This window comes from Sinohyriopsis cumingii, chromosome 4 (genome assembly GCF_028554795.1).
Source record: "Sinohyriopsis cumingii isolate HCF-2022 chromosome 4, ASM2855479v2, whole genome shotgun sequence".
NCBI classification, from domain to species: domain Eukaryota; kingdom Metazoa; phylum Mollusca; class Bivalvia; order Unionida; family Unionidae; genus Sinohyriopsis; species Sinohyriopsis cumingii.
In genome coordinates, this window is record NC_142964.1 from 100,754,197 (window position 1) to 101,042,554 (window position 288,358).

Below are 288,358 nucleotides of genomic sequence, written 5' to 3' on the forward strand. Positions count from 1 at the left end.
CTTTTGACCATGCTCTCTGTATCAGAGAAAAACTAAACGTTGTTACTATCAAACTCAACGTGCATATACAAAATATTTTTTTAAAATTTCCTTACATAGTAATGTTTAAAATGGTAGAAAATAGGTATTCAGTCAGTATAAATACCATTTAATTGGTGTAATAAAATGTAAGTAAAAAAGATGCAGATACTTAGAGTATTTAAAAGTTCAACCAAACTCGTATCATGGACGTATCCTTCAGTTTGACAACACATCCACTGGGTCAGTTTATAGTTCATTAAGAAGCTCAGTCAATCATAATGACTTCATTAAAATAAGGGGATGTAACTCATAATCAAACGGATGCGTGATCTTTATCATACGAATTTATATTCCAGGTCTGATCTAACTCATATCAGAAATATAGCTTCCAGAGTTGTAACAAGCACTGCCAGTCGGATGCAAGATCGTCGCATTGCTGTCCGTGGACCTCATTCATTTCCATGCTTTTTCATTTTTTTTTTATTTTTTTTTTTTACATATTCCAAGTTAGATCAAATTCGTGTTACTATTTCCCTACCAGGATTGGTTATACAAGCTCAGTAAATCGGATGCAAGATCACTTCATGCGTGAATCTCCAGCATAATCAAAATTGAATGTGATCTTAATGATATCAGTTCATATTAGAAATTACATCAAAATCAGATCATAAATATGGCACCCTGAGTGTGAACAAGATCAACAAATTAGATGCAAGGGCACCTATTAATTGTGTGGGTCTTGCTCGTTATCAAATTCCTCTATTAACTGTGTGGGTCTTGCTCGTTATCAAATTCCTCTAAGATCCTACTGATATATTCCACGATAAAACTGAATCCAGCCAGATCACTCATTAATATGCATGAATGTGGCTCATAATCAAATTCGACTGATATTTTTAATGGTATAAGTACGTTACAGGTTTGACCGAAATCGGATCAGAAATGTGTTTTCAGAGTAGAAACAAGCCCAGTCAATCAGACGTAAAATCATCTCACTAATATGTGTGGAGCTTGTTCATTAACGAACTCATCAGAGCTCTCGTTGAGATTAGCACACTTCCAAGTGAAATCAAACTCAGAACAGAAATATGGTTTTCATAGCGGTTGCATGCTCACCATATCCGCTGCAAGGTCACATCATTATTAGGCATGGATCTACCAGACCGAAATTTTATTGACAGTATGCATTTATAGTCCTTTACTTAGGGGAGATGAGAAGATTTGTTCACCCAAGGCAAGTCATAATTTGTCTCCCTGATGCAATCGTGTTTCCGTGTCTTGTTTGTTTCGTTGTTTGGTTCCCTGATACGACACATTCTGTGCGGCAGTCATTGATACTGGTGGTTAGAATTTGAGGCTGCCAGACAAATTTATATTTTTTAAATAATAAAAGACTGGTTTCTTATATAGTCCCTCGTATAAACGCGATAGTCGGTTAAAATATCTCTCTCTCTCTCTCTCTCATCAGAGGAATTCCCATAATTTTTCAAAACTGCCATTATGAAGTCTCTGCTGAAGAAACCAACATCGACCATAACGATTTAAAGAACTACCGCCCAGGTTCTAATCTCCCATTCATATAGGTGGCGCTATACAGTTTCGCATTTTGCATAAGGGTTAGGAATTTAAAGAAAAAGAATGTCCCCGGCTTTCCTCACTGGTTATACTGGCTATTTAAAAAAGACCTTGTATATCTTAGGTATAATGCAAAGAACCTTTAATTCCCTTTATTTTGGTGTATGATTGATGGGTGTACTATGGGTTATAGAGTATACAGCTTGGCCTTACTTCAAATGTGCACCTTCCAAAAAAGTGCTAGCTCTACTTGGTCATTTTCACTTCCTGAACTTCAGAGGTCATTTGTATAAAAAAGAGCCGATAACTTTTTTTTACATTTTATATATTTGGTAATTCATTCATTGCACTTTCAGAAGCTGGTATTGTCTAGTCTGGCAAAATTCATTTGCCCTATTTTAATAGCTGCTATGTATAGTGTACTTTAGACTAATTCAGACTGATTTTTTAACACAAGGGAGCAGTCATTTTGGTTAGCAGTGTGCTTAAATCATGTAAAATTTCCAAAAGTACAATATCCAAAAGAAATATCATCCACATTACATTAATGTAGCATAGAGGTATGCAAACATTCTCTCCACTGTGCATGTTTTAAATGCGAACTACTTCACCTTACATACGTCACTCTCTCAAAAGTACATATTATCTGGTGAGCGCCACCATAAAAGAAATCATAGAAAAGGTTGTTCTCTGCCAGCTTGTATCTCAGCTGAATTCAAACAGTCTTTTTAGCAATGTACAATCTGCATATCGCCCTTGCCACTGTACTGAAACTACTCTTCTAAAAATAGTTAATAACATTCTCTCTGCTTTGGACAGCGGAAAGATTACATTCCTCACCCTCCTTGATTTGTTTGCAGCATTTGACACAATAGACGTGATATATTACTTCACCGTCTCCAGCATGTATTTGGCATTCATGATACAGTCTTACTGTGGTTTAAGTTCTACTTGGTCAACAGGACACAAATTGTGTCTGCAAATGGAGTACCCTTCAGCCCAGTTAATCTATGTTGTGGTTCTATACACGCAGCCGCTCTCAAGTGTCATAGATCATCATCCAGTGTCTCACCAATTGTACGCTGATGACACCCAAATATACAAATCTAGCCACCCAACTGAAGTTGATACTACCATCCAGGGTGTAGAGAGGTGCATTTCTGATGTGAAATCATGGATGACATGTAACAAGCTGCAGATGAATGATGATAAAACTGAGGCCATTCTGATCACAACACAAAGACTTTCTCATTCACATCCTTTACCTCAAAACAATAAATATCAGCAGCAGCAACATTAAATTCACAGTCAGTACGAAACCTAGGTGTTACTCTGGACAGGACAGTACTCTCATATTGCACCAACATGTCATGAACATATGCAAGGCTGCATATCTTGAGCTGAGACGCATCAGCTCCATTCGCAAATATCTTTCAGCTGATGCCACTAAAATACTTGTGTGTTCATTAGTACTTTCAAGATTGGACTATTGTAATTCAGTTTTGTCTGGTTCATCTCAATATCTACTCCAGAAACTTCAAAACGTTAAAAACACAGCTCCTCGGATCATACTTAGAGTACCAAGATCAAAGCACACCTCCCCGCTGCTCTGTACCTTACACTGGCTATCCATTCGATCCAGAATCAAACACAAAATTTGATCTCTGTGTTACGTTTCACTGACGAACTCCAGTCCAACATACTTATCCGACCTCACCCATGTGTACACCAGCAAGATACCTGAGCTCCTCTTCTGACAATCGTATACTCATTATTCCCACTTTGAAAACGAAGTCATATGAACAAGGTTCTTTTGCATACCAGGGCCCAGCAAGGTGGAATGAATTGCCCACTGAACTTAGACACAAAGACACAGTGATCACATTCAAGAGGGCTTTTAATACTCACTTATTTCGATTGCAAGAACAAACTCAAAGACCTAATAATGTTTCCTACCTTAAATATTTTCAGCATTTATTTTATGTTTTATAATTTCATGGTGTTTGTTTTTTTGTAATCATATCATTATTTATAGCTTTTATATTATAGGTGTTGTCTAATGTTGTAAAGCGCTTAGAGCTTCTAAAGATTAGGCGCTATACAACGTCCTCATTATTATTATTATTATTATTATTATTATTATTAAAAGGAGGCTGGGTAAAACTGAGTTCATTGTAACTTTAAGGTAGGACTTGAAGTGGCGTAATGAAACCGCAATTCGGTTGAATTGTGAAAGGTTGAATGTTCTTTATATAATTGGGCTGAAACCAAATGTGTGAAATGTCTCAGTCAATGCGTGAATGTTCAGTGAGAATGCAATGAGAAGCGTATTTCCGACGCATAGCATTTTGACGATACGCTTTTTTTTTTTTTTTGGGTAACTACATTTTCGCTAGCTAATATTCATCGATCCACATAGTTGGATCAGGTGGATTGACGGCCTTTGGTAAGCAAAGCTAATGTCCCTGGCTTTCAGTTTCTGCAACCTAAGCCCATAGACCCACACGCCTTACCGCGAATGCATTGAAGTTTTTTCAATAGTCACGCACATCAGCATAGTTTAAAACCAGTATTATCACCGAATAAAAGTGAACCGTATCGAGGTTATACTAAACAATGCCTATACTTATGACACAAACATTGACTGCACTCTCAATGCGCCTGGATTAACATAATTCAACAGCCTTTGCCATATTTTTGTGTTGATTTGTTTATTATTTGTTGCTTTGTTTGTTTGTTTGTTTGATTGCTTTTGAAAGGTTCGGAGACTGTTAATCTTAGCACTAATGTGATAAATATGTCGACTGGGTCAATGACCTAACCTTTTTGTGTTGCTCAAATATGTTACTTGTGCTATTCGACAACTGAGAATGAATGCATGATCAGACAGTGATTATGTGAATTACAGCTTGAAACCTGCAATGCCAATCCAAATGAAAAAAAGGATTCCATTAATAAATAGTAAAATCATGACGTCACTGACTTGTTTATATCGTGATACCAATAACTATAAGATATAAATTAAATTATGACGGGACTTATCTTTTAGATAACATTAGGAATAATCGACAACCACTCAAATAATCATGTCCATGTATGCAGTTCTTCATTCCGTCAGTTACCGTGACGTCATAATTTTGCTGACGTAACGAACGAAACGCTTAGAATCCAATATGGAGGCCTTCAGTAGAACCGGTAGGTACTGTGTACAAAATTGGCATTTATAATGATTACATTATATAAGCAACACCATTACTGGGATATCTAATGTATAGAAAGGACTATGTAACATAGCCGGTCAAACAAGCAATGTTTTGAAAAAGCGCGCAGCTATCACATCTATTAACGCATGAAAAATGGGTTTTAGAATGCCATCTATAACAAAAAGTCACATGGGTCAAATATGCGTATTTACTCATTTTAAATTAAATATAAATTGTTCTTTAAAAACTTAACACTAATTTTCTTTAACCAAATTCTATTCAATCCTGATTATTGATGCTCTGCACCTTAACTATCACCAAGAAACTTCCAGACGAAAATTATCTATCACTATGGAATGGTGGCCATGTACTAAACTTGGGTGAAAATAAGAGCGCGTAATCGAGGGTTGTACGAACTTGTTTATCAATGTGCGTAGCTTTCATTGTGACATGACAGCGCGCGACATTCAATCCTGATTGTACTGGATCACAACTTTAGGTTCATTTCGTCCAAAAATGTCTACGTACTTTAACATTGATTTTGCCGTATGTACCTCTCGAGGCGTGTAAATAATGACCTTCCAAAGGAATATGGAAGTATACGAATCCAAATGAAGTGAATATTTGCCACTTAAAGATATGTAGAATCAAATTCTAAAAAATAACAGCTATTACTGAAATAGTCGTTGTTGAATGTCCACATCACCCGTGTGACTTGTATTATATAATATATGCCGCACAGATTAATTTTCAAAGGAAAACATTAGGTTGAAAGCAGAGAATGAATAGAATGAGATACACGTCTTGCTATTCAGTCTTACACACACAAGCTTTATATTCTACATAATCTGATTATAATAGGCTTTATCTTTGAGATTTGCATATTATCACAAGACAAACGGAAATCGATTGAAAGCTTCCTGTTTTTACCTTTATTATTGAACTATAAGAGTATAAGAATACAGAGAAAGAGAGAGAGAGACAGACAGACAGACAGACAGAAAAATAGAGAGACAGAGGGATTTATGAAGAAAGGATCCTCTGCTTCGACCCGCCATAATCCATGATTTTAGGTTGAAAGCGGCATGTGTTCAACGTATCACTGAAAACAGCATTAGTGGCATTCACATTTGCACAACACGTAAAAATTTAATATTCATATCCTCCTCATGCTCTTCTTCTAAAATCAATAACTGATAACTTGCACTGTGTGATATCACAGGACTGTTTTGGTGGTTTTAAGTTTCCTTACAGAATGAGGAAACCTGAATATGACCGAAGAATACCAAAAGTTGACGAGTTAATATAACAACATGCACTTACCTGCACCTGAAATTAAACTCGGGATCTTAGAGATGTAAAGTCAATATTCCATCCACTGCTCTGTCTAAGCTCCGATTTGCAACATTTGTACGGTGTTTACAGTAACTCTCTCTCTCTCTCTGTATTGTTATTTCGGGGACAGTGTCATCTTACTCATTATCACACTTCTCATACGACAGGGATTAACATTCGACATTTGTACAAGCCGATACTTATTACAGGAAGGGCACAAAACATTAATATTGGTGAACCATTCTGACGTCATATTTCATCCGTATTTGTGCAGTTAACAACTATTGGAAGGCCCAAATACAAACGCAAGTTTTGCGATGGTCCTTTCTATTTCTGCCAGTTGCTGAGAAGAAATATCGACGGAATCGGTGAAAATCAGCCGACCATAGATTTACTCCAAACTTAGGTAAAACGAAGTTTTTATTTCAAGATGAACAAAGAATTTACTGTTGTTACATTAAGTTAAATATCATGCATTGGGTGTCTTAACCAAAGAAAACTATCAAATTCAAAGTAAAGGATACGCAAAGATGTTTGCTGTTCGATGGATGGACCGTTTTCACATAGTTTTATGGTAGCTGTAGAGACCTTCACTATGATTATTCCATAACACTGGTCAACAGTGAAATCATTACTGACTTGAAAAGGCCCTAATCTGTAGTATTTTGGTGTGCCGAACACGAATATAACCGTGAAAAATTTGTATTGGCTCTCGTTTTGAAGATATTCATATACCTCATTTTCTATGTTTCACTGTGTAAATTTCTCCAGTAGGACTGCAGCAACATCCGGAATAATGATGTAACATTGCATAATACCATCATGCTCACATCATCCACAGTTGATTGCATCATTTTCTGATGCAATGCAATACTAATGCCATGCGGCTGCTGAAGTAAGTTGACGTCAGCAGTGTACTATACATGTGTAGGCCTATTATACTAATGCCAGGCGGCTGCTGAAGCTGACGTAAGCAGTGTACTATATAAAGCCCAATCAGATAGGTTCAGCATTTAAAATATTTTAGACGTTGTGCGAGACAGTTCAAGCTACTGTTACATAAAACTTATTATTTTATCCATTTACGTACAATAAAGAACAGTAATGCCTCGAAAGTGTGTTAATACCGCGGACAATTTTTGCTATATTTGTGGGGAAGTGACATTTGCCAACCAGAAGAAAAGTATCAATTCTCAAGTGAAGAAGGCATATCATCTTTACTTCGGATGCAAGGTTGGTGACCAAGACAAGCCTTGGGCTCCGCATATATACTGTGCTACATGTACAACACAGCTTTCACAGTGGTTGAATTGCAAAAGGTCATCAATGCCGTTTGCAGTCCCAATGGTGTGGAGAGAGCCAAGCAACCACCTAAATGACTGTTACTTCTGCTTGGTTCCTCCTCTTTCCGGCGGAATAACGAAGCGAAAGAAGTCGAGAATAGTCTACCCAAACATTCCGTCTGCATTGAGACCAGTTCCACATGGTGAGGGACTTCCTATTCCAGAACCTCCAGCAGAATATTCTCTTGATTCATCTGACGAAGACAAAGGTGAGTCGACCTGTTCTTCTCCTGGTCCATCAGCATGCAGTGATCCAGATTTTCACTGTGGTGCATCATCAACCCCACACAGAATAACACAGGAAGAACTAAATGACCTGATTCGTGATTTGGACTTATCAAAGAACAAGGCAGAATTGCTAGGATCAAGACTCCAACAATGGAATCTTCTAGAAGAAGATGTCACAATTACTGCATATCGAAAGCGCCACCAGCAATTGGAGCCTTTCTTCAGAAAGGAAAGTAATCTGATATTCTGTTCCGATATTGAGGGCCTCATGAATGCTTTAAAAATCACTCATGACCCACAAGAATGGAGACTATTTGTGGACTCTTCGAAACTGAGTCTCAAGGCTGTGCTTTTGCACAATGGAAACATTCTTCCATCTATTCCAGTAGCGTATGCTGTCCACATGAAAGAGACATACGATAACTTAAGGCAGCTACTGAATTCCATTGAGTATAACAAGTACAGCTGGCACCTCTGTGGTGATTTGAAGGTAGTTGCCCTTTTAATGGGACTGCAGCAAGGATATACAAAATACATGTGTTTCTTATGCGAGTGGGATAGCCGAGCAAGGGAAATGCACTACATGAGGAAGGAATGGACTCACAGGCAGAATGTAGCCATTGGAGAGAAGAATATCCAACACCCAGCTCTGGTTGAGGCTCAGAAAATCTTGCTACCACCCCTTCACATCAAACTAGGTTTGATGAAGAACTTCGTGAAAGCCATTGACCGGACTTTGCCAGCATTCCGATACCTGCATGAAAAATTCCCTCGACTCAGCGAAGCAAAGATTAAAGAGGGAGTTTTTGTGGGTCCTCAGATTCGAGAGCTTTTCAAAGATGACCGGTTCAACAACTTGCTGGAAGGTGACGCGAAACAAGCATGGAATGCTTTTCGCCTAGTTTCTACAAACTTCCTCGGAAATGTTAGGGCAGAAAACTATAAGGAACTAGTAGAAGACATGTTGATGAAGTATAAGAAACTTGGCTGCAATATGTCTCTAAAGATTCACTTCCTTCATTCCCATTTGGATTTCTTTCCTAGCAACTGTGGTATTGTTAGTGATGAACACGGCGAACGTTTTCATCAAGATATCGCAACAATGGAACAAAGATACCAGGGAAAATGGTCCACTACAATGCTGGCTGACTACTGCTGGACACTCCTCAGAGATGCTCCCGAACAGCTGTACAAGAGACAGGCGAAGAAATCTAAGATGTAGTCAATGACTTGATTTTTTATAGGTAGGCTATTACAGTTGACCTTTTACTATTGGAATGCATTTCGTTATGTAAACATTAATTTCTTGCAGATTACAAAAAAACTAGAGCCAATTTTGCAATTTGACTGTCATATTCGTGTTCAGCACATAAAAATTGATAAGAATTGACTAATTTTATTTCAGTAACATGACTTTTGTAAAAATTTGTTGTCCAGTGTAATCTGTGTTTCGGCCCCTAAACATGGAGTAAAAAGGATATTGTACTAAATAGAGGAATAACAAGTCAAATGTAGCCAGTTAGTTACCGTCAGACAAATCATTCGTTCTTCTCAACATACACAAAGCAGATCTCACATGGAAAGGGGAACGATCGATGAGATAGGTACCACCTAAGAACGGAAGCTGAATTACATCAGTCGTACGTACGGGCCAAATAGTTTTATATGTCCCCAATCTCATCCGTTTTATTTTCAGAGATCGATACTAGAGTTGTATGATCGATTGCCTGATATTGCTTCTTTATTTCACACTTCGCCACTTTGTATTTCCGTGGATGGCCGAGTGGTCTTAGACGCTCGCCATTACATATCATTCACATCTCATCTCTGTCTGCGTGAGTTCAAGCCTTGGCCGGCCAACGTGGGTATGTAAGAAATCTTTCCAGCAGCTTCTGTGTCAATAGTTCTTGCTGGGTTCATAGTGGGTTCTACCTCCACTAAATTTGTTGGCCGGAATGTATATCCTGTGATATGCTGAAAAATAGCGTTATACTCACAAAACACAAAAAAACATTCGCTAGTTGTGGAACAGTCTGTAAATGATTCAGATTGTCTTATTTCTTTCTTTCTTACTGTTTTAATCGATGCTACACAGAGCGTAGGACTATTTGTGCGGAATCGAGCTGATATTCATGCATTTTGACCGCTAAACAAGGTAAATTATTGATAGGCGCAGTTTTTTCACGCCATGATTAGAAAATAGGAAACGCAGGGCATCCATTCTTTTAAGATAAGATGAAACGGAGTTTGTAGTAAATATTATTGTCAGTGCTTAGCAACACACTGCTTCGCTCTGTGATCAAAGATACAGCTGCCAAATCTGAAGAAAAAAAAAATATATATATATATGCCTGTATATATATTTTAATTAGTAACGGCGAGCATTCATCGTGTTACAATAGCTTCTGGAAAACGCGGACAAAGAAAGGTGAGCCTTATAGCTGTAATAGTATTTATTTAAATATCTTTAATGAACTACTTTGTTCCAACGTATTTCTAGCCAGTAAAAGTTGAACGTATTGACGTTTCTTGTTTGAACTGCTCTATGTTCAATCGTATTTCTAGTCAATAAACGTTTAACGTCTTGACGTATTTTTTAAAATGAGTTTCTCTATGTTCAGGAGTATTTTTAGCTATGAAACTTCGAATCTCTTGAAGAAACATCATTTTGAATTTCGATATAGTTTTAGCATATAATAATAGCATTGGTATTGTTTTTTATTTCCCCCATATATTATGCGTAAGACTGTTTATCCATAAAGCAAGAGTTTATAGATACCTGATTCATGAAATACGTTGTTTTGTTGCAACGTCAATACTCAGCCTTGTTCAATATATTGAAGTGTGAGCATGTGTGTGTCCAATGAAAATAGTTCTGTACTTTTTTTAATTATATTCCTAAACAAGGGTGGCTATCGCAAGGTTAACCCGTTCTGACACCGGACCCTGTCTATCATGATAGAAAAAGAGACAAGATCATTGGTTTCAAAATTACTATTAAAAAATGATCACAGTACATACTAGTTCGACTTACATAAAATAAGAAATTAAATAATTATTCTACTAAATACTACAATTTGTTTACGAAGTGCTAAAACTGTAAGTAGCAACTTTTGAGCCAGTCATCTTTCGCCCTGGAATAATGTGTACCACAAAGGCGAATTGTTTAATTCACGGATTTGAAGCTGACCGACTATTTGCAAACATGTGTAATTCTTCCATGGAACAGGATTTAGAGAATTAGTTCAAGTGAATTGTAAATAGAAAGTTACCGTTGCATCTACATCTGTTCTCAGATTAATTAAAGAACGTGCAATAGGTTCGTATATCTTTGTAAGTACCGGACCATGTAGACTACTGTAATTTTGCTGGGGTAGGAAAAATTCGCCCAGTTCTTAACTGTGTTCCGATAGGTGTTTGATCGTGTTTTTAATTGGAGAACACTGACGATGAGGACCTCTCCAACCTTCCACATAATCTTTATCCTGACTCCTGGACTGATTTTACCTTCTACTGTAAGAATAGTCCACACAAAATCCCCAAAACTTTACGATCTCCATCATCACTTTAACATTCTTTCACAATAATCAAGATAAACAATTACTGTAACACATTTACATATTAAATCGAACAACGATTAAGTTAAGTGACCCGCAAACAGGTCTCTTTGCACTGATTGACCTAGCTACATGTATAATTTCTTTAGCACAGATTTTCATTTGAAAAGGCGCTGTTGTCATTGTGTTTTGTTTTTTCTTCAAGTTTATTTTCTCGTTAGTATTTCTGAAGGATAAAAGAATTTTAAAGTTGAATCGACGGCTATTTGATTATGTGTTGAATGTCCCGATTAATCTTATCGATATAACTTCATATTTTGACCTGTTCACGTTAGTGTTACTGCGCAAGCTGTCTTCAGTATACAATATGGACTTTATGAATTGCCGCTACTATAGCCATTTCAACCTCTGTTCTCTGAAAGCTAATTTGTGCTTAAAACTCGTTTAAAATTTACAGTTAAATATTTATGCGACAACCTAACATTAAACCAGTATTCACAATGCGCTATTTTGAGTTTGACCCTCATCCTTTCGTTTAGAAATATGAGAAAAAGATTATTTAATTATGCTTCAATTTAAACCAATGCATACGAATAATTCGTTTAATCTGTTTTCAGATTTAGAGTTAAATCGCATGCTATTATGATTTTGGTCATGAAACAACATGAAATCTCAGTACAATCCACTCAGTGATGAGGTCAATATTTTGTGTGTGTATTAGAACTAGTACGTACTAATTCAAGAGAACAACATCACAGACACGAAACGAGTTTTTTTTTTTTATATATACAACACTGTAACCTGGCATAATGATTGAAATACAATTATAAACATGACGTCTACAGTTACTGAATGCATGCGTCTAAACATGCTTCGAAATTTATTATACTTTGTTTCAGAATGATAAAAAACAGTTGTAATCCGTACAAAAACTTAGAACAAGAAAATCACGTTCTTGATTTGTATTTATAGGTAGAAATAGTCAATCTTTTATTAAAGCAATTTATTGAAGCGGAAATTAAATTCTCATTTCAGTGAATTCACCAGACGGTAGTTCCATGCACTATGTGTTATTAAAATTGATTGGTTAATAATTGATGAATATTAATCTTGAAATTTAGTTTGTAAAACGGGATAGATTTTTTAAAAATGATTGTTATAGTTCCCGTGATACCACTGACACACGACATGTGTGTGTGTGTATGTATGTATGTATGTATGTATGTATGTATGTATGTATGTATGTACAAACCGTTAATTGATTGGAATATTAGAGGCTTCCACAATTAATCGGTAAAGAAATATCATCATCATGTCTGTATATTGTTAGCATCAAAAGATGGTTTACGATGACTGAGGAAATTAAGTTATTTGGCAGTTATGTTATATTTTATTCTAATATAGTGGAAAAAAAGTATATTTTGACCGTCCTCTTGTACTTACGTTAGCACCTTGTGACCCTTTGTAACTATTTAATTTAAGCACTTAATTCATTTAATTTCTTTCTCTATTAATTTTATAACGAAACATTAGTAAAAGTCTGATACATGTGGCTTCTTGTGAGCGACTAGAAGAACAATTTATTCCATGCGAAAAGAAGGGTCATCCCATGATTACACACACACACACACACACACACGCACACACACACACACACACACACATATATATATATATATATATATATATATATATATATATATATATATATATATATATATATATATATATATATATATATATATATATATATATATATATATATATATATATATAGATACATACATACATACATACATACATATACATACATACATACATACATACATACATATACATACATACATACATACATACTAGCATTTTAATTTTCTCCCACCCAATGAATATTCGTATTCAATAACAAATTGTTACGGATATCCATATCATTTATTATTTTATAATATAGTATTTACTTAAGTCATTTGGGTTAATGCCATTTTTTAATTCTTCAGTTTTGTGATTGAAGAAGAGTACATGTATGTGCTTTCCCAATTCATAAATCAAGGTCAGATTGCCAAGTTCATGTCAACAACTAATTCGGTCAAAATTGGCCAAGAAATAATTGAATGGAGGTCATGAAAACATCACGTGATCATAGGAGAAATTGTGTACTATAGAGATGTCATGACTGCCCTAGCTGCTGATTGAGTCAATCATAAAACATGTAAGATGTTGACTGTTAAAGATATTTCACAAAATTAAATAATTTAGATACCTGGATTTATATTCTAGTGATTTCGAATTGTTGGTTTGACGCGTATAAAGAGGCCATATAAAGGAATTGGAGACGCATATATTCCTTCTACAGTTATAATTCAGTTTCGTAAGAATTTTGAAAGGATTTAGATTTATTTATTGTTCGCTGAAATTGGAGAGCAAAAAAGGCTTATTCTGAACAGATAGTACCTTACTGGATTATTGTGAAATTATTCGAAAACCTGGATATTTATTTAATTTCGTTGGAATACAATGAAACATTTAAGGGCATTTGTGACATTTTATTTTAATAGGATTTACATTGAAGTAAAAGTCTGGATATTAGGACAGTTATTCCTCCTTTGTGCTAGCACATAAGCACAATATAACCTTCATTCGGAATACTTTTGGATCGTGTACGGATTACTCTGAAATTGATTGTACATTTAGAAAATAATAGAAATTCATACCAGATATAAGTTTTTATTAATTCTTTCACTTTGATTTATATTTCAGGGAAGTTAATTTTTATTTTGGATTATAGAATGCTTGTTGGAGTTTACCTTTTCTTGTTACGTAGTTTAAGCCCCTAGGCCGTGACAAAATGTTTATGACTTGAGTCGGATTTCTGATTTTCAAAACCCAGTAAGCAATAACCTCAACTATATCAGTTCTATGCATTGATAAATCTAAAATCTTTTGTGGACTTTACATTTATCAACATGAATGAACCTCACGTTCATGCGAAATCTCCATGAATGGCGATCTCTGTGCTTTATACGAAATGCCGAGGAAATTTTTTCATACAACAGAGAGATTAAAAACTCTAATGCAAATTGGCCATTTTTATCCCAGGATGCATGCTATCTATGAAGCATAGAGCAAAAACGGAATCTTTTTGTAGTTTTGACGTCATGATGTTTCTGACTTTTAGTTATAGAATTATAAATAGACATTGTTTGATGCTAGTTTTACAACGAGATGAGACTAGCGCTATTCAGTTTAAATTCAGATCTATCTGTCAACTATTGTACCATTTGTTACAACTAAAAGATGGAAATATCTGAACCGGGTCCTACACTGCGTGTTCACTACTTCAATTTAGTAAACTCTTGCTTATTTCAAAGGTGAGAACGAAATCAAGAAAACAAGAAAAGGGAAAGAATCCATTCTAATGTTACGGTAATTCACGTATAGACAGACATACAAAAACGCAAATTTTAAAGCGTCCGGGTAGAAAGTCATACAAATTAACGACACAGATATTACGAGGATAGAGAATTTGTTCTTAGCATTCGTGAAGACAATTTGAAGAGAAAGAACCAAAAGCATTTCAGCTGATTTCTTCTTATGCCATAGAGAATGGCTAACATACACCTTAATACCAAACGTTAATTATGTTACTAAGGCAGTTCTTTTTCTGTTCCTTGGGAGCTAGGGGTATTTAAGAAAAAAAGTCGAAGAGTTTTGATTGTAACGTTTACCAACTTCACTAATATCAGAGTTACTTACGGTCTTGGAACCTTTAATTTCTTTTCAGACATTCAATATTTTAAGATCATATATGATAAATGTTGCGTACTGCCGGGTGAAAATCTTTATTGTTTTGTTGTTGGTTTTAACTGCATTTTGAACACATCACTGTCTATATCGTGCCGAGGAAATAGGACCTATAGGGCTCACCCATATTGTATATATCTACCTCTCAATCTTTGTTTTTCCATGAATAATTTATATTTGGTTAACCATACATCATGGCTTATATTGATCATACGGCTGAACATCTTTGTGTTTGTCTACAATGACGTTGCTATAGTTGGTAATTGTTATTTAGTTTTGTTAGAATAGATTTTGCTGAATTACTGTTTTTGTAATTATGAAATTGCCCACACACACACACATAGAAAAGAGCATATAAATCCATTTATAACACACGAAAAAAGAAAACAACACAAGCAGTCTTCTATATAATTCAAGAATATTATATTGACATTTGATAAGGCAAAAGGATTGGACCTTAGGATGTTTTTTTTACAAGAAACATTAAATAGAGATTATTGCGCATGGTTTTCTGACAGTGTGTACGTATCATTTATTTATCAACATTCAGTGTCCGTTTACATCCAAGCTGTTTGTACTTTTTTTTAACGAAATATTAATTGCGTCGATTTTGACAAATTTAACACACACACACACACACACACACACATGCTTGGAACAGTTTTCGAACGTACACAATAATGTTTGCAAAGCAAATTTCTATATTGCAACTAGTCATGACAAGATATAGGAATCTCAATAGCTGCCATTGAAGGTGAATTGTTGATTTCTTCCTTGATGTTTATAGATAAATCCAGTAGAAATTATTTTCAAGGAATCGGAAGATACAAAAGTATCAATTAACAGATTTAAAATGAGTAATATGGAATAGACGATAATGAATTACTAGTCACTGGCATCATTCCGGGGGGGGGGGGGGGAGTGGCCCCGAGTGGCCAAGTGGTCTAAAGCGCTCTCCGTTACGGATCACTGCCATCTCACCTCCGTCTGCGTGGGTTCGAGTCTCGGATTCGGCTAATGTGGTTATGTGAGAAAGCTTGCCAGTAGCTTCTCGTGGGTCGGTGGTTCTTTCCGAGGTTTTCCCGGGTTCTTCCTCCACCATTAATACTGGCCGCCCTGTATAGCCTATCGTGTGCTGAAAAATGGCGTTAAACCCTAAACAACATTCCGGGGGCGATGGAACGTCTAACCTTAATATAATTAGAAGAAGAATATCCTGATAAGGACATATTTGCATAAAAATAATAAAGTTACTAGAGCCTTTTCCTTTAAAAAGCACCCTGAAAATGTCCATACTGTACAGATCAAACTTATTTTAGGGTGTTATGTATATTTAATTTGCAGTGTTTGTTAGTTTTTATTTTTAAATTCTGTATGTTATGGATAATTATATTTTGGACTTGACTTTGTCCAGAGTCAAGTTCATGTTGTTCCTGACTAGAAAAACATGGATTTTATTTCGGTAAACAGATCATACATAGCTAATACTTTCCCTATGAGTGTGGTTTGAATATCAGGAAAATTATCTTCGTCAAAGACATTGTGTTCTCCTGGCTCTTCCTTTGTGCCTTAGTTTTTATATAATCTTGTTTACTGAAAAATTATTCATCCCTGCAATAACATCGGAATTGAAATTAGTCTTATTGTTGTGTTCAGTATTTCATTTGGTTGGAATTTATTTATTCAAATTATTTATTCACTGGAATTACAAAATGCTCATAAATAAAATTCATGGACAGAGACATTAACTGGGAATTATAGTGAATTCAGACTAGAATATCGTGCATTGTATTATTGTGAGTAGTAAGGTGGGATAGATTAGCGTCAATGGGAATTAGCATTACAGAGACCCCTGGGACAGATTAGCGTCAAGGGAAATTTAACATGGAGAAAAATCGTGGGTCAGATTAGCGTCAAGGGAAATTAACATGGAGAAAAATCGTGGGACGGTTTAACGTCAAAGGAATTTAAACAGGGTGGGACTTTATAGCGTCAAGGGAAATTGAACATGGGATTTTTTTTTTTTAAATTTTTTAAAAAAAGGGGTAGGCAATGGAAAGGCTATCTCTTTTCGAGAAATATGGCTGGCCCTGAAAAGGGCCTTTGGGTTTATGTTAATATTAATATTAACATAGATGGCATCTGTCACATCTTCTTCTTCTTCTTCTTAAACTCCTTCTAACTGCCGGTCCATACACAAGTACCCTCTTGAGACATCCTTGTCTTTCTATGTAAACTCTCCTCATCCATTGACTAGTATCTGTCCTATCAACAACAGTCCACTTGGACCTGACATACATGAGCATGTCCGTCCTAAACATCATGGAAGACACAAGGGTGGATGACTCAACTGTGGTCCACATCTTGAAGCGACGAGAATAGGTGAATCAATGCAGTGAACTGCGCTTATTTATAGGTACAGGAAGGATTGAAACGGATTGAATTCATTCACCAATCCGAACACGCGTTACAAAATTCAGTCAGCTCGCATCCAATCCGAAGAGAGCAGTCTGTGACGTCACGTGGTCTATATAGATTCGTTAGCGCTTGTGTGCAGTCAATCTATGCGACAGTGATTCAACATGACGGAAACTCAGAAAACGATCCATTGGGGTGCACCAGCAGGGGAGACTGCCCAAGGGAACCCGGACTTACTTTCAGAAGAGGTACATTGGGATTTTGTGGATTTTCTTACCTCGCAAGAATTTGTTCCGGAACCTTCGTTACCTTCTTCATTACCGCAAGTGGAGAATTTTAGACAGAGACAGAAAGAAGAATTGGAGAAATTTATGCAACGACAAAAGGAAGCGGAACAAGCTTTTCTCCTACAGCAACAGCAACAGCAACAAGAAGAGGTAAGAAAAAAACAACAGCAACAACAGCAAGAAGAAGTAGCAGCAAAGAAACAAGAGGGTGAAAATCAAACGGCTACGGTACTGTTGGACATTTTAGCGGAGTTAAGAAGTCTGAAACAAATGTATCAGACTTCTTTATCACGACCGAAGAGAATACGACCTTCCAGAGCTAAACACGCCAACCCTGTGACTAAGCCTGTCCTACCACCCTTAGTGATTTCAACCCAATCATCAGAAGTAGGCCTTGGCCGTGGCAAAGGCTTAAGGCAGTTAAAGTTGATTGGTTAAACTCACTCCTACACCATAAAGAAAAAAGGCCCTTTTCAGGGCCACCCACATTTCTCGAAAAGAAATACAATTTCAATTTGCCAATAACTCAAAAATAAACCCCACCCATTTTACCCTTATAGTACGTGTCTGTGTATGAGTGCTTGAGTTTAGCTTCTTATTTTAAAATCAAAACTCAAAGACACTTACCTTATATCATTCGTGTATTCTTTTATCCATTTTTTACAATCCAATTCACAATTCACCACAGAACACTTTAAAAAGTTCGTACACTTCTTCTTTCTCCTTATTTAGTCTCTCTGTTTTTTGAATTTCTTCACCGTTTTTTCCTCATTTTCTTCCCTTCTTCTTTTCTTCTCCTGTTTCTTTGCCTCTTTTAAATAGAATTGTCTTCTTTCTTCCTCTTCTTCCCCTGAAGAATCCCTCTCTTCTTTCGAAGAATCCCTCTCTTCTTCCGAAGAATCCCTCTCTTCTTCTGAAGAATCCTTCTTTTCTTCTGACTCCTCTTGTTTCTTTTTTGGGCAATCTGGAGACCAATGTCCTTTTTCTTTACAATAATAACAGGTATCTTGACTTTTGTCTTTTTTAGCCCCTGTTTTTTTTTCTTTCTTGACGGTCTGGACACTCTGAAGACCAATGCCCTTTCTTTTGACAGATATAGCAAGTATCTTGACTTTTATCTCGAAAGGAAGGAGAGTAGTCCGTCGGCTGGTCTGAAGAGAATTTTCTAATGACCCCTCGCAAAGCTCTGACGAAACGTTCCATCTGGGTAGTCTCTTCCATCGTTGTGCTCGGCTTGAGAGTGAAATGAATAGTGAAAGGACAAGACACACACCCTTTTTATATACGCTGGTTTGCCATGACTATAAATTAGTCTATGGTGTTTAAACTTGAGTCATTTGACGTTTTGCACTCAAGATGAAACGATCCCATTCATTCGAGAAGAAAGAAGAAGAAGAAGAAAGTAAGAGGCAGAAACGTGATCTATCGCCTCGTACCAGAGCTGAAATCTTGGCACAAATTCATGCCAGTGATTTTGAAGAGGACATGAGTGAACCAGAATCCGAACCCTCTAAACCAAGTTCACCACCCTTAGTCAACCCTGAAAAGTACTATTCCATTCGAGAGACGGAAAAGCGCTCCTCTAGAAAATTTAGAACCACGGCTTACACCTACACGGTGAAGTTTAAAGATTTCAAGTCCGACGTACCCTTGGAGAAAGCAGAAGGGTTTATCACCGAGATGTGGGATTCTTTGCTCACCGCACTCAAGCGACAATGTCAAGCCAAAGAAGACGATCGCTTGACACTATCCATAGATCACGACGGTTTGAAATCCCCTGTTTGGATCGAGTTTAGCAGACCCGCAGAACTGACCCCTTCCAAAGTCATGGACAAGATACAACAGGTGCAACAATCTAATGACCAGTTTAACATCACCGATGGTAAAGCCACACTGAAAATGGCCCACGTCTCTCCTCCTCAAGGAACTGGATGCAAAAAGATGCTATTGGTGGACGACCTTCGCAACACCAAAAAGAGTCTCGTCCGAATTAACAACCCTCAAGACCAGATGTGTTTAGCCCGTGCCATCGTGGTGGGACGAACCTATGCCAGCAAGAACGACACGGTAGAATGGAAAAGAACCTGGAAAACTATTCAACAATCCGACCGAGCCAAACAACGAAATGAAGCAGAACTCCTGTTACAACAAGCCGGACTGTCCAAAGACACACCCTGTGGCATTCCTGAGATGCAAAAATTGCAAGATGCCCTAGCTCCATGCTACACCTTGAAAGTGCACCCTCAAGAAATGCGTGGAACTCTGTTGTTTCGAGGCCAAGATTTTAAGGACGGAAAATACATTCATGTCTATCATCACGATGATCATTTCGATACCATTACCAGTATCACTGGATTCCTGGGATACGGTTATTATTGTGAGAAATGTGACTATGGTTATAACAATCGAGAGCAACACAAGCATTGTGGAATGAAATGCCCAGGATGTTTGGCCTCTCCACCCTGTCTGAGCGAAGGACCAGTGCCTTGTTCGACTTGTTTGCGCACGTTTGTCAGTCCTACCTGTTACCAACAACGTTTGAAAACACAAGGTTCACAGAAGAAATGTGCTTGTCAACTCCTGAGATTGTGCCCTACCTGTGGACAAGGCATACTTACCAATAATGCCAAGGCACACGTATGTCGAGGAAAGAAAAAATGTCACATTTGTCACCACATCGTGGACTTGGAACACCAATGCTACGTGCAAAAATACCAACCCCCACCAGAGAAAGAGGACGGTCACAAGAAGAAAGGCAATTTCATCTTTTTCGATTTCGAATGCATGCAAGAGACTGGCATTCACATTCCTAATTTCTGCGTGGCTCATCGAGCGTGCGAGAAGTGCATTCAAGAACCTATCTTCAGTCATTGCCCTCACTGCAGCAAGATTCCTGGAGGACGTGAAAAAATCTTTCGAGGACCGAACACGTTAGCCGATTTTGCCCAATGGGTCTTAGACCCCATCGACAAGACGTGGAGCCAAGAAGACATCGAACGTTACGGAGATTGTCATCGTCATGCCACGGTGATGGCTCACAATTTCTCCGAATACGATGGACAGTTTCTTTTGAGATACTATACGGAACAAGGCACCGAACGTCCTAAAGTCACTTTGAACAGAGCCAAAATCATTTTCATGCAAGTGGGACAAGTGCAGTTTAAAGATTCGATGAGTTACTTGGCCATGCCTTTGAGCCGAATGCCTAAAACGTTTGGAATGACAGAAATGGCTAAAGGGTACTTTCCACACTTTTTCAATACGGAAGCCAATCAACACGCCGTTCTACCCCATTTGCCTGAGGCTCACTATTACGACCCCGACAACATGCGTACCGAACAACGAGAAGCTTTCTACGCTTGGTACCAGGCTCATGCCTCTGACCCCTTCGACTTTCAGGAAGAAATGCTAAAGTATTGTCGTTCCGACGTGGACATTTTACGGCGTTGCTGTGGAAAATTTCGAGAACTGTTCATGGAACACGGAGGGGTCGATCCTTTGAAAGAAGCTTGCACCATTGCCAAAGCGTGTTCCTTAGTGTACCGCCAACGATTCATGCCTGAAAACACCGTGGCTGTCATCAGTCCTCAAACGACCCACTTTGTCAAACGTCAATACTCGGTCAAAGCCCTACGCTGGTTACATTACTTGTGCGACAAGGAAGACAAATGGATTCAGCATGCCCGCAACGGAGGAGGCGAAAAGACCATCGGAACGTATTCGGTCGATGGCTGGGACTTAGAAAACCCCAAGATCGTGTACGAGTTTAACGGTTGCTTATTTCATGGATGTCCCGTCTGTTACCCTGACCGTGACACTAAAAATCAGTTTTTGCAACGAACCATGGAAGACTTGTACCAGGACACTTGTCATCGACGCCTAAAGTTAGAACAGCAAGGATAACAAGTGGTGGAAATGTGGGAACACGAGTACGATCACCGTTTGAAAACCGATCCCGAGGAAAGTTACCAGTTCATGGACCCGCTGAACCCGAGGGATAGTTTGTACGGAGGAAGGACCAATGCCACCTGTTTGCTGTACCAAGCCGACGAAGAGAAAGGAGAAGAAATCAAATACTTGGACGTGTGTTCGCTGTATCCCTACGTGTGCAAATATTGTCGCTTTCCTGTAGGGCACCCGCAATTTTTCACGGAACACATCGACCTGAAAAACATTCGACAATACGAAGGCTTGATCAAGTGTAAAGTTTTGCCTCCCACGAACCTATACCATCCCGTCTTACCTCACCATTGTCAAGGCAAACTGATGTTTCCCTTGTGCCGTACTTGTGCCGAAACGTGCAACCAGGACCAACCTTGCCATCACAGCCAGGAAGAACGTGCCTTGACGGGAACCTGGATCAGCGTGGAATTGTTCAAAGCTCTGGACATGGGATACCAACTGTTAGAAGTGTACGAAATTTGCCACTTTCCCAAGACACAACAGTACCACAAGGGTGACCCCAGTCAGAAAGGCATTTTCGCAGACTACGTGGATGCCTTTTTGAAACTGAAACAAGAAGCCAGCGGCTATCCTTCCTGGTGTCACACTCCCGAAGACCAAATACAATTCAAAGAGAAATACTACGAACAAGAAGGCATCTCTTTAGACCACATCGAAAAAAACGAAGGCAGGCGATCGTTTGCCAAAGTGATGTTAAATTGCTTGTGGGGTAAAATGGCACAACGACCGTGTTTACCCAAGACGGAATATTTGACAGAACCTTCCCGCTACTTCCAGATGATTCACGACAAAACCAAATACATGAAACACGTGGACGTCGTTCGAGAGGATTTGATCTTGGTCAATTACGAAGAAGATCTGGACTTTGTACAAGACGACCCTTTTGGAAATGTCATTATTGCGGCTTACGTGACAGCTCATGCTCGCTTAAAATTGTACGAAGCTTTAGAACTGTTAGAAGAACGCGTCCTGTACTTTGACACGGACAGTTGCATTTACATCCATCACCCGAGTCAACATCACCCTGACATCGAAGGAGACCGTTTAGGAGCCTGGACAGACGAGCATCCCGACGACAAGATTCTAAGTTTCGTCAGTGGTGGGCCCAAAAATTACGGCTACGAATACCGGGACAAACAAGGAGAAGTGCACACGACGTGCAAAGTGAAAGGACTGACTCTGAATCATCGTACCAGTCGAGTGGTCAACTTTGGGGTATTGAAAGAAGCCTTGCAATCGGGAGAGGATGGAAACTTTAAAGTGACCACTTATCAACCGAACAAGATTGTACGTTTACCCACTCACCACATCGTCAGTCGGCCCCTAGAAAAAGTCTATCAAATCGTGTACCAGAAGCGAGTGAGACTTCCCAATCACTTTACGTTGCCGTACGGTCACGTCGGTATTGGTCTGTATATGAAAAGGAACCCTAGGCAAGATCGATAGTTCATTGTTCATTGAAGTAACTTACCATGTCGTTGACGAAGAAGAAACCAGATTGGTTAGGAGTCAAATGTTGGACATCACCGAGACCAGGATTTTGAGGCTTGGACACAAGAGGTGGCCCAGTATGCACGAGAGTTATTCAAGGAAAAAAGTTACTTTTCAACCTGTGTTAGTGACGGTGCCAGAAGAACCCGTCACCCAGGACAGGACTGTCGTGGACAGGCCTGAAAGACCCTTTCGGGAGGACACTTGTGTGACCTTACCCCCTACTATAGAACTGGTTAGAACTTTACCCAAAACATGTTGTACAGACACTTGTGTTTATTCCACGTTCATGGTTATCATGTGCCTTTTATTCTTGTACTTAAGCCTTTGGCTTTTATGTATTTTTGTCTTTCGTATTCATGTTTGAAAAAAACATTCAATAAACGTGTTCTGAAAAAGTATATAAACTCTTGTCTTGTTTGTTTTTCGTGTCACAAGTGACATTCCTCACACTATGGCTACCTCTGCTGTCTCTGCTCCCTCTTCCTCTACTGTCAAAGTCATCGACGAACACTTAGATCGTGCCAGTTGGGAGGCTTTGTATATTCGCCATCCCTTTAACATGCTCATTGCTGGACCTAGCGGTTCTGGCAAAACCGAATTCGTCAAACGTTTGATCGAACATAAACATCATTTGATCGATCGACCACCTCAACGAATCGTGTGGTGTTACAAAGAGTGGCAATCGGCGTACAGCCTCTTGCGAGAAAGTCAAGGCGATTCCATCGTGTTTGTGGAAGGCATTCCTAAAGAAGACGACGGCATCGTCTCTGACTCCCGTCAAACCCATTTGATCATTTTTGACGACATGTTAGGAGAAGACGAAGAAGAAATTAAACTGTGGTTCACGCGCAAAGGGCATCACCGTAATGCCAGTGTCGTTTACATCACCCAAAATTTGTTTCAACAAAGTAAAGCCCATCGCACCATCAGTCTCAATGCGCATTACGTGGTCTTGTTTAAAAGCCCTCGAGATAAATCGCAAGTGCAAGTCTTAGCCAAACAGTTAGGAACGCCTTGGCTGACTCAGGCGTACGACGATGCCACTCAAACTCCACACGCCTATTTACTCGTCGATTTGAAACCTACGACTCCCGAGGATTTGCGATTTCGTACCCACTTGTTTCACCACTGGTGCCAAGACGGAGGGCCTGTCCTGTACACGTCTCCGTCCTCGACTTCATTTCACTCCACATAAAAAAATCTATAAAAACCTCAGACCCTTTTTCGTCTGTCTCACTCTCAGTGCGAACATGACGTCCCTTCAGTCGCATCTTCCCGTCAAAATGATTCGTGCCTTGTATGGCATCAGTCGAGAAAAAGATCCACAAACACGAGCTCGTGTCTTAGAAGCTAGTCTCAAAGAAGTCTTACGATGGTTCACGGTGACGGCACGTCAATTACTCCAAGGAATCATTCAGATTCCTCATCAAACCAAACGCTTTTTCAATCGAAACAAAGTCGCTTTGGTCCAACTGGCCGATCCTTGCATCGACACTCAAACCAAAAAACAAATCATTTTGAAACCTGGAGGGAGCGGTACTCTAGGAGGGGTCATCATTCGCTCACTCTTACGATGGGATCCTAATGCCCCCAAAGTTATACCCAAGACAAAAGTCCAACGAAGCCCCAAGAAGAAAAAGACCAGGTCCCCAAGGAGAACTTCTCCAGTGGTGGACCCTCCTCTGACCAGACACCACCACCCCGGAAAAAGAAAAGAAGCCCCCAGAAAAAGAAACAGAGAAAAAGTCCCCAGAAAAAGAAAAGTCAACAGAAGAAAACTAGTCGCAAGAGAGGCACTTCGGCCAGGACGCAACCTTACACTCGCAAACCACGACCTGCCACGGCGGTGACTGCGTCTCCGGCAGCCTCACGTTTGTCCACTTCTCCGTTAATGACACCCAGAACTGAAGAGTACTTGGAGACGTTGATCACACCAAGAACTTCTCCGTTGATGACCCCCAAAAGAACTTCCCCAGTGGCAGGACCTTCCAATTTAGTGGCAGTGGCTGCTGCTCACAAAGTACCTTCTCCCAAAATCAAAGTTCAAGAAAGATCGGGCATGTTACAAAGTTTACTGGATTTGTCCAAGCAAGAACTGGCTCGATTTAGTCCGTTACGTACCCCTGCACGACGTGTCATGCCTGTCCTCAAACTAATACGACGTCAAGACAATCAGTGGCGACGCGTTCCAGTATAAAAAAGGCCTGTGACCAAGTCGGGGTATCAGTGTTTTTTGGTGCTCCTGAAGACTCAAAGATGTCACCCTCCAGAAAACCCCAAGGAAAGAAAAGGAAAGGACTGCCACCACGTTTAGCCAAACATGGGGACATGTTATCTGTCCTGTCCAAAGCTTCTCCACCCCTACGAAAAAAATTCATTCAAACGGCCTCCAAAGAGGTCATCGATACCGTGTGCGAATGTTGTTTGAACGTTTTGAAAGGCACGATCCCTTTGTCCAAACACCAGAAACAATGCTTAGGCAAACATCGTCACGTTCTTCGCCAAATGGTTCAAAAGAAAATTCCCATTCGTCAAAAAAGAAGATGTTAGTGCAACGTGGAGGTATTTTACCTCTCTTGTTAGGCCCCATACTGAAAGGAGTCTTGGGAACCATGTTGGGAGGACTGGTGGGAGCAAGATAAAAAGGCCTCGGAAGTTCCAAGATCTCAGAATCGACCCCTGACAACCCCATGGAAGGACGAAAACTAGCTTTAGTGCCTTACAAACGATGAATGGAATACCATCGGTGGCAAGAACAACACACCCCGCATTTACCTCCCAATCCCCATTTGAGCGAGATGTCCCAGTTACAACACGAATTGCAGTCCTTGATGGATCGCCAAGATTTGTCCGAAACAGAAAAATCGCAAAAGTACGGTCAACTCTTGCAACGACTGCAACTCTTTCACCAGAAAGCTTTAGACGAAACAGCTCTACCCACTCTGAAAGATTTTAAGACCTTGATGAAAAGTCCAGCACCATCACCAGTACCAGTATCAGTACCACCAGTACCAGTGACCAAGACAGAAAAAGGAAAAGAAGAAGAAGAAGAAGGGTTTCAAACTCCACCAGAAAAAGTACGCAAGTTAACAACACCACCTACCTCCAGAATTGGATGGATTAAAAAGATGATGGCCACCCCTTCTTCATCACAAGAGAAAAAGAAAGTGAAGACAGAAGTGAAGACAGAAGTGAAACAAGAACCGATATCCCCCGCTCAGACATCCTCCTCCTCTTCAACACCTATTGCCGGTCGCACACGCAAAGCATTGCAATCCAAGAAAATACCCCAAGAGAAAAAGAGTGGCCTCCTCCAAGAGTGGGTGCCTTATTAACACACCAACCAAAACAAAAAAATGGAAAAAGTCTTAGCCAGCATTTACTACGATCCCTCCCATCCTGCAGGTTACGCAGGAGTTCAAAAATTGTATCGTGCTGCCAAAACGCAACTGAAAAGTCTCCGTTTACCTCAAGTGCAACGATGGTTACAAGAACAAGCTACCTACACTTTACACAAACCCATTCGACGCAAGTTTGCCAGAAGTCGCACCCGAGTGGAAGGCATCGATCATCAATGGCAAGCCGATTTAGCCGATGTCTCTCATTTGGCCAGCTACAATCGTGGCTACAAATATTTGTTTTGTGTCATCGACGTCTTTTCCAAATTTGCCTGGGTCGTACCCTTGACTTCCAAATCGAGCAGCGAGTTAGTGCGAGCCCTGCAACGGGTGTTGAAACAAAGCGGTCGTCACCCTCTTCGATGGCAAACGGACAAAGGTACCGAATTTCTGAACCAAGCTTTCCAAAAAGAATTAAAGAAACGTGACATTCATTTTTTTTACCACCGAGAATCCTGAAACCAAAGCCAGCATCGTGGAACGTTTTCAACGCACTTTGAAAGAACGCATGTGGAAATATTTTACGCATCACCACACTCTGAAGTACATCGACATCTTACCGCACCTGGTGCAAGCGTACAACCAACCTTACCATCGAAGCATCGGACGTGCCCCGCAAGACGTGACTCCCGACAACGAAGTGCTGGTGTTTGAGCGTCTGTTTGGTACGTCCCCGACGAGGGCTGTCCCCAGGAAAAGTGGAGAGTTGGCCGTAGGAGATTGGGTGCGCATTGGCAAAACCAAACGCACTTTTGACAAAGGTTACTTACCTAACTGGACGACCGAACTTTTTCGCGTCACTGGACGAGTGCATGGCCGTCATCCTGCCGTCTATAAATTGGAAGACATGAACGGAGAAGTGCTCAAAGGAACGTTTTATTTGCCCGAGTTACAACGTGTCACCAAAAAAGAAGACGAAGTGTACGACATCGAAAGCATTCTCGAACGCAGAACCCGTAAAGTGGGCAAACGACGTGTCAAAGAAGTCAAAGTACGTTGGAAAGGATATCCGCCCAGTTTTGATTCTTGGATCGACGCTTCGCAAGTCATCGACTATAAAAAGAAGTGACCATCATGCCTTTTCACACAGACGCAGCTACGTCGAACACTCCTCCTTCACCCAGTTCTTCTGTGCAAGATTTACAAAAACAATCCTTGTGGGTGTGGTGTGGAGAACGTGTGCCTAAAACGCAAATCGTCTTTTTCTGCCAAATCTTCGTGGTGTATTGTGTCATCGGGGCAGCCATCGCCAATTTGAGTTTGCAACAAGGAGACAAACAATTGTGGACCATTTTATTGAGCAGTTGCATCGGTTACCTGCTTCCTAATCCCTCCCTGAAATTCACCTCGAACGGGAACCACGGGAACCTTGTGTCCAGTGCCAGTGCCAGTCACCACTCCAACCACAACCAGAACCCCATTTGGGCGGAGACACGCCTCTGACGTCCACTAACCCCTCGGACAGCCACAGAACTCTGGAATTATGAGTCACCAAAACCAATTTTACTTAACCTTACCCAGTGACAGTTCCATGGAGGTGTTTCCCAAGAACACGCTGTGCTGTTACACGGCCAAATTACCTCAAGCCATCCCCTTAGATCACGAAGCCCATTGGGAAGTGGCTTTAGTAGAAATGATTCACCCGACCCAAGTCCTCAATGTCCTTCCCAATCAAAATTTTTTTGATGTGGAAGTTCATGACGAACAATTGCAACAGTGGATGGATAGCAATGTCAAATATGACAAGAAAACCCGTACACAAAAGTACACCACCTATCACTTGTTCATTTCCCCAGGCTATTATTTTAGTGGTCAACATTTGGTCAGCACCATAGCCTCCAGGTTTAATGCCGTGTTTCTGAAAGCTTTGGAGCATGTTAACAAAAGTGTCACCATGGAGTACCACAAAACAGCTCGTCGCTTCTTGATGAAATTTGAACGGAGTAAAATCCTGTCCATTTTATTTTGTCCTGAATTGTATGACATGTTGGGCGGAGACATGAACCTGAGAATGAGCATGATGAAGAAAAGCGAATTACCCATCGTTTACGACAACGAGTCTTTTAGCAAGTTATTTCGTGCCCCGGTAGAACTGAACCAAGGACTAAATTTGATGTTTGTGTACTCCGATGTGGTGGAGTATAACGTGGTGGGACACACCTCCGTACCGTTACTGCGTGTCATTCCTTTCAAAGTGGATTCTGCCACGAACACTGACGAGGAAGGTGGAAACACTTACCACGTCCACCGCGAATTTGTACATCCTCACTATTTGCCTGTCAGTAAGTCGTATTTGGACACGGTCAACATTACTATAAAAGGAGATTTGGGACAAAATATTTCATTCACCAAAGGAAAAGTCACGGTGAAACTCCATTTTCGAAAACGGTTTTCTCACGATTCGTAAGTCATGTATCCAGTGTACCGAGGGGTTGCTCGACAGCGAGGACACGGTTTAGGAGATATGTTAAAATCGGCCTTTCGTTCGGTGGCCCCGGTGTTGAAACCGATGGTGACACGCGGATTGCACGCCTTGAAAGATGCGGCACTGACGCAAGGCAAAGAATTTCTCCAAAATGTCATCATCGACAAACAAAACCCTAAAGAAGCCTTCATGAGGGCAAGCAAAAATGTCTTGCTGCAAACGGGCAAAGACATTTTGGGTCACCGAGAAACACCTATAAATGCCCTGCACGCTACCGAGTCAGGCATTCAGCAAGGACAAGGCAGAAAGAGACGACGAAGAAAACACCCTTTCACCAGACTTCAAGCTAGAAAGGCCAAGAAAAGAAGAACTGTACGAGACTTAGACGTTTTCGATTATTGAGAAAAGAGACAAAAAATGATGCACCGAGAATCTTGCGCTTGTTCCAAGACGGAACTGGATCTGTTTGCCATGCCCCCCACGATGATGACGGTGCAAGAATCCCAGTGGGTGGAATTTCACCCCGTCTCCTCACTGACCGATTCCGCTCCCATCGAGTTTGAAATCAAAGGACAGCCCGAAGATTACATCGATCTGAATAGCAGTTACTTGTACCTGAAAGTCAAAATTCTAGATAAGACTGGAGGTGCTATAGACGATGAAGCAGTAGCTCCCGTCAACAGTTTCATGCATTCCTTGTTCAGTGGAGTGGACTTGTACTTGAATAACAAACTGGTCAGTAGCAGCATGGATACTTACCCTTATCGTGCCTACCTGGAAAATCTCTTGACGTACGGAATAGATGCCAAGAACACTCATCTCAATGCCTGTGTGGTATGGGAAGCTGACGAACCTACCAAGTTTGAAATATTGGAAACTGATGAAAAGAAAGACAACAATGATGGATTTCTAGAACGAAGAAAGAGAATCACCGGAGCCGACACAAGTTTAGAACTGATGGATCGTTTGCATTTGGACATGTGGTTGCAAGAAAAGTATTTGCTGAACGGGGTGGATGTCCGCCTGAGACTGAATCGTAGCAGTGCCGCTTTCCATTTGATGGCTGATAGTGACGGTTACAAAACCAAAATCCTAGAAGCCAGACTCTACGTACGCCGTGTGGAAGTGTTACCTAAAGTGGGAAACGACATCAGTCAGACGTTGAGCAGAACGACTGCCAAATATCCCATACGACGCGTGGAAGTGAAAACCTTCACCATTCCCAAGGGACAGCGATCCATGATCGAAGATCATCTGTTCCAAGGACAGTTACCCAAACGTTTGATCGTTGGTATCGTCGAGAATACAGCCTTCAACGGAGCTGCCGAAAAAAATCCTTTCTACTTTCAACACTTTGGCGTGTCCAAAATCGAAATCAGTCGCGATGGCAAGACCTTGTGTACCCGACCTTTCGAACCTGACTTTACCAAGAAGAATTACTTGAGATCGTACTTGTCCCTGTACGAAGCCACCGGACAGTTAGGAACCAATACCAGTCACGGTATTACGTACGAGGATTATGCAGGAGGCTACGCTTTGTGGGCTTTCTATTTCACTCCAGACCAAGGCAGCGACGAGGGACATTTCCACCCTATAAAATCCGGCCAGATTCGTGTGGAAATTCAGTTTAAAGACCGAGACCCTGATGAAACGGTGAACGTCATCCTGTATGCAGAATTCGATAATACCATAGAAATCAACAGTTTGAGAGAAGTCATCCTAGATTACTAGAAACCATGGAAGACTGTTATCCCTCTTTACCTAGTGGAGAAACTTTTAGTGTTGGATTATTGTTAAAAAATGTTAGAGTTGTTGTTGTTTAGTGTTAAGTGATTTTTGAATAAAAAATGTTGTGTTTTGAAAAAATTGTTTGATGTTATATTGTTGGATTATTGTTAAAAATGTTAGAGTTGTTGTTTAGTGTTAAGTGATTTTTGAATAAAAAATGTTGTGTTTTGAAAAAATGCCTTTGTCTTGTGTTTAGCTATAAGAATGTTGGATTGATGCTCTTTCATTTCTTACTATCCCTCTCATGACACTCACTAAACGTTGCGGCTCGAAAACCGTGTGGGGGATGTTTTCCTTCACGTCCGCGCTTTGACTTTAAGAACCGGGGTTGTTTCCAGTCTAACCATCCATTGTCGACTCATCATCCTACGAAGATGTGCTTCAAACTAGCTAAGCTCAACGAAGCCTACGTGAATTTGCATAGGGTCAGACACAGTCTGATACCGAAGCCAGAAGAAATAGAGAATGTGAGAATGTTAAAAATCACTGAAGACCTGATAGAAGAGCTCTTCAGAGAAGAAATGAACAGGGAAAAAGAAGAATGGACAGAGAAGTACAGACTTCAGAGACATCAGCAACAGCAGCAGCAACAACAACAGCAGCAGCAACCTGAAGCTGACAGAGGCTTTGTCGATTGTCGTATCGACACCAAAGAGTTCTTCTTCTCTTTTCGAAGAAGCAGACCTATCGCCAGAAAGTCTATTCTCAGAGGACATCGCATTCTTAGAAACTAAAAAAGAATGCCATAGCAAACAAAAAAAAACCCAGCCCTTTTCAGGGCTACCCAATACTCTAGAAAAGAAATAACAATCCATTTGCCAATGTGTGTAGGTAGAGTAGTGTGAAAATAAACACTAACTCTTTTTTAAAAAAATGTGAGGGTATGTGTTTGTGTGTTTGTGTTTGTAAGTGGTTAATAGTTGGTATGGATAGTAGATTAAAATGATGTCTTTTTTTTTTTGGTGTTTGAGGTGTAAATTTGGGGTTAGATTGGATTGCTTTGCGTATGTGGATAGTCTATTGAAGTGATTTATAAAAAATTTTAAAATAGTGATGGGTAGCATAAAAAAGTGAGTGAGTGTTTCTTTTAGGTCCGCGCGTTGTTGTTTTTTTTGGTTATGATCTAGGTAAGATCAATTTTATGTTTTTAGGGGGATGTTTTCCATCACGTCCGCGCTTTCACTATAAATTGAAACTCGCTGGGCAGTCTAGCTACCCTTGTTGATTGATCAACACAAGAATGAATAGCAGAATAAGGAAACTTCTTGAACTCCAGATACATCTGGAATATGTCAGGCGCCTGTTAAATGAACTGGCTGCGGAGGCTATAGTAGAAGAGGAAAGAATGAAGAACGAAGAGGAAGAGAGAAGACAGAGGGAAGAGGTGGAAAAGAAACTAGAAGAGAGGATGTCGTACAATATTCCCGAGACAGAGGATTGGGGTGTTGAAGCGAATCATCCTCCCTCTGCGCTCCCCAGAAGAAAGGTGAAAGGAGACTGGGGAAGAAGATGCGTGTGTGGCGCCAGGCCAGGAAGGTGCAACCATTAGATAGGTGCATCTGGAGTTTTAAAAAAAACAGCCCTTTTAAGGGCTACCCAATACTCTAGAAAAGAAATAACTATCGATTTGCCAATGTGTGTGTGTGTGTGTGTGTGTGTGTGTGTAGGTAGAGTAGTGTGATTATAAACACTAACTCTTTTTTCATAGTGCGAGGGTATGTGTTTGTGTGTTTGTGTTTGTAACTGCTCACGTAAGTTTGTGTGAATGGTAGATTATGGGTTTCTTTATTGTTTCTTAGCGTATGTGGAGAGTATAGTTTGGGTTTTGTAAGCGCTCACGTACGATTGTGTGGATAGTAGATTATGGATTTTGTTTATTGTTTCTTAGCGTATGTGGAGAGTATAGTTTGGGTTTTGTAACCGCTCACGTACGATTGTGTGGATAGTAGATTATGGATTTTGTTTATTGTTTCTTAGCGTATGTGGAGAGTATAGTTTGGGTTTTATTATATGAAATGAGAAAAGTAGGGGGATGTTTTCCTTCACGTCCGCGCTTTCACTATAAGAACCCACAGTATTCGTCGTTCAAACCATTCTACAAAGAAGATGGTTTCTAACCAAATGGACAAAATACAAACATTGCAAGACGTTTTAGACAACTTAGGAATGATGGAACAGATGTTAATAAGACTCGTTGAAGACCATTATTCCTATAGTCCCCATCGTGTAAAGATGGAAATTAATAACTTAAAAAAGGTAAAGGACAAGATTAGTGGTGTCATGAAAGAGATAAAGGAGGAGAAGGAGGATGAAGAGGAAAGAATAAGAATAAGCAAATGGAACGAAAAAATTGATAAAGAAGAAGAAAATGAGAAGAGGAAGAAAGAAGAGGAGGAAGAGAAGAAGAAAGAAGAGCAGGAGAAAAAAAAAAGAAAGAGAAGAAGAGAAAGAGTGTAGGAGATAAAATAAGAACTTGGTGGAGAAAAAGAAGAAATTAGAAGCAGAAGAAGAAGAAGAAGAAGAAGAAAACCCAAAGGCCCTTTTCAGGGCCAGCCATATTTCTCGAAAAGAGATAGCCTTTCCATTGCCTACCCTTTTTTTAAATTTAAATTTAAATTTAAATTTAAAAAAACTTTTTTAAAAAAAAAATTTAAAAAAAATCCCATATTCAATTTCCCTTGACGCTATAAAGTCCCACCCTGTTTAAATTCCTTTGACGCTAAACCGTCCCACGATTTTTCTCCATGTTAATTTCCCTTGACGCTAATCTCACCCACGATTTTTCTCCATGTTAAATTTCCCTTGACGCTAATCTGTCCCAGGGGTCTCTGTAATGCTAATTCCCATTGACGCTAATCTATCCCACCTTACTACTATTGTGATTGATCAAAAGATTCGTGTCTCATCACCAGGTGACAGGTCACTATAGGCACATTAACACCCTTAACGAAAGTTCTTTCTTTTTCTTCAGACACCACTGAATATTTGATTAAAACTTTATTCATTTGGACTGGTGGTTGAACTTTATAGACTGTTTGGGGATTTAATTCGTATTACCGTATGTTCTTTTTAAATTTTCGCTTTGTATTATAGGGAAATAAATTATTTGTAGAATTTGTTAAAACGTGTAGTTTTTTGTTGTTGATCTTTTCTATTAGTTAGTTTAAGACAGTAGAGTCGTAATACAGCTTACTCTTTTTATGGCTTTTCAGGTTAAACATAGTTTTATGCCTATCGTGACGTGGTTTGATCCCTATATTTTCAATCACTCTCTTTTGGCCATTTACAATTCTTTTATTTCTTTTTTATTAAAGGAACTCACTTCAATGTACTAAACAAAAGCCAAAATACGCGTGCTTGACCGTTGATGAACATTTCTAACTTTAAAATAATAACGCATTTAATTTAAGGCGACACAGATCTCGTTGTTGAAATCATTATATTTTATAAATTAGGAAGTTCCAGAGACAGTGTCTTTTCTAAAGTCTTAGAAATATAAAGAAAGAAAATCAAACTGGAATTAACAATTATGGAATACCATGTATAGCTGCTGTGGTGGTTTGTTCTGTTAAATTCTACGAAATCTGTTGATTACTCAATGCTTTGAAGTAATTAATGCGACAGTTGGCTGATATTGTTCGGGGTGGGGTAAAAGGGGTTAAATGTAGCTACTGTACAAGCATAGTGATCAAATACATTTCAATGTATTTTTATAAATACTAATTCAATTAAAAGCGAATCATTCCTGCCAGTTGTTTGGAACAAATATATTTACACAAGAATATTATGTTTAACTTGGTTGGAGGCAGAATGTAAAGCTGAAAGTTATTCTACTTACAAGATGATAAGTTTGAGAGAGTTGTTGTTGTTGTCGGGTTTAACGCCATTTTTCAGCACAAGACAAATATACATGGCGGCCAGTATAGTGGTGGAGGAAGAACCCGGGAAAACCCCGGAAAGAACCACCGACCCACGAGAAGCTCCTGGCATGCTTTCTCACATACCCACATTGGCCGAACCCGAGACTCGAACCCACGCAGACAGAGATGAGATGGCAATGATCCGTAACGGTGAGCGCTTTAGACCACTCGGCCACTCGGGGGGGGGGGGGGAATATTCTGGAAGCTAATAAATATGCAGCAATTACCATCACCACCCCACACAACAACAATATCCCCCCCCCAAAAAAAAAAATAAAAAATATAGTAGTATTGCTTAGATTGGACACCAAGGCAATAGACCAGCCTAAACATGCAAGATACAAATTTTATCACTTGTAGAAGTATGATCTGTCAGCCTGTCGATGAGTTCTGCGAGACGACTAAACCGAATGATACATTCGGACAAAAAAAAAAACAAACAACCAAAACAGCAGTGATCATAACTGTGTAAAAATGTGGATTCTACCTCTTATGAGGAAGGAAAGGCGGTAACTAGCATTTTGCCTCTATTTAAAAGCTATTATGTCTACTAATGCAACCCTTTATTTTCATCCCTTATTCATCAAATGTAACATAATTACTTAGCAGCTGGTGTACATTACGGTCCCTCAACTGAGACAAACATAACTAATAGCAAATCTATAATGTGAACATCTTCTGCACAAAGAAAACAAATATAACAGATAATTATACAAATTATATATAGTTAACATAACATCAAGATTACTGATTAAAATATTTGAAGAGGTATACAGTCTTAAAAGCTGAAACATTAGGTACCTATTTAATACCATACCGAAAACTGATCCATAAAAATGTATCGGCATTATTTAAGACCGTTAAGTAAGAATAGCTTTTCTCACAACTAATATAATTTCTAATTGGCATAGATCGAAGAGCGTTGTAAAGAGATTATGTAGATGTTAAAATATTGTAAAATATTTGTTACATTTCAGATCAACATGGCTGCTCTTACCTCTGTGCTGTACATTCCCTGAATATAAGAAGAAACACGTCGTTTTCCACATTCAGCACATCACCAGATAACATGTGGGGAAAAAAACTTTATTAAATAAACCTTTTAGGATCAACTGATTCAGTGTAAAATTTCTAGCACTTTATGTAACTCCTTTAATCACATATAACTGGTTCCACAAAATAAAATAAAGCGGATGTAAAGAATTGCAAGCCGTAATACACACATATTTCATTGATCAGCGCTTGTTTGCTTATTATAGTTATTGTTTTGTGATCATTATCATCATCAGACATATTATTATACTATTGATACCCAAAATATCGAGGATTGAGTAGCACAGAAACCTATTTATACATGGCTTTCTATGCTCATTTGATCTTTGTCTGAAAACACTATATCTGTTCGTGAGAATACTTAGAAATATGACATCTTCGTAAAAATGTTCTCTGTAACTTCTTTTTCAGATATATTTGATTTCCATTTCGTCTGAAATATTCTGAAGCCAGGCATCACTGTTTTCTTCAATGGGTTGCGTCGCCTCTACCGCAGGCTCAAAGAACAAAACGTTCCAGAAAGCCCCTCCCACGGAAGAGCAGGAAGAAGCAGATCAGAAATACATCAAAGAGGAAACCGAGGTCGGAATATCGACTGCTTCTGAGGAGACCAAGATTAAAACTTCCAGGTCTCAAATTCGATCCAGCTCCAAAACACCAAGACAGTCTGAATTAGAGCAAACACCAAGCCATTCGAAGGTTCACACTCCGAGGTCTCGGATTCGATCCCGCCCCAAAACACCAAGACAGCCTGAATTCGAAAACGAGGACGGTGAAAATCTCATGTTGGAGGGAAACTGGGAGGTGGAAAAAGGAAACGATGAGGCATGCTATTTTGAATAATACTTTCCTGGCACATCTTCAGCGGTCTGTCTTTATGTGTGTCTATGGCAGTGTTTGTGTCCTCTGCCCATTTATCTTTCTGCCCTTTGTATATCCTCATTATGTGCTTACTTGTATGTGTTGCATGTATATTCTTCTATCTACGTCTGTCTGTCTGTCTCTATATCTCTCACTCTCTGTCTGTCTCTCTTTATCTGTCTAACTATACACACGCAGGCCATCAGAATACCGATGGGTTTGGGGGATGATTTATCAGTAAGGCACCTACGACTTCAATTAGACTACATAATGTATTATGTGTGGGTGTAATCGGCGGCGGCCGAGAAGTTTAAAGAGTAAGTCGTAACATGTTTTGTACCAATCCGGCATCCGTAGGTTCAAACCCACTCAAAAGTAAAGTTTTTATATTAGCCCTAGTCTTGTTTTAAAAAATCGAAACAAAAACAACGCACGGTATTCATAAAACTGTCACGGTTTTCATAGACCTGCGTGGCTCAAGGAAAGGGCGTTAAGTTTTCGAATATTACCGGCTCTCCATATTTCTAAAGTTCATGTTACATAAAATTATTACACCAAAGGCAAAGCTTTTTCTGCATTATATATATTATGTTTGAATGTAATGATATATGTTGTCTATCCTTGCAGGGGGTTGACTTCTTTCATCCAAGTTACCCGGCACCACAACCTCAGAGGGCTTCTTTCCAGTTGGACAAACATGACTTCTACGACGCTGACAGAAGGGGACTTACAGTAAGATTGTTTGGCAGGTTTCAAGGAAATAATATTTGCCTCAGTTACTTTTTAAAAAGAAGACATTTATTTGCTTTTGTAGGTCTCCTGAATGTATCAAGGGATTTACCTATAAATTGTTTTGTTTTTTTTTAAAATTGTGATTATGAGTCTGTTTTCGATAAAGAAATAAACAGATCCTCCTATCAGTTTCTGTAACTCATTGAAAATCAGAAAATCGGATCGTTTGTGAGCACGAAGACAACTAGGGTATAATTATACTCATTTAAAATAAGAAAATCGGTTCGTTCGTGAGCAATAAGACAACTAGGGTATAATTATATTAAATTTTCAAAGCGGTTATCACTTGTCAATTCAGTTACTTATTTTGATTAAAAAATATACAACTTTTAACCCTGTTTGTCAAATGAATTACTGAATTATCGCTAAGTCGATTGAAAAAGCGTCATAAATAACTAAATATTATGAAAGCTTTATCATCATCATCATCATCTTCTTCTTCTTCTTCTTCTTCTTCTTCTTCTTCTTCTTCTTTGTCTCCTTCCTTGTTCCTGATATTAACTGATTCGATTTATATCTTCAGTATATAAAAGTTCATCTTAACAACAATGCTATCTTTCTGGAGACCCCTCCAAAGACCAGCAGCAGTTTTAGTGAATTAGCAGAGTATCTTACGAAAGACTTCTCCGCTGACGTATATAAGGTTCGAGCCATCTCGGTGTGGATGAGCGCACAGAACATCAGGACCCGCGATTATGGTGACAACATTGAGGAGAACACACCACTGGCCTACATGAAACGGATTAGAGAGAGCAGAGGGACTTTTGCAGGTCTCTTTGCTTTGATTTGTCGGTAAGTAAATAGGAACATTTGACCCCTGGCCCCATATCCTATGAATTTGTTCAAGCAGTACATTCAAATGGTATTTCGAAATCCCAATATCCGAAACGGTAGTTGAAGTTAGTCGATATCACTTAAGCGTAACATCAAACGATGCAACTGATTTTTAAGAACAGTCATAAAGTTATATAATTATGACTGTAAAAACTGGAAGAACCATAGGGAAACATAAGATTAAAGGCTTAAGACACTGAATGTAATTCAACATAATTCTGAAAATATAGAACTTGACATTTTTTAAAATTACATTTTTCTTACGTACTGATGATATGCAGACTTTGTTTTTAGTATTTGATGCTTATTATTTCAGCAGTTAATTTAAAGCATAAGCTTTTACGCAAATTCAGGTCAATATTATTACAAAACAAAAAAAAACAACAATATAATTTTGGACAGATTTCAACACAAGTCAACGTTTATAAGTGTAATACGTGTCTTGATTTTCTTCCAGCGCAGCTAAACTTCCGTGTGTTATCGTTCGTGGTGTCTGCAAAACTGGTCGCTATGTCGTTGGAGAGAAAGATTTGGACGATTCTCCATCCACGTGGAACGCTGTCTACTTTGATGGTCAGTGGAATATAATCCATCCATTTTTCATTTGCACGCCTTTGGTGAACATAACTTCAGACGCTTCATGGCGGTTGGTGTATGAGGGCAATAAGGAACCACCTGCCACTTACTCCAAAAAGAGAGTTTTCAACGAATTCTTTTTCTGTCCCAACCCTGAGGATTTTATCCACTTTTGCTTTCCAGACAGACTGTTCACCGACTGGCAACTTTTAGAAACGAAGCTGGAGATGAATCAATTTTTATGTCTTCCGTACCTCCGGCCATATTTTTTCCAGTTTAGGTTTAAATTGAAGAATGAACAGACGTGCGAAATTGAAACGGAAGACAGCGTTGTCAGCATCGAAATGGAGAGGAAGAAAGACTTGTTAGAAGGACTCACCATTTCATGTAATATATACACCCAGTCGGAAGGCGAAGCCAGTACAAGTGACTGGGCAGCATACATAATATGCGGACGAATTTTAGATTCATGGAAAGTTGAAATGCGTCTCCGAGTCAAGGGAGTGTATAAATGCGCACTGTATGCTATACGTGAAAAACACAGCTTCTGGTTAGGTGATTTTAAAATCATGTGTCACAGCGTAAGTCAGTCGCGTGGTCAACTTCCAATCGACCCTGGAAAGGTGGGTTGGGGACCGAATCAAGCATGCAATGAAGCTGGTCTGTGCGCCCACTCCCATATAGAGGGTATTGTTCAAGTCAGAGAAAACGAAGTACACGTGTTCAAATTTCTATTGATGAAACATGTAAAAGTGAAAATTGATCTAGTCAGTGACTTAATGCCAAAGGAGGTGCTAGAAAAGAGCGTAGAAAAGAGATATGACAGGAAGAACAAAGAACTTGATGTAATTGTGACTATTCCCGGTAGAGGAGAATATGCTCTACGGCTTTACGTCATAAGTTCTACCGGAGAGTTTGAAAACGTTTGTAATTATCTTCTGACAGACTCGGACACAAAGTTTCCCAAGACAAAACGGGAGGTAGGTACTTGAAGATAAATTAGATCACTTTATTTATTTCACAACGCATGTTTACTTTGTTTACTTGATCTTTTGAAATACATTTTTTATTAACATAATTAATATTTAAAGAAAAACTTAAAGAGACTATTCATATAATATATTTAATTTTGGTATAGAAATCAAGACAGAAAACGACTTGTCGACTTTGTGTTAATTATACAGTTGTAAGTGAAGTGTAGCATATTTCTGACTTGTGTCATATGTAAGTTTTAGCGCATGTGTTGTTGGCCCAGGTGAGTCGTGGGTGGAGTGAGGGTGGTGGGTAAGATGGGTGAGAAATAAACAAGATTATCACGCGTGTTCGTGGAAACAGTTAAATTGTAATTAGAAGGATATGAACATACTGTATTATCTGTTAAAGAGTAATTTTGAAAAATACTGAACCACAGGTATACAGAACTTAATTAGTATCTACATTTTCCCACCTGTTAATGGATATATCTCACCGAGTCCAGCTTCACGGGAGTTTCTTCAGATCATAAAATCCTTGTTAAAACAGATCTTAAGATTTATCGTTCGAACTTTATTATATGTATCGTGAGATTTTTCAGAAAACTGTCTTATGAATGTCATAAAAAATATGCATTTAGTAAACTATTATTGAGCTTTATATTTTGCTAGCTTCGGCCACCATTTGTCATAGAAAGAATGTAAAATGATCGCCTAAACTTTTAATTGATAATTGTTTTAAAAAATCGTAACGGTATGCATTGCTTCTGTGCAAATATGTATATCCTTTTCCATGTAAAACCTATTGTTGTATATTTTATTTTGATTGTGAGGAGGTATAACATATTTTCGTTTGGTCGTTACAAGTCTGTGTGTTACGGTAATATGACTTTTCCCTAAAATGCCATTGCTCCGAACAACATGTGTTGGGTAAAGCTGACGGAGAACACGCACAGATCATGGAACATGTAATTGCACACGATTCTAATTCGAATTAAAGATCATGCGAGTTTGGCGATTGACAGTGTGTTCGTGGGTTTGGCGCTATTTTTCAGCACATGATAGGCAATGCATGGCGGCCAATATATTTGATGGGGCAGGAACCCGGAGAAATCTCGGGAAGAACCACCGACCCAAGAGAAGCTTGGTCGAGCAGAGAGTATAACCCACGCGAACAGAGATGAGATGTGATTCATATGTATAGGCGAGGCCCTTTGGCCACTCGGCCACCCGGGTCCAGACGATGGACAGTATTACCACAACAAACATTTATGGTTTACGTTCCCTTCTTGGTCATTGCACCATGTATTGGGGCCATATGATATATAACGAACACAGAATTAACTATACATGCAAATTAATTCTAACTGACAGGAATACCATGCTTGCATTCTGATTACAAATGAGTAAAAATATGCTGCCACTTAAGGGCACAATTAAGTACAGGTGGATGGTGGATGGTACTCTGATTGTAAAGAAAAAGCTGAAATTATTCTAATTGTGATGTCCAATTTCTTTCAGTTAAGTATCCTGTAACATTTAGCAGTGAGCATGTGAAATAATAACTTATAATTGAAAAACCATACCTTTTCGTCCGCATACATACACCACTATGGAGTATGTATACACTGAAAAAGAAATGTCACTGACACTTATGAATATTCCATTTAGTGCAAAGATGAAGTGAGTTTAAAGACACGTGGAGAAATTGAAGACAAACTGTTCTTCTGTACATTGTGGGCAATTAAAATGCATTTTTGTCAGTCCTGAACAGCTATGACAACAGTTTATAAAAAAGGAGGAAGTAGGCCATTACTGGCCATTAGCATCATTTTATGACGAATACAATCAGCAACTTTAAATCTATTTTGGGACCAATAACAATAACACCATTTTCAGTCCTAAACATTATAACAATCCCCAATATTAACAGTCTGGAATATTTCATATTCTAAACATATATCTCCCTGTACTTCTATCTATCAGGTTAAATGTTTCTGACCACAACTGATAATTTAATTTCCTGTACATGGCTAATTAATGAGTCTTTAATTAAATCTCTACTACATCCTTGGTATCACTGGAATGGGTTCAAGGCAAAGTGTACAAAATGTAAGAGTGTGGACAAACATTTTCCCTTTATATTTCTTTCGTGAAAGAAAGTATGTGGAATCCCATCTCTCAAACACACTGAATATGTGTGATGAATGAGATGTACAGAGCATAACTGACACTGAAACACTTATGGAAAAAAGGAGTCTGAATTGTGAGGATGTATAACATTTTAATATTGGTTAAGTAATACCTGAAACGTTATGCAAGTGTTAAGACTCTAGGTCTTCAATTATGTAACATAAAGAAAAGAAACCGACAATTTTAAGTAAAACCAGCAAACAGTTTTTTTTTCTTTCAATATAAAGCAAAAATTTCACGAGACACTTAAATTTTTGTGAATTAAATTCAAAATAATCCTAAATGTCCTATCCCAAGTCAAACATGATAGAATGTTCCGAATGAATTCCAATAGGCTTGAATGTCCTGATATAAAATAATGATGCAGTCTATAATGCCTTTGAATGAGTTCACAATAATTCCAAGTAGTTTGTATATAAACCCAAAGTGAAGGAACACTTTAGAAATTCCAATATATATTTTAAATTAACAATTCCTCTCGAATTTTATAAGAACACAACTTTCAAGTATGATCACAATGGGTTCCCTAATACTGACTTAAAACAAGAATGAATAATTTGTTTCTCAACTCCGTTTATTACACATCTTTTAACTTGACCTTGACTTGAATCATTCCAAAAGAAAAAAAAATTCAGTCTAATACAAGACCTATAATGTTCTGAACTCGAATGCAATGTAAACATTCTATTTACAACTTACAATCATATACAAAAGTTGTCTATGTCAACATTCTGTTTACAACTTACAATTATGGACAAAAAGTTAAGCACACAATATCAATTAAATATAGATAACACAAGGGACAAGTAGTTTCAAGATTGTTGTTAGCGAGGCATCTGTTACCATGAACACACCTATTATGATGTGCAACTAACACTGCGCACTGTCTTCAGTCATACCCAGTGGGACCTGCACATTAAGCCACGATATGTAAATAATTAAGTTGACCAGTTTTAATCTGCATATGAAGTGACCCTGGCAATACCAGGTTAAACACGTTAGTAAAAGGGGCCTTTGCAGTGCATCGGTATCTCAGCCCTATCCTGGAACATAACCCTTACAGTGTATCCGTATCTCAGCCCTATCCTGGGACATAGCCCTTGCAGTGTATCCGTATCTCAGCCCTACCCTGGGACATAGCCATTGCAGTGCATCTGTATCTCAGCCCTTCCATGAGACATAGCCCAGTTCATAAATTGGAACTAGTCCAACTGCCATCGTGTTATTGCACATGAACATATATAGACTTTGGCATTAAAGGAGAAATGTAAGGACAATATTGATAGTACCCGTTATTTCCAGTGTAATTCAATTGTACTTATCCAAATAGAATACGCTTGCAAATGACAGGAGTCCCTGATATTAATGTATATGAAAATATTGTCAGGTCTGAATGGTATAGAGGTAACGCACATACATCTTTGTGCTCATAGGTTCCATTCCAGGCGCCACAAAGTGGGACAGTACAGTGGTGACTCCTACATGATCTGTCAATTCCTGCTCTTGCCATAGTGTTTTTTTTTTCTCCCAATGAAATGACCACGTTGTAACAAAACAGACGCCGGTAAAGGTACTTGATATATGTAAGGAACGACAATTGTTAAGCATGGATCCATACAAATATTGTTGGGCACATGTAATTACCAATGTGACACATAAACATAATCAGCGTTCAACTTTTTTCTATAAATTGTTACAAATCACTTTCACCATTAAGTATTTGAATTGGTGACAGAATTAGACCACCAGCTACCTTAAATCGTCTCCTTGTATTCTTTCTAAAGCACCACGTGTCTTTGCAAATGACTACACTGTACGATGGTAGAAACTAATTTACCAGCGTCCAAACAGTAGACACAAAAACAATATCAATATCAATATCTATTGATATATAAGCATATAAGCACATGGATATATATACATGGAGGCCTATTCATCGACACTAAGCATGTTGCATGGTACTTAGTTTAACAGTGACAATCGTAATCTCCAACATAGCTGAACGAAATACTTTCTTTTAAAGTATGCAACTGCTCAAGTATCTTACCTGAACAGTTCGCAATTTTCTTAAAGTTTCACATTTTATTAGCTTATGTAGAGTTTTAGATATAAACTCATAATCAAATAGCGCCCTACATACATGCCTGTATACCAAGATTAGTTAAACTTGAGTATATCCATCTTGGCCAGTACAAAATCATCGTGATAAATATAGGTCACTGTAACTCATATTTCATGCTTCACTGACGTGGATTCGCTCTCACGAACTGTTTGTACCAGAATCATCAAACTTGGTGATTGAATGTATCTATGTTATTATCACATCCTTACAACATAATAATGGCATTGTGACCTTTATAACACGTTTTACCGGATTCAGCTTTTACATTTAGCTCACGATCACGTGCTTTTTTTAAAATATCTACTATATACTATTGGTATACCTGGTATCATGAAACTTGGTGATCATTTTGATGAGTAATACGCCCTCATGATAAAAGCATGTCAGTGTGACCAATATTTTTTCATACACTAGTTTTAATTTGATGTTTTACTGTTTGTAATTTAATCAGTAAACGAGATAATTGTATATCTCTCTCTTTATATCCCATTCATAGCTAAAACGGTCACCTGTATTTCATATTTTATTGGTTTAAGTTTTTGCAGTTACATCATGACTATATATTTTTGGGGCATGCTATGTACGTACGGTCCTAGCTGAAATCACGAAACGCGGAGATGCATTTTGATTAGAACTTTTCTATTATATCAGTAATAAGTCGTTACAGCCCATATTTTACTCTTCATGGACTCGAATTAAATTTGTTCGTTCATGTTTTCCTTCACATTTCATGGTAAACCCGTCAAACTGATTATGATATGCGTCTCTGCTACTTCCACATCCTTATAACGAAAGTGACTCGTCGTGACCTTTATATTACATTTTACAATCTTTAATTAAACTTTTACATTTAGCTCATAACCACACGAATTTTTGGCATATGATATGTATGCTATCCTAGCAAGAATCATGAAAGTTTATGAGTGAATACATCTTAATAAGTTCAACGTCCTTTTGGAAAAAGAGGTATTTGCGACCTATATTTCATGCTTCAGTGACTTTGTTCAAATTTAGTGTTAATTTATTGGCTGCTGCTTATGTTCCAATCATTAAACTTGATGATTTGACACATTTCTGTTACTACTTCACCCATTTAATGTAAGATGATCACCGTGACATATATGCTATGCTTTTCTAACATATGCATTTGTTTCCATGATACATAGATTCATTCATGCTTGACATTTGTGACCAATACAACAAGAAGTTGTCCCCAATATTTATTTAAGGACTGACCATTTGTTTATTTTAGATTCATTGAAGCTGATCATACTTAAGTTTGCACAGCTTTTTACGGTTCATACATCTGCGAACGTAAAAAAGAGATAAATTGGTCAATCTTTATAATTAAATTTTACATCGGGGAAAGACAAAATAATTACAAATTTTTTTTTTTTAAAGTATGTTAAATCGTTAAAATAGACCATTCTGTCCTTGACCAGGCGTGCATGTATATATGCAAATAGCAGTTAGTATCGGTAATTTGCGTATTTTGTATACAGCCAATCAAAAGACAGCGAACAGTTCCCTGACATCATGGTATAAGCTGACCCTTGGTCATTAAATAATTACACGAGTAACGCCCATTGAACTACATAGTCGAAGGACCGCGAGCGCGTGTGAATTACTATAGTCGTAATAACATACTGCGGAAAAGTTCACATTTCCTAAGGCATACTCCTTTGCATCGATTTCATCCCTGTGCTATCCGATTTGTTATATATATACAAAAATGCTCATCTATGTTCTAATTTGATTGTGCGCGTAACTTCAGGCTTATCCTGTCAATTTTTTCTGACAGCATATTATGTATATATAATTTGTATTGTGTGCTTGACCTTTGTTAGTAACTGAGGGTAGAAGTTTGCCTTTTTGACTACTCTCGTGTTTTTGGCATGTTTGTAAATTATTAATAAGCTGTGTTATGACATTTGAGTTCAAGGTCCAGACTTATTTACAAACATAATAAGTTTTGGAAGTGAACATGCAACCCACATCCTGGTCATTTTGTTGTGTCTTAAGATGATTTTTATATAAAGATGAGATAAACTAATATTCATTCCTACTTTAATTTCATTCTTTGGAATCATTTTTAGTTGTGTTTAGATATAATTTGAGATGAATCATTTATTAAAATTGTTCAAAGGCATTACAAAGTGCTCTTTGACTTTTTGGTCTATATTTGGGTTATTGTGAATTCATTCTAAGACATTCTGGATTATATCATTGTGGCACATCAAGACTATTGGTACATCAACTCATTAAAGACCATTGGCACATCAGCAAATTCAAGACTATTAGAATGCATGTGGAATATTTTATACGTTTGGACTTGTGATAGAACACTTAAGATTAATTCTGTAGCATGGGATCCTCCTTATATATCACTGAGGTTTAAGTGTTAACTTACAGAAGTAGATAAACTAACCTCTGTTCACAGAAGAATGCGGACATAAACCGGTCTCCAAACTGACAGAATATTATCCAACCATTGCATATTTACGCGGTAAATATGTGATGCAAATTCCGAGCCAAAAATGAAATTTGTTTGCATATTCTATAGTCTACTGTTAGAAAACAATGACTGCAAATATCCGGTCACACATACATTACAGTAAATACGATAATTTCTGCATCCAGTAAATTTCCACGTGAATATCGCTATAATGTAATAATTAGTTGTAAAACTGACACTTGAGATTTTTGTCTTTGTAAAATGTTCTGTTTAATTGTAAGGACGCTTGTTCTGTGATTTATAGCTTGTAAAAAAAGTAACATTCTACTTTTCAGCGTTAATGCTAGTTAAACTTTGGTTGGGATTATGTTTTACGCACAACAAATAAAAGGTGCAACGTCTGTCAGAATGAAAGAAATCATTCATTCTTCTTTCATCTAAATTATTTCCACTGAAATAAAAACTATGTGATAAAAAGAATCTCAAATGGGTAATGATTTAATATTAAATTTATGAAACTCGTTAAATACTGTCCAGCAAAATCCAACATTATTAAACTCGTTTCATATATAGCAGCAGAGAGGGTGAACAGACCACTTGCTAGAGGGTCCATTTATGAAAAATAAAACTTCTTACAAAAAATGAAAATATAAGGTCAATAAGGTCAAACCGAAGCCTCTAACTAAAACCTAGAGTTTCTCTAATTGGGTTCGTTTTTTTTTGTTACTCTATCTTTGTCGTTCGTGTTTTTCAAAATTTGTATATGTTTTGTTTACCCACCGTGATACTTATTTATGGTCGCACCCTCTCTGCTGCTGTATTGTGTGCGTAATTAAATCATTATTATATCAATAGCGGAATCTCGCACAGCTAGATTAGCTCGAGAGCGACTAGAGTCAATAAAAAAAAATATCTCCCCGTCCGTGATGCTGTCAAACAACAACTACAAGCTCGTCAAGAGTCTCAGGTGGAATTTACAGAAGGGGCAGAACAATTATTTAAACCGGTTACGGAGGATACCGAGGGAGTTAGAGAGGCTAACAAAGATCTTCTTCCTACGTTGGAGCAGACTGCTATATATATAAATTTAAATATATATTTGCCTTAATTATAATATGGAACAATTTGAGAGATTATCTACAATCGAGCCTTCTAAATCTAGATTCGATCTAAATAGAAGAACCCATGACTTGCGGAGGCGAGCTCTGCTTGATCCGATGGAAACTCTGATTAAAAGTATCCGTGACGCCAAGAAAGAATTTAGCAAAGATGGCGCATCTCATATGTCGTCAACATATAGAATTATTAACAATAACGAAGTCATCGATGCTACAGTGAACGACCAGCGAGCGGCGACGATTATTAATTATCTCGACAATCAAAGATATTTTTGTTCAGGGTAAAAAAATTTAAGGAAGTAGAAGATACTTGGATTATCAGTGACAAACGTGACCCTGTTCGATTACACCACGGCATTGGAGATACTGTAAAATTAAATAAAAATTCCAAACCAGGAATGTTGACTGGTATTGACAAACCGTATTATGAAAGAGCGTATCCTGTGACCGCAGTTATTTATGCAATATATCTGAATGATAAACCCAGCGTTCATGCTCTAAAACCAATGAAATTTTCGAAAAAAAATTGTGTAGCCGAACGAGTAATGGAACATTTTACAAACGCGATACGTGGAAGTAAACTAACAGATCTACGACGTGAAAAATAAACAAATGGGCTGAATCAGTCAAGGATAAAGGAGCTACAATAAATGATGTTGCTAAATTAGGAAAGAAACTAAAATTCCCAATAATAGTAAGAACAAAAACAGGAGAGATTTTATACGAATCGAAATATAAATCGAAAGGAGCTTCGATTTAAATTATTGATCATAATGGGCATATGTGGACTAATGCTATAACAATATTTCCACGAAGTCGAACTGTTAAATTTTATAACGGTAATATATTTGATTTTATTAACGAAATAAGTAACAATGATCCTGTATCAGGATGGTTATTTCAGAGTTCTTAAGAAAATCACAACGAATTAATAAAACCTGATGGAAGTATCTGTATCGAAGAAAATAAGTTTGATCAGTTTGTAAGACCTAAGATTTATCGCACATAATTTCTTCATTAAAAAAAGAAAGATCTTGAGTCAAAATACACAAACGATCATGAAACGTTGCTCAGTAATTGTTTTACGATTCCATCAGTCGCGGCTCATTTTGCTAGAGAGAAAAATTCGTGGAATCCTACGAGGTTTGATTTTCTCGATGATATAATATCGAGTTGTCTCGAATACGGACACGGTGGATTATGGAATACCAGATACGATTATAAAGATGTTCTCTCTGTTGATATGGTTACATATTATTCCGAAGTTCTCTTCGAATGAGAGAGTGTTCTAAGTATTTTAAGCGATTTGGACATCCAACACACGAGATGACCAGAGTATCGATCAATAGATCATTACCAGATTTTGACCTTACTGGATTTGCTTGTATCGAGTCATTTAAGTTTGCCGAAGATTTTCATCCAATTTGTTATGTCTGGTTTGGCAAACACTTTTCAGAAAAAATATGGGCACCAAGAGTATTATTACGGTATATGCTTGATGTAAAAAATACTATTACTGTTAACAGTAAGTGAAGCAATTATATCATATAGTCCGCAAAAACAAGTTTGGTAACCACAACAAAAAAAATATTCTGATGATGAAAATCCTGATATACCTGACTTTGAAAATAAAATCGCAAAAGATCTTGGCAGAAAAATAGTTGGTAAATTTACCCAAGGAGGATCATATGATCATAAACGACATTGGTCAAGATTAATTATAGATGATGATGAACTAGATTTTATAATTACTGACACAACGAAGAGAAACATATTTATAAGTCGAGAACAAATTTTCTTGCCAAAAATAACTAAATTAGGTACAATTGTGAGTTCTATTGATGGCGAGTCACCGCAGTTTACTCGTTTGAGATCTTCAATGCTCGCTTATGTTTCGATAAATTTATTATCAATGATAAACAGATTTCCTGATACCGCGATTAGAGTCGCTACGGATTCATTTTATATCAATAAAAACATGCATGATTGTTAGAACAATTACATATAGGCGCTTATTCATCATGTGGTGAATGGAGAATAAAACAAGAAAAGATACTTAGTTATTCTGAATCTGCCGACGTTGACATCAAAAATATTTATTACAAAAATAATTAAATATCAAAATTATCATCAGCACCATAGGTATATGATCCTGTCGCCAGACATAAGATTGTTTATCTTAATGGACCGCGCGGTTCTGGTAAAATAACACGTGCGATTGAATTATTTCGTCAGAGTTCTTCAAACTATGTTGATATGATTATTTAACACCTACACACAGGCTAGCCAGAGACATGAACGAATGAGGATTTAAATCCTGAACTTATCTTAGCTTCTTTCGATGGAAGAGAGATACAAGGACTTCTGAACGAATGGGTGAAAGATATATTCCAAGGATTATTATTTGGGATGAAATATGTACAGTGCCACTAGAAACACTAAAAATATTTTTTGATTGATTGTTGACAAAAAATACTGCTGTAATAATGTGCGGCGATCATGGTCAACTACCACCTTTTGTTGGATTGTCTCCACATAAATGGCTGAAGAATTGTGTACATTATTATGAGGAAAAAATGATAATCATACAGCACATTGTCCAGAATTAAGAGAGTTTAAGAAATTAATCAGACTACAACCAAATAAAATTCAGTTTGAAATAATGCGTGAAATAATTTCAGAAACTCCTGTGAACAATTTTTGGAATTTATGGAGACCAGATGATTTGATAGTTGCAAGTAGAAAGATAGTTCGTGATACACTTCAACAACAATTATTTCTGTTACGTAAAGAAATTTGTTCAAATGTACCTGTACCATTGTGTTATCGACCAACAGATACTCAACGACAAAATATTGAAGTTGATATACCAGGATCGTCAGAGAAATGAAATCTTGTGTTAAATGATAATGTTTTAGTTCCTGTTAGTGTTGTTAAGAGCTCGTAAACGTCTGACGGAGTCAGGGACAAAACTCCGTGGACTCTAGGATATGCTATAACGATTCACTCGTCGCAAGGATTAACTTTTTCTCATACTAATATTTGGATTGTGGATAAGAATGGTCAAATTTAGTTTATCTCGCATTGTTACGAGTCAGAAAAATATCTCAGCTGCGGAGGGTTATCATAGACTTTACAGAAAATAATAATCAAACTGCTGCTGACAATAGCGATGATGTTGTAAGAAAACAATTGCATAGTTATAAACAGTGTGACAAAAAATAAACGCAACTTTGATCTTGATGTTGAATTTATCATGACGCTGAAACAACAGCATACTAATCATTGTGCAAGCTGTAACACAGCAATTTTGTGTCAGTATTCAAATAATAATCCAAGATAATTTACCGTAGATATAAATATTGATAGTAATTTTGGTCATACACGCGAAAATGTGATGCTGACCTGTCTTGAATGTAATCGACGTCGAGGTGCTAATTTACAAAAGTGAACGCGGTGATAATTGTGTGTCTTCAGGAATTACTTGTAATTGTTCGCATACAAATCCACGCAAAGGAGCAGTTGAATCTAATCTGCAGATTGCAGATTTACTGGTGGATTTTACCACGCTAGAAATGGTATGTGTCGTAATACTCCAAATAGGATCAGTCGCTCTTTTTTTTTACCACCTTCAAGTTAACTGGGTTCATGTAAATATCTGACAGTCACATTACATAGCACTGGTTGTTTTGAAAAGTCATGTCGTTGTATTGGTTGTGGGGTTTTTTTTGTAATTGCATAAATGGGTTTCATAGAAATCGCAGGAGTAATTTCATTATTTAACGCAGCTATCACAATTGGTAGTCTTGCAACCCATTCACGAGATCTCTTAAGTTTTTGAATTATATCCTTCGCGTATTGATATCCAAACAATCTCAGCAAGTGTTCGATTAAATCGTTCAACAAATGCCTGATCACGATGAATTGCGGTATATCCTCGTCTATTTTTGACATTATGTTTTTTCATCAGAGATGATACTGCAATTAGAAATTTTTTGCCAGGATCAACCTGCAGTAACTGTGGCCATCGTAGACCACCTTGTGGTCCGGATCCTCGTAGATAAATTCGTTCAAACGCAGATGCAACTTTAACTGCTGCTTTAGTTGATAGTGGTTCTGGGTTTTTTATACATACTTTCAACGTCAACGACGGTTAACGCGTATTTGTATGTGCGTGATAGATGTCTACCAATTTTAATAGTATCATGTGGTAAAAATAAAATATGTTTCATGAACTTAATTAGGAGTGTTATATGTTTATTTGATTTAATTATGTCTGATTTAATTGTTTGTAAGTTTTTTTTAAAAAAATTTAAATTTCATTATATGTCAAAATAATGTAGTTCTGTTTGTTAGGAACTTATACTATTTTTTAGAAAATAGTTCGACCTTGACTGTTCGTTTTAGTAAACACCAGGTGTTGACCAAGATCCTGACCTTGATTCAAAATTAGTAGCAACCACGTAACTAAGTTCTATTTTTATTTTAAAATGATTGGTTGTTGTCGATGTCATGATGGGACTACGTGGTTTAAAATGTAAACAATTTTTATTTCTTTCTTAGAATAAAATGATTGGTTTTCGTCAGAGTCATTTTAAGCGTACGTGATATAAACACGATCACGTGACCCGCCCACCCCTATACACACGATCACGTGGCCCCCTTTCTATTTCGCATCTAGGGGATTTTCGAAACTGCGTTTTAGAATACGATGCAACCTTTGTTTTGGAGAAATAATCTCAGTTGGGCTCTTGCATTGGAAGGTGTATGTTGTGCTGTTTGGAGTTATTTCAAATTACTTAGATTCAAAAGGATTAATTCTTTTTTTTTTCCCTGGAAAATACTTTGCTCATGTGAGATTCTTGAACAAAGACACTCTTATAAAAACATTTATTCAGATTTCCAACACCGGAGTGATATTTCTTGTTTCTGCATGGAACTGTAGACTTCAACACTACAGGTTACATCATACGTCATCGCCTTCCATCTTGGATTCTTCGTCGGGACTCGAACTTGAAATTATTAGAACATTTTATTATTAGTACTTCTAAAATTTTATTCGTGGATTATTCTTGGATTATTTTTGGATTTGGTTATATAAACCATAAGTTCATATTTTTTCATTTTTACAGAATTTTTCCAGGGAAATAAATTATTATATTTTTCAAAGCTTGTTGTTTTCCCTCTTTCTTGTGTTACTGTTTATTCGAGCCTAAACACGTAACATAAGAAGGAGTGCTGACATGAAATTGTGCAAGAGGAATTTTTTAGGTGGTGGTGTATAAATTTGCCATATTGCCTGTCGTGCTAACCAATTTGCAACAAAAGAACGTGTAACATTTGCTGCATTAGCAAGTTTATTAATCACTGCTCAATATCGTCTTGGGCTATAATAAATCGATTCCATTATAATAATAATCGTTTGATGAATTACCGGCCCCTAATACTAGTTTACCTTTCATCGCAGATCTTACCAACCTATTAGCTAACGATTCTCTGAGAGGTTTTTTATATGGAATTTAACGTGTGAATCAACTTCACATCTGCAATATTTCGCTGTTGTAAATCCTTATTTTTATACACTACATCCTGTACGTAACATGCTTGATCAATCGCATTTATTGGATACTCTCCAGGTCTTGGTTGATCTCGCTCGTCAAGTCGGATATCAAGTCGAGTTCCAGGACCACAATAATTATATCCGGGAAGATGTTTATCTCCTGGGTATTTAGCCCATGGAGCTCCTAGTAATTTTCCAGGTGAAGCAGCGATATCACCACCTGTTTTCCTTGACTTGTCAAGGGAGATTAATTTGTATTTTTGTACCATATTTCACACACTTGCCTGTAAGTGCACGTTTGTCATTTTTTGTTATTATTGTTGTTAATCCGCTTGCAAGGATGGATGCTCTGCATCGAACACAGTATAAATTCATATTATTTATTATATTTGTACAACATGGATGTCACTGATTTCTCAGCGACACGAAAGCAAGAGCCAGTCAAGCATCATCCAGTGCACCAAATTCTATCAGAGCAATTATCATAGGTGCATCTTGGTCTGGTAAGACGCAATTGTTGCTTAATCTGATAACGAGATGGCTCAAGTGGGATAAATTATATTTAGTGGCACCATCTGTAGATGATCAGAGAAGTTACGATGTACTTAAAGATTTGTATAAAAACGCGAATTTGTTGATTTGATCAGAGATAATGATATTATTGATTTTATCACCGACATTGATGAAGCCCCATCTGTAGATGACCTCGATGGATTTATTAATAATCTAGTAGTATACGATGATGTAATACTGGACAAACAATCAAATCCAGCATGGCTATTTTCTCGAGTCAGGCATAAAAACACAGACGTGATTTATGTTACTCAGCGATATACACAAATACATAAACTGATCAGAGATAACTGCAATATTTTAGTCGTGTTTAATGAAGTTGATATACATACTTTAAGAAATATTCATCAGACTTGGTGTAGCGGGGACATGGACAAGATTAAGTTCAAAAACTTCTTTTCAAAAGCACAATCTACCCCTGCAAGGATTTATCACGATAAATTTACACGATGCTCGATCGCGATATCGCATAGATCTTGATAAAATCTTTGGTTGAGAGACTGATATAATAATGATTTAATTACACAATACAGCAACAGAGAGGGTGCGACCACAACTAAGTGTCACGGTGGGTAAACAAGACATATTCAAAGTTTTGAAAAACACGAATGACGAAGATAGAGTAACCCAGTTAGAGAAACTCTCGGTTTTAGTTAGAGGCTTATGTTTGACATAACGTCATGACCTTATATTTTAAATTTTTGTAGGAAGTTTTATTTTTCATAAATGGACCTTCCAGCAAGTGGTCTGTTCATTCTCTCTGCTGCTTATATTCAATATTAAATCATTACCCATTTGAGATCCTCTATATATGAAACAATGTTACAAACTACACGTCAGAGTATAACTTTGACGAACATTTCGAATGTCAAGACTCCCTCTCCCTCTCTCCGCCAATTATCTCCATTCTCGATCGATCCAGCTTTGAGGTTTATCTTTTCGAGTTTTCTTCAGTCTAATTTTTCTTTTTTTTTTTCTTCGTTTCATTTACAACAATAGGTTATATACACGATATTATCAAACTACCTTCGTGTTGGATGTAAACCAACATGACGTCAATGCAGCTTGACATTTTGCATAGATTAAATTACAAAATGAATGTGAAAAGAAAAAAAGTGTTACCAATGGGCAAATCTATTCTATTTTACTAGTTTTTCAGGTAAACTCCCCAAAGTTCAAAATGGCATGGCCAACCAGACTAACGAAATGACGAAAGAAAAATTTAATTATTCAATAGTAAACTTTCTATAATAACGACTATACATTGCATATCTTGATACGTTAACCTCAAGAAATTGGAGAAGGTATTAGATGGGTGGGCTGCATGCTGCATTTTTCTCTTTCTGTTTTTTTAATGCGCTGTTTCAGCTGTGATGATTAATCAACTGATTCACGAAGTATGAGCATGCTATTGGCTATCATCACTGCAATACTATTCAAAGCCCTTCGCCAAGTAAAATCTGGCTTCTTGGGATGGACAATGATAATAGCTTCTTAAAAAGGTTCAAGGAACAATGATTTGTTTTTAAAAACACATAATATAAAAACAACATTGCTCTTTGGTTTTATCAGCTTATTATATTACATATACTTTGATACCACAGACAAAATGTTACTGTGTTAACTGTTTTGTCTTTTGTGCTGTTTGCTGCGCTCGCTTTAAGGGATATGGCCAAAACGCATGAGTTAATGACCAAAAGAGTTCATCAACCTTACAGCTAATACATTCAAATAAATATTGCGTCATGCGCCCTTGTTCTTCCACATCGTCGCCCCCACGATCATAGATAGAAGATAGACGTTGTAAGCTTTTTCCACATCGTCGTCTCCACGATCATAGATAGAAGATAGTGTTGTAAGCTTTCATATAAAATGAAAAAATTGATGAATCCCCAAACGCTGTGTGTCTATCACTAGTTGTCAGCCAATTATTGTTTATTCCAAATTCCAAAAAGCCGCTAGCCAGCCTATTGATCCGTTAATGATACATGGTGTGCCTGTCTAACAGTACGTATTAATGCCCTCGGCGAAATGAACTTGATAAAGTGTATAACTTAAATGTTTATCAACTTCATTCGTTCTGAATCTAAAATATATCTCTAAATGGCAAAGTTTTCAACAAGAAAACTCCAGTTTTAAAGAAAATGGTATACTAATTAGAGACATGATTATCCATTGTTACGTCCATTCGTCAATTTGAAACCGCCACAACCAGATGTTTGATTAGGGGGAATGTCTTCAAGCAATAATTAATGAGTATTCATTAAAAGTCTTATGGGCCCTGGGCGGTCTAGTCGTCTAAGGAGCTCACCTTTACAGATCACATACATGTATCACCTCTGTGTTTTTGATCCACCAAATATACTTGCCGCAATGAAAAACCAATTACGTGCTGAAAATGGCCTTGAATCGCACAAAACCAAACCAAGCATTGAAATCTTTTATATTGATCTTTGTTAAATTTGGTGAGTCGAAAAATGGGACGCATAAACGCAATGCATTCTTAAATCGTCCATGTTAAGAACTGTGCGTTTATATGCGCTCATTATTCCAATAATAATAATAATATATTATTATCATTGCTGATTTCTATAATTTCTACATACAAATATTACAAAAGGAATATCTGTATATAAGATTGCTTTATACCTTGTGATATTTGCACTAATATATAAAGTCAATATTACAAATATTTTATATGAATGAACTGTAAATTCAGTATTCCTTATCAAACGCCGGTACCGGCAGTCGGTCGCACGATCCTGATATATCCATATAAATATAAATCTTTCACATTCTTGAAGACAGTTCCTCAGAAGAAGGCTCGTGAGCGACTCAGGCAGGGAACGATAGGTGACAACCCCGATGTCCTCCAAAAGGCAATTGAGGACTGTGAAAAGTTCAAGGTAGATCAGGATGGGGAAATGGACAGGGCAAGGAGGCGTTTGCACTATCTGCAAGTTAAGAAGGGTAAACTTATTACGATTAAAAAGAAACGAAACGATCAAAAACAAGCGCATAAATTATGGTTTAGTCATACTTTTGAGAATTATGTTTACATTTCAGCATAAAAAATGTAATCCTCCCTTATCGGAAATTTAAATTGTTTGAAAATATAACATCTGTTGCAACTCTGTCATAAATGAAAATGGGGCCGATAATGACATTCAATATTACTGCGGGGACTATCTCGAAAATTTTGTTTTCGCCAAAGAAAATCAGAGATCGTTTCAACACTCAGCAGTTAGAACGAATTAACTGTCTTATCTTAGATTCTTGTTAATTCTTTCCGGCCAGTACAGTGTCAATCCCTTCCTTTCTTCTTTCTTTTACCTATTGTGTGATACAACTTTGCTAGTTAAATATATTTTGTATTTTACTGCTTTATACTTTAATATAATCGTAGGTACCAAAATCGTCCAGCTTCATGAGTATATTTCTGAAGATTTCTTAATAAGAGTTTGTTTCGTTATTTACTTCCATGTTAACTTTCAATGAGATGTATAGTGTTAAAGAATGGGCGAGTTGAAGGACAGAACGAAAGGGCTGGGGTATTTGTATATTAAATAAGGAGCAAAAGACCAGTTCATATGGTTCACCTTTAAGTACATGAGTGTTACTGACCTTAATTATCATTAAACTTGTTACATTTTAAAATTCAACTGAACCAACGTCACTAAAACATATAAATGATGATTTGTGCGGAACCTTATTTCCTGTCACAAAAAAACGTGACCACCATGGGCGTGTAAGTTGCCCCCGTCCAATCATGGGGAAAATCGTCAACTTAGTCTATATAGTTTACAAAAATAATGAATCGAAAATAGTTCACTAAAATGGATTACATGTTTAGAATGTAATAACAAAACATAAGTGTCATCTAGTGACTTAATTAATATAAATGGTAATTAATTAATAATAACTAATTAATATTGACATCTATTTTGAAGGCTTGAGGGAAGCTATCATGAGAAGGCATCACCAAATTTTGGATAAAGCAATTGACGAGGCAATAGATTCTCCGTACCGTGACGTGTTAAAACCCAACATTGAACAAGCAGACGCCCTTCTCGAACAACTGATCAATCTGGAAAGCCATTGTCATGACGTTCTCGAGATTAAGCAAACGACAATTTCCGAGTTGGCGAATTACGCCAACCCGCCACGTGAGGTGCACGAGACTATGAAGGCCACCTTCCTCTTACTCAAAGAAGATAAAGTATACTTAGAGGTATTATGCCAGTCTCTTTCTATATGTTTAGCAGCAGAATTGAAACACAAAATACAAAAAAATCCTACTTATTCATTTGAGAGGTTACAGTCAGACCGTGTTTTGATTGAAAATGACCCAGTAAATTAAATATACTAAATAGTATGGTCATTAAAGGCAATAAAGATTATGATCTAACATTATCCAGGATGTTACGTTAATAGTATGCACAATAAAGAACCCCCACCAACGGGACTGACGCTCTGAGTCAACTTCTTTGGCCGCTAACCTTGAAATCAGTATAAGAATGGTATACAAGTGTTTACTGAATTTGAACAAAGTCTGGCCAATTCCTTTTATATATGTATACGTTACCGCGGTCGCGAGCTTTGCGAAGTACAAAAATGCAAGCAGAGACTTTACATGACCTTAAAGTCAAGAATATCTTATTTTTAACATCGTTTATAATAGGATATATATGTTGGTGATCATGTCAGGAAGAAAAATTAACAAACAAACAAAAAGGCGGAGAAAAACATCTTCGTCAGCGGTCAGATCTATACTATCAGGACTAATTACATGATGCAAGATGTGTTGTCAACGCCACCTTTCTTCAAAGAGGAGTGGTGAAAACATTTTTGAGATGGCCACTTTGGTTGCCACACTAGGTCAGATCAGCTCTATTTGTATTCAGGACCTGCTGCATTCTGTTACACTGTTTTACTGGACAGGCCAAATCCATATAACCATCTATTTCGGAGAAGCAGCCAGACGTGGGTTTTCATTTTACGATTGACAAGGCGGCAGTTTCGGACACAACATCTGTGTAAACACCACAATGACATGACAATTTGTTCACGAGGAAGAGCAATAACACAATTGTTAGGATGGATATCATCCTGGCACCAATTTAATTAATAGTCTAATATTTGAATACCAGTATTCTATCTGAATATTCGTAAAAAGATTTTACCCTGAATATTTGTATGAGTTACTGCCCTTTTAGCTTAAAGATGGATACAGTATAAGCAAACATTTTGAGAATGAAACATATTCTTGTAGTTTTGAGTGGACTGATACGGAACTTAGCACATATAGTGATCATCTTCTAATAATATGCATGTTGACAAATTATTCTACTTGCACCATTTTTGGAAGACACGTAGAGTTTTTTCTGCTATATTATAGAGTATCTCCATCATTAGGTATTATAAGAGTGGGATGCAGGAGAGTATTGGAGTGTATTTACGTCAGCTAATAATTCATTTATTAAGTTATGATATTTAAATGATACTTAATTAAACTGGTGCCAGGATTCTGTTGAATTGTCATGTGTATCGTATTGATTAAGTAATACAGCCTAAGAATCTGTGGAAAGGACGAGGAACCACAAACGTGGTGCTTGCAGCTCGTCAGCTCCACGAGAAATGGCAGGAGCGGAACTCCAACCTGAACATGACATTCATCGACCTGACAAAACACCTTTGAGACAATCCGTCATGGGGTTCTTTGGAAAATCATGGAAATTTGGTTGCCTAGAAAAAATCATTGTGATGGTTCGGTAAGTCCGGGATATCATACCCGATCACGTTGTAGATAATGGGAAATCATCCGAACCATTCTTATTCTCCATTGGAGCAAAGTAAGTCTGTGTGTTGGCCCCAACCATTCTCAGTGTAATGTTCTCTGACATGTTTCCTGGTGCCTTTTTTTACTATGACGCTGGAATCGACATCTGATACCGGAATGACGTCAAGTTCTTCAATCTGAGAGAAAGATATCTCATGGTGATCAGAGGAAATGCTTAAAATCCTTGAAACACTTCAACATAGGTCCTGAGTCTTGGGAAGGTTTATTTAAAAAAATTGTTATCCCATGTTATTTTCAAAATGACTAAAAGTTTTGTTTGATATTTCCCACTTTACCCATGAAACCGAATAGCCTGCTCCCAAATTAGGCTGAGGAAGGGAACTCATTCCAAGTACCTGGCTCTTTTAGAGGTCAAATTACGCTCTTCAGAGAAATCACAAGACCATTTCCCATACATTGCACTGTAATCTATTGTATAAGATCAAAACGTCAATACCTGTGTTTTGTTTGGATTAGTTGAAATAATTATTTACTTAGTTTGAACATGGGTTTCCTATGACTCCGCAGAAAATCCCAATTTTCGAATTGGGCGTTTTATAGTCGGCCAAAATTCAGCTCCGTCAGACATATAAAATATGAGAAATTCCACAGATCCGCATCAGCATGTCCAAATTTCACTAAATTAAATTGGACATGTGCCCATGTTATAAGACTGTGAACAAATCATTTCACAGAAAAATGTTTGAGATCGGTTCTGCATTTAAATGAATAAGTAATAGAGTTTCTGCCCGTAATCTTCCATCTTCAGCACTAAAGGGACATTAATATTTGTGGTGAGTTCGAATATAAACTAGAAAAATAACAACAAACTTTAATCTGATTTTTCATTTGAATCGTGAAAAACATACTAAAGACCTAATGTAATTTAATTAGATTTAGACAACTTAGTTCAGAGTGTTTCCTGTGCGGCGTAGCTTGTAGTGAACGGTGTCGATTAATCTCAAAGTAGAAAATGAAAATAGGATGAATTTTTTTATACCTTTATTAACATCGACGAATTTTCAAATCCTGTTTTGAATAAATTCAGTGAATATTGGAAAAGGAAAATTTGGTATTCGTTTCGGCCCTAGTCATATACTGCGTTAAGCTGCAAGACAAGACTACAAGACAAAAAGGTGAACAATTCCAATAAATACTGCAGGAGCAAAGTGATTTGTTGATATGCTTATTTTCTGGTGATAACCATATTATTTACCAAAGGACAAGGTCTGATAAGGGCCGATTTTGTCCCCCAAATTAGCGATATATTGAAGTGTTTGTCAGAATATTTGTTATGGTTATTTCATATCCACTGTATATCATCTGCAACATATGTACACGATATAATGAACAGTGTGAAATTAAAAGTTAATTTTGTTCCAAAGTAGACTTGTGTTCAACCAAAACTTAAAACTTTGACAGGTATCCGCCTCTTTGAGGTCCTCAAAATCAAACAGCGCAATTTGAGAACACGTCTGAGTTTTTGAAAGAAGATACCTTTTGCAACCATCTAACAAATTTGCAAATTTCATACCTGTTATCATTTGCACTCGTCACTAAAGAGCAGAACAATATAGATAAAATGCGTATCTTAGATCATCTGCCATTTTGGTCTCCATACAGTTAGGGCGTCACTTGGCAGCAACGCAACATGTTATTTTATGTTTCTTTAAAAGTAACTGACCTTCAAATACCGATTGCTATTTTTAGCCCCCCCCCCCCCGTTTCATTTGGAGGCATTCTTAAACGCAAAATCATAAGCGCAGCAAAGTCTAAAAGACGCTCATTGTGAAATGATGTTCGCAGCAATAATAAAGAAGCTGCTGATAATGCTATTTTTGCCTAACATTTTCTGTAAAATGTAATGATGGTACAAAGAAAATTTCTTGCGAATTTTTCATTACCTGATCATGTTAAGTTGCATTTATTATTTATATTCTACTCTTCTATGATTTCAAATATATTGGCACTCTGACAAAAAGGATCATAATATACATATTAAGGTGAATTACACCCATTCATTATTAAAGTTATTAAATCAGCACCACATCCAGTCAACAAAATGCAATATTCATTAGCATCATTGTTCATTTGTTTCAGTTTCATGAATTATTTTAGTACCTAGCTTTAGTTTCTCATCCCTAGAGAGGACTTAAAAACTGATCTACACAGTTGGCTACATGTAATTTATAACACAAACTATTGATTGTAGCGATTTTTAAAGAAAGAATTTTTGAACAAACGAATTATTGTAAAATATATTTACTTTTAGTGCAACTATGCTATAAAATCTGTTGTTTTTTATATAATAAAAAGAAAACAAGAAACACAAGCTAAGCTTTGGTTATATCTACTACCCTAAGGTACCTCATCATGCCGTTGAGTTTTATTTTGATATCATAGATTGTTATTGCATAAAATATGCAGTCTGGTGGTGTTAAGGTCAAATGGTTTAATTTTTAGTACTACTATATAGGACAGTAGCTGTTTGAGTCCAATCGCAGCCTTTTTTCCATTTATTATTGATTATTTTTCCCTTGTACTTTTGCTTTTAAATATAAAGAAATTTTATCTATTTTATCTTCTGCAAATCATTCGTGTTCTGTTCACAACATTTGTTAAATTTCTGTTTTGTTATCCATTTGTTACATATTTCTAAGATCGCTCCGGTAGCCTAAGTGGTTAGAGTGTCCGCCTCGGGTGCTGGAGGTCGTGGGTTCGAACCAAGGCAGAATAATATCTAAGACCTATAAAAATGGTATATACTTTATTTTATTACCAGTTCCAGTCTGTTCTCGTGGGCCAAGTGGTTAGAGCGTCCATTCGGATGAGAGCGTTCATGGGTTCGAATCCCGGTCGAGTCATACCAAAGATGTATTAACAGTTGCCTCGCTTTGCGCTCAGCTTTAAGAGGTTATTGTTAGGATGATGATGCATGTCTGCTGCTTAATGGATGTTGCTAGACATCACTATAACCTGCCACACTGCAGATATCGTAGCCATTTGACTAAATTTTTTACAGCTACTTAAAACCCCCCACATATTTCTGATGAATAAGGCAAGCTGTTATCTATCTGGATGTATGAATTATGAAGGTGTGAATTTAAAAATGACTCGCATTATTTTTTTAAATAATGCAATTTCAACTGGTTGTTTAGCCATTAATGTTGAAGAAAAAAAATGCCGGGGGTGTGGTGGGTGAGTGGGTAGGGTTTAAACAGCACTTGAGAAGCATTGATGGCTATACCACGCCGAGGAAGTGGAAGCTAAGTGCCTTTCTCACTGACACACCGAGAAAGCCAGCCCGAGCTGTGGTTTGGGAAGGTATCACACCTGCGACCCTTATTTTACCGCGTCCCACCCCCATGCAAATGAAATTATGTGTCCCTAAGTCGTATGGGATGGCACGTGTATATTAAATTTAAAAAGATTATTTTTAGCATTTTTATAAGGTCTCTTCTGAAATACCAAAAAAATACAGGGCTGTGACAATTTGAATGGTCTGCTGTAGCTGTTACTAGAGTATTGGCCTCAGAGAGAGAGAGAGAGAGAGAGAGAGAGAGAGAAGGGGAGGGAGTTATGTGAATGATCTTAGCTAGAAAAATCGTGTATATATATATATATATATATATATATATATATATATATATATATATATATATATATATATATATATATATATATATATATATATATATCCTTGAGTATGCCGCTCTTTACAAAAAAGATAGAATGCTTAACTGCTTTATGACATGTCTGAGGGTGTTTGCTCATGTGTACGCGAATGTTTATAAATTCTTCTTCTGAATGGATTCTCAATCAATGTTCAGGAAAAGCATTTTTGATATTTATCAGACCTGAAGGTATGCTTGTTTCTTTGTTTAATCATGAAATTGAACTTTAAACAATTGGTTTACTTGCATTCAAGGCTTAGTTTTTATGTTTTATTTGGGATGGGATGGGGTGGGGTATTGGGGTTTTCTTTCGACTCTGCATATTTTCTATATTTTACCTCAAGAATTGTTCAATTATTACAATGGATTTAATATGTTCATTTACTTCTATAATATAGAATTGGGGGAGGGGGGACAAGCATGAAGTGGTCAGCTATTAAGTGTTTCGGACGTAAACCAAAACGTGTTTAGAGGTGATTGTCCCCCCCCCCCCCCATGTGAAGGTGCCCATGCATACATCAAAAGATTTATCAACTGTTTTGTTTTTGGTCAGAGTTGGTGGTTTTTTGTTTTCTCAAAAATTTCAAAGGATCCCTGACTTTCTTTTAATGGGCACCAAAGCAAAAAAAAAAAAAAAAGCCTGTTTACCCAAAGTGTGCATTATACCCCCAAAACATGTGCAAGAATAAAAAGATGTTCAAATTTCAAGCGACTAAACGTGTGCGAGTTTTTGTTTAATATCTGCGGGGTGGGGGGGGGGGAGAGAGGAGGAGAAGAAAAGACAAGCGCGTCGCATGCTGTATGCCATAAAGCTAATGCACTCTTTTTCTCTCTCGCTCTCTCCCTCACATAAAAATCGTTAGAAACGCATCTAATTTTGTGACCAAATACGGAATAATTGTATCGGTAATGTGTGTGCCTGCGTGCATATATGTGTGTGTGTGTGTGTGATTTAGATTTTTAACTTAGCTTTAATACGTTTAATCATAGTGTACGATGTTTGCAGAATGGTAGTTTACAGAGATGTTCATCACTGGGGCCTCATGCCGCACACATGCAGCATATTTGTCCCCCCCCCCTCCCCCCCCCCACCCACCCCCCGGTCACACTATCCTGACACCAGGCCGACTAACCTGTTAATGCTGAGCGCCAAGCGAGGAAACTGCAGTACCATTTTTACAAGTCTTTGGTATGACTCGGTTGGGGTTGCAACCTGCGAACTCCTGGATCCGAGGCGGACGCTCTAACCACTTGCACCTTATGAGCAGTCTTGAACTGGAAGTAAAATAAAGTATAATGTAAGCTTTCCCCTACCAATGCGAAACAAAACTGCGTGGATTATTGATGTTCCGAAAATTTGGTTTTGATTTTTAATTATACACTGTAGCGACATACTGCTACTGTGCAAAAGATCAATGCGGCTTTCTGTGTTTATTTATGGTAAAGAACTACACAAATTGTTATCAAGTCAAGAATTTTATACGCTTGGTAATGTTGAGTTAGCCTTGCTGTCTATAATCCACGAAAACAGATTCCAAAACAAAGAAGAATATCATTGGCTTTTTAATAATCGACTTTCTTTATTAAAAGCGATCCTGGATAAGAATCAAATACATAATTTGGGAAGAGAGAGGGACCTCATTTATCTCAAAGTAATCTGACTGGGGGACAAAATAGGCCCTAATCAAACCCTGTCCTTTAACGGCAGTCCATCAAAAACTGTCAGTTTAGTTGCACTACTGAATGCTGTATGTAAGGGTGGATCATCATTTAAATTATAGACGTTTCCGCCCATACGGGCATGTACGTCTGGTTAAGGGGCCACGAGTGGCCGAGTGGTCTAAAGCGCTCACCGTTACTGATCACTGCCATCTCACCTCTGTCTGCGTGGGTTCGAGTCCAAGGCTCGGCTAGCGTGGGTACGTGGGAAAGCCTGCCAGAAGCTTCTCGTGGGTCGGTGGTTCTTTCCTGGGTATTCCAGTGTTCTTCCTCCACCAGTTATACTAGCCGCCATGTATAGCCTATCTTGTGCTGAAAAATGGCGTTAAACCCTAGAACAACAACAACAACAACAACGTCTGGTTAATGTCCTTAAGCGGACTATTTAATTGATCCCGGGGGAAGGAATTAGAGCCTCATCCCCCAGGCACTACCGTGCATAAAAGGCACTATTTAATTGAGCCGACAGGTCTTGGGTCAATATGACTGGCTTCATAGACCCTAGCGACCTGAATGTAAGGCTATACTCGAGTGGGGATAGAGCCAGCACACACTCGAATTAACACTCGAATTAAAGGTAGCAATTCAGTCTGCATTAGCTGCGCTCGGTGTCAACCAAGCAGTATGTGACGCCAGTAGCGATTGGTCGCCACTATGACGTCACATCAGGACACATAGGTTTTTTTCCTATGTGGAGGGTTAATTAATTGTTCATGAAGAGAGGAAAAAGTGCCTCTCCATTCATGTATTTAATATGTGCTATGCACGTTTATCAATTTAATGTCCGGTATGGCGAGGAGGAAGGTTCGGTCAGGGAGGAGTCTGCTCACTAGGAAGGCACCTTGGTTTATCCAGGGTATACATTTTTTGACTCCCTTGCCAAAAGGTTAATGAATTGTCGTCTTGGCGGATTTTTGGAGATATATTCTGTGCCTTTTTTAAATTTTTTTATAGTACCTCACCAGTGACCGCTTAGTGATAGTCTATAGAGTTATTTAAACTTTATCTAATGAGTCTGATTTGGGTGGGGTGGTTCAAAGTTTGGGTTCACCCTTTTGTGTATGGTTATTTAAACTTTCGTAGGCTTAATGGCGCGCCGCTTTGTGCAGCTGGGCCAGATGGTCCTAGGGGTTTGGATAACCTCATATATTCTTAAGTTTAGGGTCCTAACTAGTTTCCTAGGGCATATGGTTGCCGCATTGTGCAGCCGGGCCTGCTGGTCCTTGGGTTTGGACCACCTTATAGGTATTAATTTTGGGGTTATAGTAAGTTTTCCTATCTTGATAGACTTTGCCGCCTTGTGCAGCGGAGCCTGATGGTTTTGGGCTTTGTAGACCACCTTATATATTCTAGTCTTTGGGGTCTTATCCAGGTGTTCTAATTGCTTTTAGTGCCTCGAGGAGAGGCTGTGCCTTAGTACACTTACGTTTGCTGTACTACATATAATCTTCGGTCACCTTGCGGTAGGAAAAGATGTTAGTGTCCTTAATTTCATGTTGTAGGATTGTGGTGCCCTAGAAAAATAATTATTTTTAAAAAAAAAATTAAAGAAAGAAAAACAAATACAAGAAAAGAATTTTTTCAATTTATATTAAGGGTTATTGCAGTTTATTTGTTTCTATATGTGTGGGGGTTTAGGGTTGGGCTAAGTACTTGCTTATCTATCTTTATGTTTGATTTATTTTCATAGTTTATTTTTGGATGAAGCTATTAGTATGTTGTTATTTTATTTTCAGGCTAAGTCTATTTGATCAAGACATATATCTTTGCCGAATACTCGGGTCGCTAAGACAAGTCAAAGACATCTGATTTTATTTATTCTCTATTTTTAAGTTTATTAGCCTGTCTACTAGATATGATACTTGTTCCTATTTTGTTTTATTTATGTGATGTTATTTTATTTTCAGGCTAAATCTATTTTGATAAGACATATATCTTTGCCGAATACTCGGGTCGCTAAGACTTGTCAAAGACATCTGTTCTTATTTATTCCCTAATTTTAAGTTTGTTAGCCTGTCTGCTAGTTTTGGTAGGCTTGGACTTGTTTTGTTTGATTATTATCCTAGCTTGTGGATAGAGTTATTTATGTGATGTTATTTTCAGGCTAAATCTAGTTTGATAAGACAGATATCTTTGCCGAATACTCGGGTCGCTAAGACACATCCAAGACATCTGGTCTTGTTGTTCCTTACATTTAGTTTGTTAGCCTGTCCCCTAGTTGTAATTAATTGAATGCTATTTATTTATTGTTTAGCAGGTCATACACTTTTGTTTAAACCCGCCCCCCTTTTTTTCCCAATGTCGGTGAGGAAGTTATACTATTTTTCGCATGTAATGTCCTTATTTAAGTTTCGTTCTTTGAGGAATTCTGGATAGGTCGGTGGGGACCCTATTTTATGTTGTTTAGCCCTAAACCTAGTTCTTTGGGTTTCATACCTATGCCAGGTGTTAAAAACATGTTCTAAATCTTCTTGGAGTGGACAGTATGGGCATTTGTCATTTGAGTTTATGTTGATTGTCAAATATTTCCCAAAGCTGTTGGCTAATGTAGTTTTGCCTATTACTATCCTATTGATAAGTTTTTTGATCTTTATTCTAACGAGTTGTGGTGGGTTGGTATGTCTTGCGACCTTATTTAGTATGTAGTACAGCTTGCGTCCCTTTTTGCTGCTATCCCATAGTTGTTGCCACTTATTGTCCATTTTAATTCTGATGATGCTATACAATTCTTGGACGCTGTAGTATAATGCTATGGAGTCCGGTTCATAGAGATATTGTTTAGCTATTTGATTTGCTTTATCGTTACCTATTAGCCCGATGTGGGAGAACACCCACATGAACTCTATCTTTTCTTTGCTATGTAGTAGTTATTTAATTAAGTGGTTGGTTTTCATCAGAAAGTTGCTTCTTGTGGTAGAGTGGTTTGATTTAATCGAGCTGATGACACTAAGGGAGTCGCTAATGATAACTGCTTGTCTAGTGTTTGTTAGTTGGATCCGTTTTAGAGCTTCAATAATGGCCCATACTTCGGCTGTGTAAATGGAGCTGGTGTCGGATAATCTAGCTCCGAATTCTGTGTTGGTTTCAGGGATTACTATTGCCGCAGCAGTTTTGTACGGTTTTGTAATTTTTGAGCCATCGGTCTATATCTTGGTGTACCCTATGTATTTTTCTTCTAGTTCGGCTAATATTTTTGTCCTTATATAATGTACCTGGTCTTGTTTGTTTCCATAAGTAAGGGCTATTGTGTTACAATTAGGGTTACCTACCGTCCATGGTGTTGGGTCTGGGTAACTGCATTGTTCAGTTTGTAGAGTCTGTAGGATAAAGATCTTTAATTAGTTCATGAATGCTTTTTTGCACCGGGTGGTTGTGGTTTTAGTTTTTTAATGAAAAGGATATTACTTTGTTGGATAATTTTCCTGGTGGGGTGGCTTGTTTCGTGGATCGAAACTCGTGCGGCATATCTTAATATGCTTTCGTTTCTTCTTAGTTGCAGTGGTATTTCTCCTGTCAGTATTTTGAGCTCTTCTAGGGAGGTTGAGTTTAGTGCTCCAGTGCAAATAATTAGTGCCTTATATTGTATGGAATCTAGTTTACTAGGTGATGTTTGGTTAGCTGATGCATAGACTTGGCATTCGTAATCTATTTTTGCTCTTATAAGTGCATTATATATTGTTAAATGCGTCTTTTGGTTGGCCACCTATGTAGTTCCTTTGAGGTTTCTTAATAGACTTAGATCAACTTTACATTTTTGGGTGAGGTCTTTAATGTGGTATTTCCATGTTAGGTTTTCGTCAAGAAACATTCATATAAATTTGGTTATTTTGACAAATTTTATTATTTTCCCTTGTATGTGCAGTTTAGGGTATTCTATGGTATTTCTATTGTATGGTGAGAACATAGTGGCTTCTGTTTTAGTGTTGGATATTTTAAAACCCCATTTATCTGCCCATCGACCTATTTGGTTAAGACTATCTTGTATTTGCCCTATGACTGTTTTGCTGTTTGGTTTGCCTGCTTTCCAAATCCCACTATCGTCAGCAAATTGGGATAGATCTACCTTATATTTGTTAATTATAGTGTCAAGGTCGTTTACAATGATGTTGAGTAAAGTGGGGCTAAGCACGCTACCTTGTGGAGTACCGTTTTCTAGGTTATATATATATCTGAATATTGATCCCCTACTTTTGTCAGTATCTTCCGATCTGTTATGAAGTCTCCTATCCAGTTATGTATGCGGCCAGTTATTTCGTACAGATTAAGTTTCGCAATAAGACCCTTTGGCCAGACCAAATCGAATGCTTTTTCTAGATCGAGAAATAATGCCATATGTGTTTTGCATTAAATGCTAGCTTGATGCTTGCTTCGAGTCTGAACAATTGGTCCAGGGTGGATCTTTCGTTGAGAAAGCCGCTTTGTGTTTCTGCAATGTAGTTGTTGCTTTCTAGATGGTATTTTAATCTGTCAGTAATCATTGTTTCCATTATTTTGCATATGTTATCAGTTAGAGATATGGGTCTATATGCATTGATTTATTGGGTATTGGAATGACGATAGCTTTTTTCCAACTTTTGGGTAGTTGGCTCTTCCGCCGGCTATTATTATGTAGATCTATTACGATTTCGGTTATGTTTTCCGGGATTTCTTTGTATATTTCATAGCCAAGTTGGTCTTCTCCGGGTGAGGTTGTCTTTTTTTTTAGCAAGTACAGCTATCCATTCTGCTATTGTGAAGTCCTCGTTTAATTTGGATTGTTTGAATCCTAGGTCGGAGAAAAGGTTTGGATACTTTTGTTCTACATTTTGGCGGTGCTCTTGCAATTTTTGGGTATGGTTGGAGTTGGTGCTCATGCTTGCAAAGTGCGATGCCAAGCAGTTTGCCTTTTCTTTGTTGGTTGCTTGCTTTTCCCCTTTATTGTTTTTATCTTCTCCCATACCTGTTTTGCGTTGGTTTCGAAATTTATGTTAGAGCAGAATGCTTAACAGGATTTTTCTTTTGCATTTTGGATTATTGTTTTCATTTCTTTTTCCCTATTTTTGTAAATCCTAAAGTCATTGGAGTTCCCTGTGTGTTTAAATCGATTGAGGGTCATTTTAAAGTTTTTTGAGCTACTTTACATTCTTCGTTCCATCATGGGACAGTGGGTTTAAGTTGTTGTCCTCCTGTTCTGGGAATACTTATTTTAGTTGCCTCTGTTATGGCGTTCATTACATTTAGATTGTATTTATCGATGTTATCATTATAAAGATCTGCTAGAGTTATTGTAGAGATGGCGATTTTAAATGTATCCCAGTCGGCTTTGTCACACCTCAACCTTGGTATGTTGTTAGTTGGGTATAATCTGAGATTTGGGCCAATTTAGGAGTGACTATGGTGAGGTCGATTGCTGATAGTGCATCTTTGATGGGGTCTAATCTTGCTACTGCCCCATTGTTAAGGATAGCTAGATTGGATTCAGTTGTCCATTTTTCAAGTAGTTTTCCCTTTAAGTTTTGCGTTATTCCGCCCCATATTACGTTATGGGCGTTAAAGTCAACGCATATGATAAGATTTTCCTCTTTGTCAGTGGTCATTTTCGTATAGTGATCGATTGCAGTTGGATTATCTCCCCCTGGGTCATATACATTTAGCAATTTTATCGTATGTTGGCCAGTGTTAATCATGATGGTTTGAATTTCTATTTGTACAGGTGCGTCTTGGTTTTGATCTGGGGTAACTTCTGATGTGTTTAGAAGTGAGTCAGTAATATAAGTTGCTAGCCCCCCCCCCCCTTTAATTTACCGTTTGTTCTATTTTTAGTATATACAGTTGAGTATCCTGGAATTTTGGGGGTGGTCTTAGAGGCCTGAGTTAGAATGGTTTCTTCTAAGAAGATAATGTCAAGTTTAGGTTTGTCGGAGTTGATTTTTTAGATTAGTTCGGGGATATTCTTAATGATCCTGCGGCAGTTCCACTGCCACAGTATCAAGCAGTTACTTGGAGTGGGATACATCTTGATTATTGATATTTATTGTTGTTATGAGTTTGGTCTGGTTTACTATGATCTCGAGTTTTTATTGGGAAAGAATTTGTTTATTAATTTGGTTAGCACTTGACGAGTCATGTCGATTGGGACATGATCATTCCTTGTGGTTTGTACAATACTATTAGCCAATTCACTAATGAACCGGAGGACAACATTTTTAGAGGGGCCCCGAGTGGCCGAGTGGTCTAAAGCGCTCACCGTTACGGATCACTGCCATCTCACCTCTGTCTGCGTGGGTTCGAGTCTCGGATTCGGCCAATGTGGATATGTGAGAAAGCTTGCCAGTAGCTTCTCGAGGGTAGGTGGTTCTTTCCGGGGATTTCCATGTATAGCCTATTGCGTGCTGAAAAATGGCGTTAAACCCTACAACAACAACAACACAAAAACAACAACATTTTTAGAGTTCCTTTTTGGTTTGGTGGCTTGATTATTCATTTCCTATGGTGTGCTATTGGATTTGGGTAACTGGTTTGTTTGATATCTGGGTGCCCGATTATTATTATAATGCCTACTAGAAATTATTGTATAGGGTGTGTTTGGTTTGGGTGGTGCTGTTTTGCTTATGTTAGTTTTCCTGGTTTCTTTATTCTCATTTTTGCTAGTGTTTTTTTTTTTTTTTGGGGGGGGGGGCTGTATTGTTTGATTGGTGGTAATGTTCATTTCTGAATTTGTGTTTTGGGTTTTTTGGGGGTTGGGTTTCGGATTTTGAATGATATTTAGTCTTGCTTCTTTATATGATGTGTGGTTCGAATCCATATGTTGTACTATAGCAAATTCACGAGCAGTTAGGGGGCATTAATATGATTTAGGGTAGTGAGGTCCTATACAGTTAGCGCATTTAATTTCTTTCCTCCTGCACCGCCCCTTATGTGTGCCCGCACAGTGGTAGCATTTTGAACTGTGTTTGCAAGAGCTAGTGTAGTGGTTCCACCCTTTGCAGTTTCTGCAAAAGCGTGGTTTGTTTTTGTAGTTTTCCAGTTTTTATAGCTTTCCGTAGGGACCTAATCTTATCATTGGTTTTGGCTGGGTATTGAATTCGATTATAGCAATAGGTGTTTCCTGTTTTCGGGAATTTTGTACACCCTGTTTATATTAAACCCGTAATATGCAAGGTCTTCTTCGAGGTGTTTGATTGTTTTGAGTTGTTGTTCTCTGGGCAGCCTAATGACTTTTTTGTATACTGTAGCTGTACTGTTTTTGGTTGCGTTTTGATTGATCTCAGTACTAGTGTTTGCAGTTAGTGTAGGTTTCCGGCTTCCCATGTTTCCTTTTAGTGCTGCAGGTCTAGTTATAGCAACTCTAATTTTTGCGATGTGTTCAATTTCTATATACTTATTTACTTGTTGGATTGTGCTGCATCTGATTAATATATAGTTTGTGTTGGGTCTAATAATTGAGAACTCCCCTCCGTAGGCCTTTGTGAGTTCGCTTGCTATGCTATTTTGGCTTAAGTTGATGAATTTTTAGTTTTAGCTAGAGATAAAGATTGTGAGATTGATGGGATGAAATCTTTGACTATGTCTTGGGTTTTGCTCAGTTTTTTGGGGTAGGTTTTGGGTCTGGTTTGGTGCTTGATTTTGTCCCTTGTTTATCTGTTTGGTGTTTTGATAATTGGTTGGTAATGTATGGTTTGGTTTTTGTGGTTTCTGATTTTGGGTTTGCCTGTTTAATTCCTTTTTGTTAGTGTTGTTTATGGTTATTTTGGTTTGATTTTGCTCATGGTCAGTCAGTGCTAGTGAGTTTGTTGTGGGTTGTGTCTCTTTGTTTAGTTCTTTCATGGGTAGATGCACATTACCTAAGTCTGTTTGTTTAGTCACTTGTTTTTTTTAAAACTTTTTTGTTTGTTCCAGAACTGACTATCTAAACTATCTAAGAGTTCTGCCATTTCCCTTTGTTCTTCTTGTTCTATGGTTCTGGTGTCTTTTGACGGCCCTGGGGTGTGGCTGGAGTGAATGGTTTCCTTAATTTTTTTGTGTTTTAAAGTTCTGTCAAATTGTGCGGTTGCTGATTGAGAGATTGATTCCATTGCTGTGTGATTTTCATTGGTTTCTGGGGTTTGGATTTTGTAGGATGGGGTGGGGTTATCAATTTCCTTATCCAAGTTTGTTTTGGTAATTTTGATTGTGATTCGTGGTTTTCCGGTTAATGAAAGTTTTTGGTTGATTACGTCAATCGAGGGTTTGACTTGTGTTATTTCTGTCCTTGCTGTGTGCGGATCTAACACCCACTGGTTGCTCCATCAAGTCGTTCCCCCGTAATTCTCGCGGAGGTAGAATTGCTGTCATCACAAAGAACTCCATGATCAAACGTCTTAACCACACCACAACATTCAATTTCGACCACACATCGTTTGAACTAGTCCAAACCACACTCACACTGGAGCAAAGGTCAGTCCATTTTTTCTGCCTATACCGCCCTCCTCCTAGTAGAAAAAAACACCAAGCTGACTGAATCTCTCTTTCTAGAGCCGTTTCCGAATCTCCTGGACTATGGAAATTCGATAGGTGGCAACCTGATTATTCTTGGAGATTTCAACTTTCACTCTGACTGTCCCGGAAACCCAAACACATCAAAACTCATAGATTCCATTAATGTTTTCAACCTCAAACAGCCAGTTAACCAACCCACCCATAAACATGGTCACATTTTAGACTGGATTCTTCACAGACCTGATAACATTCTACGGTCCTCCCTGGTATCCCATGAACTTGCATCAGATCACCACTGCATTATATGCCATCTTGACGTATCAGTCCCTAACCCTCCACCTTTATCTGCTACTAAGAGAAACCTCTGTATGATAAATAGAACCAAACTAATGCATGACATCCAAGAAAACCTAACAACTTGCTTACCTCCTACAGCAGAACAACTCGATAACTGCCTGCATTCATTGCTCGACAAACATGCCCCAGCTACCAAGTGCAGAGTATGAATTCAAAAGTGTTCTCCATAGTATAGCAGTGTTAGGGACCAGCTTCGCGCTGCTAATAGAGACCGCCGTAAAGGCTTTGACTTTCCACCAGACTAATTATTCATAAGCAAATCTATGAAGCCGCTAAGAAGAATGTCACAAATATAGTCCATGCAGCGAAATCAGCCCACTGCACTACTAAGATCATGGAAAGTTCCAGCTGCAAAGAGCTCTTCGAAACAGCTAATGTCAAGGAACAAATCTGCACCACTTCCAACTACCTTCTCTCCAGTCGACCTTCCGGACATATTTGCAAATTTCTTCCGTGACAAAGTACAAACCATTAGAGATAAGCTTGACAACACAATTTCAATTGACTCGCCGTCACCCTACAGTTGGGATACAGAATTTCTGCGGCAACCATTAGCAGCATTTGAACCTTTCTCTATGGATTTCGTACGTACAATCCTGAAGAAGAGTGCACCAAAGTCATGTGAACTTGATCCAATTCCAACATCACTGCTACTTGAGTGCTTAGATCCAGTATTGCCTTCACTAACTGATGTTATTAATACCTCTCTCTCATCAGGGGAATTCTCGTCATTTTTCAAAACTGCCATTGTAAAGCCTCTGCTGTAGAAACCAACACTAGACCATAACGATTTAAAGAACTACCGCCCAGTTTCTAAATTCCCATCCATATCAAAAATCTTAGAAAAGGTTGTTCTATACCAGCTTGTATCTCATCTGAATTAAAAGTCTTTTTAGCAATGTACAATCTGCATATCGCCCTTGCCACAGTACTGAAACTACTCTTCTAAAAGTAGTTAATGACATTCTCTCTGCTTTGAATAGCGGAAAGATTACAGTCATCACCCTCCTTGATTTGTCTGCAGCATTTGACACAATAGACCATGATATATTACTTCACCGTCTCCAGCATGTATTTGGCATTCATGATACAGCCTTACTGTGGTTCAAGTCCTACTTGGTCAACAGGACACAAATTGCGTCTGCAAATGGAATACACTCCAGCCCAGTTGATCTATGTTGTGGTGTTCCATATGGGTCTGTTCTTGGACCCGTTCTGTTCATTCTATACACTCTGCCGCTCTCAAGTGTCATAGATCATCATCCAGTGTCTCACCAATTGTACGCTGATGACACCCAAATATACAAATCGAGCCACCCAAGTGAAGTTGATGCTCCCATCCAAGGTGTAGAGAGGTGCATTTCTGATGTGAAATCATGGATGACATGTAACAAGCTGCAGATGAATGATGATAAAACTGAGGCCATTCTGATTACAACACAAACACTTTCTCATTCACATCCTTTACCTCAAACAATAAATATCAGCAACACCAACATTAAATTCACACAATCAGTAAAAAAAAACCTAAGTGTTACTCTGGACAGTACTCTCACATCGCACCAACATGTCACGAACATATGCAAGGCTGCATATCTTGAGCTGAGACGCATCAGCTCCAGTCGCAAATATCTTTCAGCTGATGCCACTAAAACACTTGTGTGTTCATTAGTACTTTTAAGACTGGACTATTGTAACTCAATTCTGTCTGGTTCATCTTAATATCTGCTCCAGAAACGTCCAAAAGTTCAAAACACAGCTGCTCGGATCATACTTAGAGTACCACAATCAGAGCACACCTCCCCGCTGCTCTGTACCATACACTGGCTATCCATTCGATCCAGAATCAAACACAAAATTTGTTCTCTGTGCTACGTTTCACTGTCGGACTCTAGTCCAACATACCTATCCGACCTCACCCATGTGTATACACCAGCAAGATACTTAAGCTCCTCTTCTGACAATCGTATACTCATTATTCCCACTATGAAAACGAAGTCATATGGACAGCGTTCTTTTGCATACCACGGCCCAGCAACGTGGAATGAATTGCCCACTGAACTTAAACACAAAGACACAGTGATCACATTCAAAAGTGCTCTCAAAGCTCACTTATTTCAACTGCAAGAACAAACTTAAAGACCTAATGATGTTTCCTACCTTAAATATTCTCAGCATGTTTTTTCATGTTTTCTAATTGCACGGTGTTTGTGTTTGTAATCATAACATTATATGTGTTTTTTATCTTATAGGTGTTGTCTAATCTTATAAAGCGCTTAGAGCTTCTAAAGATTAGGCGCTATACAAAGTCCTCATTATTATTATTATTATTATTATTATTATTATTATTATATAAGCATAAGGCTTACTAGGTGGGGGTATAAAAGTCTTTCAATGAAAACCTCTGTTGATATGACCATCCATTCAGAGAAGTAGTGATGACAAGATTTTAAAGATGACCATGTTGGCCAAATTGTACATCAGATTGACACCATTTTCATTTTTAGACCATCTACAAGTCATAAATCTGTTAAATAAATACCCCATTATCAATATGACAGGTATTTAGGATTAGTGATAACAAGATTTTTTAAGATGCCTGTCAGAATGGGCATGTTGGGTGTCAGATTAGTACCATTGTCAGTTAGGACCACCAGTCAAAAAAAGAAAGTCTTGTAGTGAAAACCCCACGTGAATATGAGTAGCGATAAGATTTTCAAGTTGGCAGCCATTTTCATTTTAGCACCATCTTCAAAAAGTCTTGTAGTGAAAATCCCATGTTATCACAACCATTAATTCAGACGGATTAGTGATAACCGGTTTTTGAAGCTGACTTTCATGGTCTACAATTCATAAGTCATTTAGTGAAAAACCCAAATCAATATACAATGTCTGCTTTGGTGACCATACTGCATGTCTGAGCAGCACCATTTTCCTTTAGAATCAACTAAACATTGGGATGAAGGTGTGTGTTTATGGTTTCATGGCAATAATCCAAGTAGTTCAGAGGGCACAGCAATAACGAACTTGTGCTAAAGGCCAGACTTATGATAGATGATGGACAACCGGCCATCCTGTAAGCTCTTCTGACCAATGACCAGTAGAATGGGCATGTCTTCATTAAACATTAAAATATTTATACAATTACTTTCATACCAAATAGGCTTCAGCTTATATTTAATAAATCCATTTACATCAAAACAGAAGTTGCTAGAGGACATATCTAAACAGTTTAAAATTTGTTTCCTTATGAACATGTGTTATTGTATTCATGAAAATTAAACTTCTTACAAACACTGTATAATACTGGTTTAAAGAAGCTTGTACAAATTGGTCTTGCTGTATTCAACATTTGAATAATATATGCTAACACATTAACCCCTGTAGGTTTTTGTCGTTTTCTCCTGAAATTCGAGCAGGAAACATATTTTGAAAGCAATTTCTGAAGAAATCCTAATAAATCAACTTCCATGTGATTTTCCAATAACATAATGCCTAGTTGTGTTAGAAACATCATTTTTCATTGGCTATTGGGCTTGCGCATGAGCAGAAGGGTAAAAGTTGGAGTTCTTTTTTTGCTGCCCATCTTATCCTACTTTTTGCAAAGGTTCATTTGTTTGCAGTTCATACCAGTCTGCCTTAGATCTGATACCAAAATGTCTAAAATCTGGACACAAAATCAGATTCCGACCACGGGCGAATTTTGGGTGGAAAAAAATCGGGTCCAAAAAATGAGGTTTCTCCCTCTGTATTTTGTAGTGCAACTAGAACTTCCAGATTATTTGGTATCATTCTAGAGCTACATCTGTCTACCCTTCTATAATACCACCCACTGTAGTGTATCATACATGACGTTGACGCTACAGAGCTCAGCAGTAGGCTACTACCTCCTGCTATGTAAACTCGTCACCAGGGGTTAATGTGTTAAAGAGTAAGAAATATTTAAAATTTAACCTTTCAGAGCTGGGCGCACATTCAGGGACTGCTTCACAAACAGGGTAAGGACAGTATCATCTCCAAAATTCGAGACTTTAGTGGTGATGTTGAGCAAAAGTCACTCCACACTGCTGAAAAGATTTTGAACACTGTTTCTGAGGATAAAATACACAGTGCCAGCGCTGGAGCTGCATCATTCTACAAGTGGGTTAGTATCCCGGTGTACAGAACTGGACATCTGTGGTGCTACATCTTTTTTGATATCAATGCGCCCATGTTTCTCTTTGTCCACCTGTCTCATAAGAACATCACAATAGCATTTCTTCCATGTTGACAGCAATACTATGGACTGGTCTCTTGCACGTACTTGTGATGTTGAGAAGTGATTGAAATGCACCATGTTTCTAGCAAATCACACATAATTTTCATACCTTAAATAGGTCTTCATATTTTTACTTGAGCTGAAAAGTTATGCTCAATTAGAAACACATGTGTATACCAGAATCAACTGAAATGGAAGACCCCGATGACCAGCAAAATTTGTTCCATATAATATTATTTCAATAAAACTTGAAGAAATGACACAAAATATTAATTTTGATAATTAACTTAATTAGTTAAAGCATTATTTGACTCTAAAATATGCCAAATCCCAAGTTGCTATATCATAAATATGCTGGAAATATTCTCAATTAAAGAGACAAATTCCCAATAAATGTTACTCTCTTGCCATCTAGGATAGTTCAAACCATTGCAGTAATATATTTGAGTAAATTCATATATGGGCATTTGTTTTAAATAAGTATATCAGGACCATTTCTATTTTGTCACGTGATAAAACTATGCAACATAAAAATGAAATGTACATTTTGGTGTTTGCTAGTTTGAAGGCATGTACAACATTAAGCTCCATAACATCTTAAAGATGAACTCTATGCTTGTGATGTTTAATTGGTCAAGACTGAAACCTAACTCGACTTTAATCAAACTTCTGGATTCTACACTCAACTCCATACTCAAATTCTGTTAATCAAATGCATATCGGGTGTACTGTATACATCACTCTGACAATGTAAATTACCATCATGTGTTTAATTACTAAATTTTCTTCTGCAGTCAACGAATGTCATAAAGGAAATTCGAGAAGGAACATTCCGACAGAACACTTCCCAGAATGCAACAGATGACACACAAATAACAGAAGAGGACTTCATGGATTATCCACTTGATAATAACAATGAGAGGCGATCATGACAACAAAATTCTATGACAAAGGAAGAACAGTGATGTCTGATGCAAATATTAATAAGACTACTATCTCTCTATCACTATATGGCCCCTCATTGTAACATATTTCATTATAAGCACAAGTATAGTCATGGATCCTTTGTATGATGTAGTAGTAAAATTCAATACATCATGTACTACTTTATAACACAGTTCTCTGTTATTCCATGGTTACCACAGACAGCGTTGTAATGAGAGAGTATGACTGCTGCCAACACTGCAAGGCAACTGTGTAAATCCTGGTAGCAAAGATCACTTCATCTTTCTCCCAGTAGCAAACCTGGAAATGAACATATTCTTACAGACTTCAGTCAAATGATTGTGGAGGGTGGGGGTAGAATGTAGATGCCCCAATAAAATAAAATGCTGAAGTTTCTGACATTTGGACAAATAACTCCAGTGGTATTTTTTCATTTTCATTCATAAAAAGTTCAGTGAAAGTTCCAAGATCTATATAACAACTTCAGCACTGGGCCTGAATTTTCTAGGTAAAACCCACTGCTTTAGTACTCTAATTTTGTAAACTATCAATTTTCAGGAAATGATATAATGCAATCTAAAATAACCATTTGTAAAATAATTCCCATCAATAAAAATGAAATAATTATACAATTTTTGGCTTGTTATTTTTTTGTATTTTATTTCTGGGCTTTTTCCTCCTCAATATGATCATTTTTCCTTTCAGTCACTGAAATAAATATACAGAATCTTGCAATTTGTATTTTTGTTCATTTATAATATTACCACTAGTTATAAATGAGAACTCTGTTTAAAACATTAGTCCCAACAACTACAAAACATAAACCTGAATGCCATAGTTAAAGTCTGAAGGAAATTTCATACCTTCATACCTTTGTAAATTTATCAGATAAAATACATATATGAGGTTTTTTTTAAAGTTCTGATTATTAGTACAATGGTACATCCACGTCCTTTATTAGGGGCATGTACATCCTTTATTAGTGAAATGTACATCTATGTCCTTTATTAGTGAAATGTACATCCATTTCCTTTATTAGTGAAATGTATATCCATGTCTTTTATTAGTGAAATGTATATCCATGTCCTTTATTAGTGAAATGTACATCTATGTCCTTTATTAGTGAAATGTACATCCATTTCCTTTATTAGTGAAATGTATATCCATGTCTTTTATTAGTGAAATGTATATCCATGTCCTTTATTAGTGAAATGTACATCCATGTCCTTTATTAGTGAAATGTATATCCATGTCCTCTAGTAGTGAAATGTATATCCATGTCCTTTATTAGTGAAATGTATATCCATGTCCTCTAGTAGTGAAATGTATATCCATGTCCTCTAGTAGTGAAATGTACATCCATGTCCTTTATTAGTGAAATGTATATCCATGTCCTCTAGTAGTGAAATGTATATCCATGTCCTCTAGTAGTGAAATGTACATCCATGTCCTCTAGTAGTGAAATGTATATCCATGTCCTCTATTAGTGAAATGTACATCCATGTCCTTTATTAGTGAAATGTATATCCATGTCCTTTATTAGTGAAATGTACATCCATGTCCTTTATTAGTGAAATGTATATCCATGTCCTCTAGTAGTGAAATGTACATCCATGTCCCCTAGTAGTGAAATGTACATCCATGTCCCCTAGTAGTGAAATGTACATCCATGTCCCCTAGTAGTGAAATGTACATCCATGTCCCCTAGTAGTGAAATGTACATCCATGTCCCCTAGTAGTGAAATGTACATCCATGTCCTTTATTAGTGAAATGTACATCCATGTCCCCTAGTAGTGAAATGTACATCCATGTCCTTTATTAGTGAAATGTATATCCATGTCCTTTATTAGTGAAATGTACATCCATGTCCTTTATTAGTGAAATGTATATCCATGTCCTCTAGTAGTGAAATGTACATCCATGTCCCCTAGTAGTGAAATGTACATCCATGTCCTTTATTAGTGAAATGTATATCCATGTCCTCTAGTAGTGAAATGTATATCCATGTCCTCTAGTAGTGAAATGTACATCCATGTCCTCTAGTAGTGAAATGTACATCCATGTCCCCTAGTAGTGAAATGTATATCCATGTCCTTTATTAGTGAAATGTATATCCATGTCCTCTAGTAGTGAAATGTATATCCATGTCCTTTATTAGTGAAATGTACATCCATGTCCTTTATTAGTGAAATGTATATCCATGTCCTTTATTAGTGAAATGTATATCCATGTCCTTTATTAGTGAAATGTACATCCATGTCCTCTAGTAGTGAAATGTATATCCATGTCCTTTATTAGTGAAATGTATATCCATGTCCTTTATTAGTGAAATGTATATCCATGTCCTTTATTAGTGAAATGTATATCCATGTCCTCTAGTAGTGAAATGTATATCCATGTCCTTTATTAGTAAAATGTATATCCATGTCCTTTATTAGTGAAATGTATATCCATGTCCTCTAGTAGTGAAATGTACATCCATGTCCTTTATTAGTGAAATGTATATCCATGTCCTCTAGTAGTGAAATGCATATCCATGTCCTCTAGTAGTGAAATGTACATCCATGTCCTCTAGTAGTGAAATGTACATCCATGTCCCCTAGTAGTGAAATGTATATCCATGTCCCCTAGTAGTGAAATGTATATCCATGTCCTCTAGTAGTGAAATGTATATCCATGTCCTCTAGTAGTGAAATGTACATCCATGTCCCCTAGTAGTGAAATGTACATCCATGTCCTTTATTAGTGAAATGTACATCCATGTCCTTTATTAGTGAAATGTATATCCATGTCCTCTAGTAGTGAAATGTACATCCATGTCCCCTAGTAGTGAAATGTATATCCATGTCCCCTAGTAGTGAAATGTATATCCATGTCCTCTAGTAGTGAAATGTATATCCCTGTCCTCTAGTAGTGAAATGTACATCCATGTCCCCTAGTAGTGAAATGTACATCAATGTCCTTTATTAGTGAAATGTACATCCATGTCCCCTAGTAGTGAAATGTACATCCATGTCCTTTATTAGTGAAATGTTTATCCATGTCCTCTAGTAGTGAAATGTACATCCATGTCCTCTAGTAGTGAAATGTACATCCATGTCCTCTAGTAGTGAAATGTACATCCATGTCCCCTAGTAGTGAAATGTACATCCATGTCCTTTATTAGTGAAATGTTTATCCATGTCCTCTATTAGTGAAATGTACATCCATGTCCTTTATTAGTGAAATGTACATCTAAGTACTCCCCATCAAGTGATTTCTGGTCTCTGCATGTTTTCTCCAATGTAGATTTTATGTTTTTCTAGAATCGGGTTCTAAAATATAAATCCATGTTTCAGCACCTATGAAAATCTCATTCAAAGGTCACTGATCACTCTTTTCATATATGTCATACAAAAATAATGTATTTAATCATCCATAATCATTTAATATCATTCAAAAGAATGTAATTGTTTTTTAAGTAGCACATAACACATGTGTGTGTGTGTGTGTGTTTGATGTGCTACAATTAAAAATTACTATTATCATTGGTGAAGTATTCTTGGAGGAAAATAATTTACTTAAATGTTATTTTCTCCATTGAATACATCCCTGATCACATTAATAGTAGGAGAATAGATAACAGAAGAGAAATTGCATGAGCATCCAACTTCTACCATAGGTATCCTTCAAGGGAAATATGGCTAGAGTCCCTGTATGAAAGATAAACTTCTCACCTAACATCAAGGTGTCATAACCAATGGTCAGGAAACATAGGAATCAATATGTTGGTATTAAAAAATGAATATTTCTTATCAAGAATAAAACACAGAGCTAATCCAGCAAAACACTAAATGTACACCCAAAAGAAGATTGTGCCAACATCAACTGCCTGAGTCTGGTGGTTGTCTGGGCCACAGCCTCTTGACCCACCAGATTTCAGTTCTCATCCCTGCCACACTAGTTCATGGAGATATGTGGAGTTCAGTTTACCAACTCTCCCTACTGCCTGCTTGCAAAGAATAGATCTCCTTCAGTAAAAATTTCCACCTGAATCTCCATCATGAATGGGGAACACAAAAGGGGAAGCGGTTGCAACTTGAATAAACTAAGCCCTTCAAAAACAACTTGGATCACCCATTCATTCTGTGGGAAATGGTCAAAACAAGAATGTTGAAAATGTAGAAGTCTGGCACCTATAGGTATAGTTTTGGCAGGTGGTTGGGGTGACAAAACCATTGGTCATTGTTGGAAAGCTTGGAGTAGAGGAAACTTAGTTTCCTTTATCCTTTATTATGCTGCCTTCTAGACCGAGGATGTTGAGCAGGAATCTGCCATTTATCCCGCTGTCTAGATCATCTCTTCACAGAAGTAGACACTGATGTGTGTGAAAGCTTCAAAAGCTGGAGGATGGAGTAAGAAGAGCTGGGAGGGGCAGCTTTTGCACTGCCTGCTTCCTCAGAGTCTCTCTTCTTCCACTGAACAGCATTGATTAAACAAAAGGCAGTGAGTGTAGAGCCAGTGTGACACAGCTTCAGGAATAACAAGCAAAGAATGACATCTTGTCACAATCAATCAAGTTTGCAAGAAGCCATAAAGTGTATGCTAAAGACCAGATGTGTTAACTGTACTAATCACCTTGGGACTGCTCCGGTGGCCTAGTGGTTAGAGCATCTGCCTCGGATGTGGGAGGTCGCAGGTTCAAACCCTGGCTGAGTTATGCCAACTCATTCTCATCCTCAACGTGTGCAGTGGCACGATCTTACAGGATGGTTTGCAGACGGTGATGGTGGGCACTCAGATGCTAAATGTTCTCTACTACAGCTTTAAATCTAAACTCCATCTGATCTAATTTGCATCAGAGTGAAGTAACAGTCAAAGCTTTTGCCAGCACTCAGTGAGGGGGGTTTGTCCTCATCTCTAGCATTGCTTCCATGTCTGCGCATAAGAAACCCAGTGGCATGTAAGAAGTAGTGCCATCATCCCTGGTTGTAACACAGTATTTCTCCACTGTATATGCCTACATCATCAGCTGGCTGGACTTGCAGTTGGGCAAATTACAAGGTACATGTAGTGCAAAAAGTAATGTAATACGTAATCAATTACTCTACCACAAAGTGAGTAATCGTGATCAGATTTTCAGAAGTAATTTGAATGGTTTCATTATGAAGTAACTGACCCCATGTCTGGCCTATGACTCCAAAATCCCCAATTAGGGCCATTACCCATAGGCATATATGCCAACCCCTGGCGAGAAATAAGTGGACAAAAAGAGTAATCTGCGCAAAAAAGAGTAATCCACATATAACATGATAAAAATTAAAATTCAATGAGCATCTGTACAAAATGATTTATTTACCCCTCTGGTCTTTTAACATCAATTACTGCTTCTAATTTTCATACATATAGCATTCTGAGCTTTAAAAAGCAACTGTCTCTCATACTGCATTTCAAAACACTTTGTTCTACCAGCAGTGATTATGAATGTTTTACACACCAGTAGAGAACCAAGTGCTGGGTTACAGAGACTGAATCTGAATTCAGTTTTATTTTTGTTAACAAGACTAAACAATCTCTCATAGTCAGCATTAGAATGGTAAAGAACCAATATTCCTTTCATAACCTGACACAGAAGAGGAAATATATATCTTTCAGTTAATGGGTCTTTTAGCTGGGAAATAAAGTGCCATTGCATATCAACTCTGTCCGCATTTAAGTACACTGTCAGGTAGAATGCCAACTTGATACTTCAGGAGTTCTCCAAATATATCGGCAGCCTTTCCTGCGGCAGGATGCATCATATGGCAGGGACAACCTGATATGTACACTGATGGATTTTTCATAATATAGAATGCAACTTCTTTACAAATTATCTGCTGAGAACCCCATACAGTTCTGCCAACTTATGTTTATTCAAAGCATCATCAAGCAAATAAAAAATGTTTTCTTCAGTGGAATCTACTGTTATTCTGGTAATGAAAGAAGAGCACTCTAATGTTGCCCTTTTCATTGTCAAAGTCTCTTACACAGATAGGCTACAACTTTTTGTCATCATAATCATTGCTCCTGTCTGTTGCAATACTAAATGGCCCAATTTTCATGGCTTCTGCAGTTTTAAGTGAATTATCTTCTGCTAAATGCCTAACAATATAAGATGAGTTTGTTCTTGCACATGCAAATTTTCTGCAATTTTGGAATCAGGAAACATCCGTTTGAACAAAGGACCAACGTAGTCTTCTACTGCTAGGGTAATCGGTGTTCTATTAAGAACAGGTAAACAATGCCTCTGCATTTATAAAATTCATGTCCATAAGTTAGTTCTGCAATAAAAAAGAAGTTACCTTAGTATTGGAGTTAGTAAAATGAGCTAATTCAAGGTTTCTTTGTTTTACCACAATGACCAATATTTAAATCATTTCCAGACAGCCTGCAACGTGCATGAAGCTGCCCTAGAATGGAATGCTGTATTGTGTAATTCATGTATTCATCTTTGAATCAAATTTTCATCTTTTTCTAATCCATCTGTGATATTATTTGAAAAATATTTTTGCTCTAACACATGCATCAACAAGGATAAATCTGATAACTTTTAGCACCAAATACCTACAGACTGGTTCTGCACCAGATATGAATTAAAACAAAGAATCTGCGAGCAAAGATTAAAAATTAGAAAACCAATCTGTTCTTTCCTAACTAAGACATACAGCTGCTATAAATTTGAAACCAAGGACAAAGGTTTGAAAGTAGAAACCAGCAAGTTTCTTGGAAATAGGGCAGCTGCTATAAATAGATCATACTGTTAGGAAAGTGCATGCAAGTCTGCAGACCAGCGTGCCTTTGTGTCATAGTTATGTAGAAGTGTAGTTATGTAGAAGCTGTCTTTTTTAGAATACAGTCTGAAAGATTAATGGGATGCTAATAAAAATGAGAAAAAAATATTAAATTTTTGGGGAGGAGGATAAAAGTATCCTACCCCTTGATCCAGTGTTCCCCTTCCATGAACATAGCTTAGGAGCAGACCATTGTATTACAATTCTCACTCTCAAACTCACACTTGACTAAATTCTGATTTGTGTGTCTAGTCTGATCTTAGCCAATCAGATGTCAGAATCTTGATGTGAATGTGAGAATTGTTTATAATCTTGGGCCAGGAGTGGATCAAAGTGGCAAATAAGAATATGATAATTTTACATCCCAAATACAAACTGAACTGGATAAACCTTACTAAAATAAAATAATAAGATAAATTAATCAATGGTGTCAAAAAAGAAGTCAAAACTTTAACCAAACTGTGTACTACATACTGGACACGCTCCACGGGTAGGAATGCAATGGGAAGGAAGGTAAATGTGTAATGATTTTACAGTCCTAACATAAAGGGAATAGGGTCAAAAAGTTATTGAAATATAGGGGATTAAGGAGAAATGCACATGGTTTTGTGCCATAAGTTGTGGATTTTATTACCATTTTAAGCATATCAGTAAAGGGCAATTACACACATGATTTGAGTTTAAAAAAATTATATATGTCAAATTACTGCAGATAAATTTTCAGCTCAGACTTTCTTCCCTTTGCTTCTCAGGGTAGGTGCCTCTACAAATTCCTCTTCCTCTTTCTCCTCTTTCTTCTTCTTTCGCTTATCTGCCTTCTTCTTTAGTTTTACTATTTCATGATTTCTTTCAAAATATGTCAACAATTCCTCCTTCTCTTGTAACTCCTTTAGTTTACTGATTATTTCACTTTCTTTCTGTTTCCTGAGATACTCTTTCATTTGGCTTTCCAACAGTACTTGTCTCTCTGCATCCCATTTATCATATAATGCAGTCAAGTTTTCTATATCACTTTGTTCATATTTTGGTACCTCTTTCTGGACAAATGAACTGACCAAGTTCTCAATGTCACCTGTCACTGTCCTGCCCATTAATCTTTCTGAAATACTCTGAAAGAAATAGACAATACAGATTCAGTTACCTACCAAAAATATATGAAAAGTAATCATCTTACCCAATTAAAAAATTACAATTTACAAACCTGACCCAGTACTCGCCATTTGCATTACTAGTCAAATGACTTCATAAATCTCAAATGATGATATCGGAAGTCCAATAATCATGTGATATGAAGAACAAACTCCTTTATAATGCTGTACAGAAATTCAATTACATTAAATGAAAGTCAGATGCTTTTTGTAAAAACCAACAATCTGGCCATTCTGATTTTTCAAGTAGAGAGCACGTGTCAACGTGGTAGTCATGTGATACAAAAAAACTCCAGAAGTTGTTCTCGGAATATATAAATATGGAGAATTTTGTGTTATTTTGTTTTTGTATTTTTATTACAACCAGTATATGATATTCATTTAATATTTTGTTTATTTTTTCTCTACAACATTTGAAAATGTGGGTTGTTTTATTTGTGTACTCATGCGACTAGCAGTGCAAATTGCAAGTACCAGGTCACATTTCATCAACAATGTAGTTTTATTTTGTCTTTCAGCAGATTAAAGACACAATTTTAATACTCATAATTTCTGAGAAAATAAGTAATTTTCATATCGATTTCATCCATGTATGACTCAATCTAACAACGTTCAAAATGTTTGCTAGGCCATTCAGGAAGCAGCTAAACTCTGCCACCACCATGTTGGCCTCTTGTGATGCTAGACTGGTTTTCATACCTTCCATGTAAGGAACGATATGGATATCAAACTGACTTTGAAAATAAAAGTACTAGATGAATCTAATCCACTGGGTGTTTGGATTGACTCAGCATATATGTTTACTGCAAGCAACCAAATGCATACTGCACCCTCTGAAATATTCTGGTTAGAACTTGATAAATTTAAGTCACGATCAGTTTATTTATGATTCAATTATGTGATTGTTCCAGGCAACAAGTGGTGGCAGAAAATTCCCAGGTTTTTCCCAACTTTCATCAATATTTGCGAAATTCGAGGACTTTTCATGGTCGGGAATTTTTTTTATAAATTCTCCCAACTTTTTCCCAATTTCGCGGTAGCATGGGAACCCTGCATGATGTGCGCAAGATAATGAATGACAAGTAAGAATAAGCCAATAATACACAAAGCTACTGATGAAGATCAGTCACAACTAGCAATGAAATGACTTGATCCAGAACTCAGAACACTCAGTGCCCTTAATTTTCAAAATCATTTTACTCAATCGGTCTACTGTCTGCAACAGTGCTGTATCTACAGTCTTAGCCATACTGTAAAATCAGAAATATCGGTGGAGAATTTAATTAAATTTTTCCATATAGGTAATAAATATCCATGAAATTAAATTCATCACAAAAGATAATACTATAGTTGTATATTAGGGTTGACAGTGGTACCAACAAAATTGTATCCCTATCAAATCATTTGTTTCCCACCCCAAAAGCACAAAACTGTATCCTCCCAAATGTTTCTGATTTGACAGAGACCACTCCGGTGGCCTAGCGTTTACAGTGTCTGCCTCAGATGTGGGAGCTCATGGATTTGATCCCAGCTGAGTCATACCAAAGACTTATAAAAATGGTACTAACAGCTGCCTTGCTTGGCACTCAGCATTAAGAGGTCAGTGTTAGGACTGGTTGGCCTGGTGTCAGGATAATGTGACTGGGTGGGTTATCATGCTACATGTCTGCAGCATGATGCCCCAATGCTAGACATCACTATAAACTGTCACACTGCAGACATCATAGCAATATAACTTATTATTTTTAAAGCTATGTTAAAATTCCAAATCACACACACACACACACACTGATTTTACAGTATGTGCAGCAGATGTCATTACATCAATCACAAAGAGCTTTGGTATTCTGTGAGTTCAATTTTTATGGGTATTAATTTTCATGGTGTTGGAATAAATTGTATTTTGTCAGTATTTCAATTTTGCTCATTGGGAAAACATCCTACTGTTTCTACAGGAGGATCACAGTTTGCTGGGTATTTCAATTTTTCTTCTGAAGCAATCATAATTTCCACATAAACTGATATCCCAAGGAAAATAGTGAATAGGCTGAAGACGGAATAATATCAATACAGTGGTCACCCTCTTCTGAAGTCACTCTCAAAAAAGCCCACCAAATGATTTGCAGAATCACACTGATCAGATGTAACCTGATGATTAGAGGAAACTCCACTGATCAGAGACAATTTCAAGATCAGATGCAACCCAGTGATCAAAGATAATTAATCCACTGTTTAGAGGAAACCCACTGGTTAAAGGCAAATCATTGTTTGAAAGCATCATACTGATCAGAGGCAAGCCATGGTTAATGGCATCATGCTGATCAGAGCAACCCACTGATCAGAGGACAACCACTGATTAGAGGCAACCCAATGATCAGAGGCAATCCACTGGTTAGAGACATCACACTGATCAGAGGCATCCCACTGGTTAGAGACATCACACTGATCAGAGGTAATCCACTGGCTAGAAACATCACACTGATTAGAGGCAATCCACGGGTTAGAGACATCACACTGATCAGAGGCAATCCACTGGTTAGAGACATCACACTGATCAAAGGCAATCCACTGGTTAGAGGACAACCCACTGATGTGAGGCAACCCAATGATTAGGCAACCTAGAGCCAACCTGGTGATTTGAGACAACTCACTGATCAGGACAACCACTAATTAGATGACACCCACTGATAGAGGACATCTTAGTCTGAACTAATACCTGTATATAGTGTTTCTCCTTTATGAAAGGCCACCACTTCTATGAGACCATCTTCTCTTCACAGAAGGCTGGCCTTATAAGAAGGTGAGAACTTTCATGCCAAATGATTGTTCATGTTATTAACAACTTTCTTGTTACCTTCAAAAATGGGTATATATCTACTGTTCTTAAAAATTCCCAAGAATTCCCACTGACTTACACATGGAAGCACTTAAGTGTTATCAGTAGCATAACTGTCACTATACTGAATACTGAATGCTTGATTCAATGAGAAAGTCCGATTTAAAACCCACTATACTGAATACTGCTTGATTCAATGAGAAAGTCCGATTTAAAACCCAATATACTGCATACTGCTTGATGCCATGAGAAAGTCAGATTTAAAACCCACTATACTGAATACTGCTTGATTCAATGAGAAAGTCCGATTTAAAACCCAATATACTGCATACTGCTTGATTCAATAAGAAAGTCAGATTTAAAACCCACTATAATGAATACTGCTTGATACAGTGAGGTCAGATTTAAAACCCACAATAATGAATACTGCTTGATTCAATGAGAAAGTCCAATTTAAAACCCACTATACTGCATACTGCTTGATTCAATAAGAAAGTCAGATTTAAAACCCACTATACTGCACATTGCTTGATTCAATGAGAAAGTCAGATTTAAAACCCATTATACTGCATACTGCTTGATTCAGTGAGAAAGTCCGATTTAAAACCCACTATACTGAATACTGCTTGATGCAATGAGGTCAGATTTAAAACCCACAATAATGAATACTGCTTGATGCCATGAGAAAGTCTGATTTAAAACCCAATATAATGAATACTGCTTGATTCAATGAGAAAGTCAGATTTAAAACCCAATATACTGAATACTGCTTGATGCAATGAGGTCAGATTTAAAACCCACTATAATGAATACTGCTTGATTCAATGAGAAAGTATGATTTAAACCCAAAATAATGAATACTGCTTGATGCCATGAGAAAGTCTGATTTAAAACCCAATTTAATGAATACTGCTTGATTCAATGAGGTCAGATTTAAAACCCACTATAATGAATACTGCTTGATTCAATGAGAAAGTCCGATTTAAAACCCAATATACTGAATACTGCTTGATTCAATGAGGTCAGATTTAAAACCCACTATACTGAATACTGCTTGATGCAGTGAGGTCAGATTTAAAACCCACTATAATGAATACTGCTTGATTCAATGAGAAAGTCCGATTTAAAACCCACTATACTGAATACTGCTTGATTCAAAGAGAAAGTCCGATTTAAAACCCACTATACTGAATAATGCTTGATGCAATGAGAAAGTATGATTTAAAACCCACTATACTGAATAATGCTTGATTCAATGAGGTCAGATTTAAAACCCACTATACTGAATACTGCTTGATGCAGTGAGGTCAGATTTAAAACCCACTATAATGAATACTGCTTGATTCAATGAGAAAGTCCGATTTAAAACCCACTATACTGAATACTGCTTGATTCACTGAGAAAGTCCGATTTAAAACCCATTATACTGAATAATGCTTGATGCAGTGAGGTCAGATTTAAAACCCACTATAATGAATACTGCTTGATTCAATGAGAAAGTCCGATTTAAAACCCACTATAATGAATACTGCTTGATTCAATGAGAAAGTCCGATTTAAAACCCACTATAATGAATACTGCTTGATTCAATGAGAAAGTCCGATTTAAAACCCACTATACTGAATACTTCTTGATTCAATGAGAAAGTCCGATTTAAAACCCACTATACTGAATACTGCTTGATTCAATGAGAAAGTCCGATTTAAAACCCACTATACTGAATAATGCTTGATGCAGTGAGGTCAGATTTAAAACCCACTATAATGAATACTGCTTGATTCAATGAGAAAGTCCGATTTAAAACCCACTATACTGAATACTGCTTGATGCAGTGAGGTCAGATTTAAAACCCACTATAATGAATACTGCTTGATTCAATGAGAAAGTCAGATTTAAAACCCACTATAATGAATACTGCTTGATTCAGTGAGAAAGTATGATTTAAAACCCACTATACTGAATAATGCTTGATGCAGTGAGGTCAGATTTAAAACCCACTATAATGAATACTGCTTGATTCAATGAGAAAGTCCGATTTAAACCCACTATAATGAATACTGCTTGATTCAATGAGAAAGTCAGATTTAAACCCACTATAATGAATACTGCTTGATTCAATGAGAAAGTCAGATTTAATACCCACTATAATGAATACTGCTTGATTCAATGAGAAAGTCCGATTTAAAACCCACTATAATGAATACTGCTTGATTCAATGAGAAAGTCCGATTTAAAACCCACTATAATGAATACTGCTTGATTCAATGAGAAAGTCAGATTTAAAACCCACTATACTGAATAATGCTTGATTCAATGAGAAAGTCCGATTTAAAACCCACTATACTGAATACTGCTTGATTCAATGAGAAAGTATGATTTAAAACCCACTATACTGAATTCTGCTTGATGCAATGAGAAAGCAAATTTTTAACTAAATTATGCTTCTCTGAGAATACTTACCCAATCAAGTTACATTAGGAATATTAGCCTGTTACCTCATGAATCCAGCCCTATTAAATGATAAAAATGGTCTTTTCCTGTCTATTTCAATAGACAAAGGGCAAAAAACTCTTGCACATTATCTCCCTTGGGACCACCAAGTGTTGCTAGTTTTTGGCTGAGCGAGATACTGAGGAGGATGCTTGTATAGCAGGGTGGTTGGGAGGATTTAAAGTAATGTGATTGGGTATGTATTCTTCGAGAAACATAAATTTACTTAAAAATATGTTTCCTCCTTTGAATATGTTCCCCAATCACATTAAGTAATAGAAAAAGAAATAGGAGTAGGGGATGCTGAGCATCTGACATCTACCTCACATATCCTTCTAGGGAAGAATAGCTTGATTCCCCATGTGATCAATGACCTGGTCTCCTAATTACATAACCAACACAGTTTGAGGTCAATTGACCTGTGACCCTAACATATGGTTAAGAAGATAAATATTGAAATCTTCTAACTTACAAAATTTCACCAGCAATTCCAGCGAAGACAAAAGGCGGTGTTGACTGATTTAGTTGGGTCTGGCGTCTGTCTTTGCTGCCATCCTGGACCTACCACAAGGTTTACTTCTGCAATGCAAAATCTTTGAGATGAAGGCTTGAGAAGTTTGACTCTGCATTCCAGCCAATAACTTCTATTATATCTTGGATCAAAATGTTATATTTGAATGCAAGGCTCACAGAGATGGCTCAAAGTTTCTAAGCAGTAACATTTGTGAGGCAATCTGATCTAGTGAGACATCAGAGTGCACTAAGCATACAACCCACTTCAACCACAAAGCAAGGACTTGAGGAGTGATATCCTGTGTCCTGGCTCACACTGGAAAGAAGCGGCATTTGCATGTGCCATGACTTGTCTCTGTGCATTTCAAGTAGTGCTTGAGAGAACAAACAGGATCTTGCACGGCTGCTGTTCTTGACCTGTCTATGGAAGGAAATGAGTGAGTGCTTGGTTATCAATGGATGGTAACCTATTTTGGGCTACAAAGCCTGATTGTGACAAGAAATCCACCAAACCATCTATCTGAACTATGAGAGCTTGGTTCAAACATAAACGGCATGTAGCTCACTTACCTGCAAGCAGAAGCTAAAGGTGTCAGGCAACATGACTTGTACGATACTGACTTTAACACTGTGTGGAGTAGAGGTTCGAATGGATTCAAATCAACTCATGTTAAAACCCAGATTGGTTCCATTTGAAAACAGAGTGGGATTTTGGTTGATGGGGACCAAAAAGGGCTAAAATATCCAATAGGTCTATATATGCCCAAAATCATGTTTGCCATGGTGCTGGAATTTGTCCAGTATCATGGAGCAGTAGCCTTTGATAGAGATTGGGGTCAACTGTTTCTCCTCAAAGAGCCAGAGAAAAAAGTCAACCAGTTGAGGGAATGAGGCATGCAGAGGTACTATGTTGTTGGAATGGCACCAGTCTCTGAAAACGCCACCTTCTTTTGTAAGCCTTCAGAGTGGAGGGCATTTTTGCTCCCAAGATTCTCTCCACAAATGACGGTTTATATTGTTTGCAAGGCTGTCCTGATAAAAACCGAGCATGCAGAAGAAGAGGATAGTTTGAGCAGGGAAGGACCACCAGTGACTGTGGTTGCTGGAGAAGATTCAGGTTGGCAAATTTTCCTGGGCTGATATGTCACTTGATCAAGTAGATTGGTGATCCAGGACTTGACCCATCTGAGAGGGGCTCTTGCCACTCTGATCCCATAACAAACTTGTGATACCAGCTTGTTGCAAGAGGTAGATCATCAGATGCCTCCAAAGTGAACAAATCAAAGTGAAGACCAATTAATGGAGAGACTAATATGAAGGATGTCCTGGATAGAGTGTTACTCAAGACACTGAGTCTGTCAGGAATGTGTCTGATTTGTATGCTGATATGGAGACTGTCGTACAAATGTAGAAACTGTCAAATCTGAACACACAGGTTGGGTGATTTGGCACCTCCCTGTTTCAGGAGACAAGTCACCACCACATAGTTGTCGGACCTAATAAGGAACATTTTTATATGAGAGTCAATCTTTTCAGAAATGAAGGCATCGATGACAGCCTTCCTTTCAAAGATGTTAATATTTAGAGGCCGTTCTCCCGACAGCAATGAAATCTGGCAAAATGAGTACATCCCAACCATGCTCACTGGTGTCAATACATACCTTTATTTTTGTTTGGGGCTTCTCCAGTGGGATTCTCATGGTCAGCCAACCTGGGTTGCACCACTGATGCTGGAATGTTTGAATATCAGGTGTGATGATGGCTTGTAGATTGATGGGACTTTAAAAGGGGCGCCATTGTGCTCGCAATGTCAGTATAAAAAAGATGGCCAAGCGGGATCAAGATTCCCGTGGACTTGATAAGTTTGATGATTCTGATTACATGAACATGAGAAAGTCTCATTTGACTCCAGTTGTTTGAAAATTCCATATCCAGATGGACAAAATTCTGGGATGGGCAGAGGTCTGACTTTTCAAAGTACACTAGAAAGCCTGGATGATCTAAGGGAGATCATTCCTGCCTTACAGTAGGCTAGAACATATGTTTCTGGAGGATATCGTCCAGGTACACTGCCATCATTGTAGACGATGTCAATCGGAACAGGGTCAGGATGTAATCCATAATCTCAGTAAAAGCTGATGGTGAGGCCAAAGGGAGAACACTGAATTGATAAACTGTGACATGCTGTGGATAGAGATGTGAAAATATGCATCAGTCAGATAGAAACTGATGCCACACTCATTCCATGGAACAGAAAGTTGGATTGAATTTTGTGGCGTAATGACTTGGTTGCATACATGTCAACCCCACAAGAGGTATAAGTGTAATTTTTGCTATTATAAGTGGTAAAAATGCATAATTTGGGCATAAAAAGTGCATTCTATATATTACATGCCAGAATTACAGCACGTACGACAATACATTTTTAATACTAACCTGGTTCTGTAGCTGGTAAAAATTCTTGTCCCAAAGGGCAAAATCCATATGGATTAGAACCAGAATACAAACACAAAATATACTGAAAAATTATTTATATTTAGTACTCACTTCAACTAGTCTACATGTTAACTTTTGCTGAATAATCATGAATCCTTCAATGATCATGGTGAGGTGCTCACACACATTACTTGCATCTTCTTCTTTTAACATAAGAAAAAGGTGTTGATTTGTCCCTTTTTCTGATCTGACATGTTTTGAAGTTTGAAAAGATGTATCTGCTCTAATATTTTCCATCATATAACATCCACAACTCACACCATAATGTGTTTCGCTTAACCTCTGGCACCATTATCTTTAAAAAAATATAGACTGGTTCATTAACTAACTAGCATATCAATAAAATGAATCTGTTTGGCAAAAGTTCACATTTGAGAAACCCATCTGTTTTCTTGGAATGGGTTGTATACAGTTGCTATAAATAGCTAACAAGGAAAGTACTCTCATGCTATTCTTATGCAGCAGACACCTTTTCAAGAATATTCTCAAATTTGTAAGAGTGAAAGTAAAGAGATAATTAAAATGACAAAAACAACATTTTATTCCTTTATTTTTAAAAAAATTATTTAATGCAGCAGAAAAGTAAAATCCATATACAGTTTAGCAGAAAACATAATCTGGTGAAAAAAAGCATAATTTGTACATCAAAAGCATAATGATTGGCACATATGTGGTTGAGGTGACTCAAGTCAGTGATGGGTCTCAACTTACTTTCTGAAAAAGAAAGAACCTTGAATAAAACCCCTGGGATTATGGTCTTTGCACAAACCCCACCAACTTTTTTTTGAAGAGCAATTGTATCTACTGTTGCTGAAAGGCATCCTTCTCAAAATCTGATGGGGCATCCATGAGGAGAGTGGAGGGGGTTGTTGATGAATGAAACCTGAAACCCCTCCAAATGATCACACACACACACACACAAGCTCTGAAGGAAAAGGGAGATCCAGTGAGTTCAAAATTCAGTTTCTTACTGCCTTTGTACAGTTGCTTCCTTGGGACCGATATTGGTGCATATGACTGAGAAGATCCCCTGTTGTGGGGCTACTTAACATTCCTGGTGGAGTTGAGTGGTTCCAAACACCCATGTGGGGGGGCAGTTCCTGCGCTGCCTGCATCTAACTTCCCCTGTTTCTTCCTCCAAAGCAACAGTGACCCACACAGGGTCATCCAGAAAGGGAGGGTATGACAAGGTTTGAGCAATGAGGATCACAGACATGTGGCACATCAGGTGTGGATTGGCTGAAGCCGTCAAAGTGTTGGCTATGGTATGATGAGCAGCCCTGGTCAATGACCTTAGTAAGCCTGGCATTTGCCTCCCAGGCCTAGTTATTGCCCAGGGTCTTCATCAAGTCTGAAAGGTGCCAATGAGGCAAATCCAACAATGAAGAAGGTATAACAACATCCCAAATGACACTGCAATGAGCACATTTGTCCATCATATAAAACAGACAAGCAGACACATGAATAGCTGCTATATTCTTGTCTGGGTCATCTTCTCAAAAGACTGGACGTGCTGGACAGTCGGTTATCACTGGAAGGGTGGTAAAGGTATTGTGGTATAAGGAGGTGGATCCAACTGATCTGGTATGAACCCTATGCACCCTGACTTACAGGCCTGAAGGCCATGTTTGGACATGCAAGGGTATTTATTTGCATTGGGCTGCCTAAAACTGGGGAATACTCCCCAATGAATCATTATTGCCTACAATGAACAATAGGTTGTCTTCTTTTACTCATTTCATCTTTCTTCAATGATAAATGGACTATTGATTTGAATGTGCATTTCATGCATTTAGTAAACATTTCACCTGAAATGACATAAGAAGAGAAACAAAGAATAGATTAACAAATCAGTAGGTGTCTAACTAGCTAATAACACAGATTAGCAAATCAGTATGTGACTAATTAGCTAATACAGTAGGCAAGACTTTCTTGTTCAGATGCTGCATATCACAGACGGTGCATACATTGTATAAACAACAGAGTCATGGCAGACTTTCTTGCTCTTAAGCTGCATATATAACATCATAGCTGCCAACCTTCCACGCTCACAATTAGTGAAAACAGGGATAAAAAGTTGTGAATTTGGACATGAATTAGTGAAAAATACCATGACAATAATCCATCCACTCTGACCGTCAATACTACACTATATCAAGATCGCAATATAAAACTAACACTACATATATGCAGAAATGTATCTGCATTTCTATTTATTATGGTATTCATAAACTTCACTTGTTCTTGTGGTTATTTATCAAGACATGATACTGTGGCAGACTTGAACTTCCTCAACTACTTGATCGTAAATTTGTTTTCTAAACAATTCAGACTTCTTGCCTGCTGGTTGATCTTCGTGAATAAAATTGCTGACAAATTTTCTGCAGCTAAGGAGGCCCTAAAGTCTGTCTTATTTTTCCTCACTAGAGAAATTAGTCTTTGGCTGTCACTGTTGCTGTGAGGAATGCACAGGATCTGCAGCATTTTTGGTTCTTCCACATGAAAATTTGGAAGCGATTTTCGAGTCCGGGAACATTTGTCGGAACAAATGTTTAGCATGATTTCCAGCTGATAAAGGTAGATTGTATTCAACAAGAAAACTCACAAATAATGCTACAGCATTGGTAGCTTGCATGTCTTCTGTCAATGGCTTAAAATAGTCCAGAGCTGAAATGTGCGAATTCTTAATTTTCCCAACTTCTATGTGTTTTTTGCAACTGATGTGCTTCCTCATATCATCTCTGCAACCATGTACAATACTACAATTTGTGGCACACTGTGTGCAAAAAGCATGATGTATATCAATGTTTAATGGCAGAATGCATGGCCAATTTTTGATATATTCCAAACTGAACTTCACTTTTTGAGCAATACATTTCTTTTTCCTTGGTGGTAAAGACATTTTCAAGATCTTACATGCAATGCTGAATGGTAACTCAAATCAGTGTTGGTGACGCATGCATGGAGCAAAATTCCAGTTGGGCCAGAGTTTCTCTCAAAAGCATTTGTAAAACTCCTCTTACACATACAGATTAAAATAGGCTAAAATGCTTGCTACTGGGCCAACTTACTAATCGGCTGTAGTTCTACTAATATCGCGACCAGCAGTACCGGACAGTTTTGGCAACTGCGAATATCACGACTAACACTTAATGGGAAATCGGTTATTTTATTAAAGATTTAAAATAACTGAGAACTGGAGAATTCATGAATTTAGGCTTGAGGGTTGGCAGCTATGTAGCATTTAGATAACATTCTGTTGAAACGAGATGTGAAAGCAAAGCATATATTAGTAATTCATGAAGTTAATAACTCACTAATATAAATATATTCCCTGTTACCAATGAAGGAATAAAAAAAGTCAGTGCTGCATTCAAAACTTATAGACTATGCTGTGAACTTATGCATTTCAAGTATTTAGTTGACCATTCTACTGAAAATAAACTAGGTCGGAAAAAGTTAGCAATGCAGCATGTTAATAACTAGTTCAAACCAACTATGTTACAAATGGAGCAAGCAAAAAAGTGGAAGTGACAAAATCACTCAAATTTGGCAGAAATTGTAAAAAATGTATACAACCAGCAGCAGAATGATTAATCCACACAATAAATCCAAAAGGAACATTGGATGATTCAATTAGAACATAAAAAATGTCTTGGATTGTTGAAGGATACCCTGTACAATGTTACCAGTACAGCAGCAAAACTAAAAACTGGCAACACCTGGCGGTGGCAAGGGAGGTAATGTATAAGAGTTATTGCCCTTTGTAATTTGAAATCGAAAATGATGATTTTCATCTTTTAGTAGGGCTGGATTTGCAGGTTAATATTCCTAACATAATATGATTGGGGAATATATTCAAAGGAGAAAGTCTGATTTAAAAACCTCTGTAATGTATACTGTTTTTTGATGCAATGAGAAAGTCTGATTTAAAACCACTATACTGAATACTGTCTGATGCAAAGAGAAAGACTGATTTAAAAAAGTTAAGCTATGTTCTACAATAGTACCCTTGGCTTTAAAACAAATTATGAATTTTGGAAAACTATTATTTTAAGTTGAAATTTTTTTCATTATTTTATCTTTAGCCTTACTGTAATTTGTTTTGAAGGACAAAACTTTCCTAATTTCCTAATTTTCCTAACTTTCAGTTAATATTTACATGGCATCAAAATTTAAGTAACCGTGCCCATAAAGATCTTCCCCATGTTCAGGATTCATGCTACAACCAAACTAAACTTAAATACCTGAAGTCTCTGGAGACATTCACTTTTGTGAGCTGGGGTGGGTTTCATTCTATGGATTTCATCATCAACTGTTCTTATTCCCATTTCTTTTTCTGGCTCATCGGCATCTCGAGTTTGGGCATTCTCCAGGCCAGACTTAAATCTTTCCAACTGTGAAAAATACAGGGAAAAATATGAAAGCACCTAAAAGAAAAACTGAAGGAAATAGAAAATAGACTCATAGGAAATGCGTTTTATTCACACAAAAATCCTTCATGAAAAATGGGTACAGCGAAACTTACCTAAAATGGACAGTCAGAACCATATAATGAGACTGATTTATTTTGGTGGATATAATACAGTTGTTTAATTAGACTTATGACAACTTTATTTGGGACCAGGCTTTGGTTTCACTAATTGAAATTTTAAATATCCTAATTATTTGTATGTTGGAAATAATGAATTTCACAGAACAGGCAGTATCAATGACTAAATATCTGTCACAATATCTTATATTTGCTATGTAAATCTTGTAATATTTCATATCCTTTAATATTTCATACATCATCATGTTCATAAAAATCATAATTAAATGTTTCATATATATTTATACATGGAACTTTGTACATTTTCATCAAATCGTTTAATTTTTTCCAAAAAGAAACTTCAAATGAATAATATACATTTTCAAAAGATCAAAAATATTGCAGAATTTAAAAAAAATATTAACAAAATCACACATTAAGTGTTATTTTGCTGTTGTTCATACATGTCATATACTACAACTGTGTATTTTTCTGTTTTATATCTGAATCAAGGAGAAGTTCACATTTCAAATGGCCCTGACAAAATACTGAGTACAATTTTAATAATCAAACAACCAATGTACTATGTGTCAAGTGTATGTCTGATATAATCTCATGTGAAAAACACAAATATTGTTGACTCTGGGAATGTTTTTAATAAGGCATCAAATAATGAAAAAAGAGGTTAAGAAATAAAAGGAATACATGTAATTACCATTTGCAATTGTGAAGAAATATGCCTTTGATGATTGCATTTTGAACTGTCTTATTAACTAAGAATCTACTCTCATTCTTTGATCTTTTCTTCTATGATTATTTATACCTGTGAGAAAATATAACAATTGATATATTGCTATTACAGTATCTACTACTGTTTATTAACAGGTGGACAGAGACCTTTATAATCCTTAAACAGTATGGAGAAGGAAAGCCATTGATTAATTTGATTCATCTAACAAAGTACCACAGGCATTTTAAAATTTGTTCAGAAGCTATTTGATGTTTTCTTATCTAGTAAAATTATATCTCAGTACATGTCAAAGTGGAGACCATAGGCTTATTGTTTCACTGTAATAATACAAAAATAAAATATAAAAATCTTGTCATTTTCTATCATAAACAGGAAGTAAATGAATCAGTGAATTTGATTCTAACATAACTTCTTTTAAAGGAATTTCTTCAGTATTAAGTTATTTTTTTAAAAAACCCTACAAAGGGAGAGATCTCTGTTCTGATGCCACCTAAATGCACTAAACCACAAAGAAAAAATTGCATTTTTCAACCTGTTATTTATTTTGATTTTCTTACTGACAGCGTCATTCGATCTCATCTGTGAGCCTCTGACATCGATCTGGCCTTGAAAAGAGTTGCATGGACAGTAAATTTCTTAATAAAGTTATTGGCTTCAGTCCTTAAACAATATTATTGAGTACTGTTTACAAATACATACTGTTACTAAGCACCACAGAATGTCTGATGTTTTAAAACAAGAATTCTGAAGCTATTTTCTTATCAAATCAACAGTTTACTGAGAATATACTCTTCAATCTATCTTTCTACTGCTTTCTTTATAAGTGAGAATGAAGAATAAATGATGAGTGTTATTGCTTGACATTATTCAAAGGCCATGCTGGAACTCAGACCAGCAACATTTTCATGTCAGGACCTGCTACATACTGCTATAGTGTATTAGTGAAAAATCCATTTCAATGCAACCATCCATTAGACAGAAAACGCATTGCAAGAATTTTCAAGATGGCAACCAAAGCAGCCATTTTAGAAGTTAGATTGGCATCATTTAAATCTAGGATCAACTACAGATCACAAAATGTCTTCAAGTGACAACCTCATATCAACACAACCATCCATTCAGAAGTAATCATAACCAAATTTCCATGGCAACCATTGTGACAGCCATATTAGAGTTTTCACATTCACACAATTTTCGTTCAGGACCAAGTATATATCTTGAGAAGTTATCTATCAAAAACCTTAAATGTGGTGACGTTTCCAGAAATAATACTCTGCACATCAATTGAAAAACTTAGAAAATGGTTTTTATTGGAAGCAAATTCTTTGTAAAAAGAAAATCAAAGTCAATATTAGAAAAGAAAACACAATCACTTGCAAAGAAATATATATAACTGTGCAAAGAAATTCTGATCTTTAATTACAACACTGCACACAGTTTATGATAGCAAGCAATTCTACACTGTCTTTAACATAATGCATTAATCAAATGTTTCCTTAGTTACCAGCTCTTTCTTGTATGTGTGCATAAGAGATGCACAAGATTTTGTCTGGATGGCCTAAGCCCACATTGTGCTTTTTTGCTGAAAAGGCACTTCAGAGTTCTAACATCATCACCTGTTACCATCATAATTATTCACTCATAATGCATCATTATAGGAATGTCTCAAAATGCAATTATTTACTGCCTTTGCTAACTCAAATTACAGCCAATTATTTTATTTACATACAGTGCTACTTGTTATACTTCTAATTTATACGAATTATTTTATTTACATACAGTGCTACTTGTTATATTTCTAATTTATACTTTTTCTTCAGTTATAAATGACAAATTATTCATTATATTTTTTAAGGTGTATACTTTTGCTAATTTTTATCAAATGGTCTATTGAAATGTACAAATCCTGTATTTTTCTAAAATTTATTTTGTTTAAATTCAGCTTGCATTTTTTTGTAAGGGGAACAACTCTGTGAAACCCCAAATATGCAATTCTCAACAGTCAATATCATGGATTACTTCCCCTGCTTTCTATTGGCACTTGGCACAGAAGAAAGCTATTTTAAAGCAGAACACATATTGAGAGAATAGAATAAAAACTCTGAACAACTTCTAACTGTGCTGAATTCATTAATATGTGTAGATTTGATCATAATAAACCTTAATGAATATCCTGAAGCCAGCTTATCAAATTAGATTAAAATATTACTCATCCAAGTGCTTATAAACTCAGGCAATCTAATGCAAGATCAACTCATTTGTACCCATCTAAGATCTATAATGATTTAAATCCATATTTTTCCAAGTTGCTCAAAATTATATCTGAAATATAGTCTTTACTGGTCAGCAAGTACAGCCCAAATGATGCAAGATCACCTCATTAATACCTGATCATATACGCTTACAAAGTCTGATCCAACAGTATTCAAATTATATGCAAAATACATCATTAAGTTATCTTGCTCATTACTGAACATGTCCAAGATCTTGATGATGCAACCATACAATTCAAGGTCAGATCAGAAACATGGCCTACAGAGTAATAACATGCTCAATCAATCAGTGGCAGGTAAACTAATATGTGTGGATCTTCCTCATTATTAAATTCATCTGAGATCTTGACGATATAAGCAGATAATCCATGTCTGATCAAATCTGGAAAACAAATATGGCTTCCACAGTGCTAAAAACTCAGTCAATTAGATGCAAAATTGTCTCAGTAATTTGCTTGGATTTTGCACTTTAACAAACTCACCCAAAACTTAGAATGATTTGAAAATATATTTCAAATTCAACCAAAACTGGATTAGAAGCATGGCTCCCAAATCATAATAAAGGTTAGCCAATTAGATGCAAAATCACCTCATTAAAATGTGCAAGTCTCTCTCATTACTGAACCCTTTGTAAGATCATGATAGTACAAACAAATATTCCAAGTCTGATCAAAGTGGATGAGAAATATGTACTCCAGAGTGGTAAGAAGCCCAGATGTTAGTTCAGCTCATTAATTTTGTATGGATCTTGCTCATGATGCAAGATCCTCATAATATAAACATATATTCAAAGCCTGATTAAAATTTAGAGTGGTAAAAAGTTCAGCCAGTCTGATGCAAAATCCCCATATTAACTTGCATGGATCTTTCTCAGAGTCAAAGTTGTCCAAGATAATTGTGATTTAAACCTACATTCAAAGTTTGATCAAAATTTATAAGAAAATAAGGCATTTAAGACGAGACAAGCAAACGCTGATACAGGGACAATGTAAAATGTACAACTTAAGATGGACAACAAACACAGGGCCATAACATAAGCTCACTTGACCTGATGGCCAGGAAAGAAAAAAAAACTGTAGTTTACATGAGACGTCAAAGTTGGGAGATAAATCAACTGCTGTCAGTAATTTGTAAATAAATGGTTGATTCTGCAATTGATTACTATAAGCATTTCTAGTCTGCTATGTTCAACTTCTTCTAATGTAACAGAATTCTAATGCTGAGGCTTCACCTGTAGGTGTAACTCTTCTCTTATGTTCCAGAAAAGATTCAAATGTAGCATTCTATTTAAAATTCTTATGATATAACTTACTGCTTCATCATAGATAACAGCCTGCATGTCAGATGAGACCCATTTCTCCAGCAGGTCAAGAGCTTTGGCATACTTCTGGTATAGTCCTAGACCAATGACCTGCAGGGATCGCCCTAATTCTTCACCTGAAAGGTAACTTTCCTTTCCAAGCATATATAAGGTCTTTCCCAAGAGGAAATTGTCATCTTTGATGTCAAAATGGTCATCATAGTAAGGACATCTAATCACATCCACTGGTATCCATTGTTCTTCCTGCATAATAAAGAATGGATTTAACATCGTGTTCAACTGCACAAACAGTGAATGAGTAAGAATAATATCTGGCAGCCACTTGGTATCAATGAAATCTCCTGCTATGGGTAAAGTCAAAATAAAAAGACAGGAATCCCTTATTTAACTTTAACCATTATAAACTGGGATGGAACTGTGAAACTTGTCCCATACTGGAAGTCTCCGTCATCAATTACTGTTGTAAATAGAGAGGGAACTATGAAATTGTTTCCATACTGGAAGCCCCTTTTGTCAATTACTGCTGTAAATAGGGAAGGGACTGTGAAATTGTTTCCATATTTGAAGCATCTTTTACCAATTAATGTTGGAATCAGGGATGGAACTGTGAAAATATTTCCATACTGGAAGAATCCCAGCATTAATTACTGTTCAATGACTGTGAAACTTTCAAAGCATATATTTTAAAAATCTGATGTAGTTCAAGAGGGACTTGATTATTTGTATACTTTTCTGTTATTTCCATGGATAAACCAGGTGTTTTACCTTTTAGAGAGGTTTTCAAAGTTACTTTTTATGTTGCTTTCAATTACTGTTGACAAAACTTGTACATTTTTTAGTGTTGTTACTAAAATTTTATTTTGGGTACAAAATTTAATAATTTCATACTGTCTATACTTGTATACAAGTCTGATAAAAATGCAAGCTGATAAAACCAGATCTGCATGATGCAACCGCAGAGCTGGGTCTATGCTGTGTGTTATGTAATCAGTAGAACAAACTAAATAAACCTGAACTTCTACTGCACCGTGCAATGGAAGAACAGGGTCTATGTTAGATGGACCTGACTGATAAGTACAGATGGTACCAGCAGATATAGAATCAAGCATCCAAAAATACTTAACTTATTTTCATATGTAACATGACACATATATATTGATATTTAAAGATAATATTGTATAATGTAATCAAATTTTTAAAAAATATATTTCATCTACCTCCTTTATCTCCTACATAAATGTGAGATGGATAAACAGTGAGAAACTTGTCTGCGGGTTCATACTTGTACAAGGATATCTGTACAGTTAAGTTCTGCATTAAGAGTCATTGTGGCATGAACAAATTTATATTTTTTCTGATATGAAATCAAGGAGAATATATAGTTTTCCCACTGAAGTGGTTAGAGTATCCAGCTTGGATGCATCAGGTCCTGGGTTTGAACCCTGGTCGAGTCATACCAAAGACTTTAAAAAAATGGTACAAGCTGCTGCCTTGCTCGGCATTTTGCATAAAGATTAGTGTTAGAACTGGTTGGCCTGGTGTCTGGATAATGTGACTGGGCAGGGCATGATGTTATGTCCACAGCATGATGCCCCAGTGTAAGACACCACCATAAACTGCTACACTGGAGACATCATATGGATGAAACACCGTTAAAGCTACGTTGAAAATTCAGATCTCATTCTAATGCACCCATATATCAGTTTCCATGAGTGCTGGCAAAATAGGGTCCAAGGCACTGAGGTGAAATGAATGAACGCTTACAAATGCACAGATTCACATATCCTGAAAATTACCTCAAACTGACCAAATTTTAATCATACTAAGTTAATCTTTCTAAGATGCATTTACATTCCATTTTTCATCAGTGAAGTGAAATGCGGTCCAAGCTACTGAGGACATAACAAGAATACAACCGCAAATATCCAAGACACTCAAATGTGCAAATTAGGTCAGTGTGACCTGGTTTTAGTATGGTCAGTATCACTAAATTTAAAATGGATTACACTAATGTGTGTTACTTAATTCTGTTATTCCATGCTCTAAAATTACCAAAGGTGTGTTGAATACTGTGTCATTCAGTCTATAATCAGAATATTTAATCAGTTCTTTGAACAAGAGAAAAAATAACTGACAAAATTAACATTATTTATAAATAATCAGATCTTTGTTTTTCATTGCAAAAAGTGATAAATATATAATTTGGAGAATTTAATTACCATATATACTTGCTTGTAAGTCAAGTCGCCCCAAAATACATTTTTAATTTATATAAACTATAATTATTACTATATATTTGACTGGTGCTCTTGTTTACCCCTCACCCACAACATATATTGGCATCAAATTTTCTAACATTCTCATTATATGGCAGTTCAGTACATAACACAGTTGGCAATTATGGACCCCCAACTATCAACCTGAAATGAGGGTGAACTCAAGCATGAAAATGATGTTACTGTAACCTAGTTTTTACATGGGTAAGTAAATCTTCATCAGATGCATCTACAAACCAATTTTCATGTCTAAATACAACAGGGTCCCTGATTGTGAGGACATAGCAAGTGGCTGTGAATTCAAGTCACTCAAGCATGAAAACTGGGTCAATGAACTAGTTTTGGCATGATCAAGAGATGCATCCACTTACCAATGTTTTTGAGAGTATTTCAAATGGGGTTCAAAATTGTGATGGCGTAACGAAAAGATGGCTGAAAATACAAAAGTCACTTAAGCATGAAAATCAGGACACAATGACAGTTATAAAATGGCTTAGTTCTTCCAGAGAAGCATCCACATACAAATTTGTATGCGTGTAGTTGAAACAAGTTCCAAGATACCAAAGGAATAATGAGTGAACAAACGAATGAATGCATGAACAAACACACCAGCAGGCAAAAATGCTACATCCCCTCCAAACTTCATTGGCAAGCTGATAATTAATTCAGCAATCAAACAGAGAGACAAAGAACCTCTTCAAGTACATAAAAAATATGTACATGTAACAAGATAATCATGTAACTAGGTGGACTTGTTACAATGTAATACAAAAGTGCCATGAGGGGACTGACACTCTACTGACTGAAAAGACTTTCCAAGAATCCAAGACAAGACTGTTTATTCTCTTTAAATGCCAAGTGTTGAAACTATCAATGATATTCTTCAGCAATAACAGGATTTTTAAGATGGCCCCCGTGGTGGCCATACTAAATCATCGTCGCCATTTTTATTTAGGACCAACTAGTCTAAAGTAGCCTTTTGGAAAAAATCCTATGTCGATATGACCATCCATTAAAGAGGAGTTAATAAGATTTTCAAGATGTCTGTAATGAGGATGAGGACCACAGTAGATGTCAGATAGGCATAAGTGTCTAGTGAATACCCAATGTCAATGACATGGTTCCCATGCTTTTCTAAAGATAAATTTCCAGGTCATTTCCAGGGGTTTTCCCAGGATTAAATAAATTTTTTCAATGTTCACATATGACCATTACTGAATGGAATTAAAGAACATTTTAAATTATAAAACGTGCATTGTCTACATCCAAAGATGAATCTCTTTCAAGACTCTCCAAAACATCTAAGCCAGAAAAGATGATCATGTACAAAAACACAAAATCTATCACATGAAACAAGTTGATTATATTCCTATAAACTGGCATGCAGAGTCATTTCAATGTACAGAATAAAACATCTAACTTTATTTTGCTGACCTACATTATGTTGCTAAGTGGGAACAACATAATGAACATAAATTAGTCTTGTTTCCTTTCAAACCTTTAATTCTAAAGAATTATATATATATATATATATATATATATATATATATATATATATATATATATATATATGCATCTTATAGAAAGTAAACATTTCCTATTACAGTATAAAAAAAAAAAAAAACGCAAATAATTAGAATTTTGTCTTGTAACGAAGAAAGTTTAACCCTGAATTTATCTCTGCCAACAAAATCCCAAAGAAGATTTTTCAGACAACCTAATCTCCTTAAGACGATCTGGTTAATAATCCATAATTTGAAAAATATTTTCAAAAGGGTTGAAATAAATTTTGAAAAAGACCTAAGTTATATACTGTTTTATAAACAATAACTAAATTTTCTATAAAATCAACTTGTCTTCTTGTAATTTGTTAAACCAGTCCCCAAAACTGTACTGATATAGGGGCTCGCATAGTTTTTTAATATATAAATAAAAGGGACGACAATTTCTTATTTCAGCTCTGAGATTTAACATTTTGGACTACAAATTTGGTTTAAAACAAATAGCAGTCCATTTTCTAAATCAGGTTTCCTCTGAATATTTCCAACCCATTTTTCATATTTGGACATTTAGGTTGGGGTGTGGGGTCATTGCAATTGCATGTAGAAAATTTGGAATTTGCCACCACCGTGCGGAAGCGACATATGGTAGTCACTTACCAGCGGGCCTGGAAAATTTTAACTAATGTTATATTGACTTATACCTGCATGAAATATATAGGAAAATGATTTATTTTCTCAGAAATGGCAAGTATTATAATCGTTATGTCTTTAATCTGCGGAGAGACTAGACGAAACCATGGCATTGATGAAACCTGACCTGGTATTCACCATTTGCACTAGTCACGTCACAAATATCAAACGTCGACATCGGAAGTCCATTAGTCACGTGATATCAACAACAAACTCAATTTTAATGTTGTTGTAGAGAAATTCAATTATATTAAATGAAAGATACTTTTTGTAAAAACCAGCAATCTGGCCAGTCTGATTTATCAAGCAGAGACCACATGTCAACATGGTAGTCATGTGATGTAACAAAACTCCTGAAAATATTCTCGAAATGTATAAATATTGAAAATTTTGTCTTTCAGTTTTCTATTTTTATTACAAACAGTATTAGACTTTCATTTAATATTTTAATTTATTTTTTCTCTAAAACATTTGAAAATGTGGACGTTAGATTTATGTACTCATGCGACTAGCAATGCAAATTGCAAATACCAGGTCACATTTCATCAACACTGTAGTTTTATCTTGTCTTTCAGCAGATTAAAGATATAACAATTTTAATACTCACAATTTCTGAGAAAATAAGTAATTTTCAGATCCATTTCAGGCATGTATCACTCGATCTAACAACGTTTAAAGTTTGCTAGGCCATCAGGTAAGTGGCTACGCTTTACTACCACAATGATTGCCTCTTGTGATGCTAGAGTGGTTTTCATACCTTCCACGTAAGGAAAGATATGGATATCGAGCTGACTTTGAAAATAAAAGTCTACTAGATGAATTTAATCCACTGAGAGTTTGGATTGGCTCAGCATATATGTTTATTGCAAGCACCAAAATGATCCATACTGCACCCACCAAATATTCTGGTTAGAACTCGATAAATTTAAGTCATGGTCAGTTTAGTTACGATTCAATTACATGATTGTTTCAGGCATCAAGTGGTGGAGGAAAATTCCTGGGGTTTTCCCGACTGTCATCAATATTTACGAAATTCTAAGACTTTTCATGGTCGGGAACAAAATTATCATTTCTCCCGACTTTTTCCCAATTTCACGGTAGCGTGGGAACCCTGCAATAACTTTCCATTTAGAAGTAGTGATAACAGGATTTTCAAGGTATGGCCATGGAGCCATACAGGATGCCATATTGACATTATTTTCATTTAGGGCCAACAAGATATTGTAAAGTCTTTAGTAAAAACAACATGTCAATATGGTCATTCATCTAGAAATAACAAGATTTTTAAGATGGCACCATACTGAGGGTCTGATCAGCACCATTTTCATTAAGGACCAACTAGACATTATAATAAGTCAACAGATAAAACGCCATTTCAATGACTTTCTGTTCAGGAGGAGTAGTGACGATTTTCAAGATGGCTGCCATAGCGGCCAATTAGATGTCAAACTGACACCTTTCTTCTTTACAGCCAACCAGACATCATAAGAAGTCTTTCAGTAAAATCTAACATGAGCATCCATTCAGGTCCAGTAATAAAAAAAGTTTTAAGATGGCTGCTGTAATAGGTGTTTAAGCAGCATATTTGTAATTTAGGTCCATGCAGACTCTGGGAAGAATGTGTTAAATTTTCATGTCAATCCTCCAGGATGCAGGATGAGGGAGATAGCAAACTTGTGCCAACAGACATGTCAACCCATAAGCCAAGTCAAGCTAAGCTAAAAACAGACCTCTTCCTCAACAGAAGCCTGTTCCTCTTGTTTAGGTTCATCTATAGGGTGCTTCAAATGTTTGGTGCAGGCATACAATGATAACAAGTATGACACAGGGTGACTAAAGTCCTCTTGTAGCATGATTTCATAGGCCACTTGTGCAGCACCTGAAAAAAAGATGTTAATGATAAATATAGAATTACACAAATTAAATTCCGTATCCAATTTTGTTTGTACTGTAAACATTCAGCTGATTAGACAAGTATATTAAATGCTACTGGAGAAAAACTGTACCAGAAATCCTAGTAACTTACATAGTACCAGACATCCTAGTAACTTACATAGTACCAGACATCCCAGTAACCTACATAGTACCAGACATCGTAGTAACCTACATAGTACCAGACATCCCAGTAACCTACATAGTACCAGACATCCTAGTAACCTACACAGTACCAGAAATCCTGGTAACCTACATAGTACTAGAAATCCTAGTAACCCTCATAGGACTAGAAATCCTAGTAGCCTACACAATACAAGATATCCTATTAGCTTACATGGTACCAGAAATCTTATTAACCTACATAGTATTAGAAATCCTAGACACCTACATACACTGTAGTACTAGAAATCCTAGTAACCTACATAATACCAAAAATCCTATTAACCTACATAATACCAGAAATCCTATGACCTAGACAGTACTAGAAATCCTATTAACCTACACAGTACTAGAAATCCTAGTAACCTACATAATACCAGAAATCCCATCAACCTACATAGTACCAGAAATCCTAATAACCTACATAATACCAGACATCCTGGTAACCTACATAGTACTTGAAATCCATGTAACCTACATAATACCAGAAATCCTATTAACCTACACAGTACTAGAAATCCTAGTAAACTACATAGTACTAGAAATCCTAGTAACCTACATAATACCAGAAATCCTATTAATTTATATAATACCAAAAATCCTAGTAACCTACACAGTACTAGAATTCCTAGTAACCTACATAATACCAGAAATCCTATTAACCTACACAGTACTAGAAATCCTAGTAACCTACATAATACCAGAAATCCTATTAACCTACACAGTACTAGAAATCCTAGTAACCTACATATTACCAGAAATCCTATTAACCTACACAGTACTAGAAATCCTAGTAACCTACATAATAATACCAGAAATTCTATTAACCCACATAGTACTAGAAATCCTAGTAACCTACATAATACAGTGATACCCCGCTATAACACAGTAGTTGGGAGCCATAAAACCTGACCGCGTTATATACCGAACCGTGTTATATGCAACCAAGTCAGTTGGCTGAAGAAAATGTACCTCCCCCCCGCCCAAAAAAAAATTTGTGGGGTGGGTGGGTGGGGTAATAAATGTGGACGGTAAAATACGTGCTTCATCGGCACAGTTACCATCTTAAATTGATGCATATTAAATGAGAAATACACCAATAGTGAAAACAGAGAAGACATAATATAATAGTTTACTTTATTAAGAGAACCATGAATTGGTACATATACGTGAATCCTGTTTATATATAAATGTCTAATGTATAGCATGACTAGAGTATCAACACTGTGTACTCACCTGCAAACCTCACCATATACACTGAATCCACAATACAAGTGATTCCATCGAAAATATGCACCCACACAGCTTTAAAATATTCATTAATTTTGTAACAGGTCATATTGGTCTGAATTCAGTGGAAAAACAACACAATCACATAGCAAATGACAAAACACATTTACTTTAAAGTACGTTCCAAGTCAGTAAAACTTAGTTTGCGTTTTAAGCCGCCGTTGGTAGCATTCATAAGCATAAACTTTTCCCTACAAAAAGGAAACTTTCACAGCACAATTAACGTGTTTCAGTCATGTTGGAAAATGCAAAAATCCATCAGATTCCATCACTTTTATTCAAGTTTGGTACTGACTTCCTCTGAAGAAAAGTTCTTTGCTGTTGTTGAAAGATTGTAGTCGGTTTTCTTTGATGAAGGGTGCATGCACTATTGAAGTCACCGCTAAAGGACAGCTTTGGAGAACCAAACGAATGCCCACTTCTTATTGTGGCAGCAACATCAAATAATTGCATTGCATGATTGAGGCTGGTATTTTTTCCATTTGCTGAGTATGTTTTCATAACAGTTGGTGCTTCAAAGATAATATGTCTCCTTTGAAATTTCAGCAAACTATTTTATCTGGGTACATTTTTAAAAAGGAATTGGCTGTCGTTTAGACTTCTAGTTACTATCCTTCCATGTCTACTGAATAAACCAATAAGTAAGATGTATTTTTTTTACATTTGTGGTAGCATGCATCTGAGAATTAACAAAGGGTCAACGGACGATAGAGACGCAGGTGTTCTGATGACAGGGATTATTACAGAAAACTTGAGTTTTCTGAAGGACTTAATTCTGAGTGAAAAGAAGAGGAATTTTACTTATCATCCACATACAAATGTCAGTCTTTGTAAATATATTAATTACTAGCGAGTGGCCAAAAATCCGATGAAAGATAGATTATGAGACATGGCCTTGTCCAGTTGATCTCTGTTACCAGAAATGTCAACAACAAAAAAGTTGATATTTCAGAACATACAGAACTCATGCTAGATATCAAGATAAACGGATTATGATATAACAATGCACTGTTTAGATGGTTTGTCAGTATGGACAAAGAATTTGTTTATGTAACAATAGATAAATTTCAGTGCATTTTATATCCAGTTTGCAGCTTCCTTTCATGGGGCCTCTGAACTTCTGCACTCCAAACCAATGGTTGTATAAAAAAAATTAAACAGCAAATAATGTCGCCAATAAATAAAAAAGTGACATGGTATGTTTTGCAGCCAATAAGGAAAAACAATCCAAGTTTGCGACATTGGCGAAGACCTACGCGATCCCAGAATAAACTTTTTAAGCATTTTTTTGTTCTTCTTACTTTTAAGAAGAAAAAAATACTTTTTCGTGTACAAGAAAAATGCATATAAAATTTCAGGAGCCAAGCCACAATCATCTTGTATTATTCATACGCGTTCTCTTCCCCAAAATGATAAGCAACTTTTTATGTTTTTTCCGTACTTTTTAAGATTTTTTTTTGTGCACAATAAAATTTCATGGATATGAAATTTTGGGAGCCACACCACGACTGCATTATACCTGACTTCGCGTTATAAATGAGCACGCTATAGCGGAGTCACACTGCACCAGAAATCCTATTAACCTATACAGTACTAGAAATCCAAGTAACCTACATCATACCAGAAATCCTAGTAACCTACACAGTACTAGAAATCCAAGTAACCTACATAATACCAGAAATAATTTTATTAACTTACACAGTACTAGAAATTGAAGTAATCTATATAGTACCAGATATCCTAGTAACCTACATAGTACCAGAAAACCTATTAACGTACATAGTATCAGAAATCCTAATAACCTACATAGTACCAGAAATCCTAGTAACCTACATTGTACCAGAAATCCTAGTAACCTACATAGCACCAGAAATACTAATAACCTATATAGTACCAGAAATCCTAGAAACCTACATAGTATTAGAAATCGTAGAAACCTACATAGTACTCGAAATCCTAGTAGCCTACATAGTACCAGACATCCTAGTAACCTACAGGCAAGTGAAAACAATATGTTCATCAATGCCGAGTCATGACGAACTTTAACATGATCCAACTAAATGATACCACATTGTTTTATAAACTTATTCTCAAGGTCCAATTAGAAAATATAAAAACACAAGTGTTCTGCTGAATGCAGCATACTTTTAGGATTGAACTTCATGTAGAGAATCCGACTCATGCACAAGTGTTATAAGAATCCCAAACTGTTCATGATTGATCCCTCACTTCTTTTGTGCTTGTCACTATTACATGAACATTCTATTCAGAGTGACTGCATATATATATTGCATAAATAAAAGTTCTAAGTCAAAACAGGTGTTGCAATTTGCTACATCTACTTACAAAAAAAATGCCAGCAGCTCAATCTTTTTGTGAATCCTATGTTTTTGAATCATCCAATAGTGACTGAAGACCTCTGTCTCTATCATGCAGTACCAATGGAATTATTCTGGATGAGACCCAAAATTGAATAACATTTTTTAAAATTTGGCATTGACGCTAATTCATCACCCCATTGTTTAATTATTATTTTGCTGCAGCCAAAAAATACAATCAGGAAATGTAACTGAATACTAAACAAAACCATTCCAGATAAAGGACAGAGGAAAGTCAGCATTCACAGGGAATGCTAAGCATGTCTAAAAGATGTATCAAGAACTGTCAATTCTTGCTAAGTGAATTTTCCAACAGCACTTCGTTTATCTGCAACATAATCAGAATATTCATGTGAAACTAACCTATCACTCACCCATTCTGTTTGGCTACTGGAATGAAACTCCTCCCGTAGAGTGTTCATTGTGTAGACTTTACCCACTTCCACACACCCATGCCATATTTGTTGTGTTCATTGTGCAGACTTTACCCACTTCCACACCCCATGCCATATTTACTGTGTCCATTGTGTAGACTTTACCCACTTCCACACCCCATGCCATATTTACTGTGCTCATTGTGCAGACTTTACCCACTTCCACACCCGATGCCATATTTACTGTGCTCATTGTGCAGACTTTACCCACTTCCACACCCCATGCCATATTTACTGTGCTCATTGTGCAGACTTTACCCACTTCCACACCCCATGCCATATTTACTGTGCTCATTGTGCAGACTTTACCCATTTCCACACCCCATGCCATATTTACTGTGCTCATTGTGCAGACTTTACCCACTTCCACACCCCATGACATATTTACTGTGCTCATTGTGCAGACTTTACCCATTTCCACACCCCATGCCATATTTACTGTGCTCATTGTGCAGACTTTACCCACTTCCACACACCATGCCATATTTGTTGTGTCCATTGTGCAGACTTTACCCACTTCCACACACCATGCCATATTTACTGTGTTCATTGTGTAGACTTCACCCACTTTCCCACCCCATGCCATATTTACTGTGCTCACTGTGCAGACTTTACCCACTTCCACACCCCATGCCATATTTACTGTGCTCATTGTGTAGACTTCACCCACTTTCCCACCCCATGCCATATTTACTGTGCTCACTGTGCAGACTTTACCCACTTCCACACCTCATGCCATATTTACTGTGCTCATTGTGCAGACTTTACCCACTTCCACACCCCATGCCATATTTACTGTGCTCATTGTGCAGACTTTACCCACTTCCACACCCCATGCCATATTTACTGTGCTCACTGTGCAGACTTTACCCACTTCCACACCCCATGCCATATTTACTGTGCTCACTGTGCAGACTTTACCCACTTCCACACCTCATGCCATATTTACTGTGCTCATTGTGCAGACTTTACCCACTTCCACACCTCATGCCATATTTACTGTGCTCATTGTGCAGACTTTACCCACTTCCACACACCCATGCCATATTTACTGTGCTCATTGTGCAGACTTTACCCACTTCCCCACCCCATGCCATATTTGTTGTGTCCATTGTGCAGACTTTACCCACTTCCCCACCCCATGCCATATTTACTGTGCTCATTGTGCAGACTTTACCCACTTCCACACCCCATGCCATATTTACTGTGCTCACTGTGCAGACTTTACCCACTTCCACACCCCATGCCATATTTACTGTGCTCACTGTGCAGACTTTACCCACTTCCACACCTCATGCCATATTTACTGTGCTCATTGTGCAGACTTTACCCACTTCCACACCCCATGCCATATTTACTGTGCTCATTGTGCAGACTTTACCCACTTCCACACCCCATGACATATTTACTGTGTCCATGGTGTAGACTTTACCCACTTCAACACCCCATGCCATATTTACTGCATTCATTGTGTAGACTTTACTCACTTCCACACACCATGCCATATTTACTGCATTCATTGTGTAGACTTTATCCACTTCTACACACCCATGCCATATTTACTGTGTCCATTGTGTAGACTTTACCCACTTCCACACCCCATGCCATATTTACTGTGTCCAATGCGTACTTTAACCACTTCCACACCCCATGCCATATTTACTATGTTCATTGTGCAGACTTTACCCACTTCCACACACCATACCATATTTACTGTGTCCATTGTGTAGACTTTACCCACTTCCACACCCTATGGAATATTTATTGTGTTCATTGTGTAGACTTTACCCACTTCCACACCCTATGCCATATTTACTGTGTTCATTGCGATGACAAGGAATTTTGTTCATCATCTGTGTATGCAACATTTGTATTACTAAAAACATTTTCCTTTCAACCTCCCATAAATACATTTATGAATGAACATGATTTATAACATTTTATACCAAAATACCCATTTACTACACCTAAAAGATGCAAAGTCTATGTTGCAGCTTTGCTATCTGACTTCAAAGAAGCATACCTGGAACCTTGCCATAGTAGCAAAGATAGACTGCCTTTAGAATATTTGTATGAATGAGGTGCTACAGCCAAGTAGTACTACAGGTTGCAACAGACTAAATTGCTGGATATTGAGAAAAAAACACCAGAAAAGACCACTGACAAATGTTTGGGTCAGTACATGTAACATTACTATCCTATTATGGTTTTAACCCAAGGGAAGAGTTGTCATATACTATACCTGGAAACACTATAGGAAGACAGTTCACATTGGAGGCAATAAATGATTTAATATATCAAATAAATGTAATGTGGAACAAATGGAACTGATGCCTTCAAGTGCAATAAAGTCCTAATATAAACCCATGCAGTCAGCCTGTAGATCAATGCAGTCTTAGAATGTAAGAAACAATCCTGTTTTGTACTAAAATGACAAGAAAATACCATATCAAGATAAGACAGTTTGGTGACATAAAGCCTAATCTCCTTATCATTGCAGTATATATACAAAATAAGTGAATACAAGGTATGTACCAAGGGTGGTGGTAAAGTGAAATTCACTGGTGTATCTGCATGTTCATTTACTTAGTAGGACAATTTTAAGAGCTGTATAACATCAGCTACTTAGTAGAAAAATTTTGAGGGTTGTATAACATCAGTTACTTAGCAGAACAAATTTTGAGGGCTGTATAACATCAGGTAGTAGAAAAATTTTAAGGGATGTATAACATCAGTTATTTAGCAGAACAATTGTAAGGACTATATAACATCAGTTTCTTAGAAGAATATTCTGAGGGCTGTATAACATCAGTTACTTAGAAGAACAATTTTATGGGCTGTATAACATCAGTTTCTTAGAAGAACAATTTTGAGCGTTGCATAACATCAGTTACTTAGCAGAACAATTTCGAGCGCTGTATAACATCAGTTAGTAGAACAATTTTAAGGGCTGTATAACATCAGTTACTTAGAAGAACAACTCTGAGCACTGTATAACATCAGTTATAAATTTAAACATGAGCAGGGTTGATAAAGACCATCAGCCAAACTGTGTAACTGTCATCAAGTTTAACTCTAGACTGAAACCCAAATATGTCTTGTTTCCATGGCACAAAGTCAGTGTACAGAAATTCAGAACCACTCTGGAACTGATCCAAGAAGTCTTAAATTGGCCTTAATCTAAAATGAAGAGGACCTCCAGTCATTCCTTGGCCTGACAACCTATTTATGTAGAATTATTGTACAAAATGAGGCTGGATTAATTGCACCCCTTCATGAATTGATCCAAAAAAAAATGTCTTCATCCTGCTAATGCTTCAAGACATTCCAGGATAAGCATTATCTCAGTGCTAGTACTGGCATACCCAACATGATGAATGACCTTACTGTGACAGGAAAGACAAGTGGGGAACAGTATTGGCATACCCAACATGATGAATGACATTACTGTGACAGGAAAGACAAGTGGGGAACAGTACTGGCATACCCAACATGATGAATGACATTACTGTGACAGGAAAGACAAGTGGGGAACAGTATTGGCATACCCAACATGATGAATGACCTTACTGTGACAGGAAAGACAAGTGGGGAACAGTATTGGCATACCCAACATGATGAATGACATTACTGTGACAGGAAAGACAAGTGGGGAACAGTATTGGCATACCCAACATGATGAATGACCTTACTGTGACAGGAAAGACAAGTGGGGAACAGTACTGGCATACCCAACATGATGAATGACATTACTGTGACAGGAAAGACAAGTGGGGAACAGTACTGGCATACCCAACATGATGAATGACATTACTGTGACAGGAAAGACAAGTGGGGAACAGTATTGGCATACCCAACATGATGAATGACCTTACTGTGACAGGAAAGACAAGTGGGGAACAGTACTGGCATACCCAACATGATGAATGACATTACTGTGACAGGAAAGACAAGTGGGGAACAGTACCGGCATACCCAACATGATGAATGACATTACTGTGACAGGAAAGACAAGTGGGGAACAGTATTGGCATACCCAACATGATGAATGACATTACTGTGACAGGAAAGACAAGTGGGGAACAGTATTGGCATACCCAACATGGTGAATGACATTACTGTGACAGGAAAGACAAGTGGAGAACAGTATTGGCATACCCAACATGATGAATGACATTACTGTGACAGGAAAGACAAGTGGGGAACAGTATTGGCATACCCAACATGATGAACGACCTTACTATGACAAGAAAGACAAGTGGGGAACAGTATTGGCATAGCCAACATGATGAATGACATTACTGTGACAGGAAAGACAAGTGGGGAACAGTATTGGCATAGCCAACATGATGAATGACATTACTGTGACTGGAAGGACACTTGGGGAACATAGTACTGGCATGCCCACGGGTTAAATGACATTGCTATGACTGGAATGACACCAGGGGAACACAGTACAACCCATAGGATGAATGACATTACTGTGACGGGAAGGACAAGTGGGAAACACAGTTTTGGCATGCCCAACTGCATGAATGACACTGCTGTGACTGGAATTTTTTTTTCTTTACCCTACTGGGATGGTTGGCTGACAGGAAAAATTTTCTTTTGGCCTGAGGTGATCACTGACATTTGCAAAGATGAAAGTCACTGAAAAACTGGTGAAACCTTCTGTGTTTTTAACCTGATCTTCCCTGACTGTACTTTTTCATATTAGCATGGTTAGGAAGCACTTTTTTGCCAGCTGACCCATAATTAATTTTGTCTTGGTGACTCATGAACCAGGTATGTCCAGGTTCCTCCAATTTCAGAATATATTCTGAAAACATTATTGTGATCTTTTTCTTCTAGCCACCTCCATCTGAATGTATTTTTTTTACTGACTGGTCAAAGTTTGTTGTATCAATACATTTTCCTCCTTCAAGAAATTTTAGTTCTGTAGAAGCCACAAAAATATGTGTATGAATCACTACCTGAAACTGTATAATGGATGACTGAAACAAAGAAAAATTCCTGCCTGCACAATTAACTTCCAGTATATGATGTCTTGGTGTTTTCTTACCTTCTTTCCTACTCAAATTACATCCAGGAACAAATATTCCAATTTTTAAAAAAGGAAAAAGGTCCACTGGAAATTTTACAAAAACAGGAAAATTCGTCTGCATTAAAAAACCAGATTTCTGACTGAAACTGGAAAATTTCCATCTATGAATGAGTTAAGCTTACATACTAAGTTTGATCAAGCTCAAAAGAAGCCTGCTGTGTGTTATCCAACGATTTGTTGACAGATATTTTAGTTTGTTGATTGTTTTTACTGGCACTTTTAGCACATTACTGGCCATACCGTACCAAAGCAAATGGGTACTTTTTGCCTTTCCCAAGGACACACAATGGCAACCAGCAGTGGCTGGCCTGGAAAAATGGCCTAAGCAGAACACAAAATGCCGTCAGTTCACATGCTTTCTTCAGGTAAGGTAAATATGCAAGGTAGAGAGATTTTACATGGATGTAGCCAATTTCACATTCACAGCATGGTAAGGTAAAATTATAGGATAAAGGAAAACTTTTTAATTTGAGTTCATCTCTAGCACGTAAACTGCATAACTGTAATTCTACTCTGGATTCTTTCTAAAATAATGATGGCATAAAGATGTCTTTAGTTAAATTAAGAAAAAAAAAGCAATAAAGAACTCAAACTTTCTTTTGTGTGTTCATTTCTAAACACTTTTTGTGGAATGACCATCTCACCTCTGTAATCTTCATGCTTGATAAAATAGTCCATTAAAATGGAAAATGCATGGTTCTCTGGAAAAATTCCAAATTTATTCTGAAAATATAAAGAAAATCAAAAGTATAAAACTAAATAACTCAACAGTAACATTAATAATAATGTTTAGATTATATACTGACATGAATTAGATTTGTTTTTTCAAGTCATGTTCTAAATTCTGGAAAAGTGATTACAGTTACTTTAATGAGAGAAATCAATCGATACCAAGATTCATCCTCATTGTAAGTTTATTGGCAATAGGTGAAAAGCTCCTTCAATTAGAACCCACATAGAATTGTACTATTTTTTAAAGCCTTTTAAAGTAGATTACAGTGACCCAGTTTTTGTACAAGCAATACAATAATTTCAAGATGCATTTACGTGGAAAGTCTGACGTCAATAGGTGTAATAGCCAGTTAAAGATCAGCAAAGAAGTTATAGCTCAGATAGAGAGGATGGAAACAGTTTTTAAGGAATTTTTAATGAAATTCCTTGGGGAAAAAATGTCACAGTAACCCAGTTTTTAATTTTTGGTTGAACACATTAGCTATAACATGATGCAGAAATGGGATATAAGTACCTTTCTCAAGGATACACCAAGGCAACTGATGTGGGCTGGCCTGGGTTTATGGAACCAGAGACCCTTGGATTACAAGCCAGACATTCAACAAACTGAGCTACCTCTGCTCCCTTGTTTGACAAGCAACAAACATCCATAACACAATGCACCCCCAGAGTAAGTTTTGTGACAATTGGTTGGAATTAGAACTCAAACACAATTGTAGAAATTTATATAAAGTCCTGAAAAGTAAGACTGTCCCGTTACTTGTGGAAGACACTTATTTCAAGACTTGGTTGGTCATTCATAAGAAATTTTAATGAAATCATAGAAAGTAGGTCCCAGTTACCCATTTTTGATGAGTGACATACATTCATCCTAAGGAGCACTCTCAGAGGAATTTCTTTTGACAATAAGTAAAATGATGGCAGATTTAAAGCCCACATACAACTGCAACCAGTACTTATCACTGTTAAAATATGGAGTCACAGACCAGCCAAAATGGGGCCCCAAGTGGTCAAAAGCGCTCTCCATTATGGATCACTGCCATCTCACCTCTGTCTGCGTGGGTTTGAGTCTAGGATTCGGCCAATGTGGGTACATGAGAAAGCTTGCCAGTAGCTTCTCGTGGGTTGGTGGTTCTTCCTGGGGTTTTCCCGGGTTCTTCCTCCACCATTAATACTGGCCGCCATGCATAGCCTATCGTGTGCTGAAAAATGGCATTAAACCCCACAATAACAACAACAACCAGCCAAAATGGAATGATGAAGGCATGCATGTGCAGATAAATGGACCAAAATGAACCCTATCTGCCACCTGCTTCTTCAAGTTCAGCTATTATTAAACACAAAATATTTATAAGGAGTGAAATTTTCATCTGACGCTAAAAAAAAAAGAGTACCAGTAATTTATAGGACATTTGAATTGGCTGGCACAAGGTTGTTTTGCGATAAATGCAGACCAGTAATTTATAGGCCATATTTGTGCCTTGACAGTACAATGTATGGGACAGATGAAAATCAATATATACTAATGGCATTTTTTTGCAGCTCACATGCCTGAAAACCTTTTTTTTTAAAAACATGGAATAAATATAATGTAACACAATTTTCAAATAAACAACTACTTACATTTTAAAATATCTGCTTTATCCTGTGTAATATGACTGAAACAAACTGTCCAATTGTAACTCTGCTTGTGAACATACAATAAAACATCATTTTCTGACTTTCATTCTGTAGTTCAACAAAGGTTGACAGTCAGAAGATGAATCTGATAAAAGCAATATTCATTTTAAGCATCACAAACAAGTGCCCTGTAAACGGAACATTACACACCTGCCCCAAGTTAAATAGTCATCTATGAGATAACTGAAATTCTTGTGCCAATACTACTTCCTTCTGCCAGTAACCTGAAGTAATGATCTTCTGACCCCAAAATGTATAGGCTTCTTTCTTACTCTAAGCATAAGCCATCCAAAAAGTGTAGATCAGGTCAATGAAGTTGAACTAATGTTTACTGTGCTGAAATCATTTTTCTTCTTACAGTCCCACTGACCTTGACCTTTGACCTCAAAATCTACAGGCTTCTTTCACCCAGGTACAAGTCATCTACAAAGTTTGGTCCATGCCTGTAATGTGGAACTAAGATTATTGTCTGGAAAGCATTTTTCTTCTTTCAGTGACTTTGACATTTGACTTTTTGATTTCAACATTGATAAGCTTCATTCTTACCACAAGTGTAAGCTGTCCACAAAATTTGGTCCCAGTAGGTGATGTAGAACTAATGTCATTGTGCCAAAACTATTTTTCTTCTTTCAGTCAGTGACCTTAATGTTTAAATCTTGACCCAGAAATCAATATGCTTCTTCCTTATACCCTGTGCAAGCCATCCACTAAGTTTGGTATATATACCGTGTTTATGAAAATGTCCCTAATAAATGCTTTAAATCTGATATGATGGTCTATTTTGAATCCACACTGAATATGTGATAGTTGATTGTTGGATCTGAGGTACCCGAGTAGTATAACATCCACTCCATGGTTTGGCAAATGATGTTGGATGACAGACGGAAGGGTTGGTTTGGTCATTTGCAGGATCAGGTAGTGATATCACACCTGCTTTCATCAAGACTACACGAGCTTGAGATAAGAGTTTCAAATCTCACACTGGACACTGTCTGATCCTGCAGAAGTGTCATAGGCTAAACAGTTACTGTCATCTTAAGCCTTAGTAGATTTTAAAATAAAAAACCAGCCTTCTTTCAGAGTTCTGAAATGGCAGAATGATTCAGCCGATGTATCTAAGATTTCTGGTTGTGACTATTTCAATAAATTTCTTAAAATGATTGATTCAGATGCTTGATTTTTGTGCACCATATTCTATGCTGATTTAAAAGACAAGCTCAAGTTCAACCAACAATGATTTTGTATTTAATTGTTGTGGAGCTCTGGTGGTTACAAGAAGTGCAAATGGATGGACAAACGGACGGAAAAGATGACAACATTAGGGTTCCCACATCCTAATAAAATTCACAACCTTATCTTTAATGTACTGCAGCAACAGGTCAGTTCTATTCGTCTCTATGAAGGCCTTCACTAAAGCATGGTTAATAGCATCTGGCACTGGAATTGCCCGTGGGCTATGCCGAAAGCTAGAATAGCAAGAAAAAAGGTTGAGTATGATGCATATGCACTTTTTCCATATTTGAAAAAATTCATACCATATTTTGATTTTAAAAAATCACATTCAAACATTAGTATCTAATGTCAGCAATCACAGCATTAGTCCAAATAATGATTGATGCCAAAATCTCAAATTTTCTGCAACAGACATGTAAACGTGAGATGAGGTTTTGAATTTTTGGAGAAAAAAAGAGCCTCTCTTACATACAGACACACATACAGAAATATTATCTTGCTACAAAAATGCTGAACCTAAATATTCTAATAACAGAATAAACTTTTTAGAATTGAATTTATGTTTTCTTTCTTCCTCATTTGTGAATCATACAAAAATTATATTCAAGTTTATAGTTTCAAGTTTCCTGGTGCACATTAAAACTTTAACAGCAAAAATATTCCACCTCTTGAATTTCATTTACAAACAGTGTCGGGGTCAATGCCACCTTTTGAATTTCATTTACAAACAGAGTCGGGGTCAATGCCACCTCTTGAATTTCATTTACAAACAGTGTCGGGGTCAATGTCACCTCTTGAATTTCATTTACAAACAGTGTCAGGGTCAATGCCACCTCTTGAATTTCATTTACAAACAGTGGTGGGGTCAATGCCACCTTTTGAATTTCATTCACAAACAGTGTCGGGGTCAAAGCCAACATGGCTATGTAGCTAAAAAAAAAAAAAATTAAACTTTTTCAAAAACGCTTTCCCTTGGATCTTCTCATGAATACTGAATAAGAATGGTTTAGTTGTCACTTTTGTATAGTTGGTAGTTTTATTCAGTTTAATCCACCCAAGCATACTATAGTCATACTACAAAGAGTACTAAAAATGTATGGCTGTACAACAGCCATAAAATTAAAGTTTTAAATTATTAGAATGATAAATGACAATGACACCACATTTCCTGATGACCAGAGGATCAGTCTTAAATATTTCAAAATATGTGGAATGGGCTCACTATCAGATATGGACTTGTTATGTTGCTGATTGTATGAAACAATTTATTGGAAACATTCATTTTTTTTATTCATCAGAAGTATCATCATCATTGGCGGCTCAGTCTTGAAGACCATGTGAGTGTTGTCGGTCTCTGGGGTTTTGGCAACGTCTGCAGTGGCTGTGCAGGCCTACGCAGCAAGTGACAGTTCCTATTGCAGTAGGTGCAGACGTACTTGGAAGTCTGAGTTGCTGTGGTTGCTGCCACACTCTTCTTACGGACCGTCTGTCTCCAGTTGCCTCGGTCCTCGGCCTGCACTTCCCAGCCATCAGGTGAAATGTTGCATGCCTTCATGTCCCTCTTGCACAAATACTTGAAATGGAGTGAGGGGTGGCCGACTCTTCTGGTGCCAGTGGCCAGCTGTCCATATAGGATGTCCTTTGGCAGCCTCCCAATCTCCATGTGTCAGATGTGTCCCAGCCATCAAAGGCAGCGTTTGTTTAGCAGGGAGTACATGATGGGGATATTTGCACACTGCAGGATCTCGCTGTGTGGGACGTGGTCTTGTCAGCTCAGACCTGCCAACCCTGATGAGTCAGGTAAGGCAGTTGATTTTTTTCCATAAGACTGACTAGTTTTCAGTAAGGTGTAACAAAATGTCAATAACTGCTACTGTAAAGCTGGAAAACATAGTTAAAAGTTTGACACATTGATGATAAACATCATGTTCAAATGAAAAGTTTGTAAAGTACACATAGACTTTATTTATCACTAGTACAGCTGCACAAACTCTAGTTCCAAACCTTATGCAGCTCAATGGCTTGTTGCTATCTCTCAACTTGACATAATTCTTGGGAAATTCTTTTCCATTTTACATGACAACAGCAATCATATCTCCCACCATGAGACATACTCAAATTGGCATGTGATGTTCAATAAACATAAATGTGTCCTTTCCAGCTCTTATTCACAAGAATCTGAATACTCTGTTTTATTCTTCTGTGCTGATTATTAAAACTTTTCTAGAAGCTCATTTCCCTTTCATCTTAAACATACATCACTTTCTGGACACCATTTTTAAAAATTCTATACTCACCAGTTTGATCATGCAGATACTTCTCATGAACAAATAGGTGCAGTTTAAAGCATCTGGGGTGCTGCTGTAAAGTTAGTCTGGTTCGCTGACTAATTTCATCAATTTCGAAGATGAAATCCAGACCCAAATAAAACAAGGATGAACCAATTATCCAGATTTTTTGGCAACAATCATTTTCCGTAGTTTTTGCTAGTATGCCATAAGTCCATAATTTAAGGGTAATTTTCGTAAGACTTACGGCAAAATCAAAATAGGTGGGAGGTCTGCCAGCTGATTTTCAGGATACATTTTAGGCACCATATATGAAAGGAATTGAGCTGATGCTCTTGCCTCATATAGGTGCTCCAGATCTCACTTCCATATAGGAGGGTGCTGAGAACGCAGGCCTGGTAGACTTGGATATTGGTGTGCTCTTCAGTGTGTTGTTTTCCCACGCTCTCTTCATTAGTCGTGCCATGATGGCATTTGCCTTTCCAAATCTTCTGTCCAGCTCCACACTGAGCGTGTGAGTGTTGCTGATGGTTGACCCCAGGTAAGTAAAGTTGCTGACTGCTTCCAGGGTGACAACATCAATTTTGATGGAAGAGGCAGTGGAGACATCTTGCACACTGACATTTATCTTGCTCAGACTGATGGTGAGCCCAAACTGCTTGCAGGCATCCTTGGTGTGTGTCACAAGAGCTGCGTCATCCGCAAAGAGCATCTCCCTGATGAGCACCGACCTCACTTTGGTCTTTGAGCACAGTTGTGCCAGGTTGAACAACCTTCTGTTGGACCTGGTTTGCAGATATAAGTCATCAATGGACGAGTCAAAAGCATAGAAAGGAGCATGGAAAAGAAAATCCAGAAAAGGGTCTTTGCCAGCACGCAGCCTGCTTCACGCCACTGTTGATGTAGAAAGAGTCTGAGGATGATCCATCGTACAGGACGGGTGTGCAAGATCAGGGCTAGACATCCCACTCGCCAAACGAAAGTGAAGCATCTCTCATAGCCTCTCCTTTCCAGGTGTAGTGACCACCACGTGACTACTGTCTGGCTCTGCTGGGCAGGAGGTTACATGCATATGGCCTCTCCTACATTATTGTGTCCACATCAAAACTTTCATGTGGGGCCACCTGTTTTCACAAAGCCTGTTGTGTGGCGTGACTGAGTGCCTGGCATTATAACTGGGTGGGCAGACTGGGCTCATTAGCCTTGGCAGGCAGCCAGTCTAAGAGAAGGAAAACTTTGACTCCAAACCTGGGCAGATGGAGCTCGTTAGCCTTGTCAGGCAGTTCATATAGGAGAAGGGAACTCTGATGCCAAACACACCAAGTCCCAGCCATTGGATGCTGGCTCCACTGCCTTGTGGATATCTTTGGAAGAAGGAAAGGCTATGTGAGTAAACCCAAACAGAAAATTCGGAGTGGAGCCCCTAAGGCGGCTGGGTGTCAACTACAACTTCCTTCAGGCAGCTCCTGCATCCAAACTGGTGCCAAATGTCATGCTCAGCACTCCTTTGGATCCCACCAGCAAGGATGAGCGTGGGATCCTGATGTCTAGGTAGCCCAGGATCTCTATACTCCACGCCCAGGCTTGCGCCCTGGAAATGCCTCTCCAGCCTCTCTCCTGAGTGAGGAAACAACACAGAAGCTAGCAGTCTATGGGTTTCAAGTCCCACCCAATTGGCATAGGGAAGGGGCACCACAAGTCAGCTTTAATAGTGTGAGGGATCATCGCGTCCCACTGGCTGACTATTGCCTGCCTCAAGTATGGCAGTCCCCAGTAATAAGGTGTTGACCCGCCAACATCTGCCTGCTCCAGTGGGTGCCTGGAGCTCTGTGTGTTGCTGAGCATGAGAAGCAGATGGAAATTCTGCACCAAAACAAGAAACCAACAAAGAAGACTCCAGCTCTTCGATTCACAAGCTGAAATGTACGCACAATGAGCACAGACATCTCTGATGACCTCAGGGAGGTGAACAACACCAGGAAGATGGACATCATCGACAGAGAGCTCACCAGACTAAATGCCCTCCAGGAAACCAGGCTCACCTCCAGCAGCTCCCTCAAAGAGGAAAACTACACCTTCTTCTGGAAGGGTCAAGAACCTAAGGAGCCCCACCAGCATGGAGTGGGCTTTGCCATAATAAAAAAAACCTCCTGGCCTCAGCTGAACCTCCCTCAGGGGGTACTGAGCGTCTCTTCCATCCGCATTGCCACTCCTGCAGGTCATGTCAACATCCTCACTGTATATGCCCCCACCCTCACGTCTTCAGAAGACACCAACGATCAGTTATATGGGCAGCTGGATGAACAGATCAAAGGATGCCCTAAAGATGAGCCATTATTCCTCCTCAGCAACTTTAATGCCAGAGTAGGTGTGGACCATGAGTCATAGCCTACCTGCCTTGGACATAATGGCACTGGAAAGACTAACGAAAATGGTCACTGACTGCTGAAACTGTGCACCTACCATGACCTGTGCATTACAAACACCTTCTTCAAGTGTAAGCCACAACACAAAGTGTCACAGAAACACCCAAGGTCTCATTGCTGACACCAGCTTGACATGGTCATCACCAAGCGCTCTGCCCTGAACAGGGTGCTCTCCATCAGAAGCTACCACAGTGCAAACTGTGACTCTGACCATGCCCTCGTGATCAGCAGGGTGCTCCTACAGCCATACACATTACACCACTCAAAACCAAAAAGTCACCCTCGCATCAACACTGCGCAGATGTCAGTCCCCTCCAAGGTGGAGGAGTATGTGTCTGCCCTGGACCAGACTCTCCAGGATCTGCCAGAGCACAATGCCACAGCCAAGTGGAACACCATGAAGGGTGCACAGCAATGTCCATGTTTAGCAAGAATGAACAGCCCAGTCAGGACTGGTTCAACACACACCTTTCAAGGATGGAACCAATAATCAAGGACAAATAAAAAGCCTTCATAACTTACAAAAAATGCCCCAATGAACAGACACTTTCTGCCCTCAGAAGTGCCCGAAGCATTACCCAATGCATTGCTAGACAGTGCATGAACAAGTACTGGCAGCAACTGTGTTTAGGAATCCAGCACAGTGCCCAGTCTGGGTATGTACAGTAGCATCAAGAAGGCTCTAAGCCCTACAGTAAAAGAGGTCACAGCCCCCCCCACCCCAAAATCTCTGACAGGAGAAAAGGTCACATACCATGAGTAACAGTTGGTCAGATGGGTGGAGCACTACTCAGAGCTATACTCCCAAGAAACATCAGTCCCCGCTATGGCCCTTAGCAACATACAGAAACTGCCCACCATAGTGGAGCTCAACAAAGCGCCCACCTTAGATTAGCTCAGCAAAGCCATCGACTCTCTCCCAAATGACAAAGCACCAGGTAGCGACAGCATCCCACCTGAAGATATCAAATGTAGGAAACCGACATTACTTCAGCTGCTGCATGAGCTACTCTGCCTCTGCTGGTAGGAAAGAGCAGTCCCCCAAGACATGCATGAAGCCACCATTGTGACCCTTTACAAAAACAAGGGCGACTGTAGTGACTGTAACAATTATAGAGGGATCTCGCTCCTGAGCATTGTTAGCAAAGTGTACACCTGCATCATCCTCAACAGGCTGCAGCTGCTGGCTTACCGTGTGCACTGGAATCTCAGTGCGGCTTTAGAGCAGGAAGGTCGACTTCAGACATGATCTCCCTCTGACAACTCCAAGAGAAGAGCAGAGAGCAAGGTCAGCCACTCTACATGATGTTCATTAACCTCACTATGGCCTTCGACCTGGTCAGCAGGAAGGGCCTATCTGAACTTCTCAGTAAGTATCAGCTGCCCCCAAAACTCAATGTCATAATCTCTTTCCAGAATTATACATATGGGTAAAATATTTGAAACAGAAGTCTTGAACCTAAACCATTTTCATTTTATCTTTGTTGCCACACTGGTACTCCCAAATGAAAATGCAGATATGTCTCTGGGCTGAATTTTGGTAACAAGCACATGCATGGGAACTTTTTTTCTCAAAAATAGGTATTGCAGCATATTCTTTTTAATTTTTTAACAAATTTATTCTTGGACATGATCATGCATAGGATGTAAGCATGTTTTGCCATGATCATGCATAGGATGTAAGCATGTTTTGCCATGATCATGCATAGGATGCAAGCATGTTTTGTCATGACCATGCATAGGATGTAAGCATGTTTTGCCATGACCATGCATAGGATGTAAGCATGTTTTGCCATGATCATGCATAGGATGTAAGCATATTTTGCCATATCATGCATAGGATGCAAGCATGATTTGCCAGTCTTACCATGAAAGTGTAGTAATTTCACAAAGCATTAACATTAGAGTCAAAGGAAATCAAATTAGTTGTCTGGGTCTGAAATCACTCACCTGGCTGACATCATCTACATGCAAAAATCAAACAGCCAAATAGCTGGACAACACATCTGGGTTTGTATGATGCATACAGTAGTCCCCTTCTTGAAAAGCCCCCCTGACCAGCGGCCACCTGCTCCTTATGGCCAGAATCCGCTGGCACCAACGAGTTTGTGTTCAAAAGTACCCATCACGAAAGGCCACCCGGCTAACGCGACCAGCATATTAGTGCAATAATATAAAATTTACCCCCCCACAAGTGGACGCATTTTTTTTTAATATGTATCCAGAACCAGTATTTTATTCATAAGGTGTGCTAAGTAATCTGATTTCTGTTTCCTGATGTCAGGTTTTTGTTACTGAAAGAAGTGTTGACTAAAGTACATGTACCACTAAGGTTAATATTATATCATTTATGTCTCACAAGAAGCCACATTTATTCCATAAAGCCAAGAAAGACTCAAATTTTAATCCATACAAAATGTAAGTACATGTAATCTGATTAGCCATACTGCTGTGTTATCATGATATGTCCGGTTTAGTCACTCTGATAATTGTTAAGATTACAATTATTGAACAGTAGTAGCAGCTGATATGTGACAGTATCAATGTACAATACAGCAGGAAAATGATTTAATAGCCTTTATGGCTTCTCTTAGTAAGATGTTGAGCTTGTTCACTTTGATAATTAGTGGCTATTACTACTGACAATAATTGTCAAAATTACAAATCCTAATGGCCGCGAGGTCAAATCTGCATGACATTAATGGTACATATCTAAGCTGTTTTGGCTCTTCTCACTTAGTGTAAAGAAATGTATAAAAACAATAGGGTACCAGACTGTGACTAATGAATCATGTGACAAGATCACTTCCTTTAAAAACACACGGCAATTTGTTTAGATGCATACAAAATTGTTTTATCATTTTTTTAGTTGGCAACATGAATAACTTACTGCAAAAAGATCAATATGTCATCGAGGAAAAGAAAAATTCTCAGTTTAGAAGAGAAAATGAAAGTAATTCAACTGACAGAGGGGTGTGTGTATGAAGATCCTTGCAAAAAACTGATGTCGGAAAGACTCAGATAAATAATACCGTGAAAGATAAGGAAACAATTCTGCAGAAGTGGGAAGGTGAAATGGACGGAGAAAGGAAGATTGTTTGAGCCAGGAGATATTTGTATCCTGATTTGAATGACAAGAAAAAGCAACAATTTTGTCAGTTGAATTGGGATATGACGACTTTACCGCAAGTAATGAATGGTAACACAGATTTCAAGTGCAACACAATATTAAGTGTTCTGTCCTTAGTGGAGAATCAGCTGATGTTAATAATGAAATTGTCGAAGATTGGAACAAAAGACTAAACGATATATGCAGGGGATATGACAGCAAGGATAATTTTAATTGTGACGAGACTGGTTTTTTTTTTTTTTAGACTGTTACCAAGAAAGTGACAGATGATGTGATCTGTAACATAATTATAACGACAGTTTTAAAACTATATCAATGGCTTGAAAATGATGAAACAGTTTGTTTTACATTTATTTCACAACATGCATATGATTTTTTAAAAAAAATATTAAATGTTTTAGAATTGAATGTACTTGTGACTTTCTTCATATGTATTTACTATTTGCAATGGTCATCCCCCTCTAAAAAGGCCACTTCCCTGCTGCAGTAGGGGTGGCCTTATAAGAGAGGGACTACTGTACTATCAAAATGTTTTCAAATTCTGTTGATTGATTAAGCAAATGGTTGTTTAAAGGTTTTTTCCATCTTTTGTACCTTCAGCTATATTGGTCACCTGATCATCATCATTTGTACAAAACTCAAAGGCCCCTTTGCCAGGAATCTGTCAAATTTGGTTACATTCTGTTGAAGAGTTTTTGGAAAAAAATGCATTTCAATTTGGTAACAGTGGCAGATCAGGATCATCATACATATTTGAAAATTTGCAAGGATGCTTTCTGCCAAATTTAGTCAATTCTGTTAAGCATTTTCTTTCAAAAGTCATTTTACTTTTTATATTTAATGACAGCAGCCGTATATTATGGCAGATCAGCACCATGTGCATATTAGTTCAAAGTCATATATGCTGGGATCAAAGTTTGTTAATACCAAGCAGTTTTGAGAAGTCAATTTAAGATTTTTCAATTTTTAGTAGTGGCAGCCATATTTATTGGTGGATCAGTATTCTGGCATAAATTTAAAAAGGTTTAATGCCAGAATACTTCATGTCACATTCGGCTTAGTTCTGTTACTATTTCTAGTAATGGCAGCCATATTTAATGATGGACTGGCACTATTTGTACAAATCAGAGAAGCCTTTATGCCAGAATGCTTTGTCAGATTTAATCTAAATTTAATTTCAGATGCCATGTCAAAGTTTTCTTTTTATAGTAATGGTTGCCAAATTTGAGGGCATTTGCTCAACTGTACAAATCTGAAAGACCTTCACACAAGAATGCTGACTTTCAAGTTTGGTCAAATTCTGTTAAGCAGGTTGGGAAGGGAGTGTTTAAAGGATTTTCTATTTATAAAAATGTCAGCTATATTTGATGACAGATGAGTATCACTTATATAAATCTGTAAGATATTTGCACCAGAATGTTTCCTGTCAAACTGAAGGACTGACACAATTTGTATAAATTTGAAAAGCTTTCATACCAGAACACTAACTGCCAAATTTAGTTGAAATTGGCTTTTTTTAAAAGACAAAGCTTAACAAAGCAAATGTTAATAGATGACAGATAATGAATTGAGGCCATGGTGTCATACTACAAGCCCAGGTGATCTAATAAATTCAATTAAAAATGACATTTGTTCATTAGTTTTTGTTTACCAAACTTTTATATAATTAATCACAGCAATATATGTAACATGTTATTTTAACAATAACTGATTTTAACAGCATTCAGAATGTCACTTTAACCTATTTCTGCAAATGTATAATTGAGGGAATGATTTACCTTATTCATGTTATTGAAAAAATTACGAAAAAACTGGACTGAGATAAATCACCTTGCAAACATTCACCTAACAGCCAAATACAATTGCAGCTGGTCAACAAATCAGAATTATTAGATTGCCTGCTGTCAGAAATTCTTTAAAATCTATGAACTTGTTATAAAAACAGTTGCTGGAAGATTTCTCAAGATTTTTTTATATTCTGCCATATCATATAACAGGTCAGCATCATTTCTGGAAAAATAGACAAAGTCCATTATGTCAGGATGCTTTATGTCAAATGTAATAACAGTCTGTTGAGTAGATGTTAAGAAGTCATTAAAAAGTATCCCAGCATCAATTAAGCCAATGAGCTGTTACTGCATCCTATCCTAGCATTAATTAAGCCAATGAGCTGTTACTGCATCCTATCCTAGCATTAATTAAGCCAATGAGCTGTTACTGCATCCTATCCTAGCATTAAGCCAATGAGTTGTTACTGCATCCTATCCTAGCATTAATTAAGCCAATGAACTGTTACTGCATCCTATCCTAGCATTAATTAAGCCAATGAGCTGTCACTGCATCCTATCCTAGCATTAATTAAGCCAATGAGCTGTTACTGCATCCTATCCTAGCATTAATTAAGCCAATGAGTTGTTACTGCATCCTATCCTAGCATTAATTAAGCCAATGAGTTGTTACTGCATTCTATCCTAGCATTAATTAAGCCAATGCATCCTATCCCAGCATTAATTAAGCCAATGAGTTGTTACTGCATCCTATCCTAGCATTAATTAAGCCAATGAGTTGTTACTGCATCCTATCTCAGCATTAATTAAGCCAATGAGCTGTTACTGCATCCTATCCTAGCATTAATTAAGCCAATGAGCTCTTACTGCATCCTATCCTAGCATTAATTAAGCCAATGAGTTGTTACTGCATCCTATCCTAGCATTAATTAAGCCAATGAGTTGTTACTGCATCCTATCCTAGCATTAATTAAGCCAATGAGCTGTTACTGCATCCTATCCTTGCATTAATTAAGCCAACGAGTTGTTACTGCATCCTATCCTAGCATTAATTAAGCCAATGAGTTGTTACTGCATCCTATCCTAGCATTAATTATGCCAATGAGCTGTTACTGCATCCTATCCTAGCATTAATTAAGCCAATGAGTTGTTACTGCATCCTACTGATGTCCTTAAGAAAAGCATTAAAAATTTTCATCAGATTTATTCTGGACATATGCTAACTACTGAAGAATGTAACTTGCATTCAATAGAAGACAACCTAAACAGAAAATAAAATGCTTACTTGGTGAAGCCTCTTGGCTTTTGAATATGATCACAAAGCAAACAGATGTGAATAGGCCAGAAAGGTTGCTTGTACTAAAATTTCCTGTCATTTCATTCAAATGCATATACCCTAGAAAATGCAGCTTAAGATATGCTGATTTTCTTGTATATTGTGTCCAAGTTGGTGCCTAACATACATAAGACAGTCTTGGTACATCTAAACATCTAATAATGCACTGTATTTTAAAATAAATGTAGAAAAATGAAGGATATATAACAGGAATTAAATTAATGTAATAATACAAAAAACATATTTTTGCAAGATATAAGATAAAATGCCTCAAAAATAGGTAATGTAAAAGAAAATGACAAAATAACTACTTAAAAGCATGCTGTATTTGTCATTACATCAGTGGACCTACGAGTCATAAAATATTGACCAAGTACTGCAATCCAAACTGACATGATAACCAACACTGGCACCACAAAAAAAAATTATAAAAATTTTTTTTATATAAAAAAACAAAGTCCTCAGAGTAAAAAAGAAAACAAGGGGGTGGGGAAAGAAACTTCTTCCATGGAAAGCAGAATGCTTTGTTAGAGCTTTTGTCTCTTTATTCTATATTCCTTCCTTTCAAAGCCAATCTTTATTCTATATTCCTTCCTTTCAAAGCCAATCTTTATTCTATATTCCTTCCTTTCAAAGCCAATCTTTATTCTATATTCCTTCCTTTCAAAGCCAATCTTTATTCTATTTTCCTTCCTTTCAAGCCAATCTTTATTCTATATTCCTTCCTTTCAAAGCTATTTGATGAAAGCAACAAGAATCCCATTTATAGTGACAGCTCAAGATTGGTAAGTTGTTTAGTTGTACTTGCTTATCCTTTTAAAACAGCTGATTAACACATGGTACACTCTTTATGAGGTCCTACTCCCAGATTGCACATGTTCCAGGACAATGCATAGGGGAGACCACCTGCATGCAATTAGTAGATGATATGTTCACTCACTGTCCTCTAAAAACTTTGAAGTCTGATTGTTTTCTTAAAATAAGAACAATAAAGTAAAACAAATGCATAAACATGTGGTTCAAATATCTTATTTTGTTCTCATCACAAAATTAAAATATATTCAAGGACAAGGTCAAGATTTGGTCACAATTCATACATATTCAAGGATGTGAGAAAGGATTCTGAAACCAAAAGCAATAAAAGATATTCAAGGTATTTATGAACCCTGTGTTTGCTACAAGTTTCTTTGAGTGGGCAGCAGTTGTCTTTGGAGGAATAGGTTAATAGGTAGGAATGTTTATAAATCAAAAAAGCATGGACTATAAAGTTACCGTGATGACTTACTTTTGCAAAATATTCTCTACCATTGGCTGCTCTGTTTCATGCATATCTTGAAGTTTGTTTGCAAACTGAAAAAAAGTAAGAGACATTTATGTTATGTGTACTCAAAATAATGAGAAATACAATAAATTCTTGTGTACACATTAAGGGACTTCATAAGAGCTAAAAAAGTTATTGTGTACAGGCTGGAGAATGTCATAAGAGTTGAAGTACAATGAATTGTATGCACCAGTTGAACTTCATAAGAGCTGAAGTACAATAAATTGTATGCACCAGTTGAAGAACTTCATAAGAGCTGAAGTACAATAAATTGTATGCACCAGTTGAACTTCATAAGAGCTGAAGTACAATAAATTGTATGCACCAGTTGAACTTCATAAGAGCTGAAGTACAATAAATTGTATGCACCAGTTGAACTTCATAAGAGCTGAAGTACAATAAATTGTATGCACCAGTTGAACTTCATAACAGCTGAAGTACAATCTAGCTAACAAGGTGCTAATATTCTGATTCAATGCCACATCCATGTGCAGTTATCTAAATTTCTTCCTGACAGACATACTCTTTCTTCAATGACTAAAATTTAAATTAAAAAGGTGAAGCTTGTCCATCTTCACCCTGTGGCCTGGGCCAATAAATCAACCCTTCAATTGTGATGATATTGATGTTGGTGTTAGCCCAAATATCATCACGGGTGAAGTGGTGATTTATCAGCCTACCTGTGACCAACCCTGGTGTCATTTTCTATTCCAGTTAATTCACTTACAGTTCTACTTAACTTAGGGTAAACAGATGAATGTGCTTTTGTCTGTTTCTATTTCCAGAGTTAAGAAATTCAAAATTTCATCACCTGGATCAAGTCACTTTATCTGTTAGATTAGTCTGGAATCTAAGATTAAATTTTATCTAAATGGGCTTAATATTTAAAGGAAAAGATATGTTGTTTTGTAGGACATAAAAAGGACTCCAGGATTTTAGGCTTTCATTGATGGGTTCAATGTGATTTGGGCAATTCATTATGTTCAGACTTGTGAGTAACCAATTTTCATTTCTTTAAACCTTTTTTCACATTCATGAACAGGCTAGGCTAACTACAGGGGATCTTTACAAATGAAATTAAGACTATTAGTAAATTGTTGTTGTTGTTGTAGGGTTTAACGCCATTTTTCAGCACACGATAGGCTATACATGGAGGCAAGTATTAATGGTGGAGGAAGAACCCAGGAAAACCCCGGAAAAAAATACCGACCCACAAGAAGCTACTGGCAAACTTTGTCACATAGCCACATTGGCTGAATCCAAGACTCGAACCCATGCAGACAGAGGTGAGATGGCAGTGATCTGTAATGGAGAACACTTTAGACCACTTGGCCACTCAGGGCCCCATTAGTAAATTGTCATGTTGATGGTGGTTCAATAGTCACACAATGAAAGACATTGATGGAGGCAGGGCTGGATCTACTTTCCATCCCCATATTGTAACTATCTTACAATGAAGACCTTGGGATCCAAGTGTTATAGTGTTATACTTTGGACTCCACCCACCAATCAATCCATATATCCATTTACCTCCAGTTTTAATTTCATTGTATCAAGCCCCAGTGAAAATGCTTTAGACCCAATGTTTTTCTTGGTAGATTTTTTTTGTTTCCTACCAATGATAGGGGTAATCTTTTAGAGATTAAAATCACTTTGGTTTCTGTTCATCCTTCCTCTTTGACAGATTAAAATCGCTTTGGTTTTGTATTCATCTAGCTTTTCATCTGGCAAGAGACTAAAGTTTTAGTTGCATCATTTGTAATGCTTGTTTGTGAAGCATCATCCACGTCAAAAGATATCACTGTTTCCAAATGTTCAGTGTCCATATGTATAAAATTGACTCAATCTGGCAAATTTAACAGAAATTTTTTAATTTGCCATTTAGGACACAACAGCTGCATGCAGAATACAGGCAACACAACATACCTTGATGTAGTGTACACAAAAGATTTGTATCCCAATTTATATCAAATATAGTCAAACACTGATGTTTTTTTATTCAATTTTTTTTATACAAAGACCTGTTATCTGATTCTGTTAAAATCAATTTATTACATTTTCAGAAGAAGAAAAAAAACCACTAACATTTTCATTTCATTTTGAAGGCATTTATGTGTATATGCCTTCTCTTTTAGTGTTTACAATGGTTACTTTGTGACTCTATAAAGTAGTTCTCATAACAATTGATACGGAAATAAATGCACATCAACCTGACAATATAGTTACATTCTAACCAATGGAAATCTAAGTCACATTTACAAACAGTGCAAGTGCAATTAATGGCTTCATTACCAATACTAGCAAGTTATACTTACAATTGACATGTCAATGACACTACCTGACCCTTCTTTGTCAAACTTCTCAAGCAACTGTACAGAGAACTGACCTGAAATGCAATAACTAATTTTTTATGATTTAAACTGAATATAACTAGGAAAATGTTGAGACACAGTCCTGTCAAGATACTAAATGAAAGGAAGTAAAAACTGGATGAGGGAGTGCAAATCTGACACATTTACATGCCTGCAATAATAAATTTTAAAATGAATCCATGCTATTTGAAATGTTTTAACATAATCCATGTACATGTTGTTGTAGTTGTTGTAGGGCTTAACGCCATTTTTCAGCACGCGATTGGCTATACATGGCGGCCAGTATTAATGGTGGAGGAAGAACCCGGGAAAACCCCGGAAAGAACCACCGACCCACGAGAAGCTACTGGCAAGCTTTCTCACGTACCCACATTAGCCGAATCCGAGACTCGAACCCACGCAGACAGAGGTGAGATGGCAGTGATCCGTAACGGAGAGCGCTTTAGACCACTCGGCCACTCGGGGCCCCCCATGTACATGTACATGTATACCAATTTTGCCATAATATATACTGTATGAATGTTTTAACATAATCCATACTGTATGAAAAGTTTTAACATAACATATTTACCGTATATGTCGGGACACTGTATTTGTTGGGACATCATAAATTAATTTTTTAAGTAATTTTTTTGTGCACTGTATGTTCTGGGACAGTTTTTTTTTAGTCGCAGGTTGTGGGACACCCTTTAAATCATTCCAAAATTACGTGTCAGAAAATGCACAAATATAAAGTTGTGTACTTTAGATAAAACTCTTTAATACTGCACACATACAATCCATTCTTTCGGTGCACAAGTACTTTTTTTCTTGCTTTCTCATGCTATGAAATTTTATTGTTAGAGGCAACACATCTCTGAAGCAAAAACTGTAGGGACTAAAGTCCCATTTTTAAAAATCTGCACCAGTCATACTAATTCTCATGCTTTTAACCCCATCTTATTGTCAGTCTGTCCAGAAATGAGATCAAAGTACACAAGAATTTCATTCAAGTTAATTATCATATTGTTGGCAAAATCGTCTTCTATTCTGGCCAGCACGAATTCATCAAATGATTTTCTCCAAATCCTCTGGGCTACGCTGGGTCATCGATATCCATTTGTGAAGCACTATACTGTGTCACTTTAAAAACTGTTCCATTGTTTCAATTTATTTTCAGAATTCCTGTAAATACTGGTGAAAAGGAACCAAAGTTAGCTTTCATATCTCGGCAGACCTTGCATATTTTTAAAAAAATTGGTGTGCTTTAAAGAAGCCAAAATCTGCAGCCAACGTTGACTTGCCTTGTGATAAAATGTTTGTATTGATGTCTTTTCTTTAAAAAAATTGGCTTAAAAGTGTTCAAAGTCAGCTTCCAAGGTCGGTTTGCTTTTTAATAAAAATAACTTTTGTATTTAATATCCTGTTGGTATGTTCAAACAACAAGTTTAATGCTTGCTGCCAGTTGTGTTTATTCACCACCCGAGCTTCTATTTGCTTGACATCTGTAGTTATTATTAATAAAAACGGGCACTGATGCCTGCAGATAAATAGTATACACAGTAATAACTTGCTTTAATAATACTTTTTTGTAACCCATGCCAGCGAAAAGATTTTCACTTGCATTCAATGGAATGTATTTTCAAATAATGATTTTTATTTGCGAGATGCTGTCATATAGCTGACCTGGATATAATTCAATCTTGGTTATTTTGCACCTAACACCATGTCATGTGTGAATGTCAGTTGTCTTTAAGCACTCAGTTGATTGTTTCCCTCTCGTTTGCAATTTTGTTGGATTCAGTTTTCAGTTGGATAACATGTTCAAACCTTTGAGCACAACCAAACATGATTTGTTCCTCAATGTTCAGATCAATAAACCATGTGTGTTATCGGACATAAGTGATACATGCTACGGTATGGATGCTTACGCTACATATACGGAGTTCGTGGATATATTTTATTCTTTAATGCTCATGATGAAAAAAAAGGAGTAAATAATAACAATACAAGGTTAGTTTCTTTCATTTTATTATCAAATAAGCATTTTGTTTATCATTTATATTACAACGTACTGGGGGGTGCACAAATTCAACACAAATTTATTTTGTTTCTTAAGTCTTGGGACATGTGACCAAGGAGAAGAAAAAAGTTCTGGGACAGGAAAATATAATTATTATAAGTGTCCCAATATATAAGGTAAATACAGTAATCCAAGTATGAAATTTTTAACATAATCCATACTGTATGAAAAGTTTTAACATAATCCATGTATGAAAGTTTTAACATAATCCATACTGTTTGAGAAGTTTTAACGTAATCCACATGCAACAGTTTTAACATAATCCATCCTGTATCAAACTTTTAACAAAATCCATGTATAGAAGTTTTATCATAATCTATACTGTGTGAAAGTTTACCATTCTGTATGAAATTCTTTGCAACTATAAAGCTGCTACTTTCTCAATAAATCTGGGAAATCTCACTGATTATTTGTGACTCCCTCCTATGATTTTACATCAGGTTGGTTTATTTGAAGTTGCAGATTTATGGTAATTTCTTGACAGCTTGTTACGGCACATGCTATACACTGTCATGACACCATCATCATGATCAGCATCCGGTCATCATCATCGACATTGCTGTTTTCCTCAGAGTAAGAAATAAACATGACAACAGCAGGTAGCAAAAACAGTGTTATGTACTTTTCAATCTTGCTGCAAAATGGCTAACTAGAGGAAAATATATCACTGGGATTCTATCTTTTCGAAATTCTTGGTAGCAAAATAGTTCTACTTTCTATGTGTCAGGAACAAAAAAGCAACTTTGCTACTTTTTACCATGTGTTTTGAATCTAAATCTGGATACTTACTAAATTTAACTTGCTTAAGAACTGGTGATTCTAATCTTTGTTTCCATTTGTGATCACATGTGTAAGCTTCTGATAAAATGCTCCTCCTTGATTCTGCAGCATCTGAAGAAACAAGTATACAGTATATGCACTTACATCATTCCAAAGAAACAAGTATACAGTATATGCACTTAACATCATTCCAAAGAAGAAGTTATCTGATGCTAAAACAAGATGAACATCATGGATTTTAAATCATGGCTATCAACTATTCATGGTACAACAAATCTTGTTAAATCCCTGGGGCTAGCTGAAATGCCAAACAGGTTGAACACAATTTAGACTGACATCCCTTCTATACATGGGTTACTTAATTTAGGTTGGGCTACCCAGTTTTTTTTCCAGATAGCAGAGCTGGTATCCTTCTGGACTATCATTTAATTATGACATTATCTGGGCCTGGCATGGAATAAAGTACTTGTCTCACACTGCTGTTCATGTATCTGGTATATGCAATGAAATCAAAATGCAAAAGTTCAACACCTCGAAATATAATCTTTATACACAACGTGCAGGTTTATGTTCAAACTAGTTTTGTGTGTTTAATTTTCACATGCTAAATTTTCCACTTTTAAAATGGGTTTGAAGACCTTACGTGCCAAGGATATTTCAAATAATGATTTTGTGTTTTTGTCTTACCTGAAAAGAGCAGGTAAGTTATACTCCAGTGATTACATCACCTGTTTCTCTGACACTATTATATCTAGTCATGAAATTTTATGGGATGCATTCATCTGAGGGTATTACATAATATGGACAAAAGTGGGCCACTGTCACCTACTATTTATACTCCATCGATTATGTTAAATTTTGTGTGAAATTTAATTTCTGGGACTTTAACTTTTCATCATGAAAGTTAATAAGGGCTTTCAAATTTATGACCAATTCTTTTGAAAAGTTAATCATAGTGACCTACTTTTCTTGCAGTGGTGAATTTCCAAGGCCTCTGAAATATGCCATGGCTGAGCCAACAAAAGTAGATGATATCCATGTTTTATTGCAACACTTAACTAATAAATGATTTTTTTGTGCTGGCAAGAGAGCTGTGCAGTATTGGGGAATTTGAATGACAAATTTGAATAGGCTGTTTTCATTGTGTGATAACTGAACATGCACTTTTAAAATAATTACTTATGCAGAATTTATAAGCATTAAAAGTGTGTATAAGATTTGGATTCTTAACATAGCTTTCATTTTTTTAGTCATATCACTACAATGTCTGCAGTCACTACAATGTCTGCAGTGTGGCAGTTTATAGTGACGTTTAGCACTGAGGCATCATGCTGCAGACATGTGGCATTATGTCCCACCCAGTCACATTGTTTTGGATGTGTGATAGAATATTTATGATTATACGGGATTTAATTTACAATACTGTAAGTTTCACTTAAATTTTCATTTTATAACTTACTGAATTAAATAATTTTTTAATTTTATAAAACTTTGCTTTTCCTCTTAATTTAAGACAACAGAAACCTATCAATTGTGTAAATATTGTCATGAAATGGATAAACAGTGCACATCACATACACATTTCTGAAAGGGAATAGTTGCATGAAAATGTAAAAATATTTTAACTGACTGATTTTGTGTACTGCAAACATCCCTAGTTTACCCTTACCCAGAATTTTTTTTATAAAATATTGTATTTTGCACTTACAAGATGACCTCTACTCTGTATGAATCAAATTTTCAGTGAAAAAAGGTCAACTTATAAATAAGTATATACAGACTCTTCATTTTGGGGATCATCATAATGTTTGTGACTAAAAACTGAGTCAATATTATTACCAAACTATATGAAGAAATGTGTTATTGTCTTCATAATAAAACATTGTGTGTGGCCCATACAGGCCAACCTACCAAAACTTGGGGGGTGTACTGTCAAAGTTGTTCAGGACAGACTAGAATCCATTTTATTTGCCAACAGTATGTGAAGCAAATAACAAAAATAAAAGAACAGTTCATGTTCAGTTTCTCGATGTTTTATATAAGCTTCACTTCTTGCCACTAACTAGATTATTCACAAATGTCAGTGGCATTTCATTTTCACCGCATACAGAATCCATATTGCTGTACATTGCATCAGTCTGTTGAAAAAATGTATGGGATTTTTTATTACAAGCTATTCTTTCACACTTCCCTGGTGGAATCAAAATCTGACACTAGCAAATGGGCGCATTTTCAAGTTCATTGATATACATTTGAATTTGTTGTAATGCGACAGTAGTCAAGGTATGCCGAACTATGTTCATGTAGGTTCATGTGGGGGATATGTTTCTTTAACAAAACGAAATGTTACTTACTGTTCTAATAGCATAATATATTTTTATTTGTTTCGTTAAAGAATAATACTTAAACTTAACCCGATTTTGGTATTCCTGGCTTTCATTGTTTTCCAGCCAACTGAAATACAGGCCAACAAAATTTGAAAAGATGTCACTTTCTTTCGTGAGAATTTGAATTTATTAGAGAAAAGACATCAGGATAAGTAAAGTCTGATAAAAACATTATATCTTTACTTTGTAGAAAAGAGTCGTTATTGGTTGCCAGTTGTGTGTGATATTCCTGAAAATTTGACTTTCGTTACACTGCTAGTCGACATCAAAACACGCTACACAGCGCCGTTAGTTAGGCGGCAAGACTCATCATCCCAGAACAAAAATACCGGGTGATGTGTCTTACGTTGTAGGACTAAATTTATACATGTACACGTTATGCACCTTCTGTAGACCAACAAGTAGATCTCCGCTCTTTTTCTCTTCTGACAGTATTGGTAACGTTACCAGCAATGTCAGATGAAGAAGAAAAAAGCAGAGATTTACTTGTAGGTATAGTACTACTTGCATAAAGTAACTCTAATACATGGATTTCACGTTAACAAGTTCCGAGAAATGTTCCTCGCTGCTGTCATATGAATTGCGCACAAGAATTTCTCATAGTTCCATCTACCCTAACTACCCTAACCTCTAACGCTCAAATAGGATACCCAGACCAGTCATGATGCAAAACTTAAGAGCATTTACATACGACTGAGTCTGAAGGATAAGACAAACAAAAAACCCAAACCAAACCCCCGTTTACAGACTGAGGTGAGTTTTCCATATGCATATTTATGCAGTTTTGCATCTGGAAAAAAGAAAATCAGCAAGAGATAATTATTCTGTGCCCCTTACTTCTTTGAATAAACGCAAATGCACGACATGCGCATCGCCGACGAATAATTCGTAGCATGGTAGTCGCCATTTCAAAGACTGCCTTACAGCTATATTATTATTCCCATTGCTGTGCATGCAATCAACTAACAACCAGTAGATTTTAGCAACTGCTAAAACCATAACCAGCGCTGATTCCGCTGACAATAAACCGACACTGTGCTAAAAAAAAATGCCAGTCAGTTTTGTTGTCTGCCCTCTCTTGATACCATTGGCGAACAAATTATATGTTGGAAGGATTCGTATACAGTATATGTAAAAGAATGCATTTTCCCCTACTTAGAATTAGGTCACAACATAATGGTTCGCTTTTTGATAGACACAAGAACCCGCTCGTCTATTAATTTTTGCGAAATTTTGTATTGTTATATCTCTTATCGTAAATTGCCCCTAGTGATTCTAACATGTAGGAGTTCAAAATATTGCGTAGACTTTGTGTTAAGTGTTTGTTTTGTATATGTAGTTTTTTCTTCTTCTCTTTTTCTTCTCCTGACGAAGAGCCTGTTTAGCACCAATCGATGGGAAACCACTTTGAACATGCCCGTTATTTTTGTTCATACTTTGTGTTTAAGTTATTGGCCAGAAATGAAATAACGGACACTATCCAAAATATGTTGTTGTGACATGAAACCTGACCTTCGAGGTACCGACTCCAAATTAAGCAACTTTAGTTGAGGAAAAGTCGTGTTCCTAAAGTTGCTTTAAAATTTGTTCAATGGAACTTACATTTTCTTCTCGAAATGAAATGTATACGCAACATTTATTTTTTAGAAACAGCGATGTATCAATCTTCGTATTTTTTGTAAATTAAACGCACAAGCAAATTATATTACTAACGGGAAAGTATATACTGAGATCCGTTGAAAATCTGTTCATTAAAACTTAATCTATGATCTGCAAATGTAATGCATAATCCAATTATATTTGTAGACATAGGGACTTCTGGATCTACTGACCGCAAAATCAAATTCATTTTTATGTCAAAGGAAACACAAGCACTAAGTTGCGTCGAAATCATTTTGCTAGAATTTAAGTTTAAGTTACCATCTTAAACTCAACTGAATTCTAAGTAGTAATTGGGGACGATTCCGCGTCAATGGGAATTAGCATTACAGACCCCCCCCCCCCCCCCGGACTGTTTAGCGTCAATGGAAATTTAACATTAACCACCCTGGGACTGTTTAGCGTCTATGTAAATTTAACATGGACGAAAAACCCTGGGACTGTTTAGCGTCAAGGGAAATTAACATGGGAATATGGAAATTTAACATGGACGAAAAATCGTGGGACTGTTTAGCGTCAAGGGGAATTGAACAATGGAAATTGAACATGATGGGACTGTATAGCGTCAAAGGAATTTAAACAGGGTGGGACTGTATAGCCTCAAGGGAAATTGAACATGGGATTTTTTTTTTTTAAAAATAAAAAAAAAATGGGGTAGGCAATGGAAAGTCAATCTCTTTTCTAGAAATGTGGGTGGCCCTGAAAAGGGCCTTTGGTTTCATCATCATCTTCTTTTATTTCCTCCACTTCTTTAGCAATCCCCTTATTTTTTCCATCATTCCTTTCTTCTTCTTTTCTGTTTCCGGTATCCAGTCCGGGTGACCCATGGCTCGGAACTTCTGTTGGATTTTCATCCAGTTAGCGTTTAGTTTCTCTAGTTCTTCCTTTTTCTTTCTATTTTCTTCTTCTTTTCTTTCCTTTGACCACTTTTCTTTGATGTTCTTGACCTCTTCGGTCAGCACTTTCCTCATTACTTCTTCTGCTTTCTTAAGCTTGTCTAAGCCCCACTTCACAAAAGACCAATCTGTCCATTCTACAATGTCTTCTAAAAAACACCTTACACTAGTCACATAAACTATGGCTTCTTTCAACTTGCCCACTTTCACATACGGTGGGTTAATGAAACCTCTGATTCTCTTCTCCTCATCCTCTATCATTTCTTTCACAATATCGATTGCTAAGTGAAGGCTGGTTACTTGTCTTGAGACGAAGTCTTTTGTCACTGCATGCCTCCATTCCTGTTCAAGCCTTTCTGCTACATTCAATCCATCCAAAAGATAAGCATAATGGTCACAAAACCATCGATCTACTTTCACATCGCTTCTAGAAGAAGAACGAGGATCAAAATGAGTCACTAAATGTTCTAAGGAATAGCCCAGGCTGCGATGATGCAGAAAATACACACAGTACTGTCCGCACACCAAGGAATCTGTGCCTTGTAATTTCACATTATTGAATCGTGTGGTCTGAGCATTTCTTCTCATAAAGTCAATGATATCGTCTTCCAAAGGGGGCAATCCGTACGAATCAAAATATTCCACACATCCTTCTTGAGGAAAGTAGACGGCTACCCAGTGGGTTCCTGGGAGATGACTGTCGTCCGTGTTGATCACATAACCTAGATGGTCTTGAGGTTTGCGATGAGGGAGTTCATCTTTAGCACAGACAACAGGATTCCAAGAAGCCGTATACGAACTGTGGTTCAAAAGGTAATAAAGTTCCCAGGTATCCATGTTTTTTTTTTCTTCTTCACAGGTAATAATAAGTCATCAATTCGAACCTGACTTTTTGCTTAAAAATGTCTGACAAATAACCGTTTCTTCGCTTCGTCTCCTCACTCTGAATCAGGAGAGCTTCGATACGATGGATCTCTTGAGTGGTTAATGGTGGACAAGAATGTTCACGCAAGTCTTTATACCACTGATGCAACACGACTTCGTCCGAGATGAGACTCCAAGCTTCGTACAGATACTCGTCCAATTTTTCTTCTTGACTCAACATCAGGCATTTATCATGTTGAATTTGACTGGGATGATCGTTTTGACATCCATAGCAATTTTTCTTGATCAATTCCGTCATTTTTTCGACCAAGTGTTTGGCAAAACAGGAGGCTAAATGGGCTTCTTGTTCTGGCCATCTTGACTTCATCATGACAACTTCTTCGTCTTTGTCTTGGGGTTCTTCTTCTTCCACGATCTCCTTACATTCCATCTCCAAAGTTTCTCCACTTTGTAAAGAGGGATAACAGTCTTCCATGGTTTCTAATAATCTAGAATGACTTCTCTCAAACTGTTGATTTCCATCGTATTATCGAATTCTGCATACAGGATGACGTTCAACGTTACATCAGGCTCTCGTTTTGCAAACTGAATTTCCACACGAATCTGGCCGGATTTTATAGGGTGGAAATGTCCCTCGTCGCTGCCTTGGTCTGGAGTGAAATCAAAAGCCCACAAAGCATAACCTCCTGCATAATCCTCGTACGTAATGCCATGACTGGTGTTGGTTCCTAACTGTCCGGTGGCTTCGTACAGGGACAAGTACGATCTCAAGTAATTCTTCTCTCAAAGTCAGGTTCGAAAGGTCGGGTACACAAGGTTTTGCAATCGCGACTGACTTCGATCTTGGACACGTTGTAGTGATGAAAGTTGAAAGGATTTCTAGCAATAGCTCCGTTGAAGGCTTCATTCTCGACCATACCAACGATTAAACGTTTGGGTAGCTGTCCTTGGAACAGATGATCTTCGATCATGGATCGTTGCCCCTTAGGAATAGTGAAAGTTTTCACTTCCACGCGTCGGATCGGATACTTGGCGGTCGTTCTGCTCAACGTCTGACTGATGTCGTTTCCCACTTTAGGTAACACTTCCACACGGCGTACGTAGAGTCTGGCTTCTTGGATTTTGGTTTTGTAATTATCGTCACTATCAGCCATTAAATGGAAAGCGGTACTGCTACGATTCAGTCTCAGGCGAACATCGACTCCGTTCAGCAAATATTTCTCTTGCAACCACATGTCCAAATGCAAACGATCCATCAGTTCTAAACTTGTGTTGACTCCCATGATTCTGCTTCTTCGTTCTAGAAATCCATCATTTGTTTGTTTAGTTTTATCCTTTGTATCAGTTTCGAATGTTTCAAATTCGCCCGCATCGTCAGCTTCCCATACCACACAGGTATTGAGATGAGTGTTCTTGGCGTCTATTCCGTACGTCAAGAGATTTTCCAGGTACGCTCGATAAGGGTAAGTATCCATGCTGCTACTGACTAGTTTGTTATTCAAGTACAAGTCCATTCCACTGAACAAGGAATGCATGAAATTGTTGACGGGAGCTACTGGCTCAGTGTCTATAGCATTTCCATTCTTATCTTGAACTTTGACTTTCAAGTACAAGTAACTGCTATTCAGATCGATGTAATCTTCGGGCTGTCCTTTGATTTCAAACTCGATGGGAGCGGAATCGGTCAATGAGGAGACGGGATGAAATTCCACCCATTGAGATTCTTGCATGGTCATCATGGTGGGGGGGGGGGCATGGCAAACAGATCCAGTTCCGACTTGGAACAGGTGCAAGACTCTCGGTGCATCATTTTTGTCTCTTTCTCAATAATCGAAAACGTCTAAGTCTCGAACGGTTCTTCTTTTCTTTGTCTTTCTAGCTTTAGACGTGTGAAGTTTGGTGAAAGAGTGTTTTCTACGTCGTCTCTTTCTGCCTTGTCTTTGCTGAATGCCTGACTCGGTAGCGTGCAGGGCATTTATAGGTGTTTCTCGTCGGTCCAAAAGGTCTTTGCCCGTTTGCAGCAAGACATTTTTGCCTGCCCTCATGAAGGCTTCTTTAGGGTTTTGTTTGTCGATGATGACATTTTGGAGAAATTCTTTGCCTTGCGTCAGTGCTGCATCTTTCAAGGCGTGCAATCCGCGTGTCACCATCGGTTTCAACACTGGGGCCACCGAACGAAAGGCCGATTTCAGCATATCACCTAAACCGTGTCCTCGCTGTCGAGCAACCCCTCGGTACACTGGATACATGACTTACGAGTCGTGAGAGAACCGTGTTCGAAAATGGAGTTTCACCGTGACTTTTCCTTTGGTGAATGAAATATTTTGTCCCAGATCTCCTTTTATAGCAATGTTGACCGTGTCCAAATAAGACTTACTGACAGGCAAATAGTGAGGATGTACAAATTCGCGGTGAACGTGGTAAGTGTTTCCACCTTCCTCGTCACTGGTCGTGGTACTATCCACTTTGAAAGGAATGACACGCAGTAACGGCACAGAGGTGTGTCCCACCACGTTATACTCCACCACATCGGAGTACACAAACATCAAATTCAGTCCTTGGTTCAGTTGTACAGGGAATCGAAAAAACTTGTAAAATTCCATGTTGCTGTTGATCTTCGGTTTAAAATTTGGAGCCATTTTTGTGTCTCCACCTAAAATATCAAACAAGTCACGATTAAAACTGATGGACAACATTTGGGTATCTTGAAATTTCATCAGTAAGCGACGAGCCACTTTATGGTACTCCAGGGTGAAACTTTTTTTTATTCTGTTCGGGGCTTTGCCAAAGGCTAACTCGAACCTGGAAGCAATGGTATCCACCAAATGTTGACCACTAAAACAAAACCCTGCCGGAATTTTCAAGGTGTAGATACTGAAGGCTGGATTGCTGGCTGGTCTTGTGTCCCCTGAAAACACGATGTCATTCATGGCTTGTTGCAATTGTTCGTTCAGGATTTCCACCTCAAAAGTGTTTTGCTTTTCGGTGATGTTTTGGAGTTGTGTAGGGTGAATCATTTCTACTAAAGCCACTTCCCAATGGGCTTCGTGATCTAACTGGATGGCCTGAGATAATTTGGCCGTGTAACAGCACAACATGTTGTTGGGAAACACCTCCATGGAACTGTCACTGGGTAAGGTTAAGTAAAATTGGTTTTGGTGACTCATAATTCCAGAGTTCTGTGGCTGTCCGAGGGGTTACTGGACGTCAGAGGCGTGTCTCCGCCCAAAATGGGGTTCTGGTTGTTGTTGTTGTTGGAGTGGTGACTGGCACTGGCACTGGACACAAGGTTTCCGTGGTTCCCGTTCGAGGAGAATTTCAGGGAGGGATTGGGAAGCAGGTAACCGACGCAACTGCTCAATAAAATGGTCCACAATTGTTTGTCTCCTTGTTGCAAACTCAAATTGGCAATGGCTGCCCCGATGACACAATACACCACGAAGATTTGGCAGAAAAAGACGATTTGCGTTTTTGGCACACGTTCTCCGCACCACACCCACAAAGGCTGTTTTTGTAAATCTTGCAGAGAAGAACTAGGTGAAGGAGTGGTCGACGTAGCTGCGTCTGTGTGAAAGGGCATGATGGTCACTTCTTTTTATAGTCGATGACTTGCGAAGCGTCGATCCAAGAATCAAAACTGGGTGGATATCCTTTCCAACGTACTTTGACTTCTTTGACACGTCGTTTGCCCACTTTACGGGTTCTGCGTTCGAGAATGCTTTCGATGTCGTACACGTCGTCTTCTTTTTTGGTGACACGTTGTAACTCGGGCAAATAAAACGTTCCTTTGAGCACTTCTCCGTTCATGTCTTCCAATTTATAGACGGCAGGATGACGGCCATGCACTCGTCCAGTGACACGAAACAATTCGGTCGTCCAGTTAGGTAAGTAACCTTTGTCGAAAGTGCGTTTGGTTTTGCCAATGCGCACCCAATCTCCTACGGCCAACACTCCACTTTTCTTGGGGACAGCCTTCGTCGGGGACGTACCAAACAGGGCTCAAAGACCAGCACTTCGTTGTCGGGAGTCACTTCTTGCGGGGCACGTCCAATGCTTCGATGGTAAGATTGGTAGTACGCTTGCACCAGGTGCGGTAAGATGTCGATGTACTTCAGAGTGTGGTGATGCGTAAAATATTTCCACATGCGTTCTTTCAAAGTGCGTTGAAAACGTTCCACGATGCTAGCTTTGGTTTCGGGATTCTCGGTGGTAAAAAAATGAATGTCACGTTTCTTTAATTCTTTTTGGAAAGCTTGGTTCAGAAATTCGGTGCCTTTGTCCGTTTGCCATCGAAGAGGGTGACGACCGCTTTGTTTCAACACTCGTTGCAGGGCTCGCACTAAGTCGCTGCGGGATTTGGAAGTCAAGGGCACGACCCAGGCAAATTTGGAAAAGACTCGATGACAAAACAAATATTTGTAGCCACGATTGTAGCTGGCCAAATGAGAGACATCGGCTAAATCGGCTTGCCATTGATGATCGATGCCTTCCACTCGGGTGCGACTTCTGGCAAACTTGCGTCGAATGGGTTTGTGTAAAGTGTAGGTAGCTTGTTCTTGTAACCATCGTTGCACTTGAAGTAAACGGAGACTTTTCAGTCGCATTTTGGCAGCACGATACACTTTTTGAACCCCTGCGTAACCTGCAGGATGAGAGGGATCGTAGTAAATGCTGGCTAAGACTTTTTCTATTTTTGTGTTTGTTTGTGTGTTAATAAGTCACCCACTCTTCGGTGATGCTACTTTGGGAGGGTCGAAAGGGTGGTTTAGAAACGGATTTACGTGTCCGATGGGCCACGGGACTAGAAGTCGAAGGTAGTGGTGTTGGAGGTGGCAATGGAATGGCTTTGGTCTTCTTTTCTTTTTTCACTTCTGGTTTCCCTTCTTTCTTTTTCACTTCTGTTGAAGGAGGAGTGGACATCATCTTTTTAACCCAAGCTTTCATTTCTTCTCGTTGGGGTGTGGGGGACGGGGTCAACAAGGATGCTGCAATCTTACTTGAAATGGGAGCTGCTGACGGTGTTTGAAACACTTCTCGCATCTCTTCTTCCTCAGGTCTTCGTGGGGTAGCATCTCTGGTGACCCCTGGGGATGGTAGAAGTGGTGGTGGTGGTGGTGGTAGTGATGATGGTGCTGGACTTTTCATTAAGGTCTTAAAATCTTTCAGAGTGGGTAAAGCTGTTTCGTCTAAAGCTTTCTGGTGAAAGAGTTGCAGTCGTTGCAAGAGTTGACCGTACTTTTGCGATTTTTCTGTTTCGGACAAATCTTGGCGATCCATCAAGGACTGCAATTCGTGTTGTAACTGGGACATCTCGCTCAAATTGGGATTGGGAGGTAAATGCGGGGTGCGTTGTTCTTGCCAACGATGGTATTCCATCCATCGTTTGTAAGGCACTAAAGCCAGTTTTCGTCCTTCCATGGGGTTGTCAGGGGTCGATTCTGAGATCTTGGGACTTCCGAGGGCCTTTTTATCTTGCTCCCACCAGTCCTCCCAACATGGTTCCCAAGACTCCTTTCAGCAAGGGACCTAACAAGAGGGGTAAAATGCCTCCACGTTGGATCAACATCTTCTTCTTTTGACGAATAGGAATTTTCTTTTGAACCATTTGGCGAAAAACGTGACGATGTTTGCCTAAGCATTGTTTCTGGTGTTTGGACAAAGGGATCGTGCCTTTCAAGACGTTCAAACAACATTCGCACACGGTATCGATGACCTCTTTGGAGGCTGATTGAATGAGTTTTTTTCGTAGGGGTGGAGAAGCTTTGGACAGGACAGATAACATGTCCCCATGTTTGACTAAATGAGGAGGCAGTCCTTTTCTTTTCTTTCCTTGGGGCTGTTTAGAAGAGGGATGTTTTCTGGAGGGTGACATCTTTGAGTCTTCAGGAGCACCAAAAACACTGATACCCCGACTTGGTCACAGGCCTTTTATATACTGGAACGCGTCGCCACTGATTGTCTTTACGTCGTATCAGTTTGAGGTCAGGCATGACACGTCGTGCAGGGGTACGCAATGGACTAAATCGAGCCAGTTCTTGCTTGGACAGATCCAGTAAACTTTGTAACATGCCCGATCTTTCTTGGACTTTGATTTTGGGAGAAGGTACTTTGTGAGCAGCAGCCACTGCCACTAAATTGGAGGGTCCTGCCACTGGGGAAGTTCTTTTTGGGGTCATCAACGGAGACGTTCTTGGTGTGATCAACGTCTCCAAGTACTCTTCAGTTCTTGGTGTCATCAACGGAGAAGTGGATGAACGTGAGGCTGCCGGAGACGCAGTCACCGCCGTGGCAGGTCGTGGTTTGCGAGTGTAAGGTTGCGTCCTGGCCGAAGAAGTGCCTCTCTTGCGACTAGTTCTCTTCTGTGGACTTTTCTTTTTCTGGGGACTTTTTCTCTGTTTCTTTTTCTGGGGGGCTTCTTTTTTTTCCGGGGTGGTGTCTGGTAAGAGGAGGGTCCCGCCACTGGAGAAGTTCTCCTTGGGGACCTGGTCTTTTTCTTCTTCTTGGAGCTTCGTTTGACTTTTTTCTTGGGGAGAAGTTTGGGGGCATAAGGATCCCATCTTAAGAGAGAGCGAATGATGATCCCTCCTAGAGTACCGCTCCCTCCAGGTTTCAAAATGATTTGTTTTTTGGTTTGAGTGTCGATGCGGGGATCGGCCAGTTGGACCAAAGCGACTTTGTTTCGATCGAAAAAGCGTTTGGTTTGATGAGGAATCTGAATGATTCCTTGGAGTAATTGACGTGCCGTCACCGTGAACCATCGTAAGACTTCTTTGAGACTAGCTTCTAAGACACGAGCTCGTGTTTGTGGATCTTTTTCTCGACTGATGCCATACAAGGCACGAATCAATTTGACGGGAAGATGCGACTGAAGGGACGTCATGTTCGCACTGAGAGTGAGACAGACGAGAAAGGGTCTGAGGTTTTTATAGATTTTTTTTATAGGGAGTGAAATGAAGTCGAGGACGGAGACGTGTACAGGACAGATCCTCCGTCTTGGCATCAGTGGTGAAACAAGTGGGAACGAAATCGCAAATCACCGGGGGTCGTAGGTTTCAAATCGACGAGTAAATAGGCGTGTTGAGTTTGAGTGGCATCGTCGTACGCCTGAGTCAGCCAAGGCGTTCCTAATTGTTTGGCTAAGGCTTGCACTTGCGATTTATCTCGAGGGCTTTTAAACAAGACCACGTAATGCGCATTGAGACTGATGGTACGATGGGCTTTACTTTGCTGAAACAAATTTTGGGTGATGTAAACGACACTGGCATTACGGTGATGCCCTTTGCGCGTGAACCACAGTTTAATTTCTTATTCGTCTTCTCCTAACATGTCGTCGAAAATGACCAAATGGGTTTGACGGGAGTCAGAGACGATGCCGTCGTCTTCTTTAGGAATTCCTTCCACAAACACGATGGAATCGCCTTGACTTTCTCGCAAGAGGCTGTACGCCGATTGCCACTCTTTGTAACACCACACGATCCGCTGAGGTGGTCGATCGATCAAATGATGTTTATGTTCGATCAAACGTTTGACGAATTCGGTTTTGCCTGAACCGCTAGGTCCAGCAATGAGTATGTTAAAAGGATGGCGAAGATACAAAGCCTCCCAACTGGCACGATCTAAGTGTTCGTCGATGACTTTGACAGTGGAGGAAGAGGGAGCAGAGACAGCAGAGGTAGCCATAGTGTCAGGAATGTCACTTGTGACACGAAAACAAACAAGACGAGAGTTTATATACTTTTTTTCAGAACACGTTTATTGAATGTTTTAAACATGAATACGAAAGACAAAAATACATACAAACCAAAGGCTTAAGTACAACGATAAAAGGCACATGAAAATCATTAACGTGGAATAAAAACAAGTGTCTGTACAACATGTTTTGGGTAAAGTTCTAACCAGTTCTATAGGGGGCAAGGTCACATAAGTGTCCTCCCGAAAGGGTCTTTCAGGCCTGTCTACGAGAGTCCTGTCCTGGGTGACGGGTTCTTCTGGTACCGTCACTAACGCAGGTTGAAAAGTGACTTTTTCCCTAGAACAACTCTCGTGCATACTGGGCCACTTCTTGGGTCCAAGCCTCAAAATCCCATTCTTTCCAGGCACGGACATCTGTCCAATGGGGATGTAAGTCGCAAGCTACACACACATCGTCATACACGTCTTCGGTAGCTAAAAGTTGACGAATCTTTTTTTCCCGTAGAGGTCGAGAAGTATCCAGATGAAAACGTAAGGCTTTGAGCAAAAGGAGTCTCTCGTGAACATTTAAAGGCACCACTTTCATGTTGAATGGGTGGTAAATACTGTTCGTAAATAGTCCACAAGGAATCGGCTGGTAAACGAAATCCCAGAAAACAAGTCACTAAGACACACACTATGTGTCGTCCCAAATTGAATGGATACAGTTCTTGTAATAATCGATGGTAATGATCCACGGTTTGAATATGGTAATTGAGTTCCTTCCACGGAATCTGTTGGATTACATGCGATAAAAGTCGTGGCATGGCAGCCTGTTTTTATAGTCTCTTTGTTTCGGAAACAATACACGTACTTTCTAGCCGGAGATCTTCGTTTTCCAGTGGGGAATTTAAATGTTGCATACTGTAACCGAAACGTCAGACTTCGTTTAGAAGTTTCCTCTTACGCTAAGTAGATTCCACGTAAAATATGTCGGTAATCCTTTACCATGTCTTCCTCAATGTGTTGTACTAGGTGAATCTCGAAGTAACCAAAATGATCAACACATGGATCATCGGGGGCCTGGAAGTATTGAACAAGGTCTGACCACTGAAACAATTTCTGACGAATCAGTTCTCTTATACCATTCAGGTACCAGTGCTTAAAGATCTGGTGACGTAACGGATGCAACTGTTCTTTACGTTTGTCTTGTATTTTGACCAGCTCTCGGTAAATGCGTTCTCTCAACTCCACAGGCAAAGCAGGAATGTTCTCGTGTAAAATATCCATGAACAGATTATGGTAAGTTACTTCAATGTCTCGGTCCCACTAAGGGTAAGTAATGACAATTCGGTGACCATCGAGCATGTTCTACGTAGGCCGAATCTTGCGGTTCCCAGTGGTGAAGTGACACACCGCAACTGAAGCACTTGACTTTATCTCCTTCGCCCAAGTAGAAAAATCCGGCTCTGGCTAATTCTTCGGGGGTCGGGCCTCCCAGATACTTAGGCCATTTTCCTTTGAACGATTGAAGACGATTTTCAAAGTCGCAGTATTCCGACAAACGCACAGGAAACGTATATTCGTCTTTCACAGGTTCGTTTCGATGAGGGTTGAATGACATGGGCAGGAGTTTGCTCAGAGCTGGATGACATCCATAGGGGGGTAGACGTGAAGGTGAACATTCCCCTTTAAAACGAAACCCAGTAAAATGTCCAAGAGGACGAGTGGCATCGCTTTCGCATCCCTCAGGTTTGACACGCACAGCATCACTTTCCATGATAGGGGTAGTGAGAACAAAGTTCCCATGATGCTTTACGGCATCGCTAAGGTCACAACGTACAGCATCGTACCCATCGCAAGGCTCACAATCGCATTCCACTTCCGAAGCCCCACACTTGAATTGTGCCTGACTAAACTTGTTTTGTGTTTCTCTGAAAGTATTCATCTTTTTCGCTCGGTCTTGGTAGTCCCAATGAACTATCGATCTTGACCATAACCCCTTTTTATACTAGTCGCAATGCAGTCTCAAACTTGTACATCGTTCCTTTTTTATGTTTTTTATGTCTTGTTTTGGAAGGTACCGTCTCTAAGGTACCGTCATCATTGTACCGTAATGTCATGGGTGGAAAGGCCATAGAAAGGTAAGGGCAGTGCGGAGACCATCGAGTATGTTCCAGAATAGCTGAATCTTTATAGATACATAGATTCATTCGTAACTTCAGGCCACAAGCGAAACACTGTACTTCATATCCCAGTCCTGACTCAGGTCCCAAGTAGACAAATCCTGTTCTAGCTAAAATATGCGAAGAAGATAATCCTTTCCTATCCGTAGACCATGCTTGAAACGTGGCCAATCGACGGGTACAATCACAATAGTTAGGCAAGAAAACTGGAAAATGGTAGGGTTTGAACTTGGAGTTCTCATCGGGTTTCTCACTCGATTCTTGCTGTGGCGAAGTCATCCTTCTGGTGGGTAGCTATCCGCTTACAACCAAAGTTTTATACCAACATGTCCATACGGCAAAGTGAAACGATTGGGAAGTCGCACTCGCTTCTGGTACACGATTTGATAGACTTTTTCCAAGGGTCGACTGACGATGTGGTGAGTGGGTAAACGTACAATCTTGTTCGGTTGATAGGTGGTCACTTTAAAGTGTTCATCCTCTCTGGATTGGAAGGCTTCTTTCAATACCCCAAAGTTGACCACACGACTGGTACGATAATTCAGAGTCAATCCTTTCACTTTGCACGTCGTGTGCACTTCTCCTTGTGGGTCCCGGTATTCGTAGCCGTAATGTTTGGGACCGCCACTGACGAAACTTAGAATCTTGTCGTCGGGATGCTCGTCTGTCCAGGCTCCTAAACGGTCTCCTTCGATGTCAGGGTGATGTTGACTCGGGTGATGGATGTAAATGCAACTGTCCGTGTCAAAGTACAGGACGCGTTCCCCTAACAGTTCTAAAGCTCCGTACAATTTTAAGCGAGCATGGGCTGTCACATAAGCCGCAATGATGACATTTCCAAAAGGGTCGTCTTGTACAAAGTCCAGATCTTCTTCGTAATTGACCAAGATCAAATCCTCACGAAAGACGTCCACGTGTTTCATGTATTTGGTTTTGTCGTGAATCATCTGGAAGTAGCGGGAAGGTTCTGTCAAATATTCCGTCTTGGGTAAACACGGACGTTGTGCCATTTTACCCCACAAGCAATTTAACATCACTTTGGCAAACGATCGCCTGCCTTCGTTTTTCTCGATGTGGTCTAAAGAGATGCCTTCTTGTTCATAGTATTTCTCTTTGAAATGTATTTGGTCTTCGGGAGTCTGACACCAGGAAGGATAGCCACTGGTTTCTTGCTTCAGTTTCAAAAAGGCATCCACGTAGTCGGCGAAAATGCCTTTCTGCGTGGGGTCACCCTTGTGGTATTGTTGTGTCTTGGGAAAGTGGCAAATTTCGTACACTTCTAACAGTTGGTATCCCATGTCCAGAGCTTTGAACAATTCTACGATGACCCAGGTTCCCGTCAAGGCCCGTTCTTCCTGGGTGTGCTGACAAGGTTGGTCTTGGTTGCACGTTTCGGCACAAGTACGGCACAAAGGAAACATCAGTTTGCCTTGGCAATGGTGAGGTAAGATGGGATGGTACAAGTCCTTGGGAGGTAAAAATTTGCACTTGATCAGACCTTCGTATTGTCGAATGTTTTTCAGGTCGATGTGTTCCGTCAACAATTGTGGGTGCCCTACAGGAAAGCGACAATATTTGCACACGTAGGGATACAGCGAACACACGTCCCAGTATTTGATTTCTTCTCCTTTCTCTTCGTCGGCTTGGCACAGCAAACAGGTGGCATTGGTCCTTCCTCCGTACAAACTATCCCTCGGGTTTAGGGGGTCCATGAACTGGTAACTTTCCACGAGGCGTTTAAATTCGGGATCGGTTTTCAAACGGTGATCGTACTCGTGTTCCCACATTTCCACCACTTGGTATCCTTCCTGTTCTAACTTTAGGCGTCACTGACAAGTGTCCTGGTACAAGTCTTCCATGGTTCGTTGTAAAAAATTATTTTAGTGCTACGATCAGGGTAACAGACGGGACATCCGTGAAATAAGCAACCGTTAAACTCGTACACGATCTTGGGGTTTTCTAAGTCCCAGCCATCGACCGAATGCGTTCCGATGGTCTTTTCACCTCCTCCGTTGCGGGCATGCTGAATCCATTTGTCTTCCTTGTCGCACAAGTAATGTAACCAACGTAGGGCTTTGACCGAGTATTGACGTTTGACAAAGTGGGTCGTTTGAGGACTGATGACAGCCACGGTGTTTTCAGGCATGAATCGTTGTCGATACACTAAGGAACACGCTTTGGCAATGGTGCAGGCTTCTTTCAAAGGATCGACCCCTCCGTGTTCCATGAACAGTTCTCGAAATTTTCCACAGCAACGCCGTAAAATGTCCACGTCGGAACGACAATACTTTAACATTTCTTCCTGAAAGTCGAAGGGGTCGGAGGCATGAGCCTGGTACCAAGCGTAGAAAGCTTCTCGTTGTTCGGTACGCATGTTGTCGGGGTCGTAATAGTGAGCCTCAGGTAAATGGGGTAGAACGGCGTGTTGATTGTCTTCCGTATTGAAAAAGTGTGGAAAGTACCCTTTAGCCATTTCTGTCATTCCAAACGTTTTAGGCATTCGGCTCAAAGGCATGGCCAAGTAACTCATCGAATCTTTAAACTGCACTTGTCCCACTTGCATGAAAATGATTTTGGCTCCGTTCAAAGTCACTTTAGGACGTTCGGTGCCTTGTTCCTTATAGTATCTCAAAAGAAACTGTCCATCGTATTCGGAGAAATTGTGAGCCATCACTGTGGCATGACGATGACAATCTCCGTAACGTTCGATGTCCTCTTGGCTCCACGTCTTGTCGATGGGATCTAAGACCCATTGGGCAAAATCGGCTAACGTGTTCGGTCCTCGAAAGATTTTTTCACGCCCTCCGGGAATCTTACTGCAGTGAGGGCAATGACTGAAGATAGGTTCCTGAATGCACTTCTCGCACGCTCGATGAGCCACGCAGAAATTAGGAATGTGAATGCCGGTCTCTTGCATGCATTCGAAATCGAAAAAGATGAAATTGCCTTTCTTCTTTTGACCGTCCTCTTTCTCTGGTGGGGGTTGGTATTTTTGCACGTAGCATTGGTGTTCCAAGTCCACGATGTGGTGACAAATGTGACATTTTTTCTTTCCTGAACATACGTGTGCCTTGGCATTATTGGTACGTAGGCCTTGTCCACACGTAGGGCACAATCTCAGCAGCTGACAAGCACATTTCTGCTGTGAACCTTGCGTCTTCAGATGTTGTTGGTAACAGGCAGGGCTGACAAACGTACGCAGACAAGCAGGACAATGTACTCTTTCTTGTCCTTCGCTCAGACAGGGTGGAGAGGCCAAACATCCTGAGCATTTCAATCCGCAATGTTTGTGTTGCTCTCGATTATTATAACCATGGTCACATTTCTCACAGTAATAACCGTATCCCAGGAATGCAGTGATACTGGTAATGGTATCAAAATGGTCATCGTGATAATAGACATGAATGTATTTTCCGTCCTTAATGTCTTTCCCTCGAAATAACAGAGGTCCGCGCACTTCTTGAGGGTGCACTTTCAAGGTGTAGAATGGAGCTAGGACATCTTGCAATTTTTGCATCTCAGGAATGCCACATGGTGTGTCTTTGGACAGTCCGGCTTGTTGTAACAGGAGTTCTGCTTCATTTCGTTGTTTGGCTCGGTCGGATTGTTGAATAGTTTTCCAGGTTCTTTTCCATTCTACCGTGTCGTTCTTGTTCGCATAGGTTCGTCCCACCACGATGGCTCGGGCTAAACACATCTGGTCTTGAGAATTGTGAATTTGGACGAGACTCTTTTTGGTGCTGCGAAGGTCGTTCACCAATAACACCTTATTGCGTTGTCCGGTCCCTTGAGGAGGAGAGACGTGGGTCATGTCCAGTGTGGCTTTTCCATCGGTGATGTCAAACTGGTCATTAGATTTTTGCACGTGTTGAATCTTGTCCATGACTTTGGAAGCAGTCAATTCTGCGGGTCTGCTAAACTCGATCCAAACAGGGGATTTCAAACCATCGTGTTGTATGGAAAGTCTCAAGCGATCGTCTTCTTTGGGTTGACATTGTCGCTTGAGTGCGGTGAGCAAAGAATCCCACACCCCAGTGATGAACCCTTCTCCTTTCTCTAACGGTACTTCAGCCTTGAAATCTTTAAACTTCACTGAGTATTTGTAATCCGTGGTTCTAAATTTTCTAGAGGAGCGCTTTTCCGTCTCTCGAATGGAATAGTACTTTTCAGGGTTGACTAAGGGTGGTGAACTTGGTTTACAGGTTTCAAATTCTGGTTCACTCATGTCCTCTTCAAAATCACTGGCATGAATTTGTGCCAAGACTTCTGCCCTGGTACGAGGCGATAGATCACGTTTCTGCCTCTTACTTTCTTCTTCTTCTTTCTTCTCGAATGAATAGGATCGTTTCATCTTGAGTGAAAAACGTCAAATGACTCAAGTTTAAACACCATGGACTAATTTATAGTCATGGCAGACCAGCGTATATAAAAGGGTGTGTGTCTTGTCCTTTCACTATTCATTTCACTCTCAAACCGAGCACAACGATGGAAGAGACTAGCCAAATCGAACGTTTCATCAGAGCTTTGCGAGGGGTCATTAGAAAATTCTCTTCAGACCAGCCGACGGACTACTCTCCTTCCTTTCAAGATAAAAGTCAAGATACTTGCTATATCTGCCAAAAGAAAGGGCATTGGTCTTCAGAGTGTCCAGACCGTCAAAAAAGAAAAAAACAGGGGCTAGAAAAGACAAAAGTCAAGATACCTGTTATTATTGTAAAGAAAAAGGACATTGGTCTCCAGATTGCCCAAAAAAGAAACAAGAGGAGTCAGAAGAAAAGAGGGATTCTTCAGAAGAAGAGAGGGATTCTTCAGAGGAAGAAAGCAGCCAGGCGAAGAAAAAGAAACAGGAGAAGAAAAGAAGAAGGGAAGAAGGTGAGGAGGAAGAGAAGGAAAAGACTGTGACGGTGAAGAAATTTAAAAAACAGAGAGACTAAACAATGAGACAGAAGAAGTGTATGAACTTTTTAAAGTGCTCTGTTGTGAATTGGATTGTAACTATTGATAAAAGAATAAATTAATTATATAAGGTAAGTGTCTTTGGGTTTTGATTTTAAAATAAGAACGTACACTCACGCACTCATACACAGACACGTACCATAGGGGTAAAATGTTTTTTTTTTTTTTTTTTTTTTTTGAGTTATTGCAAAGTGAAAGTGTATCTCTTTTCGAGAGACGTGGGTGGCCCTGAAAAGCGCCTTTTTTGGTGTAGGGGTGAGTTTAAGCAATCAACTTTAACTGCCTTAAGCCTTTGCCACGGCCAAGGCCTACTTCTGGACTGCGTACTGTTGATGATGATGATGATTTGGTTGAAATCACTAAGGGTGGTACGGTAGGCTTAGTCACAGGGTTGACGTGTTTAGCTCGGGAAGGTCGTATTCTCTTCGGTCGTAATAAAGAAGTCTGATACATTTGTTTCAGACTTCTTAACTCCGCTAAAATGTCCAACAGTACCGTGACAGTTTGATTTTCACCCTCTTGTTTCTTTGCTGCTACTTCTTCTTGCTGTTGTTGCTGTTGTTTTTTTCTTACCTCTTCTTCTTGCTGCTGTTGCTGTAGGAGAAAAGCTTGTTCCGCTTCCTTTTGTCGTTGTATAAATTTCTCCAATTCTTCTTTCTGTCTCTGTCTAAAATTCTCCACTTGCGGTAATGAAGAAGGTAACGAAGGTTCCGGAACAAATTCTTGCGAGGAGAGAAAATCCACAAAATCTCAATTCACCTCTTCTGAAAGTAAGTCCGGGTTTCCTTGGGCAGTCTCCCCTGTTGGTGCACCCCAATGGATCGTTTTCTGAATTTCCGTCATGTTGAATCACTGTCGCATAGATTGACTGCACACAAGCGCTAACGAATCTATATAGACCAACTGACGTCACAGACTGCTCTCTTCGGATTGGATGCGGGCTGACTGAATTTTGTAACGCGTGTTTGGATTGGTGAATGAACTCAATCCGTTTCAATCCTACCTCTACCTATAAATAAGCGCAGTTCAGTGCATTGATTCACCTGTTCTCGTCGCTTCAAGATGTGGACCGATGTGCAATCTTCTACGCTTGTGTCTTCCATGATGTTTAGGACGGACATGCTCATGTATGTCCGGTCCAAGTGGACCGTTGTCCACAGGACAAACACCAGTCTGTGGATACGTAGGATTTACGTGGAGAGGCAATGATGCCTCAAAAGAGTCCTGATTTACGGTCCTACAGTGAGGCGCAGCCTAAGGACAAGAAGAAGACCAATGCGGTGCCCCTTATGTTAATGGATACATTAACATAAACCCAAAGGCCCTTTTCAGGGCCACCCACATTTCTCGAAAAGAGACTGACTTTCCATTGCCTACCCCATTTTTTTTTTAATTTTTAAAAAAAAAAAAATCCCATGTTCAATTTCCCTTGAGGCTATACAGTCTCACCCTGTTTAAATGCCTTTGACGCTATACAGTCCCATCATGTTCAATTTCCATTGTTCAATTCCCCTTGACGCTAAACAGTCCCACGATTTTTCGTCCATGTTAAATTTCCATATTCCCATGTTAATTTCCCTTGACGCTAAACAGTCCCAGGGTTTTTCGTCCATGTTAAATTTACATAGACGCTAAACAGTCCCAGGGTGGTTTATGTTAAATTTCCATTGACGCTAAACAGTCCCGGGGGGGGGGGGTCTGTAATGATAATTCCCATTGACGCTGAATCGTCCCCTATTACTACTATTCTCAGAAGCAGTGACCCTGACCTTGGAGCTAATTGTCCCAGAATCGACAGTGTTCTTCCTTGAGCTATGGGAACACATGCACCAAGCTGCATTGCTGAATACTCACTAAACACTAAATTATCAACCAAAATTACAATTTATGGGCAAAATCTAATTTTTAGAGCAAAAAGAGCATTGAACTTGGAACCGGCATCTTATATATGTCAAATGAAACACATACACCTGTACCGAGCTGCATTGAAATATGTTCAATGGAACAAAAGTCCTTAACTTAAAATGAAATAAGCAAAAATGTATTTTTGAAACAGAGGCCTTCACCATGGAGTTACTCATTTCAGGACTGACTTTGGTCTGAATGAAACATATGTTCCAAAAGTTACATTATTTTTTTTTCTCTTCGTCGTTAGTTAATCACCCGGAAACCAAACCGGACAGCCGCATGCCTGAACGACATTATTATCGTTGGCGGGTAAAACAATAAAATAGATGCCAAACAGGCCAATCAAGAAATAAGAGAAAGAGAAAAGTTAATGAAATAAGCAAACAAAAAATAATAACTGGCTTGCTGAATGACTGATAACAATGAAAACAAGACAAAGAAAAGTCAGACAGGAACGTCAGATAGAAAAGGAAGAAGGAAAAGTTGTCAGGAAACGGGAAGAAAAAGCAAGACAGAAGAAGTAATTATTTAGGAAAATAAAAAAAAAGACACTGAAGAGAAATTACTATCTAAATGACTAACTGATCAATCAAGTGAGAATAAAAAATAAATAAAAGAGAATATATAAATATATGAACATAATAATGATGGGCGTTGTCTCTCTCTGTCTTTATCTTTATTGTCCTTCTTTTCTTCTTTAAGGAGATCTCTTATCATTTCCGTTGACTTTCTTAAGTTGTTTATTTGCATTTCACTCGATGGGGGCTATAAGAATAAAAATCGTCATCCACTTTAACCAACATCTCCTCTATCAACCCCAAAGTGTCGAGGACGTCTTGCAACATCTTCATCTTGTCAATACGGTTTGAAGCCATCTTGGTTTATTCAACGTTGAATGGCCCGATTGATGAACGCTTCCCTTTTATATACTTCAAGCACGTGTGTTAAGAAAAATATCCTGTACGCTCACTTCACATATTATCTACTATCCACACACAGAGGAAATAGAAAAAAGCAACCACAAATCTACTATCCACACATGGGAAGAGCAAAAAACAATCACAAATCTACTATCCACACACGGGAAGAAGAAAGACCAATCACAAATATACTATCCACACATGGGAAGAACAAAAAACAATAAAAAATATACTATCTACACATGGGAAGAACAACAAAAACCACAAAAAAACAACAATCACAACTTTACTATCCACACACGGGAAAAAGAAAAAAAAACAATCAAAAATCTACTATCGACACACGGGAAGAACAAAAACTGTTATATAATATCCAAAATCCCCAAATAAACTATCCACACACGGGAAGAAGAAATAACTATTATATACTATCCACAAACCTCAAATCTACTATCCACTCATGGGAGAGGAAAAAAAAACTAAAATATACTATTCACATAAACTTATGTCAACCCATACAAACACAATATTTACCATCCACACAAACTTATGCGCACTGACACACACACACACACACACAAACAAACACACAGATACACACATAATCACATAATTAAAGCAGTGAGTGTTTATATTCTCACAACTCCACATTCGCACAAACTGGCAACGTGAATGGTTTCTTTTCTAGAGTATTAAGTAGCCCTGAGAAGGGCTGTTGTTTTGAATTCCAATTGTACCTAGTTAATAGTGACTCCTCCCAGGCCTGGCACCGCAGACACATCGACGGCTCCAATCGTGGTTCCAGCTGAGTTGAGTGGTTGGATGTGCAGAAGGGGGGATGAGTGGCCCCATCATCCCATTTTTCACTTTGTGAGATAGTGAAGACTGCCCTCCTTGACCTATTATGTACCCGTGGATGAAGAGGTTGAGGTGCTGGTAGTGGCTGCGGTGCTGGTACTGGTTGTAGTGGCTGTAGCTGACGTCGTACTGGAGGCGTCCTCACTTCAGGCTTGACCTCACACAGAGTCCTTAGTATGAGGTGAGCCATTATTCTTTCTTCATTTTCTTTCTTCTTTTTCCTCTCCTCCTCATCTTCAATTCTTACACTTTCCTGGATTGCCTCCATGAGGCACCTGGAATATTCCAGGTGCATCTGGAGTTCACGAAGCTTGGTGAGTCTGCTCATCTTCTTTCAGTTGATGAATCAACGACGGGTAGCCAGACTGATGATGAGATTTTATTAACGTCGCTTGCGCACATAGTACATGCGCGACGATTTAAATTCCGGAAAAAAAGCCTCATCCCCCAACGCTTACATGCACTCAAAGAGTGCTTTTTAATTCAGCAAACAGGTCGTGCGACAATAAAGTCCCAACCGATAGAGTCCCAATCGACCTGTGTGAAGGGCTTTCATGAGTACGAATGGACCCAACACACAATCATGCAGTATGAGACGTCGAGTTTGAATGGGCAATTCTCATATGACGTCACCCCAGTTCCGTGCTTGCACGCTCTTTGGGGCACCTGATATTAGACGAGTGGGAATCAGTCCACACACTCGTGTTTTCTTGTCCGAGTAGGCAGGGGGAGTTGGATCCGGAGGGAGACACCAAACGTCAGTCGGAATGTACCTTAATCGCCATATAAAAATCAATATCAAATTATATCCAGTTGTCTACATAATGGGTAAATCCTATTGCCAGTTTGGTGTAAGCCATATTTGTAATCAGATTCACGTAAATTAGTTATAAATTTCCCTATGTGTTGCTTTAATTTAAATCGTCGCGCATAGACATAATCGCCCATACGGGCATGCACGTCTGTTTAATATCCGAAACGACTATTTAATTGGTTGTGGGGAGCGGAATGGTGCCACATTCCCCGGGCATTACTGTGCATAGAAGGCACTATTTAATTGAGCCGTCAGGTCTTGGGTCAATATGACTGGCTTCATAGACCCTAGCGACCTGGATGTAAGGCTATACTCGAGTGGGGGATAGCCCCAGCACACACTCGAGTTAAAGGTGGTAATTCAGTCTGCATTTACTGCGCCAGGTGTCCACCAAGCAGTATGTGACTCCAGTAGCTATTGATCGCCACTATGACGTTACATCGGGACAACTAGGTTTTTAATTATTTGTTCATGAAGAGAGGAAAAAGTACCTCTCCCTTCATGTAATTAATATGTGCTAGGCACATTTATTAATTTGATGTCCGGTAGTGGCAAGGAATAAGGTTCGGTCAGGGAGGAGGCCACATAACAGGAAGGCACCTCGGTGTATAAAGGATATTCATTTTTTTTTTTTGACCCCTTGGCAAAAGGGTTACTGAATCGTCGTCTATACGGACTTTGTGATATATATTGGAGATATATTCTGTGCAGTTTTAATTCAGGATAGTACCGCACCAATGACCGCTTAGTGATAGTCTGTAGGATATACGTTTAGTTTCGCAATTAGACCCTTTGTCCATACTAGATCAAATGCTTTCTCAAAGTCTAGAAATACTGCGCTTGGCACTGAATGCGAGTTTGATACTAGCTTCAAGTCTAAATAGCTGATATAAGGTGGACCTTTTGTTGCGAAAGCCTCTTTGATTTTCGGATATAAGGTTATTGTTTTCCAGGTGGTATTTGTGTCTATTGTTGATCATTGTTTCCGTTAGTTTGCAGATGTTATCAGTTAGCGATATGGGCCTATATGCATTGATGTCAGTTGGATCTTTACCCGGCTTAGGTATAGGGATGATGATAGCAGTTTTCCAATTTTTGGGGATTTTCCCATTTTGCCAGATAGCGTTGAGGAAGTCTAGTATTATTTTGGTCATATTTTCGGGGATTTGTTAATAAATTTCATAGCCGAGTTGATCTTCCCCAGGAGTTGTTGGGTTTGTTTTTGGCAAGGGCACCTGTTTACTCGGCTATTGTAAAGGTTTCATTCAGTGGTGACTGTTTGGGGCCAAGATCCGTAAATAGACTACTGTGTTTTTGTTCTATTGCTTGTCGGTGATCTTGAATTTTTTTTGGTATGGTTGGAGTTAATACTTATATTTTTAAAGTGTGTTGCCAGACAGCTATCTTTTTCTTTGTTAGTGATTTTACCAATCAATTTGGGGTTTTGTTTTGTTTTACCCTTAATTACTCTAATTTTATCCCATACCTGTTTTACGTATGTTTTGAAGTCAATATGTGAGCTGCATTTTTGCCAAGATTTTTCTGTTGCATTTCTAACAATAATCTTCGTTTCCCTTTCCTTATTTTTATATGGTTTAAAGTCGTTGGAATTTCCTGAGTGCTTGAATTTATTTAGAGCTTTTTTCTTGTTTTTAAGGGCTATTTTACATTCATTAGTCTACCATGGGACAGTGTGTTTGAGTTCTTGTCCTCCTGTCCTGGGGATACTTTCCTTTGCTGCTGAGGTTAGGGTGTTAACTATATTTAGGTTAAATTGGTCAGTGTCCTCATTGCAGAGGTCTTTTAAGGTTATTTTTGAGAAGATGGTTCTAAACTTTTGCCAATCTGCTTTATCACATCTCCATTTTGGTATGTTGTTTGTTGGTTGAAATTGAAGCATTATATTTAGAGTGAGTATAATGAGGAAGTGATCACTTCCAAGAGTGCTGTCTTGATCTACTTCCCATGTTGCTATTTGGGCCAGTTTAGGAGTGACAATGGTAAGGTCAACAGTGGAGAGTGAGCCGGAGATTGGGTCCAGTCTTGTTCCAGGGCCATTGTTGATGATAACCAAGTTGTTTGCGGTACCCCATTTGTCCAGTAGTTTGCCTGTTAAGTTATTTAATTTGCCACCCCACCGTATAATGTGCGTATTGAAGTCCCCACATATAATAGTGTATTCAGTAATGTCTGTAATCATATTTATGTAGCTATCAATTTTGGTGGGGTTGTCGCCCCCTGGGTCGTAAACATTCAGGAGCTTTTTGGATTGTGGACCAGTGTGGACCAGAATGGATTGTATTTCAATGTGGTTAAGTGGGTGAGAGTTTTGATTAGTGATAACCTCGATGGTATTGGGTAGTGAGTCTATAATGTATGTTGCCAGACACTCCCCCCTTTTTTGTTTTATTTATTAGTTCGGGCATATTGTTAATGATCCCTCGGCATTTCCACTGCCACAGTATCAGGCATTTACGTAGTCTGGGATACATAATGGTACCTTTTGTTTAAACAAACATTTAGTTTTTAATTTTTTGCTACTTGAGTGTTTTGGGGTGTACCTGAGTGTCTGGAAAGAATTTGGTGGATAGTCTGTATAGTAGCTGGTGCATAAAGTTTGTTGGTTCTTGTCCATATTTGATATTTTGGAGGATGCTATTGGAAAATTCATTGATTAATTAGAATGGTACTTCAAGTGGATATGTGTGTTGGTTTGCCCAATGGGGTGTGTGAGTTTTATCATTATGAGTTTTATCTGTGTCAGAGTTATTTCCCTTGCTAACTCAGGTGTAATTTGGGCTGTTGTTAGATGGGGGGGGGGGGTATTGGTTTGATTTTTAGTCTTTTCTGGTTTAGTGGTGTTATTTGTGTTGATGTTAATTTGAGGGGGGTTATTCGTTTGATTTTTAGTTTTTTTTCTGGTACAGTGGTGTTTTCTTTTAGAAGGGGGTGGGGTTTCTCGTTTATAGATTGTTTTTTGCCTGGCTTCCTTATAGCATATCTGCTCTTGGTCCATGAGTTGGACAATTCCAAATTCCCTAGTGGTGTAGTAACATTCATGTGACTTAGGGTGGTCTGGTCCTGTGCAGTTTGCGCACTTAAGCTCACGTCTTTTGCACCGCCCCCTATGGGCACCCCCACAGTGGTTACACTTCGATGAGTGCCTACAAGAGGTGGTGAAGTGACCCCACCCTTTGCAGTTTCCGCAAAAGCGGGGATTGTTTTGATAGTCCTTTAAACAAGAGCGAGTTCCATATGGCCCTTACGATTGATTGTGGTGATATGTTGAATTCTATGATTGTGGTTGATGTTTCTATTTTCTGAGTTTTTAAGTTTGTACACCCTGTTTATGTTGTAGCCATAGTATTTGAGTTCAGTTTCCAATTATTTGTTTGTTTTATGGTGTTGGCTTTTTGGAAGTTTCAGGACTTTCCTGTAAACTGTTTTGGAGTTGTTTGTTGGTGGTCTGGTTACAATGTCATTTCCTAAAGTTATCCTATTTTGGTTTTCGGTAGATGTGGGGGTCGTAGTTTTCCTATTTCCATTATTTCCTTTGAGAGCAAAATTCCTTGAGACTGTAACTTTTATTGAGGCCATTGGATCAATTTCCATGTATTTGGCTACCTGTTTGGTTGTATTACATAATGATGACATAGTTTGTATTAGGCCTTACTATTGTGAATCCCCCCCCCCCGTGAGCCTTAGTGTGTCCACTTGCTATGGTTCTATGTCCAAAATTGAGGGCCCCAAGTGGCCGATAGGTCTAAAGCGCACACCGTTCCGGATCATTGCAATCTCACCAATGTCTGCGTGGGGTCGAGTCTCAGGCTCGGCTAACTTTGGTACGTGAGAAAGCTTGCCAGTAGCTTCTCGTGGGTCGGTGGTTCTCCCGGGGTTCTTCCTCCACCAGTTGTACTGGCCGCCATGTATAGCCTATCTTGTGCTGAAAAATGGCGTTAAACAACAACAATAACAACAACAACAACATGTCCAAAATTGAGGAATTTAGAGTTTTTGCTTGTTATGTAAATAGTTAGATCAATGGGGTGGAACTTTTGCCTATGCCTTGAGTTAAGATCTGGTTGTTGTGGGTTTAGTTTTGTTTTTGGTGTGACTTTTTGTTTTATCCCTTGTTCAGTCAATTGATGTTTAGATATTTGGCATGCTTGATTTGAGTTGGGGTTTATCCTGTTTTGGTTGTTGCACTGGGGTTTATTTAGGTTTTCTTTAGGTGTTTGTTTTTGTGGGGTTTTCATGTGTTGTTTCCCTTTGCCTATATAATATTTCTGGGTTGCCTGCTTGATATTTGGGTTTTGAGTGTAGAAGGGGTTGTCAAGGCTGTCCATAAGGTCTGTATATCATTTAATCCATTCAATGTCTAGGTTTGTTGTTTCCTTAGATGGGCCTGGTGTTTGGCTACTGTGAATTGTTTCTTTTATGATTGATCTGGTTTTGGGGTCAATTTGTTTTGTTTTAGCCGGTTAATTAGTTTTGGATTTCGTGCAAAGATGTGTTTTTTCATTGGATTTTTGTACTGTGTCTGAGGTTAGATTCTTGGTAGAGGTTCTTTCTGAGGGTCTAATTGTATCTTCTCGACATATTTGGATTGATGTCACAGGTTTTTTAGGAGGAGATACGCCAATTATTTCCAGGACATTGCTATGGTTGTTGCTTGGGCCTTGCATAATGCTAGAATTTTGATTTGTGAGTAATTTTGCTTTGAGATTTCCATTGGAATTGTGTCGTTTAAGTCAATAATATCCGCCCCCGGACCTGGGTGTAATTTGGGGAAGGTGACCGGCGAGGCAGTTGGCAATGCGGAGAATTTTATAGAAGATTTCGGCTGTAGGTTGGTTGGGGTCCCTGCCCAAGTTCCTGTGCTACTTACGAGGGTGAGTGGGTGATGTATTTTGTGGGGTTGGATGGCATGAATTTGAGGGATTGGTGCGTCAATATGGGTGAGGATGGAATTACTGACGTGATCTCTTGTGATCTTTTAATGATGAACGTACTGGTAGGGCTGTCGTTAAAACCAAAAATGATCGCATCGGGTTTAATGGTTGGTGCGTTGTTTAGATTGTTTTCCTTATGGATTTGGTTGGTTTTGGGGGTTTGAGACATTTTCTTTTGTAGAGAATTATGTTTTCTATTGTTGTAACGTAAGTTCTTGATACTGTTGTTATTTTTTTTTATTATTTAGTTGAGACATGTGCTAGGCTTTGAGCTGTTAGAGATGTTTAAATTGTTGTTGTTGTTGAGTTTAATTATAATAGCGTTCGCACAATTGTGCACTGCCACTTTTTTCTGACTGCACCGCAGCCTGCTAGTTGTTCCTGGGGAAGGGGATGGTGCCACCTCCCACAGGCTTTTATGGATTCAAGGAACCCTGATAGTTTGGCCTCAATCTGTGGGTCCATAAAGGTCCCTACAATTGAATGGTTGTCTGTCATTAGTGGGAAGGAGAGCTCGGGAACGGTCCTGCTTGCTTTACATCGCTGGTTTCTTGTTGCATTTGCCTGTTTGTTTGTTTTTTCGAGATTTTTTTTTCTTTTTTTTCTTCAAAATGTTCTAAAAGGAGGGGGAATGTTCTATGCTGTTTATAGAGGTTCTTAGTAGATATCATGTATGAAGAGAGATTTTCAAGGTTATTATGGTATTACTAGTCGAGGTGTTTAGGGTGTGTTTCCTACGTTATATTATTTATAAGTTTTTAGATATTACCTCTTTAAGTTATTTATTAACTGATGTTTTTAGAGATTGAATGTTATTTATACTTTATTTAGCAAGATGTTTAAATGGCTTGAGAATGATAATTGAATATATTAGTTGGATGTGTGGCTCTATATCACTTGGCGGAAAGCGTAACAGTGGTCAATAGGGCTTATTGACATGAAAGGATTCTATCCTGGAGGTTGCTAGCCCCTGTTGTGTTTGTTGGAATCAATAAGTCCAACTATTCTTCGGCTCTACTGCTACGTTGGATTTAAATCCCTTGCACCATTTGGTATGTGCGACTGGTTAATTTGTACACGTTTATGTACTATTTGATATTTGCAGTTCACCGCTATTAGTAGAATGCCTCCCAAGCAAGCAACAGAGAACAGGGCTCCCAAAAAAAGATCCCCTACTGCGTCCAAGGCTGCCACCAAGTATACTTTACGATAAATAATATTTCAAATCATTGCCCAGTTTCCTAATTTGCCGGGCGGTCCCTAACTTAGTGCCAAACATGTGGAAGTCACATCCGAGTCAGATATTACTGAGTTGTGAAATTTGCCTATTGTTCAGGTATATAATTTTCGTGTACTATGCGTACTTGTATTTTCCCACAAAAATGTTGCCAATCCTTTTGGCCTAAAAGTAGCCATAAAATTTTGTGATCTCCATTAGGGTCGCGATTTCATTAATTATTTAGCAGCTTGCCAATCGGTATTTTTTCAGGGCCTGAGTTTTCGCCTAAAAGGGCTTTCGGGTGTCCGAATGAAAGCCCTATGTAGAAATTGCACACACCATTCATGTAGGGTTCCTGATATCCTCGTTAACTCTGTCCTCCGCACTATGTTATGGGTCTACATATTTTTCGTCAGGAAATTGGTGCAGGTCGTGGATAAATGTGAATTTCTCTGCTAGCATTATCAGCCCTGTAATTGAGCATTGTGTATAGGCGTCCCAATAATACGTGGACTCGAAACTGCCATTGAGAGGGTTGAGCTGCCTGACACAAACAACAGAACCAAAACTGAACCCCCACCCCACCCAAATAGGCCACCAACAAATTTAAATCAGTCCTGAAGCTAAAAGATCCAAACAAATGGATGGACAATCATACACAAACCAAGCAACTCAAATACAGTGGGGCACCCATTGATATGTCATATAAATTAAAAAATTACAAAGAGCAGGAGACCAATACAGCGGTCTTAGAATAAATAAAGCCACTGTCTAGCATGGTACGATTAGATCCATATGGAATACGCCTTCGCCTGGAACTTCGCCTGGAACCATTATTAACAAACACAGGTTCTGCAGCAACTGCCAGCATTGGGGGCACTACGGGTCCATGTGCAAATTCAGCAAACTATGCAAACAATGCCGGGGAACCAAAAACGACAGTGTTGAAGGGCCACACCAAAATGTACAAACTGCATCGACGAGCATATACCCCACAATCCCCCGAATGCCCCAATGTCACCAGGGAGGGCAAAATTGTTGAAATAATTAACACAAAAATATTACCCTACTATGCAGCTAAAAAACTGACACAAATAGGTGACAAAAACTTAGAAACAGGCAGAAAACTAAATGAAACAAATAAAACACTAAACCAAGGAACAGCGCAAAACACAGAAAACCCTGAGACTAAGGTGTTAACAACACCCAAACAGAACAAAGGCAACAAAACACCCTCCTTAACAGATAAGGTAAACCTAAAACTGAATAATAGATCCATAACAGAAACCCCAATTGAACAGATAGATAAAGAAATGCTAACAGACACCATAAACTGCTTTCACTCAAACAAAAACAAATCTAGAGCAAATAATAGAAAAGATCCAACAAATGCTAGCCAAAATGACTTACCCCCCATTCAAGAAACAACTTAAATGACCACGTATCATAATGAATGACGTAACTTAATATGGCAATGGAACTCAAGGGGAATAACAACTAACATTAACGAACTAAAAATAAAATTACAAAATCAAGTTCCAATGCCCTATATAAAACGTGGCAAAATTACTGGTCAAAAATCAAAATTAGGACCAGTTCTAAACAAGCTGGGATAAGATCAACTCACTTAGAGGAAAAACAGTTAATACCACTCCCAAAATAGCAAGTGCACTCACAAAAAAGCAAAAGGCAGACCAACTAATCAAACAGTTCTCATCTATGAGTAGCAATCTAAATCACACCCCAGCCTTTGAACAACACAGGGATAAAGTGGGGGAAAAAACATACACCTTTTTAAAGATCTAGGCCCTAACGAAGACAACTTAAATAGCGAAATAACATTATATGAATGGGGAAAAGCACTGACATCAAATAGGAAACATCCCCAGGTGAAGATCAAATAGGCTATACCATATATAAAAACTTGCCTGAAAACATTACGTATACCATACTAAAGCCGCTTAACATGATCTGAGATGTAGGCAAACTACCTGATAAATGGAAACATGCAATAGTAATCCCAATCCCCAAACAAGGTAAAAGACCCCTATGACATAAATTCTTATAGACCCATCTCCCTGACTAACAACATTTGCAAAATTATGGAAATATTAATAACTAATCGACTTAAATATCAATTAGAAAGTAACAATTTAATATCCGAAAATCGATGCGGATTTAGAAACAAAAGGTTCACTACGGGTCAACTCATACGATTGGAATCGGCATTAAACTAGCATTGAACTCCAAACGAAAGATAGACATAAACCTAATTGCAGTATTCATAGACTTAGAAAAAGCATTCGACCTCGTTTGGACAAAAGGCTTATTAGCCAAACTTAACCACTTCGGAATCACTGGACGATTGTTCAACTTCGTCGAGAACTTCTTAACTGACTACAAAATTATAACTAGAGACGGGTACACTTACTCTGATATATACGCACTCGAGAATGGTACCCCATAAGGGAGCGTACTCAGCCCCACACTCTTTAACATGATGATTAATGACTTGGATCAAAATATAACTTTGAAACTAGTCGAAATGTCACAATTTGTGGATGACAATGAATATGGAGAGCAGGTAACCCTACAAGTCACAAAGTCATCAGTGAAATCCAAGATAGTTTAAACAATATAGGGAGATGGGCAGATAAATGGTGATTTAAACTATCACATGAAAAAACTAATGAAGTCCCCTTTACAACCAAACGTAGTTATAAATTCAAGTACCCCGAACTTACCATACAAAATAAAATCATTAAATTCGTAGAAGTAGCACGATTCCTGGACATGTATTATGATGAACATCTTAACTGGGGACACCATACAAATGACCTAGTAAATAGATGTAATAAGGACATAAACCTATTAAGGAACCTTAAAGGAACCACATGGGGATCCAATCAAGAAACGCTCTTAACACTATACATGGCATTAATAAGGTCCGAATTGGACTACGAGTGTCAAATATACAATTTAGCTCCAAATCGACACTTAAAAAAATTAGACATGATACAAAGAAAAGCGTTAATCACCTGTGCCGGTGCTCTACCGTCTGTATCTCTACTTGAACTCCAAATACTAAATGGAGAACTGCCCCTACACCTAAGAAGGCAGGAATTAACCTTAAGATATGCAGCTAGAGTACCTATCCACCCTAACACCCCCCACCCACCCACCCGTATAGCCATCAATAAATGCAGCACGCCATTCAGTAAGAAAAGAGTATCCACCACACCTGCAGGAAAACTTGTACATCAATTGATTAACCAACTACCAATTGACGATTATCAAGCCGAATTAACAACAAACTACGACACAACGCCATGGACCAATATCAAACCATCAATCAACACATAAAACACGGAATTTGGCAATAAAAAGATCAGTAACTCAAACTTAAAGCAATTATCACAACAAAAATTATGACAAAATACCCTTTTTCAATTAAAATATACACTGATGGATCCAAAACATCAGAGCTCCCCCCTCCCCCAGCAACAGCAGTGGTAAAACCCGAATTGAACATTAAAATGGGCAAAAGGCTACCTAACCACTGCTCTATTTACACAGCAGAGTTCTGCGCCATCCTAGAAGCCCTCTGATGGATTAAGGACAACAACATACCTAAAGCAGTGATTATAAGTGACTCGCTGAGCGTCATATCATCTATGCTAAATAATAATACTAAATCAAGAGAAACTTTCCTCGGGCAAACATATTTATCAATTAAAGAATTGTATAACAACAGACAACAAATCGAATTCATGTGGATACCATCCCACAATGACATTCAAGGAAATTAGTTAGCTGACCAAATAGCGAAACAAAAACTAAATGAATCGACTCATATAGTCATTAATTACAGTGTCGGCGAACTCCAAAGCATAAGGAAAAACTTTATTGATAGCAAATGGCAGGAATGCTGGAACCAAAACACCAAAGGCAGGAAACTATATTGCATTCTAAAAGATATTAACAGGAATAAAAAACACCCAAAATCAACAACACTGATCAAAAAACCATAACTAGAATCTATACCGGAAAAACTAATTTGGTCACCAGCTTTGGGCAGTTCGTGGGACCCCAACCCCACAACCCAAACTGCTACCACTGCCGGGTTCCAGAAGACCTAACAGATGTATTCAACACCTGCCACAAACTAAAGAAAGAAAGAACCAAACTAAAAATGGAGCAAAATAAGACTGGAACCCCGGAAACCAACCCAGAGTTTTTAATAAATAACAACCCTAACCGTAATCTCACATATATAAATATAAATAACTTTATACATGAATCTGGCATACAAAAAAATAAAATATAAAACTACATTTCCATAATTAAACCACCCGAAAAACAGTGGGTCATCCACCACCGGACGCCCCTCCAGGTGTTACTGTGTGGTGAATCGGGTGCGGGGGTAGCATACAGTTTACCACCCAAGTAGGGGTGTTTACCGCCAAGCGCGGGCTGATGCTGCACCTGCACCTATTACCCACCGCAGCACCTTGGGGTATCCTGATGTATGACCCGCTAAACAATAAATAAATACCATCAAATTAATTACAACTAGGAGACAGGCTAACAAACTAAATGTAAGGAACAATAAGATCAGATGTCTTTGACAAGTCTTAGCGACCCGAAAGTAGTGAAAGGGGACGATTCAGCCTCAATGGGAATTAGCAATACAGACCCCCCTGGGACTGTTTAGCCTCAATGGAAATTTAACATTAACCACCTTGGGACTGTTTAGCCTCAAGGGAAATTTAACATGGACGAAAAATCGTGGGACTGTTTAGCCTCAAGGGGAATTGAACATGGGAATATGGAAATTTAACATGGACGAAAAATCGTGGGACTGTTTAGCCTCAAGGGGAATTGAACAATGGAAATTGAACATGATGGGACTGTAGAGCGTCAAGGGAATTTAAACAGGGTGGGACTGTATAGCGTCAAGGGAATTTAAACAGGGTGGGACTGTATAGCGTCAAGGGAAATTGAACATGGGAAAAATTGCTGGGTCACTCTAGGGACAAGCGGAATTGAACATGGGAATAGAGTGTGGGTCTGTCTAGGGACTAGGGGAATTTAACATATGGAAATTGAACATGGTGGGTCTGTATAGCGTCAAGGGGAATTGAGCATGGTGGGATTGTCTAGGGACAATGATGGTAGAGGGTCAAACACAACAGAGACAGAAACATACATACACTAGTACAAGCGTGAGATTTATATATAAAGCATTACCAAGACCTAAAATCTTGCTGGGGTGTTAAAACATTTGCATAATTGTAATGATGCTATAAATAGCTATAATCAAGGAAATGCTCAACGACAAAATGGATGTGACTAAAAGTAACGCTAAAATGACGAAATTGTCCCAGAATTTAAAGGAAAATAAACATATCCCCGAAAATTAAGTTACAATGGTTTAGACTAAAATGGATAAAATTAGTAACTACTTACAATATCAACTTGTGTGACGATCGTGGATAAACACCCATGTATCTATTTATAGCTATAATCAGCTAAAATTGATATGAAATCCCACTATCTATTTATACTACAATTTGTGGGTTATTCCTTTGGAAAACCCCACTATCTTTTTATAACCTCAGCTTGAGTGACGTTCCTGTTTATGAACTCTAGTACATATGTATAGCTACAACCTGTGGAAAACCCCAAGTCCATATTTATAGTATCAAAATTGCCAGCGTCAGTGACGTCACTGTACTGGAAACTAGGGGATAAATGGCAACAGTGTTGCAAGTGGCTGACCTGAATACGCGCTACTGTAGGTAGGTAGGTAGAATATATTTGATAGGGATAAAGGGAGTTTTATAGGGACAAACAGAGACCAGTACACACACACACACAACGTACGCGCGCAGACACACACACACACACACACACACACACACAGAGGGAAGAGGAAAAAACAAACCCAAAATATACTATTCACACAGGGAAGAGGAAAAACCCAACAAATATACTATCCAGACGTTCTTACACTAACAAACACACACAACGTACGCGCGCAGACATACGCACACACACACATACACACACACACACACACACACACACACACACACACACACACACACACAGGGAAGAGGAAAAAAACAAACCCCAAATATACTATCAACACAGAAGGGAGATAATACAAACCCCAAATAAACTATCCACACAAACGTACGCGAACGCATACAAACCCCAAATATACTATCCATACAAACGTACCCGAACGCATACAATTCCCAAATATACTATCCACACAACGTCGCTAACGCGGACAAACCCCAAATATACCATCTACACTCGGGAGGAAGAAGAAAAAAAACAACCAAATATACGATTTACATAACGTACGCGAATACACACACACAGACACACACACACACACACACACACACACACACACACACACACACACACAGGGAAGAGGAAAAAACAAACCCCAAATATACTATCCACACAGAAGGGAGATAATACTATCCCCAAATATACTATCCACACATGGAAGAAGAAGAATACAAATCCCATACCTACTATCCACACGGAGGTGAGATGTAAAACAAAATAAACCCCATATTTACAATCTACGCAGAGGGAAGAAGAAATAAATAACCCAATATACGCTATCCTCAAAGAGGGAAGAGGAAAAAAGCCATAATATACTAACCACACAGAGGGAAGAAGAAAAGCATTATACACTATCCACACGGAGTGAAGAAATAACCCTTTATATATACTATCAACATAGAATGAAGAAAATAACCCATTATATTCCATCAACACAGAGTGAAGAAGAAAAAGTTTTTTGAAAGCACCCTAAACCCTCACCTGCAATGACCAACTCTGCCAAGCACCTACAGCCCACCCCACCCCCAACACTACAAAACCCATTTAACCCGTTATTTTATGGCATCAGTGTGTGATTTAGGAAACATCAATACACAAAATGATGGATGAATAGACTGACTATTGTTTACCGACTTGCATGCCTAAAGAGCGTGCGTGAAGGAAAACATCCTTTCATTTCAATTCTAACTAAAACATGTTCCAGAGGGATAGAGATAGGTGAAAGAGCACAATTTCATAAAGTGTGAGTAAAAAACAAAACACGTCATCCTTATTATAGAATGTCAAGACTAAGAGACACTTACGTTTTCTTTCTGGTCTATTCTCTTTTAGAAGGTAGTGTGAAATTTCACATCAGGGCCAACGCATCGGCTCACATTGTCAATTTTTCCATTTCCATGTCTTTACTGGCACAAGTTCTTCATCATCTTCAATTTCTTCTTCTTCTGAATCCCTCTTCTCTGTTTCGTTTTGTTTCTGTTTCTTCTCTTTACTCGTAGGGCACTCTGAATCCCAGTGTCCTTTCTCCCGACAGCGATATTAGGCATATTGACTTTTGTCTCTCTTTCTTTGACGAAGCAGGTATTCTGGAGACAAATACCCATTTACCTTTGCAGATATAGTAAACTTCATCAGCACTTACACACTTTCGTATGACTCTCATCAAATCAACGACCAAAAGAGTAAGTTTTGTTGCCACTTTCGCCTGTGAATTATGCTTTCGTATGACTTTTAGCAAATATTTGACCAGCAGGTCGATCTGTGCTGACTCTTCCATCTTCTTGATCGTTTGAGAGTGGAATGAATACTCTGACGGTAAGACACTCTCCCTATGTACAGGGACCTGCTGCGTATGAAGCCTAGTCAAATGTAATTTTGCAATAAGATGAAACGATTTCATTGATAAAGTAAAAGGCAATGACGTGTCGTGTCGCCTCACACAAGAGCTGAAGTGTTATCTCAAATCCGTGTCAGCGATTTCGAAGACGACATAACTGAGCTTTCATCAATGTTCTCCACCCATGCCACAAAACCACGAGTCCTGCTTCACGCCAAAAGAAATTTCGTTCAGTCCGTAAAATATAGTATCACATCTGAGAAACGCAAAAACGAACTTCCAGAAAACTGAGAACGACGACTTACACCTACAACGTAAATGTATGAGTTCAAGTAGTGCGTAAAACTTAGTCAAATTAAATTTTTATAGTCAAGACGAAACGATCTCTTTTCGAACAAGAAAGCAGACACCAAGCGACAATGGCGATCCGTGTCACACAACACTTTTCAAAATGTATATTATCAGAGGTTTGTTCTAGCGATCTGCACGGTTAAATTAAATGTTGATGTATTTTGCAATAAGACGGACACAATTTCCATGGGATCGCCCATGGTACGATTGTTCGTGCATTAGTTTAATTTTTAAAAATATTTTTTTTGAATAAATCGCCTATAGGATAGACTCAGTAAAGCATGGCCATTCTCGTCACTGTCTGAATAGCTACTCAAGTCAATTCGAAGCGAACGCGGTAAGAAAATAAGTATAGCCAATGAAATGGCATACAATGGGTGATGCATTGTTTTGTTCTAGGACTGTGTGGCATAATAATCCCTATGTTCTTGCGTTATTACCATTACAGTGCAGACAGACTGAAATGTGAACTTACAAGCCCTCTTTGTGTGTGTTGTACCATTTCTTCTTACCACATCAAAATACTGAGCGTCACAGTATTGGTTCGCGTTTTCAAGCTGACCATTTTTTTTATATCTCACTTAAACATTTTAACATAAACACTCACACTCACATCGGTAGGTAGAGTCAGAACAGACGTGTTACAGTATTGAGGGGCATGTTATCTTTTTTTTTTTTTAAACTAATAAATTTGGGGTTTGTATGAAGTAAAGAACCGATAGTACAGTGAAACTCAAGGATGATGACCCAATCTGTCTGTCTATTGATGCATGTATTTACTTAAGAAGAAATATGACCTCTAAAATACAAAGAGATACGGCAAGCATGATTAGATTAAACACAACGATGTTTTCCTTCACGACCGTGTAATTTAGAGTTTCAATCGTCTTTGAAGACAAACTTGGTCTCCTTTTGTAGGGCTTGAAATAATAAAAAACCTGAAAAAATCTTAAGCACTTTGCTATAGATAATTTCATCAACAGACTAAACAACATAAATACCGTTACAACAATAGAAAGCCTTAAATCTTCTATCAACAAGAAATGCATCAAAAAAAATTCAAGATTAACGATAACTAACCAATGAAACCGAATTTAACAAAGGCAATGACATGTGAAGAAATGCCTCTCACTTTGGAAAGGTAGGCGAATGTACTCTGTCATGCACCATCAACTTGAAAAAAATTATAAACAGAGAGAAACCTGAATTCAAAATTCAGTTGTTTTTTTCTTCAAAATTGTTTCGTTTCTTTTTTCTTTTTTTGGAAAAAATCTAATCACTAATATAGAGTGGTAAAGGGAAAATGCACATACAAGCTTTGATATTTCTGAAAAAATGAGGGGATATTCCTAACGTTCATAACCACCTATATATGCTTGGACTCGTCTGTGACTTATCCACAAACAAGATGTACATATTTCTGGTCAAGCTGCAAGTGTGTGCGTGTTTTTGAAAATGGTAAAAATTGGATATACAATTTTCTCGTGACACTTATAAAGTGAAGAGTCTGTGCAAGTGTCAAAAGCCAAAGTCATATAAGTTTTGTATTTTGTACGGCTTGTAAAGATTTCCACTTTAGAAAATGTGAAGTATCACAAGTTATTATCACAAACAGAAGTGGAACATAGGGGCTTGCAAGAAAGAAAATAACCCAGACAGTTGGTGTCATCAAGAGTGCTAGAGACGGTACCCGAACTTGCTTGCTTGCTTACTTGAATTAAAGTGATTTTCGCTCTAATGGAGCATGTATCACTGGTTTAATAACGCACCGCATGATTTTTAATTACTCCTGGGGAAGGAAAGAGAGCCTCATCCCCCAGGCTTTTATGTACTCACACACTATTTTTAAATTTAGCCACTTAGGTGTAGGACTAACTAGTCCTTAACAACCTGGCTGAAAGGCTTTAAACATGAGTGGGAATTGTCTCACCACACACTCATTTTTCTGTCCGAGCGTGGTAAAGGAGGAAAAAGGTGCTCAGCAAGACAGCCGTGGATGTTAAGTACTCACCAAAACGCTAGTCCGTACTTATTTCAAATCAAGTCGTGTCACCAAAAAAGACGACGTGTACGACATCAAAGGCATTGTCAAACGCAGAAACCGTAAAGTGGGCAAACGACGTGTCAAAGAAGTCAAAGTACGTTGGAAAGGATATCCGCCCAGTTTTCACTCTTGGATCGACGCATCGCGCGTCATCGACTATAAAAAGAAGTGACCATCATTTCCTTTCACACAGATTCAGCTACTGCGATCACTCCTTCACCCAATTCTTCTGTGCAAGATTTACAAAAACAACCCTTGTGGGTGTGGTATGGAGAACGTGTGCCTAAAACGCAAATCGTCTTTTTCTGCCAAACCTTCGTGGTGTATTGTGTCATCGGTGCAGCCATTGCCAATTTGAGTTTGCAACAAGGAGACAAACAATTGTGGAGCATTGTATTGAGCAGTTGCATCGGTTACCTGCTTCCTAATCCCTCCCTGAAATTCTCCTCGAAAGGGGAACAACGGGAACCTTGTGTCCAGTGTCAGTGCCAGTCACCACTCCAACAACAACCCCATTTTGGGGTGAGACACTCCTCTGACTTCCAGTAACACCTCGGAGAGCCACAAAACTCTGGAATTATGAGCAATAACAACCAATTTTACTTAACCTTACCCAGTGACAGTTCCATGGAGGTGTTTCCCAAGAACACGTTGTGCTGTTACACGGTCAAATTACCTCAGACCATCCAGTTAGATCACGAAGCCCATTGGGAAGTGGCTTTAGTGGAAATCATTCACCCAACACAAATCAAAAACATCACCGAAAAGCAAAACACTTTCGAGGTGGAAATCCTGAATGCCCAATTGGAGGAAGAAATCAATAAAATCGGGTTTTTAGGGGACACAAGACCAGCGAGCAATCCTGCCTTCATTATCTACACCTTGAAATTTCCTTCAGGTTATTATTTTAGTGGTGAACATTTGGTGGACACTATTGCGGACAGGTTCAACTTAGCCTTTGGCAAAGCACTGAACAGAGCCAAAAACTGTGTGAAGATTGAGTACCATAAAGTGGCTCATCGTCTCATGATCAAATTTCAAGATACGGACACATTGTCCCTCAGGTTCAATGGTAGTTTGTTTGAAATTTTGGGTGGACATGCAGAAATGGTCGCAAACAATTTGAGCCCCAAGATCAACAGTAATATGGATTTTTACAGAGCTTTTGGAAACCCGGTAGAACTGAACCAAGGACTTAATTTGATCTTTGTGTATTCCGATGTGGTGGAGTACAACGTGGTGGGACACACCTCTGTGCCGTTACTGCGTGTCATTCCTTTCAAAGTGGATAGTACCACAAACAATGACCAGTAAGGTGCAAACACCTATCACGTACACCGTGAATTTGTACATCCTCACTATTTGCCCGTCAGTAAGTCGTATTTAGGCACTGCCAACATTGCTATAAAAGGAGATCTGGGACAAAATATTCCATTCTCCAAAGGGAACGTTACAGTGAAACTCCATTTTCGAAAACGGTTCTCTAACGAATTGTAAGTCAAGACAGCGACGAGTGATATTTTCACCCTATAAAATCCGGCCAGATGCGTGTGGAATTTCAGTTTGCAGAAAATCTACGCGCAGATAATACGGTGAACGTCATCCTGTATGCTGAATTTGACAATACGATATAAACCAACAGTTTGAGAGAAGTCATTCTACACCATTAGAAGTCATGGAAGACTTTTATCAATGTTTATATAGTAGGGATTCTTTGGACATGGAATGTGAAGATCCTGAGGAAGGAGAACCCCAAGACAAAGACGAAGAAGCCATCATGATGAAGTCTAGATGGCCAGAACAAGAATCAGATTTAGTTTCCTGTTATGCTATAGTCTTGACAGAAAAAAAATTAAGGAATTGATCAAGGAAGATTGCTAGGGATGTCATAACGATCATCCCAGTCAAATTCAACACGATAAATGCCTGATGCTGATTCAAGAAGAAAAATTGGACGAATATCTGGACGAAGCTTGGAGTCTCATCTCGGACGAAGTCGTGTTACAACAGTGGTATAAAGGCTTGCGTGAACATTATTGTCCTCCATTAACAACTCAAGAGATCCATCACATCGAAGCTCTCTTGGATCAGAGTTGGGAGACAAGGCGAAGAAACGGTTACTTTTCAGACATTTTCAAGCAAAAAGTGAGGATCGAATTGATGACTTATTATTACCTGTGAAGAAATAAACAACACACAAATGGATACCTGAGAACTTTATTACCTTTTGAACCACAGTTCGTACACTGCTTCTTGGAATCCTGTCGTCTGTGCTAAAGATGAACTCCCTCATCGCAAACCTCAAGGCCATCAAGCTTATGTGATCAACACGGACGACAGTCATCTCCCAGGAACCCACTGGATAGCCGTCTACTTTCCTCAAGAAGGATGTGTGGAATATTTCGATTCGTATGGATTGCCCCCTTTGGAAGACGATATCATCGACTTTATGAGAAGAAATGCTCAGACCACACGATTCAATAATGTGAAATAACAAGGCACATATTCCTTGGTGTGTGGACAATATTGTGTGTATTTTCTGCATCATCGTAGTCTGGGCTATTCTTTAGAACATTTAGTGACTTATTTTGATCGTCATTCTTCTAGAAACGATGAGAAAGTACATCGATGGTTTTGTGACCATTATGCTTATCTTTTGTCTCTAACTAGGAAACGTAGTGTCCATCAATGGCCTAATGACTTACAACAGTGGAAATCACAATTGCATTCACAACGTTGTCAGCCCTGTCCAAAATAATGTGTGAGTTGAAAAAAAAAATCTTTGTGATTAGAAAAAAACGTTTGATGTTATATTGTTGGATTATTGTTACAAAATGTTAGAGTTGTTTGTTAGTGTTAAGTAATTTGGAATAAAAATGTTGTGTTTTGAAGAAAAAAATGCCTTTGTGGTTTGTTTAACTATAGGTATCCTGATTCATGCTCTTTGACTTCTCTCTATCCCTCCCATAACACTATTTGAACGGTTCGACTCGAAAACCGTGTAGTAATGATTTCCTTCACGTCCGCGCTTTGAAAATAAAAACGGGGCAGTCTCCAGTCTGCCCATCCATTGTCGACTCATCTTCCTCCGAAGATGTGCTCAAGATTAGCCAAGTTGAACGAAGCCTATGTGAATTTGCATAGGGTCATGACAAGTCTGATACCGAGACCTGAAGAGATAGACAATATCATAATGTTGAAAGTCACTGAAGACCTGAAAGAAGAACTCTTCAAGGAGGAATTCAAGAAGGAGAAAGAAGAATGGACGGAGAAGTACAGACTTCATAAACAGCAGAGAGAGCAGCAACAGCAGCAGCAGCATGAACCTGACAGAGGCTTTGTCAACAGTTGTATCGACACCAAAGAGTTCTTCTTCTCTTTCCGAAGAAGCAGACCTTATCCTGTGAGAAAGCCTGTCGTCAGAGGAGGCCGCCATCTTATAACCTAAGCGATCGCCATAGCTTCAAGTTCCTAAAAAAAAAAAATTCAGGGCTACCCCATACTCTCGAAAAGAAATAACATTCCATTGCCTATAATATGTTAGTCAGTTAGAAGAAAAAAATACAGAAGCGAGTCTATCAGCACATGATTTCTTTATCTTGGTTAGAAAGTGTGACTCTAAGTTGTTCGTTTCCGTCGCCTATCAAAATTTTAAAAATAGTAATGTTCTGTAAAAAGTGAGTGAGTGTTTCTTTTAGGCCTGTGCGTTCTTTTTTTTTTTTTGTTTTTTTTTGTTGGTGATAATATGGATAATGTAAGTTCGGGTACAACGAAATTAAAAGAATTAGGCCCAGAACTCGGTGTGGAGGGAAGAAATATACGCAACAGCAGCGGGAACAAGAAATGCAGACCTAGCCAGTTAGCACTCCACCCACCTCGAGAACACAAATAACATCTAGTCAACAGCCGACTATACCTAACAAACAACCCGCCCCGGAAAGAGTGGTGGCAAAACAAAGGGCCAGTTATGTTAGACAAACGGTATGGCAAACTCAAATGTAATTATCGGAGGCACTACGTTCTTTTCTCACTCCGATACTACAGGCAATCTCAGCTGAAAGAACAAACACAACAACAATAACATCGACAGACACCATAGCAGCGGATTTGAAACTATCTACCTCAACTGAAGAATTAGTATCAGAACCAGAAGAGGAAATTGAGGCGGTTGAGGAGGAGGAGGGGGACGCTGAACCTCGTTGAGAAGAACACCGAAATGGGGCTAGATCAAGCATTGTATGACGTCAACAAAGCAGGGCAGTTTATTAGAGCCATACAATACGTTGCCTACAAATCTCTAGACACCTTTAAACCAAGACCTTCTCAATGGGGATTAGGGGTCAGAGTTCTTCCCCAATTCTACAGACAAACCTACACTGGATACCCACTCAGTCAACTGGTAGAAGCCGCTGCTTACCTTACCGCCCATCATTCATGGCTACGCATTTCCTGATATCAAGAATCATGAGACTAGGAGTGCGGGAAAGAACGTCAAAGCAAAAGAGAGACGTGTTACCTTCTAACAGAAAAAACAGACTTTTTTTTAGGGCTCCAAAAGATTGCTTATTATTAAATAGGGAACCATATTTGGGTTGGTATCCCTCCTTGACTAAACTATTTTCGAAACAAACTTGACCTATTGGAACACCGCAAAAAACTTAACTTTTTAAACCTAACAGTGACCAAACTGGTATATGTCGCTTAGACATAATAATTTAAATAAGATCAGTATGGCTATTTTTATGTACACTAAGTACTAATATTAGACAGATATGTTAGGAAGTAGGAAATTTAACAGACTCGTTAGATTTGAACTAATTGCACAGGTGGTTAACACATTATTGGTACTTTTTATTGTCCATTAGCAAAAACGGGACTTGATTTGAAATAAGTACGGGCTAGCGTTTTGGTGAGTACTTAACATCCACGGCTGTCTTGCTGAGCACCTTTTTCCTCCTTTACCACGCTCGGACAGAAAAATGAGTGTGTGATGAGACAATTCCCACTCATGTTTAAAGCCTTTCAGCCAGGTTGTTAAGGACTAGTTAGTCCTACACCTAAGTGGCTAAATTTAAAAATAGTGTGTGAGTACATAAAAGCCTGGGGGATGAGGCTCTCTTTCCTTCCCCAGGAGTAATTAAAAATCGTGCGGTGCGTTATTAAACCAGTGATACATGCTCCATTAGAGCGAAAATCACTTTAATTCAAGTAAGCAAGCAAGCAAGTTCGGGTACCGTCTCTAACACTCTTGATGACACCAACTGTCTGGGTTATTTTCTTTCTTGCAAGCCCCTATGTTCCACTTCTGTTTGTGATAATAACTTATGATACTTCACATTTTCTAAAGTCGGTGGTTCTTTCCGGGGTTTTCCCGGGTTCTTCCTCCACCATTAATACTGGCCGCCATGTATAGCCTATCGTGTGCTGAAAAATGGCGTTAAACCCCAGAATAACAACAACAACAACATTTTCTAAAGTGGAAATCTTTACAAGCCGTACAAAATACAAAACTTATATGACTTTGGCTTTTGACACTTGCACAGACTCTTCACTTTATAAGTGTCACGAGAAAATTGTATATCCAATTTTTACCATTTTCAAAAACACGCACACACTTGCAGCTTGACCAGAAATATGTACATCTTGTTTTGTGGATAAGTCACAGACAAGTCCAAGCATATATAGGTGGTTATGAACGTTAGGAATATCCCCTCATTTTTTCAGAAATATCAAAGCTTGTATGTGCATTTTCCCTTTACCACTCTATATTAGTGATTAGATTTTTTCCAAAAAAAGAAAAAAGAAACGAAACAATTTTGAAGAAAAAAACAACTGAATTTTGAATTCAGGTTTCTCTCTGTTTATAATTTTTTTCAAGTTGATGGTGCATGACAGAGTACATTCGCCTACCTTTCCAAAGTGAGAGGCATTTCTTCACATGTCATTGCCTTTGTTAAATTCGGTTTCATTGGTTAGTTATCGTTAATCTTGAATTTTTTTTGATGCATTTCTTGTTGATAGAAGATTTAAGGCTTTCTATTGTTGTAACGGTATTTATGTTGTTTAGTCTGTTGATGAAATTATCTATAGCAAAGTGCTTAAGATTTTTTCAGGTTTTTTATTATTTCAAGCCCTACAAAAGGAGACCAAGTTTGTCTTCAAAGACGATTGAAACTCTAAATTACACGGTCGTGAAGGAAAACATCGTTGTGTTTAATCTAATCATGCTTGCCGTATCTCTTTGTATTTTAGAGGTCATATTTCTTCTTAAGTAAATACATGCATCAATAGACAGACAGATTGGGTCATCATCCTTGAGTTTCACTGTACTATCGGTTCTTTACTTCATACAAACCCCAAATTTATTAGTTTAAAAAAAAAAAAAGATAACATGCCCCTCAATACTGTAACACGTCTGTTCTGACTCTACCTACCGATGTGAGTGTGAGTGTTTATGTTAAAATGTTTAAGTGAGATATAAAAAAAATGGTCAGCTTGAAAACGCGAACCAATACTGTGACGCTCAGTATTTTGATGTGGTAAGAAGAAATGGTACAACACACACAAAGAGGGCTTGTAAGTTCACATTTCAGTCTGTCTGCACTGTAATGGTAATAACGCAAGAACATAGGGATTATTATGCCACACAGTCCTAGAACAAAACAATGCATCACCCATTGTATGCCATTTCATTGGCTATACTTATTTTCTTACCGCGTTCGCTTCGAATTGACTTGAGTAGCTATTCAGACAGTGACGAGAATGGCCATGCTTTACTGAGTCTATCCTATAGGCGATTTATTCAAAAAAAATATTTTTAAAAATTAAACTAATGCACGAACAATCGTACCATGGGCGATCCCATGGAAATTGTGTCCGTCTTATTGCAAAATACATCAACATTTAATTTAACCGTGCAGATCGCTAGAACAAACCTCTGATAATATACATTTTGAAAAGTGTTGTGTGACACGGATCGCCATTGTCGCTTGGTGTCTGCTTTCTTGTTCGAAAAGAGATCGTTTCGTCTTGACTATAAAAATTTAATTTGACTAAGTTTTACGCACTACTTGAACTCATACATTTACGTTGTAGGTGTAAGTCGTCGTTCTCAGTTTTCTGGAAGTTCGTTTTTGCGTTTCTCAGATGTGATACTATATTTTACGGACTGAACGAAATTTCTTTTGGCGTGAAGCAGGACTCGTGGTTTTGTGGCATGGGTGGAGAACATTGATGAAAGCTCAGTTATGTCGTCTTCGAAATCGCTGACACGGATTTGAGATAACACTTCAGCTCTTGTGTGAGGCGACACGACACGTCATTGCCTTTTACTTTATCAATGAAATCGTTTCATCTTATTGCAAAATTACATTTGACTAGGCTTCATACGCAGCAGGTCCCTGTACATAGGGAGAGTGTCTTACCGTCAGAGTATTCATTCCACTCTCAAACGATCAAGAAGATGGAAGAGTCAGCACAGATCGACCTGCTGGTCAAATATTTGCTAAAAGTCATACGAAAGCATAATTCACAGGCGAAAGTGGCAACAAAACTTACTCTTTTGGTCGTTGATTTGATGAGAGTCATACGAAAGTGTGTAAGTGCTGATGAAGTTTACTATATCTGCAAAGGTAAATGGGTATTTGTCTCCAGAATACCTGCTTCGTCAAAGAAAGAGAGACAAAAGTCAATATGCCTAATATCGCTGTCGGGAGAAAGGACACTGGGATTCAGAGTGCCCTACGAGTAAAGAGAAGAAACAGAAACAAAACGAAACAGAGAAGAGGGATTCAGAAGAAGAAGAAATTGAAGATGATGAAGAACTTGTGCCAGTAAAGACATGGAAATGGAAAAATTGACAATGTGAGCCGATGCGTTGGCCCTGATGTGAAATTTCACACTACCTTCTAAAAGAGAATAGACCAGAAAGAAAACGTAAGTGTCTCTTAGTCTTGACATTCTATAATAAGGATGACGTGTTTTGTTTTTTACTCACACTTTATGAAATTGTGCTCTTTCACCTATCTCTATCCCTCTGGAACATGTTTTAGTTAGAATTGAAATGAAAGGATGTTTTCCTTCACGCACGCTCTTTAGGCATGCAAGTCGGTAAACAATAGTCAGTCTATTCATCCATCATTTTGTGTATTGATGTTTCCTAAATCACACACTGATGCCATAAAATAACGGGTTAAATGGGTTTTGTAGTGTTGGGGGTGGGGTGGGCTGTAGGTGCTTGGCAGAGTTGGTCATTGCAGGTGAGGGTTTAGGGTGCTTTCAAAAAACTTTTTCTTCTTCACTCTGTGTTGATGGAATATAATGGGTTATTTTCTTCATTCTATGTTGATAGTATATATAAAGGGTTATTTCTTCACTCCGTGTGGATAGTGTATAATACTTTTCTTCTTCCCTCTGTGTGGTTAGTATATTATGGCTTTTTTCCTCTTCCCTCTTTGAGGATAGCTTATATTGGGTTATTTATTTCTTCTTCCCTCTGCGTAGATTGTAAATATGGGGTTTATTTTTTTTTACATCTCACCTCCGTGTGGATAGTAGGTATGGGATTTGTATTCTTCTTCTTCCATGTGTGGATAGTATATTTGGGGATAGTATTATCTCCCTTCTGTGTGGATAGTATATTTGGGGTTTGTTTTTTCCTCTTCCCTCTGTGTGTGTGTGTGTGTGTGTGTGTGTCTGTGTGTGTGTCTGTGTGTGTGTATTCGCGTACGTTATGTAAATCGTATATTTGGTTGTTTTTTTTTCTTCTTCCTCCCGAGTGTAGATGGTATATTTGGGGTTTGTCCGCGTTAGCGACGTTGTGTGGATAGTATATTTGGGAATTGTATGCGTTCGGGTACGTTTGTATGGATAGTATATTTGGGGTTTGTATGCGTTCGCGTACGTTTGTGTGGATAGTTTATTTGGGGTTTGTATTATCTCCCTTCTGTGTTGATAGTATATTTGGGGTTTGTTTTTTTCCTCTTCCCTGTGTGTGTGTGTATGTGTGTGTGTGCGTATGTCTGCGCGCGTACGTTTGTGTGTGTGTGTGTGTGTGTGTGTTAGTGTAAGAACGTCTGGATAGTATATTTGTTGGGTTTTTCCTCTTCCCTGTGTAAATAGTATATTTTGGGTTTGTTTTTTCCTCTTCCCTGTCTGTGTGTGTGTATGTGTGTGTGTGTGTGTGTGTGTGTGTGTGTGTGTGTGTGTCTGCGCGCGTACGTTGTGTGTGTGTGTGTATTGGTCTCTGTTTGTCCCTATAAAACTCCCTTTATCCCTATCAAATATATTCTACCTACCTACCTACAGTAGCGCGTATTCAGGTCAGCCACTTGCAACACTGTTGCCATTTATCCCCTAGTTTCCAGTACAGTGACGTCACTGACGCTGGCAATTTTGATACTATAAATATGGACTTGGGGTTTTCCACAGGTTGTAGCTATACATATGTACTAGAGTTCATAAACAGGAACGTCACTCAAGCTGAGGTTATAAAAAGATAGTGGGGTTTTCCAAAGGAATAACCCACAAGTTGTAGTATAAATAGATAGTGGGATTTCATATCAATTTTAGCTGATTATAGCTATAAATAGATACATGGGTGTTTATCCACGATCGTCACACAAGTTGATATTGTAAGTAGTTACTAATTTTATCCATTTTAGTCTAAACCATTGTAACTTAATTTTCGGGGATATGTTTATTTTCCTTTAAATTCTGGGACAATTTCGTCATTTTAGCGTTACTTTTAGTCACATCCATTTTGTCGTTGAGCATTTCCTTGATTATAGCTATTTATAGCATCATTACAATTATGCAAATGTTTTAACACCCCAGCAAGATTTCAGGTCTTGGTAATGCTTTATATATAAATCTCACGCTTGTACTAGTGTATGTATGTTTCTGTCTCTGTTGTGTTTGACCCTCTACCATCATTGTCCCTAGACAATCCCACCATGCTCAATTCCCCTTGACGCTATACAGACCCACCATGTTCAATTTCCATATGTTAAATTCCCCTAGTCCCTAGACAGACCCACACTCTATTCCCATGTTCAATTCCGCTTGTCCCTAGATTGACCCAGCAATTTTTCCCATGTTCAATTTCCCTTGACGCTATACAGTCCCACCCTGTTTAAATTCCCTTGACGCTCTACAGTCCCATCATGTTCAATTTCCATTGTTCAATTCCCCTTGAGGCTAAACAGTCCCACGATTTTTCGTCCATGTTAAATTTCCATATTCCCATGTTCAATTCCCCTTGAGGCTAAACAGTCCCACGATTTTTCGTCCATGTTAAATTTCCCTTGAGGCTAAACAGTCCCAGGGTGGTTAATGTTAAATTTCCATTGAGGCTAAACAGTCCCGGGGGGGGGGCTGTAATGCTAATTCCCATTGAGGCTGAATCGTCCCCTTTCACTACTCCCGAATATTCGCAATGATATCTGTCTTATCAAAATAGATTTAGCCTGAAAATAACATCACATCAATAACTGTATCCACAAGCTAGGAAAATAAACAAAACAAAATAAGTCCAAACCTATCATAACTACTAGACAGGCGAACTAACTTAAAATTAGGGAATAAATAAGATCAGATATCTTTGACAAGTCTTAGCGACCCGAGTGTTCGGCAAAGATATATGTCTTATCAAAATAGATTTAGCCTGAAAATAACATAACTTTAAAAAAAAAAATCAATCCCCTGGATAAGATAAAAAAATCAAAACAAAATATGTCCAAACTTACCATAATTAGCAGACAGACTAACACACTTAAAATTAGGGAATAAATAAGATCAAGTGTCTTTGACAATTAAAATTAGGGAATAAATAAGATCAAGTGTCTTTGACAAGTGTTAGTGACCCTAGTATTCGGGAAAGATATCTATCTTAACCAAACAGACTTAGCCTGAAAATAAAATAACACCAAACTAACCTAATCTGACATAAAATAACACCTGACAAATAATGCAACTAGGAACATAAACAGAGAGGGAGGTAAAAAGAAAAAAAGGAAATCTGTCGTTTCTCTCCCTTTTTCTTCGAAGAAGGAGAGAGAAAAAAACATTTAAAAAAAAAATGTAAAAAAAAAATGTATTGTTACTTCTTTCTTATACCATCAAAATAATCCCTTCTTTACCCGCTTTCTCTAAGCTCTACCTGACAGTCCAGCATGTACGTAACACCATTAATACATCTGAGAATCTAACACTAACCGAAGGTGACAGTAATATCTATAACACAAGAAATTAAAGGTCCCTAAAATTAGAGCATATAAAGTCGTCCAACACCCAAGACCATCAGGGCCAGCCGCACAAAGTGGCAAGCCAATAAATAACTTTTGGAAAGAAAGACCTCAAATTAGCTTCTGGAAGGTGATCTAAAACACCAACGATAATCAGACCCAGTAGTAGTTAAGTGGGATACCCTAGGGACAATGGGAATTAGCATTAAAAACACCCCTGGGACAGTCTAGGGAGAATGGAAATTTAACATGGAGAAAAATCGTGGGACAATCTGGGGACAAGGGGAATTAGCATTACATGGGAATAGAGTTTGGGACTGTCTAGGGACAAGGGAAAATTGAACATGGGGGAATAAAGTGTGGGTCTGTCTAGGGACAAGGGGATTTGAATATGAGATTTTTTTTTTTAAATTTTTTTAAATTTAAATTTAAATTTAAATTTTAAAAAAGGGGTAGGCAATTGAAAGGCTATCTCTTTTCGAGAAATATGGCTGGCCCTGAAAAGGGCCTTTGGGTTTTCTTCTTCTGCTTCTAATTTCTTCTTTTCCTCCACCAAGTTCTTATTTTATCTCCTACACTCTTTCTCTTCTTTTCTTTCTTTTTTTTCTCCTGCTCTTCTTTCTTCTTCTCTTCCTCCTCTTCTTTCTTCCTCTTCTCATTTTCTTCTTCTTTTTCAATTTTTTCGTTCCATTTGCGTATTCTTATTCTTTCCTCTTCATCCTCCTTCTCCTCCTTTATCTCTTCCATGACACCACTTATCATGTCCTTTACCTTTCTTAAGTTATTAATTTCCATCTTTACACGATGGGGACTATAGGAATAGTGGTCTTCAACGAGTCTTATTAACATCTGCTCCATCATTCCTAAGTTGTCTAAAACGTCTTGCAATGTTTGCATTTTGTCAATTTGGTTAGAAGCCATCTTCTTTGTAGAATGGTTTGAACGACGAATATTGTGGGTTCTTATAGTGAAAGCGCGTACGTGAAGGAAAACATCCCCTAAAAACGTAAAATTGATCTTACCTAGATCATGACCCAACAACGCGCGGACGTGAAGGAAAACATCCCCCACTTTTCTCATTTCATATAATCAAACCCAAACTATACTCTCCACATACGCTAAGAAACAATAAAGAAACCCATAATCTACTATTCACACAAACTTCCTTGAACATTTACAAACAAAAACACACAAACACATACACTCTCACTAATAATAAAGAGTTAGTGTTTATATTCACACTACTCTACTTACACACATTGGCAAATTAATAGTTATTTCTTTTCTAGAGTATTGGGTAGCCCTGAAAAGGGCTGGGTTTTTTTTTAACTTCATGGACACCTGGTTAATGGTGGCACCTTCCAGGCCTGGCGCCACATACACATCTTGTCCCCCAGTTACTTTTTATCTTTTTGGGGGAGAGAGCAGAGGCAGGATATGTGGCTTCAGAATCCCAATTTTCGCTTTCTGGGATTCTGAAATTTTTTCTTCTTCATTCCTTTTCCTCCTCCTCTTCTTTGTATCTTCTCTCCTCCTCTTTGTATCTTCTTTCCTCTTCTTCTTTATATCTTCTCTCCTCCTCTTCTTTGTTTCTTCTTTCCTCCTCTTTTATCCTTCCCTCTTCCACAATGGCTTCCGCGGCCAGTTCATTTAATATGCGCCTGGCATATTCCAGATGCACATGAAGTTCCAACAGTTTCTTCAGTCTCGTGTTCATTTTTGGTGTTGATCAATCAACAAGGGTAGCTAGACTGCCGAACGAGTTTCAATTTATAGTGAAAGCGCGGACGTGATGGAAAACATACCCCTAAAAACATAAAATTGATCTTACCTAGATCATGACCCAAAACAACAACGCGAGGACCTAAAAGAAACACTCACTCACTTTTTATGCTACCCATCATTATTTTAAAATTTTTTATAAATCACTTCAATAGACTATTTACATACGCAAAGCAATCCAATCTAACTCCAAATATACACCTCAAACACCAAAAAAACATGATTTTAATCTGCTATCCACACCAACGTACGTGAGCACTTACAAACACAAACACACAAACTCACAAACACATACCCTTACATTTTTTAAGAAAGAGTTAGTGTTTATATTCACACTACTCTACCTACACACATTGGCAAATTGATGGTTATTTCTTTTCTAGAGTATTGGGTAGCCCTGAAAAGGGCTGTTTTTTTGTTTGCTATGGCATTCTTTTTTAGTTTCTAAGAATGCGATGTCCTCTGAGGATAGACTTTCTGGCGATAGGTCTGCTTCTTCGGAAAGAGAAGAAGAACTCTTTGGTGTCGATACGACAATCGACAAAGGCTCTGTCAGCTTCAGGTTGCTGCTGCTGCTGTTGCTGCTGCTGTTGCTGCTGTCTCTGAAGTCTGTACTTCTCTGTCCATTCTTCTTTTTTCCTGTTCATTTCTTCTCTGAAGAGCTCTTCTATCAGGTCTTCAGTGACTTTTAACATTCTCACATTCTCTATTTCTTCTGGCTTCGGTATCAGACTGTGTCTGACCCTATGCAAATTCACGTAGGCTTCGTTGAGTTTAGCTAGTTTGGAGCACATCTTCGTAGGAGGATGAGTCGACAATGGATCGTTAGACTGGAAACAACCCCCGGTTCTTAAAGTCAAAGCGCGGACGTGAAGGAAAACATCCCCCACACGGTTTTCGAGCCGCAACGTTCAGTGAGTGTCATGAGAGGGATAGTAAGAAATGAAAGAGCATCAATCCAACATTCTTATAGCTAAACAAAAGACAAAGGCATTTTTTTCAAAACACAACATTTTTTATTCAAAAATCACTTAACACTAAACAAGAACAACTCTAACATTTTTTAACAATAATCCAACACGATAACATCAAACAATTTTTTTCAAATCACAAACATTTTTCTCAATTGACAATCTACTTTAAACAGGGCTGACAACGTTGTGAATGAAATTGTGATTTCCACTGTTGGAAATCATTAGGCCATTGATGGACACTACGTTTCCTAGCTTGAGACAAAAGATAAGGATAATGGTCACAAAACCATCGATCTACTTTCACATCGTCTCTAGCAGAAGAACGAGGATCAAAATGAGTCACTAAATGTTCTAAGGAATAGCCCAGGCTGCGATGATGCAGAAAATACACACAGTACTGTCCGCACACCAAGGAATCTATGCCTTGTAATTTCACATTATTGAATCGGGTGGTTTGAGCATTTCTTCTCATAAAGTCGATGATATCGTCTTCCAAAGGGGGCAATCCGTACGAATCGAAATATTCCACACATCCTTCTTGAGGAAAGTAGACGGCTACCCAGTGGGTTCCTGGGAGATGACTGTCGTCCGTGTTGATCACGTAAGCTTGATGGTCTTTAGGTTTGCGATGAGGGAGTTCATCTTTAGCACAGACGACAGGATTCCAAGAAGCCGTATACGAACTGTGGTTCAAAAGGTAATAAAGTTCCCAGGTATCCATTGTGTGTTTTCTTCTTCACAGGTAATAATAAGTCGTCAATTCGATCCTGACTTTTTGCTTGAAAATGTCTGACGAATAAACGGTTATTCGTTCTGTTTCCTCACTCTGATTCAGGAGAGCTTCGATACGATGGATCTCTTGAGTGGTTAATGGTGGACAAGAATGTTCACGCAAGTCTTTATACCACTGATGCAACACGTCTTTGTCCGAGATGAGACTCCAAGCTTCGTCCAGATACTCGTCCAATTTTTCTTCTTGACTCAACATCAGGCATTTATCGTGTTGAATTTGACTGGGATGATCGTTTTGACATCCATAGCAATTTTTCTTGATCAATTCCGTCATTTTTTCGACCAAGTGTTTGGCAAAACAGGAGACTAAATGGGCTTCTTGTTCTGGCCATCTCGACTTCATCATGATCACTTCTTCTTCCACAGTCTCCTCACATTTCATGTCTAAAGTTTCTCCACTAGGTAAAGAGGGACAACAGTCTTCCATGGTTTCTAGTAATCTTGGATGACTTCTCTCAAACTGTTGATTTCTATCGTATTATCGAATTCTGCATACAGGATGACGTTCACCGTTTCATCAGGGTCTCGGTCTTTAAACTGAATTTCCACACGAATCTGGCCGGATTTTATAGGGTGGAAATGTCCCTCGTCGCTGCCTTGGTCTGGAGTGAAATCAAAAGCCCACAAAGCGTAGCCTCCTGCATAATCCTCGTACGTAATACCGTGACTGGTATTGGTTCCTAACTGTCCGGTGGCTTCGTACAGGGACAAGTACGATCTCAAGTAATTCTTCTTGGTAAAGTCAGGTTCAAACGGTCGGGTACACAAGGTTTTGCCATCGCGACTGACTTCGATTTTGGACACGCCAAAGTGTTGAAAGTAGAAAGGATTTTTTTCGGCAGCTCCGTTGAAGGCTGTATTCTCGACGATACCAACGATCAAACGTTTAGGTAACTGTCCTTGGAACAGATGATCTTCGATCATGGATCGTTGTCCCTTGAGAATGGTGAAGGTTTTCACTTCCACGCGTCGTATGGGATACTTGGCGGTCGTTCTGCTCAACGTCTGACTGATGTCGTTTCCCACTTTAGGTAACACTTCCACACGGCGTACGTAGAGTCTAGCTTCTTGGATTTTGGTTTTGTAACCGTCACTATCAGCCAATAAATGGAAAGCGGTACTGCTACGATTCAGTCTCAGGCGGACATCCACCCCGTTCAGCAAATACTTTTCTTGCAACCACATGTCCAAATGCAAACGATCCATCAGTTCTAAACTTGTGTCGACTCCCGTGATTCTCTTTCTTCGTTCTACAAATCCATCATTGTTGTCTTTCTTTTCATCAGTTTCCAATATTTCAAACTTGGTAGGTTCGTCAGCTTCCCATACCACACAAGCATTGAGATGAGTGTTCTTGGCATCTATTCCGTACGTCAAGAGATTTTCCAGGTAGGCACGATAAGGGTAAGTATCCATGCTGCTACTGACCACTTTGTTATTCAAGTACAAGTCCACTCCACTGAACAAGGAATGCATGAAATTGTTGACGGGAGCTACTGCTTCATCGTCTATAGCACCTCCAGTCTTATCTAGAATTTTGACTTTCAGGTACAAGTAACTGCTATTCAGATCGATGTAATCTTCGGGCTGTCCTTTGATTTCAAACTCGATGGGAGCGGAATCGGTCAGTGAGGAGACGGGGTGAAATTCCACCCATTGGGATTCTTGCATCGTCATCATGGTGGGGGGCATGGCAAACAGGTCCAGTTCCGTCTTGGAACAAGCGCAAGATTCTCGGTGCATCATTTCTTTGTCTCTTTTCTCAATAATCGAAAACGTCTAAGTCTCGAACGGTTCTTCTTTTCTTGGCCTTTCTAGCTTGAAGTCTGGTGAAAGGGTGTTTTCTTCGTCGTCTCTTTCTGCCTTGTCCTTGCTGAATGCCTGACTCGGTAGCGTGCAGGGCATTTATAGGTGTTTCTCGGCGACCCAAAATGTCTTTGCCCGTTTGCAGCAAGACATTTTTGCCTGCCCTCATGAAGGCTTCTTTAGGGTTTTATTTGTCGATGATGACATTTTGGAGAAATTCTTTGCCTTGCGTCAGTGCCGCATCTTTCAAGGCGTGCAATCCGCGTGTCACCATCGGTTTCAACACCGGGGCCACCGAACGAAAGGCCGATTTCAGCATATCTCCTAAACCGTGTCCTCGCTGTCGAGCAACCCCTCAGTACACTGGATACATGACTTACGAATCGTGAGAGAAACGTTTTCGAAAATGGAGTTTCACCGTGACTTTCCCTTTGGTGAATGGAATATTTTGTCCCAGATCTCCTTTTATAGCAATGTTGACCGTGTCCAAATACGACTTACTGACAGGCAAATAGTGAGGATGGACAAATTCGCGGTGACCGTGGTAAGTGTTTCCACCTTCCTCGTCAGCGTTCGTGGCAGAATCCACTTTGAAAGGAATGACACGCAGTAACGGCACGGAGGTGTGTCCCACCACGTTGTACTCCACCACATCGGAGTACACGAACATCAAATTCAGTCCTTGATTCAGTTCTACCGGGGTACGAAAGAACTTCCTAAACGACGAGCTGCTTTGTGGTACTCCATGGTGACACTTTTGTTGACATGCTCCAAAGCTTTCAGAAACACGACATTAAACCTGGTGGCTATGGTGCTGACCAAATGTTGACCACTAAAATAATAGCCTGGGGGAATGAACAAGTAATAGGTGGTGTACTTTTGTGTACGGGTTTTCTTGTCGTATTTGACATTGCTATCCATCCACTGTTGCATTTACTCGTCATGAACTTCCACATCAAAAAAATTTTGATTGGGAAGGATATTGAGGACTTGGGTCGGGTGAATGATTTCTACTAAAGCCACTTCCCAATGGGCTTCGTGATCTAAGGGGATGGCCTGAGGTAATTTGGCCGTGTAACAGCACAACGTGTTGTGGGGAAACACCTCCATGGAACTGTCACTGGGTAAGGTTAAGTAAAATTGGTTTTGGTGACTCATAATTCCAGAGTTCTGTGGCTGTCCGAGGGGTTACTGGACGTCAGAGGCGTGTCTCCGCCCAAAATGGGGTTCTGATTGTGGTTGGAGTGGTGACTGACACTGGCACTGGACACAAGGTTCCCGTGGTTCCCGTTCGAGGAGAATTTCAGGAAGGGATTGGGAAGCAGGTAACCGATGCAACTGCTCAATAAAATGGTCCACAATTGTTTGTCTCCTTGTTGCAAACTCAAATTGGCAATGGCTGCCCCGATGACACAATACACCACGAAGATTTGGCAGAAAAAGACGATTTGCGTTTTAGGCACACGTTCTCCACACCACACCCACAAGGGTTGTTTTTGTAAATCTTGCACAGAAGAACTGGGTGAAGGAGGAGTGGTCGACGTAGCTGCGTCTGTGTGAAAGGGCATGATGGTCACTTCTTTTTATAGTCGATGACTTGCGAAGCGTCGATCCAAGAATCAAAACTGGGTGGATATCCTTTCCAACGTACTTTGACTTCTTTGACACGTCGTTTGCCCGCTTTACGGGTTCTGCGTTCGAGAATGCTTTCGATGTCGTACACGTCGTCTTCTTTTTTGGTGACACGTTGTAACTCGGGCAAATAAAACGTTCCTTTGAGCACTTCTCCGTTCATGTCTTCCAATTTATAGACGGCAGGATGACGGCCATGCACTCGTCCAGTGACACGAAACAGTTCGGTCGTCCAGTTAGGTAAGTAACCTTTGTCGAAAGTGCGTTTGGTTTTGCCAATGCGCACCCAATCTCTTACGGCCAACTCTCCACTTTTCTTGGGGACAGCCCTCGTCGGGGACGTACCAAACAGGCGCTCAAACACCAACACCTCGTTCTCGGGAGTCACGTCTTGCTGGGCACGTCCGATGCTTCGATGGTAAGATTGGTTGTACGCTTGCACCAGGTGCGGTAAGATGTCGATGTACTTCAGAGTGTGGTGATGCGTAAAATATTTCCACATGCGTTCTTTCAAAGTGCGTTGAAAACGTTCCACGATGCTGGCTTTGGTTTCGGGATTCTCGGTGGTAAAAAAATGAATGTCACGTTTCTTTAATTCTTTTTGGAAAGCTTGGTTCAGAAATTCGGTGCCTTTGTCCGTTTGCCATCGAAGAGGGTGACGACCGCTTTGTTTCAACACCCGTTGCAGGGCTCGCACTAACTCATTGCTCGATTTGGAAGTCAAGGGCACGACCCAGGCAAATTTGGAAAAGACGTCGATGACACAAAACAAATATTTGTAGCCACGATTGTAGCTGGCCAAATGAGAGACATCGGCTAAATCGGCTTGCCATTGATGATCGATGCCTTCCACTCGGGTGCGACTTCTGGCAAACTTGCGTCGAATGGGTTTGTGTAAAGTGTAGGTAGCTTGTTCTTGTAACCATCGTTGCACTTGAGGTAAACGGAGACTTTTCAGTCGCGTTTTGGTAGCACGATACAATTTTTAAACTCCTGCGTAACCTGCAGGATGCGTGGGATCGTAGTAAATGCTGGCTAAGACGTTTTCCATTTATTTGTGTTGTGTTTGTGTGTTAATAAGGCACCCACTCTTGGAGGATGCTACTCTTTTTCTCTTGGGGTATTTTCTTGGATTGCAATGCTTTGCGTGTGCGACCGGCAATAGGTGTCGAAGAGGAGGATGTCTGAGCGGGGGATATCGGTTCTTGTTTCACTTCTGTCTTCACTTCTGTCTTCACTTTCTTTTTCTCCTGTGATGAAGAAGGGGTGGCCATCATCTTTTTAATCCATCCAATTCTGGAGGTAGGTGGTGTTGTTAACTTGCGTACTTTTTCTGGTGGAGTTTGAAACCCTTCTTCTTCTTCTCCTTTTTCTGTCTTGGTCACTGGTAGTGGTGGTACTGGTACTGGTACTGGTACTGGTGATGGTGCTGGACTTTTCATCAAGGTCTTAAAATCTTTCAGAGTGGGTAGAGCTGTTTCGTCTAAAGCTTTCTGGTGAAAGAGTTGCAGTCGTTGCAAAAGTTGACCGTACTTTTGCGATTTTTCTGTTTCGGACAAATCTTGGCGATCCATCAAGGACTGCAATTCGTGTTGTAACTGGGACATCTCGCTCAAATTGGGATTGGGAGGTAAATGCGGGGTACGTTGTTCTTGCCACCGATGGTATTCCATCCATCGTTTGTAAGGCACTAAAGCTAGTTTTCGTCCTTCCATGGGGTTGTCAGGGGTTGATTCTGAGATCTTGGAACTTCCGAGGGCCTTTTTATCTTGCTCCCACCAGTCCTCCCAACATGGTTCCCAAGACTCCTTTCAGTATGGGGCCTAACAAGAGAGGCAAAATGCCTCCACGTTGGACCAACATCTTCTTTTTTTGACGAATGGGAATTTTCTTTTGAACCATTTGGCGAAGAACGTGACGATGTTTGCCTAAGCATTGTTTCTGGTGTTTGGACAAAGGGATCGTGCCTTTCAAGACGTTCAAACAACATTCGCACACGGTATCGATGACCTCTTTGGAGGCCGTTTGAATAAGTGTTTTTCGTAGGGGTGGAGAAGCTTTGGACAGGACAGATAACATGTCCCCATGTTTAGCTAAACGTGGTGGCAGTCCTTTCCTTTTCTTTCCTTGGGGTTTTCTGGAGGGTGACATCTTTGAGTCTTCAGGAGCACCAAAAAAACACTGATACCCTACTTGGTCACAGGCCTTTTTTATACTGGAACGCGTCGCCACTGATTGTCTTTACGTCGTATTAGTTTGAGGACAGGCATGACATGTCGTGCAGGGGTACGTAACGGACTAAATCGAGCCAGTTCTTGCTTGGACAAATCCAGTAAACTTTGTAACATGCCCGATCTTTCTTGGACTTTGATTTTGGGAGAAGGTACTTTGTGAGCAGCAGCCACTGCCGCTAAATTGGAGGGTCCTGCCACTGGGGAAGTTCTTTTGGGGGTCATCAACGGAGAAGTTCTTGGTGTGATCAACGTCTCCAAGTACTCTTCAGTTCTGGGTGTCATTAACGGAGAAGTGGATAAACGTGAGGCTGCCGGAGACGCAGTCACCGCTGTGGCAGGTCGTGGTTTGCGAGTGTAAGGTTGCGTCCTGGCCGAAGTGCCTCTCTTGCGACTAGTTTTCTTCTGTGGACTTTTCTTTTTCTGGGGACTTTTTCTCTGTTTCTTTTTCTGGGGGCTTCTTTTCTTTTTCCGGGGTGGTGGTGTCTGGTCAGAGTAGGGTCCTGCCACTGGAGAAGTTCTCCTTGGGGACCTGGTCTTTTTCTTTTTCTTCTTGGGGCTTCGTTGGACTTTTGTCTTGGGGATAACTTTGGGGGCATTAGGATCCCATCTTAAGAGAGAGCGAATGATGACCCCTCCTAGAGTACCGCTCCCTCCAGGTTTCAAAATGATTTGTTTTTTGGTTTGAGTGTCGATGCGGGGATCGGCCAGTTGGACCAAAGCGACTTTGTTTCGATCGAAAAAGCGTTTGGTTTGATGAGGAATCTGAATGATTCCTTGGAGTAATTCACGTGCCGTCACCGTGAACCATCGTAAGACTTCTTTGAGACTAGCTTCTAAGACACGAGCTCGTGTTTGTGGATTTTATTCTCGACTGATGCCATACAAGGCACGAATCAATTTGACGGGAAGGTGCGACTGAAGGGACGTCATGTTCACACTGTGTGAGACAGACGAGAAAGGGTCTGAGGTTTTCATAGATTTTTTTATAGGGAGTGAAATGAAGTCGAGGACGGAGACGTGTACAGGACAGGCCCTCCGTCTTGGCACCAGTGGTGAAACAAGTGGGTACGAAATCGCAAATCCTCGGGGGTCGTAGGTTTCAAATCGACGAGTAAATAGGCGTGTGACGTTTCAGTGGCATCGTCGTACGCCTGAGTCAGCCAAGGCGTTCCTAACTGTTTGGCTAAGACTTGCACTTGCGATTTATCTCGAGGACTTTTAAACAAGACCACGTAATGCGCATTGAGACTGATGGTGCGATGGGCTTTACTTTGTTGAAACAAATTTTGGGTGATGTAAATGACACTGGCATTACGGTGATGCCCTTTGCGCGTGAACCACAGTTTAATTTCTTCTTCGTCTTCTCCTAACATGTCGTCGAAAATGACCAAATGGGTTTGACGGGAGTCAGAGACGATGCTGTCGTCTTCTTTAGGAATGCCTTCCACAAACACGATGGAATCGCCTTGACTTTCTCGCAAGAGGTTGTACGCCAATTGCCACTCTTTGTAACACCACACGATCCGTTGAGGTGGCCGATCGATCAAATAATGTTTATGTTCGATCAAACGTTTGACGAATTCGGTTTTGCCTGAACCGCTAGGTGCAGCAATCAGCATGTTAAAGGGATGGCGAAGATACAAAGCCTCCCAACTGGCACGATCTAAGTGTTCGTCGATGACTTTGACAGTAGAGGAAGAGGGAGCAGAGACAGTAGAGGTAGCCATAGTGTCAGGAATGTCACTTGTGACACGAAAAACAAACAAGACAAGAGTTTATATACTTTTTCAGAACACGTTTATTGAATGTTTCAAATATGAACACGAAAGACAAAAATACATAAAACCCAAATAGTGATGTACATGAATAAAAAACACATCAAAACGATCAAAGTGGAATATAAACAAGTGTCTGTACAACATGTTTTGGGTAACCAAGATGTCCTAGGGACAGTGTGTAATGTTCTTACAGTCTCTACATGAGGTATTGTCACACAAGTGTCCTCCTGGAATGACCTTTCAGGCATGTCCATGACAGTCCTGTCCTGAAGCGAGTGGTTGTTCTCGGTGACGGGTTCTTCTGGCACCGTCACTAACACAGGTTGAAAAGTAACTTTTTTCCTTGAACAACTCTTGTGCATACTGGGCCACTTCTTGGGTCCAAGCCTCAAAACCCACCTTTTTCCAGTCACGAACATCTGTCCAATGAGGGTGTAAGTCACAAGCTACACACACATCGTCATACACGTCTTGGGTAGCTAAAAGTTGACGAATCTTTTTTCCTGTTGAGGTCGAGAAGTATCCAGATGAAAACGCAAGGCTTTGAGCAAAAGGAGTTTTTCGTGACCATTTAAGGCCATTGAGGTGGTAAGTACTGATCGTAAAGAGTCCACAAAGAATCGGCTGGTAAACGAAATCCCAGAAAACAAGTCACTAAGACACACACCACTTGTCGTCCCAAATTGAATGGATAAAATTCTTGTAATAATCGATGGTAATGATCCACGGTTTGAATATGGTCATTGAGTTCCTTCCACGGAATCTGTTCAATCACTTGTGACATAAGCCGTTGCATGGCAGCCTAATTTTATACTCTCTTTGTTTCGGAAGCAATACAGCTCTCGGTAAATCCTTTCTCTCAACTCATCAGGCAAGCCCAAAATGTTCTCTTGTAAAGTATCCATAAGTATATACACTGTTTTTGGAATCGTTGGGTGGTGGCCAATAGCCTCGTTTAACTTTGTGCCTAATGTAATATCCACTCATAATCAGTCTTCTTGTACTTTGGAACAGAGCATAATTTAAAAACGGATGAATCACTTTGAGTTTGCGTTTCACTTGTATTTTGATCAGTTCTCGGTAAATGCGTTCTCTCAACTCCACAGGCAAAGCACGAATGTTCTCTAACAAAGTATCCATGAATAGGTCATACTAAATCCTCTTTGGTCTGACACAAGAAATGTACTGTTTGCACAAACATGGTTTTACTTCAGTGTCGAATTTAAATCGTTCAGTCACTAATCTACACATTACAATTCGTTCAGAAGTTTCCTCTTTCACCAAGTTGACATTGTGTTCAAGATGTTGGTAATTCGTTAACTCTTCCTCTGGAATTCGATGCAGTACGTTTACAATGATGTAGGTAGAATCGTCCATACCAAACCAATCCTTTTTAAAACTAGACGATCGTTCATCAGTCTGTCCGATGAAACACTTTCAATTGAATCAATCCTTGTATAGCCTTCAGGTACCAGTGGTTCAAACACCGGTGACGTAACGGATGCAATTGTTCTTTACGTTTCACTTGTACTTTGACCAGCTCTCGGTAAATGCGTTCTCTCAACTCCACAGGCAAAGCACGAATGTTCTCTTGTAAAGTATCCATGAACAGATGATGGTAAGAAGTTACTTCAATGTCTCGGTCCCACTGAGGGTAAGTAATGACAATTCGGTGACCATCGAGCATGTTCTACGTAGGCCGAATCTTGCGGTTCCCAGTGGTGAAGTGACACACCGCAACTGAAGCACTAGACTTTATCTCCTTCGCCCAAGTAGAAAAATCCGGCTCTGGCTAATTCTTCGGGGGTCGGTCCTCCCAGATACTTAGGCCATTTTCCTTTGAACGATTGAAGACGATTTTCAAAGTCGCAGTATTCCGACAAACGCACAGGAAACGAATATTCGTCTTTCACAGGTTCGTTTCGATGAGGGTTGGGTGACATGAACAGGAGTTTGCTCAGGGCTGGATGACATCCGTAGGAAGGTAAACGTGAAGGTCGACATTCCCCTTTAAAACGAAACTCAGTAAAATGTCCAAGAGGACGAGCGGCATCACTTTCGCATCCCACAGGTTTGACACGCACAGCATCACTTTCCATGATAGGGGTAGGGACACTAAAGTTCCCATGATGCTTTACGGCATCGCTCAGGTCACAAGGTACAGCATCGTACACATCGCAAGGCTCACAATCGCACTCGTCTGCAAACTCCGTTACGCAATTACAATGGTAACCACATGGACAATCGCAGTTTCCTTCCGGACATTTTCCGTCGCAATGCCTGGGTCTCATCCATCCAGTATTAGTCACACTAGAGGAAGATACAACTTTTTTACAATCCCCAAACTGGAACGATGTCTCTTTCAAAGTATTCATCTTGTTCGCTCGGTCTTGGTAGTCCCAATGAACTATCGATCTTGCCTAGGGTTCCTTTTTATATACAGACCAATACCGACGTGACCGTACGGCAACGTAAAGTGATTGGGAAGTCTCACTCGCTTCTGGTACACGATTTGATAGACTTTTTCCAAGGGCCGACTGACGATGTGGTGAGTGGGTAAACGTACAATCTTGTTCGGTTGGTAAGTGGTCACTTTAAAGTTTCCATCCTCTCCCGATTACAAGGCTTTTTTCAATACCCCAAAGTTAACCACTCGACTGGTACGATGATTCAGAGTCAGTCCTTTCACTTTGCACGTCGTGTGCACTTCTCCTTGTTTGTCCCGGTATTCGTAGCCGTAATTTTTGGGACCGCCACTGACGAAACTTAGAATCTTGTCGTCGGGGTGTTCGTCTGTCCAGGCTCCTAAACGGTCTCCTTCGATGTCAGGGTGATGTTGAATCGGGTGATGGATGTAGATGCAACTGTCCGTGTCAAAGTACAGGACGCGTTCCCCTAACAGTTCTAAAGCTTCGTACAATTTTAAGCGAGCATGAGCTGTCACGTAAGCCGCAATGATGACATTTCCAAAAGGGTCGTCTTGTACAAAGTCCAGATCTTCTTCGTAATTGACCAAGATTAAATCCTCTCGAACGACGTCCACGTGTTTCATGTATTTGTTTTTGTCGTGAATCATCTGGAAGTAGCGGGAAGGTTCTGTCAAATATTCCGTCTTGGGTAAACACGGTCGTTGTGCCATTTTACCCCACAAGCAATTTAACATCACTTTGGCAAACGATCGCCTGCCTTCGTTTTTTTCGATGTGGTCTAAAGAGATGCCTTCTTGTTCGTAGTATTTCTCTTTGAATTGTATTTGGTCTTCGGGAGTGTGACACCAGGAAGGATAGCCGCTGGCTTCTTGAGCAGCAGGGAGGGCGAATCCGACATTTTGTTCAATCGTCATTTGGCTTAATTAATACTTTCTGCACTCAGCGGATCCGGTGTCGTCAGCGCCTGGTAAAAAAAAAAACGACGTCGTCGTCGGGGGATCCTCCAATCGTCATTTGGTTTAATTATTACCTTCTGCGCGCCGATCCCAGCGTCGTCAGCGTCCGGTAAAAAAGCGCGACGACCGCGTCGATGTCATCGCCCTCCCTGCTGCTAAGTGGCTACTTACAACTAACCGAATATTTGGTCAAGTCCGATACGATATCGTGTCCGAGGATCATGTAAATTTATCGTTACAAATCCATGTGGGGTCGACTGAGCATGACTAAAAAAGTTTCGAAAAACATTAAAGTCCATGTCACCGCCGCACCATGTTTGCCAAATATTTCGTAGCGTGTGTGTATCAACGCCGTTGAATACAGCAAGAATATTACAGTTGTCTCTGATTACTTTTGGAATCTGAGTGTATCGCTGAGTGACATATATCACGTCAGTGTTTTTATGCCTGCCTCTGGAAAATATCCTAGCTGGGTTTTTTTGATTGTCTAACATAACATCATCGTACACGACTAAATTGTTAACGTCGCCATCAATATCATCGATACCTGGTGCATCATTGATATCTGTAATAAACTCAATAACATTTTTTTTCAGCGATCGCTGATGCATTCTCGTTGAAATCTTTCAACACCTCGTAGCATCGTTGATCATCTACGCTAGGGGCGATTAAATACAACTTATCCCACTTCATCCATCTCATTATTAAATTAAGTAACAATTGCGTCTTGCCGGATCCAGATGGTCCGATGATAATCATCCGGATCGAGTTTGGTAACGCTGCAACATGCTTAACTGGTTCTCTTGTTTTAGTCGCCGAAAAATCAATTATATTCATATCTCTATACATAAATTATGGATCTATATTGTGTGAAGTGTAGAGTGCGTACTGGCACAAATGATATGACAACCGTTACAACAAGAAATAACAGATCGGCGCTTACTGGTAAGTGTGTACAATGCGGTACAAAGAAATTTAGATTTATTTCTATTAGACCCGAGGATGTTTTAAAAAAAAGCGAGGAGGTGATATTGCAGCCAAGTTATCAAAACTCCCCGGAACCCCGTGGGCAAAGTATCCAGGAGAAAAGCACCTCCCAGGATATAGCTACTGTGGCCCCGGGAACACGATTAGATATCAGACTCGATGATCAAAATCAGCCCAAACCCGGTGAGTATCCAATAAACGCTAGTAGTGAATGGGGGCGCTTTACGGACAATGGGAATTAGCATTAAAAACACCCCTGGGTCACTTTACGGACAAGGGAAATTTAACATGGAGAAAAATCGTGGGTCACTTTACGGACAAGGGAATTTAACATGGCAATAAATCGTGGGTCACTTTACGGACAAGGGAATTTAACATGGCAATAAATCGTGGGTCACTTTACGGACAAGGGGAATTGAACATGGCAATAAATCGTGGGTCACTTTACGGACAAGGGGAATTTAACATGGGATTTTTTTTTTTTTAAATTTAAAAAAAAAATTAAAAAAAGGGGTAGGCAATTCAAAGACTATCTCTTTTCGAGAAATATGGCTGGCCCTGAAAAGGGCCTTTGGGTTTTCTTCTTCTTCTAATTTCTTCTTTTCCTCCACCAAGTTCTTATTTTATCTCCTACACTCTTCTTCTCTTTCTTTTTTTTCTTCTCCTCTTCTTTCTTCTTCTCTTCCTCCTCTTCTTTCTTCCTCTTTTCATTTTCTTCTTCTTTTTCAATTTTTTCATTCCATTCTCTCATCCTTATCCTTTCCTCTTCATCCTCCTTTTCCTCCTTTATTTCTTTCAACAGATCACTAATGATTACCTTCATTTTTCGTAAATTGTTTATCTCCATCTTCACTCTATGGGGACTATATGAGTAGTGATCCTCGTTTAGGTTAACCAACATTTGCTCAAACATTCCTAAATTGTCCATGACGTTTTGCAATTTTTCCATTTTGTTAAGGTAGTTTGAAGCCATCTTCTTTTTTTATTCTTTGCAGAATGGTTTGAACCACGAATACTGTGGGTTCTTATACAAAAAGCGCGTACGTGATGGAAAACATCCCCTAAAAACATAAAATTGATCTTACCTAGATCATGACCAACAACGTGCGGACGTGAAGGAAAACATCCCCACTTTTCTCATTTCATATAATCAAGCCCAAGCTATACTCTCCACATACTCTAAGAAACAATAAAGAAACCCATAATCTACTATTCACACAAACTTACTTCATCATTTACAAACACAAACACACAAACACTTACACTTACACTATTAATAAAGAGTTAGTGTTTATATTCACACTACTCTACCTACACACATTGGCAAATCGATCGTTATTTCTTTTCTAGAGTATTGGGTAGCCCTGAAAAGGGCTGTTTTGTTTGGAACTTCATGGGCACCTGGTTAATGGTGGCACCTTCCAGGCCTGGCGCCACATACGCATCTTATCCCCCAGTTACTTTTTACCTTTTGGGGGGAGAGAGCAGAGGCAGGATATGTCGCTTCAGAATCCCAATTTTCGCTCTCTGGGATTTTGAAATTTTTTCTTCTCTCCTTTTCCTCCTCCTCTTCTTTGTTTCTTCTTTCCTCTTTATATCTTCTTTCTTCTTCTTTATATCTTCTCTCCTCCTCTTCTTTGTTTCTTCTTTCCTCCTCTCTTATCCTTCCCTCCTCGACAATGGCTTCCGCGGCCAGTTCATTTAATATGCGCCTGGCATATTCCAGATGCACATGAAGCTCCAACAGTTTCTCAAGTCTCGTGTTCATTTTTTGGTGTTGATCAATCAACAAGGGTAGCTGGACTGCCGAACGAGTTTCAATTTATACTGAAAGCGCGGACGTGAAGGAAAACATCCCCCTAATAACATAAAATTCATCTTACCTAGATCATGACCAAAAAAAAAAAACAACAACGCGCGGACCTAAAAGAAACACTCGCTCACTTTTTATGCTACCCATTACTATTTTAAAATTTTTTTATAAATCACTTCAATGGACTATCCACATACGCAAAGCAATCCAATCTAACCCCAAATATACACCTCAAGCAGCCCCCCCAAAAAACAAACATCATTTTAATCTACTATCCACACCAACCTACTTTATCACTTACAAACACAATCACACAAACACATACCCTCACATTTTTTAAGAAAGAGTTAGTGTTTATTTTCACACTACTCTACCTACACACTGGCAAATCGATCGTTATTTCTTTTCTAGAGTATTGGGTAGCCCTGAAAAGGGCTGTTTTTTTGTTTTTTGCTATGGCATTCTTTTTTAGTTTCTAAGAATGCGATGTCCTCTGAGGATAGACTTTCTGGCGATAGGTCTGCTTCTTCGGAAAGAGAAGAAGAACTCTTTGGTGTCGATACGGCAATCGACAAAGCCTCTGTCAGCTTCAGGTTGCTGCTGTTGTTGCTGTTGTTGCTGCTGTTGCTGCTGTCTCTGAAGTCTGTACTTCTCTGTCCATTCTTCTTTTTCCCTGTTCATTTCTTCTCGGAAGAGCTCTTCTATCAGGTCTTCAGTGATTTTTAACATTCTCACATTCTCTATTTCTTCTGGTTTCGGTATCAGACTGTGTCTGACCCTATGCAGATTCACGTAGGCTTCGTTGAGCTTAGCTAGTTTGGAGCACATCTTCTTAGGAGGATGAGTCGACAATGGATGGCTAGACTGGGAACAACCCGGTTCTTAAAGTTAAAGCGCGGACGTGAAGGAAAACATCCCCCACACGGTTTTCGAGCCGCAACGTTCATGAGAGGGATAGTAAGAAATGAAAGAGCATCAATCCAACATTCTTATAGCTAAACAAAAGACAAAGGCATTTTTTTCTAAACACAACATTTTTATTCAAAAAATCACTTAACACTAAACAACAACATTTTTAACAATAATCCAACACTATAACATCAAACAATTTTTTTCTTCAAATACAATCTACTTTAAACAAGGCTGACAACGTTGTGAATGAAATTGTGATTTCCACTGTTGGAAATCATTAGGCCATTGATGGACACTACGTTTCCTAGCTTGAGACAAAAGATAAGCATAATGGTCACAAAACCATCGATCTACTTTCACATCGTTTCTAGCAGAAGAACGAGGATCGAAATGAGTCACTAAATGTTCTAAGGAATAGCCCAGGCTGCGATGATGCAGAAAATACACACAGTACTGTCCACACACCAAGGAATCTGTGCCTTGTAATTTCACGTTATTGAATCGGGTGGTTTGAGCATTTCTTCTCATAAAGTCTATGATATCGTCTTCCAAAGGGGGCAATCCGTACGAATCGAAATATTCCACACAGCCTTCTTGAGGAAAGTAGACGGCTACCCAGTGGGTTCCTGGGAGATGACTGTCGTCCGTGTTGATCACGTAAGCTTGATGGTCTTTAGGTTTGCGATGAGGGAGTTCATCTTTAGCACAGACGACAGGATTCCAAGAAGACGTATACGAACTGTGGTTCAAAAGGTAATAAAGTTCCCAGGTATCCATTGTTTTGTGTTTGTTTTTCTTCTTCACAGGTAATAATACGTTGTCAATTCGATCCTGACTTTTTGCTTGAAAATGTCTGACGAATAAACGGTTATTCGTTCTGTTTCCTCACTCTGATTCAGGAGAGCTTCGATGCGATGGATCTCTTGAGTGGTTAATGCTGGACAAGAATGTTCACGCAAGTCTTTATACCACTGGTGCAACACGTCTTTCTTCGAGATGAGACTCCAAGCTTCGTCCAGATACTCGTCCAATTTTTCTTCTTGACTCAACATCAGGCATTTATCATGTTGAATTTGACTGGGATGATCGTTTTGACATCCATAGCAATTTTTCTTGATCAATTCCGTCATTTTGTCGACCAAGTGTTTGGCAAAACAGCAGACTAAATGGGCTTCTTGTTCTGGCCATCTCGACTTCATCATGATATCTTCTTCGTCTTTGTCTTGAGATTCTTCTCCTTCCACGGTCTCCTTACATTCCATCTCCAAAGTTTCTCCACTAGGTAAAGAGGGACAACAGTCTTCCATGGCTTTCTAATAATCTAGAATGACTTCTCTCAAACTGTTGATTTCTATGGTATTATCGAATTCTGCATACAGGATGACGTTCACTGTCTTCTCCAGTGGCTTTGCAAACTGAAGTTCCACACGAATCTGGCCGGATTTTATAGGGTGGAAATGTCCTTCGTCGCTGCCTTGGTCTGGAGTGAAATCAAAACCCCACAAAGTATAGCCTTCTGCATATTCGTTGTAATCAATGCCGTGACTGGTGTTGGTTCCTAACTGACCGGTGGCTTCGTACAGGGACAAGTACGATCTCAAGTAATTCATCTTTGTGGGCTCAAAGCTAGGTTCGAAAGGTCGGGTACACAAGGTCTTGCCATCACGACTGACTTCGATTTTCTTTACGTTGAAGTGTTGAAAGTTGAAAGGATTTTCAGCGAAGGCTCCGTTGAAGGCTGCATTCGAGACCATACCAAGGATCAAACGTTTGGGTAACTGTCCTTGAAACAGATGATCTTCGATTATGGATTGCAGTCCAGTAGAAATGGTGAACGTTTTCACTTCCACACGTCGTATGGGATACTTGGCGGTCGTTCTGCTCAACGTCTGACTGATTTCGTTTCCCACTTTAGGTAACACTTCCACGCGCCGTACGTAGAGTCTGGCCACTTCGATTTGGCTTTTAGGATGGCCAGTCTTAATAGCATCACCATTAGCCAACAAATGGAAAGCGGCACTGCTACGATTCAGTCTCAGGCGCACATTGACACCGTTCAGCAAATATTTCTCTTGCAACCACATGTCCAAATGCAAACGATCCATCAGTTCTAAACTCTTTTTGCCTGTGATTCTGTCTCGTCTTGCCACAAAGCCGTCATTGTCACCTGCGTCATCTATCTTAAACTTGCCCGCTTCGTCATCTACCCACAGCACACAGGCATTGAGATGACTTGTCTTGGCATCTGGTCCGTACGTCAAGAGATTTTCCAGGTAGGCACGGTAAGGGTAAGTATCCATGCTGCTGCTGACCAGTTTGTTGTTCAAGTACAAGTCCACTGAGCTGAACAAGGAATGCATGAAATTGTTGACGGGAGCTATAATCTCAGTGTCTTCTACTCCACCATTATCCTGATCTAGAACGTGGACTTTCAAGTACAAGTAACTGCTATTCAGATCGATGTAATCTTCGGGCTGTCCTTTGATTTCAAACTCGATGGGAGCTGAGGCTGCCAATGAGGAGACGGGATGAAATTCCACCCATTGGGATTCTTGCATCGTCATCATAGTAGGGGGCATGGCAAACAGATCCAGTTCCGTCTTGGAACAGGCGCAAGACTCTCGGTGCATCATTTTTTGTTGTGTCTCAATAATCGAAAACGTCTAAGTCTCGAACGGTTTTTCTTTTTTTGGCCTTTCTCGCTTGAAGTCTGGTGAAAGGGTGTTTTCTTCTTCGTCGTCTCTTTCTGCCTTGTCCTTGCTGAATGCTTGACTCGGTAGCGTGCAGGGCATTTATAGGTGTGTCTCGTCGGCCTAAAATGTCTTTGCCCGTTTGCAGCAAGACATTTTTGCCTGCCCTCATGAAGGCTTCTTTAGGGTTTTGTTTGTCGATGATGACATTTTGGAGAAATTCTTTGCCTTGTGTCAGTGCCGCATCTTTCAAGGCGTGCAATCCTCGTGTCACCATCGGTTTCAAGACTGGAGCCACCGAACGAAAGGCCGATTTTAACATGTCTCCTAAACCGTGTCCTCGCTGTCGAGCAACCCCTCGGTACACTGGATACATGACTTACTTACTTACTTACGAGTCGTGAGAGAACCGTTTTCGAAAATGGAGTTTCACCGTGACTTTTCCTTTGGTGAATGGAATATCTTGTCCCAAATCTCCTTTTATAGTAATGTTGACCGTGTCCAAATACGACTTGCTGACGGGCAAATAGTGAGGATGGACAAATTCGCGGTGAACGTGGTAAGTGTTTCCACCTTCTTCGTCAGCGATCGCGGCAGAGTCCACTTTGAAAGGAATGACACGCAGTAACGGCACGGAGGTGTGTCCCACCACGTTGTATTCCACCACATCGGAATACACAAAGATCAAATTCTGTCCTTGGTTCAGTTCTACCGGGGCCTGAAAATACTGGCCAAAAGACTCGTTGCTGTAAATGACGGTTTTTTGTTTTAGTGTATGTTCTACTTTCTTCCTCATCTTTACGTTACCACCCAACATGTCAAACAATTCATCATTAAAATAGAAACCCAAGATTTTTTCCCCCTCAGGAAATTTCATCAGGAAGCGACGAGCTATTTTGTGGTATTCCAGGGTGACAGCTTTGGACTTGAAAGTCTTAAAAGCTTCCCCAAACACGCCATTAAACTTGGAGGCTATGGTGCTGACCAAATGTTGACCACTAAAATAATAGTCCGAGGGAATGAACAACTCATAGTCCATCCAATTTGGATTGGCTTTGTTTTTTGTTTTATGGGGATATTTGTTATTCTCATTCATCCACTTTTGCAATGGTTCGTCATAAACTTCCACCGTAAATTTACTCTGATTGTTAATGACATTGAAGACTTGGGTTGGGTGAATTATTTCTACCAAAGCCACTTCCCAATGGGCTTCGTGATCTAAGGGGATGGCTTGAGGTAATTTGGCCGTGTAACAGCACAACGTGTTGTTGGGAAACACCTCCATGGAACTGTCACTGGGTAAGGTTAAGTAAAATTGGTTTTGGTGACTCATAATTCCAGAGTTCTGTGGCTGTCCGAGGGGTTAGTGGATGTCAGAGGCGTGTCTCCGCCCAAAATGGGGTTCTGGTTGTGGTTGTTGGAGTGGTGACTGGCACTGGCACTGGACACAACGTTCCCGTTCGAGGAGAATTTCAGGGAGGGATTGGGAAGCAGGTAACCGATGCAACTGCTCAATAAAATGGTCCACAATTGTTTGTCTCCTTGTTGCAAACTCAAATTGGCGATGGCTGCCCCGATGACACAATACACCACGAAGATTTGGCAGAAAAAGACGATTTGCGTTTTAGGCACACGTTCTCCACACCACACCCACAAGGGTTGTTTTTGTAAATCTTGCACAGAAGAACTAGGGGAAGAAGGACTGGTCGACGTAGCTGCGTCTGCTGCTGTGTGAAAGGGCATGATGGTCACTTCTTCTTTTTATAGTCGATGACTTGCGAAGCGTCGATCCAAGAATCAAAACTGGGTGGATATCCTTTCCAACGTACTTTGACTTCTTTGACACGTCGTTTGCCCACTTTACGGGTTCTGCGTTCGAGAATGCTTTCGATGTCGTACACGTCGTCTTCTTTTTTGGTGACACGTTGTAACTCGGGCAAATAAAACGTTCCTTTGAGTACTTCTCCGTTCATGTCTTCCAATTTATAGACGGCAGGATGACGACCATGTACTCGTCCAGTGACGCGAAACAGTTCGGTCGTCCAGTTAGGTAAGTAACCTTTGTCGAAAGTGCGTTTGGTTTTGCCAATGCGCACCCAATCTCCTACGGTCAACTGTCCACTTTTCTTGGGGACAGCCCTCGTCGGGGACGTACCGAACAGGCGCTCGAACACCAGCACTTCGTTGTCGGGAGTCACGTCTTGCGGGGCACGTCCGATGCTTCGATGGTAAGATTGGTTGTACGCTTGCACCAGGTGCGGTAAGATGTCGATGTACTTCAGAGTGTGGTGATGCGTAAAATATTTCCACATGCGTTCTTTCAAAGTGCGTTGAAAACGTTCCACGATGCTGGCTTTGGTTTCGGGATTCTCGGTGGTAAAAAAATGAATGTCACGTTTCTTTAATTCTTTTTGGAAAGCTTGGTTCAGAAATTCGGTGCCTTTGTCCGTTTGCCATCGAAGAGGGCGACGACCGCTTTGTTTCAACACCCGTTGCAGGGCTCGCACTAACTCGCTGCTGGATTTGGAAGTCAAAGGCACGACCCAGGCAAATTTGGAAAAGACGTCGATGACACAAAACAAATATTTGTAACCACGATTGTAGCTGGCCAAATGAGAGACATCGGCTAAATCGGCTTGCCATTGATGATCGATGCCTTCCACTCGGGTGCGACTTCTGGCAAACTTGCGTCGAATGGGTTTGTGTAAAGTGTAGGTAGCTTGTTCTTGTAACCATCGTTGCACTTGAGGTAAACGGAGACTTTTCAGTCGAGTTTTGGCAGCACGATACAATTTTTGAACTCCTGCGTAACCTGCAGGATGCGAGGGATCGTAGTAAATGCTGGCTAAGACTTTTTCCATTTTTGCGTTGGTGTGTTAATAAGGCACCCACTCTTGGAAGAGGCTACTCTTTTTCTCTTGGGGTATTTTCTTGGATTGCAAGGCTTTGCGTGTGCGACCGGCAATAGGTGTCGAAGAGGAGGAGGAGGATGTCTGAGCGGGGGATATCGGTTCTTGTTTCACTTCTGTCTTCACTTCTGTCTTCACCTTCTTTTTCTCTTGTGAGGAAGAAGGGGTGGCCATCATCTTTTTAATCCATCCAATTCTGGAGGTAGGTGGTGTTGTTAACTTGCGTACTTTTTCTGGTGGAGTTTGAAACCCTTCTTCTTCTTCTTCTTTTCCTTTTTCTGTCTTGGTCACGGGTACTGGTGGTACTGGTACTGGTACTGGTGATGGTGCTGGACTTTTCATCAAGGTCTTAAAATCTTTTAGAGTGGGTAAAGCTGTTTCGTCTAAAGCTTTCTGGTGAAAGAGTTGCAGTCGTTGCAAGAGTTGACCGTACTTTTGCGATTTTTCTGTTTCGGACAAATCTTGGCGATCCAGCAAGGATTGCAATTCGTGTTGTAACTGGGACATCTCGCTCAAATTGGGATTGGGAGGTAAATGCGGGGTGTGTTGTTCTTGCCACCGATGGTATTCCATCCATCGTTTGTAAGGCACTAAAGCTAGTTTTCGTCCTTCCATGGGGTTGTCAGGGGTGAATTCTGAGATCTTGGGACTTCCGAAGGCCTTTTTATCTTGCTCCCATCAGTCCTCCCAACATGGTTCCCAAGACTCCTTTCAGTATGGGGCCTAACAAGAGAGGTAAAATGCCTCCACGTTGGACCAACATCTTCTTTTTTTGACGAATGGGAATTTTCTTTTGAACCATTTTCCGAAGAACGTGACGATGTTTGCCTAAGCATTGTTTCTGGTGTTTGGACAAAGGGATCGTGCCTTTCAAAACGTTCAAACAACATTCGCACACGGTATCGATGACCTCTTTGGAGGCCGTTTGAATGAGTTTTTTTCGTAGGGGTGGAGAAGCTTTGGACAGGACAGATAACAGGTCCCCATGTTTGGCTAAACGTGGTGGTAGTCCTTTTCTTTTCTTTCCTTGGGGTTTTCTGGAGGGTGACATCTTTGAGTCTTTAGGAGCACCTAAAAACACTGATACCCTACTCGGTCACAGGTCTTTTTTATACTGGAACGCTTCGCCACTGATTGTCTTTACGTTTTATCAGTTTGAGGACAGGCATGACACGTCGTGCAGGGGTACGTAACGGACTAAATCGAGCCAGTTCTTGCTTGGACAAATCCAGTAAACTTTGTAACATGCCCGATCTTTCTTGAACTTTGATTTTGGGAGAAGGTACTTTGTGAGCAGCAGCCACTGCCGCTAAATGGGAAGGTCCTGCCACTGGGGAAGTTCTTTTGGGGGTCATCAACGGAGAAGTTCTTGGTGTAATCAACGTCTCCAAGTACTCTTCAGTTCCTGGTGACATCAACGGAGAAGTGGACAAACGTGAGGCTGCCGGAGACGTTGTGGCAGGTCGTGGCTTGCGAGTGTAAGGTTGCGTCCTGGCCGAAGTGCCTCTCTTGCGACTAGTTTTCTTCTGTGGACTTTTCTTTTTTTGAGGACTTTTTCTCTGTTTCTTTTTCTTGGGGCTTCTTTTCTTTTTCCGGGGTGATGGTGGTGGTGTCTGGTAAGAGGAGGGTCCCGCCACTGGAGAAGTTCTTCTTGGGGACTTGGTCTTTTTCTTTTTCTTCTTGGGGCTTCGTTGGACTTTTGTCTTAGGGATAACTTTGGGGGCATTAGGATCCCATCTTAAGAGTGAGCGAATGATGACCCCTCCTAGAGTACCGCTCCCTCCAGGTTTCAAAATGATTTGTTTTTTGGTTTGAGTGTCGATGCGGGGATCGGCCAGTTGGACCAAAGCGACTTTGTTTCGATCGAAAAAGCGTTGGGTTTGATGAGGAATCTGAATGATTCCTTGGAGTAATTGACGTGCCGTCACCGTGAACCATCGTAAGACTTCTTTGAGACTAGCTTCTAAGACACGGGCTCGTGTTTGTGGATCTTTTTCTCGGCTGATGCCATACAAGGCACGAATCAATTTGACGGGAAGATGCGACTGAAGGGACGTCATGTTCACACTGTGTGAGACAGACGAAAAAGGGTCTGAGGTTTTTATAGATTTTTTTCATGGGAGGAGTGAAATGAAGTCGAGGACGGAGACGTGTACAGGACAGGCCCTCCGTCTTGGCACCAGTGGTGAAACAAGTGGGTACGAAATCGCACATCCTCGGGGGTCGTAGGTTTCAAATCGACGAGTAAATAGGCGTGTTGAGTTTGAGTGGCATCGTCGTACGCCTGAGTCAGCCAAGGCGTTCCTAACTGTTTGGCTAAGACTTGCACTTGCGATTTATCTCGAGGGCTTTTAAACAAGACCACGTAATGCGCATTGAGACTGATGGTGCGATGGGCTTTACTTTGTTGAAACAAATTTTGGGTGATGTAAACGACACTGGCATTACGGTGATGCCCTTTGCGCGTGAACCACAATTTAATTTCTTCTTCGTCTTCTCCTAACATGTCGTCGAAAATGACCAAATGGGTTTGACGGGAGTCAGAGACGATGCCATCGTCTTCTTTAGGAATGCCTTCCACAAACACGATGGAATCGCCTTGACTTTCACGCAAGAGGTTGTACGCCGATTGCCACTCTTTGTAACACCACACGATCCGTTGAGGGGGCCGATCGATCAAATGATGTTTATGTTCGATCAAACGTTTGACGAATTCGGTTTTGCCTGAACCGCTAGGTGCAGCAATGAGCATGTTAAAGGGATGGCGAAGATACAAAGCCTCCCAACTGGCACGATCTAAGTGTTCGTCGATGACTTTGACAGTAGAGGAAGAGGGAGCAGAGACAGCAGAGGTAGCCATGGTATGAGAAATGTCACTTGTGACACGAAAAAACAAACAAGACAAGAGTTTATATACTTTTTTCAGAACACGTTTATTGAATGTTTCAAATATGAACACGAAAGACAAAAATACATACAACCCAAATAGTGATGTACAGGAATATAAAACACAGCAAAGCGATCAAAGTGAAATATAAACAAGTGTCTGTACAACATGTTTTGGGTAACCAAGATGTCCTAGGGACAGTGTGTAATGTTCTTACAGTCTCTACATGAGGTATTGTCACACAAGTGTCCTCCCGGAATGACCTTTCAGGCATGTCCATGACAGTCCTGTCCTGAAGCGAGTGGTTGTTCTCGGTGACGGGTTCTTCTGGCACCGTCACTAACACAGGTTGAAAAGTAACTTTTTTCCTTGAACAACTCTTGTGCATACTGGGCCACTTCTTGGGTCCAAGCCTCAAAACCCCCCTTTTTCCAATCACGAACATCTGTCCAATGAGGGTGTAAGTCACAAGCTACACACACATCGTCATACACGTCTTGGGTCGCTAAAAGTTGACGAATCTTTTTTTCCTGTAGAGGTCGAGAAGTATCCAGATGAAAACGCAAGGCTTTGAGCAAAAGGAGTTTTTCGTGACCATTTAAGGCCATGGAGGTGGTAAGTACTGATCGTAAAGAGTCCACAAAGAATCGGCTGGTAAACGAAATCCCAGAAAACAAGTCACTAAGACACACACCACTTGTCGTCCAAAATTGAATGGATACAGTTCTTGTAATAATCGATGGTAATGATCCACGGTTTGAATATGGTCATTGAGTTCCTTCCACGGAATCTGTTGGATGACATGTGACATAAGTCGTGGCATGGCAGCCTGTTTTTATAGTCTCTTTGTTTCGGAAACAATACACGTACTTTCTAGCCAGAGATCTTCGTTCTCCAGTAGGGAATCTAAATCTTGCATACTGTAACCGAAACTTCAGAGTTCGTTTAGAAGTTTCCTCTTCCTCTAAGTAGATTCCACGTAAAATATGTTGATAATCCTTTAACTTGTCTTCCTCAATGTATTGCTGTAGGTGAATCTCGAAGTAACCAAAATAATGAACATTTCGATCATTCACTAACTCAAAGTGTTGAACAAGGTCTGACCACTGAAACAATTTCTGACGAATCAGTTCTCTTATACCATTCAGGTACCAGTGGTTAAAGATCTGGTGACGTAACGGATGCAATTGTTCTTTACGTTTGACTTGTATTTTGACCAGCTCTCGGTAAATGCGTTCTCTCAACTCCACAGGCAAAGCACGAATGTTCTCTAGCAAAGTATCCATGAATAGGTCATACTAAATCCTCTTTGGTCTGACACAAGAAATGTACTGTTTGCACAAACATGGTTTCACTTCAGTGTCGAATTTAAATCGTTGAGTCACTAATCTACACATTACAATTCGTTCAGAAGTTTCCTCTTTCACCAAGTTGACATTGTGTTCAAGATGTTGGTAATTCGTTAACTCTTCCTCTGGAATTCGATGCAGTACGTTTACAATGATGTAACTACAATCGTCCATACCAAACCAATCCTTTTTAAAACTAGAGGATCGTTGATCAATGTCTGTCCGATGGAACACTTTCAATTGAATCAGTCCTTGTATAGCCTTCAGGTACCAGTGGTTCAAACACCGGTGACGTATCGGATGCAATTGTTCTTTACGTTTCACTTGTATTTTGACCAGTTCTCGATAAATGCGTTCTCTCAACTCCACAGGCAAAGCACGAATGTTCTCTTGTAAAGTATCCATGAACAGATTATTATGGTAAGAAGTTACTTCAATGTCTCGGTCCCACTAAAGGTAAGTAATGACAATTCGGTGACCATCGAGCATGTTCTACGTAGGCCGAATCTTGCGGTTCCCAGTGGTGAAGTGACACACCGCAACTGAAGCACTTGACTTTATCTCCTTCGCCCAAGTAGAAAAATCCGGCTCTGGCTAATTCTTCGGGGGTCGGTCCTCCCAGATACTTTGGCCATTTTCCTTTGAACGATTGAAGACGATTTTCAAAGTCGCAGTATTCCGACAAACGCACAGGAAACGAATATTCGTTTTTCACAGGTTCGTTTCGATGAGGGTTGAGTGAAATGGGCAGGAGTTTGCTCAGGGCTGGATGACATCCGTAGGGAGGTAAACGTGAAGGTCGACATTCCCCTTTAAAACGAAACCCAGTAAAATGTCCAAGAGGACGAGCAGCATCGCTTTCGCATCCCACAGGTTTGACACGCACAGCATCACTTTCCATGACAGGGGTAGGGGCACTAAAGTTCCCATGATGCTTTACGGCATCGCTCAGGTCACAAGGTACAGCATCGGTCCCATCGCAAGGCTCACAATCGCACTCGTCTGCAAACTCCGTTACGCAATTACAATGGTAACCACATGGACAATCGCAGTTTCCTTCCGGACATTTTCCGTCGCAATGTCTGGGTCTTATCCATCCAGTATTAGTCACACTAGAGAAAGATACAGCTTTTTTACAATCCCCAAACTGGAACGATGTCTCTTTCAAAGTATTCATCTTGTTCGCTCGGTCTTGGTAGTCACAATGAACTATCGATCTTGACCATAGCCCCCTTTTTATACTAGTCTCAATGCACTCTCCAGCTTGTACATCTTTCCTTTTTTACGTTTTTTATGTCTTGTTTCGGAAGGTACCGTCTCTAAGGTACCGTCAACATTGTACCGTAGTGTAATGGGTGGAAAGGCCATAGAAAGGTAAGGGCAGTGCGGAGACCATCGAGTATGTTCCAGAATAGCTGAATCTTTATAGATACATAGATCCATTCGTAACTTCAGTCCGCAAGCAAAACACTGTACCTCGTATCCCAATCCTGACTCAGGTCCCAAGTAGACAAATCCTGTTCTAGCTAAAACATGCGAAGAAGGTAATCCTTCCCTATCCGTAGGCCATTTCTGAAACGTGTCCAATCGACGGGCACAATCACAATAGTCAGGTAAGAAGACTGGAAAATGGTAGGGTTTGAACTTGGAGTTCTCATCGGGTTTCTCACTCGATTCTTGCTGTGGCGAAGTCATCTTTCTGGTGGGGTAACTATCCTCTTACAACCAATGTTTTATACCAACGTGTCCATACGGTAAGGTGAAATGATTGGGAAGTCGAACTCGCTTCTGGTACACGATTTGATAGACTTTTTCCAAGGGTCGACTGACGATGTGGTGAGTGGGTAAACGTACAATCTTGTTCGGTTGATAGGTGGTCACTTTAAAGTTTCCATCCTCTCCCGATTGCAAGGCTTCTTTCAATACCCCAAAGTTGACCACTCGACTGGTACGATAATTCAGAGTCAGTCCTTTCACTTTGCACGTCGTGTGCACTTCTCCTTGTTTGTCACGGTATTCGTAGCCGTAATTTTTGGGACCGCCACTGACAAAACTTAGAATCTTGTCGTCGGGATGCTCGTCTGTCCAGGCTCCTAAACGGTCTCCTTCGATGTTAGGGTGATGTTGAATCGGGTGATGGATGTAAATGCAACTGTCCGTGTCAAAGTACAGGACGCGTTCTTCTAACAGTTCTAAAGCTTCGTACAATTTTAAGCGAGCATGGGCTGTCACGTAAGCCGCAATGATGACATTTCCAAAAGGGTCGTCTTGTACAAAGTCCAGATCTTCTTCGTAATTAACCAAGATCAAATTCTCTCGGACGACGTCCACGTGTTTCATGTATTTGGTTTTGTCGTGAATCATCTGGAAGTAGCGGGAAGGTTCTGTCAAATATTCCGTCTTGGGTAAACACGGTCGTTGTGCCATTTTACCCCACAAGCAATTTAACATCACTTTGGCAAACGATCGCCTGCCTTCGTTTTTCTCGATGTGGTCTAAAGTGATGCCTTCTTGTTCGTAATATTTCTCTTTGAATTGTATTTGGTCTTCGGGAGTGTGACACCAGGAAGGATAGCCGCTGGCTTCTTGCTTCAGTTTCAAAAAGGCATCCACGTAGTCGGCGAAAATGCCTTTCTGAGTAGGGTCACCCTTGTGGTACTGTTGTGTCTTGGGAAAGTGACAAATTTCGTACACTTCTAACAGTTGGTATCCCATGTCCAGAGCTTTGAACAATTCCACGCTGACCCAGGTTCCCGTCAAGGCTCGTTCTTCCTGGCTGTGATGGCAAGGTTGGTCCTGGTTGCACGTTTCGGCACAAGTACGGCACAAGGGAAACATCAGTTTGCCTTGACAATGGTGAGGTAAGACGGGATGGTATAGGTTCGTGGGAGGCAAAACTTTACACTTGATCAAGCCTTCGTATTGTCGAATGTTTTTCAGGTCAATGTGTTCCGTGAACAATTGCGGGTGCCCTACAGGAAAGCGACAATATTTGCACACGTAGGGATACAGCGAACACACGTCCAAGTATTTGATTTCTTCTCCTTTCTCTTCGTCGGCTTGGTACAGCAAACAGGTGGCATTGGTCCTTCCTCCGTACAAACTATCCCTCGGGTTCAGCGGGTCCATGAACTGGTAACTTTCCACGAGGCGTTTAAACTCGGGATCGGTTTTCATACGGTGATCGTACTCGTGTTCCCACATTTCCACCACTTGGTATCCTTGCTGTTCTAACTTTAGGCGTCGCTGACAAGTGTCCTGGTACAAGTCTTCCATGGTTCGTTGCAAAAACTGATTTTTAGTGCCACGGTCAGGGTAACAAACAGGACATCCGTGAAATAAGCAACCGTTAAACTCGTACACGATCTTGGGGTTTTCTAAGTCCCAGCCATCGACCGAATACGTTCCGATGGTCTTTTCGCCCCCTCCGTTGCGGGCATGCTGAATCCATTTGTCTTCCTTGTCGCACAAGTAATGTAACCAACGTAGGGCTTTGACCGAGTATTGACGTTTGACAAAGTGGGTCGTTTGAGGGCTGATGACAGCCACAGTCTTTTCAGGCATGAATCATTGTCGATACACTAGGGAACACGCTTTGGCAATGGTGCAAGCTTCTTTCAAAGGATCCACCCCTCCGTGTTCCATAAACAGTTCTCGAAATTTTCCACAGCAACGCCGTAAAATGTCCACGTCGGAACGACAATACTTTAGCATTTCTTCCTGAAAGTCGAAAGGGTCCGAGGCGTGAGCCTGGTACCAAGCGTAGAAAGCTTCTCGTTGTTCGGTACGCATGTTGTCGGGGTCGTAATAGTGAGCCTCGGGCAAATGGGGTAGAACGGCGTGTTGATTGGCTTCCGTATTGAAAAAGTGTGGAAAGTACCCTTTAGCCATTTCTGTCATTCCAAACGTTTTAGGCATTCGACTCAAAGGCATGGCCAAGTAACTCATCGAATCTTTAAACTGCACTTGTCCCACTTGCATGAAAATGATTTTGGCTCCGTTCAAAGTCACTTTAGGACGCTCGGTGCCTTGTTCCGTATAGTACCTCAAAAGAAACTGTCCATCGTATCCGGAGAAATTGTGAGCCATCACCGTGGCATGACGATGACAATCTCCGTAACGTTCGATGTCCTCTTGGCTCCACGTCTTGTCGACGGGGTCTAAGACCCATTGGGCAAAATCGGCTAACGTGTTGGGTCCCCGAAAGATTTTTTCACGCCCTCCGGGAATCTTGCTGCAGTGAGGGCAATGACTGAAGATAGGTTCTTGAATGCACTTCTCGCACGCTCGATGAGCCACGCAGAAATTAGGAATGTGAATGCCGGTCTCTTGCATGCATTCGAAATCGAAAAAGATGAAATTGCCTTTCTTCTTGTGACCATCCTCTTTCTCTGGTGGGGGTTGGTATTTTTGCACGTAACATTCGTGTTTCAAGTCCACGATGTGATGACAAATGTGACATTTCTTTTTTCCTGAACATACGTGTGCCTTGGCACTATTGGTACGTATGCCTTGTCCACACGTAGGGCACAATCTCAGGAGTTGACAAGCGCATTTCTTCTGTGAACCTTGCGTTTTCAGATGCTGTTGGTAACAGGTAGGGCTGACAAACGTACGCAGACAAGTGGAACAAGGCACTGGTTCTTCGCTCAGACAGGGTGAAGAGGCCAAACATCCTGAGCATTTCGATCCACAATGCTTGTGTTGCTCTCGATTGTTATAACCATGGTCACATTTCTCACAATAATAACAGTATCTCAGGAATCCAGTGATACTGGTAATGGTATCGAAATGGTCATCGTGATGATAAAGGTGAATGTATTTTCCGTCCTTAAAATCTTGGCCTCGAAACAACAGAGGTCCGCGCACTTCTTGAGGGTGCACTTTCAAGGTGTATCGTGGAGCTAGGGCATCTTGCAATTTTTGCATCTCAGGAATACCACAGGGTGTGTCTTTGGACAGGCCAGCTTGTTGTAACAGGAGTTCTGCTTCGTTTCGTTGTTTGGCTCGGTCGGAACGTTGAATAGTGTCCCAGGTTCTTTTCCATTCTACCGTGTCGTTCTTGTTGGCATAGGTTCGTCCCACCACGATGGCACGGGCTAAACACATCTGGTCATGAGGGTTGTTAATTCGGACGAGACTCTTTTTGGTGTTGCGAAGGTCGTCCACCAATAACATCTTTTTGCGTCCTGTCCCTTGAGGAGGAGAGACGTGGGTCATGTCCAGTGTGGCTTTACCATCGGTGATGTCAAACTGATCATTAGATTGTTGTACGTGTTGAATCTTGTCCATGACTTTGGAAGCAGTCAATTCTGCAGGGGTGCTAAACTCGATCCAAACAGGGGATTTCAAACCGTCGTGTTGTATGGAAAGTCTCAAGCGATCGTCTTCTTTGGGTTGACATTGTCGCTTGAGTGCAGTGAGCAAAGAATCCCACACCTCGGTGATGAACCCTTCTGCTTTCTCTAACGGCACTTCAGCCTTGAAATCTTTAAACTTCACCGTGTATTTGTAAGCCGTGGTTCTAAATTTTCTAGAGGAGCGCTTTTCCGTCTCTCGAATGGAATAGTACTTTTCAGGGTTGACAAAGGGTGATGAACTTGGTTTAGAGGGTTCGGATTCTGGTTCACTCATGTCCTCTTCAAAATCACTGGCATGAATTTGTGCCAATATTTCAGCCCTGGTTCGAGGCGATAGATCACGTTTCTGCCTCTTACTTTCTTCTTCTTCTTTCTTCTCGAATGAATGGGATCGTTTCATCTTGAAAGGAAAAAGTCAAATGACTCAAGTTCAAACACCATAAACTACTTTATAGTCATAGCAGACCAGCGTATATAAAAGGGTGTGTGTCTTGTCCTTTCACTATTCATTTCACTCTCAAGCCGAGCACAACGATGGAAGAGACTAACCAGATGGAACGTTTCGTCAGAGCTTTGCGAGGGGTCATTAGAAAATTCTCTTCAGACCAGCCTACGGACTACTCTCCTTCCTTTCGAGATAAAAGTCAAGATACTTGCTATATCTGTCAGAAGAAAGGGCATTGGTCTTCAGAGTGTCCAGACCGTCAAAAAACAGGAGCTAAAAAAGACAAAAGTAAAGATACCTGTTATTATTGTAAAGAAAAAGGACATTGGTCTCCAGATTGCCCAAAAAAGAAACAAGAGGAGTCAGAAGAAAAGAAGGATTCTTCAGAAGAAGAGAGGGATTCTTCAGAAGAAGAGAGGGATTCTTCAGAGAAAGAAAGCAGACAGGTGAAGAAAAAGAAACAGGAGAAGAAAAGAAGAAGGGAAGAAAGTGAGGAGGAAGAAGAGGAAAAGAGTGTGACAGTGAAGAAATTCAAAAAACAGAGAGACTAAACAAGGAGAAAGAAGAAGTCAATGAACTTTAAATTAAAGTGTTGTGTTGTGAATTGGATTGTAAAAAATGGATAAAAGAATAAATGAATGATATAAGGTAAGAGTCTTTGAGTTTTGATTTTAAAATAAGAAGCTACACTCACGCACTCATACAAAGACACGTACTATAGGGTAAAATGGGTGGGTTATTTTTTTTTTGAGTTATTGGCAAATTGAAATTGTATTTCTTTTCGAGATATGTGGGTGGCCCTGAAAAGGGCCTTTTTTCTTTACGATGTAGGGGCAAGTTTAAGCAATCAACTTTAACTGCCTTATGCCTTTGCCACGGCCAAGGCCTACTTCTGGACTGCGTAATGTTGATGATGATGATAATGATTGGGTTGAAATCACTAAGGGTGGTACGGTAGGCTTAGTCACAGGGTTGACGTGTTTAGCTCGGGAAGGTCGTATTCTCTTCGGTCGTGATAAAGAAGTCTGATACATTTGTTTCAGACTTCTTAACTCCGCTAAAATGTCCAACAGTACCGTGACCGTTTGATTTTCACCCTCTTGTTTCTTTGCTGCTACTTCTTCTTGCTGTTGTTTTTTTCTTACCTCTTCTTCTTGTTGCTGTTGCTGTAGGAGAAAAGCCTGTTCCGCTTCCTTTTGTCGTTGTATAAATTTCTCCAATTCTTCTTTCTGTCTCTGTCTAAAATTCTCCACTTGCGGTAATGAAGAAGGTAACGAAGGTTCAGGAACAAATTCTTGCGAGGAGAGAAAATCCACAAAATCCCAATTCACCTCTTCTGAAAGTAAGTCCGAGTTCCCTTGGGCAGTCTCCCCTGTTGGTGCACCCCAATGGATCGTTTTCTGAGTTTCCGTCATGTTGAATCACTGTCGCATAGACTGAATGCACACAAGCGCTAGCGAATCTATATTGACTACGTGACGTCACAGACTGCTCTCTTCGGATTGGATGCGAGCTGACTGAATTCTGTAACGCGTGTTTGGATTGGTGAATGAACTCAATCCGTTTCAATCCTTTCTGTACCTATAAATAAGCGCCGTTCAATGCATTGATTCACCTGTTCTCGTCGCTTCAAGATGTGGACTACAGTTGAGTCATCCACCCTTGTGTCTTCCATGATGTTTCGGACAGACTTGCTCATGTATGTCCGATCCAAGTGGACCTTTGTCCACAGGACAAACACCAGCCTGTGGATACGTAGGATCTACGTCGAAAGACAAGGATGCCTGAAAAGAGTGCTGATGTACGGACCAACAGTAAGACGCAGCCTAAGGACAAGAAGAAGACCAATGCGGTGCCATTTATGTTAATGAATACATTAACATAAAACCCAAAGGCCCTTTTCAGGGCCAGCCATATTTCTCGAAAAGAGACAGTCTTTGAATTGCCTACCCCTTTTTTTAATTTTTTTTTTAATTTAAAAAAAAAAAAATCCCATGTTAAATTCCCCTTGTCCGTAAAGTGACCCACGATTTATTGCCATGTTCAATTCCCCTTGTCCGTAAAGTGACCCACGATTTATTGCCATGTTAAATTCCCTTGTCCGTAAAGTGACCCACGATTTATTGCCATGTTAAATTCCCTTGTCCGTAAAGTGACCCACGATTTTTCTCCATGTTAAATTTCCCTTGTCCGTAAAGTGACCCAGGGGTGTTTTTAATGCTAATTCCCATTGTCCGTAAAGCGCCCCCATTCACTACTAACGCTATCGATAGGGCGTGTCATGCTCATGATGTTGCTTACTACAAAAGTAGCGATCTGCAACAGCGTCATATCGTGGACGTAAAATTAATTCACGCGTTAAATGCTATTCCTGATAAATCCTTCAAGGAAAAATTGGCTTCATGGTTGGTAAAATCGGCTATGAAAGGTAAATTAATGGTTGGAAGCGGAGCTTCTCGCGCTGGTAATTGAAAACGCTAGCGTTTATAATAACAACATGGAATCCATCTATTATTCTCCGAGAGGATACTGGAAGGGGAAGGCCGCAATTGGTAAGCTTGCAAGCGCTGCACAAGTAACGAGGGCCACTGCGGCTAATTGGTTGTCCAAACAGGCTATATGGCAAATCTATCTACCACCGCCTAAACAAATCAACTTCTCGCGCTTTGATGTCAGCGTACCTAATGAAGTTCATCAGGCTGATATACTATTTCTGCCGCATGACAACGGTTACAAATACGCGCTAACCGTAGTTGATGTTGCGAGTCGATACAAACAAGCGGAGCCGTTAAAAACAAAGTCAGCAACTGAAGTAGCCGATGCGTTTGAGCGGATTTATCGAAGAGGCCCTCTGCGCTGGCCAAATCTATTACAAGTTGATCCTGGTAGTGAATTTCGCGGCGCTGTTTTATCAACGCTGAAACATCATAGCGTCGCGGTACGACGAGGTCATACTGCGCTACATCGTGATCAGGCAATTGTTGAACGATTCAATCGGACTCTTGCTGAACGGTTATTTGGATATCAATACGCGAAGGAATTAATCCAAGAAAAACGATCTCGTGAATGGGTCAAAAGGTTGCCAGGCGTAATTGCCGCGTTAAATAACGAGATTACCCGAGCAATCAACATGAAGCCCAGCGACGCGATTAAAGAAAAGTATATACCCGGAAGATCAAAAATAGATAGCGTTTCCAAGCCGATTCTCGGCGATGTCACTGTTAGATATCTATATGAACCAGGAGAGCTTGAAGGCGGTAAAAAAAGAGCTACTGATCCTATTTGGAGTGTTACCACACATAACATATCAACGATAACACGATCAACTGGTAGACCACCGATCTATAGACTGGATTCAACTGCTCCTCAGCGCGGATTTACACGCGAGCAACTACAAGTGATACCTGACGATACTCAATTACCCCCGCGTGGTCTTAACTAGCGCCGTTGCGTCTATTACACTCAAGACATGTCAACCTCACATTGTTTTTGACATGACAGAGACTGTTATCGATCCTGTCCACGGTAAATTAAATTGGCGAGCGTCTTTATCCGAATAACGCCAACTCATTATACAATTGCAACTCGCGCAGTGATTATTCTGTTGTTGTCGTAACGCAATTATTAATTCGGCATCAATATCAAAACGCCGTTGTTTTTTTTTATCGTGTTGGCGGTAACCCGAGAGTTTTCTATCAATGACGCTTGCATCGATGGTGACTCCGTCACTGACTCCGTCGGTGACTCCGTCAACAACAATTCTTCGAAGCTGATTTATCCTCCGTACTCGGGACACTGCAAGATAGACTAGATTTGACCATTCGATGCGATTATCAACCATCCAAACAATTGTGTCCGTGATAGTCAGTCCCTGCGAGGAATGTATTGTCGTTGCGTATCCCAGCGTCCACGGGGATTTATCAGCATGTAGCGTGTCCTCGACGACGCTGATATCAACGAGCACGATATCATTCAGCACGAGAATTTGTTTTTTTGTCCCCGACGCTGTCGGGCCCGGAATTTCAACTTCAATGTTCTGCCGCCGTGTATCCGCGGGTCTATAACATAACGGCACTGGGCGCGTTGGAAACTTTTCCTTATGCAACGTAAACAACTTTTGCTGAAGTGTGTCTCTGACTATCTTTCTACTCGCTACAATCAAATCGTTTGGTCTCCATGTTTCCCAGAATTCATTTAACGGCGTTTCCGAAATCACCCCGCGGACTATTTCACATTGAGCTCTATCCGGCTGTAATCTGATTAATTTTTTAACCTCGCGCAGTTGTTCATCAAGTGCTCGGTAATCAGTATCGGTTTCTTCATAATAGTCCACAAAACCCTTTAACCAATCATGTGGACCCTCGCCGACAAATGGTGGTGGTTGGCCATGATCTCCGCACATTATCATCGCTGTATTCGCGAGCAGCAACCAATCAAGAAACATTCGTAAAACATCTAACGAAACAGTACATATCTCATCCCAGATGATAACCTCAGGAATAAATTTTTCGCCCATTCGATCAGGAGTCCACTCACCGCCGCTGTATCGAAAAAAAGCTGTGATAAGTAACGGCGTCAACATTTCGTTGTTTTATCTCTCGCGCTAGTCTATGGGTCGGTGTAAGCACAATTATACTTGCCCGCGTTCGCAATAATTCAATTGCCCGAGTCGTCTTTCCCGACCCGCCACAGCCGCTTAAATAAACTGTTTTATGTCTACAAATTGGATCAGAACACGGTGGTGCATTAGACCATTCTGACAATTTATCACCGCGTAAGTAGTTGTTCTCAACGGTGACATCTGCTGACGGGGAATAATCGCGTCGTATTTCATTTTTAATTCTCCATGTGCCCCAACTCTCGTCCGGACTAGTAAACTCGGCTATGTTTTCCTTATACTTTACGTCTATGTAAAATGAATCAATCGCAACTCTAACCGCGGTGTCGGGAAATCTATTTATCATCGAGAATAAATTGATAGCGGCGTAACCCAGCATAGACGCCCTCAAATGCAGGTATGCTGGGCTGTCTCCATCGCTGTAGGTAACAACTGTACCCAACCTTGTTCCATTGGACAAGAAAGCTGTTTTGCAGTTCACGTATCTATTTTTCGACACTGCGTCCTGGATTACGAAATCATATTCTGCGTCATCTATAATCAGCCGTGAGGAATATCGTTTGTAATCGCAGTTTTTTCCACCTTGTGTGAACTTACCAATTATTTTTCTACCGAGATCTTTTGCCTCGCGGTTTCGTTGGTTGAATATCTTTTTGGACCATTCGACGATATATTCCTCGTCGGCATCAATGTGTTTTCTGGACTCGTCAATTATGCTCTCTAGACGCTCCGGTTCTGGTAACCAGACTTCAGTCTGCGCCCGGTATGATATAATTGCGTCACTGACAATCAACGAAACTAGCATTTTACAATCAATCATATACCGTAGCAGCGCTATTGGCAACCACTTCTTTTCATTCATGTGTCTACCGATCCAAATATAGCAACAGCGATGAAGTCCTGCCGCGAATTCAAATGATACTATGCGAGCGAATCCGGTTAAATCAAAATCAGGCAGTGGTCCATTAATAGCAACACGAGTCATTTCATGTCTGGGGTGTCCAAATCGTTTAAAGTACTCAGCGGCGGATCCATACCCGAGAAAACTCGCTGGATAACAGGCAACCATATCAACGGAAATCATAGCGTCGCGGTTGTATCCAGTGTTCCATAGTCCACCGTGATAGTATTCCAAACAACTGGATTGTACATCCGGTAGAAATTCCTTGTGTGTTGGACTCCACGCATTTTTCCTTGCTGAAACATGAGCCGCAACCGATGGAATCGTAAAACAATTTGTTAGCAGTTGTTCATCATGCTCTCCAAATTCCATGACGGTTTTTTCATCTTGTTGTGAAACGCTTCAGTGCGATATAATTCACCGTTTGGTCTTACAAACTGATCAAAGGTATCCGCATCGTTTTCAGCGCTGCGAAGTAACCACACTGATACAGGGTCGTTTTTACACAAACAAGCAATAGCATCAAATAGTTTCCTCTCCGCGAGAAAACCATCCCGGGAGAATTCTTCTCCCAAAAATTCTTCAGGTATATACTTTACTGTTCTATCCCGTGGAAACACTGTGATCGCGGGCGTCCACGCGTGTTCGTTATGATCAATAATTTTGATTGGGGCTCCATTTGATTTATACTTCAATTCGTATAATACTTCACCGGTTATCGTTGTAACGGTTATTGGAAATCTCAACGACGTTTCTAATCTCGCTATGTCGCTGATGGTTGCTCCACGCTCGCGCACTGTCTCCTCCCACTGGTTGATTTTGCTACGTCGTAAATCAGTCAATTTGTTTCCTCGACGCGCATTTGTAAAATGCTCTATTACTCGTTCTGCTACACAATTTATCCCCGTTGACTGTTTCATCGGCGCTAGTTTTCCGATATCAGGTTTCTTATTTAACGGGTATATTCCATAAACAACTGCTGTTTCAGGATACGCTCGTTCATAGTATGGTCTGTCAATTCCGGTTAACAGCCCCGGCTTGGAGTCGCGGCTAACAATGACTGTTTTCTTGTCGCTGAGAACTGGTTCAAATTTATCACGTATGATCCAATTACCTGATTCCACCCGGACAATGAATTTTACTCTGAAGAAATACTTTTTACCGTCAAGTTGTGATATTATCGTTGCTGCGCGGTTGTCGTTCATGGTAGCATCAACAACGCCATCAATTCGAAATGTTGACCAACTATGAGATGCACCATCACGCTTGAATTCATTGATACAATCGCGTATTTTATTCAACAGGGTTCTATCGTTTACTAACGCTTTTGGTGCATCCTTGAGGACTCTGTCGAGATTAAACCTAATATTTTTCCAGGGCTTAAATGCTGCTAATCTCTCGAACTCCTCCATATAATTAAAACAAGTATTTAAATGAAAGAATATAGTATAATGAATCACTGCAAATGGTTGATGATTGGGTCGACAACCCCGTGCAATAAATCATGTAGAGGTGAATTCTGCGGGTATCATTTACAAAGCGTTCGTAATGGTTCTCTTGGCCCCCTCCCGTGCTTGGTTTGCCACGTTGGTGTAAGAGGAAAATCGCAGTTGTGTATCAATTGTGGCGGAAAGCGATACAGAGAGTTAAAGCGTTATTACGATAAACGAATAAAAAACGCCGTCATTGACCCCACCGCTGACTCCGTCAAGGACAAAATCATCAAAACTCCTCAAGACTACATTGAAAGGTTTATAATTAAACCAAATAATGAATTAGACAAGTAGTATTATTATACAAATGAACCAAGAATTTCAGCCGCATCCTGTGCTCGTTAATTACGAGGCATCTCGCGACGGTGTTGTTAGAAATTGTAGACTAAAAAAACCAGTTGGATGGAAAAATAATCAGGGGTATTTGATATTTAATGCTGGAGGGAAAAACCATCTCTGTCACAGAATTATCTATGAATGTTTCCACGGATTGATCAAGGATGGTCTCGTTATTGATCACATTAATTCTAATTATCGAGATAACAGACTGTGTAATTTGCAAGTTATCTCTCAAAGCGAAAATATTAAAAAAGGCCAAACTGGTAAGTGTTCAAAGCAAGCAAAGGGTGTCAAATCGTTTAATACATCAACGCACGAGGAAAAAATATTTCAGTCGATGAATGAGGCAGGAAAATATTTCAACATTTGTATCGCCTCAGTACGATTTGTTGCAGAATAAATATATCAAACAGCGATCTCAAAAAGGACCGGACACAGAATTCGATTTTCGTACACAAATATCAGCGAGTGACAAGGTCACCATGACGAATTGTCTGTAATACTTCATACTAAATAACACACCTCGGGATTGATGCGCGGGGGTCATTTTGTAAAATAATTTTTTTTTATTTAAAAATAAGATGTTTTATAAGAATATGAATATCGAAGACATCAATAATATATTAACCGAGATTTCAAAATTAAAAAATCAAGGAATTGAATTATCTGATGGTCTCAACAGAGAAAGAATATTATCCGATTATGAGATTATTAACGAACAATCGAAACGGGGGCGTTTTACCCTGGCCCGCGAGTACTTTTTTATAAAACGATTACAACATACGATTAATGAGAACCTGTACCACAATGACGTAAATGCATTCATTGGACTATTTACTGCCGTTGAAATAATACGAAAAAAACTTGGACGTGTTTATGAACGACGCCGGGAGATTTCTAGTAAGATCAAAAACATTAGAAGGATTATAGACGAAAACTCCGTGGAGCCCCCGATGGCACATTAAATGTATACATATTCCCCCCCCCCATTCCTGCCACACTCGGCGGGAAATTAGAAATTGCGGAGCAATTGCAATAATGGTAGGTGAATCACTTACTACTCGGCTAGCCAGAGAGCGGCTAGCGGCGCTTAAAAAGTTCATACCGTTACGAGACAGGGTCCGAGAACAACTTCAAACGCGGCAGCAACTACAAACTGATTTTACTGTTGGAAGTGAACAACTCTTTGCTCCAATAACGAGTGCAACCAAGGATGTGAAAACAGCGATATACGGGGATATTCCCGACGAAGAAAGAAAGAAAAAGGCGCCACTGCTTGGCGTACTTGAAAAGATAGCGGCTCAGACCGAACAAACAAAAAGGTCTTTAGAAACACCTCCTGCGGAAATAGCGGTTGCTACAACACGGAGGCCACCACCACTCGCTATAACGGACCCACAAGAACCCTATGTTACAATGGCCGACGAAGAAGAACTAGGTGCTACTGCGAAAGAACCAGAAGAAGAAATACCGGAAGAAATACCGGAAGAAATACCGAAAAAAAAAGAGAAAGGGGGGAATATACCCCGTAATGTACTTAAAAAGGACACAATAGATAAAATTAGAGGCTTCGACAGCGAGGAAGAATTAGTTAATTTTACTGTCACAAATTTTGCTAAGACCACACGAGATAAGAAGCATATCAATAGCGGTTACGAGGAAAATGTAAAGGAGTTAAAGGATTGGACAAGAATGGTGTATTTAGCAAGTAAATATAAAGATGCGGTACCACGTGGTGATCCCGATTACAAAGCATTCCTCGATAAGGTTAAAAGTACAAAACCAAAAAAAGGAAAAGGATACAGCGGTGTGGTTGAAAACGCTTGTCCTGGTAGTGTTCTCAGTGATATATCACGGCTGGAAGTACTAATCGGAGGAAAACGAGCCGGAAATAACTCTCCGGAAATAATCAATGAGGCCGCTGATATTTGCAGGCGTTTATTTGCAGGCGGTATCATGGACATTAATGCATATCGAACGCTCATAGACGAGCTCGTGGATGATTAATTGGAAAACTGGTGTTTTTATAATAAAGATGATCATACACTACAACCATGATAAACCAGTACTCGTCTACGTGGTAAACTCGCGATTGCCTGTTTACCGCGCGTACTATGGAGATGGTCTCGGTAGCACCATTGCGGGGTTATTTACAAGAATGGCTCCAAAAGTGGCGCCGTTAGCCAAACAATTAGGAATGAAGGCTATTGATGTTATTCGTGATAGGGGTATTAGTGCTATTGGAGATGTTGCCGGAAAGGCGTTTTCTGCAGCAAAGGACAAACTAATGTCGTTGGTGAGAAGAAAAAAACAGAAACCACCGGTGATGCCATCAACGACAGTGATGCCTGCAAATGTCAGTAAAGTAATAAATAACGCCGTGGAAGAAAAATTAGAGTCGTTGGCGGCTCAGTCATTGATGACGACTCCGCCAATGGCGACTCCGCCATCCACCGATGCAACAACCAACGCGCTCATGAACGCGATAGCGGGAAGTGGTCTTAAACAGAATTCAAAGAATTTACGACGAAAGCGACGTTGATGAATTGCAATTGAAAACATCAACATGATAAATAATAAAATGTTTGCGCGAACCGCTGATCCCGCGTTTGATATGGATGCCCCAGTGCGCAGGGATGATTCTGTCCGCGATTATCAATATTATTCCTATCAACCACCACAAGCCGACCTACGATCGCGAATTGAACTTCAAGTCCAAGATACCAGTAAATACTTTTTGCCGTGTGAAGCGTTTATCGAAATCGAGGGAGAACTCGTAACAAATGTTGCCGCTAATACACCGTACGCAAATGACGATCGTGTTCGAGTTGGTTTCGTCAACAACGGTATCATGGCGTTATTTGAAAGTGCCAGATATCTTATTGACGGGCGAGAAATTGAATCAATAGAACGCGAGGTTGATGTTGCAACGACGATAATTGGGTTAGCAAGATACTCGGATGATTATACAAGATCGGCGGGCCCATCTATGATGTTCGCAAAGGACGCCACTAATAACGCTGATCATCTTCAGTACATTAACGTGCTGACACCACAAGATACTTCAGCTCCTAATCAAGCTGAAGCAGCTAACCCAGACCGCAGGGCAAGACCAGGCGCTGATTTCACTGTTATAAAAAGTATTAACGATAATTACAATCTAGGATTCGCAACACGAGAAGGGATGTTTTCATGCGCGATTCCACTCCATCACATATTCGGATTTTGCAGAAATGTCAGAAAAGTTATCTATGGGGCTAAGCATACAATCGCGCTAACGCGAAGGGGCGATGATAACAATGCAATATGGCGTGCTGCTGGCGTCGATGACGGTAAAGTCGTTTTAACTAAAATAGCATTGTGGATGCCGGTGTTGACTCCATCAGTTACCACGGAAGCACGATTGTTATCATTTATGGAACGGGGGGGAAATCGTTGTTGAGTTGGCTAGCGGTAACAACTGATGCTAAAGAGGATAATGTTGCTGATACATTTACATGGCACTTGGCATCAAAACAAGGCGTTTCAGCCCCGCGTCATATATTTATAGCGCTACAGAATATGAATCGATTGGGTAATCAAGAACGCAGCCATATGATATTTGATCAATTAGGAGTCAGGGATGTTTCGCTGAGAATAAACGGACAACAGGAACCATCCGAGGATATACAGCTTAATTACGGCGACAATCATGTCGCACGTGTGTACCATTGATTGCTGTCATATACGGGTCGTGATCAAAACGTCGACACTGGTTTGCAAATATCACAACTTGATTTTAAAAACCTGTATTCGATTTATTATTTTTCGTTGGAACATCTTGATTTAACGAGACAATCCGTCGTTGATATACACTTCCGAGCTCGTATAGCCCCGGGTGGTGCCGATTATAGAGCGGTTGCTGTCATTCTCAGTGATAAATCAATGCTGCTAGAAGGTGTTGGTGGACGAATGAGAATCGTTGATGCGCCAGTGGAAAACATGTAATTGAAAACACAAACGCGTTTACAATAAAATGTCGTATAGTGTTGTCGGCGTTACACTAACTGATGGTCAAGTCAAGAAATTACGATCAAAGTCAGCTAAACAATGCGGGACCACAATAACGCTGAAGCCGTCGCAGATGGCGGGTGGTAATCATAAGATATCGTTGACGGCGCGTCAAATAAAACATTTCAATGATGCAATGAAGAATAAAAAGGGTATTCAAATAGATTTTTCGGCCGCAGCGATTAAAAACATGGAAAAGACCGGTGGGATATTGCCGCTGTTAGCTGCGATTCCAGCGTTGATTGCCGCGGCCGCACCAGCAGTGGCTAAGGCGGCGGCGTTGGGGGCCGTTGGAACCGCGGCGGGGATGGCATTGAAGAAGGCAACCGGGAAAGGCTATAAAAAAAAAGAAACAAGGACGATCCGTGGCCGGAAAGGGTCTAAGACTACCGGGAACCCCGTATTCATGGTACTCGGGAAAGGGTCTAAGACTACCGGGAACCGTTTAATGACTCCTATGTCTAATTTTGATTTAATAGATGCCGCCGACGCGTTAGCGATAAAAAACTTCAGGGGTGTTTTTATGAGGGATCAATTACCGGCGGCACCAAGGAATATTGAAACCGGCATAATTAACCTCGATGGGTCCTCCGGAGCGGGAACTCATTGGGTTGCATACGCGATTGATCCGCGTGCGATCGTCTATTTTGATTCATACGGGTTAGCCCCGCCGAACGAGTTCATGTGGTATATCCGGGCGTGTTCAGCCCCGGTTTTTTATTCCACGCTGCCAACACAGCGATTAAGTGACCCACCGATATGTGGCCGTGAGGTATTGAACGTACTCGCGGCGATTTCATCATCGCGGAAACCACCTCATGTGGTTGTAAACGAATACACTAGTGGGGTCGTAGAGGCCCGGCGGGTTAATTAAAAACACCGTTTTGTTTTACAATAACGATGATTGATATTTGGGGACGACCTATTTCGGCGCTGAAAGAATCCACAAAAACGCCCGCCGCCGATGACATAAAAAAACTAATCGAGGATGAAATCGCTGAAACGTTAAACCTAACCAGTGTTGACCCGGGCGAAATAGTTGTATTTCAAGACCGCCAGGGTAAATTAAAATCCAGTAATGTGTCGCTGGATGACGTTTTAACACGACAGCGTGATGCCGCCGAGAACGCCATCGCGCTGTATACCAGCGACGGACGACTCAAACCGGGTGAACATCTACTGACGATAACGAATAGGGTAACATTAATCCAAGACGGTTTTATAAGGTTGGATAGATTGGTAACCGAACTTGACACGCAGGTGAAAAAATCTGTCACCGAGGTGAAAAAATCTGTCACCGATATACAACTCACTACCGCTAGTTTTTTGGGACCCCGACGGTAACCGAACCAAATATTACAACAATAAAAAATACTATTTCGGAGTTTACAACGCTGTCGGGCCAATTTTACACGTTACGAAAAAATGTTAACAGGATCGATGACAACTTTGATAAATTCTTTGGTAAAAAAAATACCAAGCTGGATGAGATTACAACAACTATAAATGATATCACTGCGTATGGACAGGAAATAAAAACAATCAAAACTGATGTTGCGGCGAACAAGAATAATGTAGACGCGAATGGACAGGAAATAAAAACAATCAAAACTGATGTTGCAGCGAACAAAAGGAATATAGACGCGTATGGAGGGGAAATAGGAACGATCAAAACTGATGTTGCAGCGAACAAAAAAAGTATAGACGCGTATGGAGGGGAAATAGGAACGATCAAAACTGATGTTGCAGCGAACAAAAGGAATATAGACGCGTATGGAGGGAAAATAGGAACGATCAAAATTGATGTTGCAGCGAACAAAAGGAATATAGACGCGTATGGAGGGGAAATAAGAACAATCAAAACTGATGTTGCAGCGAACAAAAGGAATATAGACGCGTATGGAGGGGAAATAAGAACAATCAAAACTGATGTTGCAGCGGAAAAATTAAATGTTACATCGATCAGAGGAAATATAGACGCGCATGGACAGGAAATAAAAACAATCAAAACTGATGTTGCAGCGAACAAAAGGAATATAGACTCGCATGCAGGGGGAATAAGAATAATCAAACTTGATGTTGAAGCGAACAAAGGAAGTGTAAACGCGCATACACAGGAAATAGGAGCGATCAGAATTGATGTTATGGCGAGCAAAAGGAATATAGACGAACATACACAGGAAATAGGAACGATCAAACTTGATGTTGAAGCGAACAGAAAAAGTATAAACGCGTATGGAGGGGAAATAGAAACGATCAAAACTGATGTTGAGGCGAACAAAAAAAATGTAGATGCGTATTGGCGGGGAATAGGAATAATCAAAACTGATGTTGCAGCGAACAAAAAAAGTATAGACGGGAATACATATGAAATAGGAACAATCAAACTTGATGTTGCAGCGAACAAAAAAAGTATGACCGAGAATACACCGGAAATAGGAACGATCAAAACTGATGTTGCAGCGATTAAAGACAGACTACCGAGAATGACAGAGCAACTCGAAAAAATAAAAATCCCTCATGAGAACGCCATCAACACAGTATACACAATTCGGCATGGATCATTCGATTGGACTCCTACGAATAATACAGTAAATATCACCGCAACTGTTAAGGGCATTTATCCATTGACATTGATTTCAGCGATGCAGTTCAGTATATCATCGTCGAGTTCATCCGGGTTTAACAATACAATATCAACAATCGTTGACAAGGATGCAACCGAACGGTTTATAATTAGAGCCGTTGATAGCGGTCTATTTAGGACAAACATTACATGGTATGTGGAATTCGTGGCGACAATTTAAGTAGGTAATTGAAAACACTAGCTCTTTTAAAATAAAATGACCACCAGGGTAATTGAATCAGAGGTATCACCGACGTCACATCAATATCGATTCGATACCGCAAAAGAATTCTCCGCGAACTTGAAAACGCTTTCCGAACAATACCGAAAAATAAAAAAATACCGTCGTAAAATAACCACCATCGACGTGGCCGTGTACTCGGTGTCCGGTATAGTAGCTGGTACCGGTGTCATTTTATCCACGGTGACCATGATAGCCCCGATCGCTGTTTCAATCGCTATCTCCGCGGCGACAACAATTGCTGGAGTCGCCAACGCAATCACTAGAAAGATATCATCGTGTTCTCAGAAAAAACTCAACGAGTATACAGTAAAACATCAAATAATATCCGACGCGTACACAAAATTATCCGGGTTGATCTCGTTGTCGATTGATAATTCGTTCATATCCGATGTTGAATTCTCCACGATGGTCCAGTTGTATGGCTCCGCGATGTCAAAAATCGAAAATTTTCAACTGGAAGCCGGAAACCACTTCAATGGGCTTAAAACACCCCCCTGAAAACAAGCAGGTTGTTAATATTCGGTGTCGAAATTAAACACTAAAAACAGCAAATAATAATAATGTCGCTGAACCCCGAAGGGTTTCAATTACTTCAACGGATCGCTGAGAACACCACTCCGGTACAAACAAGTATGATATCGATAACGTCAACGAAACCCGAATTCAGTGTGAACTTCCCATCATCGGTTCCAGTAAAGGAAATAGCACTGGCAAAATTGCGAGTATATCACAGTTGGCCTAATATCCGAGCGGACACATTTAACGGACAACAACCTAATAACTCGCTGGTTTTTGCATGGACAAATAAACCCGATGGGACCCCAGACTGGAAGGAGGTTACAATACCAACTGGGTCATACCAAATAGAACAAATCAATAAAGAATTTCAACGCAGGATAAAATCGATCACAGGAAAAGAATCAAAAATCGCTATTACGGTTCATGAACCGACGTTATCGTCGACGATTGAAATAAGCACACCGGGGTATATGGTTGATATTTATAACAGTTCAATAAGAACCATACTAGGATGGCCTAAGAATCCACCTCATGAAATCCCCGCGGACTTGCACACGAATGCGCAATCGTATCATGGAATTAATCCCAGTTATCGAGATGATTTGTCTATTATAAAAAGCGCGTTATTACCCAGTAGGTTTATATTTCAAAACAGGAATACCATGCAATGGTATTTTCCGTATAAGCAAACTTCTGAATCGTCCGCCGTGGTCACAGTTGGTTTAAATGATATCACTGGTGCGTTTGCCGAGATTAATCGTAATTACCGATCACAACTAGAACAGCTACGGAAAACAAAAGCACGAAAACACGTTGAGGTGTTAAATCAACTTATATCAGACATGGAATATATTAATGAACGAATCGTTAAGACAATATCCGCTAACAGCGATGATGATAAACAAAAATTCCTAACCGAGTATAATATCACAAAAGCCAATTTACCCGATTTCAAGTTTCCAGGATACAATGCACCAGAACTAAGAAAATCTCTTAATGATTTTTTCGCCCCATCAACTATCCTCAAACACGATAACGGAGAGGATGGTAGGCATATTGCTCCATACAACGTAAATATTACGTCTGTGATAGCAATCAATCTAGTGTGTGATGTTATCGAAGGGAGTTACCAGGTGAATACCAAGCAATCAAATCAGGCTCAACAGGGGTATATCCTTTATTCATTTTCACCAACAGCCCCTCCGGGATTTTTAATCGTTGAGAGTCCGATTAATCCCGTCTAAATGCGATGCCATAATCGGTTTTTAACAAGAATTAATTTTAAACTTACCGATCAGTCAAATAACCTAATTGATCTACAAGAGGAGGAGTTAGTGATCACTCTGTTTGTAAAATCATTGTAAGTAGCCACTTAGCAGCAGGGAGGGCGATGACATCGACGCGGTCGTCGCGCTTTTTTACCGGACGCTGACGACGCTGGGATCGGCGCGCAGAAGGTAATAATTAAACCAAATGACGATTGGACGATCCCCCGACGACGACGTCGTTTTTTTTTACCAGGCGCTGACGACACCGGATCCGCTGAGTGCAGAAAGTATTAATTAAGCCAAATGACGATTGAACAAAATGTCGGATTCGCCCTCCCTGCTGATTCTTGCTTCAGTTTCAAAAAGGCATCCACGTAGTCGGCGAAAATGCCTTTCTGAGTAGGGTCACCCTTGTGGTATTGTTGTGTCTTGGGAAAGTGGCAAATTTCGTACACTTCTAACAGTTGGTATCCCATGTCCAGAGCTTTGAACAATTCTACGCTGACCCAGGTTCCCGTCAAGGCCCGTTCTTCCTGGGTGTGCTGACAAGGTTGGTCTTGGTTGCACGTTTCGGCACAAGTACGGCACAAGGGAAACATCAGTTTGCCTTGACAATGGTGAGGTAAGACGGGATGGTATAGGTTCGTGGGAGGCAAAACTTTACACTTGATCAAGCCTTCGTATTGTCGAATGTTTTTCAGGTCGATGTGTTCCGTCAGCAATTGCGGCTGCCCTACGGGAAAGCGACAATATTTGCACACGTAGGGATACAGCGAACACACGTCCAAGTATTTGATTTCTTCTCCTTTCTCTTCGTCGGCTTGGTACAGCAAACAGGTGGCATTGGTCCTTCCTCCGTACAAACTATCCCTCGGGTTCAGCGGGTCCATGAACTGGTAACTTTCCACGAGGCGTTTAAACTCGGGATCGGTTTTCATACGGTACTCGTACTCGTGTTCCCACATTTCCACCACTTGGTATCCTTGCTGTTCTAACTTTAGGCGTCGCTGACAAGTGTCCTGGTACAAGTCTTCCATGGTTCGTTGTAAAAACTGATTTTTAGTGTCACGGTCAGGGTAACAGACGGGACATCCGTGAAATAAGCAACCGTTAAACTCGTACACGATCTTGGGGTTTTCTAAGTCCCAGCCATCGACCGAATACGTTCCGATGGTCTTTTCACCCCCTCCGTTGCGGGCATGCTGAATCCACTTGTCTTCCTTGTCGCACAAGTAATGTAACCAACGTAGGGCTTTGACCGAGTATTGACGTTTGACAAAGTGGGTCGTTTGAGGGCTGATGACAGCCACGGTGTTTTCAGGCATGAATCGTTGGCGGTACACTAAGGAACACGCTTTGGCAATGGTGCAAGCTTCTTTCAAAGGATCGACCCCTCCGTGTTCCATGAACAGTTCTCGAAATTTTCCACAGCAACGTCGTAAAATGTCCACTCGGAACGACAATACTTTAACATTTCTTCCTGAAAGTTGAAGGGGTCCGAGGCGTGAGCCTGGTACCAAGCGTAGAAAGCTTCTCGTTGTTCGGTACGCATGTTGTCGGGGTCGTAATAGTGAGCCTCAGGTAAATGGGGTAGAACGGCGTGTTGATTGGCTTCCGTATTGAAAAAGTGTGGAAAGTACCCTTTAGCCATTTCTGTCATTCCAAACGTTTTAGGCATGGCCAAATAGCTCATCGAATCTTTAAACTGCACTTGTCCCACTTGCATGAAAATGATTTTGGCTCCGTTCAAAGTGACTTTAGGACGTTCGGTGCCTTGTTCCGTATATTATCTGAGAAGAAACTGTCCATCGTATCCGGAGAAATTGTGAGCCATCACCGTGGCATGACGATGACAATCTCCGTAACGTTCGATGTCCTCTTGGCTCCACGTCTTGTCGATGGGGTCTAAAACCCATTGGGCAAAATCGGCTAACGTGTTCGGTCCCCGAAAGATTTTTTCACGCCCTCCAGGAATCTTGCTGCAGTGAGGGCAATGACTGAAGATAGGTTCTTGAATGCACTTCTCGCACGCTCGATGAGCCACGCAAAAATTAGGAATGTGAATGTCGGTCTCTTGCATGCATTCGAAATCGAAAAAGATGAAATTGCCTTTCTTCTTGTGACCGTCCTCTTTCTCTGGTGGGGGTTGGTATTTTCGCACGTAACATTCGTGTTCCAAGTCCACGATGTGGTGACAAATGTGACATTTTTTCTTTCCTCGACATACGTGTGCCTTGGCATTATTGGTAAGTATGCCTTGTCCACACATAGGGCACAATCTGAGGAGTTGACAAGCACATTTCTTCTGTGAACCTTGTGTTTTCAAGTGCTGTTGGTAACAGGTAGGGCTGACAAACGTGCGCAGACAAGTTGAACAAGGCACTGGTTCTTCGCTCAGACAGGGTGGAGAGGCCAAACATCCTGGGCATTTCCATCCACAATGCTTGTGTTGCCTTCGATTATTATAACCATAATCACATTTCTCACAATAATAACCGTATCCCAGGAATGCAGTGATACTGGTAATGGTATCGAAATGTTCATCGTGATGATAAACGTGAATGTATTTTCCATCCTTAAAATCTTGGCCTCGAAACAACAGAGACCCGCGCATTTCTTGAGGGTGCACTTTCAAGGTGTAGCGTGGAGCTAGGGCATCTTGCAATTTTTGCATCTCAGGAATGCCACAGGGTGTGTCTTTGGACAGGCCAGCTTGTTGCAACAGGAGTTCTGCTTCGTTTCGTTGTTTGGTTCGGTTCGATTTGCGAATGTTCTCCCAGGTTCTTTTCCATTCTACCGTGTCGTTCTTGTTGGCATAGGTTCGTCCCACCACGATGGCACGGGCTAAACACATCTGGTCTTGAGGGTTGTTAATTCGGACGAGACTTGTTTTGGTGTTGCGAAGGTCGTCCACCAATAACATCTTTTTGCGTCCAGTCCCTTGAGGAGGAGAGACGTGGGCCATTTTCAGTGTGGCTTTACCATCGGTAATGTCAAACTGGTCATTAGATTGTTGTACGTGTTGAATCTTGTCCATGACTTTGGAAGCAGTCAATTCTGCGGGTCTGCTAAACTCGATCCAAACAGGGGATTTCAAACCGTCGTGATCTATGGATAGTGTCAAGCGATCGTCTTCTTTGGGTTGACATTGTCGCTTGAGTGCGGTGAGAAAAGAATCCTACATCTCGGTGATAAACCCTTCTGCCTTCTCCAAGGGTACGTCGGCCTTGAAATCTTTAAACTTCACCGTGTAGGTGTAAGCCGTGGTTCTAAATTTTCTAGAGGAGCGCTTTTCCGTCTCTCGAATGGAATAGTATTTTTCAGGGTTGACTAAGGGTGGTGAATTTGGTTTAGAGGTTTCAAATTCCGGTTCACTCATGTCCTCTTCAAAATCACTGGCATGAATTTGTGCCAAGATTTCAGCCCTGGTTCGAGGCGATAGATCACGTTTCTGCCTCTTACTTTCTTCTTTCTTCTCGAATGAATAGGATCGTTTCATCTTGAGTGCAAAACGTCAAATGACTCAAGTTTAAACACCATAGACTAATTTATAGTCATGGCAGACCAGCGTATATAAAAAGGGTGTGTGTCTTGTCCTTTCACTATTCATTTCACTCTCAAACCGAGCACAACGATGGAAGAGACTAACCAAATCGAACGTTTCGTCAGAGCTTTGCGAGGGGTCATTAGAAAATTCTCTTCAGACCAGCCGACGGACTACTCTCCTTCCTTTCGAGATAAAAGTCAAGATACTTGCTATATCTGTCAGAAGAAAGGGCATTGGTCTTCAAAGTGTCCAGACCGTCAAAAAAGAAAAAAAAACAGGGGCTAAAAAAGACAAAAGTCAAGATACCTGTTATTATTGTAAAGAAAAAGGGCATTGGTCACCAGATTGCCCAAAATGAAACAAGAGGAATCAGAAGAAAAGAGGAATTCTTCAGAAGAAGAGAGGGATTCTTCAGAGGAAGAGAGGGATTCTTCAGAGGAAGAAAAGGAAGAAAGAAGACAATTCTATTTAAAAGAGGCAAAGAAACAGGAGAAGAAAAGAAGAAGGGAAGAAAATGAGGAAAAACGGTGAAGAAATTCAAAAAACAGAGAGACTAAACAAGGAGAAAGAAGAAGTCAATGAACTTTTAATTAAAGTGTTCTGTTGTGAATTGTGAATTGGATTGTAACAATGGATAAAAGAATAAATTAATGATACAAGGTAAGTGTCTTTGAGTTGTGATTTTAAAATAAGAAGCTACACTCACGCACTCATACAAAAAGACACGTACTATAAGGGTAAAATGGGTGGGTTATTTTTTTTTTGTTGAGTTATTGGCAAAATTGAAGGGCTATCTCTTTTTCGAGAAATGTGGGTGGCCCTGAAAAGGGCCTTTTTTCTTTATGGTGTAGGGGTGAGTTTAAGCAATCAACTTTAACTGCCTTAAGCCTTTGCCACGGCCAAGGCCTACTTCTGGACTGCGTAATGTTGATGATGATTGGGTTGAAATCACTAAGGGTGGTACGGTAGGCTTAGTCACAGGGTTAACGTGTTTAGCTCGGGAAGGTCGTATTCTCTTCGGTCGTAATAAAGAAGTCTGATACATTTGTTTCAGACTTCTTAACTCCGCTAAAATGTCCAACAGTACCGTGACCGTTTGATTTTCACCCTCTTGTTTCTTTGCTGCTACTTCTTCTTGCTGTTGTTGCTGTTGTTTTTTTCTTACCTCTTCTTCTTGCTGCTGTTGCTGTAGGAGAAAAGCTTGTTCCGCTTCCTTTTGTCGTTGTATAAATTTCTCCAATTCTTCTTTCTGTCTCTGTCTAAAATTCTCCACTTGCGGTAATGAAGAAGGTAACGAAGGTTCCGGAACAAATTCTTGCGAGGAGAGAAAATCCACAAAATCTCAATTCACCTCTTCTGAAAGTAAGTCCGGGTTTCCTTGGGCAGTCTCCCCTGTTGGTGCACCCCAATGGATCGTTTTCTGAATTTCCGTCATGTTGAATCACTGTCGCATAGATTGACTGCACACAAGCGCTAACGAATCTATATAGACCAACTGACGTCACAGACTGCTCTCTTCGGATTGGATGCGGGCTGACTGAATTTCGTAACGCGTGTTTGGATTGGTGAATGAACTCAATCCGTTTCAATCCTACCTCTACCTATAAATAAGCGCAGTTCAGTGCATTGATTCACCTGTTCTCATCGCTTCAAGATGTGGACCGATGTGCAATCTTCTACGCTTGTGTCTTCCATGATGTTTAGGACGGACATGCTCATGTATGTCCGGTCCAAGTGGACCGTTGTCCACAGGACAAACACCAGTCTGTGGATACGTAGGATTTACGTGGAGAGGCAATGATGCCTCAAAAGAGTCCTGATTTACGGGCCAACAGTGAGACGCAGCCTAAGGACAAGAAGAAGACCAATGCGGTGCCCTTTATGTTAATGAATACATTAACATAAACCCAAAGGCCCTTTTCAGGGCCAGCCATATTTCTCGAAAAGAGATAGCCTTTCAATTGCCTACCCCTTTTTTAAAATTTAAATTTAAATTTAAATTTAAAAAAATTTAAAAAAAAAAATCCCATATTCAAATCCCCTTGTCCCTAGACAGACCCACACTTTATTCCCCCATGTTCAATTTTCCCTTGTCCCTAGACAGTCCCAAACTCTATTCCCATGTAATGCTAATTCCCCTTGTCCCCAGATTGTCCCACGATTTTTCTCCATGTTAAATTTCCATTGTCCCTAGAGTGTCCCAGGGGTGTTTTTAATGCTAATTCCCATTGTCCCTAGGGTATCCCACTTAACTACTCCCAGTAGCACAAGGCCGCAAATTAAACCACGATAGTTTAGACACTCAAAACCCTCAAAACCGAATCCAACAAATAAGGTGGTCTCAAAAGTGCAAGACCATCAGGACCAGCCACACAAGGTGGCAAATTTTTACTAAAACTGTCACCTTAGATACCTCTCCTTAGCAAAACTCTAACTCAAAACAGCATTTTTTTTTCAAAATTTTTTAGGACGACAATTTAGACCCGATACCCTGAAGTCTAGGAGCACCGACCTGTGACATTGGATCCGCCTTTCCGCTCTCTCCTCCCTTGCCACGACCGGACATCAAAAACAATCAGCGTGCAGTGCACGCCCTTAATGCCACAGAAAACTCAGTACAAACATATGAGTGTGTGATAGGTCCATTCCCACTCATACATACCAAAATGCAACATAGTAGTACCGACTTAATAAATTGAGTGTGTGCTGGGTCTGTTCCCACTCGCCTTCAAGCCCTCCATTCAGACAGCTAGGACCTCTATTAGGTCCACTGCCTGACGGCTTCAATTAAAAAATGATCCATGAGCACATAAATGCCCGGGTGAAGTGGCTCCAATTTCTTCCCTTATGAGCAATTAAATAGTCTACTATGTAGTCACAAACCAGAGGTCCATGCTCGGAAGAACTCAAACCTCTATAATCCAACATAGATGGATAGACAAAAAAACATGGAACACTCACTCACTTTACTTACAAACACTAACTACAAACACATGCAGACTATTTTTTGACAAGCCAGGGAAACGAAGTGCTTATAGACACACTTATATTTATTTTGGACATAAAACAGGGAAACGAAGTGCTTATAGACAAAATTCTGTTGTTTTAAAAACTTACTAAGATACAATTGGCACTTGAACTAGTTTCTTTTTTCTAGAGTATTGGGGTAGCCCTGAAGAAAAGGGCTGTTTTTGTAGACGGGGAGTTATGGAAATCTTGTATCGTCTAAGACTGCGTCCCCGTCTGGCGGCAGGCTTTCCCACATGATAGGGCCTGTTTCTTCGGAAAGAGAAGGAGAACTCTTTCATGTCTGCACGGCAGTCGACAAAGCATCTGTCTGGCTCCTGTTTCTGATCTTGCGCTCTCTGCTCTCTGTGCTTCTGAAGTCTATACTTCTCCGTCCAATCTTCTTGCTCTTTTTGATTTCTTCTCTGAAGACCTATTCTCTCAGGTCTTCGACCACTTTCGGCATTCTGACATTCTCTATCTCTTCAGGCTTGGGTATCAGGCTTTGCCTGACACGGTGCGAATGCACGTAGGCCTCGTTTAGTTTAGCTAAATTAGAAGGCATCTTCATAGGAGGATGAGTCAACAATGGATGGTCAGACTGGAGGCTACCTCGCTTTATATCGTTCAAGCGCAGACGCGATAGAAAACATCAAAACGCTATAATAGTTTGACTTGAGAGCGAGGGATAGAGAGAAGTCAAAGAGCATTTATACCGATAAAAACTGAAAACAAACGACAGGCACAATTTTTCTAAACACAACATTTTTTATTCAAACAAAAAACAACCAACAATTAACCGTAAAATATTTGTTAAACAAACATTTTTCAAATAACAATCTGTTTTTGACAAGGTTGACAACATTGAGAAGTTAAGCTAGACTTCCACAGAGGGAAGTCATTGGGTCATTGATGTATACGCTTCCTAGCTAAAGACAAGATATAGCCCATTACGGTCACAAAACCATCGATCGATTTTGTCATCGTTTCTAGAAGAGTGACGATCAAAATAAGTCACTAAATATTTTAAAGAATATCCAAGACTGCGTTGATGGAGAAAACACACACAATATTGTCCACACTCCTTGAAATTTGTGCCTTGTAATTTCACATTATTAAATTGTGTCGTCTGGGCATTTCTTCTCATAAAGTCAATGATGTTGTCTTGACAATCCATGCAAATCAAAATACTCCACACAACCATTACGAGGAAAGCAGACAGCTACCCAATGGGTTCATGGGAGATGACTGTCGTCCGTGTTGATGACATAAGCTTGATGATCTTGAGGTTTGCGAGAAAGCAGTTCATCTTTAGCACACACGACAGGATTCCAAGAAGCAGTGTACGATCTTTGTGTTTCTTGTTTTTTTCTTTCTTTATAGGTAATGGTAAGTTATCAATTTAAACCGAACTTTTTGCTAGAAAATCTCTGACAATTACCATGACTTCGTCTAGTCTCCGCATTCTGAGCCAAGAGAGCATCGATGTGATGGATCTCTAGAGCCATCAGTGAATGAGAGGAATGATCACGCAAGTCTTTATACCACTGATGCAACACGGCTTCTTCCGAGATGAGGCTCCATGAGACTAAATGTTGTTCTTGTGCTGGCCATCTGGACTTCATAACTATGTCCTCTTCGTCTTTGACTTGGGGATCTGTTTCCACGGTATCCTACCATTCCATTTCCATAGATTCTCCACCATTCAAAGAGGGATTACAGTCTTCCATAGTTTCTAATAGTCTAGAACGACTGCTCTTAAACTGTTGATTTCTATGGTATTGTCGAATTCGGCATACAAGATGACGTTCACCGTGTTTGATAGAGGTGTTTTAAACTGAAGTTCCACACGAATCTGACCAGATTTTAAAGGGTGGAAATGTTCCTCGTCGCTGCCGTGGTCTAGAGTGAAATCAAATGACCACAAAGTGTAGCCTCTTGCATAATCCTCGTACGTAATGCCGTGAATGGTGCTGTCCCGTGGCTTCGTACAGGGACAATTCTGACCTCAAGTAATTCTTCTTGTCACCAAACTTAGGTTCGAAGGGTTTGGTACACAAAGTCTTGCCATCGCGACTGACATCAATCTTGGATACGTTGTAGTGATAAAAGTGGAAAGGATTTTGTTTGCCGACTCCTTTGAAGGCTGTATTGCTCACGATACCAATGATTAAACGTTTGGGTAACTGTCCTTGGAACAGATAATCTTCGATCATGGAGTGCTGTCCAGTGGAAATGGTACAAGTTTTCACTTCCATGCATCGTATCGGATACTTGGCGGTCGTTCTGCTCAAAGTGTGACTGATATCGTTTCCCACTTTATGTAACACTTCCACACGTAGTACGTAGAGTTTGGCTTCCTCGATTTTGGTTTTGTAAGCATCATCAGTTGCATCCATCAAATGGAAAGTGGCACTGCTGAGATTCAGTCTTAGACGGACATCCACACCGTTCAGCACATACTTTTCTTGTAACCACATGTCCAAATGCAAACGAGCCATCAGTTGTAAACTTCTTTTGAGTCATATGATTTTGTTTCGTCGTTCGACAAATCCCTTATTGTATTCTTTCTTTGAATCCATTTCGGTATTGTTAAATGGATCTGGCGTGTCAGGTTTCCATACCACGCAAGCATCCAGATGAATGTTTTTGACTTCTTTTCCGTACGTCAAGAGATTTTCCAGGTACATTCGGTAAGGGAAAGTATCCATACTGCTCCTGACCAGTTTGTTTTTCAAAGTACAAATCCACTGAGTGAACAAGGAATGCATACAGTTGTATTCGGGAGCTACTACTTCATACTTCTAAAGGACCTCCATCCTTATCTAGAACCTTGGCTTTCAAGTTTCCACCCTCCTCGTCAGTGGCGGTGGCGGAATCCACTTTGAAAGGAATGACACGCAGTAACAGTAGGGAGGTGTGTCCCACCACGTTGTACTCCACCACATCGGAGTACACAAAGATATAATTGAGTCCATCGTTCAGTTCTACCGGGAATAAAAAAGCCCTGTAAAAACCCACATTAATGTTAATCTTCGGGCTCAAATTCCCCGTTGCGATTTCCTGATTTCCAAACTTAATCAATAGACAGATATATAGGATAGAGAAAGGTTGAAATGAGGAATAAAAGAAGAAAGAAATCAAAAATTAATTAAGGGACACATTTTACAGTCCATTCATGGAAAGTAAAAAAGAAATAATGTAAAAACCTTCGTAATGTGTGTAGATTTTTTATTTTTTGTATTTTTACCCCGTATATTTTCCGTGTAGACCTTCGGATTTTTATTTTAAGCAATTTCATCCTTATAACCAATGGTGTTAATATGCTTATAAATGTCTCTAATAATGTTGAGCGTCTATATGATAGCGGTAAACACTGTACAAGATGGCGTCTTTTTTCAGACTTTGCCGCACGTGTGTTGTAAAACACGATATTTATCTCGTTTCAAACATTATAAGAGAAAATAATTCATATAGACGACTTCTTTTTAAAACGCCCAATCAATCCTCTCAGCGTAGATATAGCCTCTGCACAAGGACAAGAATAAATTCAGACAGATCATGCATATTGCATCACTCGGAGGTGGCAAGACAATTGCGTAACGAGCGATGGACGTCAGCTTCAGCATGCCTTGTTCTCAAAACTCGTGGATTCAATAGTAATAGTATAGGACCTCATGTTTTCGCCACAAGCAGAGCATGTACTCATCAGAGACTGCTGTTGTGGTCTTCACATCCCAGATATTTCTCCAGCAGCAGTTTCGGATCAGGGTCTCATGATGGAGATGGATCCGATAAGCCGGAAGGAGAGAATCCAGAAGTTATTGCCAGTACTTCTTTGCCATTTGGGGCGTTGACTCCTATGGCAGTGCCAGAAGTGTTCCCTAACGTTCCTGTCATCGCAATAAGCAGAAATCCCGTGTTTCCTCGATTTGTTAAAATGATTGAAGTGAGTTTTGACAGTATTATGTAATTATTGATTTATCTAAACACTTACTTAAATTAATTGTAATTAATCAAACCTAGTTAGAAACCACGAATGAACTCCCTGAATTGTACAAATGTGTTGATGCTAATGTTAGTGCATCGAATATCATTAGATAGTCTCTATAAGATTTTATACTGGCCATTGCCATTTTTGTAGTGTCATACTTGTTAGAATGGTTTCACACATATGTTGGAATGAAACAAAACATTGAATTCTAAAGCAAACGGGGATTAAATAATCAGTTGGTGATAGGAGAAAGGTTAATTATCAAATGTTCAGTGCTCAGTGAAAAATATATTTAGATACAGTCCCAGTGCTGTTGACTAACAAAATCGCAAGCCCTGACTCAAATTCCACAAGCCCTGATTCCACTTTCCATATGCCTAAAGTTGCTTTAATTATTTACTATTAATTGCCACAAAATATTGCAATTGCTGTACTTCAGATATAAAAAAGATTTAAAAAATCGAATCATATTAAATTGATAAGTGTATTTATTCACATTTTAAAATATTTCTTGTAAAGCAATGTTTTCCTCAATGTCCTGAGGTCAGTCATTGTCTGATTGCTTTATCAGTGTGTTCCTTACACATTGGATCAGCAATGTTTATGTTCATTAGCTTCAAAAACATCTCTTGCTTTATACAGTTGTTCACAGGTGCTGCTTAATATGTTTAATAAGTGTTGTAAGAAACTAGTGTAAGCGTGAGCAAGGGGCAGCTCAATTATTATTCATTACTCTTTAATTTGAAACATCTTGAACCAGGGCTGTAAACTGAATTTCAGGATGAGGAGTCCTGGACACTACACTCATGGAACTCAGGAGTCCTGAGCATATTTTTGAGAGTCCCTGGCAAAAACTCAGGAGTCTATCACTTTCAAAAGGATGGAAAGAATAATGAAAATCTCACTCACTATTTTAATAATATGTATCAGAATTGAACTGTTAACCATTTATAATATCACACTGAAAAGAAAATATTTTACAGGAAGTAGATTGTTCAGTTTAAACGTGAATTATAAAAAATATATACCTACAACTGCATATAAAAAAAATAATAAAAATTTAAAAAACCACAACAGTAAAATTCTCAAATGTTAGTTTCAGTCCCAAGAATGATCACTTAGAATGCAGTGTAGTTTTATGTGTAAGTAAAATAGCCTCAGATGCAGCAGGTCACTGGTTCTAACCCTGGCCAAGTGATACTAAAGACTTTTAAAAATAGTACTAGCAGCTGCCTCACTTGGTCATCAGCATTAAGAAGTTAGTGTTAGGACTGTTTGACCTGGTGTCAGGGTAACGTGACTTTGTGGGACATGATACCCTATGTGCTAGACATTGCTATTAACTGCCACGCTGCAGACACTGCACACTTTGTAGCATTTTGACTACAATTGTTAAAGCTACATTCAAAATCTAAATCACACACACAGACACACACACTTTCAGTAATATTCTAAAAGAAAAAACCACCCCACCACTTCCAGTATATGCTGGTTATATGTAGCATATGTAAACAGTCATCATTGGAGCTGATGTAAAACTATCCTTTGGGGAGTTTAAATAGTGACAATTAAAAGACAAAGAAGTCAGGTATAAATCACCATTTCACATATTACTTAATTGGCTGACAACAGCTAGTGTGATGTGTTGAGAAGATTGCAGTGGGTGAGCCCATTGTGCTAATTTGTGTAAGCATGATCAGGATGTGAAACAACTTAGTATAGATAAAGAGATGCTAAATGCATGTAGGAGAACAAAAGTTATTACATATCATTCGCTCAGAAAATCCAGCAGTGAAGTTTGAACTCCAGAACCATCCAGTGTCTAGTGAGTGTAGTGATGAACACTAATGACACCTGCATTACCTTCAAACCCTCTATTGAATTTATAGTTGAATTTTAGCAATTCCATATATATCCATACCCTCCTTTCCTGTGATCCTCAGCCCAGGTCAATACCAGTTGAAAATCATGATTAAAGGACAAGGTTTGATAAGGGCTGATTTTGGCCCCCGATCTGATTCCAATGAAACTAGTATAAATAAAAGAGGCCACACTCTTTTTCCAAAATATGAATTTAATTTCTTATCTTGGATTGCTTGTAATTAAGAAAATATTCTGTTAAAAAGCTGATGGTTTTCTTCTGTTGTAGAACCAATTTCCTGGAATTTACAGTTTAGCTAACATAAGAATAATAATAATAATAATGAGGACTTTGTATAGCACCTAATTTTTAGAAGCTCTAAGCACTTTACAACATTAGACAACACTTATAACATAAAAAACATATATAATGATATGATTACAAAAAACAAACACCATGCAATTAGAAAACATAAAAAACATGCTGAAAATATTTAAGGTAGGAAACATTATTAGGTCATTACATGCCCCTGTGAAGCTGACTGCCGAAAGAGATTCACGGAAACTTCACATTGCACAATAGTTGATGATAATATATATTGTTGTTTTGAAACATAGTTAAATTATGTGTATATTTAGGTTAAGTATGGTTGATTATCTGTGACAAGTATTTTCAATTTCATTTAAACTGTAATGTCGATGTTTTTATTTATCAGTGATTAATCATAAGAAAACATTGACTTGATTGCCACAGAATAACATTGTGGGTATTTCTTGACTATAAATAAACACCCAAAATCAGCACAGAATGATGCTAATATATCGACACCAACTATTCAGAACATCAGTGTTTAAAGCAGTTTTGTTTATGCATTTGCAGGGGAAAGCTTACATTATGCTTTATTTATTGCCAATTCAGTAAAATAAATCCTTATATTGATCTGTGATCACAAAATTTAGATAATTTTTTTATGATTTTGTGTGAGATAGCATGTAACCTTTAAGTCATATGACACAGGATGCACTTGTGTTTCTGATTTCGATATATTCATTGTGAAGACAATGAGTGGATGGGCATCATGCAACTCCAGAATGAAGAAAAGGAAAATAAAATATTACAAATGTATTTGTTCCAGTGTGTACAGCACCCACCTTCCATCCTACCATTATTTCATGAGCATCATTATTGTCATTTAACCAATAAAAATCCTTCAAAAAATTCTGGTTATCAACTACTTTGAACAGCTCACAATTCTTATGGTAGAAAGGGAAAAAATATACAGACTCAAAAGAAAATCTGAAAAATCCACCACCCCCCAATCAAACAAAAACAAGCCTTAATACAAGTACACCAATTATTCAGTGTTCAATTTAATGATGAAACATGGAAATAAGCAAACTTTCAGGTCTGATAGATGTCAAAAATGCTCTCCAAGTACATTGATTGAGAATCCATTCAGAAGAAGAATTTATGAACACACACATGCATGGTCACACACCCTCAGACATTACATTGAGCTTTTGAGCATGTTGCTTTTATTATTTTTCAAATGGAGCAGCATATTTGAAGATAAATATAATTTATACCCTATTTTAGGCTGTCAATCAGTCTATTTAATTTATTGTTCAGTCAGAAATAATGCAGCAACTATGGTTGACACTGATGCCTGGTACTGATGATTTGTTTGCAGGTGCACACACTCACGTGTACACATGTACAAATCAAGTTCAAAAATAATTTAAAAAATATATAAGATATGTACAAGACATTCAGAATGCTGCATCTTAACACTGGTAAATAACTAAGGATGTGCTCTAAAAGGGCTGTCAGTGCCATATTTTTTCTACATTCACATAGCTTTTCTCTCTCTCATTGTGGAGGCTCTTAGTCAAATATTGATGGAAATATATATGTGCATGATACCCCAATTCATGAAGAGGCATAGCTCACCAATGATGTATATAGAGGCATACAGGACAACTCAGTCCCATCATAACAGCTAAAGCAGATAAGACAATATGGTCCAAAATTGATGCACATAAGTCTTGTGCAACAATTGCCCTTGGCCATAAGGTCTGTATAACCGTAAATTATTTGCATTTGAATGGAGATGTTATGAAAAATGCCAAAATTAATCTTTCTAAATTCAGTTTACATAGACAAGTGTCTCCTCTTCATGAATTGGAAGACTATAATTTCTTATTTTTCAGGGGTTGGTTGGTAGGAGTTGCTCAGTTGATGGTGCATCAGCTTTGTAATCTAAGAGTCATAGGTGCAATGCCTTTGCAGGCCACAGCCCAGGCAGGCTGTCTCGCTGTATCATTAGAAAAGGCACTTAGCTTCCACTTCCTTGGCATGATATAGTCGTAAATTTATAACGTTTTACCCCCCACCACTGCCATTGTTTGATATATGTCTAAGCCACCAGTTTAAATTGCATTTTATTTTGAGAAAGTCAAATTTGTGTGAAAAATCATGCTTAAGATTTTGGTTACAGCTTGTCGGCATGTCCCAAACCCAGGAAGTGTTGGCTATCATTCATGGACTATTAAATTATGGAGCTATTTCATTTCATTTCATGCACTGTAACACTGGCATCCAGGCATAGTCAAGGTCATTTGAAATATGTGGTTATGTTTTTGTTGAAAGTTTTAATTTATGGTCATAAGTCTCAAACCCAGGAAGGGGAAGCTATTATACTTAAACTGTAGAATCACTGTCCTTGCAAATGTGTGTACTCCTGTCATCTCACTAGCCCACAGGCAACATAGTTATTTTCTTTCCTTTTTTACTTTTTGGTTTTAATGGCATTTGTGACCCATTGCTTTAAAATAGGAACAAAGTGCCTTTCTCAAGGACACACCAAGGCAGCTGGCCTGAGCAGTTTTTGAACTGTTGACCATTGGATTATGAGCCCGATGCTGAGCTACCATGCTTCCTTCTGAGCAATTTAAAAGTGGAAATATACATGTATCTGTAAGATAGTCTATTTTTCATTATTGTTTTCTGCTATGGAATGTATGATATCAAATTTGCACATTGACTTTTTCTTCTTTTGTTTTGTAGGTAAATGATAAACGACTAGCTGATTTACTTAGAAGAAAAGTAAAATTGAATCTTCCATATGCTGGAGTTTTCCTGAAACGAGATGAAAGGTTGTATAAATATTTATGGACTTAATATTTTTGGTGCTGTGTAGTCTTATCTGTCTTAGAACAAAGAGATTAATACATATTTAATTGAAATGTTTCCCCTTATATCAAAAGCTTAATTTTTCAGTTTAGCAAAGACTTTTTTAAGGGACTGAAAATAAAGTTATACAATTGCCTTGTCACTTTTTTCAACAGTACTGATGTGTATCTTGATATCGAAGAGATAGGCTTAAGAATTGAACTTCATGAAGCTTGACTGATACAAATGTCATGAAGATTGAAAATTGATTACACAACATGAATAGCTGTAGCAAGAGTCTTGAAGCTTGAAAATTGATTACACACAGCATAAATGTTTATAGCAAGAGTCTTGAAGCTTGAAAATTGATTACACACAGCATAAATGTTTATAGCAAGAGTCTTGAAGCTTGAAAATTGATTACACACAGCATAAATGTTTATAGCAAGAGTCATGAAGCTTGAAAATTGATTACACACAGCATAAATGTTTATAGCAAGACTCTTGAAGCTTGAAAATTGATTACACAACATGAATAGCTGTAGCAAGTCTTGAAGCTTGAAAATTGATTACACAACATGAATAGCTGTAGCAAGAGTCTTGAAGCTTGAAAATTGATTACACACAGCATAAATGTTTATAGCAAGAGGCTTGAAGCTTGAAAATTTATTACACACAGCATAAATGTTTATAGCAAGAGGCTTGAAGCTTGAAAATTGATTACACACAGCATAAATGTTTATAGCAAGAGTCATGAAGCTTGAAAATTGATTACACACAGCATAAATGTTTATAGCAAGAGTCATGAAGCTTGAAAATTGATTACACACAGCATAAATGTTTATAGCAAGAGTCTTGAAGCTTGAAAATTGATTACACACAGCATAAATGTTTATAGCAAGCAGGAATCGTCCTGGGCTTCGCCAGTGTCGCAAATTGCGATTTTTTTTCCTTATTGGCAACAAAAATATCCCATCTGGCGATTTTTTTGGCAACAGACTTTTTGGTTATTTAATTTGTACATACAATCATGGATTTGGACTGGATAAATTAAAAGGGAGAATGAAAGGAAGCCACAAACTTGACTAAGCAATGCATTGGAATCAATCTGTTACATAAACGATCCTTTGTTCGTATTGACAACCCCATCTTTACAGTGGATTGTTCCATCATAATCTGCTTATGCTGACATCTGGGCTGAGTACTGTATGCTTTGTTACAGTCAATCATGCTACCGAACTATACCTACAAGTGACTGACTCTGAAGACGCGAATAGAACAGATACAATTAATTGAATGGCTAATCCTTTCTGTTTTTTTTTATTTTTTACATATACCAATACATTAGTTTTGTTGAACCTTCATAGAAAACTGATAACCTTTGAAGTACCGACTACTGCGTATAAATACAAAGCAAATGGAAAAAATTTCAATCACAATTATATCTGTCGCCAGTGCAGCATTTAACTCATTGATCTTTTCCTTTTGCCATCAATCCATGTTACGGCTGCAGAGACTTAAACTCCGCAACAAGAAATAGCAAAAAAAACCAGTTTTGCATAATTAATAATAATTATTTATTTCTCAAAATACAGGAGTGAAAGAATCCCTAAATTGGGTGTGAATTTATGCTTATATATACGGTCCAATATTGCCAGGTGTTGACTCATATAAGTTTCATTCGTGGGAATGGAGATCCTATTTTGCTTGTCGAGAAAATGTGTACAGCATTCAGTGATCATTCTTGGGATTTAGGAAGCAATTCACTACAAGCTTTGTGTAGCTAGCCATAAGGATGGTGGGGGGGCCTGCTGAGAGACTACTGGTGTCACCTGTCAGCACTGTAGACTGTGAACGTGGATTCAGTAAGATGAACCTCATAAAAACTGACATCAGAAATAAACTCTGCATCTCATCTCTGGAGAATTTAATGAGAATCAGCATGTACAGATGTGAAAAATTAGACTTTGAAACTGCATTCAACAAGTGGGCAGCCCTAAAATCGTGACGGATCTTCATGTAACACTTTGTAACATTTTGTTAATGCTTGTTGTAATTAGAGTATTAACTAACCCGTCTTTTGTAATTTTCATTGCCTGTTACATTAATAGACTAAATTAACACTTGAAAAAATGTACACTACTTGTTCTGGCGACACTTTTTAAAAATTGGCGACAAAATATTGAGGTTGGCGATTTTTTTGGCGACAGCTTTTTAAAAGCCAGGACCATCCCTGGCAAAAGTCTTGAAGCTTGAAAATTGATTACACACAGCATAAATGTTTATAGCAAGAGTCTTGAAGCTTGAAAATTTATTACACACAGCATGAATGACTAGCAAATGTCTTGAAGCTTGAAAATTGATTACACACTGCATAAATGGTTATAGCAAGAGTCATGAAGCTTGAAAATTGATTACACACTGCATAAATGGTTATAGCAAGAGTCTTGAAGCTTGAAAATTGATTACACACAGCATGAATGACTAGCAAATGTCTTGAAGCTTGAAAATTGATTACACACTGCATAAATGGTTATAGCAAGAGTCTTGAAGCTTAAAAATTGATTACACACAGCATGAATGACTAGCAAATGTCTTGAAGCTTGAAAATTGATTGCACACAGCATGAACAGCTGTAGCAAAGGTCATGAAGCTCAAAAATTGCTGTAGCAAAAGTCCTGAAGCTTGAAACTTGTTTATGGCCATGAAGCTTGAAAATTTATTACACACAGCATGGTTGGCCATAGCAGAATGAAAGCCCTTCATGCATAATGTATGTAATTAGTGTCCAGCCATCTTGACTTTGTGAATCCCATAAAAAATGAATATGACATTAATTGCCATTATAAACAGTTATATAAATAATAATGAATCTCAAGAAATAAATAACTATCTTTGAACATTGTTTACAGATATTATAAAAACACACAAAGGTACATGAATAAATAAGTAGTTCTTTTATTGAACTAATGACTTCTACCTTTCTGCATCATGTGATGTGATTTTGAATGCTTGTTACATGTGCTTTTTACAGATATTGTAAAAACACACAAAGGTACATGAATAAATAAGTAGTTCCTTTATTGAACTAATGACTTCTAGCTTTCTGCATCATGTGATGTGATTTTGAATGCTTGTTACGTGTGCTTAGTAAAAGTCTGTAATTATATAATCATAATCTCAAATTCTTTTGTAGCCAGCTCTCATAACCATGACTAAGTTTATTTTCATTCATTTTGTCACTGTATTGAATGTCTCCTTGTAAAGCTTATACCTTTAATTTACAGGAGTTATCTCCCATGTCTTCTTTGTTGTCTAGCTTGTCATATATAAATTAAAAGAAGGGATAAGAAATGGAAATCTATACTTTATATCTTATATTATTGGCATTATTCTAAATCTTGTGCAAATTTTCCCACATTAAAAATGCTTATTTGTATAAATATTTCCTTTTTTTGTACTCGGACAGTAACAGTAACATCCATAGGAATAACAATGTCATTCTAAAAAACAGTATATAATGAACTTTGTATGTTTATTACTGGAAAGTTGCTGTCATGTATCCTTTATAAAGATTACATTTATTTGTTGCCTTCTGTTTATCTTTTTGTTGGAACCTGAATATTATGCGTGCAAAGGCCCTAATCAAAACCATGCATAATTCCTAATTAAAGCAATTTACTCCCAATGATGTTTTTCCTTTACATTGGTTTTCACAGGCTCTGTTCCCATCTCACATGCAAAATCCATGATAAATCTCCGTAATTTGTTTTCAGGTGTTATCATATATATTGACTTGGCTATTGATGAGGTAAACTGAAATTTTAAGCAATGTTTTCTATATTTGTAGCAATGAGGAGGAAGTGGTGAGTAAGCTGGATGATATATATCATGTGGGAACCTTTGTACAGATTACAGAATTACAGGACCTGGGAGACAAACTACGAATGATTGTTATGGGATATAGAAGGTACAAAAATGTGGACTTAGAGAGTTTTACAAAATCAACTCGTCTGATGCCCAGACCAAGCTCAAATTTGTCTTATGCAAATTTGTAAGGTACTTGCTCATGCAAAGTCCCAAAAATTAATTGAGAGGTTTTGTTCAGTTTGCTTTGTTTTATGATATGAAGATATCATATCAGATTTATTCATTCATAATCTTTAACATGTATAACTTGACAACAAATTGATGTATTTGGATTCTGTTTGCCGTGCAAGTTCTTGTAGAGCCTTTTTTGTACCTTTGAAAAACTACCCAGTGTTGTAGTTATATGTATACTAATTACCTGGGTTATGGTTCTGCTTTGGATAGTTTTATTTCTTCCATAGTTTGTGTCAAAGGCTATAATAGAATTTTGTGTAATTAATGTCAGTGCATTCATTCACAGGATTTGGACATGGGAATTTATCAGATAATTCAAAAGCAGACTGGCAAGCAAACTCCAGAATATCAAGAATTAACTATACCTAATGAATCCAGAGATTAGATCCAGCATTAATTCTGAAGATCTGAGGAATTTGTATGAAATCATTTCACTCCATGTACATCTGTAATTAAATGTGGGGCCTGCATAATTAACTATTGGTAGGGAATGTGGTTTAATAGACCTAGAGGCTCTAAAGCTTTACTATGATGTATGGGTAGGGTGGATTTTTTCTGCTGTAAATAAGACATGTTGTTCATGTCAATGATAACATTCCCTCTAAGCTGTGCACACGCATTTCTGCACAGCTGCTCAGACATACCCTTGTAGCTGAATTGTTCTTTGTGCAGCAGATCAAAATTACCAAGTATTCAATCCAACATTATGCTAAAATCTGTCCAAAATTATCATGTTTATCTCTCATTGGATTTACTTTAGGGAAAATGATTATTCATTGATCATCACAATCGATGAAGTTCAATGCAGTTAACACTAAAAACGTTCATATAAATATCCATTAATAGTTATCAGCTCAGTGGGTATTGGTTTACACTTTAAACTCCAACGGAAGATGGCAGTCAGCTCTCTAATCTAGAGTGTCACGCCTGATGCATGTTTATTGAAGTTGGTCTTTGCAAGATGATACAATAGCAATTAGCAACTGGGTCAACTGAACTGATAGTGACAGATGCTTTATGAATGATGGAATTTCAAGTCAGGACCCACCACCATCTCGATCCATATCCTCCGACAGATTTAGACCAGCTCATGGACCCGGCATAATGTAAGCTATTCTAGCAGCAGCAAAGGCTGAATGTTGTAGGCATGCCAGATAATCTGCGATCCCTTCCTGTCCAGATGTTAATTTTCTAGCCCCCCATGACCAGCTACATGCTCCTAATCAGCCTCTCTTTTGACACGTACATATCTATGATATAGGCGGCTCATTACATTCTTAGTCCAGACTCCAGTCACTCCATCAGTTGGGTAGATGTTCATTTCATTAAATTTGGATACTTGCGTTGAATGATTTTTGCATTTTAATTTAAACAATTTATTTTTATTATATTTTTTACATTATCTTTATATCTTATTATAATGTCAAAACAGAAATGTGAAGGTGATGCAGACACAAAGCATAAAAAAGCAGCCAATACCTTTAAATCAGCATGGTTGAAAGAACTTGTTGAAACTGAAATGGTAGAATCAAAAATTTCACAGCGTGTGAAAATAGTAAATATTTTTCTGAGGACTACAGTGTTGTTTATGAAGTATGTACTGAGGCTGAAGTGAGTGGTGATTTTGCGACTGGAAAAACTTGGGATATGTGGAAATTGGATTATTGAAAGGGACATATTACACAGAAAATCCATTTGGACTCAATAGCAAAATTAAAAAGAACTCAAGCTGGAGCTGGAATCAACTTCTTGCTGACAGAGTCAAAAGATGATCAGTATATGCAAATCGAAGTGAATGATCACCAACAAAGTAACGGTGAGCAAGTGAAGATTCTTATTGATAATGTCTTGTTGGCCATCTCAATGAACGCTTCGATGCTGATAGTAATGGATATTCATGATCACATGGCTAAATATTTGAAACTTCCTGATAGCTGGAGAAGTAAAAATAATGCATTTGAGTTTGTTGAATGCATCGACTCAGTTGTCAAAGAGATATGTATGCAGGAAATTCTCGAGTCTAAATTCCATACACTTATTGTAGACGAAAGCACAGACATTCCTGTAGCCAAAATGTTAATCATATACATTAAATAATGTCTTGCATGAACAAAGTGTCACCGAACAGTTTTCGCTGGTATGGTAAAACTGACAGCCTGCAACAGTGTGTCTTTTTTTTTCTGCAATCAAGGAGTTTTGTCTGATGAACAATCTTGATTTTCAATCGATGGTCATGTTTACATCAGATGGTGCATCTCTTATGCTAGGAATTAGAAATGGCATGGCTTCACTGATCCGTGCCAAGGTTCCTCATCTGACTGAGCAGCATTGCGTGGCACACAGAGAAGATCTAGGAATCAATGGCGCATGGGGAAAAGTTTCTCTTATGAAAAAGATTGAGGCATTACTCCAGACAGTCTACAATGGTATTAGCCAATCAAGTGTAAAAAAAGCCACATTTGAAGAGCTCGCTAATGTCTCAGATGAAGATGTCTCTTTTAGGTCTCAGAATGAGGTGAGATGGATGTCTTGACATTTTGCTGTTCAAGCTTTGATGAAAAACTACACAATTCTAACAGAATATTTTCAGAAGCAGATCAAGGATGATAATGATCTGATTGCAAATTATTGTTTAAAAAATTCCAAAACCCTCAAGTTCACGTTGCTTTAACTGTCTTGAATGAAGTTTTAGCTGAATTAGCTGATTTGTATACAGTTTTCCAGAGAATCTGTATATCAACCATAGAGGCTGTACAGTTTGCCAAAGCAAAATTTTCTAAACTGAAATCACAATATTTGGAAGGAAATGAAGTTCACTGGAGCAATGCTATGAAGATGCTGTTGTCAGCAACTGGTATGAAGACAAGATACAGCTGCAATCTTAAGGTTTATAGAGCGTGTCTGCCTGCACTTACAAGAAAGATTCCCAGATTGCGAATTAAGAGATTGGGCAGTGTTTGATACTCAAGTTATTCAACATGAAACAAACTTTGATTATGGGAAAGCTGAACTAAGCAAATTAGCAACGAGATACAAACATTTACTAGGCCTAGCTGGAGAAATGACACATGTAAAGCTTCAATCGGAATATAATGATCTAAAATTTATTTTAAAGGAAAAACTCCAATCTGGAACTTTAAAAACTTTTGTGGATGTTATTTGCTTTGTGCTAACAGAGAAGTTTTCAACCATGCCGACATTTGTGGATATATGTGGTATATTTCCAGTTTCTAGTTTGCTGATGCTGAATGTGGTTTTAGTCTGATGAACAATATCAAAACAAAACTGTGTAACAGACATGAGGTTGACCATTTGGACATGATTATGCAAATTAAATTTTATCTAACAAGTGGACAAACCATGGATCTTGAAGAGAGCACACTATATAGACATTATAGGGGAGCTTGTTCTTACTCACTTTCTTTTCAAAGTACATAATACCATGTAAGTGCGAACTACAAAAATTATATAAATTCATCACAAAAAATTTTACTTTTTCTATTATGTGTTGACTTGTAATAATTATAGTGTATTATGCATTATTTTTTGCAATTTGTACAGATGTTTTATAAAAATTTTGCACAAGTCATAATGCACACATCTACAGGGTTGCATGTAGGATGTGCGATTGTGCAAAGCCCCCCAAAATTTAAGAATTCCCGCACGATTTTTAATCCTATGTGGGCAAAATTGCGCAACAAATAAGAATTGTGCACATTTTTTTAAAGAATGTGTTATTTTATTTTAGTTTTTTTGCTGTAAAATTCCAAGTTGTCACTCTCGGCGAATATGTTGTACTTGTATAATTGTAAATACATCACATATTTCTTTGTGTCATGAGCTCAATTCTGATTGGTTAATAACAAAGGTCAGAAGAGCACGTTTGATACAGAGGCTGGCTTGGCGGGACAACATGTTAAATGGCTAAAGCAGTTAAAACTCGGACACTTTTTCATTATTTTAGCAGTAACACTTTTGATAACAGCAGAAGTTTCTGTCAATAGACACAATGACAGCAAACAGACACTTCCTCAGGCTAATGCCATATCAGACGATGCTAGTGATGATGTGCTTAAAGATGGCAGCAATGAAACTAAGGGTCCAGAAACGTCAAGAAAAAAGGTACTCTTTCAGTTCAGACTGGAAACAAAATCAACCATGGCTGGAAATGAATGAAAAAAAATGAGATGCTTTGCAGATGTTGTGTAAAAACTGGCCAAAAAATTCTTTCACAATTGTAAATGCTAATTTTAGGACATCAACCCTTGACAGACATGTTGAATTACCAGCTCACAAACAGGTGATTCAGAATTTGAAACTAAGTGAAAATCTTGAAGCTACATCATGGCAGCTATCAGCAGGAAATTTGAATCAATTATTCATGCTTCTCTAAAATATGGCTCACTGTTGAATTTTGTTTACTTTCTGGATGTTGGTGTTGGCAACTTGAGAGTAGGAGGAACATGCAACATATTCGTCAAGGGGAATTTCAGGTTCTTTTATTCTATTTACATTTTTTGTATTGAAATTTAGATAGAAAAATGGTGTATACTAACTAGCAACCAAAACATGATCAGTTAGGTTCCAATCAGTGCATATCATCTGTGGAATCCCAGTGTTTAAAAAAATAGCAATGTGGAATTGTGATCGGTCAATTAAATTGCATTCGGTAGCTAGTCATCATAACTTCCTGTCATCGTTTGATGGTGGATAATGTTTTTCTTTTCTAATCAATCTGGATTATTGGTACCTGTTTCTTTTGTCATGAAACCATTATAATGAGTTTTCATGTGTATGAAATGATGATACAGTCGCTATTGTTTGAATAATTTCCTGAGCATGTAAGGAGTTGCTGTCAACATCGTGATACAGTACAGTCTTCAAATCCCACCGCTTGAAACTTATATGATGCTTTAGTAAATAAGTTATTATTATTATTTTCTCTGATGATCATTGCAGCAAATGAAATTGACCCCAATCTGCTTATATCACAACTGTTCATATGTAGGGACCCATCAATGATGTATATAATACTAACGTTTTTTTGTTTTTAAAATCTTCTTATACCGACAGGCATAATCACTTACTTCATTACTATAATTGAATGACTTTAATTAACAGAGAGAGAGAGAGACTGTAGTGCCATATTATTTTAGCATTTAAACAGCTTGATGGGATTTCTTAAAACAACTGAGTTATCACAAGGCATCATCCTTAGACACTCTATGGTCTTAGGTTATGGTTCTTGCACAATTTGCATCTGATTTTGGTCATTTTACTTTGTGTTTTTTTAATAATATATTTGTTTTACATTTCTCAAATACTTTAATAATAATAAAATAATAATAATAATGATAATAAAATACTTTTAAACTTTGATTTATCATCAAGCTTTATTTTTCCCCAGGATTGCATAGCAACAGTGTTAGACTGAGTTAATGCAGAATGTACAGTGTAGTCCATTCATTAGCATCTTAATTGATGAGAGTACAGATATTTCAAATGCCATGAAGCTGGTCGTTTATGTGTGACCCAAAACATGTTTTGACAGAGTGGTCTCTTTCTAAGACTATCATTAAAAGAGAAATGTACCCTAGAGACAAAATGTGCGGACTCTGGCAGATTGTACATCAACATCATGCAGACACATTTCCAAATCTTCTTCAGTTAGCATCCGTGGTATTGGTTATGCCACACCAAACTGCTGACTGTGAGAGAGGATTCAGCATCAAAATCAAACCAAAACTGCAGGAAGAAGTCATCTAGAAGAAAGGGTTCTCAACAGACTCATGATGATTTCAATTGAAGGACTTTCTCTGAGAGGCTTCAGCTTTAACAAGGCATTGGTAGACTGGAGGATGAGGAAGGACAGGAGGTTATTTAGGAAATAGAGATCATATTTGCAGAATAATGCAGTCACAATTACAGTCAGTCTGGATGCAGATGTATATATGTTCTAGTAAAAAGTTAACTGTTATAGATACTTTCCCTAATTCATTTTGAGCTTTAAACTTTTCATTAAAAATTATTTGTTGCCATCCATGAAAGAAAAATATGTGCTCTTCTGATCTTTCTTAGCATGGATTTGTAGCCAATCAGAATTGAGCATGTGACACGCAGGATGTACATGACACTCTTTTTAGATTGGCCAGAGGATTGACACTATTTGCAGTCTATGGTTTGATTCTTTAATGTTTAGGGTGTAGATAGAATATTGTTATTAGAAAACATAAGACTTTGATTTCAGTTTTAAGTGTTATACTATAATATACAGAAGACATGATATGCATTTAATACACTTATTACACTTGCTATTGCTCCTTTGAATACATTGAGGTCTTTTTAACCGTACTGGAAGGCCCACTTCCTTATGGCTACGTTGGCCCCCCCCCCCTTTTTTTCAGATTCATTGGGGGCAAGTACCCACATTTATCAAATCCTAGATGCAACCCTACATCTACCATTCGCTTAGAGGGAACATTAGTCAATGAATATTTATGAAATGCTGAAAGAATGAATTTGAACATTGTAATGTATCATAACTGTATAGATTGTGACTTACCTTGATATCTGTATTAAATCATTCATGCTGTATGTCAGGTGTGATTGTCGGTCATGTGGTTACAAATGTCATCCAGTTCAACCTTGCACTATGCTAAATACTCACAAAATCTTCTAGAATCTTATTTTTATATGAATTTGTCTCACGAAGAAATATGTTTATCACACAGACATGATTTTTCTCAGTTATAAAGCAGAATTCTGCTTTTCTCCTGACTTGAATCAGATTTTTCTCCGATCGGGTTTTAAAAAAAACGGTGTTTCTGGTCCCATTCTGCAACGACCCTTATAATTATTTGTTCCATGTATTAGTTAGCACAGGACTCTCATAAGGAGTATTCTGATTGATCAAAGGCTTAAATTCATCCAATGATTCTTTGTGTAATGGAAACTGATGGCAATGGAAAGAAGAAGCATGCTTGCAAAACATGGTGTCCTGAGTTGTTGAGAGAGAGCATGACACAGAAAGTTTAGATAAAGGTTTTAAAAATGTACGGAAATGGGAATGGCTGGAGCAAAAAGTTGACAAAAATTTAATTGGTCAGTTTATACGAAAACTGAATGCTAGAGGACTGGCATTATTTTTCATAAGCCTTTGGCTTCACATGTATAAATTAGCATTTTCACTTAGGCGCTTGCTTGAGAGGCGCTTTTTAAAGACAAACAAAATCATGTGACATAGTCATATATAACCAGCTGTTTTTTCTCCACGTCATCTTTTCACTTGCACTAGATGAGAGGTAGTAAGTATATATGCACTGAGATTAAAAACAGCCGCGTAGTCTATATTTTATCGAGTGTATTTGAAAATTAAAGTTAATTAAGCAGCCGACCTCGAACGCTGTTCTGGTCAAATTGCCCAAATTTTACAAATTTAGCACTAGTTTATGACTGCCAACATGGACGATGTCCTGTCAGTTACCCCGTCTGACTCCAAGATGTCAGACTTTTCGGGGTTTGATATCAATGATATTGGAGCAAATGTCGAAATATCCTCTAAAAGGAAAGGAAATAAAACTGTCAAAATTGGGAAAGGGAAAAAAACCAATGCCAAAAAAGGACAATACACCTATCTAAGACAAAGTCCGTTGTTGTCAAACTGGCGAAAGCATATGTTAAGGGAGATAATTCTTCCAAGAATGTTGTGGAAGGACCGTCCACTAGCAGGGTGGGAAAAGCGACCGAAAAAAGGTCGACAGGGCAGAATTTAGTTAACTTGAATAAGTTAACACCAGAAAATGTCGCAGTTTTGCGTGAATTACTGGGTATTAACCCTAACCATGAAGACACCAGTGATAATACTGCTTTCACAGATAATGATATTTGGGACAGGGAACAAAATGTGTCAATTGCTGTCCCTGAGAAATCCCGCACTCCACTGGGAGTTATTTCAAATGTATCCATGGCAGGAAATCTGAATGAAGCCCTCTTTGATACAGGGCATGATGAAAATGTAGTTGCTTCTTCTATACATGAGAATTATCAATAGAGGAGGCATGGGAATTGCCTAAACTTAAAGTTCCTCAATATGGGGAAAAAATTTCAGAGTCTCTAGCACAGCTTATTAACGCTGCTACAACATCACAGTGTATAACTGATCAGATTGTGGACAAATACAAAATTCCTCAAAATTGCAGCAAAATGGCACACACACCCCCAATTAACCCAGAGATCTGGTTAGAATTGAACTGTATTCATATGGCCACATGAATACAAATCATGGCATGGAATCCAGAACCAGGAGCATTTAAGTTTGATGCTTTTTCCTTTTCCTGGCATGAATTTCAACCTTATATTTTTCCACCTTTCCGCTTAATAGGAAAAATTGTGAATAAGATCACAAGTGACAAAGTTGACAAAGCACTTATGATAATTCCATATTGGCCATCTCAGCCTTGGTTTCCCTTACTTATAGCTTGTATTATTGATATTCCTGCCAGGCTGCCTCGACACAAGGACCTGCTTATACTCCCACACTCCAGAGAAATTCATCCTCTAAAGGAAAAGTTGAAGTTGATAGGTGTGGTTGTATCAGGGCAAACCTCCAGAGTAGAAGGCTTCCAGAGAAAACTGTTGAACTTATCTGCAATTCCTAGGGAAAAGGCACACAAAAGCAGTATAACCTTGCAGGGAGGAAGTGGAACATTTGGTGTTCTGTCGGGAAAAACAATCCCTATAATGCATCTGAAGAAATAATTGTGGCATACTCGAGTTATCTTGTATCCCTTGGTAAATCATATAATGTTATAAACACTCACAAGTCCATACCATTACAAACTACAATTACTAGGTCAGAACTGGTGTTATAAACCACTTTTAATTACAAGATGTATGAGAGGTATTTTCTTTATGAATCCACCACAAGCAAAGTATGCATTCACTTGGGATGTGGGACAAGTGCTCAAATATTTAAGTAAGTTGTTTCCTCTGCAGGATATAGATTTTAATTCGCTTTCATTTAAAACTGTGGCTCTTCTAGCACTTTCCACAGCAGCAAGGGCACAAACATTGATTGCCATGAATATTCATAATATGTGTATACCAAACAGGGATATTCAGTTTTATTTCTCTACTCTACTTAAAACTTCCAGACAAAAGAAGAGGTTTTGTTCAAAAATCCCTCATTTTCCTGAGGAAAGGGTATGTCCTATGCACACACTTTTACATTACCTTGATAGAACTCGTGGTCTTAGGAAGTGTGATCAGTTAATTGTCTTTTCGTAGTTTTAAAGCAATTACAAGTAGTACATTAGCAAGGTGGTTGAAAGCGGTGCTAAATCTTTCAGGCATTGATGTCCAGTATTTTAAAGCTCATTCATGGTATCACGGTACCAATTGTTTTTCCATATACCTCAATGCTAATGTTTTGTGAAATAAATATACTTTCTGTCCTACTTGGGCATGCATGTCACACGCTGTCCTATAGAACAATGCTAGATTGTCAATTTGACAATGACATAACCAGGTACTCCATTGCATTTAAGAGAGATAACTCTACTGGAACTAGACAGGGGTAAGAGTTATCTAGTCACAACAAGCACATTTTCAGTCATGTGTACCATATTTTAAAAAAATCATAAAAAATACAAAATATGATCTAGATAGAAATTAACACAAACTCACATGTTGCCAAGAGGCTCAACTTTTTTTTAAGCCAAACAGAAAGTACAAGTCTTACATAATGCACCAATCACAGCTAGTTTTGTTCTTTAATTCTGAATACAATGTTCCATACACCTTAAGCTCCGCCCACCTGGACTTGCGCAATTGGTACCGTTATACCTATAGCAAACCTTAATTTTTCCAATAATCTGTGAAATAGTTCGGGACTGTATAAGTAACAAATATACTTAGTCTCACTTGTGAAAAACAATTTGATGAGGTACTAACCTATGTCTTATATGAATGTGTATAGAAATGTCATTGAGCTGTTTGAACTATTGTTTTCATACTTTTGCTTCACCATCAAAATCATCTTTTGAAATAAAATGAATTCTTTCAACTATGAGTTGTATCTTATTCATATCAGCAATTATTGAACTTCACATAGGTGATATGGGATAAATCACATTATATCATATTATGTAATAACTAGGTCAAAGGTCAATGTACCAAATAGTATGCACCTGTCCTACTTCAAAATGTACAATTCACCTAAAAGAAAGGAATTTATATTTGTTTGGTAGGTGCAGAACTTAACATCAGAGACAGGTGGACATGGCCCAATCTTATTATAAAGTATAAGCTTTGACCACTTTACACTATCTACAGATACAAGAGGTCACTAACCACCAGTCCTCACACAAAGGTCCACCTACCCATCCTCTTTGTAACACAAATAGTAAGCTTTCCTCCTTTGTAATGTGAATAAAATTGTTTCAATAAGCCAGTCAGTCACCAAATATAGTAAATCGCAGCTTCTAAGTGGTTATGTTTGGATTGGGAGGTGAAATTAGGGGAATAAAATACAGAAAAATGCCAAATATAAACACTAAGTATAGCACATCAAATGGAGTTAAAAACAGGAGGAAAGTGTTTATCTAAAAGGGAGAGGTAGCTTATGATAAAGGAATTAAAGGTGGCAAAATCAGCAATGCGAAAAATGAGAAGTGAAAGTTTGATGACCTTACCTTGGACAAATATATGGGGCAGGGCCCAACAGGTCCAAGGACAGCCCAAAGGCAACTGTGCTAAAACATCCCTTACAGGACCCAAATTTCAAGTGAAGTTGTGTTCATTTCCATCTAATATAAAAGGGTGAATAATTTAGATAATATAGATACATATAAAGTATATTTCTTCTAAATAAGAATTTAATAATAATTGGCATAAGATAGAGAGAAACTTATCTCAGAGCCAAGCAGAACATACCTTATCAGTTTTTAAACTTGTAAACTTTACTGTGAGAAATTATCAAATTGCTTCTACTTACATTTGCATCAAGATTGAGGGCTAATATAATACTTCACAAATCTTCTCTTTATTTTCATAATCAGTCACTAAAAATGTGAGATTTTATTTCCTTGAAATGTTATGACTGGTGTAAGGGAGATAACTGAATGATATACATAAGGTGTGGTAACCTTGAATACATTATCCATGTAATATAGATGAGTTCATCAACAACCTGTATTAACTTCATTGCAATTAAATTATCTCAAAATACATTACTGACAAAGTGAGAACCTAACATTTAGACTCCTATGTTTAGTGGAGACCTCAAGAGTCATGTAATTTTAATTTCTAAGATGACGCAGCTCTTTCATATCACATAGTTCATATTTTCTACAATGCCGGCATGTAGAGTGCAGCCTTCCATAACCATGCAGATATCATCTCATGCCAATTTGGATTCTTGCGATGGGATGCAAAGTTTCAAGAACAGTGTGGATTTGAATGGAATGAATACGCACTTTGTGACTAAAATGGTTATCATTCTGTAATGTTGGACCAAACATGGAAATTCCACAGGAGCAGCTTGACAGAAAGAAATAGGATTAATTGAAAGTCAATAGTAGATTATAATTGGGCTTATACAAGTGCCAATGGGAAATGCTGACTTAAGGAAACTGTTCTTGTTTGTTGGTATTCACTGCTACTTCAACAAAAGGGAATGCAAGAGAACTGAACTAACTACATGAACAATTTCAAAGCAGGAGAGTGTAAAAAAAAAGAAGGGACAATTAGAGCAGGACAATTCAAATCAAAATGGGAAGGAATACCAAATCCTTAATAAATTACCTAAAAATTACTCATGCCAGAACATCCCACATGGTACAAGTGATCTATCTACAAGTGTACTTAGAATGTTCTCTATCCTGGTTTATGGCATGCCTTACAAGAACAAGATAGTTGTTTTTGTACACATGATTTTTCATCTTTTGCAGGTACAATAGCCAATATTTGGCCAAAATCAACTATATTATGTTTACATAACTTATTTTGTTGCATGCATTCCAATCTAGGAGGTAACAGCACATACATAAAGGCATCAGGTAACACAAGTCTATATCTATCATAGCTATAGTTATCAAAAGTCCCCATCCAAAGCCATCTTGTGCTATTTTCTAAAGATTTCATACATTTTGTTCTTAAAGAACTTTCAATATTTGACCAAAAGTGTTCAGCATACATTTGTTTTCCTACATCAAACTAGTATAGTTCATAAATGCCGCCCACATGTATGCGTTTCTATGGAAACACTGTGAGGCTATTCTTTCCTTTAGGTATCACGGTACCAATTGTTTTTCCATATACCTCAATGCTAATGTTTTGTGAAATAAATATACTTTCTGTCCTACTTGGGCATGCATGTCACACGCTGTCCTATAGAACAATGCTAGATTGTCAATTTGACAATGACATAACCAGGTACTCCATTGCATTTAAGAGAGATAACTCTACTGGAACTAGACAGGGGTAAGAGTTATCTAGTCACAACAAGCACATTTTCAGTCATGTGTACCATATTTTAAAAAAATCATAAAAAATACAAAATATGATCTAGATAGAAATTAACACAAACTCACATGTTGCCAAGAGGCTCAACTTTTTTTTAAGCCAAACAGAAAGTACAAGTCTTACATAATGCACCAATCACAGCTAGTTTTGTTCTTTAATTCTGAATACAATGTTCCATACACCTTAAGCTCCGCCCACCTGGACTTGCGCAATTGGTACCGTTATACCTCATATCGTTCAGCTTCAACATCCGCAGCGTATAGAGGAGGTTGTTCCCTTCAAGAAATTCTTAGAAAATGGATTGGTCCTCGACCAAGAATTTTCACAAATTCTACTTACGTGATATAAATTCAAATAAGACTTTTGTAAAAGCAGTTCTAAATATGGAATGAAAGTGTTGAATTTGGCTGGTTTTGTTGTCTTTCTTTAAACATGCTAATTTGTACATGTGAAGCCAAAGGCTTACGAAAAAAAATGGGCCCCCATCCAAGCATACTTTAGATGTGATGGATGGGGGGCATTATTGGAGTAAGCCGGAGGCTGAGCATGTATAAACCCTCCCAGTGATATGTTCCCACCCTATTATGAGGTGTTAGAGCCAACAAAAACAGGGTTAAAATATGACATGGAAGGAAAAACAGCTGGTTATATATGACTATGTCACGTGATTTTGTTTGTCTTTAAAAAGCGCCTCTCAAGCAAGCGCCTAAGTGAAAATGCTAATTTATACATGCTCAGCCTCCGGCTTACTCCAGTAATGCCCCCCCCCCCATCTATCACATCTAAAGTATGCGTGGATGGGGGCCCATTTTGTGACCTCTGCAAGAAAGATCTGAATTACGGTAATCACAGTTGAAAGAGTTTGAAACAGCACCTTAAAAAGAAAGCATCTGGAAAAAGTGCAGTTAATTACTATAAGAAGAAAGATTTCTTGCACGAGAGAACAGATATAGCCTTCTGTCAGAATATGCACACTGCATGTCACCAATACAAGCACCAGCTTGAAAGGGGAAAGGCTGTCATTGAGAAGGAAAAGAAATGATTGCACATTGAGAACAAAAAGTCAGTGGTGACAAAAAGGAAGGCTAAGAAACCTTTGCCAAAGCCACAAAAAGAGCTTGACCGGCATATCAACAGGTTGTGTCCATTGGAGAAAAAGACAAGCGAATGTATGGGATTATTTGTTTATAGATGATTTACTTGAGTGTTTATTTTACAGATTTGTTATGAAAAGAGAGAAGTATAACATATTTGCTGCAAAAATTGACATATTATTGTGACTTAATTACTGTGTCAACACTGACATGTACATTAAATAACTTCAGCATCAGTAGTATTGGAGAACAAATTCATGTGACCATATATACTATATTGTGAAATTATTGAAGTGAAGTTGAACATTTTTTGTAAGTTTATTAGTTTTTCAAATGATTATTTTGGTTTATTTTATGAGCATAAGTTGCACCAGGAGCAGTTTTTTATGAGTGTAAAATGTGTTTTCAGCTGGGGTGGGGGGCAGCTGTGGCCCCCTGGACCCCCAGATCGGGGGCACTTACCCTCGAGACCCCGTTGGGAGAGGACTACCAAACCACCCATCACTTTTTTCAGCTTTTTTATGGAAGACCAAAATCATGTTTGATCACACTTAAATTCCCATCCAAATCACCATTTGAATAGCACAAAGCTCCAACAGCTGAATTCATGAAAATACATCTGCAGGCAAGATGGCTGATGCTAGATTATGTGACTGGTTCCACAGTAAATTTGTCAAGTTCGCATTTTGATTACATTTCACTTGATTGTAAATATTGGCCTTCTTTTATACAAGTATAAATATGTTTTGAATATTTAATACTGTATTCTTCATTTTTATGCTGGTCAGTATATTTTCAATGTTATCAGTGTTTACTGGTAGTTGTGTACTCTTCACCTAAGCTTAGCAGTCTTGGTTACAACTTTAAGTTGATGTTTGACAGACATGACATAATACACAGTATTTATATATTTACTAATGACAGAGTGTAAATGGACAAGTGATGATAGTTTGTTTGTATATTAACCCTAGATTTGTGTCAGCTTTTGTCACTAGTTGTAGAGCATCTCTTTGGCACCATCAGACCTGTTTTTTGCCCCAGACAAGCAATGATTACATCACATGACTATTTTCTAAAGAGTAATAATAGGAGCAAAGTTCGAAGTTTGGCAGATAACTGTCAGTGTTAGTGCCTCTATCTACGTATCTCCAGCAAATAAAAATAACACTGTATTGAAGTAGTTATAATTACAGCTTCGTTGAATGATATTAAGAAGAAGCTCATAGATACTTATAAAAATAAGACAAGTCAACAAATTTTAATTTCTTTATTCTCAAAAATAGACTGGAATTACAAAGTACAACAACAGGAATCAATTCAGTTCAATCAATTTCAATCACTGCTTAACTCTTTCAACACTACAGACTGGTAAAGTGGTCCAGGAACAATAACACCTACTCAACACTGAGGACCGGTATTCCGGTCTCATACCTGTCTTGTTTTGGCGATATCTTCTCAGATTGGTCAATATTTGGGATTCCCCTATAGTAAATATTTATATTATACATTGATTGATTTGCATACTATTTGGATACATTCAGATTTTAAGGTAGGTTCTTTACAAGAAAGGGGGGTTTTCAGATCTATAAATGGAAATCTTTGAAGTCACTAAGGACATCCAAAATGGCAGACTCGTCTGATGATGAATTGGAATTATCTGGGGACTAAATAATTGAAAATATCAGCAATTTTGATCTGTAAAGATAAATCAGGAAGAGAGGGAACATATACAACAAGAATGGTATGATATTGTTGGCGATAATGATGATGATGGTGAATTTGAAGGTTGTGAACAAGACACCTGAGTTTTGTCAGTGGACAAAATCTCCGACGGAACATAATATTCACACATTTTCTGAACATGTAGGTCCAACACGTGTATTTGATGGATCAGGAACACCTCTTGAATATTTTCAGCTATTTTATAGTAATTATGTGTTTTCGGAAATGGCAAGATTTACATATACCAGTGCACACCTAAAGCAAGAGACTGACCCAAATCAACTCATAGGTTTTGGACTGATGTCACATTATCAGAAATAAAGGCATTTTATGGCCTGTTCATGTTAATGGAAGTTATGGAATTCGACAGAAATGAACTGTATTGGCATAAAAGTGAGAAAATCTGTCTTCTTGGATCAAATTAATCTGGTTCACAGTCAAAACATGTGTTTTATTTCATATTTATTTTTCATTGAAATGAACATAAAACCTTGTATACTTCATTTTTTAAATACCTTCAGAGATATCATTAACACACCTTTGGATGTGCTTGAATTTTGAGATAACATTGCATTTATTCAAGCCATGATTTGTAAGAACACCACAATGGATCAAAAACAGACCACATATTACTTTTTGAACACTTTATTCAACATTTTACAGTGAAACTTACCTTTAACTTACCTTTTGAAATATCTGCATAATCATCTGTATGAGACTAAACTTGCTTATGAGAATATTTTCAGAAACCTGAATTTGTCTTCTTTACAATGGTACCAAAATGTATTCCTATCACAAAAAATGAAATTTATACAAGTCATTGAATATTGTTGCCTACATAAATTAAGATCTTGAAAGTTACTTAGTGGTGAAAGGGTTAATATTAAAGTAATATTGTGCCATATTAAATAAAGCAGCTATCTCCCGCCATACTAAGAATTTAGGGCTAACTTTAAAAATAATACTTACTCCATTTGTTGCTGAACAATTACATTAGGGTTATATATATATATATATATATATATATATATATATATATATATATATATATATATATATATATATATATATATATATATATATATATAAATTGTACCCCTTACAGCAGGGATCGTCCTGGGCTTCGCCAATATCGCAAATTGCGATTTTTTTTCCTTATTGGCGACAAAAATATCCCATCTGGCGATTTTTTTTGGCGACAGACTTTTTGGTTATTTAATGTGTACATACAATAATGGATTTGGACTGGATAAATTAAAAGGGAGAATGAAAGGAAGCCACAAACTTGACTAAGCAATGCATTGGAATCAATCTATTACACAAACGATCCTTTGTTCGTATTGACAACCCCATCTTTACAGTGCATTGTTACATCATAATCTGCTTATGCTGACATCTGGGCTGGGTACTGTATCACAGTCAATCATGCTATCGAACTATACCTACAACTGACCGACTTCTGAAGACGCGAATAAAACAGATACAATTGATTGAATGGCTAATCCTTCTGTTTTTTTTGTTTTTTTTACATATACCAGTACAATAGTTTTGCTGAACCTTCATAGAAAACTGATAACCTTTGAAGTACCGACTACTGCGTATAAATACAAAGCAAATGGAAAAAATCTCAATCACAATTATATCTGTTGCCAGTGCAGCATTTTACTCATTGATCTTTTCCTTTTGCCATCAGTCCGTGTTACGGCTGCAGAGACTTAAACTCCGCAACAAGAAATAGCAAAAAAAAACAGTTTTGCATAATTAATAATAATTATTTATTTTTCAAAATACAGGAGTGAAAGAATCTCTAAATTGGGTGTGAATTTATGCTTATATATACGGTCCAATATTGCCAGGTTTTGACTCGTGTAAGTTTCATTCGTGGGAATGGAGATCCTATTTTGCTTGTCGGGAAAATTTATACAGCGTTCAGTGATCATTTTTGGGATTTAGGAAGCACATCACAACAAGCTTTCTGAAGCTAGCCATGGGGGGGGGCTGCTGAGAGACTACTGGTGTCACCTGTCAGCACTGTAGACTGAACGTGGATTTAGTAAGATAAGCCTCATAAAAACTGACATCAGAAATAAACTCTGCATCTCATCTCTCGAGAATTTAATGAGAATCAGCATGTACAGATGTGAACAATTAGAATTTGAAACTGCATTCAACAAGTGGGCAGCCCTAAAATCATGACGGATCTTCATGTAACACTTTGTAACATTTTGTTAATGCTTGTTGTAATTAGAGTATTAACTAACTCATCTTTTGTAATTTTCATTGCCTGTTACATTAATAGACTAAATTAACACTTGAAAAAATGTACACTACTTGTTCTGGCGACACTTTTTGAAAATTGGCGACAAAATATTGAGGTTGGCGATTTTTTTGGCGACAGCTTTTTAAAAGCCAGGACCATCCCTGCTTACAGTCTTATATTGATATCATTTTCCATTTGATGCTGACAGTCTAATGTTTGTTTCAAACTAAAGAATTTTTTTCCTTTTATTTTTTTTACATCAAATCTTAAGAATTAAAGGTTCTTGTCTTAATTCTCAGCATTTTTATTGTCATAGCCAGTAAACTATAAACAATGTCAATTTTTTGTTCATTTTTATTACAGGATTCATATTAAGGATGTTCTTCCTGAGGATGCACCAGTATCAAGTACACTTGCAGCAAAAACAAAAGAGTTAGGTATGTGTTACAAGTAGGTCATTTTGGATAGCAACCCACTATATATGTCTAAATATTAATAATTCATGGTGAAATAATCATATGCTTGCAGGGATGGATCCAGATTATTCTTACAGAGTTAATAGAATAACAAAGCTTGGGATTTGTTTTTCATAAAATTGTTAACTTTCTCTATTTCTTGACTGAAAAAGTATCCTTGTTGCAGCACTACTGGTCATAGACCAGAAGAGCTTATGCAGTGGCCACTTGTCCATTATCCTATTTTCTGTCCATTGCTACTCTTCCTTAACTACATGTAGGATCATCATGAAACCCTACACACAGATTCATCCTAAGGTCTAGTTAGTGCTCGATGATAATGGTGCAATTCAGACATCCAGTATGACCACAACAGTGCCTGTCTTGAAAATCTTATTGTTGATACTCCTCCAGAAAGGATGATCATATCAGTATTGTGTTTTCACTGAAGGCTTTTTACAATTATTATTTGGTTATAAATGAATATGGTGCCAATCATGCAATTAATATATCCACCATGGCAACAATCATGAAAATATTTTATGACTACGCTTCTTGGAGGAGTGATAATATTAACTATAATTTTCACCAGAAGAGTTATGATCTCTAGTTGGTCCTAAATAAATATTGTGCTAATCTTATGTTTAATATGTCCACTATAGCAGCCATCTTGAAAATCTTGTTGTGCTAACTCTTCCTGAACAGAAAGTTGTATTGACATGGGGCTTTTCACCAAAACACAGTATATGATATCTGATAAATCCCAAATGAAAGTAGTACCATCTGAAATCCAGTTTATCCTCCATGGCAGCCATTTGGAAAATGAAGAGTGCTCCACCTTTTAGTGAAAATTAGGTCACTGTTGACTGTATTTCATGATCCAGTGATTTTATTGTTTTAGTTTATCTCATTTTCTCTGGCACACTTGCCTAAAGAGTCACTTAACTTTGTATGTACTTGCATAATGAGGAATATGACAACCATCTGTAAACCTAGGTTACTTTGACCTGTATTTTACGGTTCAGAGATTAATGCTTATCTTTTAAATGAGCACGGTTTCTTTATGTTAGGGTTTTCATTTAGTTTCTCAGATGCTATTGCTTGTTGTGTCACATAAGCTGGTAGTTAAAGGAGCTGAAATGAATCCCAAATATTTGTCGATAAAACTATAAATTCCATTGGTTTTTTTGTCTGCTTTGGTATTTACTGATATAGACACCTACCCACCACCTTCACATAGAAGCACCCTACTGGTCATCTAAATCTAATAAAATAACATATTATCTGTCTTGAATAAATGTTTTTGCAGAGTCAGACTAAAAATGAAATGTACATTGGTGTTATTTTCCTTGTAAGATGTGTGCTGATTAAAGGCAATAGGTAAAAGAAGGTTAGAGACTTGATCACCTGTTAACAGTGGGGAGTGTGTCAAAAAAATTATCTTAGAAGTTATTTGTTCACAATCAAAATTGCATGGTCTAGGACTAATTAATCAAAATTTTGATATTCTGAATTCAGCCTCCAGAATTGGTCATAGATGCATATCTGATGGGATGTTTTGACCAACAATAAAATACACAAATGTGACACAGAAAGTTTCTGCTAAGCCATGAGAAATGCACATTCTGACATGATAAATAATTGTTTCGACTGAAACCCATATACTGGTATTGACCTCATCTTGTACAGTAGATGTAAATTGTAATTGGTGTGAAATGGCTTTGTGGCTTCTGTAAACATAATGTAATCTCTACCCAAGCCAGATACCTGCCTTGTCTATGGCTTTGTACTAATCCACAGCTAAAACAATGTATAGTGGTCCCCCTCTTATATGGCCACCCCGTCTGCACTGGAAAAGTTGCAGTATAAGACAGGTGGCCTTTTCAGAGGGAGATGATATTTATGAGATGTGTATGTATATGTGTATATGGTAAGAAAGTTACATAGAACTTAAAGCAGTTAATTAATATCTTCATTTCAAAGTAGCATTAAATATTAAAATGTTCTTCTTGTCTTAAAAAAAAAGTTATTTCAAGGGAACATAAATTAATAGTTCTTATTCTATGGCATGAAATGTGATGGGAGTATTTTTGGTATGAATATTACAAAACCATTCAAAAACGTTATTTAGATCTTGGTACATACATTGTTTTGTATTAAAATAATTCTCTTTCTATTTACTCCATGTTACCACTGCTACAGAAGATTCTCCTTATCGGTTACAATCTTGTTTATTTGAGTGTTCCTAACATAAAAAAGTTCAGCAAGTGTACTCTCCCTATTATCGTCAAGTTGAATGACTTTTACTTTTTCTTCTAAAGTATTATTTCTTAGTTTATGTGATGGCATGTTGAAGTTTCACAATGATTTATTCCTATGTTGCTGATTGTACAGTACTGTAATTTAATTATACAGATGAAACTTTTGTACCCTGTTTTGTTTGAGGTTTATTTTTGTGTGTGTTAATCCAGAAAAACTATATTTAGGCTATGCTGACCATATTATGACAATTACGTCTTTTCATAATCATGAATTAAATTTAAAAAATCTGCTATATGAAGCCCAAAGCTCTTTAAAAATATTGCTGACCTTATTTCATGTAAATGACAGTATTAATGATATAATTCTAACTTTAGTGGTACATATACTTAAGCCAACACTTCTTTCAGTAATGAAAACCTTACGTCTGGAAACAGACATCAGAAAAGATAATTGGATTACTTACCTTACCGTATTTAAATATTGGTTCCGGACACATATTAATAATCAAATGTGGCTGCTTGTGAGAGGTAAATTTTACATTTGTGAACTAATATGTTGGACACTGATTGTGTTAGAGGGGTGTCCTTTCTTGAGGGGTACTTTTGAACACAAACTCTTCCTTGTCAGGGGATTCTGGCCATAAAGAGTGGGTGGCCGTTCATAAGGGGTACGACTGTATAGCAAACATTTTTGTAACAGCAAACTCTGGACCTACAACTTAAATAGTTCTGTTCTAAAAGTCATGTCACCTGGCTCATGTACATCTTAGTGATATGAATATGATATTTGCGTTAATGACTTATAGGAAAAACAAAATAAAAGACCAAATGTGGAAATTTATTGGAGTTAATTTTTCAAGATAAGTTCATTCGGGGATGGGATTTGTAATAGTTTGTGGGATCGATTTGAGTTCGTTTGCTAAGAAACGATCATGAAGGGATGGGGGTGGTAATGGTGTGTGGGATTGATTGGAGTTAATTTTCCAAGATATGTTCATGAAGGGATGTATACTGCCTTTCCCCTGGAGGAATTACAGTTAGCATAACCCCGAGTTCTCCAGCATCCAAGACACAAGACAACACAATGTGTTTAAATACTGTTTTTATTCGTAGGAGAGAACTCTCTTGAAATTAGGTGAGGTAAAAAGCTGTAATAAATGGAAACACAACCATTACAAAACATGAAATTACTACATCAACATATATTGAAAGTAAAAACTTTCTTATGTCTTTCCATCCTTTTAAATTTACTAACGAAATAATGTCCAGTATGTGCTTCCATACTTTGAAATTCAATAAGGTACATTTCCGTTAATATTTCTACCGTAGCTTAACAAAGATTGTTACTAAGAGGGTTTAAATGATGATACAAAAGGAATGTTTATGAGGTGAATCTCACACAAATAAAGAGTATGTATGCACTCGCAAACCACGTGGCATTGCGTATAGTTAACTATCCCTATGTCGTAACTTATTGTCATTTTCAATTAACATCCATATCCGAAATTAAATATACGAGGCATTAACAATAATTCATAAATTTACTCACACTGTGGTGGGCTTCAGATTCAACGAAAAGAGCTGTGAAGGCACGTTCACATTCCTGCCTGGACGTATTACAAACGAAAAATAGGAAACTGATATTTATGAAGAGTTAAAAAAGGGAGACAAATCTAAAGAACTACTGTGGCTGTTCCAACGATAACAGCACACTCCCCGCCTGATATCTACCAGATATCACTATAAAGAAATATACAAATGTGCACTATAAGTGTAAAGTTCCTCTTTAGTCTCAACATCATTGTTAGAGGAAACAAAATCTATGTGATGGCTTAAGGTCATTTCAAATCGCATATAACAGGAAGGCATAAATCATTTCACGGTAGACTCCTCCGTTAACAACAGAATCATCTCGGCAGTTGGTCTCGTGTAGGTTGTCGGCTTGCCTTCTCTTATAACACGAACCTCAGCTTTACGAACTCTGTCATCTCCACCTGGAATCGTATTCACAATCACGCCTATAGGCCATTCATTCCTACAAATGGTCTTGTCCTTTAAGAGTACAATGTCTCCTTGTTTAATGTTAATCCGATCGATCTGCCACTTCCGTCTTTTGTGCAATGTTTGGAGATATTCACGCCTCCAACGGTTCCAGAATATATCAGCCAGAGTTTGTACATGTTTCCATTGTGCCTTGTATAAATCCTTCATTTCGAACGGTCCAAAGGGTTCTGTAATGGTGTCTATTTTCTGAGTAAGAAGCACTGAAGGACTTAGTAACACTGGAGACTCTGGGTCGGGTGAAACAGGCACGATAGGACGGGCGTTAACAATAGCACAAACTTCAGCCATAAAGGTGATTAGTACTTCATTTGTAAGGTTTTTGGATTCCACTTCAGTCATCATAGAGTCTAGAATTCGACGGGTGATTCCGATCATGCGCTCCACTCTATTGCTGACATATACGTAGAATCTTCTCGTTTGGCTGTGTATGTATCCTAGAACAACCTTGCTATCGGTGTAAAACCGGACTGGATCCATTATAATGTCTAAGTGATCCAATATAGTCTCAGAAATTTCCACAGCCAGTACTGCTGCACAGAGTTCAAGACGAGGAATAGTGTGTCCATGCATAGGAGTGACTTTAGCTTTGCCTTGAACAAAACCAATTTGTTGACTACCATTGGCGGCTGTAGTCTTGAGGTAAGCTACTGCGGCGATAGCTTTTTCAGAGGCATCTGAAAATATGTGTAACTTGTTTTTTACAGCAGTACCGAGAGACATAGACAAATATGTGCGTGGAATTCTCACATGTTCAAGGAGTTGTAACGAATCTCTCCAATCCTCCCATTCTGATTGATGTTCAACAGGTAGAGCTTCATCCCAATCCGTAGTTCCTGACACAAGATTTCTGAGAAAAATCTTCCCTTGAATAGTAACAGGGGCAACAAAGCCTATAGGATCAAACAGGCTGTTAACAGTAGACAGAATTCCTCGCCGTGTATAAGGTTTCTCTTCAGATGACACTTGAAATGTGAATGAATCTGATTTAAGATCCCAGGTCAGGCCTAGACTGCGCTGTAAGGGTAGTGTTTCTTCACTTAAGTCAAGATCCTTCAGGTCCTTAGCCAGATCATTGGAAGGAAAGGCATTCATCACCTCATCACTGTTTGAAGCAGTCTTGTGCAAACTTAGGTTGCCTTCAACGTTAAGAGCTTGCTGTGTTCTTTTCATTAGGTCAGTAGCTTGTGTACCTGTAGGGAGTGATGTAAGTCCATCATCCACATAGAAATTCCGTTGAACAAACTCTTTAACGTCAACTCCAAAGACCTTTTCACTGTTTTGCGCCGTTCTCCTCAGTCCATAAGTCGCAACTGCAGGAGATGGACTATTACCAAAGACGTGTACACACATTCTATACTCAACCAGATCTTCGTCCAGATTATTGTTATGATACCAAAAGAATCTTAGAAAATTTCTATGATCCTCTCTGACTAAGAAACAATGAAACATCTGTTGAATATCAGCTGTGATAGCAATTGGTTCCTTCCGAAAACGAAGAAGAATACCCAAAAGGTTGTTAGTCATATCCGGCCCTGACAGTAAAACATTGTTCAATGAAACACCGTCGTATTTGGCAGAGGAGTCAAATACGCCTCTTATCTGATCCGGTTTCTTCGGATGATAGACACCGAAGATAGGTAAGTACCAGCACTCCTCGTTGTCTTTTAAAGGTGGGGCTAACTCCGCATGTCCAGTATCAAAGATTCTTTGCATGAAAGTCACAAAATGTTGTTTTTTGACCGGATCTTTACGAAGACTAATGTCTAATGTCTTAGCCCGTTTAATGGCTTGCGGTCTATTGTTCGGTAGTCTTTGTCTTGGTGTACGGAAAGGAAGGGGTGCAACCCAGTTTCCCTGTGGGTCTTTGTAGAACCCGTCGTCCATTATCCTAAGAAATTCTTTGTTCTCTGTTGACATCCCAACTTTATCATCATTTCTTGTTCTCTTGAAAACAGAGGCACCAAGGTCACCTTCTGCATCTGCGAATGATGAAAAATACGATTTTATATTGTCGTCTGTGCATACATTCCTGGTGTGGTTTTCCTTTACCTTGAAACCATTAGGGCATGGTCTGAAGATAGACGTACATCCTTTTCCTAACAGGTAAGTTTTATTGACATTAACGAAATCGGGTTTATGTACTTTACCAAGACAAGCTTCTCCTATTATTACCCAACCAAGGCTAAGTCTCTGGGCATAGGGAGAGTTCCATGGACCGATGCGCTGTTCATGAACGTGATGTGCTTCAGTCAAGTCTCTACCAATCAGTAGTAGTATAGACGAGTCACCATCTAATGTTTGGATGTGTCTCGCAATATCATTGAGATGAGGGTGGTGTTCCGCTACTTCTGGAGTGGGAATTTCTTCTCTAATGTCTGGTATCTGGTTACATTCAATTAACGTCGGAAGTTCCAACCTTGCACTTCCATCTAGTGCCTCTACAATGTATCCACTTGCTCTTCTACCATAAGTCACTACACAACCGGTGCACGAAGAAAGCGTGTATTCCACCTGTTCATCTTGTATGTCAAAAAGATTAAAAAAGTCTGACTTGGCTAATGACCTGTTGCTTTGATCATCAAGGATAGCATACATCTTTGTGGCTTTTGATGGATGGCCATCTGGATATACTCTCACAAGGACCATTTTAGCACAA

At 38.9% G+C, this 288,358-nt stretch overlaps 3 protein-coding genes across 6 annotated transcripts in view; 2 read left to right on the top strand and 1 right to left on the bottom strand.

Moving 5' to 3' along the window:
* Window positions 1-4,743: 4,743 nt before the first annotated feature.
* Window positions 4,744-79,210, top strand: LOC149801774 (lim and transglutaminase domain protein ltd-1-like). Of its 2 annotated transcripts, none has more exons than XM_089956115.1 (9): window positions 4,744-4,791; window positions 36,218-36,631; window positions 37,295-37,399; window positions 37,983-38,251; window positions 38,751-39,849; window positions 56,666-56,831; window positions 57,812-58,092; window positions 77,869-78,051; window positions 78,960-79,210. In XM_089956115.1, exons 2-9 carry the CDS (start codon window positions 36,278-36,280, stop codon window positions 79,095-79,097), a joined length of 2,595 nt encoding a protein of 864 aa, XP_089812241.1. In that variant the 5' UTR covers window positions 4,744-4,791; window positions 36,218-36,277; the 3' UTR covers window positions 79,098-79,210. The 2 variants fall into 2 exon arrangements, with proteins under 2 accessions (XP_089812241.1, XP_089812242.1); XM_089956116.1 differs by having other exon boundaries at window positions 38,025-38,251.
* A 61-nt stretch (window positions 79,211-79,271) lies between these two features.
* On the bottom strand, window positions 79,272-144,570 carry LOC149801775 (small ribosomal subunit protein mS27-like). Of its 3 annotated transcripts, none has more exons than XM_089956118.1 (11): window positions 144,419-144,570; window positions 141,204-141,305; window positions 138,296-138,366; window positions 135,945-136,009; window positions 123,811-123,925; window positions 120,692-120,770; window positions 110,478-110,626; window positions 104,271-104,522; window positions 99,651-99,800; window positions 86,628-87,029; window positions 79,272-79,410 (listed from the first exon to the last, which is right to left on the bottom strand). In XM_089956118.1, the coding sequence occupies exons 1-10, from the start codon at window positions 144,486-144,488 to the stop codon at window positions 86,646-86,648; spliced, it is 1,437 nt and encodes a 478-aa protein (XP_089812244.1). In that variant the 5' UTR covers window positions 144,489-144,570; the 3' UTR covers window positions 79,272-79,410; window positions 86,628-86,645. The 3 variants fall into 3 exon arrangements, with proteins under 3 accessions (XP_089812244.1, XP_089812245.1, XP_089812243.1); XM_089956119.1 differs by lacking the exon at window positions 79,272-79,410 and adding an exon at window positions 82,222-82,425; XM_089956117.1 differs by lacking the exon at window positions 79,272-79,410 and having other exon boundaries at window positions 86,525-87,029.
* A 108,974-nt stretch (window positions 144,571-253,544) lies between these two features.
* The window catches only part of LOC149801776 (lon protease homolog, mitochondrial-like), a 138,220-nt gene continuing 103,406 nt past the window's right edge, over window positions 253,545-288,358 (top strand). Inside the window, exons 1-4 of the mRNA XM_089956844.1 lie at window positions 253,545-254,143; window positions 259,116-259,204; window positions 263,071-263,190; window positions 281,286-281,359. Of these exons, the coding sequence (XP_089812970.1) occupies window positions 253,580-254,143; window positions 259,116-259,204; window positions 263,071-263,190; window positions 281,286-281,359 (847 nt within the window). The 5' untranslated portion in view covers window positions 253,545-253,579. The remainder of the gene's footprint in view (window positions 254,144-259,115; window positions 259,205-263,070; window positions 263,191-281,285; window positions 281,360-288,358) is intronic.

What these genes read in the sequence shown, in the direction of transcription:
- LOC149801774 (XM_089956115.1), top strand. Translation starts at nt 36,278, where the DNA reads ATGGGTTGCGTCGCCTCTACCGCAGGCTCAAAGAACAAAACGTTCCAG. An exon ending in CTGACAGAAGGGGACTTACA is followed by an intron (nt 37,400 to 37,982) that starts GTAAGATTGTTT and finishes TTATATCTTCAG; the next exon opens with TATATAAAAGTTCATCTTAA. An exon ending in AAGATAAAGTATACTTAGAG is followed by an intron (nt 58,093 to 77,868) that starts GTATTATGCCAG and finishes TTAACCTTTCAG; the next exon opens with AGCTGGGCGCACATTCAGGG.
- LOC149801775 (XM_089956118.1), bottom strand. Translation starts at nt 144,488, where the DNA reads ATGGCGACTACCATGCTACGAATTATTCGTCGGCGATGCGCATGTCGT. An exon ending in GTAGAGAATATTTTGCAAAA is followed by an intron (nt 123,926 to 135,944) that starts GTAAGTCATCAC and finishes TTGCTATTCTAG; the next exon opens with CTTTCGGCATAGCCCACGGG. An exon ending in AATGTCTCCAGAGACTTCAG is followed by an intron (nt 87,030 to 99,650) that starts GTATTTAAGTTT and finishes TATTTCTTTCAG; the next exon opens with AGTATTTCAGAAAGATTAAT.